Raw genomic sequence first — 288,358 nt, 5'->3', positions numbered from 1 at the left:
TCGACTGCTACCCTCTGTCTCCTGTGGCCAAGCCAGTTCTCTACTCATCTAACCACCTCTCCTCGTATCCCATGTGCCTTAACCTTCTTAACCAACCTGCCATGAGGGACTTTGTCAAATGCCTTACTGAAATCCATATAGACGACATCCACGGCCCTTCCTTCGTCAACCGTTTTTGTCACTTCCTCAAAAAACTCCACCAAATTTGTAAGACACGACCTCCCTCTTACAAAACCATGCTGTCTGTCACTAATGAGATTGTTCCGTTCTAAATGTGCATACATCCTGTCTCTAAGAATCCTCTCCAACAACTTCCCTACCATGGACATCAAGCTCACTGGCCTATAATTATCCGGGTTATCCCTGCTACCCTTCTTAAATAATGGTACCACATTCCTACCCTCCAATGAAGAGACAAAGATTTCCGTCAGAGGCCCAGCAATTACATCTCTTGTCTCCCTGAGCAGTCTAGGATAGATACCATCAGGCCCTGGGGATTTGTCAGTTTTAATGTTACCTAAAAAACCTAGCACTTCCTCCCTTGTAATAGAGATTCTCTCTAACGGGTCAACATCTCCCTCTGAGACACTCCCAGTCAACAAGTCCCTCTCCTTTGTGAATACCGATGCAAAGTATTCATTTAGGATCTCCCCTATTCCCTTGGATTCTAAGCATAATTCCCCTCCTTTGTCCCTGAGAGGTCTGACTTTTTCCCTGACAACTCTTTTGTTCCGAACATTTGAATAAAATGCCTTAGGATTCTCCTTAATCCTGTCTGCCAAGAACATTTCATAACCTCTTTTTGCCCTTCTAACTCCCCGTTTGAGTTCTTTCCTACTCTCTCTGTATTCCTCCAGAGCTGCATCTGTTTTCAGTTGCCTGGACCTAATTTATGCCTCTCTTTTCTTTTTGATCAGATCCTCAATTTCCCTGGTTATCCATGGCTCCTTTCCTATCCTTCCTTTTTACAGGCACATGCCTGTCCTGCAGCCTTATCAACCGTTCATTAAAAGACTCCCACATGCCAGACATGGACTTACCCTTGAACAGCCTCTCCCAATCAACGGCCACCAATTCCTGTCTAATCCGGCTATAGTTAGCCTTCCCCCAATTTAGCACCCTACCCTTAGGACAACACTCATCCTTGTCCATTACTATCCTAAAGTTAACAGAGTTGTGGTCACTACTTGCCACATGTTCCCCTACCGAAACTTTGACGACCTGACCGGGCTCATTTCCCAGAACTAGATCCAGTATAGCCCCCTCTCTAGTTGGGCTATCTACATACTGTTCCAAAGAACCTTCCAGTACGCATTTTACAAATTCCTCCCCGTCCAGACCCCCAGCCCTAAGCACTTTCCAGTCTATACCAGGGAAATTGAAGTCTCCCACTACAACACCCTATTTTTTCTGCACATATCCAGAATCTCCTGACATATCCGTTCCTCCACTTCCCGTGGGCTGTTGGGTGGCCTGTAGTATACCCCCAGCATAGTGATTGCACCTTTCCTGTTTCTGAGCTCCACCCACAGCGACTCATTACATGACCGCTCTAAATTGTCCACCCTCTGCACCGCTGTAATATGCTCCTTTTTTAGCCCCTCCTCTGTCTTGCCTAAAACACTTATACCCCGAAATATTCAGCTGCCAGTCCTGTCCTTCTTTTAACCATGTCTCCGTCACCGCAACCACATCTAAATTCTGCGTAAGCATTAAGGCCCTAAGTTCGTCTGTCTTACCCGTTACGCTCCTCGCATTGAAGCAGATGCATTCCAGACCTCCAGGCCCACTCAGGTCATCCTGCTCCAGAATGCTCTTCTTCTTATCTAGCCTTGCCCTGGCCCCCAGCTCGACCCCAGCCTCAGTACTTACTGACATACTGTTTTGATCCCCAGCCCCCTGCCACACTAGTTTAAACCCTGCCAAAACACTCTAGCAAAACTCCCAGCCAGGATATTTGTGCCCTTCCAGTTAAGTTGTAACCCATCCTTTCCGTACAGGTGCCATCCTCTCTTGAAGACTTCCCAATGATCTATGAATTTGAAACCCTCCCTCTTGCACCAGTCCTTTAGCCACGTGTTCAATTGTAGAATCTCCCCTGTTCCTAGCCTCACTAGCACTAGGCACCGGGAGCAGTCCAGAGATTGCTACCCTCGAGGCCTTATTTTTTAGCCTAGCACCCATCTCCCTGAATTGCTCTCCTATGACCCTCCTGCTCTTTCTACCTACGTCATTTTCACCAATGTGTACAATTACATCTGTTTGATTACCTTCCCTTTTCAATATGCTTCCTACCCTCTCTGAGACATCCAGTACCCCGGCACCAGGGAGGCAGATTACTATCCTGGAGTCTCGTTCACGCCTGCAGAACCTCCTGTCCGTGCCTCTAACCATCGCATCCCCCACCACTATTTCTCTCCTAATCCCCTTCTTTCCCTTCTGGGCCTCTGAGCCTGTCTCTGTGCAGGCGATCTCGTCCTCGTGGCTTACCCCTGGAGGGTCATCCCCCTCCACAGAATCCAAAACAATATACCTATTTTGGAGGGCAACCACAGGGGATCTCTCCACTGACTGCTCACTCCCTTCCCCTCTCCCATCTGTTGCCCAGCCCTTACTATTATGGGAGACTGCCACTGGGGTGCTTTCTGGTACATCACCCTTCTGACTTTTACCCTTCCTAACTGTGACCCACTTGTCTTCCTTCTGAGGCCCCGGTGTGACTACCTGCTTATAACTTCTATCTATTATTTTCTCATTTTCCCTGACTAAACTGAGGTCATCGAGCCGCAGCTCCAGCTCCCTTACACGGTCCCTCAGGAGTTGCAGTTCCATGCATCTGGCACAGATATGGACCTCCGGGAGGCAAGTCGTCTCCAGGAACTCCCACATCCCACACCGAATGCAGCAAACTGGCCTCTCACTCATACCTGCCATTTCCTTTATAGTTTTGGAAAAAAAAAACAACAACCTTCCTTGCCTCCGCCTGTTTTCGCCGAAGCCCTGTGAGCCAAAGCCCTTATAGCTCTCACTCTGCTTCCTGCTCACTACGCTGCCCACTAAAGACGCTGCCCGCTGTATACTGCAGCCTACCTTTTATACTTCGCGCGCTTAAAAGAAAAATGAGTGTAAGAGCAGGTGTAGTTGCGTATAGTCAAGTGTTGAACAATAAACTTCTAACTTATTTCGAAAATAAATGAGAAAATGGGTTGTTACAGAGTGTTATTTTGAGTACAGAGTGTTCTAATAAACCTTTCTCCTATGTAATTATTTTATTGGCATCTGTTTGAGTGTTCAGAACATGTGTGGACTTTGGTGGGCTTTTCAGTCTGCAAAAGGGTGATCTGCAAGCAAGACCTGTTTTACTCATGCTCCTGTTTTCATACTGATTACTGTTATTACTGTTCTGCTGAGTTACTGTTAAACTTTATTAGTTATTTATATGAAGAAGACACTCTTTTAAACAACACATTTGACTATCTTATTTTGTTGTGTCAAGTCACTACTCCTGTCATTTGTCATTTTCTGAAAATTACAGTACTCAATGGTCAAATCATGTTCTGAGAACATACTGTCTTCAGTCGGTCGAGGGAAAAAGGGGTCCATCTCCATCATCACGCCCCTGTCCATAACAATTGAAATAATGCTTAGTACCTCATGAATGTTATCAAATGCTGATCTTGATCAGATTCGGCACAAAAGTATCCTTCAGCATTTCTCAAAACATCGTTTTGGAAAACCTTCAATAAATGTGAGTGTTTTTGTCTAATCCAGTGTATCTGACCTTCCAAATGTATAGTGCCAAGGTTGATCGATATGTGATTGAAGTCAAGCTTTATGTTGTCCGAGAGTTATTTATTCTAACCACATGAAATTCAGAGGAAGCTTGCCAACATCAATCTGTTTTCAGATCAGTGTAGTTCAACAAATTTTTCTTCAATCTTTTTTTTTAATGCAGTGATTGAATGTGGATTTTATGTTTGGAGTACAGCATTGTTTTGAAATGCAAAACTTTATTTTGATGAAGATGTGTTTTCATTAAAAATTTAATTTAAAAAATGCATCACTGTAGGAGATACATTTCTTCGAAGACTATGTTTTTCTTTCTTCTCCCCTGATTGAGGTGACACTTTCTGAGATCAAGTGGAAGTCACCAACAGACCCTGGTGACTCCCCAGTGTATCTATTCTTAGTGAGAGCATGAGCAGACTATGGGCAAAATGCAATTCTGACCTCAGGAGCAGCCTAGGAGATGGGAGAGTGGGGCTAGTGGCTGTAGAACCGGAAGGGAAGACGACAGGTAATGCCTGTCACCTTTCTACCTGGAGATTAACTGAAGCCCTTAAGTGGCTCGTTGATGGTGACTTACTGTCTTCATCTTATATGCCAAGTGGGGAGGCCATCCAGTAAAATCTGGCAGCTTCTCTGCAGGCTTGGGGTGGAAGGATGGTGGGGTGGACTGTGGGGTAGGCCTCCTGATCTGGTGCCTTGTGACCCACAGATGGTTCCCCCAGTGGCAAGGACTAATCTCACACATCTAAAAAGCACTCACCAATGACTCCCCACTCCACAGACATGAGGCTGTTTGACTGCTGGTTTTCTGCATTAGAACAAAACATGAATAAGATTTTATTTCTTTATTCTTTAATGTAATATGGATGTCACTGTCAAGGCCAGCATTTGTTGCCCATCCCTAATTACCTTTGAACTGAGTGACCATCTGATCTAATGTAAGATCCGATGTGTTGATGTCAGGTCGATTACATTTAGGCGTCATTCTACATTCAACAGACATCAATGCATTAATTTGTGATTACATGTGTTTGATTTAGCCATCATTTCACATACCAAGTATTCAAATATTGATCAATGAAATCAAACTAAATGATCAGCTGAACAACATCATTTACAACCATTTAGCATCTTTTAATTGCTTTTAACATTCTCAAAGGCATTAAAATGGCATTATTCGTGATTAATTGATATCAAATGAAATGATATAAAATATAGGATTCTCAGGTGGCTTGACAGGGCAGATGCTGAGAAGTTGTTCCCCCTTGCAGGAGAGTCTAGGAGAAAAGGCCATAATCTCAGAGTAGGGGGTCGCCCATTTAAGACCGAGATTAGGAGGAATTTCTTCTCTCAGAGGGTCTGTGGAATTCTTAACCACAGGGTTGCAGAAGCTGGGTCACTGAGTATGTTCAAGGCTGAGATAAACAGATTTTTAATCAGCAAGGAAATCAAGCGTGATGGGGATACGGCGAGAAAGGAGAGTTGAGGATTATCGTGTCAGATCAGTCATGATCTCATTGAATGTCGGAGCAGACTCGATGGGCTAAGTGGCCTACTTCTGCTCCTACCTCATATGCTTCCATGGTCTACACAGATGTGGTGGATGAGTTTGCCTTTGAAAGCCTCCTAAAAAGCGCTGGAAATTTCAATAATGGGGTCATTCAATCAGAGAAAAGGCTACCTGAGCCTCTCAGCATTTATTGCCCATCCCTAATTGCCCTTGAACTGAATGACTTTCTAGACCACTTAAGAGTTAACCATATTTCTGTGGATCTGGAGTCACATGTAGGCCAGGCCAGACCAAGTAAGCATGGAAGATTTGCTTCCCTAAAGAAGATTAGTAAATCAGATGGGCATTTTATAAACAGTGTTTTCATGGTCACCATTAGACTTTATAACTCCAGATTTTTTTATTGCAATCAAATTTCACCATCTGCCATGGTGGAATTTGAACCCCGCCCTCAAAGCATTTCCTTGCTTCTCTGGATTACTAGTCCAGTGACAATAACGTTATGCCACCACTTCCCCATTGTGGTTGAGAAACAGCCTGTAATTGGAGGAGCAGTATGCAGTGGGAGGGTTTGTGGCTAAGTGGTGAGTACCCCAATGATTTTATAGCTGATCCATGATCTGTGAACGGTTGTTCTGGAATAAAGTATTGATGCAAAGAGGCTGCTGGGAAGAAATGCAGGTGTGGTGACTGGGGAGCGGGAGAGAAAGTGGAAGCAAGTCCGCGGGGGAAGTGGGGGGTGGCGGGGGGGACGAGGAAGCAGGGCCGGGCTGAGTGAATGGTGAGGCCTGAGTAAAACAAGACCAAAGTGAGGCTGACAAGGCAGGATGGGAGGGGTTGCAAAAGGAGAGAGGGGAACTCTAAAAGGGGAAAGGGGACTGTAAACGGGAGGCGGGCTGCAAAAAGGGAGAGAGTAGGGCTGCAAAGGGGAGAGTGAGGTTGTAAAGGGAAGAGGAGGGACAAAGGCAGACAAGGGACTACAAAGTGGGAGAAGAGGCTACAAAAGTAGTAGAGGGCTGTAAAATAGAGAGAGATGATGATGCGCGATATAACTCACGAGGCTAGAGGTACTCGGGGAAATAAAGGCTTTTATTGACTACAACAATAGAGCTACCATATATAATACACGATCCCAGACTAAAGGGTCCCAGACAGAGCAGTGACCTTTATACCTCTCCCAGGAGGCGGAGCCCGACTGGGATGTACCATAAGAACTATATTACAGGTAGAACAGCCCAACCCTAACCCCAACAGTAACATATATACAGACTCATAGTACTGGCCAGACCCTGGCTCAGCACTACCTGGTGGGAACCAACAATGGTTCGCCACAGGTGATCAATCTCGCACCTCAAAAGGCAAACGACTTGATGTCCATTTAAGGCTCCCATTCCCCGATGTTTGCTTTTGATGCCTAATTATCGCTTTTGATGTCAAGTGATCTCTTCTGATGGCTAACAAATACTTTTGATCACAAATGACCACTTTTGAGAGCAAATTAACATTTTCAAACACTAAGGGCCTGATTTTACCATCGCGTTGCCCCCGTTTTTGGGTGTGAAAATGTGGTAAAGTTGGGTGTAAGGCAAGTAGTGCAATCCGCACCCGTCTCCGTGCTGGTTCCCCCTTTACCAAGGCTCGGAAATGGCTGCGATCGGGACCGCGCCCAAAACAGATGCGACGGCCATTTAAATGTATTTGCATGCATTTAAATTGACTTAATGGGGTGTATGCCTAACCTTACCGGCACTTCCCCTTTACCACTGCGTTCGCCAATGCAGAATCGGCGTGAAACAGGCATGCTCCATAAAAGTCCAATTTGGCCACTCCAGTTAGTGAGGAGGTAGGTGCCTAGCATCCGATGACTCTCTGCCTGAGATCGGTAGGGGGAAGGGGGGGTTCTGCTGCCACTCTGCCTGAGATCAGTGGGGGGGAAGGGGGAAGGGGGTCCACAATCAGTCTGGGTGGCAGTGGGGTGGGACAATAAGGGGGTTAGTAATGATGGGGAGATGGGGCAATGTCTGTGGGGGCCAGAGGGAGGCATCAGCTGGCCCAGGAGGGATATGGCAGGGGAGCTGCATTCTATCTTTTTTTTTCTGCGCATGCACAGTTGGAGGTGCCGATCGGAGCTGTAGGAATTTGGGCGCGTTAAGCCCCACCCACAGGCTTATGCAGCATGATTCGGAATTGCTGATATTTTTGCAGGCAGAGTGCATATGGGGGCGCCTGAGAACGGGTCAAAAGTCGGAACTGAAACACTCCCAGTTTCAAGTCCGCCCAGCACTTAGAATCAAAATGGTAAAATACGGTCCTATAGATCACCTCCGGATGCTAATGATCACTTCCAGACATTTACCAAAGGCTCTGGTGGCTTTTGAATAATTCTGAGAGGTTCAATAGTTTCTGAAGTAATCAGGAGCAACCTAAGGAATCATGATGATGGCTTTTGATAGCAACTGATGATGTTCCTGCCATAAAACTTGTTGTAAATTATACCTTTGAATGTCAAATGATGTTATTAAATGTTTTAAGCACATTTGGGTGTAAACTGATGTTCAAAATTTCTAGTAGGGGGATTTTTGAATATATTCAAGATTGGTTTAGACAAATTTTTGATTGACCAGAGCATCAAGCGTTATGGGGGCAGGCAGAAAAGTGGAATTAAGACCACAATAATATCAATCATGGGAACCAAATGGCCTACACCTGCTCCTATTTCTTATATGTGTTCAGATGAGAGTGTGATTGCAGCATTCAGAGTCTGGATAGCCACCCCCACTGACCATGCTGGAGCCTGAATACTCTCTGAAAGCTTTGCCAATGCTTCACACACCTCCATTTGTACATCTAACTTCTGCCACCTCACAGACAGCTTCAGGGGCCTGCCATATGCCTTGAGTTCAGCATTCTCCTGGTTTCCCATACTTTCTGGTGTCAGTCCAGCCAACTGTCACAGCCTCTGGCAGCTGATCCGGTGCTTGTGTAGTGCAACCATCTGAACCCACAATTGAAAACCCACCAAGTACCATTATCAATCCTGGAGCTAGGAGTGGAGTGAGGATGGCCAAGTGCAACCTCTGAGTTCCTCTCCTCTTCCTCAGAAGGTAACACCAGCCCCTCAAGATCAATGTCTGTGCTGGCTGCTGAGGGATAGTGCTGAAGGAATTAGAGAGGTGAGTCAACAATGAGGAGGAAAACTGAGTAAAAGATACATGCAGGATATGAGGCATGGTGCAAATATGGTGATCTTCACCAATTGCAGCACACATACACCCATCCCTCATCCCTGCTGTCCCCATTACCGCCATTACTGAGAGAGGGTCAATATAAAACTCACCACCCACTTCTAACTTCATCCTCTCCTCTTCCATTCAATCAGATCCCTGAATGGTCAGATCCTAGATGTCCTCCTCCATCTTGCCAAGTTCAGTCATCAACCTTTTGTTGGCATTTTGTGACCTCTTTTCCTGTGAATACAATGGAACAATGATGAATTCCAAATTTGATGCAGCAATTGCCTTCCTGGTAACCATGGGATGGGACTTGATTTGCCAGGATCTTCTTTATTGGCAGCCTGCCACATATAGCAAAATGTTCAGTCATCCACTTGCGTTCCAAACTGCAAATACTGCCCACTTCTGGATCCCATTTCTATATCCACCACTGCAACTCATTTCACTGATGTTAAATTCCACCCACAACTCTGTTTCTCTCTCCACTGAAGCTGCCAGACCTGCTAAGCGTTCTTCTGTTTTTATTTCAGATTTCACAGCCCCTACAGTATTTGGCTTTTGTATATAATGTATTATTATTATGGTTGCCAATGAGCAGTAAAATTGATTCAAACATGGTTTTGAAATGGTTGAAGTATTTCCATATTACTGGTTTATTTAAATTTGCCTTGCTTTTTCTGCAGTTAACTGTGATGCTCCAAGTTGAATACAAGGACGTGGGAAGGTCAACCTCAATTTTGATACCATGTTCTGCTGTGAGATGAAGTTGAACTCTAGCATTTTCAATGGACTGTATATATCTTTTGAGATACAACTGACAAGTCACATGGAAGGATGCCTGGGTGGATGCCAAGATCATTTAAATCAAGTAGTTCTTCTGGATGCATCTCATGGAGCAACTGTGAGCATGAGTCAGTGATACCCAAGGTTATTAGTTCAATACTGCATTGTTCAGAAGGACACTTGTATCGACTTTGCAGTTTCCTGCATTAACAACAGAGAAGCAAAGAACCATTTTTTTTTGCCTTTACTCTTTTCGTACTATGCAGATCCTGCCTTATAGGTCATGAAAAGAACCCAGACAAATGATCATGAATAGGGAAATGGGGCTACTATTTACTATGGCAGCTTTACAATAGTCAACTTTGTCAATTCATAAGGTGCAGTTAGTGCAAGGACCATTGCCCCGCAGATAGAGCATGCCTCAAACCTTTCAATAACAGCACCAAAATTTGACATTGTCATGAAAGATTAGGAGTAGAAATTAATGTTGGTGATTTTGCATGTCCTCAACTAGTCTCACTTTGATCAGTCCAAAGGTTAAATCCAGACTGGGGAGCTGCAGGATCATGACTACTTGTGAATTTGGGGGGCACTCCTCCTGACTCCACAGCAAAAATCTTGTAAAAACTTACATGAAAATAGTTTATTTTAGTTGGTGGCAAAAGAGGCCACTGAGAAATCCTGAGCTATGTCAGTCCCATGTTATGTGTATTTGTGCATGTATGTCTCATGCACCACCCTTTGTCAATGAATTCATCAAATAAGCTTATTATTTGTTCATTGTGCAATTGTCAGTGTAAGTTGTGGATGTCAATTGATTTATTTCAGGAAGTCTTCAAACCATACACAGCTATATTGCATTGCACTGAATTATAGAAACACAGTTCCTGTCCTTTAAGAAAGACATAGAACTAGGGTATGGTAAAATGAAGAAGCATCTTCCTCTGTAATGCGTTAATATTTTCTTCATTGGTGCACACTGGAATACAGTCTTAAGAAACTCTAGGTGTGATTTTCCAGCCCCGTTCACTGCCAGGATTGTCTGGTCCCACCGAAGGTCAATGGACTTATGGCTGGCCCACTGGATCTCCCACCACAGTGGAGACGGAAGATCCCGCCCTCTGCCCATGTCTTATAATTGTCCAATACACTTTGAAACACACAGATCACATATCACATTTTATCGGCCCAGTATCTTAGCAAATCCCTTCAAGTAAACCAATTCCAAAATCATCCATTCTTCCAGTATTAACCCAAAATAAATTTGAGGAATAAAGTAGCCCATGAAATTACATAGATGTCGCCATAGTCCCAGATGACCATAGGCACAGGCTGGTGGTGATTTAACCTGAAGATCACCACACTCCATGCAAGGGGCAAAGTTAAGCCATTGCGAATAACCTCAGCCAATTTGGGAATTGAGCTCACACTGTTGGGATCATTCTGTATCACAAACCAGCTGTTCAGCCAACTGAAGTAAACCAACCCCCAAAAGGTAAAGTTGCCATAGTCCCAGATGACCATAGGCTGCTCTCCCCTTTGAGGGGAAAGAGCTAACTGGTGATTTAACCTGAGGATTTCCACACCTCAGAAGAGGGACAAGCTTGAGAAGACAGGGGTCAGTTTAGCTCAGTTCACTGGATGGCTGGTTAGTGATGCAGAGTGGCTCCAACAGCATGGGTTCAATTCCCGCACTGCTGGTGTTCAATTTAACAGTGATATTGTTCAGTAATGGAAGGTTTTCTCAATTGCATTAAGACAAACAGCCAAGTAATATAGAGGAGCAGTGCTCCGAAAGCTTGTGCTGCCAAATAAACCTGTTGGACTTTAACTTGGTGTTGTGAGACTTCTTACTGTGCTTACCACAGTCCAACGCCGGCATCGCCACATCATGGTAGAATATCACCTGCAACATATTTCCTCTCCAAGGAGATTTGAAGTACAATCAAATGTTTGTTGGCCATATATTGACTTAACTTACATTTCTCTTAAGATTAAAGAAATAGTACTGTGGTGATTTGTGGTGATTGTCCCTTTAAGGGCAACACAGCAGAGTAAAGTTCACTTGGCTTGGGGACCAATTGGGACTCAGAGTTAGTAATCACCCCAGGGGTGGAGTCCTCTCTTAGGCAGATGATATGTTGGGAGCTCAGGGCAGCCATGTGGCTGCTGCTGTACAGTTTTTTCTGATTAATAAGGACCTTTTGTGTTTCTAATGAAGTCTGTGAAAATACATCATTACAAGTACTAAAACATTTGCTGTTTCTTCTTCAATGGGTTTCTTCATTATCCACAAAGAGAATAAAATTTTAGTTGCATCAAGTTGCACTTAAATCATTTTGCTAACTTCCACTGAGTATCAGCAAAAATTACAGACCAGACACTGTACAAATTAAATGTAGAACAAAATTCCTGCTAGTCAGTTGTGACAGTATTTCCTGAGTATAATTTTTCCCTCCACTACACCATAATGTTTTGCCCACTCAGCAAACCAAATTGGCCAAGATTCATATCCAAGTTTGCTTCAGGGAATCAATGTGACTTTAAATGAATTTTTGAAATAAGCTGCGCTTTGAAAGAAAATTATTCTTACAAAGATACAGACAATATGGATTGACTTTATCAATATGTTAACCAGGGAAAGTAGCTGAAGTCCACTTACTACTTAATAGAAAAGGTTTGTTTAAATTTAACCAATTGTCTTGATAATAGCACTCCTGTTATAAATCTGTTCTCAGGACTGCAGCGGTTCCACCGTCTGAATCTGTCCACTCATCCCTTCCAAATGTTAATATCAAAATTATTGCTGGAGTAAATCTCATTCACTCACCTGCCAGACTGATGATAAGCCCAGAATTGTCCTCCATCAACACACCATTTTTGTGAAAATGATAATCATCAAACAGAATGAGGACATTTCTTTCTGTGAAAATAGACTATTCATTAATGCAGGATGGGAAGGTGATCAAATCATGATGGTACAATCAAAGGGAAGGAATATAGTGTCAATCATTGTCACAGATGGGATTTTTGTATTAAAAATTTTCTGTTTAGGAACAAAGCTCAGCAAAGAAACTTTGGGGTGTATTTGATCATTCACACAAATGGGAATATTCCTCTAAGTGATCACCGGGATGAGTAGCGTTTGAAATTAAGGACAGTATTTGAGTACTGTTTGAAATCAAGGGGAGTTAGAGGGAACTGTGTCGTGGATACAGTTTGAAATTAAATAATCAAGTGTGTGTAAGTTAAAGGGAACAATGTATTGGTGTTTGGATGTTATCTGTGATACAATAAAGAGTTAAAGGAATACTGAACTCTGCTACGTTATGTGCCAACCAAACAGGCTCAGGTCAGCCTCTGGTGTGGGTCCACTTGCCTATATCAATCATTCTACATTGGGAAAAGGTAACAATTATTTTGATAGTTGAGAACAGAGGGCTCATGCACACAAAGCAAAGTTTTCTAACATCATAATATAGAGGAGTTTAATAAACTTAAATTGTTAAGGACTTAACCCATTTGATCCAATCACTGAAAGGGTTAAAAATTTAACTCAACTAAAAGCACAGTTAAAAATCCTTTACTAAAATCAGAAAGAGACAGCATTAATTTCACGCACACATGCAGAGACACAAGCCTTGAGAAAGGCTTTTCCAGTGGCAAACAAGTGATAATGCTGCAGCTCTGCTTCAGAAAAACATGCTTTTTGGGATTTTCTTTGCTCCTCAACAAATAATCAAATGAAAGGATCAAGCTGTAAGACAGACAATGGTTAGGTCATTCTAAATGTGACAGATTTTCTTTAAATAAGGAACTTAGGTAAACAAATTAGTCAGTTTTGTATGACTATCAGAGAGTCAAGAGAGTCAAGTTTCCTCCCAAGCTGAGACAAAGACAGCAGAAAACACTTCATACTTTTGCTTGTGACTATAAAAAATAGTAATTATTTGTCTGAACATCCTATTTTTATTTTCAAAGTGGATTTGAATCTTTAATTTATTTTTTACAAAATGTGGATTTTATTTATACATAGATTGATTAGTTTATCGTGCATTTACACCCTGTAATATTTAAAGCATTATTAGAATGCAATCATGATTTAAGTATATCATGAGGCACTATAAAAAGTTGTAAGCTCTCTCTGTCAACTTTGTGGACCCTAACTCTTCTTGGATTCTCTAACAGTGAACTTTTACATTCTGGGAGAGGTAACAGATAATAATATCTGTTAAGCGTATGTATTATTCTGAGATTTTTTTAAAATCTAAATACTCCTGTGAGAGAGCATACTTTATCTCATGACAAATTCAATTCCTAGCATAGTTGATGTAAGCTCTGTTGATGCTTTAAAATCTCTGTTCATTAGGGATTTAAACTGACAGTAAGTTTGACTGAATAAATTTACCTTGCCAGGGTAAAGATAGAAGAACCCTAACAAAATTCAAAGGCCCAACATTTCATATTGTGTGGTGTGTTTAATTTGCAACAAATAGACTGGAATTACACCTGTAGATGCTTTCCTCACCTGAAGCCAATAAAATGTGTGCCGTCAGCTTGGTTAAATGTAGATTGACTGTTCTCCAATATCAATTCTCTCTAAAGCAGGTGCTGGAGATGCTTCAAAATCCAAGGGCAGGCTTCCTAGAATCCCTACAGTGCAGAAGGAGGCCATTTGGCACCAACCACAATCCCATCCAGGCTCTATCACTGTAACCCCACATATTCACCCTACTTGGCCCCCTGACACTAAGGAGCAATTTAGTATGGCCAAACCACCTAACCCACACACCTTTGGAGTGTGGGAGGAAACCAGAGCACCCAGAGGAAACCCACGCAGACATGGGGAGAACGTGCACACTCCACACAGACAGTGATCCGAGGCTGGAATTGAACCCGGGTACCTGACGCTGTGAGATAGCAGTGCTGCCTTACAACCTTAATAAAGTCCCTTCTAGCTGAAGATCAGAATAGAAGGCAAAGGGAATGGGAATGTGTTTACCTCATTCAATTGACCATCAGGTAGCTAGTGGACAGCTTATTTTAGTTGGAATAAATGGGTGCTTTTCTGGTTGGCAGATGGTGACTAGTGGCGTGCCGCAGGGATCGGTACTGGGGCCTCAACTGTTACTCTTTACATAGATGATCTGGAGGAGGGGACTGAGTGTAGGGTAACAAAGTTTGCTGACGACACGAAGATAAGTGGGAAAGTGAATTGCGTGGAGGAAGCGGAAGGTCTGCAGAGAGATTTGAATAGGATGACTGAGTGGGCGAGGATCTGGCAGATGGAGTATAACGTTGGCAAATGCGAGGTTATTCACTTTGGAAGAAATAATAGCAAATTGGATTATTATTTAAATGGAAAAAAATTACAACATGCTACTGTACAAAGGGACCTGGGGGTCCTTGTGCATGAGTCGCAAAAATTCAGTCTGCAAGTACAACAGGTGATCAAGGAGGCAAATGGGATGTTGGCACTTATCGCGAGGTGGATAGAATATAAAAGCAGAGAAGTCTTGCTGCATCTGTACAAGGCATTGGTGAGACCGCAGCTGGAATACTGTGTGCAGTTTTGGTCCCCTTACTTGCGAAATGATATATTGGCCTTGGAGGGAGTGCAGAGAGGGTTCACCAGGTTGATACCGGAGATGAGGGGTGTAGATTATGAGGAGAGATTGAGCAGATTAGGTTTGTACTCGTTGGAGTTTAGAAGGCTGAGGGGTGATCTTATAGAGGCATATAAGATAATGAAGGGGCTGGATAGGGTAGAAGTGGAGAAATTCTTTCCACTTAGAAAGGAAACCAGAACTAGAGGGTGTGGTGAACCATTGTTGGTTACCACCAGGAGTGCTGAGCCATGGTCTGGCCAGTACTATGAGTCTGTAGATATGTTACTGTTGGGGTTAGGGTTGGGCTGTTCTACCTGTTAATATAGTCCTATGGTACACCCCAGTTGGCTGCGCCTCCTGGGAGAGGTATAAAGGTCACTGCTCTGCCTGGTGACCCTTTAGTCTGGGATTGTATATTGTATATAGTAGCTCCGTTATTGTTGGCAATAAAAGCCTTTATTTCCCGGGTACATCCTGCCTCCCGTGTGATTTATCGCGCATCAGAGGGCACAGCCTCAAAATAAAGGGGGGTCAGTTTAGGACAGAGTTGAGGAGGAACTTTTTCTCTCAGAGGGTGGTGAATCTCTGGAATTCTCTGCCCACTGAAGTGGTGGAGGCTATCTTGTTGAATATGTTTAAAGCGCGGATGGATGGATTCCTGATTGGTAAGGGAATTAAGGGTTATGGGGAGCAGGCGGGTAAGTGGAACTGATTCACTTCAGATCAGCCATGATCTTATTGAATGGCAGGGCAGGCTCGAGGGGCTAGATGGCCTACTCCTGCTCCTATTTCTTATGTTCTTATGTGATTTTGTGCTACTCATCAAAATAATTTTCCACTGGAGACTTTGGTGCAGGCAGTAGAAAAAGGAACAAAGGCAAGAGGAGAAAAAGATGAGCTTACAATTTCATTGAGATCAGTCTTTAAACTCATCTTGAGGGGTTTGAGCAGAAGAGAAGCAGACATTCTATCTCCAAAGGAGAAAGTAACAAAAAAATGTGCCCTGTGTGCAATGGAAAAAGGTCGCACTGGTTAACTCACTTCCAGCATTGTAGACCAGTAAATTCTTCAGCCTTTAAAATTAATATCTGTCATGACTGTGCCTCGAATGTGACAAAACTAAAAATGTAGGAGCCCCCAGCATTTCAAAAGGTATTTCACAGGATATGAGTTCCAGTAACGAGATTATCAGTTGTAGACAGACTGAAGAATACGTCATCCTGCAAATAGGAAACATCATAGTTAGATGATTTGAAACCGTTAAAGGGAGGCAAACATATGTTAATCTTTTAGAACTCGAGAAGCTGAGAGGACAGATAGCAAATATACAGAGAGAACCGTCAAAGGAAAAAATATGGGAAAATTGCTAGCCTTTTATGGAAGCAGGGAAACAGCCTGCAAGCCAGTTCTAGCTAGCAGACCAGAAGCAAGATTGCAGAAACCTTCATGGAAGCAGTTAAACCATATCTTAGCTGAACAAAGAAGTGAAATTTCACTGAACAACTCCCAAATTTTGTGCAGTGTAGTAACAATGAACTGACCTTTACTTAAAAATCTGTTAAATGTAATGTTGTTTTGAAAGAGGGAAGTCCGGTAAAGACTTCAGATCTCATGAATGTACTTTGAATCAAAAAGGATAATTTCTACATAACTTGTGTGAATGTGTTTAATCATTCTCGCACTGTTACCTTTCAAGTTCCGAAAGGGCTTATTCTATTTGCCTTTCTATTTTTCATCTTTTTTCTATGAGATCTACATGATGCCTCTCATGATGCAACATTCAAAACATGATGTAAGCTTCAACATGTACATTGATGACACTCACCACCACTTGTGTCAATCCCTATCCTGTCTGTTTGTTGTCAGACTCCAATCGCGGGTGATCTGCTATTTTCTCCAGTTAAGCATTTAAAGAGTGAAGCCACTGTCTTCAGCCATCTGCCAAATACTATGTTGCTTCACCATTGATTTAATCCCCTTCCACAACCATTGTCCTCAAAAGAACTAGATTATTTGCAAGTTTGACATCCTATTTGACCCGAAACCAAGTTCTTGACCCCATAACCTTCAGATTTCCTCTAGAAAGATCATCAACCTAAATGTACATAATATAACCAGTTTCTGTTTCAACGTAACTGCTGATGAAACTCTCATCTACACTTTTGTATCTCCAGGCTTGAATAGTCCAATGTTCTCCATGGCCAACCTTCCATCTCCCATGCTTCTCAAACTTGAGTTTGTCCAAAATGCATAGCACCCATAATCTTCCCCTCAACATTGGCAACCATACCTCAAGCTACATAAGCCTTTTAATACTGGAATTTTCTCCATAGATCTTTCCACCTCTCTCTCTTTCTTTAAAACACACCTTCAAACCAATCTTTTTAGTTTAAGTCATCCATCCTAATTTGGCTTTAATTTGGTTTGATGTCAACTTATGTCAAACACTGCTCCTATGAATCCTTGACACATTTTTCCAAGTTACAAATACTTTTTAAATGCAAGTAATTATTGTTGTAATTGTCACTGTATATTCTCTTGCCATGTATAAGAATGAAGAAACTGCAATGACTGAATAAAATATACATTAGTATACAATTTTCTTGATTAAAGTAGCTTTTAAAGCCTTCAAAGCAACAGAGATGTGCATAAAAGAATTAACAGCCTCAAAAAAAGAGATAAAGCAGGAGATAGTCTTCAACTGCATAGAAAATCTAGAATCATTTAAAACAAATTCCCAAAACCCATAAATAATGCCAGGTCAAAGTATTCATCCTTAGAGTAAGGAAAATAACAGTACTTCATCTACAATGCTCATTCATATGGTCACTGTAAATGGATATGATTGCCACTGTCCCTCTTATCATTTAACCATGTTAGTGAATCTTTCCTTCACACCTCTAATGCAATTGCAGGTTTTTAAAAGAAAGCTGTCACTAAATCAGAATTGCTGTCTTCCAACTTATCTTAACTCCAGGATCTGAAATAACATGGCTAACCAATTCCCTTCACATTCTCTTTCAAGCATATCTCTTGGAGTACAGCATTACAAATTTGTCAGGTACACTGATGTAAAGTGAGAGATTGCTGTTAAAGTACGTGAAATATGAATATGTGATGAATTCAATTGATGTTAACTGGAAAATGGAATAACAGAGACAGTAATGGAAGTGGTAACATTGCAGGGGGATCGCCCTGCAAGGGCAAAATATCTCAAAAGCTAACAGTTTCATGTTCCTACGATGCAGTAGTAATACAACTGGTATTTTCCACTAACAGGACGCTGCCATCAAGCCAAAAAGACCACACAAATGAATAATGTGGTATATGAATTTCAGTGTCAATGCAATGTCAAGTATGTAGGCTGTATATCCCAATAACTGGTAGGCTGTTTCAGACAACGCGTCACAATAGACAGCGTACAGACTGTACTGAACCAGCCCGTGCTTGCAAAATTCAGAACATAATGGGCTGAATCTTTCGCGATGAGGCACGGATTTTCAGATAGCCATTCTGCTTTTGTTTTTCACACTAAGGTGGAGATCCGTATTTCTGGTCCAGACTTCCAAACCTGGCCTCTTCAGAAATGTGGAACGTACCTGTTCTCAAAGTCCTTCCTTGTAGTACAGGATCATTGGTGGATGCCAAATCATGCCACATTTTAAAAGATACAAGTGTATCGCTGGGTGGGGTGGAAGAATGGGTAGGGTACCACAGTGTTAGTTGGCAGTATGGATAAGAGGGCAGGGTGGGGTAAAATGGCAATATGGTAGGTGGCAGCGTGGGTAGGAAGGTGGGTTTGGGTCAGTCGGGGGGTGGGGGGGGAAGTCAGAGGATCGGGGGGAGTAATTGAAGAGTCACGGGGAGTCGAGGGTCAAGACATCGTCGGAGGTTGGAGGGAGTCAGCGGATGTCTCGGCACTCTACACCAGCATCCCCCATGACGATGGCATTGCTGCAACTGCCTCAAAACTCAACACCGACAACTGCCAGTCTCTGGATGCAATTTTACAACTCATCCGCTTCATCCTGGACCACAATGTCTTCACCTTCAACAACCAGTTCTTCATCCAGACACATGGAACAGCTATGGGGACCAAATTCGCACCTCAATATGCCAACATCTTCATGCACAGGTTCGAACAAGACCTCTTCACCGCACAGGACCTTCAACCGGTGGTATACACTAGATACATCAATGACATTTTCTTCCTTTGGACTCATGGTGAACAATCACTGAAACAACTGTATGATGACATCAACAAGTTCCATCCCACCACCAGACTCACCATGGACTACTCTCCGGAATCGGTTGCATTCTTGGACACACGCATCTCCATTAAGGACGGTCACCTCAGCACTTCACTGTACCGCAAGCCCACGGATAATCTCACGATGTTCCAGTTCTCCAGCTTCCACCCTAGACACGTTAAAGAAGCCATCCCCTACGGACAAGCCCTCCTTATGCACTGGATCTGCTCAGATGAGGAGGATCGCAACAGACATCTCCAGACGCTGAAAGATGCCCTCATAAGAACAGGGTATGGCGCTCGATTCATCGACCGACAGTTCTGACGTGCCACAGTGAAAAACCGCACCGACCTCCTCAGAAGACAAACACGGGACATGGCAGACAGAGTACCCTTCATTGTCCAGTACTTCCCCGGAGCGGAGAAGCTATAACATCTTCTCCAGAGCCTTCAACATGTCATTGATGAAGACGAACATCTCGCCAAAGCCATCCCCACACCCCCACTTCTTGCCTTCAAACAACCGCACAACCTCAAACAGACCATTGTCCGCAGCAAACTACCCAGCCTTCAGGAGAACAATGACCATGACACCACACAAGCCTGCCACAGCAACCTCTGCTAAACGTGCCGGATCATCGACACGGATGCCATCATCTCACGTGAGAACATCATCCACCAGGTACACGGTACATACTCTTGCAACTCAGCCAACGTTGTCTACCTGATATGCTGCAGGAAAGGATGTCCCGAGGCATGGTACATTGGGGGAACCATGCAGACGCTACGACAATGGATGAATGAACACCGCTCGACAATCACCAGGCAAGAGTGTTCTCTTCCTGTTGGGAACACTTCAGCGGTCACGGGCATTTGGCCTCTGATCTTCAGGTAAGCATTCTCCAAGGCGGCCTTCACGACACACGACAACGCAGAGTCGCTGAGCAGAAACTGGTAGCCAAGTTCAACACACATGAGGACGGCGTCAACCGGGATCTTGGGTTCATGTCACACTATCTGTAACCCCCACGACTTGTCTGGGCATGCAAAATCTCACTAACTGTCCTGGCTGGAGACAATACACATCTCTTTACCCTGTGTTTAACCCTCTCTCCACTCACATTGTCTGTACCTTTAAGACTTGATTACCTGTAAAGACTCGCATTCCAACCATTATTTTATAAATTGAGTTTGTGTCTTTATATGTCCTGTTTGTGAACAGAACTCCCACTTACCTAATGAAGGAGCAGCGCTCCGAAAGCTAGTGGCTTTTGCTACCAAATAAACCTGCTGGACTTTAACCTGGTGTTGTGAGACTTCTTACTGGGAGTCAGAGGGTCAGGGGAGCATGGGTGGTGTGTGGGGTGGAGGGACTGTGGTAGTCAGCGGGGATTCAGGGGTTAGTTGTACAGTTACCCAGGAACCAAACATGACTTTTTTTCTCTTGGCCTGTTCTCTTTAGTTTTCAAACTATAATATCTTTATGAATGATTTGCTTCAAACTATTTTCCTGAATAAAATATAATAAAGTCTCGAAGAAGAGAAAGTTAAAGCTAAAGTTTATTTATTTGTCACAAGTAACACTGCAATGAAGTTATTGCGAAATTCCCCTAGTCGCCACACTCCGGCACCTGTTCAGGTCAATGCACCTAACCAGCACGTCTTTCAGAATGTGGGAGGAAACCGGAGCACCAGAGGAAACCCACGCAGACACAGGGAGAATGTGCAAACTCCACATAGACAATGACCCAAGCCGGGAATCGAACCCAGGTCCCTGGCGCTGTAAGGCAGCAAAGTTAACCACTGTGCCACCCAAGCTCATTCGTAAAATCATATTGATTTAAAAAATAAAAAATAATGTTTTTAAATATTCTGATGTGTTTCTACCAGGAATTCTGATTTTGACTGCTCTTCATTGTAGGAAGGCATACTGTTTGATTAGACTTAACTCAATTATATCATTCTTGCCTTAAAGCCGGAAAGTCATTTGTTCAAAGGTGACTCCCAAGGACATTTAGTCTTGTACGTCGGTGTGATCTTGAGAAAGTGCTGCACTGTCAGAGTTTCCACGTTTCTGGTAAGCTATTAAACCAAGGACTTGTCTATCCTCTGAAGTGGACATAAGAAATCCCATAACAGTGTTCAAGGAAGTGTAGATGAGTTCTACTGGTCAATTGGCTAGTATTTATCCATCATGCAAAATTACTAAAAATAACTTATCTGGCTACATCATTGCTGGTTGCGGGATCTCACTGTGTACAAATTGCCTGGTGCATTTCCCTACATTAATTACACTTCAAAAGTACTTAAGTGACTGCGAAGCATTTGCAACATCCCGAGGTTATGAAAGATGCTCATCTATATTCATGATTACAAGGTTTTCCCTGAAACTCTTGGATTTACTTCCAAGAACCAGTTGGCATTGTAAGTTATACAAGAAGACCCATTAACCACAAAGTTATTCATTGAAAAGCAGCAATCATTTGTGCTTCTGCTTTCAGACATGTCGCAAATTATGTATAATCTTGAAATTAGAACCAAATGATGAGTTCACCTATATTAAAAAATTTAAATTCACTGTTAACGCTGAATTAACAAGACACTAATTCACTTTTAATACACTAAAGACTTCTCTGCTGGCTCTTCATATCAACGTCAACCTGTCAATGTTATATTACCTTCTGCCTGAAGTAAATTTATAATTACATTCCCTCTCCTTTACAATTCTTTGTTAGGAAATTGGGGAGGTTTATAAAACTCATTATCTTGCACAGCATAAAGCCAAGCAGAACAAGGTCAACACAGCCTCCTACACAGAATAATTAAACAACCCTATTGGATACTAAGGATATGGCTTAATATTTCATTTACTTTTACATGTAAGTTTTAGGTAACACCATCAAAAGCTAAGTTCTTGCAGGTGTAACGATTTAGCACAGAAAAGCCAGATCCACTTGGCTAGGGAAAATAATGACCTGACATGCCTTTTTCATGTTTGCTATCTCATTAATGATAAGCATCTTCCTCACTGGTCAACTATTATCAAAGCTTCTGTGATTGCCCTTTACTTCACTGGCTTGCTCCGTACCGGCCTGTGTTACAGCTCAGAGGTTAGAGACACCATTTGCTAACTCCAGAATTAGTTCATTTAGCTTTTGCTAGTGTTTCCTCCATCATGGATGCTTCTCCCCTCCTCCAAACATTAATTTGTCCAATGCTGCTGGCACAGAGGTATCCAGGTTAATTGTAGCAAAGTGTTGACCAGTCACAGCTAGTATCATCTGTTGTGATTAATGTATCAGGTTTTATCAATTGGCCAAACAAAGCTGACCAAAATTTATTGCTGTCATTAGTTGGATTTGCCCTTTCCCATTTAATATTCAGAAGACTTTGCACTTGAAGTAGTTAGAAACGTAAAATTCACATAGCATGGTGCCCTCTATAGGATGTCTGGGACCCTGTGTGAAGAGAGCAAGGGACCATACATGCTTAACAAAGCAGACTGCAAGATTGTGAATTAACAGTGTAGACTCTGAATCAGGGAATGCAAGTTAAAATGGTGAATCCAATTTTAAATCAGTAACAAAGAGGATAGAGAAAAATAAAGATTGCATTAAAAGAGATGCAAGAAAGAAAACCAAAAATAAGTTTATTTTAATCTGCACCATGTGAAGTTTGAAGGAATGAAGTTCCACACACACAACAGTTAGTTTTCAGTGCCAGAGAGGTGGTTTGACAGTAATTAAGACATATTATACTTCTTTGAATAATATTTAGACTGAAGTGGTAAGCTATTTTGCATCTACCATGGACATACAGGTAAATCTTGCAATTCTATACATTTGAATGTTGAGGGACACAATGAGATGTCATTTTGCTGTTTAATAAAACATTTCCATTGACTCCAGTTTTGCTAGGGCTCCTCAATGCCGCACTTAAAGTTTATTTATTATTGTCACAAGTAGGCTTACACTAACACTGCAATGAAGTTACTGTGAAAATCCCCTAGTCGACATACTCCAGTACCTGTTCAGGTACACTGAGGGAGAATTTAGCATGGCTAACACACCTAACCAGCACATCTATCGGACTGTGGGAGGAAACCGGAGCACCCGGAGGAAACCCACACAGACACAGGGAGAACATGCAGATTCCACACGGACAATGACTGAAGTCGGGAATCAAACCCAGGTCCCTGGCGCTGTGAGGCAACAGTGCTAACCACTGTGCCACCATGCTATCCTTGGCCAAAGGCTGCCTTGATTTGAAGTGCAGTCATTCTCACCTCACTTCTGTTCAGATCTTTTGCCCTTATTTGAACCAAGGCTGGAATGAGGTCAGGAGTTGAGTGACCCTGGCGGAACTCAAATTAAGCATCAGTGAGCAGGTTATTGCTTAGTAAGTGCCACTAGATTGTACAGTTGATGACCACATCCATCAATTTACTAATGATTGAGAGTAAACTGATGGGGCGATAATTGGTCAGGTTGCATTTGTACAGGACATACCAAGCAATTTTCTACATTGCCAGGTAGATACCAGTGTTGTAGCTGTACTGGAAAGGCAAGTTATGGAGTACTAACCATCAGACCTATTGCTAGAATACTGCCTGGGCCCATAGTCTTTGCTGTATCCAATGCCTGCAACTGTTTCTTGAAATCACATGTAGTAAATCAAATTGGCTGAAGACTGTGATGCTGGGGACCTCTACAGGAGGCTGAGATGGATCACGAACTCAGCACTTCTGGTTGAAGATGTTTACAAATGCTTCAGCCTTACCTTTTGTACTGATGTGCTGTGCTCCTCCATCATTGAGGAAGGGATATTTGTGGAGCCTTCGACTCCAATGAGTTGTTTAATTGTCCACCATCATTCACGGCTGGATGTAACAGGAATGCAGAGCTTCAATCTGATTGGTTGGTTATGGAATTGCTTAGCTCTGTCTATTACTTGCTGCTTTTGCTGTTTGACAAGCAATTATTCCTGTGATGTAGCTTTACCAGGTCGACACCTCATTTTTAGGAATGCCTGATGCTGCTCCTGGCATATTCTCCTGCACTCTTCATTCAACCAGGGTTAATCCCCTGGCTTGGTGGTAATGTTAGAGTGGGGGATATGCTGGGCCATGAGGTTACAGATTGTGGTTGAATCCAACTCTGCTGCTGCTAAAAGCCCACAGTTCCTTGTGGATGCACAGTTTTGAGTAGCTAGAACTATTCCAAGTTGATTCCAATTCACACAGCGGTGGTGCCACACAACACGATAGAGGGTATCAAGATGGAACTTGGTCTCCACAAAGACTGTGCGGTGGTCACTCCAACCGGTACTGTCATGGACAGATGCATCTCTGGCAGGAAGATTGGTAAGATTGGTGTTGGTTCCCTCATCACCTGTCAAAGACCTAGTCTACAAGCTCTGTCTTTTATTGCTCAGCCAACTCAGTCTGTTTTACGACTACCAAGTAAGAAGTCTAACAACACCAGGTTAAAGTCCAACAGGTACGACTACCAAGCCATGCTTGGTGATGAGCATTGAAATCCCCCAACCCAAGTAAATTCTGTGTCCTTGCCATCCTCAGTGCCTCCTCTAAGTGGTGCTCAATGTGGGGGAGTACTAGTTCATCAGCTAAGGGAGGGGGTGGGGGGAAGGGGGAGGTAGTACATGATAAACTGCAGGAGGTTTCTTTGCCCATATTTGACTAGAGGCCATGAGACTTTGTGGGATCCAAAGTCAACGTTGAGGACCCCCAGGGAACTCTGTCCTGACTGTATCTCACTGGGCCACCATCTCTGCTGGGTCTGTCCTGCCAGTGGTTTCATTCCCTTTTATATATTTGATACAGCTGTGTGGCTTGCTCAGTCATTTCAGAGGCACTTAAGAGTGAACCACATTGCTGTGGATCTGGAGTCATTTTAAATTATTTTAAATTATAGCACAGAAAAGATTATCCTGAAATAGAGAGTTTCTGTTCACTGTGTATTCTTCCAGGGAAATGGCACATGTTGTATGAAATTGTATGCTTTATCTTTTATATAACAATCTTCGAGCAAAATGTATACTTTTCACATTTAATGTTTGGAAAATTTGCCTTCATTGCAATGAGGGTCACTGACTTATAGTGACCAAAAAAAGTCAAAATCTGTGTCATTAGACAGGATTCTGAATATTTTTTAATCATTGTATTATGGATATTTATTTGAATCATTAGCAAGTTAATTAGGCAAGACACTCCAAGATAAAAGTGACCTTAGAGCATGTGGAGTTAAAATAATGATGCTAAAATGTGCCAAGTTATTGGGAGAGACATACAGAATGAAAGAACATGCAATTTGTATTGAGGACCAAATGCCCTGTATTCAAAGTAAATGTTGAGTATTTGTTCATTGACTTGAGTAGCTCCAGTGGAAGAAATCCTAACAATCTTCAATTAATCAATCTATATCCAGTTAATGATACAAAACAGCAATTTGCAAAGTAGCTGAGATTTGAAGATGCTGCAGGTTTCATATGCAGCATTACTCTCATAGTTTATGGATCAACCAGGCAACTGTTCATTGCTGGAATTAGCTTTTAAAATAATCATGGGTAGGATCGCTAACTTAATTGGCAATCCCATGGCAACCACAGAAACAGCAAATGCAAATGTGGTAGAAAAAAGATGGAAAATTATAGGCCAATTAGCCTAACCTCAGTTGTTGGCAAAATTCTAGAATCCATCGTTAAGGATGAGATTTCTAAATTCTTGGAAGTGCAGGGTCGGATTAAGACAAGTCAGCATGGATTTAGTAAGGGGAGGTCGTGCCTGACAAACCTGTTAGAGTTCTTTGAAGAGATAACAAATAGGTTAGACCAAGGAGAGCCAATGGATGTTATCTATCTTGACTTCCAAAAGGCCTTTGACAAGGTGCCTCACGGGAGACTGCTGAGTAAAATAAGGGCCCATGGTATTCGAGGCAAGGTACTAACATGGATTGACGATTGGCTGTCAGACAGAAGGCAGAGAGTTGGGATAAAAGGTTCTTTCTCAGAATGGCAACCGGTGACAAGTGGTGTCCCGCAGGGTTCAGTGTTGGGGCCACAGCTGTTCTCTTTATATATTAACGATCTAGATGACGGGACTGGGAGCATTCTGGCCAAGTTTGCCGATGATACAAAGATAGGTGGAGGGGCAGGTAGTATTGAGGAGGTGGGGAGGCTGCAGAAAGATTTAGACAGTTTAGGAGAGTGGTCCAAGAAGTGGCTGATGAAATTCAACGTGGGCAAGTGCGAGGTCGTACACTTTGGAAAAAAGAATAGAGGCATGGACTATTTTCTAAACGGTGACAAAATTCATAATGCTAAAGTGCAAAGGGACTTGGGAGTCCTAGTCCAGGATTCTCTAAAGGTAAACTTGCAGGTTGAGTCCGTAATTAAGAAAGCAAATGTAATGTTGTCATTTATCTCAAGAGGCTTGGAATACAAAAGCAGGGATCTACTTCTGAGGCTTTATAAAGCACTGGTTAGGCCCCATTTGGAGTACTGTGAGCAATTTTGGGCCCCACACCTCAGGAAGGACATACTGGCACTGGAGCGGGTCCAGCGGAGATTCACACGGATGATCCCAGGAATGGTAGGCCTGACATACGATGAACGTCTGAGGATCGTGGGATTATATTCATTGGAGTTTAGGAGGTTGAGGGGAGATCTGATAGAAACTTACAAGATAATGAACGGCTTAGATAGGATGGACGTAGGGAAGTTGTTTCCATTAACAGGGGAGACTAGGACGCGGGGGCACAGCCTTAGAATAAAAGGGAGTCACTTTAGAACAGAGATGAGGAGAAATTTCTTCAGCCAGAGAGTGGTGGGTCTGTGGAATTCATTGCCACAGAGGGCTGTGGAGGCCGAGACGTTGAGCGTCTTCAAGACAGAAATTGATAAATTCTTGATTTCTCGAGGAATTAAGGGCTATGGGGAGAGAGCGGGTAAATGGAGTTGAAATCAACCATGATTGAATGGTGGAGTGGACTCGATGGGCCGAATGGCCTTACTTCCGCTCCTATGTCTTATGGTCTTATGGTCTCTTGCACTAATTGAAATGCTAGAAGGTGGATGGAATAAGCTGCCAAAGTGAAGCTCCAGTGCTTCTTTTTTGTCTCTAAAGAGGAAAACCCTGGTACCATTGAAGCCTTAGCCAGCAAAACAAGCTGAGCACATAATGTTCAGTAGTGATGTGCAGGTGAACTGCCATCCAAGAAGTTTGAAACCACCTGTCAAGCAGTGAAAGTGCATGTTCAGGTGAAATACTGTTAGCACCAGCTAGGACAGGCTACAACTGTTCAGCTTCTCTGTGTGAAAGCTTTCCAGTCTGTCAGTTTCAATGCTCAGTGGCTCCTGAAAGTGCTCTCACCTCTTTGTACTGGTGAATTTCATAGTTTGTGAAACTCAAACTCTAAATACTAAAACCAGACCTTGGGTTAAAACAAGAATTAATTGCTGACTTGATTATTTAAAAGACAGTATACTGGGGATTCCTTGCTTGTCCCCAATCCTGTCCAGCTGAAACTGCAAATAAACTTGACAATGTCATGTTTCCAACCCAACACCATTTTTCAAGGCTTTAACCTTCCGCCTGAAACCAACCACCATTTCCTACCCCTCATCCCCACCACTGGACAAGTAGAATTCTCACAAACCAGCCTCACATCCATTGACTCTGTCTACACTTCCCGCTGTCTCGGCAAAGTAGCCAGCATAATTAAGTACCCCACACACCCCAGACATTCTCTCTTCCATCGGGAAAAAGATACAAAAGTCTGAGGTCACATACCAATCGATTCAAGAACAGCTCCTTCCCTGCTGCTGTCAGACTTTTGAATGGAACTGCTTCATGTTAAGTTGATCTTTCTCGACACCCTAGCTATGATTGTAACACTATATTCTGCATTCTCTCATTCCCTTCTCTATGAACGGTATTCTCTGTCTGTATAGCGCACAAACTTCTTGGACACTTTTCACTAATACATGTAACAATAAATCAAATCAAATCAACCATTTTGTTTGCTTATTATCAGGTGCAATAAACCCTTTGTGTCTTAGCAGCAAATTATCTGAATACACTTCCATTCAACAGAAATGTGTTCTGATTAGCAGTCAGTGAGCAGTGATACAAAGTATCAAATTAATTTTTAAATAATGATAACATTCTGAAAAAGCAATTGGTAACAGAAATGCTTAATATATTCTGCAGCCTTTGAAATCAAACAAACTGTATGGGGTTACAATCAACACTGGTCTTACTCTACCAACAAGTGGAAAAGTACAAGATTTGACTCAAATTCTGTGATAACCAGTTAGTACCCCACCAATGGATAAATTGATATTGCTGTATTTTAATACTTGTCTAAACAACAGGTAGAACACATACGATGTTTCCTTGACTTCAGCATCATTTCTGTAAGTGGACTTCATGTGAGAATGTACCTCTGCCCCGTATCTAACTAAGATATAGCATGAGCTGGGATTTAAAGTTTTAGGATCCTAACATAAGAAACAACATACCAGAAATGTGACACACGGCGCCAAGAGAATTCCTCTTTCTTTACAGGTGACTGAAAAGCCTTTTATCAAGATGAGCCACAATAATTGGTTTATTTTGCACAAAATAATGAATAACCTTCATCGCATGAGGATTTGAGGACTGGAATAAAGATGTCTTACTTCAATTGTATAGAACCTTTGTTAGACTGCACCTGGAGTACAGTGTGCAGTTTTGGTCTCCTTACCTAAGCAAGGATATACTTGTCAAAGAGGGAGTGCAGCAGAAGTTCACCAGACTAATTCCTAGGATGGGGGAATGTTCTATGAGGAGAGATTGAAGTTTAGAGGAATGAGAGGCGATATCATTGAAACTTACAAAATTCTTAAGGGCTAAACAGAGTAGATGCAGAAGGATACTTCCTCTAACCGGATGGGGTAGGGGGTCTAGAACCAGGATTACAGACTCAGAATAAGGAGCAAGTCATTTAGGAAGAGGATGAGGAGAAATTTCTTCACTCAGAGTGTTGTGAATCTTTGGAATTCTCTATCCCAAAGAGCTGTGGGGGCTCAGCCACTGAGTACATACAAGACAGAGATCAATAGATTTCTAGATACTATTGACATCAGTGGATATGGGGATAGCTGAGGAAAATGGCATTGGAGTACGTGATCAGTCGTGAGCCAGTTGAATAGGAGAGTAGACTCAAGAGGCTGAATGGCCTATTACTACTCTGATGTTCCTATATCCCAAGTCCTTTTGAACAGACCTGATACTAATACACAACTATGGTACAGAGAGCTGAAAATCCATGACAGCAGAAACAATAATCCACATTTAGAATACTCCTTCTATTTCTTACAAGCATCAAACTCTGGCACTTAATGGATCAGAATGCAATTTGCAGTTTCCATAATTAAAACAAACCAATTACCCTATATGTCTCAAAGATGAAAAATGAAAGTTACTGCATCATTCAAAGCAATATCAATTCCAATTATTTTGAAATGCAGTGAACTTCCAACTAGTTGCTAGTCTCATGGACCACTCAGTCCAAAAGAATAAAAGAGAAAGTTAGAGCAAATGGCACGGTGGCAAAGTTGTTAGCATTGCTGCCAGACAGCGCCAGGGACCCAGGTTTGATTCTGGCCTTGGGTGATTGTGTGGAGTTTGAATATTTTCATGTGCTTGCATGTGTTTCCTCCGGGTGCTCCAGTTTTCTCCCACAGTCCAAAGATATACAGGTTAGATAGATAGGCCATGCTAAATTGCCCTTAGTGTCCAAAGATGTGTAGGTTAGATAGATTAGCCATGGTAAATGCACAGTGTTATGGGGATTGGGCGAAAGGGAGGGCACGGGTAGGGTACTCTTTCAGAGGGTTGATGCAGACTCAATGGGCTGAATTACCTCTTTCTGCACTGTATGGATTCCATGGGTGGGATTTTACAGCCTCACTCATCCCAAAAGCGTAAAATCCCATCCAAGGTCAACGGACCTTCTCATGCTCCATCCCTTACCCGCTCCGATTCCTGTGGCGGGTGGGGCAGCCTATGGTTCTAAAATTCTCTGTTGCCTACTTAAATTCTCTGTGTAGGCAATAAAATTTTCCATTTGAAAATTACACCTTAATGACTAACTTACCAATAATGAATTAAATGGATAGTTGGCTTCATTGATGGCCTAAAATATGTATGTGTGTGCTCTTGAATGCATGTGTGAGAGAGTTGAGGCATTTTTATTATTTTCTTTACAAACCTTACAAGAAAACATGTCCTTGCACATATTTTACAGTTGCAGCACTTAAATCGCCAAACATTTACTGAATTGACAATCATCTTAATTTTTAAAAACCTGTTGTGATCAATTGAGGAGCGTAAAAAGGAGGGGGAGCCATTCTACCACTTCTCACCTGACCATAACAGATGATATTGCCATTTTTGTTTTTATTAACTGAAGCAACACAAGGAAGCATCAGTTAGAAAACCCCTGCTCTCATCATTGAAGAAAGGCCAGGCAGATGAGATTGGCAGGAACCTGCCACATTCAGAAGCTTGCTGTTTTGCCAGATGTTCCATCTTTCCCTTCCCCTCCACTATTCTGCTGATGTCACTTACACCTTCACTGGGTTTAACTTTTGATTCTATACTTGTGTCATTGTTACCCCCTTCTTCATTTCACCAACTTCACTTCTGTTATTTCATCACTCCAGCTTTCCCTCCACCTTACTGTAGGCCTCCCCTTTAGTTCCTTCCCTGCTGCTCTTTTCTCTACCTCGAAACCTGCTTAATAGCTGCTCATAAGGTAAAAAGACCCAAAATGATTTGTCCATTTCTCTTTCCAAGATTCCGCCTGACCTCAAACTGTTTCCAGCATTTTCTCTTTTCATTACTTGCCCAGGAAGTAAACGTTTTATGGAAAGAGTTGTGGGAATATAGAATATATTGCCACAGGCCAGACATTGATTTAAATCGGCAGGAGATGAGAGGCTGAGTTCCCACGATTTTCCAGTCAACTCCCATTGTGGCTGTCATTCCTTGTTGGTAGATCTACAAGAATGTGTCTTGTTAACTCTCAAAGTCCTCCTGAGGGGATATTTTGAAACAGCTATATATATATATATATTTCTTTCAATTCAGCCTCCATATTCTTTGATTCTACGATTCCATGAATGTTGCATGCTCAATCAGATTGTGAGGTGGGTAGTGGGTGGGGTGGGATTGGGGGGGTGTGGTGGGTACACAGAAAGTGAATGCGCTAGTGCAGAACTCTGACAGCATGACATTGGACCTGCATTTTACTAGCAGCAGGAAGCTTCAAGGTGGTGTTGCTTTTACAATTTAACTAGAAGCCAATTGTGCTCATTATAGAAATAATTAATGAGCATTGAAGTGTGGTCAAATGTGATTTAATGTAGGGCTCCAAATTCAATGACCTTTGAACTGGGATCCACAACTTCAAAAAGCTGGCAGCATCCAAGCACACCCTCAAGTTGGCCCGTGAAAGTTAGCCATATCGAAGCTGCTTTCAGTGCACTTTGCATTGTTGGAAGAAATGGGATAGAAGGTCATTGCCTCAGTGAGCAAGCTTGGTGCTAAGGGGCAAGAGCATGTGGGTCAGCTCCGAGGAACTGAGGGGCTAAGCTTTGATGTGCCGAAGTTTCCAATTTGAACTTGTGGCCCGTCAGCAGAGCATGCAGTGGTGCTGTGTTACAGACTCCAGTGTGACTGACAATGCCAGGGGAACTTTACTGCAATGCATGATAAATGGGGATAACAGTGGGCATGAGACTCATCCACCCCATCTTCCTGGGCCATTGTGTGGAGGAGGAATGGCACAAAGGTAGAGAGAATTGGGTACCAGAAATTGTAGTGCAGCAGCAAGAGGGTCAGCCTCTGGCTGGGCAAGCAGAAAAAGGAGTGGAGAGTGGATTGGACAGCAGGGGTCAAGCCAAGATTTGTGCAGCCACAGCCCCTGGTCTTTTTAAACCACCTGTCAGAGCAATAGTGCCAATGAAGACTATGGCTGTCAAGGGAGGGCATCATTGACCTGCACGTGATGCTGCAGAACAAGCTGTGACCCAGGAGCCTCAATGATTCAGTGCCCGAGAAGATAATCATGGTGTTAAATTTCCAAGGATCAGGTTCCTTCCAGGATGCACTAGGGACTTACGATGGATTTCCCAGACAGCCGCTCATCACTGCATTAAAAAGGTCACCAATACATTATTTGGGAGGAGCAGTGTTTGTGTGCTGCTGGTGGACTCTGGCAACCAGGCAGAGAGTTCATAAGCATGTGGGCCACTATATAATCTCCCCAAATGCAAGTTGTAATAGGTTGTACACATGTTGCTATCAAACGCTGCCTCCAACCAGTCTGTAGCCTTCATTAAGTGGAACGTGTTCTACTTGATTAACATTGGACTGGTCTGCAACCTCTGAAAGCAAATCCTGCAGGTATGTGCTCATTTTCTGGAAGTAGTCATGGTGTACACGCACTTCATCATCCCTAGGTTAAATCCCCAGGCACACTTTCAGAGATAGATTTTCCAGAACAAGGGGTACCCACTCAGAACAAGGCTGCTGAGACCAATGAGGAGCCCTCAATGCAAAGAACAAAGAGAACAAAGAACAAAGAAAATTACAGCACAGGAACAGGCCCTTCGGCCCTCCAAGCCTGCAGTGACCATGCAGCCCAACTGAACTAAAACCCCCTACTCTTCATGGGCCCATATCTTTCCATTCCCATCCTACTCACGCATTTGTCAAGACACCCCTTAAAAGTCACTATCATATCTGCTTCCGCTACCTCCCCCGACAGCGAGTTCCAGGCACCCACCACCCTCTGTGTAAAAAAAACGTGCCTCGTACATCTCCTTTAAACCTTGCCCCTCGCACCTTAAACTTGTGCCCCCTAGTAATTGACTCTTCCATCCTGGGAAAAAGCTTCTGACTATCCACTCTGTCCATGCCTCTCATAATCTTGTAGACTTCTATCAGGTTGCTCCTCAACCTCCGTCGTTCCAGTGAGAACCAATCAAGTTTCTCCAACCTCTCCTCATAGTTAATGCCCTCCATACCAGGCAACATCCTGGCAAATCTTTTCTGTACCCTCTCCAAAGCCTCCACATCCTTCTGGTAGTGTGATGATCAGAATTGAACACTATATTCCAAGTGCGGCCGTTCTAACGTTCTATAAAGCTGCAACATGACTTGCCAATTTTTAAACTCAATGTCCCAGCCAATGAAGACAAGCATGGCATATGCCTTCTTGACTACCTTCTCCACCTGCGTTGCCACTTTCAGTGATCTGTGTACCTGTACACCCAGATCCCTCTGCCTACTCTTAAGGATTCTGCCATTTACTGTATATTTCCTATTTGTATTAGACCTTCCAAAATGCATTACCTCACATTTGTTCAGATTAAACTCCATCTGCCATCTCTCCGCCCAAGTCTCCAACTGATCTATATCCTGCTGTATCCTCTGATGGTCCTCATCGCTATCCGCAAATCCACCAACCTTTGGGTCATCCGCAAACTTACTAATCAAACCAGTTACATTTTCCTCCAAATCACATATGTATTACAAACAGCAAAGTCCCAGCGTTGATCACTGAGGAACACCACTTGTCTCAACCCTCCATTCAGAAACAGCATCCTTCCACTGCTACCCTTTGTCTTCTATGACCAAACCAATTTTGTATCCACCTTGCCAGCTCACCTCTGGTCTCATGCGACTTCACCTTCTGCACCAGTCTGCCATGAAGGACCTTGTCAAAGGCCTTACTGAAGTCCATGTAGACAACATTCACTGCTCTATCCTATCAAACATCTTCGTCACTTCCTCGAAAAACTCGATCAAGTTAGTGGGGCACGACCTCCCCTTCACAAAACCATGTTGCCTCTTGCTAATATGTCCACTTATTTCCAAGTGGGAGTAAATCCTGTCTCGAAGAATCCTCTCCAATAATTTCCCTAGCACTGATGTAAGGCTCACCAGCCTGTAATTACCTCGATTATTCTTGCTACCCTTCTTAAACAAAGGAACAACATTGGCTATTCTCCAATCCTCTGGGACCTCCCCTGTTAGTAAGAGTTTTAACAACACCAGGTTAAAGTCCAACAGGTTTATTTGGTAGCAAATGCCATTAGCTTTCGGAGCGCTGCTCCTTCGTCAGATGGAGTGGAAATCTGCTCTCAAACAGGGCACAGAGACACAAAATCAAGTTACAGAACACTGATTAGAATGTGAATCTCTACAGCCAAGCTGTATCCACCTTCTGTAACTTGATTTTGTGTCTCTGTGCCCTGTTTGAGAGCAGATTTCCACTCCATCTGACGAAGGAGCAGTGCTCTGAAAGCTAATGGCATTTGCTACCAAATAAACCTGTTGGACTTTAACCTGGTGTTGTTAAAACTCTTACTGTGTTTACCCCAGTCCAACGCCGGCATCTCCACATCATGACCTCCCCAGTTGCCAGTGAGGATACAAAGATTTCTCTCAAGGCCCCAGCAATTTCTTCCCTTGCTTCTTTCAGTATTCTGGGGTATATCCCATCAGGCCCTGGGGACTTGTCCACCTTAATGTTTCTCAAGAACCACAATACCTCCTCCTTTTTGATCTCAACATGACTCAAACTATCTACACACCCTTTCCCAGACTCATCATTCATCAAGTCCTTCTCTTTGGTGAATATTGATGCAAAGTACTCATTTATTACCTTGCCCAGTCCTCTGGCTCCATGCACAGATTCCCTCCTTTGTCCATGAGTGGGCCAACCCTCTCCCTGGCTACCCTCTTGCTCTTTATATATGTATAAAAAGCCTTGGGATTTTCCTTAATCCTGCTGGCCAATGACTTTCCATGACCCCTTTTAGCCCTCCTTACTCCTTGCTTAAGTTTCTTTCTACTTTCCTTGTATTCCACACTTGCTTCGTGTGTTCCCAGCCTCCTAGCTTTGACAAACACTTCCTTTTTCTCTTTGACTAGGAATATTACTATGCCTATGGTTCAATGCCGTTGACCTCCTAAAGGTGAGATTCCCTAGTTAAACAGATCCGACGGAATACTGCAGTGTGCCTCAGCAACTATTTCCTGTATCAATGTTTTCTGCTGTGCTCTGCAAAACTTCACACTACAGAGGGGAGGCCTTGCACCTGAAGCACTTAGATGAGCATCATTCCTCATCTGATGAGGATATGGAGGAGGGGACAGAATTGACTGGAGATAATGATGATTCCCTGAATACGAAGCAAGAGCAATTGAGAAACGAGCAAGGGCAGCACGGGAGAATCAAATTCATATTAGCTAACCATGATATCCTTGAGGTGTGTACCTCACGTTGATAATACATCAGCTTTCACCTATTTCTCACCATTGCCTAGCCTTTCCACAGACAAAATCCATTCACTGCATTAGCGACTCACATTTCAAAATATAATGCTAATTTATTGAGATGACAATTTCAATCCTTAACATGTGCAAAAGCTTAACACCCATGGACCCTGGTGTGTCTAAGTGATCTTCTGAATTCACTTATGAGCAATTCTGTGAGGTGCAGTGCCTGTACTTGCAGATTTGGCAGGCGCAAGCTGCTGCCCTCTGGCCAGTGATGATTTTGGCAAACATCCTCTGGCTTCCCAAGACTCCCTGTATTGCCACCCTACTGGAGGCAAATGGTCACATGTAGGGGGGTTGAAGAGTTCCGATCCACATTCAAGAGTGCCCTGGCAATCTAGCTAGCAATGTGGGAACAATAGCAAGAGTTTTCATGTGTATTTGGATAGCAAGTAAACTGAGTGTTGGTTCTCTAAAGTTAATAATAGATAATAAGGGAATGGTGGTTGAAATGATCAAATATTTTTCTTCTGTCTTCATTATAGAGGATACAAAAAACACTCCAGTGATAGATTTTATACAGGCATTAGTGAGACAGCATCTTGTACATTGTGTGCCATTTTAGCCTTTTTATTTCAGGAAGGCTGTTAATGACTTGAAGGTGGTTTACTAGATTGGTACCGGGGTAGATGGGTTTGTCTTATGAGGATAGGTTGGGTTGGCTGGGCTCGTTCCACTGGAGTTTAGAAGAGTGAGGGATGACTTAATTGAAATATATACGATTCTGAATGTTATTCACAAGGTGGATATGGAAAAGATGTTTCCTCTTGTGGATGAGTCCAGAACAAGGGACACAGTTTTAAAATTAAGGGGTCACCCTTTTAGAACAGAGATGTGGAAAAATATTTTCTTGCAAAAGATTGTACAACTTTGAAAGGTGGTTGAAGTGGGCCATTGAATATTTTTAAGGCAGAGATAGATATATTCTTGCTAGGCAAGGGACTCAAAGGTTATTGGGGTAGATGGGAAAGTTGGAACTCAACTCAAAATGATTAGCCGTGATCTTATTGAATTGTGGAGCAGGCATGAGGTGCCAAATGGCCTACTTCTGCTCCTATTTTGCATCCTGGTATGTAAATCTTTTGAGGAACCTTGGAGATTACAGGGCTGGCTCCTGAGGGACCAGGGATACTCCCAGACATGGTTGATGATGCCCATTCGCTGTCTGCATAATGCTGCTGAAGAGGGATATAATGCTGCACATACCACAATGAAGTCCTTGACAGAATAGATAACAGGCCTCCTGAAGATGCATTTCCAATGTTTGGACTGTGAGCGGGGCTCTTCAATACTCACCACAGAGTGTTTCCCGGATTATCATTGTTTGCTGCACCCTGCACTGCAAAGCGAAAATGTGTTGCCTGAGGGATAAATAAAGGAGCAAGACATTTCCTCAAATGAGCAGGACATTGATGGAGATACATCTGACAAGGGATGTAGTTGAACTGTATGATGAGGTCATCGCACGGGTACAATGTGGCAGACGTGCCCATCACAACCTGGTACAAGATTCCAGGAAGTGCAAAGGGCAATTTCAGTACTTGTTGTCTGCTGTCTTTATGGGTTCAGGCTTCGAAGAGCTTAAACCACAGTTAACTAATTAACCTTAGCAACATATGACTGCTTTGGAGCCAGAACCCAACTCCCTTCTTGCACGACAAGAGGCAATTCCACATAGTATATGACTTTCACCATGGTCCCACCAAATCATTATAAACGGAAATCCAAAGTACACAGGGATGCACTAATTTCAGTCTGATACCTGTTCAATAAGGTGGCCTGGCCACACATATCACTCTTTCAGATATTACTGGCTATTTCTATTTAGGGCTATTTCTATTTCTGCCAGCATTTTCTTCTATATAGCAGTATTATTCATCCCACACACTAATCAGTCTCTCAACATCTCATTAAGGGCAGATCCAAATTCATAATGTTCAGCCATTTCCTTTAACCGCACCATGAAAGCTGCTATTGTTGTCCTAGCCACAGGGGGCTTCTGATGATAATGCCTTTTTACTATTTCTGAGTTCTTCGAAGGTTTTAGTGTCAAGGGTGTCAAGCTCCTTATCAACTTATAGGTTTGAGCACCGCAAGCTTTTAATAGGATTACCCTCTGCTTTGCCTCCCATCCCCTTTACTCTTTTCTTTGAAGAAGTATCGCAGACATTCAATGAATTGAACGCAATCCTCCAAATTTGGGTCAAATGGCTCAGGCTTTCCTAATAGAGGCATTCAGATAACTCACTTACTGTTGGATAGATGTGCTTCCAAGACTTGTACACGAGGTCTGCTCTGCTGTTCTCCACAGCAATTGAAAAACACTCAGTTGATCATCATTGGCAAATGTAATGGGTGCAATCTTACTGCCCATTCATGACATGTACCTGTGACAAGCCAAATCTTCATTCACTGCACTGGGATAGGAAAATCCCACTGGCATGAACGGTTGGAAATTTCTGCCCAATATCTTAGCAAAAATGGTGACCATCAGGTGATGTAACAATAGAGCTATTTATTAACAGTATAAACTATATGCAGAGAGTGAGAAAGATGGTACTGATTATTTTGACTCCAGTCTCTAGACTACCTAGGAGTGCCTGCGTTCAGCCCCAAGATTCACATGCTTTGGCCTAATTGACCAAATGGGTCATATGACCCTCTGAAATCCCGCCCCTTAGAGAAGCGCACTACGACACTCATGCCATGGATTCTCTTGTCCTGCAGGAAGATAGAACGATTGCTTGTCAGGCCAGTGGGTGAGTAAGCAGTTCAAAAGCATTCATGTCTATTGTAGCTCCTGATCCCTCCCCAACAAAGAAGGGAATATTAGTAGGGATGATGAAAAGCTGCTCAAAGGAATAATTTTTAAGTTTCTGAAAAGAGGAGAGGAAGCTGGAGGAACTGAGATTTAAGGAGGGAATTCTGGAACTTCCAATTCTGGGTAGCTAAAAGAAAGGCTGCCAATGATAGCGCAAAGGGAGTGGGGCACTGCACAAGAGGACAGTGGGTGGAATTTTACAGCCCCTCCCACTAGTGGGATCTTCCGTTCAAGCAGCTCGCTGCATTTTCCAGATCCACCCTCACCGTGATGGGGCTGCAAAAATCCACCCAGTGTTTTCAAACCACAGATTTGGTTCCCTGCCATACAGTGAAAAAGCTATCACCACTAACAGTGCAATTAGCTGATTTTGATCAATGACAGTGACATACACCAAACTATTTCAAATGTTGAATCAGATGGGTTCCTTTTTTATTGCCTAACTTACAAATAACGTTTACCCACTGAGAAATAACTTTGTTACTGCCTGCTTACTGTGCACAATAATATTTTTCAGCGATCTATTTGTCACTCTTGACAGTAATGATGGCATTTGATTATCTTTTAATCATTTAACTCAATGAGGACGCTCAGTCTTTTCCGGGCTCCCATGTCACTTAAAAGGATTAAATAGTAGTTTTTAGTACATATTGTACATCCATGGTGTAGGAGCGGAAACCAAGTTTATTTTAACCTAGGACAGAAATTTTCATCTTTTGAAAATTTATTTGAGGTTCAAAACAGTAGGAGATGAGGCAATAAGTTGAACATAATTGTCAAAAAAAAAGAAAGGTTCCAAAGTACACATTGGGGATGACTTCCTGGTCTCACTGCATCTGGCACAGATCACAGCAATCCCAGAAAATAACATGCAGACCTAAAAACGAGTTTTGTGCCAACGCCAAATTGTTTTGCAATCATCCTGATCCCTTTTTATTGGCACTAACCGGATCTTTCTCAGTACTCAGCAAAAATATATTCCTGTGATAAAGAAGGAATGTAAGAAAAGGGATAACCAGCCGTGGATAACTAAGGAAATAAAGGAGAGTATTAAATTAAAAACCGATGCGTACAGAGTGGCCAAAACTAGTGGGGAATTAGAAGATTGGGAAAGCTTTAAAAAACAACAAAGAACTACTAAGAAAGCGATAAAGGAAGGAAAGATAGATTATGAAACTAAACTAGCACAAAATATAAAAACTGATAGTAAAAGTTTTTACAAATATATAAAAAGGAAAAGAGTAGCTAAAGTAAATGTTGGACCCTTAGAAGATGAGAAGGGGGATTTAATAATGGGAAACGAGGAAATGGCCGAGGCTTTAAACAAGTTTTTTGTGTCGGTCTTCATGGTAGAGGACAAAAATAGCTTACCGAAAATTGACGGTCATGGGACTGTAAGGGGTGATGTCCTTAAAACGATTACTATTACTAAAGAAGTAGTGCTTGGTAGGCTAATGGGACTAAAGGTAGACAAGTCCCCGGGCCCGGTTGAAATGCATCCCAGGGTACTGAAAGAAATGGCAGAAGTAATAGCAGATGCGTTGGTTGTAATTTATCAAAATTCGCTGGACTCTGGGGAAGTGCCAGCTGATTGGAAAATAGCTAATGTGACGCCACTGTTTAAAAAAGGAGGTAGACAAAAGGCGGGTAACTATAGGCTGGTTAGCTTAACATCCGTAGTTGGGAAATTGCTGGAATCCATCATTAAAGAAGAAATAGCAGGACACCTGGAAAAAAATGGTTCGATCAAGCAGACGCAGCATGGATTCATGAAGGGAAAGCCGTGTTTGACGAATTTAATGGATTTTTATGAAGATGTAATGAGTGCAGTTGACAGAGGGGAACCGGTGGATGTGGTGTTTTTGGATTTCCAGAAGGCATTCGATAAGGTGCCTCACAAAAAGTTGCTGCAGAAGATTAAGGTACATGGAGTTGGGGATAAAGTGTTAGCGTGGATTGAGGATTGGCTATCTAACAAGAAGCAGACAGTTGGAATAAATGGGTGCTTTTCTGGTTGGCAGTTGGTGACTAGTGGCGTGCCGCAGGGATCGGTGCTGGAGCCTCAACTGTTTATCATATACATAGACGATCTGGAGGAGGGGACCGAGTGTAGGGTAACAAATTTTGCGGATGACACAAAGATGAGTGGGAAAGCAAATTGCGTGGAGGATGCAGAAAGTCTGCAGAGAGATTTGGATAGGCTAAGTGAGTGGGCGAGGACCTGGCAGATGGAGTGTAACATTGACAAGTGTGAGGTTATCCACTTCAGAAGGAATAATAGTAAAGTGGACTATTTCTTAAATGGTGAAAAATTACAACATGCCACTTTGCAGAGGTACCTGGGGGTCCTTGTGCATGAATCGCAAAAACTCCGTTTGCAGGTGCAGCAGGTGATCAAGAAGGCAAATGGAATGTTGGCCTTTATCGCGAAGGGGATGGAGTATAAAAGCAGGAACGTCTTGCTGCAATTGTACAAGGTACTAGTGAGGCCGCAACTAGAGTACTGTGTGCAATTTTGGTCCCCTTATTTGCGGAAGGATATATTGGCCTTGGAGGGAGTACAGAGAAGGTTCACCAGGTTGATACCGGAGATGAGGGGGTTAGCTTATGAGGAGAGATTGAGTAGATTGGGCCTGTACTCGTTGGAGTTTAGAAGGCTGAGGGGAGATCTTATAGAGACATATAAGATAATGAAGGGGCTAGACAGGGTAGAGACAGAGAGATTCTTTCCACTTAGAAAGGAAACAAGAACTAGAGGACACAGCCTCAAAATAAGGGGGAGTCAGTTGAGAACAGAGTTGAGGAGGAACTTCTTCTCTCAGAGGGTAGTGAATCTCTGGAATTCTCTGCCCATTGAAGCAGTGGAGGCTACCTCGTTAAATATGTTTAAGTCACAGGTAGATAGATTTCTGATCAATAAGGGAATTAAGGGTTATGGGGAGCGGGCGGGTAAGTGGAACTAAACCACTATCAGATCAGCCATGATCTTATTGAATGGCAGGACAGGCTCGAGGGGCTAGATGGCCTACTCCTGCACCTATTTCTTATGTTCTTATGTTTTGGATAGCTCTGTTTCACCCTATGTGTTTGACTCTTAATGCATGCCTGTCAAGCCAATCATTTTGCCAATAATCATTTAGATGGATTTTCCATCTTTGAATGGGCTATAAATGTTGCCTAGCTTTCCACCTCCTGTAAACCCAAAGCAGTGGCACCCCAAAAACTCCGGATGTTTTGCAAAATTATCATTTGTCCTGATGACATGATTGGTAAATTCTCATGATAAACAGAATTGAGTCTCTCAATCTAAATCTGCTTTCTGACTTTGGATCCTTTGATGTATTCAACCTTTCTCCATTTGGCACATTGCTTTCATTTCTGGGCACCTCAGGATTAATATATTGTCCTCAGAGAGGGGACAGTGCAGGGGACATAATGGGTTAAATTCTGAGTAAGACGTCTAACAACACCAGGTTAAAGTCCAACAGGTTTATTTGGTAGCAAATGCCACTTGTGTTTATCCCAGTCCAACGCCGGCATCTCCACATCTTAAATTCTGAGGGCAGGTTGTGTAAACATTTTGATGAAGGGCAATTATTTCCTTTTGTGCAGAACAAATGGCATAAACGTAAAATTAGAGTCAGGCTCTCACAGAATCGTTTTCCTTGTGTGTTTGCTGGGTCAAGACTAAGATCAACAGATTTTATTAAAGTAAATGTATTAAAGAGTATGGATCAAAAGTAGGAAAATAGCATTGAGGTGCAGATCAGCAATGGTCTAATTAAAGAGCAGAGATAAAAGGAAAATACCGCAGATGCTGGAATCTGAAACAAAAACAGAAAATGCTGGAAAATCTCAGCAGGTCGGACAGCTTCTATGGAGAGAGAATAGAGCCAACGTTTTGAGTCGTAAAAGCGCTGACAAAGAATCATCCAGATTCAAAACATCGGCTCTTTTCTCTCTCCATAGATGCTGTCCAACTTGTTGAGATTTTCCAGCAGTTTCTGTGTTTGTAATTAAAGGGCAAAATGGGGCTGAGTGCCCACTCCTGTCAGTTAAATGAATAAATATATCAATTGTTTTATATGGAGGTCAGAATAACACAAACACCTTTCCTATTATAAAGAGTGTAATACGTAAATATTGTTTCTAAATGTTGCATGTTGTGCTTACAAACAGAGAGAATTTTAGTGATGGGGAAGTTATTAGGATTTTAAAAATTCATTTATGGGATGTCGCTGGCTGGGCCAGCATTTATTGCCCATCCCGCCACTTCAGAGGACATTTGAGAATCAACATTGCTGAGGATCTGAAATCACATGTAGGCCGGAGCAGATTTCCTTCCCTAAAAGAGAACAAAGAACAAAGAACAATACAGCACAGGAACAGGCCTTTCGGCCCTCCAAGCCCGTGCCGCTCCCTGGTCCAAACTAGACCATTCTTTTGTATCCCTCCATTCCCACTCCATTCATGTGGCTATCTAGATAAGTCTTAAACGTTCCCAGTGTGTCCGCCTTCACTGCCTTGCCCGGCAGCGTATTCCAGGCCCCACCACCCTCCGTGTAAAATACGTCCTTCTGATATCCGTGTTAAACAAGATGTTTTTTTTTTACAACAATCGACAATGGTTTCATGGTCATCATTAGATTTGAAATTCCCAATTTATTTTTTATTGAATTCAAATTTCACCATCTGCACGGTGAGATTGGAATCTGAATCCCCAGATCTTTGCTTTTATTAACAGGGGGTTGGAGTTTAAGAGCCATGGGGTTATGCTGCAACTGTACAGGACCTTGGTGAGACCATATTTGGAATATTGTATGCAGTTCTGGTCACCTCACTATAAGAAGGATGTGGAAGCGCTGGAAAGAGTGCAGAGGAGATTTACCAGGATGCTGCCTGGTTTGGAGGGTAGGTCTTATGAGGAAAGGTTGAGGGAGCTAGGGAGGAGGAGGCTGAGGGGAGACTTAATAGAGGTTTATAAAATGATGAAGGGGATAGATAGAGTGAACGTTCAAAGACTATTTCCTCGGGTGGATGGAGCTATTACAAGGGGGCATAACTATAGGGTTCGTGGTGGGAGATATAGGAAGGATATCAGAGGTAGGTTCTTTACGCAGAGAGTGGTTGGGGTGTGGAATGGACTGCCTGCAGTGATAGTGGAGTCAGACACTTTAGGAACATTTAAGCGGTTATTGGATAGGCACATGGAGCACACCAGGATGATAGGGAGTGGGATAGCTTGATCTTGGTTTCAGATAAAGCTCGGCACAACATCGTGGGCCGAAGGGCCTGTTCTGTGCTGTACTGTTCTATGTTCTATGTTCTATCTTGCCCTGGGTCTCTGGATTACTAGCCCAGTGACAATACCACAATGTTACTGCCTTCCCTGGGAGGCCAGGTGTAGGACTAACATTTGGGAATAAGCCTCGATTCTCTGTCCAAACAATAAGCTTCAGGAAAAGATTACTTACTGCACCAGATGAGCTTTGCCAGTTCCCACACTAGTGAGTTTTATTACAACAGGTTAGTGCAATATTCTGAATGATTTAGTGCTGTGAACTCATGCTCCCTGCGCTAAAATCATTCAGAGTGAAGAGACTTACATCCCATTAGTTTAGACTGGATAAAATGCAGATCTCTGAGCTGAAATGACTGTGTTCAAATACACTGTTCTCCTTGCCTCCAGCTATGTATATTTTACACTTGTCTCTTCATTAGAACTGACGTTAACATTACTATTCATCTCTGGAAGGACTTCAGACTTACTGACCATGTTACATCAATAAATATTTTAACATGTTTCTTGTGTTGGTTGCTGCAGCTGAACATAAAATAAATACACTGGAAATACATGGGAATTTAACTGCTTCTTAGACATTTCCTTTCCTTATAATTGAGTAAAGAATCACTTGTTCGAAGAACAGTAAATGAGAATTAATTCTGTCGTGGACTTTATTGTTTTCATATTGGATGTACTGATGAGATGGATTGATTACAATACAGAGTAGTGTAAATAAACTACAGCTGTAATTTAGAATTTTTATGAATTCAAATAAGCTTGTCACCCAATGCTTCATTTCAGAATTGCATTATTGAAAAATAACATACCTGTTTTTAATCAGTATCAATGAAAACAATAGAATAATTTTACCGACACTTGCTGGTGAAAATTAATACATCTCGATTTCTCATATATCTTACGATGATGGCCTGCTAAAATTGGCTTGTTGCCATATAATCCTCCTTACATCACGGTCAAATGAATACTTGAACACTAGCGTTGCTTTCCAAGCATTTGAGCCGCCAATGATAGAGTGTGTGCTTTCAGAAAATTAAATCAGTTTTTCAAGAACTGGAAAGGGTATTTTGTATAAGCAAGGAGATAGAATGGGATAAGAGTATAAGCTCAATTAGACTTGTATTTTGCATATTAATGCTGCAAAACTGAGCAAGCTCATTTTTCTACTTCTTATCATAATACTGAACTGATCTCATTGATACATAATCTAACACACATATAATGGCTTCATTTTACATTCACACCAGCTGCGGTTTGTCTCAAAACAGATTCTAGTTTTATTTCATTATGCACAGTTTCAAAATTATACTTTGTTGGCCCTGTCAGTAATTTACTGATACAGCATGTTAAATATGGAGCTGGATATTCCTGGAGGAAGTGGGAAAGTCAAAACAGGAAATTTCCCATGTCAGCAGACACATCTCCTTTAGAAAAGCACCCTCCTACCATATTTCCCTGTTGGGGAGATGGAACAGGGTAGAGTCAGACTCGTCTCCTCCCAGCAAGGAGGCAGTGGCACAACGGTCATGTCACTGAACTAGTTATCCAGAGACCAAGAGTAATGCTCTGAGGATCTCGGTTCGAATCCCAACAAGGCAGATAGTGGAATTTGAATACAATGGAATTCAAAGTCTAATGATGCTGTAGGAATCCATCTGGATCACAAATGTCCTTTAGAGAAGGAAATCTTCTATCCTTACTCGGCTGGTCTGCTCAACATGTGACTCCAGTCATACAGCAAGGAGGTTGTATCTTAAAAGTACCCTCTGAAATGGCCTAGTAAGTCATTCAGTTCAAGGATAATTAGAGATGGTTAATAAATGCTGGATGCCCACATCCTCTAAATGAATGGAAAAAGTATATAAGGAGGCACTTTAACCCACTGTGTCTTTGTCAGTCCCACTCCCTTACCCTTTCCAAGAATGTATCTGAATCGCTTCTGCCACCCTTTTTGGCAGTGCATTCCAGATGCATAAAAATCTGCACATCTGCCTATTATCCAAATCTGAATCCTCTGGTTACAGACCTTGCTGCCAATGGAAACATTATTTACTCCAACAAAACCCATTATAATTTTAAATACCTGGATTAAATCATCTTGTGCCCTTCTCTGCTTCAGATAAAAAAAGTTCCAGCTTCTCTAACCTCTCCACATAACTGAAGTCCCCCAGGTATAATCCTTGTAAATCCCCATCCACAAACTACGGGAGGTTGTTATTTCCAGAGAAATTTAAAGGAATCCTCAGCTGCAGCTCAGAAAAGCTGGATGGAGGTCTGGGAGATATATTAACAGCAGCTCATTCCTTATTTTGGGTTTTAAAGATGCTTAAGTGCAATTTACTGACTGCTGTAGACCATTCACACATTCTGTCTGCCTGTACAGAGTGATTTCTTTTCACTTGTAATGCTTACTGATTTCCTCTTTAAGCTCCTGCTTAAGGTTTGATTGCCCACCCAATTTCCTGATCCAGACTGATGAGCTGCTTATTGGAGGCCCAAGTTTCATGCTGGATTTTCCCTAAATTCATTCTGTTTAACACCCAAAACAAAAATGGATTGGATTCCATGAGAATTCCTTTTGTAGCTGCAACCAACCACTTCACCAAATGAATCGCAAATCAAAAATCATTCTCAAATGGTTCTCGCTTTCACAATGTCGAGTTCACTTCTAACTCCGTTTGGGCACTTGTCAATCATTGAAACAAATAAGCATGAATGCTTCACCCAGCCTGCAAAAATCCTGACTCCCGCTGCTGCTCCATCTGTGTTCCCCCCCCCCCCCCCTCCACCCTACAATTGCCTCCACTCTGGCTAATAAAATGCTTGGTTCAACTCCGCAGAGAAGCTGTCAGATTTACTGCTGACTTTGAGCAGCAGTCTGAGTGTGCTGGTAAAAACAGCCCTAAAATATTTCAGGCCTGATGGTAAAGATGCTCAACAAAGATGCATTTGCCCCATCCCACCACCTGCTGAATGTTCACTCAGGATTAACATTAATCATATTTACTCTGCTTAATGTCCTTCTAAAATGGACTAACTGAATGCTCAAAATGTATTCCTTGCAAAAATAGCCAGAATTGTTTGGTAATTGACTCCGCCAGTGCTCCATTATCGTCTCAAGACAGGGCACTCTTTGCCATCCTATGCAAACATTAAGAAATATATATAGAAGATAATGTGGCTGTTTATGCTCACTGCTCACTTTTCCAAACATTACACACAACACTGCACTATTGGAAGTCGGCTGAGCATTACTTATGAACAAGAGTGACCCCTGGTGGATGTGTATTAGTAAACAGCAAATTTGAAATATTTTGCTGACTTCTGTTCCTTTTGTTGTAAACATTCTTGTACCAGCAGTATATTAACGAAAGGAACTCCAGTGAATTCACTCAAGTATTAGAACATAGAACATAGGACAGTACAGCACAGAACAGGCCCTTCGGCCCACGATGTTGTGCCGAGCTTTATCTGAAACCAAGATCAAGCTATTCCACTCCCTATCATCCTGGTGTGCTCCATGTGCCTATCCAATAACCGCTTAAATGTTCCTAAAGTGTCTGACTCCACTATCACTGCAGGCAGTCCATTCCACACCCCAACCACTCTCTGCGTAAAGAACCTACCTCTGATATCCTTCCTGTATCTCCCACCACGAACCCTATAGTTATGCCCCCTTGTAATAGCTCCATCCACCCGAGGAAATAGTCTTTGAACGTTCACTCTATCTATCCCCTTCATCATTTTATAAACCTCTATTAAGTCTCCCCTCAGCCTCCTCCGCTCCAGAGAGAACAGCCCTAGCTCCCTCAACCTTTCCTCATAAGACCTACCCTCCAAACCAGGCAGCATCCTGGTAAATCTCCTCTGCACTCTTTCCAGTGCTTCCACATCCTTCTTATAGTGAGGTGACCAGAACTGCACACAATATTCCAAATGTGGTTTCACCAAGGCCCTGTACAGTTGCAGCATAAACCCACGGCTCTTAAACTCCAACCCCCTGTTAATAAAAGCTAACACACGATAGGCCTTCTTCACAGCTCTATTCACTTGAGTGGCAACCTTTAGAGATCTGTGGATATGAACCCCAAGATCTCTCTGTTCCTCCACAGTCTTCAGAACCCTACCTTTGACCCTGTAATCCACATTTAAATTAGTCCTACCAAAATGAATCACCTCACATTTATCAGGGTTAAACTCCATTTGCCATTTTTCAGCCCAGCTTTGCATCCTATCTATGTCTCTTTGCAGCCTACAACAGCCCTCCACCTCATCTACTACTCCACCAATCTTGGTGTCATCAGCAAATTTACTGATCCACCCATCAGCCCCCTCCTCTAAGTCATTAATAAAAATCACAAAGAGCAGAGGACCAAGCACTGATCCCTGCGGCACTCCGCTAGCAACCTGCCTCCAATCCGAAAATTTTCCATCCACCACCACCCTCTGTCTTCGATCAGACAGCCAGTTACCTATCCAATCGGCCAACTTTCCCTCTATCCCACACCTCCTCACTTTCATCATAAGCCGACCATGGGGGACCTTATCAAAGGCCTTACTAAAATCCATGTATATGACATCAACTGCCCTACCTTCATCAACACACTTAGTTACCTCCTCAAAAAATTCAATCAAATTTGTGAGGCACGACTTGCCCTTCACGAATCCGTGCTGACTATCCCGGATTAATCCGCATCTTTCTAAATGGTCATAAATCCCATCTCTAAGGACCTTTTCCATCAATTTACCAACCACCGAAGTAAGACTAACCGGTCTATAATTACCAGGGTCATTTCTATTCCCTTTCTTAAACAGAGGAACAACATTCGCCATTCTCCAGTCCTCTGGCACCATCCCCGTGGACAGCGAGGACCCAAAGATCAAAGCCAAAGGCTCTGCAATCTCATCCCTTGCCTCCCAAAGAATCCTAGGATACATTTCATCAGGCCCAGGGGACTTATCGACCTTCAGTTTATTCCAAACTGCCAGGACATCCTCCCTCTGAACATCTATTTCCTCCAGCCTATTAGCCTGTAACACCTTCTCTTCCTGAAAAACATGGCCCCTCTCCTTGGTGAACACTGAAGAAAAGTATTCATTCATCACCTCGCCTATCTCCACTGACTCCATACACAAGTTCCCACTCCTGTCCTTGACCGGCCCTAACCTCACCCTGGTCATTCTTTTATTCCTCACATAAGAGTAAAAAGCCTTGGGGTTTTCCTTGATCCGACCCGCCAAGGACTTCTCATGTCCCCTCCTAGCTCTCCTAAGCCCCTTTTTCAGCTCATTCCTTGCTAACTTGTAACCCTCAATCGAGCCATCTGAACCTTGTTTCATCATCCCTACATAAGCTTCCCTCTTCCTTTTCACAAGACATTCCACCTCTTTCGTGAACCATGATTCCCTCACTCGGCCATTTCCTCCCTGCCTGACAGGGACATACCTATCAAGGACATCCAGTATTTGTTCCTTGAAAAAGTTCCACTTTTCATTAGTTCCTTTCTCTGACAGTTTCTGTTCCCAACTTATGCCCCCTAATTCTTGCCTAATCGCATCATAATTACCTCTCCCCCAATTGTAAACCTTGCCCTGCCGTACGGCCCTATCCCTATTCTGTGATCAACTAAAATAGTCTGCTCTTTTCAACCTGCTTACAACATATTCTTAGTTGAAGAATATGCCATTGATAGGGTCACTGTTATTCGATCATGTGATGTACAACAGAGTAACTTCTGGTTAAAGCAAATTCATTTTTCGTTACATAAGCTACTCAATTTTCCATTTAACAAAGTGGGGTGTATAACGGATCAAACCATTACTAGCAGCTCGCTATCTGCCCTCAACAGAAGTGAAAATTGTCAGAACAACAATAACTTTATAGCACCTTTGATGTAATTAAGATTGTTCTAAAACAAAATATGACATGAGCCACAAACTGAGATATTGGGTGGGATTTTACAGCCTTGCCCATCCCAAAACCGTAAAATCCCACCCAAGGGCAATGGACCTTCCCGTTGTCTGCCCCTCACCCGCTCCAATTCCTGTGGCAGGCAGGGCAGCAAAATTCCAGCCAGTAGGTCAGATGGGTGGCACGGTAGCACAGTGGTTAGCACTGCTGCTTCACAGCTCCAGGGACCTGGATTCAATTCCCGTCTTGAGTCACTGTCTGTGTGGAGTTTGCACATTCTCCTCGTGTCCGCGTGGGTTTCCTCCGGGTGCTCTGGTTTCCTCCCACAGTCCAAAGATGTACGAGTTAGGTAGATTGGCCATGCTAAAATTGCCCCTTAGTGTCCTGAGATGTGTAGGTTAGAGGGATTAGTGGGTAAATATGTAGGGATATGGGGGTAGGGCCTGGGTGGGATTGTGGTCAGTGCAGACTCGATGGGCTGAATGGCCTCTTTCTGTTCTGTAGAGTTTCTATGATGATTCTATGACCAAAAACCTGATCAAAAAAGAAACATTTGAGGAACATCTTAAAGATCAAAGGTGAGGTAGAGAAGTATAGGGAATGGATTCCAAAACTTAGGGCCAAGGTAATCAAAGGCATGGCCAACAATGGTATAGTGATTAAAATGGGGGATGCTCAAGAGATCACAGAAATAGGTACCTCAAGATTTGAGGGTCTGGAGGAGAGTACAGAAATTGGGAGGAGTGAAGCCATGGAGGGATTTGAAAGCAAGGATGAGAATTTTAAAATTGAGATGCTGCTTGTCCAGGAATCACTGGAGGTCAACGTGCACAGAGGTGATAGGTGAATAGGATTTGGTGTGAGTTTAAACAAAGACAGCAGAGTTTTGGGTGACTTCAAATCTATAGAGGGTCCTATGTGGGAGACCAGTAAGGAGTACTTTGGTATAACCAAGTCTCGAGGTAACAACAGTACAAATGAAGATTGCAGCAACAAATATTCTGAGGCAGAGCCAAAGTCAGGGGATGTGATGGAGGGGGAAGTAGGTGGTCTTAGTGATAGCACAAATATGTGGTCAAAAGGTCTTCTTAGGGTCAAATGTGACACCAAGTTTGTGAGCAGTCTGATTTTGTTTCGGACAGCTTCCAGGGAGATAGTTGGGGTAGGATTTTCCTTACCCAGGTGTCAGTTCAAGTCAAACTTAAATTTCCCTCTAGTTCACTCTGTGGTCCAGCCCAGATCTGATAGTGAATGATAAAACCATTTGTCCACATATCCTCCCAAGTCTGTAACACTTGAACTTTATTTGATTTGATTTGATTTATTATTGTCACACGTATTAACATACAGTGAAAAGTATTGTTTCTTGCGCGCTATACAGACAAAGCATATAATTCATAGAGAAGGAAACAAGAGAGTGCAGAATGTAGTGTTACAGTCATAGCTAGGGTGTAGAGAAAGATCAAGTTAATGCAAGGTAAGTCCATTCAAAAGTCTGACAGCAGCAGGGAAGAAACTGTTCTTGAGTCGGTTGGCACGTGACCTCAGACTTTTGTATTTTTTCCCCGAAGGAAGAAGGCGGAAGAGAGAATGTCCAGGGTGCGTGGGGTCCTTAATTATGCTGGCTGCTTTGCCGAGGCAATGGGAAGTGTAGACAGAATCAATGGATGGGAGGCTGGTTTGCGTGATGGATTGGGCTACATTCACGACCTTTTGTAGTTCCTTGCAGTCTTGGGCAGAGCAGGAGCCGTACCAAGCTGTGATACAACCAGAAAGAATGCTTTCCATGGTGCATCTGTAAAAGTTGGTGAGAGTCGTAGCTGACATGCCAAATTTCCTTAGTCTTCTGAGAAAGTAGAGGCGTTGGTGGGCTTTCTTAACTATAGTGTCAGCATGGGGGGACCAGGATAGGTTTTGGTGATCTGGACACCTAAAACCTTGAAGCTCTCGACCCTTTCTACTTCGTCCCCATTGATATAGACAGGGGTATGTTCTCCTTTACGCCTCCTGAAGTCAATGATAATCTCCTTCATTTTGTTGACATTGAGGGAGAGATTATTGTTGCTGAACCAGTTCACCAGCTTCTCTATCTCATTCCTTAACTCTGTCTCGTCATTTTTTGAGATCCAACCCACTACGGTGGTGTCGTCAGCAAACTTGAAAATCGAATTGGAGAGGAGTTTGGCCGCACCGTCATAGGTGTACAAGGAGTATAGTAGGGGGCTGAGAACACAGCCTTGTGAGGAACCCGTGTTGAGGATGATCATGGAGGAGGTTTTGTTGCCTATCCTTACTGATTGTGGTCTGTGAGTTAGGAAGTTCAGGATCCAGTCGCAGAGGAAGGTGCCAAAGCCCAGGCCACAGAGTTTTAGGGAGTGGAGATGAATGAAGAAGTTGAGCGAGAGTAATGGTTTTGCTGGCGTCTAGGGCACTAAAGGTGAAGATAAAGATGCAGGGTCCAAATGAGTAACTGCAGAAATACTGTGGTGAATGGAGATCCAAAGGGTAGACAGTTGTGATTCTGAAAGTGCAGTCGTAAGCAAAATGGAGATAATATTTTCCAAAGGGAAGATAGAGAATGAAATAGGGTTGGGGCGTGGACAGGGAATTTGGGTAGAAAAGTCACTGAAGTGGCTGTGAATGTGTGTTGGGGAAGTTTATATGGAAAGAGAAAAGGACAGAGAATTCAGAAGGGAGACAGCAAAGATAAGTTGAAATGGATGAGAGGATGAGATGTTATTCAGTGAAGGGGTTGATGGAGGAAACCAGTGAACATATCTGTTAGGACAGTGTTGGTTAAAGACTTCTTTAAGAAACACCATTCTGTATAGTCTCCAGTAAGTTAACAGCAACTCTTTATTAATTGCTTGTGACCATATACAGTAAAGGACACAGCTGAGGAACTATCTCTTAGATCACTGTATAGTGGTACTGTACTCTCAGTGCTCCAGCCCCTTCCTTATACCACAATATCTAGGTGAGAAAATTTTAGCAGACTAGAGCAGGGCCCTTAATCCAAGTGGTCATCTCCACCAGTGCCAAGCCTCTCCTCATATCCTCAACCAACTGGGATTTTCACGGTAACTTCATTGCAGTGTTAATGTAAGCCTACTTGTGACTATTAAATAATAAATAATACCAGCCTCTCACTATCTAACTCTTGCAATAGCCCCCATGATTGCCACCCTAGCCCTAGCACTCCCTTTCCAACTGTTTACAAATGTCCTTTTGTTCTAGCCATCAATCTTAGTCCTCAGTACTGTGCTCAAGCCCCAAATACTTATCAGTCAAGTCACCTAAAATTCTCACTATTCCAATGTATTCTACACCCCCAACTATTCCCTTCCCTATGCAGTGCATCGTGATGTGATGAGAAGGCTTGCAAGCTCCTGTGATCAGACTGGTCAAAATGGCAATCAGTCCAGATACAGTCACTGATTCTCCTGATATGAGAGAGTAACACAAGTTAAAGACCGATCTATATAAAAATGCCTTTGTTAAAGAAACAATCAGAGGCAAGAGGAGTGAAATATAAACATTACCTGTGAAGAACCATGAAGAATGCAAGGCAGGATCCGTACCTTGCTCAGGACAAGAATACTTACTAAATATTCCAACCCTGCCTCGCTCAAGCTCATTCCTTTACCCAAGTATCACTTTTCACAAGTCTTTACTACAGTCTTTCCTAATAACTCTGCTCCCCACTAAATGCCCCAATACCCATTCTGAACCCTTATGACCCCAAGCCTCCCCCCAAATGTATCACTTCAGTCCCATTGCCTCACATGGGCCAGAATTGTATGCTCCCCACTGCCCACGCCCAACCCCCAATCACCCCCCTCTCCCCCAACCTCACACCCTCTTGGCCCATCCCTCCCCTGCTGGGTTCTGAGGCAATTTAAGGCAAATTTAAGAAAATCATTGTTCATTGTTACAACAACGTAGAGAACGTTTGAAAATGAAAAAGGAATTCCCCACTGATCAACCCAAAGAAGGCAGAAGATTTCACATTTTAAGACTTTTACTGTAAAAACTAAAATCAACATTGACTAAATATCACTTGATTTAGAACAAGTGCACTAGCTACAGAAAAGGTATTCCCTGTTAATTTCTTAGCACAACTGAGAAACTCATACCATTTTTATACATTATACCACACTCTTAGCAGTAATTAACTTTAAATTTTCATGCTCCTCCCAGTTTACCAAGATTTCTTCTACCTGCTCTACGAGGGTGAATCTTCCAATGTCTATGAAACAAAGTTCCTTCACTCAAACTTATGACATAATCAAATGGACTTCCTTTAGCAAGGCACCCTCTGTGGCAATTCCTTGTTTCTTCAAAGTTGAAATCCATCCCCAACTGTACTCTGCTTGACCGATTAAACCCAAACAGTTTTTTAAATATAATTCTGCCATGCATAGCAGCACTTGTTGTGGGTCTTCTTCCCCAAATCTCTCCATCTGATTGACTCAGAGCGGATGATTTCATCATCGTGTTGTGCCCATTTTCAGGTGCAACGCGGTGGTAAAGTGGGGTGTAAAGCGATTAGCGCGATTGGCGCCAGTTCATGCGACTGGTGCCATTTTATTTAAATGCTGTTTAACATCTGCTTAACGAGCCTGGCGGTTAATTGTTCAGGCCCACCCCCCCTTTATGACCTTGCCGGGAAAGGTTCTCGTTGGCGAGGAATAGACATGCTCCCCATGAATGGGTAGCAGTCGACTTGGCCTTGCCGATGGAATCGGAGGCCATTGAGGCTCTTGCGGAGGCCGAGGGCAAGGGGAGGTGCCCCTTGGGTGATGCCAGACTGGCACCTGGGCAATGCGGTAAAGCTGGGAAATGCGGTAAAAGTGGGAAAGCGATAAAGAAAGGAAAGATAGGTCATGAAGCTAGGCTAGCTCTAAATATAAAAAATAATAGTAAAAGCTTTTACAAATATATAAAAAGGAATAGAGTGGCAAGAGTGAATGTTGGACCCTTGGAGGACGAGAGGGGGGATTTAATAGTGGGAAATGAGGAAATGGCTGAAACTTTAAATAAGTTTTTTGTGTCGGTCTTCACGGTGGAAGACACAAATAGTTTACCGAATATTAACGATAGAGGGTTGGTAGGAGGAGAGGTACTCAATACAATTAATGTTACCAGGGAGGCAGTGCTTGGTAGACTAACGGGACTGAAGGTGGACAAGTCCCCGGGCGCGGATGGAATGCATCCCAGGGTACTGAAAGAAATGTCAGAGGTAATAGCGGATGCGTTAGTGGTTATTTATCAAAATTTGTTGGATTCTGGGGTAGTGCCGGCGGATTGGAAAACGGCTCATGTTACGCCGCTGTTTAAAAAAGGAAATAGACAAAAGGCGGGTAACTACAGGCCGGTTAGCTTAACGTCTGTAGTTGGGAAAATGCTGGAATCCATCATTAAAGAAGAAATAGCAGGCCATCTGGGTAAGAATGGTTCGATTAAGCAGACGCAGCATGGATTCATGAGGGGAAAGTCGTGCTTGATGAACTTGTTGGATTTTTATGAAGATGTGACTAGTGCGGTTGACGGAGGGGAACCGGTGGATGCAGTGTTTTTGGATTTCCAAAAGGCGTTTGATAAGGTGCCTCACAAAAGGTTGCTGAAGAAGATTGGGTCACACGGAGTTGGGGGTAGGGTGTTAGCGTGGATTGGGGATTGGCTATCTGACAGGAAGCAGAGAGTCGGAATAAATGGGTGCTTTTCTGGTTGGCGGATGGTAACTAGTGGCGTGCCGCAGGGATCGGTACTGGGGCCTCAACTATTTACCATTTATATAGACGATCTGGAGGAGGGGACTGAGTGTAGGGTAACAAAGTTTGCAGACGACACAAAGATAAGTGGAAAAGTGAATCGTGTAGAGGGCGTAGAAGGTCTGCAGAGAGATTTGGACAGGCTGAGTGAGTGGGCGAGGATCTGGCAGATGGAGTATAACGTTGACAAATGCGAGGTTATTCACTTTGGAGGAAATAATAGCAAATTGGATTATTATCTAAATGGAAAATAATTACAACATGCTGCTGTGCAAAGGGACCTGGGGGTCCTTGTGCATGAGACGCAAAAACCCAGTCTGCAGGTGCAACAGGTGATCAAGAAGGCAAATGGGATGTTGGCCTATATCACAAGGGGGATAGAATATAAAAGCAGAGATGTCTTGCTGCATCTGTACAGGGCATTGGTAAGGCTGCAGCTGGAATACTGTGTGCAGTATTGGTCCCCTTATTTGCGGAAGGATATATTGGTCTTGGAGGGAGTGCAGAGAGGTTCACCAGGTTGATACCAGAGATGAGGGGTGTTGATTATGAGGAGAGACTGAGCAGATTGGGTTTGTACTCGTTGGAATTTAGAAGACTGAGGGGGATCTTATAGAGACCTATAAGGTAATGAAGGGGCTGGATAGGGTAGAGGTGGAGAGATTCTTTCCACTTAGAAAGGAAGCTAGAACTAGAGGGCACAGCCTCAAAATAAAGGGGGGTCAGTTTAGGACAGAGTTGAGGAGGAACTTCTTCTCTCAGAGGGTGGTGAATCTTTGGAATTCTCTGCCCATTGAAGTGGTGGAGGCTACCTCGTTGAATATGTTTAAATCACGGATAGATGGATTCCTGATCGGTAAGGGAATTAGGGGTTATGGGGATCAGGCGGGTAACAGCATAATCTCTACTACAGCACTCACAGCAAGGGGGACATGCTGGGAGGGTTTAATGAAGGTACATATTTTGATAGACACATGTTAAGTGCGAGCTGTGGCTCAGTGGCAGAAATCTCACTTCACTTCTGAACCAAAGGATTTGTAATTTTAAGCTCACTCTAGAAATCTTGGCTGTCACTGCCTGTAGTTTCTGCATGACACTATGCAGCCCCCTATATAATGGCTGGCCAGCTCAGTGCAGAAACCACTCTTTAGGGCCAGACAGCCTCAGTGACCCATCAGGACATGAAGTGGTTACACATATTTTGTGTGCTTCCCAGCTCATTTGTAACTGGTGTGGTCAGGTATTGAATCATTGCCCGCTCCCCCACCAAACTAAAAATGGGGACAAAAAGAATCAATGGGTGGGGGGGGGGGGGCGGGGGGGGATCTTACAAAAAAATTCTAAGTGCCGAATGAGCGTGAAAATGGGAGAGTTCAGATGTGATTTTTTGGCAAGGCCACAAATGAAATCTTATGGCACTTAGTGCAAAAAAAGATGCTCAATCTAATTTCCACCAGTAGAGGGCGTGGACGGGTGTCACGTCGGTGTGGTTTGAATATATGGCGGGCGGAGATCAATATCTGATGAGGGGGGCGTGTTATTCACATTAAAATATATGGAGATCATGGGCATGAACCTGATTGTGTCACCAGCGAAGTGAAAATCAGAAACTACAACCTCGCCGGCAAGATCCGCAACTTTCAGGTTTCGCTGCATCATGAGCCCACGCCGGCATTCTTGCCTGAGAGTGGGCTCAAACTTCTATTCCAAGAGATTGTGCTATACAATTGTTTGACCATAAATTTGTGAACATTATCATGTTCATAAAAAACACACAGCAAGCTTTACCCACTATATAAATATTTGCAGCGGCAAATTAGGGATTTTGTATTCGAAGAAATGGGTGGTGAAAATGCACAGAATGTGAAGGAAACCTCATTAAATTCTGATCTGCCCAGCATTATATTTTCAACATCTTTTATTTTTACTGCAACTTGCCAGAACCTAAGTTTTCTTTTGAAGTTCTGTCATTGGGCGGCACAGTAGCACAGTGGGTAGCACTGCTGCTTCACAGCTCTAGGGACCTGGGTTCGATTCCCGGCTTGGGTCACTGTCTGTGTGGAGTTTGCACATTCTCCTCGTGTCTGCGTGGGTTTCCTCCGGGTGCTCTGGTTTCCTACCACAGTCCAAAGATGTGCGGGTTAGGTTGATTGGCCATGTTCAAATTGCCCCTTAGTGTCCTGGGATGCGTAGATTAGAGGGATTAGCGGGTAAAATATGTAGGGATATGGGGGTAGGGCCTGGGTGGGATTGTGGTCGGTGCAGACTCGATGGGCCGAATGGCCTCTTTCTGTACTGTAGGGTTTCTATGTTCTATTGTTTTGGTAAATATGCAAACATTTTACAACATATTGGGCCAGTCCTTGTATTTGGTTATTTTGTATGCAAAACGTAGCTCTGCAAAATGTATGTGTTAAAGTTCAGGGCTATAACAAGTGATGTAAATATATTCATGAAATGGTACAATTATTCAAACTGCGCATTGTATTAGTATGCAAATAAAAGAAGGAATAACAGGACAAAGGCCCACCTGGGACAAATGGGTCAAGATATTCTTCAATTTTTAACTGAAAGTCTTATGCAGTTTGAATGGTATATAGCCATGGTCATAAACACGGTACACAGAAGTGATGATTATTCAAATTGACATGAAAGAATTCTTATAGCTGTATTTGGATTGCCAAGGTAAATGCAATTGTGTTCACTACATGGTCATTATAAAATTAACGCAAATACCCATAAAGAGCATTAAATGCAATAGCATTATTCTAAAATGAGAAAATAGAAGTCTGTATGTCAATGCTACTACTGATGATGAACCATGTAAGATAAACAAAACTGTAAAATAATAATTGAGGCATATAGTTTGCAGCATTATGAAAGTCAGACTGTAATAGAAGGCAGACACACATGTCGCTTGCAATTCTTCTCAGAAACTCTCAGCATCATCCAGCATCCTCTAATTTGATTATAATAACTGCAAGGCAACCTCAGAAGGCATAGAAAGCAAAGAAGAATTGCAAATCAAGGTACTTTGCAATCTGACCAGTTCAGTGTCACACTTGCATAAAATCTGGTGTGATCACATCGGGTCACGAACCTGATGTCATCACGTCAGTTCACCACAATACGTTAGTTGGGCATGTGCCAAAATCAGCAGCCTGCCCTCCAATTTTAAACAAGCATTTAAGCTTGTTTACAAGCCAATTGGCTGGAATAAAACGTTGCCCACTACAGACTGCAAAGGAAACAGGTCGAGGGGAGTCACGTTATTTAAGCAGAAGTGTTGCAAAGCTAATATCAAGGCTGCAAGGGACTGTGGCTGACTTTAGCAGCAGAGTCTGCAGCTGGTGTTCGGAGACTTAGCTAGTGGTGCTAGTCAGAGTATTTCTCAGGGAGGAGGACAAAACAGAAGTGCTCCAATCAACATTGCACATTACTGCATTTGCACTGCACATTATTGTCTCCTTTGGAATTACCCATTCTTTTGAAGGCACCTGATAGAGTCATAGAGGTATACAGCATGGAAACAGGCCCCTTGGCCCAACTTGTCCACTTTTTAACCACTAGTCCCAATTAAGCTAATCCCAATTGCCCGCGTTTGGCCCATATCCCCCTTTACCCATCTTACCCATGTAACTGTCCAAATACTTTTTAAAAGACAAAATTGTACCCACCTCTACTACTACCTCTGGCAGCTCATCCAGACACTCCCCACTCTTTGTGTGAAAAAATTGCCCCTCTGGAACTTTTTGTATCCCTCCCCTCTCACCTTAAACCTATGCCCTCTAGTTTTAAACTCCCCTACCTTTGAGAGAGATGTTGATTATCTAGCTGATGTATGCCCCTCATTATTTTATAGACCTCTATAATTTCACCCCTCTGTCTCCTACAATCCAGGGAAAAAAGTCCCAGTCTATCAAACCTCTCCTTATAACTCAAACCACCAAGTCCCGGAAGCATCCTAGTAAATCTTCTCTGCATCCTCTTCTAGTTTAATAATATCCTTTCTATAATAGGGTGACCAGAACTGTACACAATATTCCGAGTGTGGCCTTATCAATGTCTTGAACAACTTCAACAAGATGTCTCAACTTTTGTATTCAATGTTCTGACCAATGAATCTCCTCCAGTAAAGAGAAGAAAGCGGTGGACAGCTGCCAGTGACAAGTGCACCATGAGTTCCAACAAAGTGGGCAACCTGCCGCAGAGCAAGGTAGACAGCAACATCAGGTAGGCAGAGGTAAGTGAAGGCAGCACCCTGCCAACCAAATCTACAGGGTCAGGATATCTTACCTGCTGATGTCAGATAGATTCTCTCCGAAGACTGTCTTTCGAAGAGAGACAGTCACACTCTTCCTTGGCATGCTTTCTCAGGAGATCATCTCTAATTGTGTGGGGTGTCATCTGATTCCCTTGGCCTTAAAAGTCCCTGTGGCTTTGAACTTCTTCACCTGCAGATCATTCCAAGTAGAATATGGAGATTTTAATGAGATTACCCAGCCTGCAGCCCATCACTCTATTAAGGTTTTCACAAATACCATTAGCATGCCCATCAGTGCATCTAATTTACATGTGACTACCAGTCAAACAGAAAGAATCAAAGGCTTTGCATCGATGGCTGGATTTCCAAGGATTCAAGAGGTGATCAATTGTGCCCATGTAACAAAAGCTCCAAGTGGACAGGCAAGAGCATTTATAAACAGGAAAGGAAATCAATCCATCGATGTCCCGATTGTGTGTGATCATAATCAAGGAATATTTCAGGTGTCTGTAATATTATATGGTTGTAACATGACACCTAAAGTTTATTTATTAGTGCCACAAGTCAGCTTACATTAACACTGCAATTAAGTTACTGTGAAAACCCTTGAGTTGCCACACTCCGGTGCCTGTTCGGGTACAGTGAGAGGGAATTTAGCATGGCCAATGCACCTAACCAGCATGCCTTTCGGACTGAGGGAGGCAACCAGTGCACCGGGGAAAACCCATGCAGACACAGGGAGAACGTGCAGACTCCGCACAGACAGTAACCCAAGCCGGGAATCGAACCCAGGTCCCTGGCACTGTGAGACAGCAGTGCTAACCACCGCGCCACCCATACATCCCTAGATACTCCCACGTACCAGGTATGTCCACCAACTTGGAACCATTGGATTGCTGGCTTCTGAGAGATAAAGAATACCCTCTAAGAAGATGATTAATGACATCAAAAGCACTCTGAGAGGTGACTCCAATGATGACAGCATCTGCTCCTCAGTTACCGTGAAGCCCATTAGACCATCCCTCCTTTCCAGAGAGCTCCAAATTCTTCCTCCCCTTCTCACCTTGATTCTGGGCCCCAGAGTTCAGAGACAAGGCACTGGAATGCAGCTCAGAATGCATACCAAGTACCCCATCAGTAAGCAGCTGAGTTTGGATCATCATGACAGTTTCTGGTCTTTCAATGGAGGAAGGCGTGCATTCAGTCAAGCGGATAATCATTGTGCTCATGGCGTGGATGGATTCCTCCATTGTCCATGTCCGCATGGTCACAATCCCTCTGGGATCTCTGCCACATCTCCACTCACCTCGCCCTGGATGTCCAGCATCTGCTGCCTAACTCCAGAGGCTCATTATCAGCCTGGGACTCAGAATCTAGGTCATCTCCAGCAGCCCTTTGAGTGTCAGAAGTCTGATCCACCTTAGTCTCTAATAGCTGTTCTTGCAACCATGACGTAGTCTCACTAGCATCTCTTACAACTGACTCATGCATCCCCACCATGATGATGCTGAGCTTCATGTATCTACAGTGGTGCTAGGTGCGGAGCAAGGGAGTCCCCCCCCCCCCCCCAACAGAGGTTAAAGTTGGTTTCTCGGGACTATTGCCTGCAGCTGCAATTGCTTCAGCTATGGGAGAAACAAAAAAAAGAGAATGAGAGGCATCTTCATCATTATTTGAAGTGGGCTCACAGAGATGGGCTTCCTCAAAGCAAACATTGGAAATATTAGGAGATAGTAACCAGTGTTGAACACAGAGATACACCGTCTTCCCGGAATATTGCAAGCCTCCAAAGTCACAGACATTCTCATCAACTTCCCCAGTTTATAACACCCTCCCTCCGCAAGTCCCTTCAGCACTGATTACAGGAATTGTAGCTATGAGTCCTTGAAATCCCACCATGCCTGGGACCTTTCTCCAACCTCGCATTGATCAATGGATCTGTTCCAATCTTTTGCCGATATTTCCAGGACATTTCTCCTCAATTTGTGTCAAAACAGTCAAGTTTGCCATGCCACCTCTAGTCTTTATCTTCTCCCTGACATGAGGCACCCTCTTCTACAAAGAAAGAAATAGTAATGATGATGCTGTGCAACAATCAGCATTCAAATATGTGGCCGACATCTACTTCCTCAGTGGCCAAAATCTCTCAATGCTCCTTGACACCTAAACAGCTGTTGCAGTTCAACCATACTATGCCCATCCCTCATCCCCATTGCCATCCAGAGTGGCTGACACAGTACATTCCCATCTCCTTGAGGACCCTGAGATGGATATCATCTGGACTAGCTGTTCTTTCTAAATTTCAGCTACATGTTCACCTGTTACTGCTCAAAGCTACTGAATAATATTAGATAATCGTTCTGATATCACATCACCCTATCAATCTTGTTTCCTATCGAAGTGCCTGCTGTCTCAGTTGACAGAACCTCTTGCATCAGGAAGTTGGAGGTTTAAGTGTCACTCTAGTTCATGAGCCTCTTGTAAAGTGTAAGATGGGTAAACGTACCCTGACTAACCTTGACCAGTTTGCAGTAGTCCTTTTTAACTCAGGCATGTTATGTGGTGAGATCAAGAAAGGGGACACGGGTCAGGTGAAGGTTCAACACAACTTTATTGAACACTTTACCAAGGAAAAACAAAATTAATCAGAGTCTACTATTGTACTTTAATTAAACTCCATCAAGCTTTATCAATCTCTTCATCGTGCTCTTCAGTAAACAGTCTTAAATGTCGAAATAAACAGTTTCAAATCTAGCAAACTCCTTCTAACACACACTTTGGAAGACAACGTACACTCAATCAACAGGTCCCTATCACAATATTTGAACTGTTTGTCTGAAAAGACTGGTAATAACCCGTTCAATAAAGCTGGAATAGGCTGTTCCTCCAATTTTAAGAGTTGGCTGATGTTTCAGTATCTGTAGTCATCAATTGGGGCTTCTCCTCTCGACTAGGGTTGGTTCTGGTCTTTGGGTCTGGTCAGTCTGATAATTCTCGCCATGAGGTACAAGGAGCTGGAGATGCTGTGCAACTCGGCTGCCAGTCAAAGATGCTCTCTGGAGATGCTGAAGAAAATGTAAAAGCAGAGAGAGCTTGGGCTCCAGTTTGCCCTTTTTGTCCCCATCTTTGTGCCCTTCTCAAAGATTCTGTGGCCTATGTCCAATACTAGCATCGGGCAGGGCCAGGAAGATCCAATAAGGTGACTACTTTCCACATTTGGAGGTCGTAGAGCATGATTTTGCACCTTCAACTGCCAAGTGCTGCGCTTGTCATGATATGCCTCAGGCCTCCTACCGAACTGGGTTGCACTGTTCAAAGATACAGGCTAAAGGGCTGCACTGCAGAGAAACTCATTGTACATGAAAGTGCTTTGTGATGTTTCTGTGAGTAGCGTTAAGTCCCTGTATAAATGGAAACTTGTTCTTTTTGTTCCTTACAGGAAAGAATGTTTTAAAATTCCATGGCACGACAGGAATCAGAGAAAGTTTAGATACAAAGTGTTCTACGTATCAAAGAAAATTATGTTTTAAAGATCTCTGATACGACCTGTTATGCGAGCGGCAAGTCTTCCCAGCACTTTTTTTGAGCGTAATCACCTCAGTGCCGGAAATCAGCGCAGAGCTGATGATCATATTGAACTGAGCATTCTCTGGGCCTGCTAGTGTCTTCACGCTCCACCCACCAACTCCACCCACCAACCCCCCCACCAACCCCTCCCACCCCCCCAACCCCCCTCACCTCCCTCACCCCCCACCCACCCACCCTCCTCACCCCCACCCAGCCCCCCCACACTTCACTACCTCCCCCTCACCCTTCACTACCTCCTCCCCGCCAACCCCCCACCACCCCCCCGCAACCCCCCCGCCAACCACCCCCCCGCCACTCCCCCGCCACCCCCCCCCGCCAACCACCCCCACCCCGCCACCCACTCCCACCCCGCCACCCACCCCCCCGCCACCCACACCCCCGCCACCCTCCCCCCCGCCACCCACCCATCCCCCCGCCACCCTCCCCCCCGCCACCCACCCACCCCCCCGCCACCCACCCACCCCCCCGCCACCCACCTCCCCGCCACCCACCCACCCACCCCCCCGCCACCCACCCACCCCCCAACTCCACCCACCAACCCCCCCACCAACCCCTCCCACCCCCCCAACCCCCCTCACCTCCCTCACCCCCCACCCACCCACCCTCCTCACCCCCACCCAGCCCCCCCACACTTCACTACCTCCCCCTCACCCTTCACTACCTCCTCCCCGCCAACCCCCCACCACCCCCCCGCAACCCCCCCGCCAACCACCCCCCCGCCACTCCCCCGCCACCCCCCCCCGCCAACCACCCCCACCCCGCCACCCACTCCCACCCCGCCACCCACCCCCCCGCCACCCACACCCCCGCCACCCTCCCCCCCGCCACCCACCCATCCCCCCGCCACCCTCCCCCCCGCCACCCACCCACCCCCCCGCCACCCACCCACCCCCCCGCCACCCACCTCCCCGCCACCCACCCACCCACCCCCCCGCCACCCACCCACCCCCCCGCCACCCACCCCCCCCGCCACCCACCCCCACACCGCCACCCCCCCCGCCACCCCCCCCACACCGCCACCTCCCCCCCGCCACCCCCCCCCCACACCGCCACCCACCCCCACCCCCCCGCCCCCCAACCCCCACCCACCCCCACCCCCCCGCCCCCCGCCCCCCAACCCCCAACCCCCAACCCCCCCCCCCCCCACCCACCCCCACCCCCCCGCCCCCCGCCCCCCAACCCCCCCCCCCCCCCCCCCACCCAGCCAGGAGTTGTTCCCTCCAGTGATTTTTACGACTACTCTCCACTAACGGGGAACAGGTGCCATGACCCTACAGGAAGGAACAGAGGCCATTGACACCCCCTCCGGGAGATCAGAGGTAAGGAGGGGTGCCCCTTCGGCAGTACCATCCTGGCACTGCCAGCCTGGCACTGCCAGCTAGGCACCCTGGAACTGCCCAAAGGGCAAACTGGCACAGCCCACCAAGCACCTTGGCACAGCCCACCAGGCATGGCCTATTGGAGGGTAGGGGCCTGCTGCCACTCTGCACTTGGATTGGTGGGAGAAGGAGGGAGGAGGTGATCGGGGCTGGCCATCAGCATGGGGAGGGGTTGGGGCTGTCCGGGAGGGGGGAGTTTGGGGTTGACTGGTGCGCCGGCAGGGGGAGGTGGTGGGGTGGAACATAAGGGCTGGCCTGAGGAAGACCAGCGAGCAGGGAGTAGGGGGGTGTCAGAAGGCCAGCGATGGAGGGTTACGGGGCTGGCCAGCAATCGGGAGGCTGGCAATGGAGGGCCATTGCATGTGTGTCGATCTCCGGTCTGACAGATCGGCACATGCACAGTGGCCCACTCAGTGCTATGCTGCCAGCCTTTTGGGTGGGAATAGGCTCCGCGCCACACTTACCAGAGTGAATCCCTCTGAGCCACTCTGTAATTCTCGGAGCTTCGCTCAATAAGTAAATATGCTCAAAAAATGGGTGGAAAATACTCCCGTTTTCACTCACGTTGGGCACTTAGGTCTTTTTGGGGAGAATCCCAGCCAATATTTTTATAAAATATATCCTCATGGCTGATTTCTAAAACTTTTAAAGCTGGGCAAGGACCTTTTGAAATATCTGAAGCCACGTCTGTCTGTGAAACTTGAATAATAACAGCTAATATAGCAGTTTCATAGAAACGGACACCTCATTATTTCTGGAGAGGCTCTAATGAACGCTGTGGGTGCCAGAAGTCAAATTCAAAGAGAACTGTACAAAGGTTATCTGAATTTCATTAGGCAGGCCTGGCCAATCAGAGCCAATTTGACTAGCAGAACAAAAGACCCTGTAGCCTTGCTTTCAGACTTAATGGTTGGAACACTAACAATCTCATGGATCCAGACAAATGGTACATGCACTTTGTCAAAGCCAGAGTGGAGAGGTGGGAGTCACGTAACATGAACTATTAGCTGACGAAACTATTAAGATTGCCCTGTGGAGCTGCAAAACTCAGTCTGTCATTTGTACCATTTGCAAGCAGCAACATAGAAAAGGGGCTCTACCAGGCTGAATTCCTGGCCCCGTCTAGACCGTACCCCTCGAATTTCTGCACCATCGTCTGCAAAACTGATTCATCTCTGTGTGCTTATCACATTGTAGAAGTCAACTCTACTGGAAAAGTGAGTAATCTTGCATCAGTTCAGCCTGCCCACCTCTGTGAAAGAATACACCATTTGACTTTGATTCTGGACTCTGGACACATGTGAAACAATAATTCTTGTCTCTGTGATCTTTGCACAATATGTGTATTTGGGGGTTACATTGCAAACATTTTGAGTATGTGTAAATAAACTAACCCTCTAAGTTCATGTCATCTTGAGTTTGCTGTGAAGTTATTAATAGAGAATTGGATCACCCCAATGTGGGGGTGGGGCCTGGGTGGGATTGTGGTCGGTGCGGACTCGATGGGCCGGGTGGCCTCCTTCTGCACTGTGGGGTTTCTATGATGATTCAAAGCTGAGAGAATGGGAAACACATCACCACTTACAAAGGGGGAAGCAAATCAAAACACATTTCTGTTTACAGATAGGCAGTAAAAGGAGAACTCAGGGCTGTTTAACACCCCCACCCATCCATAACAAAATTAAAAATGAATTTTAGAAAACTCTCTTAAAATTTGAGGGTATAATTACAAATAAAATAGAATGTCAGAAACAGCTCAAGAATTCAAGGTCAAGAGTTTGATGCAATCAGCGATCCACAATCAAATTGTGCTAGTTTTCACGATTTTGTTTTTGCTCAAGTTTTCTTTGAAAAACATTTCAACGTAAAATCTCTTCCATGAACTAGCACAATCAGTCATGCTTAGAATGTAATTTTTTTTTAAAAGTATAACAGAAATATTATTTGATACATTTAAGAGTGGTGTTTTGTTGCCATTTTATTAATACAACTGAATATGGGTTATCATAAAAAAATAAATTTTTAATCAGAGCGGTTAGTCAACCATTTGTTAGTAACTTAATTATATATAACTGAAAATGATTTCTACACATGACAATACAGAATCATGTACTCGTTTTATGGCTGTACAGTAGTTCAAGTTATAGCAACATATATGTATATATATAAAAACTTTTAAACATACCTAATTATGTGTTTATGCCAACAGGAAGCTTAATTCTAAAGCTTTCTCAAAGCCCGCCAGCAGGCATAATTACTGGAAACTTGCAACGGTAATTAATTTGATCTGGGGATGTAACCAGTTTTGTGGACAGGAACCAGTTTCGAGCTCAGTGTTCTTTTAAATAACTCAAAAGTGTACAGGAACACATTCTGCATTGTATGCAATTTGCATGTGAAATACCTTGATCTTTGCTGTAGGTTTGGCTGGTTTTGGACAAGTTACACTAAAAAACCTGACACAACTGGGCAGAAACTCTTACCCCAGTCATTTCTCTCAGAGACTATTCAGGCACAGTCTTACAACTGGACAGTAGATGGTGACATTGCTTCAAAATGATGACAGGGTGCCGTTATGGATAATACAGAACTCAAAAGACAGGATTAAGTAACAGTCTTTTCTCATGTGCAAACAACAAAATCGAAGGATGCAGCACAAACTGCAGGTTTGTTTTTGGTACCAAAAACAGGGATATCAGCTTGTATTTTAATGTGAAATCCATCCAGTATTTGCATTTCCAAACACAAGGCTATATCATTGTAGTTTTATATATCTTTAAAGTCAAAAAGAATGCATGCATATTTCCAATAGGTGAAGAATTTTTGAGTACTTTGGATTTTCTAACACAACATCTATTAAATCATCAGCTAGTGGATAAATAGATTCAATAAAGTTAAAAATCATGGTGAAACTGATTTCACGAAAACCGATCTATTTTTGTTATAGTTTAGATTGCCTTGTTAAATAATTGCCTTGTTAGAAATTTTAAATTGTTTTTGTAACTAAATGATCCAATGACAAACATAGCCTTGGATCTGATTGGTGGCAACCATCATCTATAATTGTTTCATCCTTTCAGTAATTGACAAATTACGGGAGTGATTCTCCCAAGAAAATTGTAAGCGTCGAATTCGTGTAAAAACTCTAGTAAATCCAGCTGATTTTTTCAGCAGGATTTTCAAAATGAAGCTCCCAAACTTTTGTGCGTTGCAGAGTACACTAGTGTGAATCTCATTAAAAATCTGCGAGTGGGTCCTATTCCCGTTGGAGAGGCGGCAGCATAACACTGAGCGGGCCACTGCTCATGCGTCGAACTGTCAGCGCCAAGTTTGGTGCATGCGCAGTAACTCCGCACTGCCGGCTTCCCGATTGCTGGCCAGCTCAATTGCTGGCCAGCCTTCTGACCCTGCATTACTGCCCCTCAAACCCCTCCACTCCCCGATCGTTGGCCTCCCGGACGTGTCCAGGCCAGCCCCGATTTCTGCCCCCCCTCCATCCCAATGTCCAGCCCAATTGTTGGCCTCCCTCCCTCTGTCACCGCCGAGTGCAGAGTGGCAGGGGGACCCAAACCCCACTGATTGCCCCCTCTGTCCCCACCCTCTTGGCACTGCCCATTGCCCACTGGGCAGTGCCAAGGTGCCCCCTAGGCATTACCACTTTGCCCCTTAGGCCGTGCCAGAGGGCGAGGCTGGAAATGCCGAGGGGGCACCTCCCTCCTTACCCCCGATCACCTGGAGGGCCTCCACGGCCCCCCCTCCTTCACTCCAGTGGGTCGGGCCGCTAGCTCCCCATTAGTGGGAAGTTGTTGCAAACCCCGCTGGAGTGAAACACTCCTGGCAGGGGTGGAGAGGTTAGCGGGCCTGGAAACTTCTCATTACCATTATTTAATCAGCTCCGTGCTGATTTATGCACAGAACTGATGGCACCAGAAATCCGGTGGCCGGAGACATGCAGAGGCCATGGCACCCAGCGGGGAGCTCACGAAACAGCCTCCCTAAAAAAAGCAGCTAATGCAGCACAGCGGGCTGGGAGAATCTCCCCCACCCTGATTTTGAATTAGGTCTTTTTACCATTAGGTTTTTACCATCAGCCATCTTGGATTTGTGGTGCCAACTATATACAAATTGCTGGATGAGATTACATGGGAAGATTTTTGCATGAGAAATAATCAAATGTAGGTGAATTTCATAACATTTTGTCTTCAAAACCTTTTGTCTTCATAAGAATGAACTCTCTAAAAAGTTATTTTACAATCTGCAAGTCATGGTTTGAACAAGATGGAGGAAATATCCTCCAAACTTTTCGGATGGTAAGATTAAATATTACAGAAACTTCTACGCAAAGGAGTTGATTCCAGAGGGCACCTATGTGAGTTTGCACAATACAAGATACTAAAGAATGAAAAAACAATTTGCATTTACGTGGTGCCTTTTTCAACATCAAGATATCCTAAAGTACTTTACAATCAATGAATTACTTTTGAGCTGTAAATATCCCTCTATTATTCGCAAGAAATCAGTCGTAAATCTGTGCACATTAGCAAAACAGCAATGTTATAATAACCAAACAGTTGGTTTTCTGATATGATCTAATGTGATAACCTAGTCTGATGAAAGATATTAAATTGAAACATTAATTCTGTTCTTTTCTCCACAGAAGCTACCTGGCATGAAGAATTATTTTTCAAGCATTGTCTGTTTTTGGTGTTGGTTTGGAGCTAATTGGTTAGGACACAAACCTGAAGGACAAGTCCTTTTCCCACTACCTGGGTAACATGAAGTGCAGCAGGAACAGGAGGAAGATAAAGAGGAACAAAAAGAACAGAAGAGACCGCAATCACAAGAGTTCCAAGCTGCCAATATAATGTGTTAGTATTTCACCAAAGAATGTTTCAGCAAAACCAGTACTACCATCCCAAACAGTCCCATAACCCTTATCACCACCAACCATCTGGTTGTCTTCCTTCAGTCCAGCATTGAGTCTTGCACTCTCTTCATGATATATATAAATACCAAATCTAGTACAAAAAACATATTTATCAAATAACTCAACTCCGTCTGTGTCCAACAGAAATTTAAAATATCCTTGTGCCAACTTTTAGTGCCTGTATTTTTTTTTCTTCTTTCCCCTTTCCTATTGTTCTTGCTAAGTGTTTTCCCAATGGCTACAGTTTGGGAGGCAGAAGGTTGCTCAGCTTACATTGAGGCTATTTCAAATGGTCCAGTCATGATTCTGTGCAGCTTTGGACTTGACTACCCTCTAGTGCAGCATCCTTGGTGCGAATAAGCTTAAAAGAAGTGTACCACAACATAACATGGTGATATTGTGGTGAGGCACCAAGCTGAGATGGAGTTCTCTCCCTCCAGCAGGATCAGAAAATGCCTCGGTTCTTCACTCTAGGCCCCGCTTGTCCGCTATCTGCTGATCGACTGGAATGCAGAACAGCAGAGCCTTAAAGCTGTGATTTGCTTGAGTAATAGGACACTATACATGGATCAGTCAGGGAATTAAAAGTAAATGGCAATTGCTTTCCATAGCTTTTCTTCTGAGCAAGTGGAAAAATCCTCACTCAATCTTTTAACTCTTGGAATATGTTTTTCCTCAAATATTTTTTCTTGGAATGTAGTTGAAAATGACAAGCCAATATTGATTTCTTTAATCTTATTTGTGTAATGGCAATAAGAGCCAATCACTGAAGTCACGCAAATATATCAGGCTTCCTTCCCTGAAAGACATTTGTGAATTTGTTGCCTTTTTACAACAGGTTGGCAGCTTTCCTGGTTATTTTTATGGCGACAAATTAAGAACTACCTGATTTTATTGAATTCAATTTTGCAAACTTACTCTCACTGGATTTGCACTCCTTACTTCTGAGTTTCTAATCCTATATGATAACCAATAGGCTATTGCACCTATTTTGTATTTTTCAGTCTGGTTGCCCATGGTGACCTGTTTCTTTAAGTGTCCACAGTTGGCAGTGGTTGCGTTTCAACATAGAATCTAATCCTGACACTTTTCAATTGGAGATTTTGGAGAATACTAAATATAAATGGCACAAGGGTAATGAATCTGCAGTGTTGCTGTAGAAAGGAAGAGGCAACTAGGATGGATCAGCATTAATAGAAATTTGACATGCCCATCCAGGTAAACTGATAAACTTGATAACTGACTGAATTTACCAAGCGAGTGGATGTGTGTGTATTGATACTACATAGAAAAGTAAGGAGGAAGAGGAGGCCATTCAGATGCTTCAACCTTTCCCACCATTCAACTAGATCCATTTCTCTCCATTAATCCACTTATATTCTTACCTAACAATAATCAATTTTAGTCTTGAAAGCTTCATTTGTCCCCAGAATCCACAGCCTTTTGGGGGAGAGAGTTGTAGATTTCCATTACTTCCTTCTTTGTGTGAAGACCAGCTTCCTGATTTCATTGCTGAAAGCCCTCTGGCTCGATTTTAATGTTTATATCCTTCCTTGCTCTGGATTCCTGCATCAGAACAAATAGTTTCTTCTGGGTCTATCTGACTGAATCTCTTTAAAATTCTAACCACCTTGATCAGATTCCCACTCAATTTTCTGTACTCAAATGAATACAAGCCATGCTTATGCAACTTGCCTTCATAATTTAACCAATTAGTTTCATTATATGGAATTGGTTAAAGTATTTATGACAAAGTTTTTTTTCTCATTTCTGTGATGTATTTGACAGTTGGTGACACAGAGCACATGATAACACAAGTGTTGGTGTGCCAGTTTTCAGTGCAGCCATTCAAGACATTTACTTGTCGTTCAGATGTGAAAATCCAGTTTGCTTCATAGACTTAATTGCCTGGTATACATTTTATTACAAGCTTTTTCTCTCAAATTTTGTTTTTTTTTTGCCATTATTGTCATATTCTGCAGTACTGAAGAGAGACAATATGAGAAATGTGTTTTGCACATTTCAAAGACTTTTCAAAAATGCAAATCTAGAAGTAACTGTCAGAAAGATCAGGGTGAATGCTTTCAGAATTTGAAGGGCATCACTCTGAATTAGACTTCGGAAGCTGGCAATCATTTCAATATTGGCTGGTACCTCCATTAAGCGAGCAGACAGCGGAATGTTTAATTTAAGTCTGCCTATATTTGAGACAGTAATTTTGAGGCTATAATAATTATGAAGACAGTTCAGAAATCGACTGTAGCACAAGATCTAGTGTAGCTATGGAGAAGTCTGTCTAAAGGAGCAGACAGGTTGAGGATTTAAAGAAAACAGTATTTTTCCCTCTCTGTGGAGCATCACTGCTGGCAGAGCAGGCACACTTACAATCTTACATGTGTATTAAGCAGCAATTTGTGCTGGATACAGCACCAATATCAGGATAATTTTAATTTAATTTTCCTCTAAGTGTTAGTGAAATGCTCAGCTGCATGGATGCTCCATGTCTTTTACTGCAGCATTTCTTCTCCTCACTGGATTCAGAACATACGCAACTAAATCAAACAGAATTGAACTTAGCAGTAAAAGGCTTCATTGTGTGAGAAAATGTCAGACAAAGGGCGCCACTGTTTATAATAAGGTCATTTCATCTGCAAGGTGTGGATGTGAATCTTTCAGAATCAGCATTAATAGCGCTGCTGCTTCTTTTCCTATGCTTTAACTTCAGTTGAAAAGCTGCCTATTTGAGCTGCAGCAAGGGTGGTCTTCAGCTCTCACTTTGCATTGATACTTGAAACAGCTTCACCTCTTTTCACATATCCGCATGCCATTACAGCTAGTCTCACATCAGTCTGAAAATCACTTTGCTTTTATGTACTAAAGGCTTATTTTATGGGCGAGATAAATATTGCATTCAGTCAGTCCAAAATGCTGAACAACTGCTTCACAATACAATAAAATATATATTACAAAATACAGCTTGGTTGATTTTTTATTGGTTGGCATTTCTGATTTATTTTTATTGCCTGATCTTTCTGCCTCATAGCGCTGGCTTGTTTGTAACACTGATAGAATAGAGAATTAGTGCCTGATAACAGTAAGAACACTCCCAGCCATCTCAAACTACGTCTGGGTAAATTATTTCTCAGTTCTGTGGCTTTCTACTCAGATTCCAAGTCTCCTTTCACCAAGGAAACCAATTCAGAGACTCCTCAGTATCTGGATTATTTGAGTTCTTTGTTCAACTATCTTCAGACACACATGGGGGAGGTGCATGTTTTCTGTTTGTTTCAGTTCTTGAAACCCAGTTAAGAGAACTAACCCATTCAAGGCCACAGTGAGTGCACAGGGCAACACACATACTCCATTGTTTGAAAAGAGGAGGTTGTCTGACCCATAAAAGGAACTTCTTTATGTGTTTTTTTTTGTTAAAAGTTAGGATGTTCAAAAAAAACTGTCATTCTCTCTATGAATGATTCCCTTTTATACCATTTTGCCCAATTAATTGTATGCATAAGAGAGGAATTTATAAAATATTTGAAACTCTCACCCAGAACACCACAAAGGTTTAAGCAATGTGTGCATTTATTATCAATTGCGTTAGAGTCTCAATTCCTAAACTGTTGACCTCCCAACTTCCTTTCTTGGCCCGATGCTAACTGATAGAATAAATTGTTCTGTGTCTTCAGGTACTGTCCCCCTCCTCCCTTTCAAAACCGTCGTCATCACCCCGTTCTCAAATAGCAATCTCTCAACCCTTCGCGGAAACCCTCTGATCTAAAATTCAACATTTTGTTCCCTTTCAATTATGTCAATTTCTTCTTCATTTATCTGTTTAAATCTCTCAAAACCAGATTTATATTATCTCCCATAGTATTAAACTGGCTCTAACCAAAATTATGGATGATATAACTATGATTACACTGCATTAAATCCCTTTTGTTCTCCTCAACTTCCCTGCCAAGGCAACCACATCATCCGCCTACAATACCTCTCCGATACAATCTCATTCAGTGGAATTGTCCTTCCATTGTTCCACTCTCACCTATCTTATTGTAGCCAGGGATTTTCCAGCATGGACTCTCATCCCATCTTTAAGGGTACAGTAAGAAGTCTCACAACACCAGGTTAAAGTTCAATTCACCTGATGAAGGAGCTCTGGTACCAAATACCAATGCTCTGATACTCTGAAAACGCGTGATACCAAATAAACCTGTTGGACTTTAACCTGTTGTGTGACTTCTTACCGTGCCCACCCCAGTCCAACTCCGGCATCTCCACATCATCTTGAAGGGTGGCATGGTGGCACAGCGGTTAGCACTGCTGCCTCACAGCGCTAGGGATTTGGGTTCAATTCTGGCCTTGGGTGACTGTCTGTGTGGAGTTTGCATGTTCTCCCAGTGTCTGCATTGATTTCCTTTGGGTGCTCCGGGAGGTTGATTGGCCATGGTAAATTACCCCTTAGCACCAGGGGAATTAGCAGGGTAAATATGTGAGGTTACGGGGTTAGGGCCTGGGTGAGATTGTTGTCAGTGTGGGTTTGATGGACCAAATAGCCTCCTGCTGTACTGTAGGGATTCTATGATTCCATCACGCCTGGAAATTTTCAAGGAATTGTCCTTGCATTCCTCTTCCTCAAATATATGCTGCTCCTTATGACATGTGGACTTGGGGGTCTGCATTGAGAACACCCAGATGTAATTCTGTACCCTCATTCTCAAGCCCTCCATTGATGCTTGTGTGACATTCTGTTTTGGATGAGTTGCAATTTGGGAAAGCATCTTCTTTCATCCCTGCCTAAAGCTCTGTACACTTAATTGGTAGTCATGATGTGGAGATGCTGGCGTTGGACTGGGGTAAACACAGTAAGAAGTTTAACAACACCAGGTTAAAGTCCAACAGGTTTATTTGGTAGCAAAAGCCACACAAGCTTTCGAAGCTGCAAGCCCCTTCTTCAGGTGAGTGGGAATTCTGTTCACAAACAGAGCTTATAAAGACACAGACTCAATTTACATGAATAATGGTTGGAATGCGAATACTTACAACTAATCAAGTCTTTAAGAAACAAAACAATGGGAGTGGAGAGAGCATCAAGACAGGCTAAAAAGATGTGTATTGTCTCCAGACAAGACAGCCAGTGAAACTCTGCAGGTCCACGCAACTGTGGGAGTTACAAATAGTGTGACATGAACCCAATATCCCGGTTGAGGCCGTCCTCAGCGACTCTGCGCTGTCGTGTGTCGCGAAGGCCGCCTTGGAGAACGCTTACCCGAATATCAGAGGCCGAATGCCCGTGACCGCTGAAGTGCTCCCCAACAGGAAGAGAACAGTCTTGCCTGGTGATTGTCGAGCGGTGTTCATTCATCCGTTGTCGCAGCGTCTGCATAGTTTCCCCAATGTACCATGCCTCGGGACATCCTTTCTTGCAGCGTATCAGGTAGACACTTGATTAGTTGTAAGTATTCGCATTCCAACCATTATTCATGTAAATTGAGTCTGTGTCTTTATAAGCTCTGTTTGTGAACAGAATTCCCACTCACCTGAAGAAGGGGCTTGCAGCTTCGAAAGCTTGTGTGGCTTTTGCTACCAAATAAACCTGTTGGACTTTAACCTGGTGTTGTTAAACTTCTTACTGCACTTAATTGGTTCCAGGCTATCTAAACTATTCACATTCTCGCTATTCTATTCTACCCTGAACTGAGCTCTCAACTACATATCCACCCATTACTTCCAAATCTTTAAAATCATGAGCCTCCCTAATTGTAACCCATCTACCACTGAAGCCTTCATCCACACTCTTGGCACCTCCAGGTTTGACTATTCCAATGTATTCATAGCTGACTTCCATCCTCTCTGTAATCTTCTGTGCAATCAAAACTATTTATGCCTTTATCTTATGCCGCATCAACTGTTAAAATTGAAAGCTAATTGTTGAACTCGACAAGGATGTTATTTGTAGATGCTTCCATGTAGCAACAGTGTATCGAGGCAGTTGCTGAGTGTTAGATTATGCTCCTGTAAGGTGACTTGGGTGTTTGACCCCATATATAAATATCAGTTATTGTTGCTGTTGCATTCATCAGCTGAGACCCCATGATCCCCTTCACCTCACCATCTCCCTCAACTCCTTTGAGATACAACTTAAAATGTGTCCTTTTGACCAAGCATTTGGTCAGTCCTCAAGATATCTCCATTTTTGATTATACCTTGGTGAATTACCTTGGGTTCTATTTTTACATTAAAGGCATTATATTCACGTCAGCTGTCAGTCATTGAGATAGTTTGTAATGTAAAATTGCAACAATGACACATGGAATGGGAACCCATCAATGGTTCTTTACATATCTATATTGAACCCTATTTAAAATTAATACATTTAAATTACACATTTAACAGTTTGATTTTTAGTTATTTTTAATTCATCAACTAATTGTTCAAAAGATTGTTCTTGACAGAACAAATGGCAAAAATGCACACACAGAGTGCTTCAATTTTATGCTGTGCTTCCAAACAGCGAGGCATTAAAAAAATAACTTAGCTCCTGCTTCAATACACTGCTGCCATACACGGCTCAACAAGGATGTCGAGCTCAACAATTAACTATCAATTTTAACAGTTTTCTTCATGTGTAAACTGAAATGATCTTGTTTAATCTGCCTCCATCAGAATACTCTGCAGGTAAATGTCGTAGCCTGTTTATCACTGGCCAGCAAAGAAAGAGTAATAATTTAATAGGCTTCAGGTGCAGCTACATTTTCAATCTGTTTCTCAATCTTTCCTCATGAGGTCACTGTACAATGTTCAGAACCATTTATGACTCCTCAGATACTGCAGCAGTCCTTACCCAAATGCAGCAAAACCTGGACAATATCCAGGTTAGGTCTGACAAGTGGCAAGTAATATTTGCACCACACGAGTACCAAGCAATTATCATCTTCAACAAGAGAAAACCTAACCATCGCCCCTTGACAGTCAATGGCATTACCATTGCTGAATCCCCCATCAACATCCAGAGTGTTGCCATTGAACAGAAACTGAACTGGAACAGTTAAATAAATAATGTGGCCAAAAGTGCAGGTCAGAAGGAGGAATCCTGTGGTGAATAACTCACCTCGTGATGCCCCAAAACCTGTCCACCATTTACAAGGCACAATTCAAGAGTTTGGTTGAAGCTTGGATGAGTGCAGCTCCAACAACACAAGTTTGACACTATCCAGGACAAGGCAGCTGCTTGATTGGCACTGAATCCACAAACATTCACTCCCTGCACCACCAATGCACAGCGGCAGCAGTGTGTACCATCTACATGATGCACTGCAGGAACTCACCAAGCCTCCTGAAACAGCATCTTCCAAATCCATGACCACTAATATCTAAAGGGGCAATGGCAGCAGATACATTGAAAGACCACCACCCATCACCTGTAAGTTCTTCCCCAACACCAAATACCAATATTTTGCCCACTTACTTAACGCATAAGTATCCCTTTGCAGATTCTTTGTATTCCCCTCACAATTTGCTTTCCCATTGATCTTTGCACCATTGCCAAATTTGGCTACATTACAGCCATCCCTTCATCCAAGTAATTAACATAGATTGTAAATAGTTGAAGCCGAACATTGATCATTTGGTACTCTATTAGTTGCAGTTTGTCTTCCTGAAAATGACCCTTTTATCCTGACTGTTTCCTGTTAGTTAGCTAGTCCTCCATCCATGCTAATACATCAACCCTGCTATGATCAGGTCATAAAGGATCAAGTGGCTCCCCCCTTTTCCCTCTCCTTGTGTAAATGGCCTTCTCCTGCTCCTATTTTCTATGTTTCTGTGTTAGAACTATATTTCTTTTTACCATTGCCCCACCTTATTTGAATAGCCCTCTGCACTGCGGTCAAGTTAATTTATCCTCCCTGCAGTTCCTGCTTTTGCGCACACAAGCTACAAGAACCCCAAACCTCTTGGACAATTGCAAGGGCAGAGGCTTCTCCAGTGCTATCTTCAGGATCCCTATACCTGCCTCACCTGTCGTTATTCTCTTTTGTCCCTGATCACAAACAAAATTCAAAGTACCTAGGGTGTGACTGCCTCCTAGAACTAAGTGTCCAGTTAACATTCCCCCTCCCTGATTTCCCACTCAGACTCAAGCTCACCAACTCGGACCTGAATTTCCTCAAGCTGCAGACACCAATTGCAAATGTAGTTGCTGTGGGTCACTTAGATGTGCAATGGCACACATATCACTTGCCTTTTTTACTCTGTTTTACTTAACAAATTAGGTTTAGAAATATCACTCAGTGATTATCTGTAGTTATATCAAGTGCTTTCATTCATTAAGCTATAAATGTAATACAGTGGGCCCTATTTTACCATTTTGATTCTAAGTGCTGGGCAGACTTGAATCTGGCAGTGTTTCAGATTTGACTTTTAGTCCCGTTCTCAGGCACTCCCCCGTACGCACTCTGCCTGCAGAAATATCAGCGAGTCCGAATCGTGCTGCACAGGCCTGTGGGTGGGGCTTAATGCACTAGCATCCCTGCAGCTCTGATCAACGCCTCCAACTGCGCATGCGCAGAAAAAAAGTGATAGAATAACGTTCCCCTGCCACATTGCTCCCGGGCCAGATAATGCCTCCCCCTGGCCCCCACAGATATTGCCCCACCCCCACAACATTGCTGACCCCCTTATCCCCCCACCCACCCACCCACCCACCCACCACCCAGAATGATCCCAGGCCCCTTCCCCTCTTCCCCCCACTGATCTCAGGCAGAGCGGCAGCAGAACCCCCTTCCCCCCCAATGATCTCAGGCAGAGTGATCCCCCTCACCCCAGATCCTCCTGCATAAGGCCCCATCTCCTCCAGACTTCAATGGCTGTGTGATACCTCCTTCGCTCTCCCCTGTCCCCAATCATTGAGACACTGATCCACCATCCCCCCCCTCCTCATCAGCACACCTGCAAATGGTCATTTGCTTTTCCCTGAATGCTAATAAGCAAACTGCATGGAACTTGCTGGAATGTTCTGCCAAACTGCCTGCAGCTGATCTGACCTAACGAGGGGCAGCTCCATTAAAAACTCAAGAATGGACAGGCAGGCAGTACAGGAAAATGTGCGCACGACCAGCCCCCCGATTTTCTGAGGGCAATCTGGGGAGGCTACTGGATGCAGCAGAGGTGAGGCGGGACACCCTATTCCACCCAGGAGGACGCATACCGCAGATGGAAATAGGGCCTGGGAGGAAGTTGCCACCTTGGTCAGTGCCAGGGCACTGGCCCCCTAAACCGCGAAGCAGTGCCGGAAAAAAGTCAATGACCTCATCCGTGCAGCAAGGCTGAGTGCTGAACCCCATCTTGCATCTTCCCCCAAATTTCCCCGAGATCCTCCCAACCCCAACACCCTGCATGCTTCCAGCTCCTTCCCGCCAAGCACCTCCTTCCTATCCCAAGAGCCCCATTGTGCTTGCCCTCTCAGGGCCACCACCTGATATTCTGGAGGAGTCACGCCATCATTTCTTTCATGGCTCCTTCTGTCTCCACAGGAGAAGACCGACCATAACACCCGTGAGAGGGTGAGGACAGGGAATGGTGAGCCAGATCTCCAGTCCTCACTTCCTTTGAGGAGCGGGCACTGGAGGTGTCAAGGGAAGGGGAGATGCGCGCTGTCAGCGACAGCATGGTCGGCCTGCCATCAAGACATGAGCACCTGTCATTCTTCCACTCACTTTGAGGCAACTTTTCGGGGGCACGATTTTCGGGTGTGAGGGGCAAGGTTTAAAGGAGATGTATGTTTATTTGCACAGAGAGGGTAGTGGGTGCCTGGAACTCGCTGCTAGGGGGAACTCGTGAATGCAGATACGATAGTCACCTTTAAGGGGCATTTCTCCAGCTATGTGAATGGGATGGGAATAGAGGCATATGGTCCCCGGAAGGGTAGGGGGTAACAAATCAAACGGACAGCTGGTCGCTACAGGCTTGGAGGGCCGAAGGGCCTGTTCCGGTGAAATAATTTATTTGGTGCTTTGTTCTATGGAGAAATGTGAATCACATGTTTGGCATCCCGGATTCCTCTCCCTCCCTTGCATTTAATTTGTGTCCTGTGTTGCAGGGACAGATCCGGGTGCCCCGGGGCTTCTGGGCTCCAGGCCCCTACTGCAGCTCCTGCCTATCCTGGTCAAGACGGCTCGGATGAGTCCTCGGAGGATCTGGGTGAAGGGACCTCCGAGGGTGGCACTATTTTGGCATCAGCTTCCACCTCACAACTCACCATCCCAGATACTGACACATCGGTGGGTCCAGTTAGTGGTGAGGCTTGTGGGTCACACTCTGGTGAGCACAACATATCTGATAATGTACATCGGGTGGAGGAGGGAATGTCTGAGGCCTCTGGCATGCAGGGGCTGCCGGAGGTGGGTATTCAGCTGGCCCCAGGCTACATGCTGGCCCTCTGAGATTACTTCTCCCACAGCTGCTGGAGATGCAGCAACAGAGCCAGGGAATGCAGGAGGGGCTGACAACCACACTGAACTGACTGCGAGGGTGTTGGGAGGAGTCCCAAAGCTTTCAGGCAGACCTGCGTGCTTCCCAGGCCAACACTGCCAGGGTGACATCTGTAGTGGAAAGCCTGGGGCAGGGGGATCCTCACCATGAGTGGCAGGCTCCAAGCAATGGCCGAGTCACAGCAGGCCACAGCTGAGGGACTGAACTGGCTTCTCGAAATTCTGTAGCCCATGGCTGAGAGGCTCGAGAGCTTGCAGGAGGCCCAGCGGAACAGCGCTGAGACACAGTGGGCTATGGCAGCAGCCTTTGAGAATGTGGCCCAGTCTCAGAGGGTCATGGCTGAGGGCTTGCAGAGCATGGCCCAGTCTCAGAGGGCACTTGCTGTGGCCATTGAGAGGTGGGCTCATACTCATGTGGCCCTCGCAGAAGGCTCAACCACCATGGTTAGGGCGGAGGTGGTCCTCCGGGACTGGCAACGCCAGGGCTTCTAGAGCTCACTGCAGGAGCACTGCCATCCCATGGAGTGACCCAGGGGCCCAAAGGAACCCCAAGGGAGGACGAAGGGCTCGAGCCCATGCCAGGGCCTTCTAGCGAGGAGAATGTGGCTGTGGCCACACCTTCTGACACCTCCTTCCTGACACAAGAGCATCTCAGGGGCAGCAGGATGAAGAGGGTGTCATGGAAACATCCCAGACACCTGGAAGCAGGCCAGGGTTCTCAAGGTCCAGAGGACGCCCACCATACGCATCACAGGCCATGGGGCATGGTAGGCAGCTGGCTCCCTCCACCTCCGATGTACATTCTGGGGAGTCACAGACATGGGCCCAGGTGCCAGCGTGCATGCGGAGCACAGTTAGGAGTCAGACTAGTTTCCACCAGGGCATCATCATAATGGTGCTTAGCGAGTCGCCATCACCCTGTTGCCTGCCAAAAAACTTACTAACACAGAGTACCCAGGCCCACCACTCTGGTGTAACAATGTTGCAGGATATAGAAGGAATTTGGGGGTTTGGGGGGGGGGGGGATGGAACCTACAGACACAAACCCCTAACGAGCGAATTGCCTGGTGATCAGGGCCTCCCTCGCATGCCTCATTTGGGCTGCCAGCCCTCCAATGCCTGGTTGGTATTCCTCGACATGCTCTTCCTCATCTTCCTCTTCCTGCTGGTCATCCTCCCCAGCGACACCTGGCTGGTCAGCCTCCACGTTCTCCTCTTCCTCCAATATGTCACCTCTCTGTCGAGCCAGATTGTGCAAGGCACAGCACAGGCCCTGCCAGATCAGTCCATGCACCAGAATCGCATTTTGAGGAGCCCAATGCACCTCTCCACTATCGCACGGGTGGCTACATGGCCCTCATTATAGTGGGTCTCTGCCTCAGTCACAGGCCTCCGCACAGGCATCATCAGCCATGTCTGAAGCGGGTAACCCATATCACCCACGAGCCACCCCCGCAGCCTGGGCTCCTCCTCAAATGCCTCCGGGATGTCTGAGCTCCTGACAATAAAGCTGTCGTGCACACTACCTGGATACCTTGCGCAGACATGCATAATGTTCATGCTATGGCTGTACACGAGTTGAAAATTCAGGGAGTGGAACCCCTTTCTGTTGATGCATCTCCATGGATTCTATAGGGGGGCCTTGAGGGTGACGTGTGTGCAGTTGATGGCCCCCTGTACATTAGGCATCTCCGCAATGGCTGCGAACCCTGCAGCCCAGGCTTCCTGATGGGCCTGGTCCAGGTTAAATTTGATGTACTGTCCAGTCGGGGCATACAGAGCTTCTGGGACCTGTTTGACACAGGTGTGCACAGCTGACTGGGAAATGCTGCAGACATCCCCACTATCTGGAAGGAGCCAGTCACATAAAAGTTCATGGCGGCCATCAATTTGATAGCCACCGAGAGCCCCCCCCCCCCCCCCCCGGGTGAAAAACGGCCACCTCCCACCTCTGGTGGTTGTCTCCCTCTACTCCTGCAAGTGGTAAGGCTCGGGCCTCCTAGGCCCACAATTCTTCCTCCAGCTCCTCCTTCTCAGCTCCAGCAACAACCAAAAGAACAGCAAGATTAATTGGTTGCATCACAAAAGCCATCTCGTCACTTGGGAGGGGGCGGGGGTTGGTGGGGGGAGATGGGGAGGAACACATGTAGAGGTTAAGGAACACTGCTTGCCCCTAGCACATCAACAGTCACAACCCCCCCCAATTCCCCCAACCACATGCCCCCACAATCACAGCTCCTTGCAAAGTTGAGAGGCTGCAGCAGTGCAATTTACAAGGGCTTTGTGCACATCCTTCAGCTGGGAGTGAGCTGAGTGCACCAGGACCCAGCAGCACCACAAGACCCGAGGTCAGTGCTGAGACCCAGGTCCGTGTTGCAAATCAGACATCGGAGACCCTGCGGAGCAACAGCCCCCCCCATCCCCCACACACTCGCAGAGCCATCACCAACCCGAGACAGAAAATGGCCGCAACAAAAGAATACCTGTGAGTAGCAGAGAGCCGTCTGGCGCAACACACCTATCTCCTCACTAACCCTCACTGATGGAGTGCCCGCATCGGACCTTTATGGAGCATGTCTGTTTTGTGCCGATTCCGGATTGGTGAACGCAGTAGTAAAGGGGGAAGTGCTGGTGTCGTTGGGCGTGCAGCCTATTAATTCAATTTAAATGCATTCAAATGCTTTTAAATGGTCGTCGGGCCCATTTCAGGCACGGTCCTGATCACGGCCATTTTCGGGCCTTGGCAAAGGGGGAATTGGCGCGGAGGTGGCCCGGATCGTAATACTCACCTCACGCCCGACTTTACCAATTTTCTGTGCCTGACAAATGGGTGCAACTTGATGGTAAAATCGGGCCCAGTATTTATATCATTTCAGTATCAATTTAAACTACTTACAGAGAAACAAGACTTTGATACTAAACAACCATTTGCCTAATTAATGCTTCTGGGCATCAGCTCTCACATCTCTGCTTTTTCAAGATCTCTCCTTTTTCAAGATGGTCAAAATAGCACCCCCTCCCTCACTTAGCAAATCCTCCAGCTTACACTCTGCCTTGAGCTGCATTCAATCACAAGTTGCTATCTTCGTTCTTGCTCATTTAAGAGTTCACTCTTAATATCACCTGAACTGGCCAAGCGACCTATTCATTTTGTATCAAAACCATTACAAAAGCTATAATCCACATGAACTGCAGCATTTCCAGAAGGCAGTTCACTATCACATTCTCAAGAGCAATTAATGCTGTTCTTGCTCAAGAGCAATTAATGCTGTCATTAATATCCATGAATTAATGTAAAAAAGCTCTCAAATATATACTGGCATTAGGGCAGCATGGTGGCACAGTGGTTAGCACTGCTGCCTCACAGCGCCAGGGTTCCAGGTTCACTGTCTGTGTGGAGTTTGCACATTCTCTCCGTGTCTGCGTGAGTTTCCTCCGGGTGCTCCGGTTTCCCCTCTCAGTCCAGGCTCAGGTTCAGTCTATCTGGAGGCTTGCTCTGCCGCTGCGACCGCCGTAGTGCCGGTTCCGATGTAGGTTCAGGTGGCCGCGGTGTTGTTTCAAGCGCCAGGACGTTGTTGTCATCAGTAGTCTCTTCCGATCGTCGAGTGCTTGGTGGCGACTCCTGGGGCTCAGGCGAGCTGTATACGGGGGTGAGAGGAGTGAATAGTGGTTCTGATGTGGTAGGGACAAAGTAGGGGATTGGGGGTGAGGGGCTGGGGGTCATAGTGGTCCCTGAGTCACCTGCGGGTGCTAGGTCTCGGATAGATACCGTGTCCTCCCGCCCATCGGAGTACGCCACATAGGCGTACTGGGGGTTGGTGTGGAGGAGTTGAACCCTTTCGACCAGGGGGTCAGACTTACGGCAGACTTTAGCATAGTGTCCCTTCTTCCCACACGCGGAGCAGAACGACTCCCTCGCCGGGCAGCGTTGTCGGGGGTGCTTACCCAGGCCGCAGAAGTAGCACTTCGGGCCTCCAGAGGCTGCTGCAACGGCCAGATCACCGGTGAAACGTGGCGCGGCATAGGTCTGTGGCCCTCCCGAGTACAGAGGTAGCGACGGCTGCGGTGTCCACGATGCGCCCATGTGGTCAGGTGAGTAGGCCTCGAGATATTGGGAGGTCACCTCTAAGGATTCGGCCAGTTCCACAGTTTTCTTTAAGTCCAGCGCACCCTGTTCCAGTCGCTGTTGTCAGATATAGGTCGTCCCGATGCCCGTGACTGATTAAGTCCTCTGTGTATTGGGTGGCAGTCACAGCCTTGCAGTTGCAGTTCCAGCCAAGCAGTCTCAACGCGCGCAGAAATTGGTCAACCGATTCTCCTGGCTGCCATCTGCTCGTAGCTAGGAGATGTCTTGTGTAGACTTCATTAGGCCGTTTGTTATACTGGCCCTTTAAAAGTTCGATGGTGTCTTTGTAATTTTCTGCATCCCGAATCGTAGAATATTCTACGTCGCTTACCCGGCCATGGAGCACTCGTAGTTTGTCGGCATCCGTACGGACAATAGCGGAGGCGTCGATGTAGTCTTCGAAGCATTTCAGCCAATGATCAAATGTGTTTGACGCTCCTACAGTTTGAGGATCCAGATTCAATCTGTCGGGTTTTAACATCTGCTCCATTTTAAAATCTTGTTAATAAAATTGATGCACCATCAATCAAGCAAAAATTAGTTTGTATGCAAGAACAACTAGGCTTTTATTAACAAGAACTTGGAGCCATCCCTGTCGGAGATCTGGTCCGTACTAAAGGCTAGGGGGAGGAGCCATCGCCTTTATATCCGGACCGGGGGAGGAGTCTTGGGCGGAGCCAGCAGGGATGTGCCACATATACAGATAATAACAGATACTAATTAACAGTAGCTAACAGTGGTTTATCACAGGGTTAGTCTGACTAGCCATGTTAAATTGGTCCGAGTGTCAGGGGGATTAGCAAGGTAAATGTGTGGGGGTTACGGGAAGAGGACCTGGGTGGGATAGTGGTCAGTACAGACACGATGGGCCAAATGGCCTCCTTCTGTACTGTAGGGATTTTATGATTACAAATATCACTATTATATGTACCTTCTCAAAGTATCATTATCTGACTATATATGTATCAGTTGCATAAATATCTTTCCTTTGTGCTGCTATATATACCACATCCATATTCTCTCATACCCTATTTAGCACTGATAATCTATGTAATTCTTTTATTGCATATTGAGGTGAAAACTGTACAATTGGTTTGTACTTCTTCTGGCCAGAAAGTTTTACTGAACAGAAGTACTAAAGAAAATCATAATATATGTTTCTGGTGGCAGCATGAGTGAATGTTCTGTCCAAAAACCAAAAAAGAGACAGTGAGAAAAGTCTATTTTCCTCAGCTAGTCTGCAAAGGCAAGATTAGCTACACTTTCCAGTCCCTTCAATATATACATCAAATAGCTGAGGCAACACACTAAGGCCGCAGAAAACATAGCAAATTGTTTTAAACTTCAGATTCATGTTTATACTGTGCACTTTGCCACTGCTAATGCTGGTAGAATTATTGCTACATGGACTTAGGAAAGGTGGGTAGGATTCACCAGATGTAAAACAGATGCTGTGGATTGATCAGCTGTGGATCATTGCAAATGAAAACTGAAAGCTTTCTCTAATGGGCTGCCAATCAGTTTTACACCCGGGCAGCCAGTGAATAATCTGCCCTGGTGTGTTCACAAGACAAAGTGACAACAAAAACTAAGGGAATGAAGCATGCTGTTTTCCACACAGAAGTTGGGATACAGGTTAAACACGCGCATCTGAAGATTCCAAACGTCAGTGCCATTTCTTTGCTTGCAACCCCAAGTGGTGCATAACAGTAAATATATTTAAAACCATTAACAGCCTGGGACTTGGGTCAATCTTGCAGCAGGAAATTGTAATTTCTCTGCCAGATGAGAAGCACAATTATTGAAAGTTATAATCTAACCACCTCCCCCAGCCCCCAGGTGTGAGGAAGTCGAAGGGATGCAAAACACACTGGAATCAGCATTTAACATTCATAATATCACCCCACAGCAGTAATTTGTAGAAGTGCTAGCCAACCAGAATATTTAAATTGTAAACAACACAATGAAATATCCATCTAGTCATTGATGTGAGTTACGGCAAAGTACCCAGAACAGATCAGAATACGAAACAAAATCCAATTTAATATTCTGTCTCTTTGTTTCCGTTGTGCAACCAAAAAAAAAGCTGTTTTTTCCCTCAGATTATATAGAGAATGACAGTAGTTTAGATAAAAAATATTCCTTGCTTCATGTGTATTGATACTAATTAACTAAGAGAAGAATTAATTAAAAACTGAATACCTAATATAATTGAATAAAATGCTTTTCTGTAATCTTGGTTGTTTTCGAAATTCACCATTTGAGTAGCCACCATTCATCATCATTCTCACAATCATTTCACTGGACTTGCTCAAAGGAACAACATTGAGCAGTTTGGACTTATGGGAGTGAGCCAAGGGATAATGGGTTCCAAGTAACATTGTGATATTTGTTTCATTTTTTAAAAGTTACTTTAGAAAAAAATAAAACATTGAACAATGTTTAACACCAAGAAGGGAAAAAAAATTAACTTTAAAATACAAAATTTGGTTAGTCCTGGTGTAATGAGTGCCATTTTGGTACCACAATGGCACCCATGATGCTTGCACATTTCTTATCTGAGCTGTGACAGAATCTTACGCAAGGCATTCATGTGGGCACAATGAGTGCATGGCAGGAGTAAACAGGATAAGCAGATTGAATTGATCCCAGCATTGCCATTTTGGAGCTCAACATTCCAATTAATAATGAACAGATGAACATGTGTTCAGCATCTGGAAGACTCCACATCTGTGCTGTTTAATGGGTTCATCAATTACTTTCCAGTTAGTTGTTGATTCATTTTTAATGGCCAATGTTGAGTTTGCAGAGGTGTTTTGGGGTTTGTACGGTTATTTTAAGTTGAGGTCTACAGGAGGTTGCGCAGCAGGTGCTGAAGAATTTGATCCTGACGTAAAAGATTCAGCTCAGCCCAAGGGCTCCCAGTAACAGTTTGTACCCCCTTGGCCTGCAGTGTGATAGGGAGGTTGAGCAGAGGCACAACTGCGGAGAATTAACTATTTGAAGATGGAGGGGGAGGATGAGGAAAAGGGCTCTGAGCAGAAGGTTTTATCCACCACCCAAGGTCTTCAGGGAACAATTCTCCCACCTCAACCACAACAACAGTATGTTAGATGTCTGCAATTTAGTAAGGAGGTTTTCATTGAATTTTGCATCATGGTATAGTGAGGACTGCAGACTCAGAAGGGAGATGATGGCTCTGAAGGTGACTGTGTCTGTGAATTTTTGTGTGTCAGGGTTCTTCAAAACTGGAGTAGGTGATATTTGTAGCATCTCCCAATTTGCCATCCACTATTGCATAGGACAGTCTCTGTGTGGCAGGAGAGCGGAATACATTTCCTTCACTCTTGCCAAAGAGAAGTAGGTAGAGCAAGTACCTGTCTTTGGCAAGTTTGCAAACCTTCCTCGTTGTATAGGACTGCAAACAAAACACTTCATAGACACCGCGTGAAAACTCTGAGATGCACTGCAGACAAAAGGGATTTCACTCCTTCAATGTCGAGCTGAGATGTGCGACCATACTCAGTGCATCGTGCAGGTCAATGCTCAGTATTCAGGCAGCAGTCACAGGCGGAGTGGGGGGGGGGGGGGGTGAATCCTTCCAGCTGGTGCTGCCAAAGCCAGGTATTTGCTCTGCCTGCTTCTCTTTGCAGCGCAGCGGGCCGGGAGGCTCAAACGGAGGCCGTGTAGTGCGCTTCCCGCTGGGTGCCACGGCCTCCATGAGTCTCTGGCCGCTGGATTTCCGGCGTCGTCAGCTCCACGCCAAAAATTGGCACGGAACTGAAAAAAATCATGGAGATGCTGATTTTAATATATCTTTGATATCATTAGCGGGCCCGGGACTGAAGTCTCCACCACACACCCCTCGCACCCCTCCCCCCGCCAGGAGTGTTTCACTCCAATGGGATTTACAATAGCTCCTCACTTGCGGGGAGCTGACAGCCCAAACCTGCTGGAGTGAAGGGGGCCATGTGGAGGCCCCCCAGGAGGTCAGGGGCAAGGGGGCTTGCGCTCTGGGCACTGCCAGCTTCACAGTGCAAGCCTGGCCCCCTGGCACTGCCCAAGGGACAAAATGGCAATTCTAAAGGGGCCACATTGGCACTGCCCACAAGGCATCAGACAGTGCCAAAGGGGTAGGGCCTCATGGGAGCCAGGGCCTATAGGGGGTGGGACATCAGGGGGCAAAGATCAATGCGGATGGGGAATCCCGCTGCCATTTTGCACTCGGCGGTGACAGAGGGAGGGAGGCCAGCGATCGGGGCTAGCCATCAGGGTGGGGTGATAACCAGGACTGCCGGGAAGGGGGGGGTGGGGTGATAATGGGCGGGGGGGAGTTGCGGTGGTGATCAACCGGGAGGAAGGCTAGCAATCGGAGCGTGGGGGTGGGGGGTGGTGGAAATCGGAGGGGCAGCAATACGGGGTCGCGGGGCTGGCCAGCGACCGGGAGGCCCCCATGTGCATGCGCCAATCTCGGCGCTGACAAATGTGCATGCTCTGTGCCCACTCAGTGGGAATAGGCCCTGCCCACAGCTTTTAATTCATGCTAGTGTACTCTACAGTGCACAGAGTGTGGGAGATTTCTTTTATGTGATTTTGACACTTACCCATGGTACCGCCAATTTTCTGCAGTCTGCTATACCAGCTGCATTTGAGACAAGACAACAAACCAGAGGATGGCTATTGGGTGTCAAGGGCTTTTGAATGACTACTTGGCTAATGAGGTTGTTGTTCAAGTCACATGGGCAGCATGCACATAACAAAAGCCATCCTGCCCCATGAGCAAATGACTGGGGCCCTTAATGAATGATTGTGCTGTTTTGATTGTTCTGGGGAGCACTGTAATACTTGTTGGAGAAAAAGTCACGATTCGTTGTGGTCTGCTGCATGCTGTACAACCTCATGATGCTTGCTGCCCGGTAAATGGCGAAAAGCTGAGTGGTAGGAGGAGGCAGAAGAGGAGGACAAGGAACATGAAGAGGAGGAAGGGAGGAGGTAACCAACACAGCGGTTGGGCTGTCCATGAATGCTCTCAACCTGAGAGATGCTCTGTGGTGCCACAGCCACTCCCATGAGGCAGTGCTTAGCGATGTGCTGCAGGGAAGAGTGTTGCACTGCTGTTCTTACAATCTCTGTAGAGACCAATAACTTACACAAAGAAATTTGAACTTGCTATTAAAAGCTGACAGAAAAAAAAATTGTTATGTTTTAAGATGTTTACTGTAACAAAAGACCAAAGGCGGAATTCTCCCATTTTGGGACTCAGTGTGGTGGCAGACAGCTCCTACAGAACCTGCTCACTGACTTCAAACCTAATTAATTATGCATAGGCAAGTTGCTCTCTGACTCTTCTGATGACTGGCAGCTGATTTGTCTGCCCGCCCCCAGACTGGCAGGAGTGAAGTTCCCAGTTCCATATTTAAACACCAGTCCAGCACACTCATATCATTCTCTCCGACCCACCTATCTTCAACAGACCATGCAGGATGTCAGCAACCCAGAAGGAAAACGTAAGCAGCCTCAAGTAGTCTGTTCCTCTGTTCAACCACCCTCCCCCGAGCCCATCAACAGCCCATGTCCCACTTGGACCTCCACCCACCACCTCTGAAGTCTTCATTCCCTTCCAATAAACAATGTTGCATCCCTTTGACCCTCTTGTTTGCGAGCTTTTCATGCGGCCCCATCGGTCTTCCCTCTGCCTTCCACTGTTCATCACCTCCATCCACATCTTTGCCCCTCTGCATGCCACTGTTAGCTCTCACGCTACCTCCATTCATTGCACAGCCCCTCTTCCAATTGTTACCACCCTCGCCACCTCCTCCCCCATACTCCTTCTCCTCCCCCATCCCCCCAACTCCCCCCCCACTTCACACTCCACCCCCAGTCAAACTTGGGACCTTTGTTGCAGCACAGTGCTGTCCAGATAGACACTGATGTGTGGCCCCAGGCAGGGGAAGGAGTCCCCTGTACTCCCCAGCTTCAGGTGCAGTAGCAATTGGAGACATTGATACAGGAGGGTCCAGAGGTCCATCAACACAGTGTTGGCTGTGAAGACCATGGCATGGAGATGAAGGGCAGAAACCAGTCTGCTCTGGCAGAGTCATGTACAAGAGCAGTGCAGCACTATGGCAGAAAGGTTTTGTTGCTCTCACCTCAAAGTCTCTGGTAAACTGAGGTCCATCTTTTGTGCACCACTCTTTAACAATCAGGTTTGACGCCAAGGTGAATTCCTTCTGGCATGATGCAAGATTGGAAAGCCTGATGGGACACCGACGGGCAACTGTTTTAATGGGCATTCATCAGATGCAAATGAATGTAAATGGCATTCGCTCCACCTTCTAGCAGGATGACCAACCCATCATTAACCTGCCATTGGGAGAATTTTGACATGATGTTATGCCAGCAGCTTTCTGACGTTTTGGCTTTCACCAAATTCTCTGAGTCCACCCACTACCAAACCAGCCTTGGGCAGGATGGGAGAATTCCACTCTAAAAGCACTATTGACTAAACGCTAACATTAAAGGTAACTGATACTTTAAACCACAGAATAGAATATCCTCCTTATTTTTAACACATTCAAAAAGCAACATTTTACAGGTATGCATTACACTGTCCTTTAAGTAGACATTCAATTCTTTCAAAATTAGCCCAATGTGATTCATCACTCCTGTTCTTTTCCTTTTTTAGTCTGGTAACTTCTAACCTTAGAACATTCCTTCATGTTCATCTGACAGTAAGGATACTTCAGTTACAAGCAATAAAAGAATTAACTTCACAAAGTAAATCAAAGAAAAAGGTTTAATAAAGAAACTTCATTACACAACATTGGGCCACACAAGTTCCCAACAATCCTCATCTGCTTTCTATTTCATAGAATCATAGAATCCCTACAGGGCAGAAGAGGCCATTCAACTCATCAAGTCTGCAGACAACAATCCCACCCATACCCTATCCCCATAACCCCAATATTTAACCTGTTAATCCCCCTGACACTAAGGGTCAATGTAGCTTGGCCAATCAACATATCCAGCACATCTTAGGACTGTGGAAGGAAACCAGAGCACCCAGCGGAAACCCCCCACAGACACAGGAGACTGTGCAACCACCACCCAGCCAGTCACCTAAAGCCAGAATTGAACCCAAGTCCCTGGCACTATGAGGCAGCAGTTTTTAGATTGGATCAGCTGGTCAGCTAACCCAGTATAAATACCATTGGTTACATTATAACAGATCCCAATGTTATCATTGGTTACATTATAACACTTCATGGTTAGAGTAATACTGAATATTCTCCTCTAGCACCAGCTAAGCACATCTTCCGACTTGGTTTTAAATTCTCACAAGATTGGTCTTTTCAGTCTGAGCACAAGCTTCCACTCACAGTCCTGCTTGATAAACCGTTGAGTTATTTGGCCGCTAATTGCTCTCTCTTGCCTCCAGATTCTAGCTGGCTAACTCACTTGTCAGTGATAGTCAATGATGTTTTAGGAAAACCTGTAACCTGATCCATCTACAATGGGTTCCTCTGCATCCGTCTCCATGGCAACATGAATTACATAAGCCTTGTATCCAGGTAGAAATGCTGTCATATTGATGAGAAATTGTAACTGAAAGATATCAATTGATAATTCCAGCAACAAATTAAAAACATTCTGAACTATTAAAAAGGGACCATTTTAAAAAAAACAAGAGATAAAAGGTTACCAAAGATGCCTGTCATATATCACCTGATGTCCGGAAAGGTACGTTGATCACGAAGTTACCATATGCATTACGTGACAGATAAGCCCTGATATAATTGTCACGTAATGTCACACCTGGGGGCTGCCAGGACCCACTTCAAAAAGGAACTATGAAGATAAAGAACTGCTAGCCAGCCAGAATATACAACCAACAGAAACTCAAACCCCTTGTGGGGGATGAAAAAACCCCATCTTCTGTTAGTTTTTACTACCTTGAAATGAATTAAAAGGTTTCTGACAAGAAACATCAAAAAACATGATTACATGTTCAACAATAATGACTACATGGTAATCGAAGTCCTTTGGAACATACATCTACAGCAGGGCTTTAAGAATTGGGTTTTACCCAGCCAAAATAGACAGCATCAGAGAGATTTTGGAAAAAAAGGACTTCATCAGAGAAACAGGCTGAAAAAATATATCTCTCTCCCTCTCTCTGTCCCTGGGAATAAGTGTAGCACCTGGTTCAAGAAATCAATATTACTAATGAACTGAGCTCTTGTAAGATTTGCAACATCTTCTCCATTTACCTCCTCCAAGGAACCAAAAAGCATCTGCAACAATAAAAAATCTACTCCTCAAAGACAATCAAAGGACGTCTGACCACATATTCGTTCAACTTTTATCTGGACTCTAACTTCCCTTACTTCTGATACCTGTGTGTATGGGGGAGGGGAACGTTGCATCTTTTATTTTTTTTCTTAGGTTTAGTGTCTAATAAACTTGCTTTGTCTTTGACTCAAGAAAACCTCACTGATTGGCTCCTTTTGTTCACGAGATAGATAGTAAAAGAAAAATTGAATTTGACAAAGGAATCTGTGGGTAAAGGAAATTGAAAGTTCTTTATTGCAACCAGCTGAGGAGGCTGAATAGAGAGGAGTTAGTCACTCCTCCTCACCTTGTTCAGACAATGCTGATTAGCTATTCTTTAGACACCAACTCTATCCTACCCAGGAATCAAATGAATGGTGCAAAGTATTACCCTTTACAATTTCACATTCTTAACACTTACCTGGAACTTAGACACTCACAGTCTATTCACTGGGCATCACAGCTGCCTTCGCCATTGTCTGCAGGTGTAAATACCTTGCACCTTTGTCCCAGTAAAATAATATCAGCCTTCCTTCAATCTTTAGCAACCCCATCACCCACATCTGTTGTCAGCACAGGTCACATGATCCCCTTTATTTTACCCCAAATTTAAAGATACAGTCCAAAAATATAATAATCTTATAAAACGCATTATTCATTCAAAGAACGTGAGCATCGCTGGCTAGGCCAGCATTTATTAACCATCCTTAATTAACCTTGAGAAGTTGGTGATGAGCTGCCTCCCTGAGCCGCTGCAGAACATTGTGCAATCATCAGCAAATATCCCCAATAAGAAGTTGGTACACCCACAGTGCTGTTAGGGAGAGAGTTCCAGGAATTTGACTCAGTGAAAGTATAGAAGAAATACTAATATATTTGCAACTCAGGATGGCGAGTGGCTTAGAGAACAACTTCCAGGTGATGGTTTTCTCATGTGAAACCTCCTCCTTCAGTGAGCTGTTTAATTTTCCACTACTATTATAGAATCATAGAAACATAGAATCCCTACAGTGCAGAACAAGACCATTCGCCCCATTGAGACTGCACTGACAACAAACTCACCCAGACCTATCCCCGTAGCCCTAAGTATTTACACTGCTAATCCCCCTAACAATAAGGGACAATTTAGCATGGCCAGTCCACTTAACCCACACATCTTTGGACATTAAAGGGCAATTTAGCATGGCCAGTCCACCTAACCTACACATTTTTTGGACATTAAGGGGCAATTTAGCATGGTCAATCCACCTAAGCTGCACATCTTTGGAATGTGGGAGCACCCAAAGGAAACCCACGAAGACACACATTCATGATTAGATATGGCAGGACTGCAGAGCTTTGATCTGATCCCCTGTTTATGGAATCGCTTAGTTCTGTAACACTGATGGGCTGAAAGTCTCAATGAATTCCGATATCTGAAAATATGATGGCAGCTGTCTCAGTTTGGACAACAGCAGTCTGAACTTGCATGGGTGCAGTCTGAGGTCATGTGGTAGCAAACTGAAATTGCAGAGTTTTTATCTGACCTTCTACAGCAGCACCCAAAAGTTGGCTGATTGCTTATGCTAAAATGGAAGATGAGACGCTGCACATAGAACGGTTAGCAATTGTTGTCATGGAGGTGTCCACCACTTCTACACTAGAGAGGATGGGCTCCAGACTCCATACAAAACCCTGTGTCATGTTGGTGCCAACTCCTCTCTGCTCCCTGACAATGATCGCAAGTTTTCAGACAGTCCTGTCAATGAACCAAGACTTCCAGTGTGCAAATACCAGTTTTTTTTATATAAGCTTTCTTAGCAAAAAGCTGTGCTAGCAGAAGTTCTGCACAATCTTGCCCAATGGGGAGAAGCATCCATGTTCCTCTTTGAACCCTGTCCTTGCTGCATGCCATTTATGCCTGACATGTTACTGCATGTAAATCCCACCATGATGCTTTCATCAAAAGACACATCTTGTCAATATCTGAGCTGCTGGCTGCGAGTGTGAGTGAATGGTGGCATTTTTTCTTCACCATTGTTATCCTGCTGCTATGCCAAAAAGACATGAAAGAAATCTGAACTGTGTACATCAGACTTTATCTCTGCTATTTTTAAAATGGGCTTCTGCCAAACCCAACAAGATGGCAGCTATAAGTCACGTGTCCACAGGCCCTTTGTTCTGGAAGTTATCAATAAGAGTTACAAGAATAAAATGATCGTCCTTTCATCATCATGGAAGCTTACACACAATTGTACAGACATTATAATCACAAAATCGCGGGACTCACAATCAAAACTTGTTATTCCTGCAGAGTTGTGAACAGATCCATCTCACACCTGGGATTGCCCAGGTCTATCGAAAAGGGGATCGCTGAGGGGATAATAGACTTCTTTTATATCTTGATAAGCTTATCCCTCTAGCAGAGTCGGAGGGTCTGCCCAGGCAATGGCTTCCCAACACAAGATCCTCAACAAAGATTGTATCTCTTTCAAAAGCTGATGGGTGAGACATTATCAGTCCTGAAACCAAAGCCAGTCCCAGACATTAGATAAACATCCCTTTTGAAATCACTGTGGAGACAGGTCAGGTGACTCAAGTGACCATTTTAAAATCTCGATATTCCTTTGAGAACTGAGAAACCCCTAGTCAGCTGAACTGATAACTAATTGAACAGACCTACTGCAGGACTCCCAGATGACCAAGCAGCTGGTCACCGAGTCATAACTCCTCGGAGCCTGTTTGTTTTAATAGTGTCTGAACATCATCTGACAAGTGATCTGAGCTCAGAAATCCCATTGTGCAATTGTCATTCATTTCAAAGATGATTGTATCACTGTCTCCAACCAGAACTCATCTGGACTGAATTCCACCATGAAGAAAACACCCTCTGAACTTTGACTTTTTCCAGTCTTTGGAACTATGTGAACTAATAATGATTTCTATGCATGTTTGTTGGCACATTTACCTCTCATTTTCCTGGCCACTAAAATATCGCTTTGGTGAGCAAGTAGAGTATAGTGCTAATGGATGTTAGCAGAGCCCACTAGTGAGCTACAGGTGACATGCAACATGTGCACCCTGTGCTAGGGATCTCCTTTTATGCATTTGTTTTTGTCCTTACTTTGACATGACACCATTGCTACTTAGCTGGGGAGGCGATGGCCTTTTGGTATTATTGCTAGAGCATTAACCCAGAAACTCAGCTAATGTTCTGGGGACCTGGGTTCAAATTCTGCCACTGCAGATCATAGAAACATAGACTCGCTACAGTGCAGAAGGAGGCCATTCAGCCCATCCAGTCTGCACCGACAACAATCCCACCCAGGCCCTATTCCTGCAATCCTATATATTTACCCTGCTAATCCCTTTGACACCAGGGTCAATTTAGCATGGCCAATCAACCTAACCCATACATCTTTGAAGTGTGGGAGGAAACTGGAGCACCCGGAGGAAACTCTCGCACACACGGGGAGAATGTGCAAACTCCACACAGACAGTTATCCGAGGCTGGAATTGAACCCAGGTCCCTGGCGCTGTGAGACAGCAATGCTAAACATTGTGCCTCCATGCCACCCAATTTGAATTTGAAGTTAAAATAAAGAGTCCTTATTTGTAGAATTTGAATTCAGTAAAAAGATCTGGAATTAAGAATTTACTGATTACCACGAAACCATTGTCGATTGTCAGAAAAAACCATCTGGTTCATTAATGTCCTTTAGGGAAGGAAATCTGCCATCCTTATCTGGTCTAGCCTACATGTGACTCCAGACCCAGAGCAATGTGATTGACTCTCAACTGCCTTCTGAAATGGCCGAGCCGAGGGCAACTAGGGATGGGCAATAAATGCTGACCACCCAGTGACGCCCATGTGCCACAGATGAATAAAAAGGAATGTGGGAGCATAAATAGTCATTTTCACATGAATGCCATCATGCTCTCCTGCTGCCCCACTGACCTGAGTATAGAACAGGGAACAACTATGAAATCTTGGCACCCTTTCCTTATAGTTATCAAATGAGTCGATGCCGGTCTTGGCATTTTGGGGGAGTGGAATTTTACCTTGCCCTTGGGGGTGACCTTGAAGGCAAGTGAGAGTTGGGTGGAGAGGGGGAGGAGGGTGGCATAAAATTAGGGAAAAATGCAGTGGGTCAATTTGTCACCATGTTCCCACCTTCAGCTGCTTCCTCAAGGGCAGAGTCAGTCTGATGTTAGCAACCCACCAGAAAACAGGAAGAAGCCAATTGAGGTAGATAATTAGATAATCAGCTAGAATCTTCCATCAACATTGCAGCACTCCCACACTGAATCAGCAGCTCAAAGGGGGCGGTTGCACAGCAGGAGGTCAGAGCAGCATGAAAGTTTAATGTTTTCTACCCTTTAGCATCAAAAGATGACAAGGCTGATATCTGCTGACAGAAGCTTGCTATTGTGTGACAAGCTCTTAGAAACTGATGAATATGATGTTGCTGGGGGCGATGCAATGGCAAATGCTCTCATTAGATTGATCACACCTCCATTATATCCCTGCTGCTCTTGTTGCATTCCCTCGCATAGCACTCTCAACTATAGACACCATGAGAGGTGCCTGCTGCCCTTACAAGAGGCACGCTGAACCAACCTCCCGCTTCCTCAGGCCACTCGCCATCCCATATAAGATGGCAGAGGCAACCCCAGAGGCAAATTCTTAGTTGGCAGCCTTGTGGAAGATTGAGCTGGAAGATTGCTGCCAGGAGCAGTGTCAGGACTTGGAATTTTGATCCCTTTAATGGAACTGGAAGCATTTGTGATCAATGCTTGCTGGCCTTCATAATTAGGTCCCCAAGATGTCATTGCTATTGTCATGTGCTCAGTTGCAAATGCAGTACAACAAACCATCAGTCTAATCTAACCATACCACCATCAAATTTAACATACTTAGCCAATAACAACAATGGCAGCAGTACTTTGCTGTATTATATCCAGGAAAGTTGGGGTTAAATATTTGAATCTAGCATTCTCATTTGCAGAGGTTTGCATCACAACAGTATAAAGCAGTTTTTGGGCAAGTACCCTACAATTGTCCATTCCTTTCAATGCCTCTCACATCTGTCAGATTACTTGTTTTTATATCCCATGATCAGATATGCTATTTTGGAGTGGGTGCAGGCAACGAACGGACTGTGTGGTAAAGTGACCTTTCAGTCAAGGTTTCATCCTTGGAAATTATGGAAGATAATCAAGAAGGTGACGTATAGGAACAGAGATCATAGAGTTAATATCATATAGCCTATTAATAAAAATATTTCTAAATTATACAAAAGCCTGATGTCAAAAGTTTAAAAAGTTAGTCTAATTTATCTAAGACTTTTGTTGCTCTTTTTTGAGCCTTTCAAACCAGTTGAAATAACCAAATAACTAACTAAAAAGATAAGGTTATCTGAGTAGAGCCATTCGGCTGTTCAATTTCAATAGGACAGGGTCATGGGTCCAACAAATAATTGCCTCCAGAAAACGGTCCTGTTGATCATGCAATTGTTATTTCCTTTACAGATTAGCTTATCACCTATCCAACATGTGTTTATGCACAAAGGATATATCCGGCACCACTCAAACCCCGTACAAACAGAGAAGATTGATCAGGCTGGTATGTACCTGAGATGTATCTGAACAAACATTATGAAAAATGCATTGTTCAGCGCAACTCAATTTTTTTTGCAATCATTCTGTCAAACTGATGTTAAAATTGCAACTAATTAACAAAAGTGTGCAATTCCTTGTGAAAGCACCTCTTTTATCTTTGATTACTGCATTCTGTTGTACCAATGTATTGTAGCAACTTGAAAACCAGGAACATAGGGACAAATGCAGCTCATTCAGCCCCTCAAGCCAGTTCCACCATTTGCATTTCCATTTACTCATCTTTGCATCATATTCCTTTATACGTTTACTTAAGGAAAATCTATCAATCTCAATCTTGAATGTTTTCATTGTCTGAGATCTTTTTGGAGAGAGAATTCAAACTTTCCACTGATATTCCTTGAAAAAAATGGCTCCTTATTTTAACTTTAATGAGTTAGCTCTCATTTTAAAATGATGTTCTCTTGTGCCATGAAAAGGAAACCCGTATCTACCCAATTAAATAACTATAATTTGATGACCTCTTGATTAGATTATCTTTTTCAATCTTCCAAACTCAAGGCAATGCCAACCAAATTTATGCAGTCTGTTTGCATAACTCAAGCTTTTTAGGCCCTAGTAAGAGCTCCGCTAAGATATTGTTCCCCCATCCAAGTCTGGTAGGACTGAGCAGGTTTAGCTGTGCTGTCACCTGGTATAAGTTTATGATGTTCCTAGTCTGCATATAACATAAAAATGCTTGATTCTCCTCACAGGGCCATTTTCTGATGGATCCTAGTGATGGTTACTGCAGGATAGTTGTTTTATGCATAGTTAAAAGAATAATACCATTGGATTTCCCTCCAAGGGTATTTTTTAAAGAAAGAAAAATTGCACTTGCACATCACCTTTCATGTCTTCAGGATATTCCTTCTCAACCAAGTATTTTTCTTCAAAATTCTGTCACTGTTGTTACATTGGTAAATGCAGAAGCGATTCTTCACACAGAGAAGTCCCACAAGTCATAAGTAACTGATTGAAGAACCAGTTAATTTGTCTGTTATATGGTGGTGGTAGAGGGAGAAGTATTGATTAGTCCATTTGCATGGGATCATTTATATCCACTTCAGATGAATTGAGACTTAATCTAACTGCACATTGCAAAAAAAACTGCACGTCCAACAATACAGCATTCCCCTAGTACTGCACTGAGTTTTCAGCCTCACAAGTAGGGTGTAAATTCACAAGCTTTTATAATTCGTGTTTGAGATTTGAATAATGCTTGCAAGATGACATTTGCTGGTCAACTTTAATAGCCTGAGGAGCTAGTAGTGAGCTCTTTCTTGAACTACTACAATTTTTGCGATAATACTGCTTCTACAATGGTGCCACATGGGAGGTTCCAGGAAATTGACTCAGTAGCGATGAAGCAATCTATCAAACAATAGCCTGAGATAGATATATTCTGGAACTATAACCTTTCAGCAAACATCCCGGACTCCTCCAACACTATCCATTGGATACTCCTGCCTCATCAACAACACTGACCCACCAGTGGTGGTGTTACAGTTTTATACATACACAAGAGTGCGGCAGTGACAGTTCTCAGCATTTACTCTAGACTCCATAAATTCTCATGGCATCAAGTCAGACGAGGGCAAGGAAACCTCCTGCTAATTACCAGCTATCATTCTCCCAGTTGACAAATCAATATTTTTCCATGTTGAACACCAGTTGAAAGAAACAGATGGTAATGAAGGCACAGAATGTACTCTGGGTGGAGGACATCAATATACATAACCGAGAGTAGCTCAGTAGCACCACTATTGGCCAAGCTGCTTGTCCTGAAGAACATAATGCCAGTCTGAGTTTGTGGCAGATGGTAAGTGAACCAACATGAGGGTGAAACCTATATGCCCTTTTTGTCATCAATATACCAGTTACAGATGCATTTGTCCATGAAGTATTGATTGGCATGACCATCAATTAGCCCTTGTGGCAACAAAGTTCCAACTTCATTTGGAGGCCACCTCCAGTTTGTTGTCTGGCACGACCACTGTGTTAAATGGGATATATTCAGAACAGATGTAGCAGCCTAAAACTGGGCATTCATGAGACTCTCATCAACAATTCATCATCAACCGTAGAATTGGGTCCAACTTTAGTAGCCTGAGATGCAAGTAATGGGATTGTTCCTTGAACCGTTATAATCCTTATGATAATACTGCTCCCACGCGGATATCATGTGGGGGGTTCCAGGATACTGATGCAGTAACATTGATTTTACCAATTCAACAAAGTTGATGATGTGGAAGGAAATTTAAAGCTAACTATGTTTCTATGACATTACTGGTCATCTCCATCTCAGTGGTAGATGTTACTGGCTGGCAGGTCCTTCAAAGCAAGCTTTGGAAGTTATATCAAATGGATAAGATATTTTCCATCACAATGGCCGGAACTTTCCAGCTGTTCACGCCAGCGGGATCTTCCAGTCCTACTGTCAGTACACCCCCACTTCAGGTTTCCTGGCAGTGAGTAGTACATGCATGGGGAAATCCTGTTGACAGTGATGGAACCAGAAGATCCTGCCTGTGGCCAATGATGGACCACCTCCCGCCGCTGTGAAACACACAGCGTGTATTTCCTATCAAATGTGTCTGTGCTAAAGAGGGTAGGTACTTGGTTCAGTGTTGGGGGTGCTGAATATGTGATTGCTTAAAAGTTTATTTATTAGTGTCACAAGTAGACTTACATTAACACTACAATGAAGTTACTGTGAAAATCCCCGAGTTGCCACACTCCGGCGCCTGTTCAGGTACACTGAGGGAGAACTTAGCTTGGCCATTGCACCTAACAAGCACATCTTTTGGACTGTGGGAGGAAACCAGAGCACTCGGAGGAAACCCACGCAGACACGGGGAGAACATGCAAACTCCACACAGACAGTGACCCAAGCTGGGAATCGAACCCGGGTCCCTGACACTTTGAGGCAGCAGTGCTAACCACTGTGCCACTGTACTGCTATTGCTGTGATCTGGATGGTCTTAAACTTCAAGCTTACAACTTTGTTGTTGCTGTACATTTCCTGGTGAGGGATGAGTTTTCTATCACATTCCTGATTTGAACTTTGTGAATCGGACAGAGAGACCTACTAACTAAATGAGGCTGACAGTATAATGTGTATAATCAGTTTCTTTTGGTGAAAGATTAAACTGGAGGTGACCTACCCTCTCAGAAAGATGTATGGCACTATTTTAAGAGAAACAGGGGAGTACTCCTTGTGGCCTAGCCAATATTTATCCCTCAACCAACATCACTCTATCACATTACTGCTTGTGAGATTTGGCTATGTGCAAATCAGCTGCTATATTTCCTCCATTACAAGAGTGTCCTGTGGTGAAAACCACTATCTAAATGTTTCTCTATCTGAGATAACACACAAAACATTCCATTATAAATGATTTATTTCCTCATTTTTAAAAGAATTGTCATCTGCACAGGATACAGGTATTAAATACACAGAGATATGTAGAAAATTGCGTACCATTAGCCAGCACAATACAAAAGTGAGTTCAAACCGTTTTGACAAGGTGCCACAGGATAAATAGGAGAGAGCAGGGCACAATATGGTAGCCGCTAAATAAGAGTTCCAGTAGTTGTTGCATCATATTTTAGGGGTTTTTTATGGAGCTAGGAATGTGAATGAGTTCAAACACACAGTTAACTGTTTAAAATTGTATTAATGATTATAATCGCAAATTATAATTGGGTGAATTCAGCCTTCTGAATGGCTTCCTACATCCTCTTCTTCCAAGTCACTCACTTTAAAGTTTAGTTGAAAAGTAATTATGAGAGCGATTCTCCCAAAAGCGCTGAATTGGCAGGAAAACGGTTCTAGATCACAACTGTTTTGTCAGTTCAACTTCTCACCTGAATCTCCTCACTCTGTCCACTGCAGAGGTCCCAATCGTGAATCTCATTAAAAACCCAGGGGACGGGGCTTATCTGGCATGCCAGAGTCTGACAGCTCCAGAACTCTGTGCATGCACAGTGACCCTGATCTGTCAGTCTCCCCATTTGCTGGCCAGCTTGATCGCCCACAGTGCTGTCCCTCCAGCCTCCCCCCCCCCCCCCCCCCACCCCCCACGGCCCGATCGAGGCCCCCCCACAATAATTCCTGGGTCAGGGCTGCCCCCCCGCCACTGACTCCCTCCCGGGGTCAGACCCCCCCTGGGCGGTAGGCCACCCCCCCAGCAGACCACCCCCTTCCCCAAGCCCACCCCAATCGCTGCCCTCCCTCCATCCCAGACCGATCCCAATGTGAAGTGGCAGTGGTACCCCCCCAACCCCACCAATCACCCCCTAGGTCCCACCCACAATAGGCCCCGTCCCCTTGGCACTGCCTGCTGCACGATGGGCAGTGCCAAGGTGCACCCTGGGCATGGGCACATTGCCCCTTGGGCAGTACCGGGAGACACAGGCTGGCATTGCCAGGGTGCCCATGCCCAGGGGGCACCACCCCCACCCCCCAACTCCTTGGGGGGCCTGGATTTCCCCCCCCCTTCATTCCAGCGGAGTCTCCCACTAGTTCCCAGAACATGGGGAGCTACTCTAAACCCCGCCGGAATGAAGTACTCCTGGCGGGGTGGGAGATTCAATCGGGACCGGTAGGGTCCCGATAATTACTTTTAAAATACATTTAAAACATATTAAAAAAAGATTCAAATGACTTTCCTGTCTTCCCGCCGGTTTCTGGCGTGGTCTGGTCTCCGACTGTTCTTCGGCTCTGGGAGATGCGCATGCGTTCCCGGCGTATGCGCAAATCCTGGAACAAGGCCGGCAATGCGTATCTCCCACCCTGACCCGCCAGAAAAGTTGCAGGTCGGGATGGGAGAATCACCCCCTATATTATCTCCTCCATAGCCCTTCCCCTACTCTCAATCCCTGTTCAGATGGCTTACGATATTGAGCTTTAGTATTTTAAGGTTAGCATAACGCAGAAAGAACTGGTATGTCAGTTTTCAATTTTAGGGTCTTTAAGCTGTCAAAATGATCTAAGGAAATGGAATGCACACAGTAATTCCGTGTTTAATGGTTACCCGTATTATTTCTCAACCTTAATTTCTAATGGTAGCAAGGTAAACCTCTGCACCCCTTTCATCCATCTTAATTGAGGTCCAAGCAGGAACTGCAGGATATGAGAAATCTGGGCAGAGATAACATGGAAGTTGTACATTTTGATTTTAATTTAGCAGCAACTTCATGTTCATCAGGCAACTGAACTGAATAATTATGGAGGTTTAGATTGAAAGAATCTGTTGTTAAAGTCAGGAGCAAGGACAAAAGATATTTAATATATGTTTTCATTATAAAGAACAATAATAGCAGAACTCATAATTCTTAAAGATGTCAGTCACAATGACAGTTGGGTGCTTGATTAATGTATAATTTTCTTCCAGTTTAACACTTGCCCAGTCCCCACAATCTGTTCAAAGGCTGATGAGCACAAGCTTGTTCCTGAGCTTAAAAAAGGACCTTTTAGTGAAGTGTAACAATCATACATGATCCTAATTGTTGTTGAAAAGCAAATATGCGTACACTTAGCAAGCTGAAAAAAAATGCACAGGCTTTCATACTGTATACAGTCTATTTCTAATTGTAACTATGACATTTGGGGAAAAGCTTTCAGGCACAATACATGTTTATACATGTTTCTCTTTTTTTTAATGCAAATGCTCTGATCAAACAAATTATCTATCAAGTAATAAAAAAAGATTCCTGTTCTCTTGTGCGCTTAGAAACCAGCTTTTCATTTCGTCCTTATTATCTCACTTGGCTGACTGGAGAATATAATCTTTGAACTTGTGAATATAAAACATCAGCATTATCTTCATGTTTTAAGATTAAATCTTGGTTCAATATTTTTCAACCTCACTCCAAAAGGATTACATTCAGATAACTAGAAATTAGAAACCATTCAGTGTTTTATTCTGCAGGCAGCTTTTTCAGTTTAATTGTAGTGTTTGGATCATTTCATCATCTGAAGCTCATGCAACCTAAATTTCTCTTTTGTGCCTGGCTCGTATCCATGGGCAACACACTCATTGGATGTGCAGAACTGTCTGACCTGTCTGGCGTGTCCATAAGGCACAAGCATACCATTGGCTCATGTCCTACGTCAAGCATACTGATTGATTCAAATATCATTGAAGCAATCAAAAAAAATTGCTCAAAATCTCACAAGCGCAGAAATAGTAAGCCTTAAAAACCATGTTTTTTTTTTAAAAGCCCTTTCAGGAGTATGTTATTGTGTCACCCATCACATCATACAAATCTAAAAATCAAATTCATCTCTTAATAAACACCTTAAATAATCAATCATCTTGAAACATTCAAAACAATTTTTCTGAACATCACTATCACTCCCAGGCTTCAAGCTTGGCTTTTACAGCCTTGCTGATTTTTTACAGTCTTGTGATTTTTGCCTTGGGCCCTTCCTTATTTTGGGGGGATTTTAGGCTCATGTGGCCTTTGTTTCCTGCTCCTCTTGCATGAGCTCTGATCCTGGCTCCCCACTCCTCTCCCAGCCACTTTTGCCCATATCTGTTACTCCAACTTTGGCTGAACATTTTCCCCTACACATTCACAGATTTACCGTTTCTATCTCTACTTATGCATTGTGACCTCTCCTATTTGCTTGATATATTTTCCCTTCCTTGATGGCTATCTGCCCAGAGTTTTTTTAAAAGTAAGCAACTCCGATGGTATACATCGGTAAAGGAACAGATGTGAGTGCCAGGTAGAAGGATTGGGGAACATAAAGAAGAAGGGTGAGTTATAGCTATGGAGAAACCTCACATTATTAATCAACTCACAAAATTCTTAAATCATCCATTTTTGAAGTGTCTGGTTATATCTGAAACGTCCATACATGTTTAGTGGACTTATAATGAACTTTCCTATCATTTTTAGATTAGCAAGTAACAACAAAAACAATTATTGTATTTAAATATCACATTTAAAATAATAAAATATCCCAAGGCATTCCATAGGAGTGTTGTAAAGTAAAAGTTGCCACCAAATCACAGAGGCTGATATTAAGACAGATTGCCAAAAGATGTGATTTAAGGAGCACTTAATGGAGGAAATAGAGGAAAAAGAGATGGTGAGGTTTAAAAAGGTTATTCCAGAGCTTAGAGTCCAGGCAACTGAAAGCACAGCTACAAATGATAGGCCATTTAAAATCGGAGATGCCTTAGAGTCCAGAAGTAGACAAATCCAGATACCTGGAATTTTGTGGGGCTAGAGGAGATTATAGAGATAGAGGTGGGTGAGACAATTGAAGGGCTTGAAAACAAGTATGGGAATCTTAAAATTGAGATGTTGCTTCACCAGGAGTCAATATAAGCCAGTAAGTACAGAGATTATGACTGAACGAGACTTGGAGTTGAGTAGGAAGTTTTAGATGACCTCAAGTTTATGGAGGGTAGAATGAGGAGGTCGGCCAGGAATGCAATGGAAAGGTCAAGTCTAAAGATACTGAAGGCATAGGTACAGGTTTTGGCAGCAGACAAGCTCAAGCAGGTCAGATTCAGGCAAGGTTATGGAAATGGAAATAGGTGATCATAGTGATGGCAAATCAATTATTTAGTGTTAAATTTGCCATTGCAGTACGATGGCACAGTGGTTAGCACAGCTGCCTCACAGCATCAGGGAAGCAGATTCGATTCCGGCCTGGAGTGACTGTAGAGTTGCACATTCTCCGTGTCTACTTGGGTTTCCTCTGGATGCTCTGGTTTCCTCCCACAGCCCAAAGATGTGCATGTTAGGTGGATTGGTTACGCTAAATTGCCCCTTAGTATCTAAAGATGTGTAGGCTAGGTGGATTAGCCATGGTAAATGGGTGGGGTTACAGGGATGGGGAGGAGTTGGCCTGCATAAAATGTTTTTTTCGGAGAGTTGGTTCAGATTCAATGGGCCAAACGGCCCCCTTCTGCACCACAGGAATTCTATGGATTCTACAGATCCCACTTTCAGTCTTCAATTCCAATCTGGGCACAAGTGCTTGAGGATAATTTGCAGCATGGGTATGAAGAGCGTATTGATCAAATTTCTTCCCATGGCATTACTTCAAATAGTATAACAGCACTCATGTGCAGTTTAAAACATTCAGAACAAGTTGCCAGATTTCTAGACAATTCTTTTCTTCAAGGCATTACTGGTGACGGTGGCATATAGTTGTTTTTTCCCTTTTATTGTTGTTAACCATCCCTAGCCTCATGATACACAGAGTACAGCAATATTTACCAAATCGTTCAGCAAAGTCCATCCCCCCATTTTCTTTTCCATGCTGGGACATATATTCTACTACAAACGGCAGTAGCCATCCAGAATGTCATTTAAGAGACAATTTTCATATATGAGCCTTAATGGCATCAGCAGACCAATTGACAACAGCCAAGCAATTTGTTGTGGACAGATTTATGGGCAGGACTTTCTTCCCACCAGTGAGATCCCCTGCAATGGGTTTCATGGTAGTGGGACTAATGAGCCACACAAAATACTGTGTGGCAGGACTGGAAGATCCCACCAGTGGCCAATGGCGAGCTGCCTCAGCCACCGGAAAGCACGCCAAAATGGGGACCGGAAAACCCCACTCTATGGTTGAAATCGTCCATCCTCATTCATGGCTGGGATTTCCAGCTGCCGCTGAAAGTGAATGGAGATTTGGCTGGAATGTCAAATCTTCCATTCTTGCTCACAATGGCTCCTGCCATAAAATAGACCAGAGAAACCCTACTCTATGCATTTCCTTCACTGCTTCTGATCAGTATATTTTTATGGAAGAGTTAAGTGTTTTCCTATCCTCGGAGTAAGTGCCCCAATTGAATCATTCCAGCAGCAAGATTTTATGAGTTTAAAAATAAAGGAGATTATCTATTAATGCACGCTTATCCCAAACATAATGCAACATATGACTTATTTGTCTCATCCACACACTCATGCACACAAATATTAGGTACAAATTATTAATACAAGACCTTAATATACTGTTACAACTTCTAATTATCTCAGACTCTTTTGTAGCAGAACTAAAGCTTCTTTGGTGAAGCTGATACTTCACTTGAAGTGAAGGCCTTGGAAAGCGAAGGATTATTAGTAGGCTGCAGCGCTCTTGTAGTCAAATTTCTAAGAGGTTGGTTCTCAAGAGAATCAAACATGAAGAATGATGTAGTTGATCCTGAGACTAGGTCCTGAATCTAAATAAAGGAAAAGTTTCCATTAACAGCTCAATGGATTTTTGCTCCGGCCACCTGTGTTTATGTTCATTTCCCTTCATGATTTCTTTCAAATAATTGTGGTTTGCCAAAGAGGACGTGAAACCATAGGCTGTCTCTCAGGCTTAGACTTTGTAAACGCTGTGGTCAGGACCAATGGGGTACTTGAGATGATGCATTCAAGCATGAAGGTAAATGAAAATAAACATAGGTGGCTGGAGGATGATAGAAATCCATTGAGCTGTCAGCTAAATCTTTTATGAGACACTTTTACAAGGGTGGTAATAGTAGGGGACTTTAACTTTCCCAACATTTACTGGGAGAGGGTGGTGGAGGCCTGGACTGACTGGTAGAGGGTGGTGGGGGCCTGGAATGCGCTGCCAGGCAGGGTGGTGGAGGCGGACACACTGGGAACGTTTAAGACTTATCTAGACAGCCATATGAACGGAGTGGGAATGGAGGGATACAAAAGAATGGTCTAGTTTGGACCAGGGAGCGGCGCGGGCTTGGAGGGCCAAAGGGCCTGTTCCTGTGCTGTATTGTTCTTTGTTCTTGTTCTTTGTTCTTTGGGACAGCCAGAGTATTAAGGGCTTAGATGGAAAGAAATTTGTTGAGTGTACTCAGTAGGAATTTCTCATTCAGTTGGCCCAACTAGAGAGGGAGCAAAACGTGACCTCCTCTTGGGAAATAAGAAAGGTCAAATGACCAGAAGTGTTCGTGAGGGATCACTTTGGGACCAGTGACCGTAGTTCCATTAGTTTTAAGATAGCTATGGAGAACAATAGATCTGGCCCAAAAGTTAAAATTCTAAATTGGGGTACGGCCAATTTTGATGGTATTAGACAAGAACTTTCAAAAGTTGATTGGGGGAATCTGTTGGCAGACAAAGGGACATCTGAAAAGTGGAAGGCTTTCAAAAGTATGCTAACCAGGAATCAGGGTAAGTACACTCCTTTTAGAATGAAGGGCAAGGCTGGTAGATGTAGGAAACCCTGGATGACTCGGGATATTGAGGCCCTGGTCAAGAAGAAGACGGAGGCATATGACGTGCATAAGCAACTAGGATCAAGTGGATCCCTTGAAGAATAGAGGTTGTTGGAGTAGAGTTAAGAGAGAAATCAGGAGGTCAAGAGGGGGACATGAGATTCCTTTGGCAGATAAGGCAAAGGAGAATCCAAAGAGCTTCTACAAATACATAAATGATAAAAAAAGTAACTCGGGAGAGAGTAGGACCTCTTAAGGATCAACAAGGTCATCTATGTGCGGATGCATAAGAGATACGTAAGATCCTGAATGAATATTTCTCATTGATATTTATTGTTGAGAAATGCATGGATGTTAGGGAACTTGGGGAAATAAATAGTGATATCTTGAGGCGTGTACATATTACAGAGAAGGAGATGCTGGACGTCTTAAAGTGCACCAAGGTTGATAAATCCATGAGACCTGATTAAGTGTATCCCAGGACGTTGTAGGAGGCTAGGGAGGAAATTGCGGGTCCCTAGCAGAGATATTTGAATCATCAATAGCTACAGGTAAAGCGGCTGAAGACTGGAGGGTAGCAAATGTTGTGCCTTTGTTTAAGAAGTGCTGCAGGGAAAAGCCTGGGAACTATAGACCAGTGAGCCTAACGTCTGTCGTGGGTAAGTTGTTTGAAGGTATTCTGAGAGACAGAATCTACAGGCATTTAGAGAGGCAAGGACTGATTAGGGACAGTCAGCATGGCTTTGTGAATGGAAAATCATATCTCACAAATTTGATTGAGTTTTTTGAAGGGGTAACCAAGAAGGTAGATGGGGGCAGTGCAGCCGACATTGTCTACATGGACTTTAGCAAGGCCTTTGACAAGATACCACATGGTAAGTTGTTGCATAAGGTTAAATCTCACGGGATCCAGCTTAAGGTAGCCAATTGGATATAAAATTGGCTTGATGACAGAAGACAGAGGTTGTAGAGGGTTGTTTTTCAAACTGGAGGCTTGTGACCAGCAAAGTGCCTGAGGTATCGGTGCTGGCTCCACTGTTGTTTGTTATTTATATTAATGAATTGGATGAGAATTTAAGAGGCATGTTTAGTTACTTTGCAGATTACACCAAGATTGGTGGCATAGTGGAAAGTGAAGAAAGTTATCTTCGATTGCAACAGGATCTTGATCAATTGGACCACTGAGCCAATGAATGGCAGATGGAGTTTAATTTAGATAAATGTGAGGTGATGCATTTTGGTGGACCGAATCAGGGCAGGACTCACTCAGTTAATGGTAGGGTGTTGGGGAGAGTTATAGAGCAAAGAGATCTCAGAGTACAGGTTCATAGCTCCTTGAAAGTTGAGTCATAGGTGAAGGCATTTGGCATGTTTGGTTTCATTGGTCAGAACACTGAATACAGGAGTTGGGACGTCTTGTTGAAGTTGTACAAAACATTAGTAAGGCCACACTTGGAATACTTTGTACAGTTCTGGGCACGCTATTATGGAAAGGATATTATTAAACTAGAATGAGTGCAGAAAAGATGTACTAGGACGCTACCGGGACTTGATGTTTTGAATTATAAGGAGAGGCTGGATAGACTGGGACTTTTTTCCCAGGAGCTTGGAGGCTCTGTCTTCTGTCAAAATTGGCTTGATGACAGAAGACAGTTGCCCCTACATGATATGTAGGTTAAGGAGATTAGTGGGGTAAATACATAGAGCTACGGGGATAGGGCCTGGGTGGGATGCTCTGTTGGAGAGTCAGTGCAGACTCGATGGGCCAAACAACCTCCTTCTGCACTGTAGGGATTCTATCTTTGCATGATATGCAATAGCCATTCTAATAATCTGTGTGTCCATGTTTTAAAAGTATTGACTGAAAGCTCATCCACCATCTACACATGTGTGCCTTAAGAACTTTGAAAGAGGAGGAGGCCATTCTGTTCCTCATGCCTTCTCTACTATTCAGTTATATCGTGGCTGATTCGTACTTCAATTTTCCTTCCAGGAGGGATTACTGGATACTGATTACTGATAATGTCCATTCCAAACCTAGAAGAACCATGTGTGGGTCTTGAGCATGCAGGATGTATCCCATAAACATATTTTTGATTAAATCGATAGTAAAATACTAATGATGGACTGAGCTAACACTTAACCTCTGCACAGCAAGAGAAGAACTGCATCTTTTTAGAATGCTTGGCAACACATGACAAAAATCTATTTATAAACAAAATAACTGGGTTTTACACACAACATGAAAATACCAGATGTAATTGTTTAAGAATGATAGGAAAATTGTATTACTTTTTTTCTTTTTATTTTATGGTTAAATATAGACAGCAGATGACGTGTGTTCTCATTTCACCTGCAGTCTTACACCAGGAAATAAGAAACATGTTAATTAACTGGGAGTTTGTTACAAACCTTCAAAAGCCTGTGAATAAAAGAAGAACAAAAGTCATTGATTTGCAAAGCTGTGCCATTCACAGCGGTTATCATTTGTCCTCTTCACCACTGTGTTTGTTTTGCTGAAAGAATGGTTCTGTCGACCGAAGATATCGGGGTTACATCATTGTCAAACTGCTATAGCAACGCAGCATAATTATCCTTACTTCAATCAAACGTGTGGTAGCTGTGGAATAACATTTTTCAGTTAGTGATCTTCATCGTTCATGATTGCCCTCTTAACCTAACATTCACATTCTTTTCCTTGGTACCTATTTAGCAAAACAGCTGTATAAATAGAGAATATCGAACAATATGAACCAAAGTGCAGTATGAAATGCGATTAATGAGTAAATGACTTCCTAATTTGCGAGAGGCCAAGTTGTGAGCGAGGTACATAGTTCATTCACAATGAACTATTTGTATCTGAACGCAAGCAGTGTTTTGGCATATAAATGTTCACTTTAATTGTTTTGAACGCTCCTTGTAAAGGGGAAGATGTCTATTGTTACAGCATTTGGTGAGAACCAGCTTCAGCCGAGGTTCTGAATTAAAGTGGTGCAAAGCATACAGCAACAGTTAGATATGGATTATTTTTCTGAGGAAGCGAAGCAACTGCATTGTTCTTTCCTGGTTGAGGGATTCATGCCGGGGGCTTGTTGAACCTGGAATTAGTTTATTGCCAGCACCTCACTTCCTGTAGAAAAGACGGCTGGAACTGAAAGGGAACTGTTCTGTTGCAGTGTAGCCAGTTCTGCATTGCATAACATTTGAGATAGACTTGCCTCTGTGCAATCAGTAATCTACATTGATATTGAATCAGCTGCCTGTTACACATCAATTTCAAATCAACCTCCCATTATACTTTGATATCAAATCAGCCACCTATTCTACATAATGTCGAATCAGTCACTTCTTATACATTGATATAGATTGATCCATTCCTTATACTTTGATATTGAATCAGCTGTCTATTGTTACTGCAATGGAAATGTAAATGGGAGGAACTATATCAGGCAGCTGATTTCATAACTCCATCTTTACGCCAGTGACTAATGTCAAAATGACTCCCATTGTTTAAAAGCAACCTACTCAATAGAAAACACACAAGTTGCAACATTGTTAGATTCCATGCCTCACACAGGATCTTACTCAACAGGAATGCAGATCAGGTACGCTGCCACACCCATCCAATTACAGTCTGACTCAGCAAAGTTCTAAGTTTCTCACAACTTCAGCAGCAGAGATGGATCAATTCAAGATGAGCATGACATCACCTCCTATTAGATAAGTGGTTACAACAGCAATGACAAATAATTGGCTCCAAAATTATCTTGCCCGTGTCTTGAATGAATACGTGCCATGAGACATTTTAACACAGATTAAATTGAACTGTTTTACCATTTTTTGCCAGGCTTCTCTTTGACATTTAAAAGGTGAAACTTGTAATGCTGGAAAGCTGAGCAAGAAACATGTTCAAAATGTATTTATTAGTGTCACAAGCAGGCTTACATTAACACTGCAGTGAAGTTACTGTGAAAATCCCCTAGTTGCCACACTCCGGTGCCTGTTCAGGTACACTGAGGGAGAATTTAGCATGGCCATTGCACCTAACCAGCACATCTCTTTGGACTGTGGGAGGAAACTAGAGCACCTGCAGGAAACCCCAGACAGACAAGGAGAGAACATGCAGACTCCACCCAGCCAGTGTTCAAAGCCAAGAATCGAATCCGGGTCCCTGGCACTGTGAGGCAGCAGTGCTGTCCACTCTGTCACCGTGCCGCCCCAAGACATATCAATACTATGGTCTGCAGCAACTGGGATGGCACCAAAAGGTTGCTGCGTCTTGTGATAGGAAAGTCCAAGAAGCCATGTTGCATATTTTAACATCAATAATATGTAGATTAATATAACTGTAGACAAAAAAATTCCGCACAATTAAAATGAACAAAACAGGCATTAATGGAGAAGGGTGAGCTAACTTTCCGTGCCAAAGGGTGAATGTTTTATCTAATGCATTGTGCTGTGGTACACCTGGAGCAAAATCAAGAAAACTGCCAGTTCGCACAATACTTTCTTGATAATGTCCTTTTTTGCTATTTCCAATGTGCTGAAACAATGGAACATTAGCTCCTATGCTGTGGACTCAAGCCTACCCATTTCACTTTGATTGAATATTCATAGAGGATCTCTGCAGTCTGGTCCTGCCTCAGAGACTAAGTTGACCTTTCCTGGCTTGTCTGCCTCTCCAATGATTGTAAGGAGTCTAACAACACCAGGTTAAAGTCCAACAGGTTGGACTTTAACCTGGTGTTGTTAGACTCCTTACTGTGTTTACCCCAGTCCAATGCCGGCATCTCCACATCATGACTCTCCAATGATTGCCATACATGATGAATCTCATATGGCACCAGACCTATAGTTTGCTTCGCTGTTGTCCTATACCATGTCTGCCCCTGATTTTCTCTGTGAATATACCCACAGAGGAGCCTTATGTGGATCCATTGCATCCTCAGAGTATAATCTTCAGAAATCCTACCTATGTACTTCAATTTCTAACTACTACTTATCCTTAATCTCAATTTTCAGCCAAGCCATACTGTTGTGACTGCTTACTGCTCTAAGCTGACCTTCCTCTGTAGGTAGAGCATGGCACACCATAGATTTCTCGCCAACTTTATCCAAACCAGGATGATTTCAGGCATCGCTACAAATGATGGAAAAATGAAATATTGATTGATTTCCACCTAGCCCTTGACAAAGAAAGGTGTGGGAATGGAGAGACTTTGGGTTACATGTGCACAATTCATTGAAGCTGGTGCAGAAAGTGGAGGAAGCAGTTATAATGACATATGGGATCCTGAACTTTATAAATAGAGACACAAGCTGTATTTTCCCCTTTGAGTTAGGAAACATGAGTAGGGCCATTTCCCCATGTCATGGCCCTACTCGTGTATAAACCTGCACACTGATGCTATTTGACCCCCCTTGGAGTCGGGGTCACCACCTCCCAAAGAAAGCATGAGATGGGAACAGAGGTGTGTAAATGCTGAGGCCAGCAGGTTAAAAGGCCTGACTTTATCTTCTGGGACAGAGGTCTAATTCTATTCATGATTTTTAGGTCCCTAGCCCTCGCCCCTCACATCATCAGGTCCCCACCCACCATGTCCCCTCCATACCCCATGTCCCCTCAAATATCCCATGAACCCATGCTCCACATATCTCTTATGCCTCCTCCATGCCCCCATGCATCGCCCATACCCATTTACTTAGTATCCACAATGGGTGGAACTCATAAGCACTATAATAATCTTTGAAATGTTTGAAGAAAATTGCACCTCTGAGGAGTTCATAAACCTACCAATCAAACACAGCCATTCAAACTCCACTTGGATTAACTCACTTCCCTGAAGTGCTCAAAATCTATCAAAACAAACAGCCATTCACAACTTCCTTCAAAGAATCATAATTCTATTAAATAGTCATAAAACTGTCAATAAATGGCCCGTAAGAGTTGTGTAAACAACCCCTGCTGAGATAAATCCACTTACGTCATTTGGAAATCTGCCAAGCATTCATATAGATTCCATTGCACAACTATATAAACATACCCACCAGAGTTGAATACAATAGAACCATTGAAGTTGAATAGATAAATGGCTAGCCATATGCTCAGTTTTTTCAGATGGACTCTCAATTAAGGAAGTCAGGCATCTGTTGAGCTTTCTCAGAGACTCGACAGATTTCGACTTTAAATCAATATAAAAAAAACAAAGCACAAGGTCAAGATTAATATATGATTTTTAATGTTGTATACTTAAAAGCCTTTTATCCGCTACAAAAAATACTCTAAGGAATCGAAACGCTTAAACAATGCTGGTTAATTTAATGGTCACCTAACTTTTTATGGAACCTTATAATCAATGAATGTATTAGAAACATTACTTATCATACAGTATCTAATTATAACATTTGAAATTGACAGTAGCTTTTAACTTACCTTTCAGTATGTTTCCAACCTCACAGCAGGTTGCCCCTATGTTTCACGAACTGACTAAGCTGATATGCTTCACAAAGGTTTCAGGAACACATGCACCTCACTAAATATCCCAAACTCTGCGAAATTCACAATTAAAAAGGCTGAACCTGACAAGAGTTTTCATGCAGCTTGGATCACAACCTGCCTCATTTGCTGTGTTGTTCAAAATTGTGGCCAGCAGGAACCAGCCACCTCCATTTTCAGCTGTCTGACATGGGTTTTCCCAACATTAGGATGGGAAAATCCAACCTAAAGAGTACAAAAACAAGAACGTTATGGTGAAATTTTATAAAACACTTCTGCTGTGCTGTATGCTTTTTATAAATCTATAGTGGTACAGATATATAGTGAGGCCTGCACGTTTGATAAATCTGTGCTATTAATGATTAATAGTGAGGACTGTATATATGCAATAAACACATAAATGTGTACAGGTCAGGAGTGTGATAGGATATTGTCCACTTGCCTTGATAATTGTAGCTCCAACAACAAAGGAGCCCAATACCATTCAGGACAAAGTAGCCTGCTTACTTGGCACACTATTCACCACATGAAACATTCCCTTCCTCGACTGCTCATGCATATTGGGCAGGAGCATGTCCATCCACGAGATGCACAGCAGCAACTCAGCAAGGCTCCTTTGTCAGCAACTTCCTGAAATGCAACCTTTAGAAGAGCAAAAGCAGCAGATGCACGAGAGCACTATCACCTTCCCAACCACACACCATCCTGACATGGAACTGCATTGCCATTCCTTCACTGCTGCTGGGTCAGAATGCTGGAACTTATTTCCTCACAGCACTGTGGGAATACATACACCACAAGAGGGCAGCTCACCACCACCTTCTCCAGAGCAAGTAGGGAGGAGAATAAATGTTGGCCTGGCCAGGGATACTTGGATCTCATAAACCCATAGAAAAAACATTGTGGCAATGGTTCATAGTGAGGCCTATGTAATAAAACCTTTTTTGTACTGAACTAAAGTGAATCTTCTCTGTGTCACTGTAGCAGCTGCTGTTCCTCATGCTGTTGCTACTTTTCTATTTTACATAGAAAATAAATCTCAGTTTTGAACATTGTTAGATATTGCTGAAAGCTGAGAAAATCAAGTTAGAACTTCATTAACATTACCGAAATATCAAGAGATATGAACTGCCCTTTTAGAAGACTAAACTAAATAGTTTGCTTAAGTCTTGATTAGACTTGATTAGTTGTAAGTATTCGCATTCCAACCATTATTCTATAAATTGAGTTTGCATCTTTATATGCCCTGTTTGTGAACAGAATTCCCACTCACCTGAAGAAGGGGCTTAAGGCTCCGAAAGCTTGTGGCTCTTGCTACCAAATAAACCTGTTGGACTTTAACCTGGTGTTGTTTAACTGCTTACTGTGTTTACCCCAGTCCAAAGCCGGCATCTCCACATCATAAATGCTTCATGTCAGGCTTGGATGAATTGGCCTTGATTCCATAATGGTACTCTTGCCTGCGAGCCAGAAGATTTAAGATCTATGCCAGCGACTTCAGTACATAATCTACTGACAGCCCAATACCATGCCAAGGGAATGCTGCATGATCAGAGATGTCCTTTTTCAGATAATGCCTCAACATCTCTATCAAGTGAATACAAATGATCCCATGGCATTATTTCAAAGAAGAAGGAGTCCTGCCCCATGTTTATACCAATGTTACTAAAAATGGACAGACTGTCTAGTGTCAACCATGGCTCATAATTGCATATGACCCAGAAGGTTTTGGGTTCAATTTCCACTCCAGGACTGAAGCGTAAAAAACAAAGCTGATACAACACTGACACTCCAGTGCAGTACTGAGGGCATAATTGGAGGTGCTGTATTTCTGATTAGATGTCAAGCTAAGGCTGAAGGGTCAGCCAGACTCAAAACATTAGCTCTATTCTCTCTCCACAGATGCTGTCAGACCTGTTGAGTTTTTCCAGCGTTTTCGGTTTTTGTTTTAGATTCCAGCATCCGCAGTATTTTGCCTTTATGTTATTGAGGCCCTATTTGCTTGTTCCGTTGGATGTAAAAAAATCTCGGCCAGAATTTTCCGGCTGTTCATGCATCGCCGCCGCTGCAAGTGAGGGCGGAGAATTTGGCGCTCAGACAAATCATCGTTCACTGCAGTGGGACAAGAGAATCCCACTGGCGTGAACAGGCAGAAAATTCCAGCCCTCATGTCTCAAAGAAGAGCAGGGTAGTTATCTCTGGTGTCCTGGCCATTATTTATCCCTCAATCAACTTCACAAAGCAAACAGATATCTGGTCATTATCACTGTGCTGCTTGTGGAAGTTTGCAGTGTGCAAAATTGGCTGCTACATTTCCTACAGCACAACAGTAACTACACTTCACAGTGTCATTCAATGACGGCAGCAAAGCACTTTGAGATGTCCAGTGAGAAGTGTTGTAATAATGCAATCCTTTATTTTCTTTACATCACTGATCATTGAGGTTTGTGGAGCTTTGCTGTACACAAACTTATAATGTTGCTTTTCCTACATTCCAACAGTGACTACACTTCAGAGGCTCTTCAGTGGTTGTAAAGAGCTTTGAAATATTCTGAAGTTGCGAAAGGTACTATAGAAATGCAAATCTTTCTTTCTTGAATGAGCCTACCATAATTATCCTGGACTTAGCCATTGTTGGAACATTTGCCAGGTCACATCTTCTTCTATTGCATTTAATCATTTAGTGCTCCTATTTATTTGTTTTGCCTAAAGCTGTCTGTTGGTCATTGCAGACTTCTCGTAGGTTTTCTGCAATTATGTGCTATTCTGCTCTATAAGGTTGAGTGCTGTTTCTTTAAGGTATTTTTAATTTTATTTTTGAATGCGGTTTCCTATTTCAAAATGACAAAAATTACTAATTTTCCTTTTGGAAATCAACTAATTGATTGTCCTTCTCCAGCAGTGAACGAAAACCTATGGGCCTCTGAGGCCTACAAAAAATTTAAATACTTACCTATGGCAGTAATTTAAAGGATTGGTGACAACCAGTTAGTACATAACAAACTATAATGGTTTATTTACAGGCAGATACATATAGAGTACTTTCACAATGCATCGAGATCCCCGCACTCTTCATTGGGTGATTGGGTCACATGACCCTCCCAATGTACACCCCTTAAAGGGGCCAGCTACTACAGCAGGCATCTTTGCTTCCTTTGTCTGTGGACCTAGTTGGAACCTGCAGTGCACAGGTTCTGACCTGAAATGGCAATTGGGTATTATTTGCATCATTCCATTCTGATTCCCATATTTAAAAGAGCCATTGCCTGAAGTAGGCGTGTCCTTTTGGATATCAGACAGTAGACGCCTTTCAAAGGCAGCACGGTGGCACACTGATTAGCACTGCTGCTTCACAGTGCCAGGGACCTGGGTTCGATTCCTGGCTTAGATCACTGTCTGTGGAGTTTGCATGTTCTCCCCGTGTCTGCGTGGGTTTCCTTCGCATGCTCCAGATTCCTCCCACATTCTGAAAGACGTGCTGGTTATGTGCATTGACTCGAACAGGCGCCAGACTGTGGCAACTAGGGGAATTTCACAGTAACTTTATTGCTGTGTTAATGTAAGCCTTACTTGTGACTGATAAATAAACTTTAAAAGCGGTAAGTCACATTTCTAACATTAATGAGTAAGACTACACTTTGAGGGCATAATTGCCCCATTAATACCAGCACAGGCAGTGAAAATTGATTGTGACATATTTAAAGGGTTCAGGCAGGGAGGGTGGAACTCAAAGCCCTCCCCCATGGTGAGTTTGATCAGGCAGGGTCAATTAATCAGAGTGGCAAGTGGGGACCCCATCATCTTTCCAATTGCCCCAATTGGACCACCACTTGCTTGGACAAGCCAAGAAAATCGCCATGTGTTAACTTTAGACATTAATAACTTTTTTCTTTTTTAGTTAATTATTCAATTAAGTCCAAGGTGGGAAGGCCCATCCATGGCCTTTCCGCCCGGCAATCAATTAAAGCTCTTACCTGGGATATTCTTGCAATCTGGGGAGACCAAAAGGTAAATCCTGGTGTGCTTTCTTGCAGACTTCCAGCAAGATCCCTTGATGTCAGGCACTCAACATCTGATCAAGAAACCTGCTGAGAACCACCCCCTACTCTTGCTTCAGACCCTCCTCTTCCCTCACTAGAACCCCCTCCTGCCATCACTTGCCTGTGTTCATGGTGAATCATTTTTCTCTCCAGATAATCCTGCCCTCTGTGCAGAAAAAAATCTGGAGGCGTCGTCCATGCCATGGTGGCGAGACGAGGCCGGAAAAAGCTGGCAGTCAGGAAACCCGAGAACAAAGCCCCCTTCAAAAAGGATGCACCAATGTCCAATATAAAACACAGGATTACTCCCCACAAATGCACATGAATTCACTTCTCATGGTTCAAAATCTGCCACAGTTAATGCTACAGCTTAAGCTCGACTCAAGAAAACTCTATTAAAAAGCAGTTGTAAACCTCATTGACATGACATTACGTCGGCAAGAGGGGAATTTCAAATGTGGGGGAATGATAAGGCAGGAAGCCCACTAATTATAATCATATTCACTGAAATGAGGTTCCTGACCTTCCTGGGCAGGAACCGGCAAGGGGTGGGGAGAATCAGAAAACAAAATCTCACCAGCAAGATTCTCATTTTCCAAGTCTTGCAAGATTTTGCACCCACATCACTGTTTGAGCTCACCTTAAATGTGGCTGCAAGACCAAGGCAATGGCCTTGATGTAGTATTGGCAGTAGCCACAACCTCCTTGGTGGTGCTGATATGCAATTAAGAGCTGCTGGCCTTTGATTGGCTAACAGCTCCCAGCAAGCAGTGCTTCCACCCACATCCTGGTATCCTTTAACATGGGGAAGACCCGATGCTGCCTAGTCAAGTGCCTGATTTAGCGGGCCTTCCCAAGAAGTGGTGATGCCGGGCTGTTGCCAGTATTCCAGCCAATGGGCTAGACGCCCATCACCTTATACCACACCATGCCTGCATGCAAATCTTTATACGGCCTTTTCACTTTTCTGTGCTTCTCCAGTGTGTTCTGTTATTTCAATTCAGTTTTTCTGAATCGAGCTTTAAGCTGGAGCATTAACTGGAGCAGATTTTGAATTTGCATGAGTGAAGTCAATGGAAATAATAATCAGAAGCAATGTGATCGGAAGGCTGACTCAACACCATTTGTTTCACACTACTGAGCAGTCAAAATCTACCCTATGGTGCCAGTGTCAGCAAAGCAACTTTATATCCTCTTGCACATTACTACACACAATTAAGATTCAAAAAATATAATTCCCTCTAACTGGAGTGCTATTCTGTACTTCTGTTACAACGTTTTAAGAGAATTCAAAGTCAAAGCCCTCAAGTTTCCCTGGGCGAAAAATGGTCAAAAATTTAATCCATTTTAATTTTTGTTTGAAGTCAATCCTGATCTTGAATTTTCATTTCCTGCAGATGAAAAATAATTTGCAAGTTTGCCTGCTTTGATATAACTGGGCTTCCACTCTATCCCTTCTCCTTTCTATTCCAGCAATGTAGATAATTTTTTAAAAATTATTTAAAGTTTATAAACTGGGAACATTCCAGAACACCATTGGCCCCCGGGAATTAATCTTCATGGGTCACTCTTTTGCACTTTATGTGTGAAGAATGTAAAGCTTTTAGATTTAAGCATTATCTCGATTTACTTGGACTTATTCTGTGAACCAAATCTGAGATAATCCTCAAAAATCCTAGTTTACTGTAGGCGGAAAATGAAAAAAGAACTGTTTCAGATGACAGTGCCTTTGGAGTAACTGGGAGATTAAGCAAACTTCAGCAATAAAAAAAAACAGACTTATTGCTGCACAGTGAAAAAGCAATTAAGTAGTTGGCTGTTGTGCAAACGTAATGACTCCTGCAGGAATGTTGCCAGCAAATGCCTCAGAACTGAATTTAAAATGGAAACTTGGGGAAAGAGAGGTAGGACAATAGTAACAGGGGATTCAATAGTCAGGAGTACAGATAGGCGCTACTGTGGACGTCAACGTGACTCCAGGATGGTATGTTGTCTCCCTGGTGCTAGAGTCCAGGATGTCACCGAAGGCTGCAGGGCATTCTGAAGGGGGAGGGTGATAAGGCAGAGGTCATGGTACATATTGGTACCAATGACAGAGATAAAAAGTGGGATGAGGTCGTGCACTAAGAATTCAGAGTTAGGCAGTAGACTGAAAAGCAAGACTCCTCGGGTTGTAACTTCGGGATTACTCCCAGTGCCACGTGCTAGCGGGCACAGAAATAGGAGGATAGTACAGATGAATAGTGCAGGTGGGAGGGTTTTACATTTCTGGATCACTGGAATCATTTCTGGGGAAGGTGGGACATTTCTACATCTGAACCAGAACGGGACTAACATCCTTGCGGGATATTTTGCTAGTGCTGTTGGGAGGAGTTTAAATTAATTTGGCAGGGGGAGGGGACACAGTCTGTTAGCAGAATAAGAGCACGGAATCATACAGCAAAGCAAGCAAGTCAGAGAGAGTGCAGCTATATTAAGTTTCAAGGGAGTAAGGCCAGGCTGGATGCCTCTATTTTAATGCCAGAAGTATTGCTGGTAAAATGGATGAGTTGAGGGCAATGATTAGCATGTGGAAGTATGAAATAATAGCCATCACAGAGACATGGTTGAAGGAAGGACACGATTGGCAACTCAACATTCCAGGATATAGAATCTTCAGGCGAGACAGGGGAGGAGGTAAAAGAGGAGGAGGCATTGCATTAAGGAGTCAGATACTGCAATAAGGAGAGATGATATATTGGAGGGGGCATCAAATAAAGCTTTGTGGGTAGAGCTTAGGAATAAAAAAGGGGCAGCCACATTTTTAGGTGTTTATTATAAACCCCTAGATAGTCAGAGGGATATTGAGGAGCAAATATGTTCTCAGTTTGTGGAGATATGTAAAAACAAGAACAAAAGGGTTATTATATTCAGTGATTTTCATTTTCCCAACATTAACTGGGATATACATGGTGTTAATGGCTTGGATGGAATAAATTTCTTGGAATGTGTACAGGAGAACTTTTTAAATCAACATGTGGAGCATCAAACAAGGGAGGGGGAGCTGCACTGGACCTGATTCTGGGGAATGAAGCTGAACAGATGGTTGAGGTGATGGAGGGGGAGCATTTTAGTGATAGCGATCACAAAATGGTACAATTTAAGCTTGTTATGGACAAGGAACTGGACAAGCTGCAAAAAAAAAATAGGTGGACAGCGGATTTTAGTAAAATAAAACAGGATCTGGCCAAGGTAGACTGGAAAAAGCTACAAATGGGAAAATTTACATAAGAGCAGTGAAGAATTCAAAAAGAAAATGGGGAGGGTGCAAGCCCAGCATGCTCCCTCTAAGGTGATAAGTAGGAATAACAAGCCCAGAGAACCATGGATGACCAGAGATATTCAGGATACAATGAGAAGGAAAAGAAAGGCTTTTAAAAAGTACAAGAGGAGCAAATCAGTGGAGGCATTGGTGAGGTACAGAAAATGCAGGGTGGAGCTTAAGAAAACAATTAGGAATGCAAAGGGGGGGGTATGAGAAAGCTCTGGCTGGTAAAAGTAGGGAAAATCCCAAGATATTCTATAAGTTTATCAATGGGAAGAAGATAACCAGGGAAAGAGTAGAGCCCATTAGAGACGAAGAGGGCAATCTGCGGGTGGAGCCAGAGGACATTGGTAGAGTGTTGAATGAATACATTACATCCGTCTTTACCCAAGAGAATGAGGACGATGGTATGGAATTCAGGGAGAAGGACGGTGAGGTTCTTGAGCAAATTGACATAGGGAAGGACAAGGTATAAATGACATTGATGACTATGTGGGGGTAGAGTTAGTAAGTTTGCGGGTGACACAAAGATTTGATGGGTGGTTAACAGTGAGGCAGAGTGTCTTGGGCTACGAGAAGATATAGATGAAATGATCAAATGGGCAGATGGAATTTAACCTTGAAAAGTGTGAGGTGATACACTTTGGAGGACTAATTTGACAAGAAAGTATTCAATGAATGGTAGGACAGTAGGAAGTTCCGTGGAACAAAGGGTGTTTGTCCACAGATCTCTGAAAGCAGAAGGAGATGTTAGTAGAGTGGTGAAAAAGGCATATGGGATGCTTGCCTTTATCAATCAAGACATAGATTACAAAAGCAGGGAAGTCATGTTGGAGTTGTCTCGAATTTGCCACAGCTTGAGTACTGTGTGTAGTTCTGGTCTCCACATTATTGGAAGGATGTGATTGCACAGGAGGGGGTGCAGAAGTGATTCACCAGGATGCTGCCTGGGATGGGACATTTAAGTCAGGAAGAGAGCTTAGATAGGCTTGGGCTGTTTTTGTTGGAGCAGAGAAGACTGAGGGGGCAACCTGATTGAAGCCTACAAGATTGAGAGACATGGACAGAGTGGATAAGGAACAGCTGTTCCCCTTAGTTGAAGGGTCTGTCATGAGGGGATATAGGTTCAAGGTGAGGGGCAGGTGGTTTGGGGGAAAGCGAGGAAAAACTTTTTTACTCAGAGGGTGGTGACGGTCTGCAATGTGCTGCCTGCGAGGGTGGTAGAAGCAGTTGCCTTACATCCTTTAAAAAGTATCTGGATGAGTACTTGGCACATCATAACATTCAGGGCTATGGGCCAAGTGCTGGCAGATGGGATTAGGTGGGAGTTCAGGTGATTCTAATGTTTTGGTGCCGAAGGACCTCTTCTACGCTATATGATTCTATAATTCTAGGCCATCTCGATACTTTTTCGGGGACTGATTTTGATCCCTCCCACATCACAGCTCACACACCAATGTGTGCACACCCCAGAATTAGCTCAAACTGCATCTGCTTCCAGGTCGACATTCTTGGTATGGACTAAGCATGCATCTGGCAGTTGTGCTGATTTGCCATTGGGAACGTATGCACTCTCCACAGGACCTTTAAACATTGCTTTTTAATAGCTTACATGCCACATAAGCAAATAGGTGCATTGAAGATGACAATCATTTCATCTATAACTGCCATCTTGCATGTTGTTTTTATGTTGTGTCTGTTTTGGCCCATTTATTTATTTTTTGGTTGCTGGCCTGCATTGCATTGTCACATTTTGGATGGCTGTCACCCTGGGCTGTTTGACAATAAGCTGTATGTGGTCATAAGGTGGCAAAAGAATTGGCAAGAAGAGCATAGCAGCAGGTGGCAAAATGTAGTACGACCATCAGGGGACTAAGGTCAGAAATTCAGTGAGCTTTCCAGGGAACCTGAAATGGCACAAGCAAAGTGACATATTCTTCATAGACTGAACCACCTTGCCAGAGCATCAGTTTTTTTTTAAAGTGACTCTTTCTCCAGATGGCTCATTATTATCAAGGCAAGTCTTTATTTTTCATCCCTAGATGCTCTGAGTAGGTGAGTTTCTTCTTAAACTGTTGCAGTCTGTATGATATTCTATGCAGTGATTTGTGATTTGCTACAACAGAATGGCCACCTCAGAGGGCAAGTAGGAGTCAACTCTTACCTGTGCACTCTTTTATATTCTCTCCACATTCCCACAGGAATGAGTCGCTGACCACACACTCTCCTGCACCACCCTAGCTCATGTGGAACCCATTCCCTTTGGCTTTTGTACCATGAAATGTTTCGTCATTTAATATCTCCTTATTTCTATCCTCTTCCCCCTTTCACTTGCTCAAAACCATTTACATTTCTATCTTTCCTCAACGAAGGATCATCGACCTGCGAACTCTGTTTCTATCTGCTGTATTATGATTTTCATGCACTGTTAAGGGCATATCTTTAACTACTGTCCATCTTTTCATACATTAAAAGGATGTGAAAGATTAGTTCCATGCCTTACAGGCAGTTGGCAAACAGTAAGGTACCGTACTTAACCTCCCAGTGAATATTATTTGTAAATAGTCTTGTCTTCAAATAGAGAACCCACATTATTATTTCACCAATCCTTGTGTGTGATTGGTGTGATTATATCTGTAATGACCTCAACGAGGCCCATGAGGTTGGTCTCTTGGAGTATGAGCTCCCTGATTGAGGTGATGATTGCCTGCTCTCCCGCTTAGGGAGGGCAGTCAGGTGCTGATGTGCCTTTGCACCCAGGTGGCAACCTTCTGCCTCCAGACTCTACAAAGATACCTTTATGTTGAGCCTCCTCCACGGTGGTGTGCCCTGGTGATGTATTTCTTCCGCCAGATGCACAGCCTGAATTCTGACGTGCAGCTCCTGTACATAAGTCTGGTGGGTCTTTGGAACTCCTTGCCCATCATTTACCAGGACCTTCTCAAAGTCTGGTACATGGTGGCCTTGTGCCGCAGTTCTTCTGGAGTAGCGGCTAGCATTCGAGAGCCGCTGCTGAGGAATCTGCTCCTCCAATCATATAATTTCCAGTGGCTGGTGGAAAGGAGGGCCATGGATGCCAGGGTGACCAGGATTGGGGACGTGCGGTCAATGCCATCCAGGACCTTAGAACGGTCGTGCTCAGACCAAGAGCACACGTCATCTCGAGGAGGCACAACTGTGCGGTGGAATTCCGCCCGAGCATACCCCTTGGACGGAATTTCACATTGGCCCCAAACCTAGACGCCCTCCCTCCCGGGTCAGGTGCTCCACAGCTGGAGCTGCCTCATGGGAATGCCCTCCATGCCCTTTGTCACTGCACAGAGGCATTTCCTGTATGGGCTCCTGCTGTATACCTTCTACTACCGCTTCTTCACCCATTGCCCAGATACTCCTTGGCGGGCCCTGTTGCTGTCCGGCAGTGGAGGTCCCCAATGAAGGTCACTCTATGGAAGGATCCTCCCCTACTATCTTGGGGACCTTAGGATGGTGCATATAGTAGTTCCATACAATTAAAGGTTAAATTCATTCACGGACTCCCAAGTGACCTGCCCTTTTTGCAACCTTGTGGAGTTCATGAGCCATGTCTATGTTTCATGTTAGAGACTGCACTCCCTTTTTAGTTTCCTCAAAAACCTTTTATTGATGTTTTGTTTGCACTTCAGTCCCACGCTCCTGATCTATGGACACCCGGTACAGAGGGGGCAGGAAAGGAGGAGGACCTCCTCCTGAACCTGCTCCTGGGCCTGGCAAAGCTTGCCATCTATAAGTCCAGGCAGCAGGCGACTGAGGGGGTCATCCGACCTGACTGTCTGCCCCTCTACCACGGCTATATTCACGATCGGGTGTCTCTAGAGAGGGAGCATGCGGTGTCCGAGGGTAGAGTTAATGCCTTCCATGCCCACTGGGCACTGCAGGTACGGGGTGCATTATTGACCCCTTTAATCACATTTTGATTTGATGTTTTAAGCTTCCTTTCCACTTTGTCTTTTGTTTCGGGTGGTTCCCCTCCTTTGGGAGCTGCCCTTTTTAATTTGTCCCCTTGTTAATTTGATTTAATTTACTTGGTTGGCCAAAAAGAGTGATGATGATTGCCTGCCCAATCAGGTAGTCTCACCTCTATATATATTGAGGAGTGTCAAGTCTACTAACACTCTGGATTGTGACGTTGTACCTGAAGCACTCTAAGGTGTGGAGATAATTTTGTAAATAAAGGGAATCTGGTACAAGGTCACCAGCCTCTGAAGAGTTATTTCAACATCAAAAGGAAGAAAATCGTAATGGAGTGGCAGGGTGGCAGCACAGTTTTTGAAGATTTGACTGAGTAGAACCCAAGCATCGATCTCTTTACATCCAGTAGAAGAAAAAACCTGGTGTGAAAGAGAAATAACCATCAAGCTTCACTCTGTGTCAGGACCCTGCAGCACTGTAGGGATTCTACACATACCTATCTTTATTCTGGGATTGCGCCCTGCTCTGGTTAGAAGGTATCAGTTCCCATTAAATCATTTAAATCTGGGTGATTAGTAAAAATCTCACTGCTGTTAAATTTAAGAAGGAACAGACATTAAACAGTAGACTGCAGGCATTCTCACTTCCACAGAGAGGAGGTTTCACAACTGCTGAAGCTAGGTACTGCAGGCTCGGGTGAAAAGAATAAGTCGATTCACTAATTGTTCCTAACAACTAAAAGAAGGCGATTTTTAAAAATTACTTTACTCTTCAAAGGTTAAACCAGGGAAAATTTGAAAGATCTCAGCAGCATCACCAAGAGCAGCCAAGACAGTGGCCACTAAAGGTACTATAACCCAGAGCTAAATAAACTCAAAGAGCTAAAGATAGGCTGCAGGTAGCATATTAAAATTTTCAACACTCAATCTGAGTTTACTTTGTTCCAACAACTTGTTATGCTAGTTTTCTATGCACCAATATTTCCAAACCAGATAAACAAGCCATTAAAATTAAAATAACTTTCAGAATTGAAGGCCTCCACAGACTGAACGTATCAGGTCTGTCCAACAACCATCTGCTGGTTGTTGCCTAAAAGGCAACTATTTCAAACAAAGAACAGTATATTCTAAAGCTGACCTTACTCGTATCGAATCTGATTGTCTAACAAACATCTTAAAAACCCAGAAAAATGTGATCAATACAGAGTTACGAGTAAGGTTCAGCTGTAGAATACACTTTGAAATAGTCAGAGACCATTGAGTAATTCATAAGTAGATGCTTAGACAAAGAGTGTGAAGAGTTTGCCAACAGAATTAACAAGCTTCTGATAGTTTATACCCCAATGGAAACATTTCAAAAAGATATCTCTATGGCCGATGTTATGGCAGCAACATAAGCAGTGTAAAGGTTCAGAGAATACAGGAAGCCAAAGGGAGGGTCTAAGTGGAATGGGAATTCTAAAGATTGGAGATGTGAAGTGAAGATTCCTACTTAAGGGAGTAAGAACAGAGGCAAAGCTGAAGGAAGATGATCTCAGCATTGTGCCAAGCTCGAAAGTCATGGAGGTGGGCCATAAGGTGAGAACTTTACAGAGACATGGTTAAAAAAAAACATGATCCTTTGGGATCACAGAGGGGCTCTCGTGGGAGGCGAGCTGTTGAGGACTAGCAGAGCCAGCAGAAGGAAAACCGTGCGACTTGGCAAGCAGGGATTGTAAATGCTGCAAAGGGTAAGGTTGAAAACTAGGGTGGGGTCAGAGCAAATTGAAGAGGGAGAGGATCTGAAAGCTGTTAAAATTAACGATCCTTGGCACCCAGCAAGAGCAGTGGCTCCTGAAACACTAAATACGTTGGAGATGTCTGTAATCTCAGATGATCTGAAATACAAATGGTGGAATTTAAGTTGAAATCGACATGAAAGTTAAGAGTTGCCTCGCAGCCAGAAACTTTGCAGGTTTTGAATCTCCAGAGCGATGATGCTCTATCTCGGTAAACTGCTGCAGATGAACCCACAATCACACTCTGAGCAAGGAAAGTACAGCCAATGACAGTCAAGATTATGGCTGCCTTAAATATTTTTTACCTTGGATGGGGATTACAGGGATTGGAGTTTGGTTCACTTCTAGAGACAGTACCCATGATCTGCATAAACCCCATGAAACACCATGAAGTCATGAAAGGTGGTTATATAAATACAAGTTATTTATCTTTCTTTTAAAAATACAGAAGCTCTGTCAGGAATTCTAACACTTGCATAGTGTACACAAAATGTACACACACAAGCTGTCCTGTGATGAAGTAGTAACCCTTAGTATCAACATTGGTGGCATATCTTTCAGCATGAAGGGTTTGTGCTACCGTACACCCTTGAACTTTACCAAATCCTAAAGTATCCAAGATTGTCAGGGTGAAGTGCCATGCTGGTCTGAGATGTGGGGTTGATGCAGTTGCTGGGTGGATAAAAGCATCAGTCAATTCTTTCAAGCAGCGATGCACCACTAATTTGCAGATCTGTCACCAGGAGCCAACTGAACTTTACCCCCAGCAGCAATGATCCTGACTATCATTGGCTGTGCCCTGCTTAGCTCAGAGTGTGATTGTGGGCTCACCTGTAGCAGGTCAGAGAGCTCCCTCCCTAGCACTCTGGAAAATCTAAACCTCAAAATTATGCCTCAACTCAGAAACTAGAAGCAGGAGTAGGCCATTCAGCCCTTCGAACCTGCTCTGTCATTCATTTTGATCATGGCTGATTATCGAATTCAATATCTTGCTTCCTCCCTTCCCCCATATCCCTTGATCCCTTTAGCCCCAAGAGCTATATCTAATTTCTTCTTGAAATCAGACAACATTTTGGCCTCAACTACATTCTGTGGTAGTGAATTCCACACATTCACCACCTACTGGGTGAAGAAAGTTCTCCTCACCTCAGTTCCAAAAGGTTTACCGCTTAGCCTCAAGCTATAACCCTTAGTTCTGGACTTCCACACCATTGAGAACACTCTTTCTGAATCTACCCTGTCTAACGCTGTTAGAATTTTATAAGTTTCTATGAAATCCTCTTTCACTCTTCTAAACTCCAATGAATATAATCCCAGCTGACTTAGTCTGTCCTCATATGACAGACCTGCCATCCCAGGAATCAGCCTGGTAAACCTTCACTGTACTCCCTCTATAGCAACGACATCTTTTCTCAAATAAGGATACTAAAACTGCACACAATACTCCAGATGTAGTATCATCTGGATGATCATTTGGGCCTCACCAACGCCATATACAATTGCAGCAAATCATCCCTATCCCTATACTCAAATCCTCTCACTATGAAGGCCAACATATCATTTGCCTTCTTTACTGCCTGCTGTACCTGCGTGCTTACTTTCAGTGACTGATGCACGAGGATTCCAAGATCATGTTGAGTGTTCACCTTTCTCAATTTACACTCATTCAAGTAATAATCTGTCTTCCTATTATTGCTACCAAAGTGGATAACCTCACATTTATTCACGTTATACTGCATCCACCATTCAGAACTGCATTGTGCTCACTCATTTGCTCCTCCTTCAAAGATAATCGAATTCTCTGAAGGATCTCGGTGTGGATGCTGAATTGGATAATGCAGGTTGACTTTAACCTTTGGGTGGCTTATGAGCAGAGTGCACTGGCCAGTCAACCGCTGGTTTTCGTGGTGAAGAGGCCAGTGGTGTTTTTGTGGAGCCTGGAGACACATTCTCATTCACTCCAGCTTTTTCCTCAGTATCTCGCAGAAGTCTCTTCAATGACTCATGCTGTGTCTGCTTGATTGGAACTACATGTGGGAAGATCCTGCATGGTTGCACTCCTGTCGTGTATCCCTTAAAATTAGATTTGATGTCTTGCTACATTATTGGGACCCCCGTATGGTGACTACCTGTTTCAGGGAGATGTTTTAGCTGCCCAAGAGTAGTTCCCCTTTTAAGGTAGCAGCTGAAAAAATCTGAGCCCGGATTCCAGAATTTTCCTGAAAAATGACAAAGTGTCATTTCGGGTGCGAAAGCTGGTTCGATTCCTGTTGGTTCGACCAAAACGGTCCCGATAGCAAACTTCTCACGTACAGTTGCAATAAATGATCCCCTACATGAAACACCTCATGAAATCCCCTACATGAAACGCCCAGAGTCCTCAGGCATCTAATTCACCCAACCCGGGGCTCAGCTGTGCACTGCTAACATGGGGAAGCTGCTTTTAAGTGATCCCTCAGCACTCACTCCCAGTCAAGCCAGGAGAATGGCTGTGAGAAGGTTTTCATTGAAGATCTCTTGCACTCTGAATTCTGAGTTCAGCCAGCTGCTTGGATGGGAAAAAGAACCTATCAAGCAAGCCACAAGGTTCTTAAATCATCCAGGTTGAAAAAAAAATGACTTTAGTCAGACCCCAATCGAGGAAGCTCCTGAGAGTAAATGGGGCATGAAATGCTGTGTAAACAAATAATCTCAATAGGTCCTATGAAGCAGACAGCAGTTAGCTAAACCACAGAGATTTGTAAAAGTTAATAGGGCATGAAATCAAAAGGAAACAGGCAACTACAAAGGGATAAAAGCTGGCAGACTGCAACAGTGTAACTACAGAGCCTATTAATACTTCAAGGGGCATGAAATACTTCTCCAAGAGATAAGCTGCACAATGGTTCTGTCCTGCGAGGGAATTTTAGGACAGACAGGTTGCAGCCATGCTGTGTGCTGTTACGGGGTGTTAAACCTTAAAACAGATTTCAAGGCTGCACACATGACCTCCACCCCGGGGCAGACCCCCAAACTGGCGCTTTGCAGCTCAGACTCATTTCCCCAATCCCCACCTCCCTTGAAGGATTCCCCCCCCCCGGCATCTGGCAAATGGCTGCTTTGTCCTTGTGTGCCAGGGCACTAAGTGGAGAGGGGTAGTCGCCTTATTTCTCTCTCCCAGAGTCCATGGTGCCTGGTCCCCGCTGTTAAGGACCAGCAGTAATTGGCACCCACTTGACGTCCTGCTGGTGGGTGGGAAGATTCCATGAGATCAGAACATCTGACTTTAATCTCACGAGTGAGATTACAATGTATTCAAATGGATTCAGATCAGGTTCTTGCCCTTTTTAGGCGAGGTCCTGACCAAAACAATGGGAAGGGCCTGGAAAGATCGCAATCTGACTTGGTCGGCAAAAATCCTGTTTTAGGCTTCTCACCAGAGTTTACAGCTATAATGGGATTTGTGCCAGGGAAAACGGGACCGGAAAATTGCTCCCAAGTATTGTTAAAGCACAAAGCAGAACAAAATCATTCTCACACCATTCTAAGTATAAGTAAAACTGCTTCACAATATTCAGTGAACTCGCAGAATCAGATGGAATTTGATTTTGTTTTGTTTGCATTCTTTTATAGAATGTGGCCAACATTTGTTGCCCATCCATAAATGCCCTTGAATAGAGTAACTTACTACACCATTACAGTGGGCAGAATCAACCACATGATTGTGGGTCTGGAGTCACATGTAGGTCAGACAGACTAAGGATGGCAGATTTCCTTCCCTAAAGGACATTAGCGAACTAAATGGATTTTTACTACAATCGATGATAGTCGTCATGGTCACCATTACTGAGACTAGCTTTTGTTTTATTAATTGAATTCAAAGTCACGGTGGCACGGCACGGTGGCACAGTGGTCAGCACTGCTGCCTCGCAGCGCTTGGGACCCAATTTCAATGCCGGCCTCGGGTCACTCTGTGTGGAATTTGTACATTCTCCCTGTGTCTGTGTATGTTTCCTCCGGGTACTCTGGTTTTCTCCCACACTCCAAAGATGTGTGAGTTAGGTTGATTGGCCATCCTAAATTTCCCCTGAGTGTCCCAAGATGTGTGGGTTAGATGGATTCGCCCTGGTAAATTTGTGGGGTTACAGGGATAGGGTGGGGGAAGAGGACCTGGGTAAGATGTTCTTTCAGAGAGTCAGTGCAGACTCGATGGGCCAAATGGCCTCTTCTACACTATAGGGATTCTATGATTTGGTCCATATTGTTCAGCTACAATCTACATAAACCTGCTGAGCTAATGAGGAAGCTTTCCTGTTTAATCCTGTTTGTGACTTAGGTAAATACTTAGGCAGCAGCTGACAACTTGCTCTGAGGGAGTGTATATATTACTTGACCACCCAGTCTAACATTGACCGTCATAGGCAGATTGTTCATATTAGTAAACCAGGGTCATACAAGTAAGTACGTTAACTTTAATAAGTGCATCTTGTATTCGGTCTGAAGAAAACAAGCTAGGCAATAATCATATCCATGGGTAAAATAGTTTTTGATACAAGAGTGAACATTGCTGCTCTGTATTGTGTTTTTCAAATGACGAAAATACAACGGGCTATGTGACAGCTCCCTGCATGACTGCATTCATGATAAGGCGACTGTCTCTGTTCGGACCCAAGGAAGGAAGTCTCAAAGTACAGCGACTGCCAGCACTCCAACCCAGTCACATCACAAAGTGTGGGGGAGTGGGCAGCTCCCAGGTTCTGTGAGAATCAATGATAGGAAGTGAAAAGGCACTGGGTTTCTTCCTGTTAGCTTCGTGGGAAATTGTAGCGATTGCAAGGAGTTCAGGCAACAAAGACATCATAAATTACAACAAACAGGAAAAATTCATTAGCTTATGGAAAACAGCTCACGAAAAATCAAACCTCTACTGGATTACCTGGAAGAGAACATCGTATGCATTTCATTTCTCAGCCCCACAGATTGCATTGCAGCTATGAGGACGTGTATGGCACTCTTATCATAAAACCTCATCATTACTGTTCATTTGTGAGAATTTAAATGTCCATTGTATTAAGACGGTCACATGGGGTTTGCTTCATTATGTGAATATTGAGTCTACAGCACAAAAATAACCATTCCACCAAAGTGTCCATACCTCTGTCAACCCCTCTTCATCTAACCTTACCAGCAGATCCTTCTAATCAAGGTATTAGAAAACATCCAAATTTGCAAAATACACAAGTTAGAGATCAACCAGTGTACTTAAATAGCACAGAAAGATACAAACTGGTATTAAACCCAATCAGACGAAATATATTTTAGGAGATCTTTCTCTTTATTGGCTAATGTTTAGTATTGCTTAGGCAGAGCATGGAAAGAGAAAGCTGGCCATAGGATCATCACACCCTGAACAGAACCTACTAAATTTCTCTTCTGTAGATTTCAGTGACAGGAAATTCCATTTTTTGTGTATGGGTATGCCAGTCTCACCACCAGGCAGTGCTTAATGATTGAACGTGATGCCCTGTGATAATGCCCTGTGGCTATTTTTACTTTATCACTGATAGAAATCCCACCACTATCCTCACATCAAATGTAAAATCTTCCTCAATGTCATTAAGACTATTTCTTCTGTTGGGTTGTAGCTGAAGTGTTGAAAATTTTGAAGAACTGGATGGTGACACGCAGCAATTTCTGAATGCAAGGTCAAAATCACGAGTGTCCTGAAGATGGCAGCACAGCACAGCAACTGCTGCAGCAGCACTCCAGCTCCTGTCTGTACACAAGATGCTGAGGAAGTCATCTGTTCTCTTCATCAGCATGTCACATGATTGCCACATCTCAAGCAAAGCCAAATCAACTGTAGACCTTGGTGAAATAGAAATAATGAAAAATAAATGACAACCTCCATTCTGACTGCACTTCTTTGCTTGTATCGTTTAGTCCAACAAATCCCAACACTTGCCATTCTTATCCACTTGGTTCAATTAACACTCGTACTTGTGTCCGTGGTGCTGTCAGTCAGCAATCCATAGCAATTTGATTTTTCTCTTTGCAGGCCCAATTACAGAGAAAAGTGCTGCAACGTTTGTAAAATCTGCTTGACATTTAAACACAAAGTTTTTTTTTGCACAAGCCTACAATGACTGGTTAAACCTTGTGTAATCAATAAAAAACACGGATTTGAAACCACTGAAAGAATGTCATAAATGTTTAAATCGCAAGTTTATACTCATACAGCGTTTGTTTTTCAAGGTCCCTGGAGGTGATAGTAATGGTGACCAATTGTACCAGTGTTTGTACAGTCAACAGGGATTAAGATTCCAGGGAAAAACTGGTTGGATTAGTATGAGAAGACAGAGGAGGTGCTGTGTTGATTTATCTGCATGGCTGACTTGGCCTTATGGAAACAAACAAAAGGAATACAGCACCTTTAACCTAATTGCTTTTGATTTTTGCTTATTAGCGCTTTAGGTGTATTCAGGTTACAATCTCATACCTAGTTGGTGAATGAATGGATTTCAAGAGTACTTACAATGTGGAGGGTGAAATGCAACCAGGTTTCAGCATTGCGTAACAGATACGTCTGTATTGCTGTGTGAGCAACATAGGCAGGCTGAATCAAGAACACAGGAGAGAATAGTTAAACCTTCAGGGAAAAGTCCCAAGTTTATGATGAGGGAAGTACAAAAGATTCAGATTTCAACGGGATCTTTTATGTTTGTGATGTTTCCCACAGATTTCTGTCCACCCAGAAAAACAAGGCCTTCTGTAAAGTGTTGCTCTTTTCACACTGCTGTTTTCTTTTTTTAATAAAGTTAATAAAGCATATAGTATATTAGGCTTTATTATTAGGGGCATTGAGTACGAAAGTAAGGAGGTCATGTTGAATTTGTATAAGACACTAGTTAGGCCTCATCTGGAGTACTGTAACCAGTTCCTGGTGCCGTACTTGAGGAAGGACGTGAAGGCAGAGGAGATTTCCAAGAATGAATCCAGGGATAAAGAACTATATCTATGAGGATATATTGGAGAGGTTGGGACTGATTTCCTTGGAGAAAAGGCGGCTGAGAAGAGACTTAGAGGTACCTTGAGGGGTGTGGACAGAGTAAATAATGACAAAATGTTCCCACGCAACAACGTCAGGAACTAGGGAGCACAGATTCAAAATAATGGGCAAAAGGAGTAAGAGTGATGTGAGGAAAAATGTTTTCACCCAGAGGGTGGTTGGAGTCTGGAACAAAATTCTTGAATGGGTGATCGAGGCAGGTTCTATCAAAAGGGAATTGGATTGCTATCTGAAAATGAAGTGCGAGATTACATGGATAAGGTAAGGGAGTGGGACTAAGTAGAATGTTCTTTCAGAGTGCCAGTGCAGACACAAGGGACTGAATGGTCTCCTTCTGCACTGTAATTATTCAGTGATTCTCCGACGCTGTACTTATATCGTCTGGCAGAAATTCTGTTAATGCTCTTCCCCCTTCCATCAGATGAACAAAATAAGCTCTTAATTTTAGCTGGACAATTGTGGGAAGTCTTAACAGGAAGGGAGGAGGAGCTATTCTTGGAGATCTCCCAGAACTATTAAAAAGCAATATAGGTCTGTCCTTCAAACAGCAAATGCAGCATGCAGGGAAGCAGAACCTAAAGAGGAGTTAAAAGTTGATGAAACCTTTACTAAAAGATTTATAACACTGAGCTGAATATTAACTCTTTAAAAATGTGTGGGGTAGGGTCATGGCAGAGGTTAAAATTTAATGAAACCTGGAACTGAACTCACCTGGAACTTATCCACTTGGTTTGAATGCAGGCAAGATGAGCACGGGCAGCCAATCCACTGGGAAGAAGCAAATTGGTAATTTAAATATTACAAATAGGCTGTGTGTTTTAGTTTTAACTAAATGCAGCTAGGTCTCAACAGCTTAAAGGAGGTAAGAAGGGTTGAATTCATGGGGCAAGTATCTTTGTCGCACATCTCATGAAGCAGGAAGTACAGGCAATTTTCCACCAGGTCCAACAAGCTTACAACTGAATTCTCCCCATGATGTGTCAGCTACTGCAGCTCAACCATCAGTCAACATCGATTGTCCCCATGCCACAATCTGACAACCATGCACAATTGGGACTATCCCGAGCTCACCATCCAATGTCCCCTCCCACCTCCTACTCCAGGAACGGGAGACTGCAGAGCTGAAACCGCCTGCTCCAGTCAATCAGAATTAGGAGCCTGCAGACCTGAAAATACCGCCCCACCCCCCACCTCTGCTTTTGTGTCAATCTTGGCCTCTCCACCAGCGAGTGGGCCAGACTCCCTTTCCACGATCAGTGCAGCCTACCCCTTCTCCAACAATATTATTGTTTGCCAAATACCCCAGCCTGCTCTCGTAGGCTTCAGGTTCTATGAAGCAAATTTCTCCAGAAAGGCCTGCGGCCTATGCATCAGGCTGTTGGTCAGTGGAACTCCACTTAAAGCAGCAATACAATTACATTCTGTAGGGCATTCAGAAAATCTATTCTTCTGGGTTTTCCTGGACTCACAACCGCACATTTCCAATAGCCCACCCCTACAGAACCCACCTGCACTTAAAATCTAGGCTGATGTGTTGAGCTCTCCTCGAGTGGCTATGACTAATTGATGATTCTCCTGCCGGTTGGACGGATGAGCGTTCAGTCAAAACAAAAGGCTGGTTTACAATCCAGGTTGATGTCACCTCATGTGTGATGATGGGCCAAGTCTCAATTTGCATAACCAATTGTAAATGCGGCATATGAAGTCAGTGTTGGAGGAATGGGTGGAGGCATTAGCTTTCTGCCATGCTCACTTGTCCTGAGGCAGTCATCTCTGTTTTTCTCAAATGTCCAAGTAATTTGATCAGAGAGACTTCTCCATTTGAGTTTGCCCAAGATTGTTTTTGCCCTGTACTGAAATCCAGCTTGCAAGCTGAGGTTGGCTTTCCGATTGTCGATACATCTAAGCTTGCGAAGTCCTGTGGTGGGGATTCCCATGCTCTGTTGGCTACCTTTGGTATGCGTGAATCCTCCATGTGACCCAGCTCAGAGAAGCTGAGCTCTGATGAACATGTTCCCGATGCCAGCTATGCAGCACTTTGCAAGAACCTCAATATTGGGGGATTTTGCCCCTCCACCTGATGTTGCAAATCGATGCCAGATAGTGAAGATGGAATGTTTTTATTTGTTTTATGCCAGTAGGTTGTCCAAGTCTCGTACCCAGAAAGAAGTCATGTAAGAATCACGGCGTGGTAGAGTTTGATCCTTGTCCTGAGGAAAACTTCATTCTCATTCCAGAGTCTATGGGCGCGATTCTCCCAGGCCGCTGCACTGCCCGAGTAATGCTGCAGGCGGGGAAATATCAGCGGTGGGCCTGAAGCGGGATTTGTGACCGGTGTCCAGCTGATCGTGACTCCCCCAGGCCCGTTTTTTAAGCGTAATCAGCCTCGTGCCAGAAATCAGCATGAGGCTGATTACAACATGGAAATTAATATTGCCATATCATTAGCGAGCCTGGGGATGGTTTCCACCAATGGGGATTAAAGCTGGTCCACGTCAAGAGGGACCAGGTGTGATCAACACGCTGGTGGGAACAGAGGCCACTGAGGCCCCCCAGGAGATCGAGGGCAGGGAGGGTTCCCCCTTGGGCAGTACCAGCCTGGCACCATGGCACTGAGGAGTGCCAATGGGGTGGGGCCAGAGGGCCTACTCAGTGGCAGAGCCTACTGTGGGGGTGGGGCCAGTCTGTGGTGGGTGGCATGGGGGGGACCCGCTGCACACTCTGCATTAAGGATCAATAGAGTTGGGAGGGAGGGGATGATCAGGGCTGGCCATGGGGAGGGGGGGAAGCCGGACTGGATATGGGAAGGGGGGTCACCAAGGCTGGCGATCGGGGACTCGGAGCTCATAGAAGCTGGCAATTGGGGGAGGGTGGGGGCAATGCATATGGACCGATCTCCCCACTGACAGATTGGTGCATGCGCAGTGGCCCACTCTGCCCTCCAATACTAGCCTCACTGGTGGGTTCAGTCTCCCCTCTCCCCCTACCCCCACACCGGCATGAATCACGTTGCAGACCCTGTGATGCACAGAGTCCTGGAGATTCATTCCACTTAGCTCACCCAGAAAATGGGTTGGAAAAGCTCCCATATTCCTGCCCGTTGGGCAAGTAGTTTTGTTTTTGGGTGAATTGTTCCCTGTGAGTGAACCTACTGATCTTGCTTTTGCCAGGCAATGACTGATTGCATCACCCAGCAAAGTGTTATTGGAAAGGATACTCACAAGATAGGAAAACTTCTGTACTGAATGGCGGGTTGTGCTGTTGATAGTAACTGCAAAGTCTTAGAGTTTGTAGCCAGGGGTGGGTTGATACAAGATCTCTGTTTTCTTCAGACTTATTGTCAGGCTAGAAGTGATCTGAGACTGGGGCAAAGCAATCAATAAGCAATATGACTAATCAGATCACAATCAAAGCATACTGATCATATCTAAGAACTTATATCAGAACCTAGGGACCACCATGCTTTCTCTTGTGTGTCCCTGTGAACTAAGGAGCATAAAGAATTATGAGGTAGGCTTGAACAGTTCAACATTGGGAGCTGTTTATTGAAGGTGTGCATTCATTTATAGTCAGGTCTAAGACTGCCCAACAGGATCCCACACTGGCTGTAGCTAATAGCTCAGGGGTCATCTGACCCACACTCTTAATGGGGCAGTCCCAAACCCCAACATACAATTTATATACATACATCACACTTTCAACCTATCATATCCTGGACCCAGATCCAATGACATCTCACAGTCATGTCACCAGGTACTAATCTGTTTCTTCTGATATCATTTCTGATCAAGTCAATTACAACAACAACCAATCACACATTGTAACTAAAATAAGTCACGACAACTTCTCCTTCACCCCACTATATATCCTACAATACAATTTCTGGTATGCAAAACAAAGCCAATTATTTAGAAAAAAAAATCGCAAAGTTACCCATAATCTATTGCTCCAACAATTGTGTAACAGTCTGATCCTGTGTATCTTGCTGGGTCTTTTAGATATTCTGACCTTGGATAATGCTTCAATCAATGATTTATGATTAACTCCTCCAGTTGAGCCCTCATTGGAATGAAACAGGAAACACCTGAATGTGGAAAATAGCATGTCAATGGAAACAAACTATAAATTATCTGAGATACATCTGTTACGTCACCTCCCACTTGCTTTCAGACTGAGCTAAAAGCTTTTGATAAAAGAATTTTCTCTTAGTATTGTCAATTCTGTGGTGAGTGGTTTATGATATGCTCCTAGAAACAAAATGGCAGAGAAATTACCTGCACAAGTCTCCATTTCGCTGAATAGTGTTCCAAAGTATGATTATCTGGGTCTCCATCAGCCTTGAACTGACTTTGAAGAGACTGTGCCTCACCTCACCTCACGTCTGTATACAACTGTGCTCTGCACCTCGCTCTGCTCTCAAAGTCCCCATGCCTTCCATTCCTTTTCCTAGCCCATACTGCAGTGCATAACCAGACCCTTCTCTGTGTCTAACCCACAATAGAAGAAAATCATTTTAGAAAAGGAATGAACTTTGTGACAGAGTATTTTTCTGCTGTAATGTGTTTGGCTCAGTTAAGCTATCTCTTGAGATATCTGCAGTCGTAACTAAGCAGGATGAGCAAAAATCTTGGAAAATATAAAATATATAGCTTTCCATTACTTGTACGAGAGTTAAACTTTTGCTGAACACTGGCAGGAAGGGTCTTTTCTTTATTTTTCTGCATCAATGATGCTTCCTACATATTGAAATTCAAGTGGCGAAATCTGCTTTTAAAAAATTCTAGCATAGTGAGAATAAGTCTAGAATTTCCATCATCCAAAATGGGAATTATACAATGTCCTTTAGTCTGCAGCCTTCCATTTTTTTAAAGCTCAGAGGAGGTTTTCTATATTCCTGCAAAGCCATTATACAGAAGCCCTGCAAATCCCACCTGCCTGATTAAAGATGTTGTATACCAATTCCCCCAGTCACAGAATGATTTAAGTTTTTAAGAGCTGTAAAAGCATGAATGGGGAATGGGTGGGTTCTGACTAGATCTTTCCTCATGTCAATGAGTTTGAATCCCATCAAAGTCTCAGAGCATTAAATAATGTCCCTCTCCCAGCTTGACTGAGTTTTGCTATTTTCTACAATATGAAGAGAATTAATCTGTTATTTCTAAAAAGGCAAAAGACATGCAAAGTAGTAATTGGCCCATACCTAAAATAAACTATTTATGAAGAATGAATCCTGGCAGGGGGGAGGGTTGTCTTCTGAGGAACATTTGGACAGGTTGTGCCTGTATCCATTGGAGCTTAGGCGATTGAGAGGTGTTCTTATTAAAACACATAAGATCCTGAGGGGAGCTGACAGGATGGATGCTGAAAAGATGCTCCCCTTCATGGAAAAACTGGAACTCAGGGACATAGTTCCAACATAAAGGTTCTCCCATTTAAGGTGGAGGTGAGAAGAATCCTTTTCTCTAAGAGGGTTTTGAACCTTTGGAACTCTCTTCCTATGAGAATGGTTGAGGCAAGGTCAAGGAATGGTTTTCAAACAGATAGGTGCTTGACTAACAAGGGAGTCAAAGGTTATGAGGGGTAAGCAGAATGTGGAGTCAAGGCCAAAATCAGCCATGATCTTATTGAATGGCAAAGCAGACTCAAGGGACCAAATGGCCTACTCCTACTCATGTTCATATGGAACTATTATGTAACATGTATCTATCTATTTAATGGTTTCTACCCTCACAATATAAACAACATTACATGACTGAATGATGTAGGTCCACTTAATGCTCAATATCATATCTTACCTTGTGCTGCTTATACAAGTGCTGTGATTAATTTTATTAATGTCTCAGTTTGTGAAAAAGTTGTGATGGATTGAGGAGAGATTTGCAGTTGCGTGTGTGTGTGTGTATGGGGTGGGGTCGAACCCATGACTTTAACATTATTAGTAGCATTCTCTAACCATGTTGATGTTCTGAATACCTGCCTCCTATGCTGATTTATGTTCATCAAGCTGCTTAGATGAGGGACAGGTGGCAATGGTGCTGCTGGGGTGGTTTCTGAGGCAAAAATACTTGTTACACAAAACAATGCTTGATAATGGCAGTGTTCACTCTGTAATTCCTCCTCTTGTCCAGGCTCCTATCAGTGATGAATTATCATGAATCCGATGAAGATGCCTATTGGGAGGGTTTGTATTGCAAGAAGGGTTATTTGAACCAGCGGTTGAAAAGCTGGAGAAAATTCCGTAATGGCTGCATTATTGTGGATATGTGAACAGTCATTTATCATTGGATCTTGATGTTAGATAATCTATTTTGTCTCTGTTGGAAATAGTGAAGGACAGAATTTCAGGTTGATGAGTTCAGAAGTGGAATTTCTACTCAAGATGTTAATGATATCTACGCTCATCGTTAACAGGTCTCTCAAGATGTGTGAAGCTTAAAGAGGGCAAAGCACTAGAATGACACAGTTCCTTGGAGAAGGAGGAAGAGGAAGATGATGCATTGCCCCATGCTGTTCAGCGAGTTTGCTAGGGCTGCATCAGGAGTCAAGGCACTTATCAGGATGGCAGGAACATGAGGATCACTCTAATCCAACATATTTCAGCATTGCACATTCTGTAGGACAGTTGGCTTTTTGAGTCTAGATTAACCCTTCAGCCCCGTGCCAAAGGATTACTGAATTGCCAGTCAGATGGTGGGAGAAGGTCTCACCTCTCTGTTCAAGTGGAAATTGCATTTGTCAAAGTTAACCCTCAACAAATAGCGATCTACACAAATCAACTTACTGTTTATATCTAATTGATGTTTTTGGAATCTTGCTGTATGAAAATTGACTGTTCTGTTTGCTACATAACAACCCTTAAAAAGAAAGCAATTTGAGATGTTGAAGATGTGAGAGTTGTTATGTAACATAAGTTTTTTTCCTTTCTTCTCTTTATCCAGTCAGTGAAGAGACAGTTTAACTTTTGGAAAAAGCATCATGTTAATTGATGCCAGATGTTCCTGTGTCCTTTTGCCATTGGAACCTTGGTTTGAACTCAACCCAGATTAAATAATTAGATCCTCTCCTCGCATTGTTGGCCATTAAGGATTTCAGGTGTAATGAGTTTGGGCAGTCTCAACCGTGCTCCCAGTGGAGGGAGTTCACAGCACAAAACTGCTATTAAATTGGTCACAACTGGCACTAATTTGTCAACCGTGCTCAGTAAGGCTGTAATTGAATAGCTGGTGAGCAGCTTTGATTTTTAACAGGTTCTGAAATTCCACCATGTGGACTAACAGACCAAAAATGTCTGCATATAATTATTGCAGTCCTTCTATTAGACATTTTCTCATGCTTCAGAAATGTTCCTCTGTTGTGCAAGTGCCACTGAGTTTTAAAATAACTCACTTTCCTTTGAGAATGTTTCATTATTCATGATCTTTGAAACAATAGCAACCATATTCCGACATCTGTGCATTTTCATCTTGTAAATGCTCTTTATACAAAGCACTGAATGCCTATGAAAGAACGAGATGGCAATCGCATGAGGAGTGATTTAGATCTCTTAAATTGTGAGTGCGTCAGTCATATTATGAAATTGCCTTGCTGGATATAATACATGAAATAGGGATTTTTGCTCAAAATATAAAACCAATTGACAATCATTTACTTGAGAGAAGCAGTCCCACTTGCATTGTATAATGTCTACTGGACAAACAATTTTGCTATAATCAACTGCAGGTTATTTCTCTACAGGCCTGCAGCAATGATGTCAGAAACACCTTTTTATCCATTTTTAAAATGTGAATCACTCTTTATTGGTTTTGCTTTTAAACGTTTGTTACAGGCTGGAAATAGCATCCCAGTGGCAGTATTCATAACCTGAGCATCCAGCATGTGATAACATATGCAGAGTTCTGTGAAGGATTATCAAGGCCAATAACTTCTATTGTGTTACATAGCCCTGACCTTTAGATGTATTTCTTCTGTCTGACTTATAAGAAATGGCGAGCAATGTCCCTCAGCTGAGCTTGCAAACATTGCAACACAGTGTTACTGATTGTTGGAGAGTAATACACAGTGATTGTTTGCAGGGACTGCTTTGTAACTCCAGAGGAATCGACGTAAGTGGAAGCTGTTTCATAGAGACATGAGTGTACCATTCAGCCCCTCAGGTCTGCTCTGCCATTCAATGTGATCACAGCTGATCTAGACCTCAACTCCTTTTAACTGTCATAGCTCTGTATCTGGTGACGATTATCCAACATTAGTATATCAATGTCGGTCTTCAAAGTTCCATATGTCATGACATCCATAGGCTTTTTTTAGAGGGGGGAGAACATTTTAGATTTTCTATTTTTAAATTGTTTTCTGTGCAAATGCCTAGATAATTTAGTTTTCCACAACTTTTACTGTGCACTGATGATTGCAGAACATCCACACAACAGGGTGATCAATCAAAGCACAAACCTGTTGACCACTCTCAGAATTTATCCCCCTAACACTGCGACTCCTCAAACACCCTCATTGCCTGTTTGCAAGCCAGGCCAGACAAATGCCACTGAGGTAATGCAATCAGAAGCCAGGTCTTCTAAGGCCAAAACTAGTCGAGATTGTCATGCAGGGCCAACTGCAGTCTCCTCCTCTGCAGGTCAGCATCCTTCTACTGCCACTGAGATAGAACTGCACTGGAACTCTAGGACAGGCAAAGGGCAATGGGAATCCAGGTAGTTGGGGAATGCACAAGGATGAACAGTTTACTTTTATATGACATGTTGGATGATTTGATGTATTTGGGTTGGGCTGATTGTTTTGTGTTGGCTTTTCTTTCAGCATTGTGGTCAAGATGGTGCTGTGATGGTCAGCAACATAGGGAAAGTAAAATGTGGGACAGTTGATGAGTGGAGAATTACGTTTACATTCACTGTTACTGTTGAGTTGATCACAGCCTGGTTAGAAAGAGCAATTGTTTGCTCCCATCCTGATCCTCTTCAGCACAGGTTTGATTATTGGCAAGCTGACCACACACGTGTGAATCGCACATTGGAGTCATGAGCCAGATGGTCAGTGGATTGCTCTCGCCATTCAGTAGTGATTCTATGGTGATGCTTGTAAGCAGATGGTACAGCAGACTGCTGCAGAATGAAAGTATGATGACTGCTGTCAGGGTACCGAGCATTGATCTGTAGGAGGCACTGGGGATGATCGGATATTAGTTTCAGGGAATGGATTCCTTTTCAGCTGTAGTATATTTCAGAATTAACATGCAGCACCTGCAAAGTGATGTGTTCAAAATTAATACTACTCTACTGCATGGGGGAACCTGCAATGTTCATGAAGGTACTTTCTTAGTCCATGTTCTTCTCTTTGCCAAGAGAATATAAATTATATTCAACTCAATTTACATAGAGCCTCAGAGACCTCCCTTGCACAACAGTAGATGAAGAAATGGGAGATGCTACAGATATCAGTTGCTCCAAACTGGAAGCAGCCCAATGATTATAAGTTCATGACCACCATCGTCTTCCCACCATCATACTGACAATGTCATTCCCATTCGGCACTAAGACCTCAGTTCTGAGTGTAGCAGATGGCACTTCCAGTGAAATCCTACTTATTGGTGCAGAGACATGTGACACAACTGGCTAATATGGCTTCCTGCTGAGGCTTCCTCCCCCTTCGAGCAACTTGTCTTGTTCTGTGTCACCTCTGTTCATTCTCCCTGTTGTGCTACAGACCAAAGGGAGATATAAACTATTCACTCATTTCTGGCAGCAAGTAGTCGGAGCAGAATCCTTGAAGTCAAAAGCAAGTCCTTTAGACTCAGCACACCACACCATGTAGGCTTCATCAACATTTTATTAAAAAGCCCAAACCTCCAAAAATTTCTACTGTAGAAATCATTCAGCAATTAAGCTGAAAGTAGTTGATGGTCTTTTTAAATAGCACTGATGGGGTTCCTGATGCATGTTCAGCTGTGCGTTTAAAGTTATTAGTATCATAAGTAGGCTTACATTAACACTGCAAATAAGTTACTGTGAAAACCCCACTAGTCACCATACTCCAGCGCCTGTTCAGTTACATTAAGGAAGAATTTATCATGGCCAACACACCTAACTGACACATCTTTCAGACTGTGGGAGGAAACCAGAGTACCCGGAAGAAACCCACCAGACACAGGGAGAACGTGCAAACTCCACAGCCAGTGACCCAAGCCAGAATTGAACCTGGGTCCCTGGTGCAGTAAGGCAGCAGTGCTAACCACTATGCCACCTGTGGTTAAGAGATGGTATTAGTTGGAGCATTGAGATAATGGTATTGCTGGTGTGAAATCAGCATTACTCGCTGATGGCATCTTAATCTGGCTTATTTTGCATACTTTTGGCACATACCCCTATCACAGACAGGTAAAATAGGTTTCTTTAAAGTGATCCCTGAGCTAAGAATTTTTGTGTTTATATGTAGCCCACTTTTAATTTATGAGTGGATCAATTTAAAAATAACCCAACAGACTTATCTTAAACAAGAATAAAGATTTGGGATTTTTTTTTACAAAACTACTGCTGAACATTGTTAATAACTTTATCACTTTTATTAACAAAGTTAAAGTTAAAGTAGGGGAGTGGGGTGGTGGAGTCCCTGTCATCTTCCCACTGCCATGGTATTTCACCAGCAGTACAGAAGGTGGAGGATTGGCTTCTCACTTAGATGACAATTAAAGACCTTTTCCTTGTTGGTATTTTGGCAGTACCACTGAGCTCCTCCACTATGTGGGGGCACTGCCTGGTGAAACCCTGGCCACCTTCCTGCAAGTTTGGGGTTGGGTGGGGAGCTCGCCCAATTGAGCACTCTATAGACCACAGATGATCCTCCACTTGCCCCAGTTACAATCCCCAGTCCACTAACACTAACCCTTGTGTTTGCCATTTGCTATGCTGCTCGAGTACATTTTCTCTATTATAATGATGAGTGAATCACTGACACTTTCAGACTGCACAAGTTTAACCACAATCTGGTTTAAGGCTAATAGCTTCCATTAATAACACTTTGGTATTTTTCATCAAAGATGTCACATTTATTGCCCAGTAAAAAGGGATAACTGCTTATTTTGTGGGTATTTGCCCTTCAAACTGCTAATGGTGGTGTTCTGACAACCTTGGTGAAAGGTTCAAGAATAAAGAAATCTATGAATTATTTATTCAGATTGAGCTGTCGTCTGAGTTTGTGTACATTCAATCACTTGTTGATTAGCTAGATATTTTGTTTATCTATTACTCAGTTCTTAAGCGAGCTGTCAAATGGCCAATTGATTTTCTTCAAATTGACCACACTGTAATCATTTGGGTAGATTTTCATCTTCACCATTTAAGCAATTGTGTGGTGGAACAGATCACACACCTTTTAAACAGACCACCCAATTTCCATTCCATTGTGAATCCCTAGAGATGGAAACAAAAATTTATCCCACTTTGTCAATGCAGAATAAGAACAAAAATGAAGAGCTGAACTTTGCTGCTTAACAGCAAGTCATGCCCCTAGGCCGAAAATAGCAGGCGATCCCTCTTTGGCAGGCAGCGGGAACCAGGTTGGTGGCATCTAATTAAAGGGTCACTGCAAGGCTAGGGAAGGGAATCTGATGTCCTTACCTGGTCTGGGCTACGTGTTGATTGTTAAATACCTTGCAAGTCATTCAATTCAAGGGCAATTAGGGATGGGCAATAAATGCTGGCCCAGCCAGTGACACCCACATCTTATGAATGAATAAAAACAACACCAGGGACAGGGCACCTAAATGGTGACACACTCGAGAGGAAACCATGCTCTGATAATTGGGATAGGGCCGCAGTTGGAGAAGGAGGTTGTGAAACAATCACAGCAGCCATGGCATGAAGTGCCCACATATGAGGGCTACATTTCACACACCTTAAATTAACCAGCAGAGGGGAAGTACAGGAATGCTAGTAAAAAGGTGATTTTTGAATGTATTTATTTGAATAGCCGTAAACTCTTCAAATGTAATTGTCAATACAAATTAAACATGAGTAGTATTAATATTTTACTATTATTTCCTGTTATCACTCAATTGTCTCAAAGCATTACTTCTTCATCATGGATGTTATTCTGCAGTAAAATTAATCACAATGATAACTTTATAAGGGTGGATTAACCCTTCATGTGTATCCTGAATGAAACCTTTCTAATGACTCGTGAGACTATAGTTTCAACAGGGGCTTTTGACTAATAATATGACTGACACTATACTTAGCCAATTCTATGAGCATATTCCATCTCCATCCCTATTCTGACCCCTGGAAAAATAAATAATTGTTTGAATTTATCTAGAGCCTATCACGATCACAAATTGCATCTCAGGTAATTAAGTATTTTTGGTATGAGTGTGTAGTTATAATGTAGGGAGAAGCAGCAGCCAATCTTCATATAGAAAGCTTCCGTAAACAGCAAGGTGATAAAGACTGTATAATATTTTTTAGTCATGTCATTGAGATAAATATTGGTCAAGGCACTGGAAGAACCATCATCTTCTACTTGGTGTCGTGCAATTGGATCTTTAATGTTCATCTGAGAAAGGGTAGAAGGGGTTTTCATTTAATATATTGACCAAAAGCTGCACTGAAGTATCTAGTCATTCTCACAATTCTGTTTTGGGACCTTACTGCGCACAAATTGGTTGCAATGTTCCTACATTGCAGAGATGACTACACTTCAATTGTATTTTATTGGCTGTAATGTATTTTGGGATTTCCTGGGGTTGTTTTGGGGGAATATTCACCAGTTGACTTGATGGGTATGACAATATTAACACTTGAGAAGCTCAACATCATTCAGGCAGAGCATCTCATTTGCTTGACACTTCTGCCACTAAACTCACTCCCCATAACCAATGCATTGTGGCTGCATATTTCATTTATAGGATACACTCCAGTAACAGATCAAACTTACTTGATAGCAATTCATTCCACCTGTCCTGTACCACTGAGAAGGACAAGACCAGTAAGATCATGTGAACACCATCACTTCCGAGTTTCCCTCCAAGCTACACCCAGTTCTAAATTGGACATATATTGCCAATGGAAAACCTAACCCATAATCTTGCCAATGTAACCCACATTCCAAGATCAAATAAAAATGATCTTGCTCAGTGTGACTCCTCTTTTGGGGAGCTCAGCAATGTGAAAGATTTATGAGAGCCGATAGATGGTGCTGCCAAAATTTGTCTGTCATGTTAAATAAAGAAGCTAAACACTGAAAGATGTGGAAATTGAACTGATTCATACCAAAAGTATTTGAGTTTTGTTGTTCTTATATTGGTGAATGAAGAATACTTCATCCTTTATCAGTAAAACACGGAATGCCCTTGACTGAAGCTGTGGATTTCTTTCTAACACTGCTTAGATTGATTATTGTTCCAGGGAGTTGATTTGATAGCTGAGAATAGTGTCGCATCATTTGTACAGAATAACATTAAAGATAGACTACATTCAGTATTTAAATAGCAAAATCTTATTTTTTTCCTAGAGCTACATATCTAAGGTGACAAGGTTAGTATCTTGGCAGTGACCTGAAGGAATACATCATCCCCTCCAACTAGAACACCCGGTGGGAGAATGTATAGGTAGTGTCTGATGGTGCCAGTTTAAGAACGGTGCATTCTTCAGTCTGGTTAACTTCTTTGACACTGTTCAAAGTTCATTCCTTTACCAATGGGTATCTGCCGGATGTGAAGAAAGTGTTCCCAAATATGTGACACTCAGAGAAAATGTTTCTATGTTTTGAAGCTGTATCCAGCATAACTATGTACTGAGAATGATGATGGTCAGGATTTTGAACCCGGTACTAAAAAATACCTCACTGGATTTCTTACTAAAATGATCCGAACATTGTGCAGTGAATGATCTTCCCACCTCCCCCTTGAAAATTAAATATTCAAGATCTAGAAATAAAATGTCTCTAACTAGCAATGATTTTACTGTCATAAAATGTCAACTGGAAATATTCAGATGTGGAAGTGCAAAATGGGTGATGGTACATTTTTCACCCCATTTTGCACTGTGCCTGGCTTCTCAATCTCATGAAAAATAAAACCGAATGGATTCTAAAACATCAATGAGCTTTCACCCAAGTAAAGTTCAACCCCAATGCCTTTGAAAAGTATGACAATATTGGCTCATGTTAGGCACAAGACTTTAATTATAGAGATAAAGTAACTTTATATTCAAGCCATTTTGTGTAGGGTAAATGTCTTTTCGAAGCAAACAACCAATATAGAATCTCCCATTATGTGCATCATGATTGCATAGACATAAAATACTCTTAATTCATGAGTAGCACAAGTATTCATGAGTCCAGATGGATTTTCTTGCAAAATAACAAATGCCTATTAAGCAACTTCATTTGTGTGACATTATATTTATTACAGAAATTTTTTCAGACATTGTAAATGCAACTCATAAAGTGACCCATTAAGCGATCATTTATGGCACTGAGTTGTAGTTTGTCAATTTGCTATAATGAATTATTGTGTCAATGAACAATGAAAGAATCAAGGATCTGTGGCAGAAAATTGCCTATTTTGCTGAAGGCATTAATCTTTGGTACACAGTCATTCTGTATGATCAATTGTTTACTTTTAATGAGCATACCAGGACAAATGGAACTTTGATATTTATTTTTTTTTGCAAATTCTGCTAACTCCTGCTGAGCACAGCTCTGGCAGTCCGGAGAACTCCCTGGCACTGGCCATGTGACTTTACATAGTGAACGACCAGAAGCTATTCAAATATAACCAGGGCAGGCAACATCGCAGCTGTCTCTGATCCTATTCTCAATACCATGCATTGACTTACACCAGAGAAGTAGCACAAATATTTCCTTCCATACCCTGAGGACACTGAGTCTGATTGTAGAGTCTTGGCAATGCCCAATTAAATTTGGACAAAAGCAAAATACTGTGGATGCTGAAAATTTGAAATAAAAGTAGAAAATGTTGGAAATACTCAGCAGTTCAGGCTGAATCTATAGAGAGAAACAGAATTAATGTCAGTGACATTAATTCAGTTCTGATGAAAGGTTATCACCCAGAAATCATAGAATCTCTACAGTGCAGAAGGAGGCCATTTGGCCCATCATGCCTGCACCAACAACAATCCCACTCAGGCCCTATCTCCATAACCCCATGTATTTACCCTGCCAGTCCCCCTGACACCAATCAACCTAACATGACATCTTTGGACTGTGGGAGGCAACCGGAGGAAACCCAAGCAGACACAGGAAGAATGTGCTAACTCCACACAGATAGTGACCGAGGCCAGAATTGAACCCGGGTCCCTGGCGCCGTGAGGTAGCAGTGCTAACCACTGCCATCATGCTGCCCCAATGTTAATTCTACTCCTGTCCTCACAGATGCTATTGAACTTAATGAGTATTTCCAGCATTTTTATGTTTTTAACTCAGGGACAAGTTATTTTGACACTGTTGTTGTTAATCTTCCATATGGACTAGAACAAAGAACAATACAGCCCTGGAACAGGCCCTTCGGCCCTCCAAGCCTGCGCCGCTCATGTGCCCAACTAGACCATTCATTTGTATCCCTCTATTCCCAGTCTGTTCATGCACAATATGACAGAGCATAAATTTACCAGCCACTGTCGAGCTGAGTGTAGCAAAGACCCATTTTTTGTTAACTACTTATGCTTTGATCTCATTGTTTGAAGCAACTGAGCTGGTTCAGCAAGTCAATGTGCTTTTATTGTGATATCAAATTGTGTCATGACTCAAGTGTGATGCACAGAGCCCGCAAAATGCTTATTTCTCTCCTGTGTATTTCTTTTTGTGAGAAAAAATCTCTTTTCCATATACACTATTCAGTTTCTCCACTCTCCTGTGACGTGCCTGGAATATGTTAATGCAGAAAACAAAGTGCCAATCCACTATGTGTATCTCCAGGAATAGTGGATAATAAGGACAGAGGAACAGGCATAGGCCACTTAACCCCTTGAACCTGTTGTACCATCCACTTAGGTCACTGTTGATCTGCAAGCTAATACTATAAACTCATTTTTGCCTCATATCTCTTCATACTTTTATATATCAAAAATCTATCAATCTCAGATTTAAAATTCACCATTGACCAAGCACTGATTGCCATTTGTGGAGAAGAGTTCCCACCCTTTGTATAAAAAAAGGGCATTTTAATTTTACTCCGGTAAGGTCCAATTGTAATTTTTTTGACAATTACCCTAGTCCTAGACACTCCAGCTAGTGAAGTCTGCCCAATTTGTTCCTCCCAATACCTTGAAAACTTTGATTAAATCACTCCTAAACCTACACTTAGTTGGGTGTATTGACCTGCTAAATTCTCGTTCAGTGTACCTGAACAGACGCCAGAGTGTGGCGACTAGGGGATTTTCACAGCAACTTCATTGCAGTGTGAATGTAAGCCTACTTGTGACTAATAAATAAACTTTTAATAATAGCGGCTACTGTTTTGCCTAATCTCTGCTCATAATATATCCCTTGTGGGCCAGGTATCATTTTGATAAATATGCTGCAATTCATTCAATGTCAATATTTTTTTATTAAACAGTCCCTCGGTGTTGAGGATAACTTGCTTCCAAAATAAAATGAGTTCTCAGATGACCGTGCAACCATAATCTCTGCCATAGAGGCACACAGTGGTTGGAGGAGCGGGTGGGTGGGTTACCTCGAAGCTCCAAGCAGAGTGTTCGTTTCGGGAGTCTCAGTATTTTGGAACTGGAGCCGAGGGTGGATTCAATTTGGAGCATCCGCGAGGCTGAGAAAGTTATGGATAGCATGTTCAATGAGGTGGTCACACCACAGATGAAGATTGAATAGGCAGACAAGGCATGGGTGACTGTCAGGCAGCATAGAGGAAGGCAGGTACTGCAGGAGTCCACTGCGGCCATCTCCCTTTCGAACAGATTTACTATTTTGGATACAGTTGGGGGAAGATGATTGTGAAGGAGAAAGCAGTGACAGCCAACTTCATGGCATCATGAGTAGGTCTGTTACACAAGAGCTGGGGAGGGAGAATGGTAGGGCTATGATGATAGGGAATTCAGTTGTATAGGAAACAGACAGGTGTTCCTGTGGCTGCAAAGGAGGCTCCAGGATAGTATGCTGCCTCCCTTGTGCCAAGGTTAGGGATGTCATGAACTGTGGCAGGACTTTCTAAAGGCAGAGGGCAAACTGACAGATATTGTGGTACATATTTATACCAATGATCTCAGCAGAAAAAAGAATGATGTCTGCAAACAAAATTTAGGGAACTAGGAAGTAGATTAACAAACAGGACACAGGAGGTAGTAATCTCTGGATTACTGAACAGTCAGCATGGTTTTGTTAAGGTTATGTCTGACCAACTTTACTGTATTTTTCAAAGAGGTGACCAGGTGCATAGATGAGGGCAGAGCATTTGACGTTGTCCACTTGAACATCAGCAAGGTCTCACATGGGGGATTGATAGTGAAAGTAAAATCCCATGGGAGCCAAAGAAATTTGGCAAATTGGATCCAGAATTGGCTGAATGACAGAAAGCTGAGGATGATGGTCAAGGGCTGTTTATCAGACTGGAAGACTGTCCAGTGGGATCCCAGAGGGATCAGTGTTGGGGCCCTTGCTGTTTGTGGTTTATATAAATGAGTTAGACTTGAATGTAGGAGTTGCTCAGTAAATTAATTGGTAGGGTGGTTAATAGTGAAAAGGATAGCCTTAGATTACAGGAGGATAGAGGCGGTCTGATCAGAGGCAAATTGAATTCAATCCAGAGATGTGCAAGGTGACGCACTTGGGCAGGACAAACAAGGCAATTTTTAACATTGATGAACACAAGGATTAGGCCTAGGTGGCAGGATCTGAAATGTTACTGAATCTGGAAGCTGGCTCTAATGCGCAAACCTCAGAATTTAATGCAAATGCATTTGGATGCATGAACCCCTCTGGTGATTGGAATGATTAGAATATGACAATGAGTGTACCTCAATTATACTTTAACAAACATTCAGATGTAACAGCACATGGACAGCATCCTGGGCTCCCTAAAACTCACCATTGAAACTAAGGTGAGGAAATTGACAGGTATGTAATATGTTTCACTGAGCATCAGGCACACAACAGCAGTAAATATTCTGTGCCCACAACTGCTTTTCTACATCTCACTGAGTGAGGGTTTGTTGAGATTACTTGTGGGAAGAAGTGAAGTTTTGCACTGGAGGCTCAAGATCAGGATGTTTGGTGTCAAACTTTAAGTTGGACCTCAGAAAAGGGCAATAATTTCTATTTATATTGTGCCTTTGACCTAATAAAAGTCCCAAGGCACTTCACAGGAGCATCATAAAGCAAAATATGATGCTGAGCGTTATAAGGAGATATTAGATCAGATGACCAAGAGCTTGTAACATCAAAGGAGCCCCTCCTTTTAATCTATTACTGTTCTCAAATATCTTAGAAAGCTTCAGATTGGTCTCTTCTGCTGAGTTTTGCTGTTTTAATTAAATGTATTCTCGTTTAATATTTTAAATTGTTTCTTTAGGTGTTTCCCACTTTTATTTACTGTCACCATTTTAGTCTATTTGTCCAATCAATCTTAGCCAGCTCTCTCCTCATACCTATGGAATTGATTTTAGTTTTAAAATTCTTGTTTTGGACTGGAGGACATCGCTTTCAGATTTATGATGGAATTCCATTGTATCATGATTACTTTTTTCCCCAAAGGATTGCTTAATATGAAGTTACTAATTAAGCTTGCCTCAGTGCACCACACTAGATCCCTCACTGGTTCTACAATGGATTGTTCCAAAAAACTGTCGCAAATGCATTCTACAAATGTAAATTCCAGACTACCATTGTGTGTTTGATTTCTCCAACTATACAAAGATGAAAGTTCTCCACAATTATTACATTGCCTTAACCAGTCCTCCCAGCATTTTATGACTCTTCTTATTCCAACAGGGAATTCAGAAGAAACTTCTTTACCCAAAGAATGTTGGGAATGTGGAACTTTTTACCACAGGGATTTGCTGAAGTGGATCTTATAATGGTTTCGATGCATATTAAGGAGCAGGGAATAGTGAATAACAAAGTTGTATATCGATAAGCAAAGATAGGACAAGTCTCAAGTGCAGCATTAACACCAGCATGGATTGGTTGGGCTGAATGGCCTGTTTCTCTACCATAATCCTATGTAATCTCCAGCCACACTGATTCTTTTTCTGAATTTCCCAAACCCACCCCTCATTGCAGCCTCCTAGAAAACATAATATTTGGTTAACCTAGTGGCTTTTTGTTACCAGTGATTGTGAAAATGGTACTACCTGAATGATTTGCCTCTGAATTCTTCCAGGGCACAACTATTGATGTAAAAACATATGGTTGGATTTTACACTTTCTGCCAGCGTGTATGAAGGTAGGGAGCATATAAAATCTAGCGGTTGGCCTTCCTGACACCTAGCCACCCTCTCCGATCTGTCCAATATTTACAAGGGGTGGGGAAGGCATCACTGAACCCCCAACCATCCCCATTCCCTCTGCCACCCATCCCACCTGCTAATCATCCTTGGATCCCCAACCCTCCCCTCCCTCCCTCCAGTCATGGTGGCATCCGCTTTCCCTCCCCCACCCAATCATCCCAGCATCCCATCCCCTCTCCCCAACAGCACTCAAACATAAGCCTGTCCAGGGAATGCCTCCAGGAGGTGCAATGGTCAACATGACCACCAGGGGAGAGGGACGTGGCAATGAGTCCCCTCGGGCCTGCCCCTGACACCACCAGGGCACTGTCTGTCCATGTTCCTCTACTCTGGTGCAACAGAGATTGCCTAAACAGGTTTACGTTTGTGTAAATCTGTCGAGAACCTCACCAATGTGATTCATAAGATACTTGAGTGAGGGATAATTTGGCAAAGGGTTGTATAATTCTATGTAAATTTATTAAAGTGCATTAAAATCCATTAACCTGATTATGTCACTGGATAGGAATAGGGAAATTCGGAGATCTCACTGGCAGGATTTATGATTTCTGGGTTTTGAGCCCCTCCAGTGATCATTATTGATTGTGCCACTAAGATGAGCCAAACATTTTAAATGCCTGTCCTCAGCCTTCAAATATTTTAAAAGTTTATTTATTAGTGAAACAAGGCACAGTGGCAAGCACTGCTGCCTCACAGCGCCAGGGACCCGGTTCGATTCCCAGCTTGGGTCACTGTCTGTATAGAGTTTGCCTGCTCTCCCCGTGTGTACATAGACTTCCTCCCACAATCTAAAAGACGTGCTGGTTTGGTGCATTGACCCGAACAGGCACCAGAGTGTGGCGACTGGGGGAATTTCACACTAACTTCATTGCAGTGTTAATGTAAGCCTTACTTGTGACAAATAAATAAACATTACTTTAATGAGGCTTACATTAACACTGCAGTGAAGTTACTGTGAAAATCCCCGAGTCGCCACACTCAGTGTATCTGAACAGGTGCCAGAGGGAGAATTTTGCATGGCCAATGAACCTAACCAGCATATCTTTCGGACTGTCGGAGGAAACCCACGCAGACACGGGGAAGAATGTGCAGACTCTGCGCAGACAGTCATCCAACCCCTGGTGCTGTGAGGCAGCAGTGCTAACCACTGTGCCACCCCTAGTTGAACCCCATTTTAGATCCCTGCATTATTCGGGTGGTTGGACTTTGCATTTTTTCTTTCCCTAAGCAGAAGTGACACTCAGTGATCAGCAGATTTTTTTCTGTACAGTTACATCAACATTTTTGGTCTGAAAGAAAAGTTTGTTGACTTAGTAGCAGCAATATTCCTTTTCCCACACCATGCTCTTGACAGTTTTAAATCTTGCAATACCAACTACTGCTGTCATAAGCAAATAGCGAGGCCACACTGAAATTCCACTTATTGTGATCACTAAAGCAACAGGATTATCTTTGCTTTGTGGCAGCACAGAACCATTGTTGGGTCAAATTCTCCTGAGATGCAACCCAAAAAGAATCACGTGACCCAGGAAAAGGATTAGGCAGCAGGAAGTCTTATTGCTCTTCTGCATTTTTCACTGTTGTTCCCCAGAGAGAATGTAACATTTAAAAATGTAACATATGCTGGAACTAGGCTCAACTCAAAATAGATTCCATTATGTGAGAAATTCTATAATCAGGGCAGGGTGTAGATATGTCTGCTACAGGCAGGCCAACAAAGTTAAATAAAGACTTTCGGGTTGAAATCACACTGCGACAGTCATTACAAACACTGTTAATCTTCCTACGAAACTCCAAGTCGAAAAACAGACCACTCTTAGTTTTTGCTTGTGATCATGAGGATGGCAAGTATGATAGCAGTCGGGAAGCTGGAACAGTTAAACTCTTTGGGCTCCCTAATGACTCCTAATATTAGATTTCAGAAAATGTGTGCCACTGAAATGTATACAGCAACATCATGCTGAGCAGAGCATATAAAAACTGCATTCATTGTGGACCCAAATGTATGGATTTCATTTTTGATGAGACTTTGTAGAAATGGAATTGTTAATCTTCCTATGAAACTCCAAGTCGAAAAATAGAATACTGAGGAGGATGCTGGAAATGCGAAATAAAACAGAAAGATGTTGGAAGTACTTGGAAGGTTTAGGCAGCATCTGTAGAGAGAAAAAGTGAGAATGTTTCATCAGAACTGGAGAAAGTCAGGTTTTTTTTTGCACAGATGTCTTTGCAAGAATTCTGGAGGCAGCCAAATCTAAAGGTCTCAGCCCCAAACGCAGCCCTGACCATTTTCACAGCAAGGGGGATTGGGGCAAGTTCTAATTAACACAGCCATCGTTTATGGAGGCGCTTGCACGTGTTGAAGTGTAGCTACATCTGTCAGTTTTCATTTTGGTTAGTGATAGGTCTTAAACAAAGCATGAGCACTTTAGACAAGTAGGAGAAGATCTAAAGCTGAGTGAATTCTTTGGAGAGGTAGGTTACCCTTTTGGGTGTGAACCCAGGACATGGGGAGAGGTATGGTGCCATTTGAGTGGTTAGGTGACCTTTCGGAGTCCTAAGGTGCATCTTGAGGGGGAAGGCACCCCTTTGGAATGTTAAAAAAGAATTAAAGTGTGTAAAAAGTGCATAAACTCATTGGAACTTTGAAGAGAACTGCCAGGATAGATGTTAAGAGTACTGTCAAAAGAACTACCAAGAGAACTGTCAAGAAAGTTATCAAGCTGTCAAGGGATTTAAATTCCTAACCTTCAGATTTTTCTTTTTTAAAAAGTCTGCAGAGCAGAGTTAAAAACAAAGTCAGTGATTGCTATTTCACTCTGTCACAATTTAATAGTGCTATTTCCTCTTCTTCAGCCTGATATATCTGACACGTTTTGTTTTTGTGTGACACTGGATGAGAGGGAGATCCACAGTTTAGGGAGCCGCTCCCAAAACTGAGGATCTCCCTCATCCAGTGCTGGGATTTCCTGGCTTGTTCATTAAAGGCTGGGGGTCATGAGTATGTTCAACTGGGGACCTGAGTCTGCAGTAGGGGATTCGCCTGAACCCAAGGACATTATTATCTACAGATCCTTGCAGCTCTTGGGCACCTTATTCCCTGTTTTCACAAGCTAAGGCCAGCTCTATGGTTTTTTAAAAATCTAGGCTTGGCTGTTAAAAGCCTTCTTTTGGTCAATTATGCCACATACTTTTAGATCATTTATGCCACATACTAAACAGTCTCCTCAGCATTTCTGGTAATGTTGGGCCATACTTGCAATGCTCCAGCAGTTTTCTTAATCATGTCAGGAATTCTATCACTGGTTCCCCTGCAAATCTAGAAGTTGTATTGAACCTATACCATTGCAAGATCACAAATGGTTTAAGATCGTAATGCTTTGCCACTATTTTCACCTTTTCATCAAAGATCTTGGACTCTCGCGTTGTCAAATATGGTCAGACTTTTTATCATACTGAATGTTGCAGCCCTACACGCAGTCATCAGGATGTCGTTTTGCTGATTATCTCTTTCTATTTTGTTAGCTTGAAGGAAGTACCTCATTCTCTCAGTATATTGTGGTCAGTCCTCAATACTCACACCATACGGCTCCAATAGCATTGCAAAACTGAACGATACAGGCTTAACAGGATCTGGTGAGCAAGGTTATAGAAACATTCCTTTCACCCATCACCAGTATAATGGTGACTCCAGGAATCAGCTGTAAAGAAACAGTGCTTTTATTGCACAAAATATAGTAAATTAAAAACTACAAGCCTGTCATGGACACAACAGGTTACAACCAGGACTAAAAGATAATGGACCTACTCAGGGTCCTGCTTTATATAGGGCTTGGTATACGAGCTCCACCTGGTTGGTTAAGCTTGTAGTCAACAAGCCCTAGAGGGAAGTCAATTAGTGATTCCCCATGCAAATCATGGGGGTTATCACACCTACAATGTATCAACACATTCATTACAAATACTACAAATTGTTATATCAACTCATCTACCTAGGTGCCTCACTGTAACCAAGTTTTCCCAATATAAAAGACCAAAGTTACAGCAGCATTGTTTCATTGCATACATAAAGGAGTATAACTCTGTGGGGGTGGTAATCACAAAATTACACCCAAAAATTATATCCATTCAACGCCTATTTTATCAAGTCAATGTGCACTTAAATTTCCTGCCAAATCATTATAATTTGCCAGAACATAGAAGTCAGCATAAACAAACAGACCAGGGAAAGTGTGAAACTCACATCATTTATTTCTTTTTTAAAATATGGAAATTAAAGTTTCAAGCCTGCTAACCATCATTCATGCAGATCAGGTACAGTATGTTTAAGAACAGAAGATTTTCAACTTTTTATGTGATTTATAATGATGCTATGAAAATACATTCAACGAAATAGAAAATGCAGAACACATCTCAGTGAGGATACTTGTTTTGAAAAATAGTTTTGAATAAAGCCACAATAAAACATCAAAAAAGTGATATTGTTTTCTGCTGCATTCAAAATTCTGGGTCTAATTTCCCATTTGTTTTGAAACAGTGTAATTGCAATAAAATCATGTATACAGTTCTTTCGCCTCAAGGCAGAGCCGCTATAATGAGCTGAGATGCTTTTGCAACAGGAATTAATAGTCATGAATGAACAAAGAAATTGGCTAGGGTGCAGAACCTGTGCTCTCTGCTAGTATTTGCTTCACTCCCCGATTACAAACGTTTCGAGGCAAAGGTACACAGGAAATTCCACCCCAAAATGCTGAACCTTTATAAGCAAATAGCTTTCAGTACTACTGATAATTTACAAGATTGGCTTTTGATTCCAAAAAAAAACTGAACTTGACTAGGAGTGAGGTTTTCCTTGACCCTGTTCCAATGGTGTAGTCTCGCATACCATGGGCATTTTTCAGTAAATCTTGAAAATTTTCCTCCACTGATTTAAGTTGTTCGGGACCTGATCAGAAACTCCAACGTATATTATGAAGTTAACCTAGACCCCAACTGTTTTTGATTTTGGCATTAGTGTAATCATAAGGTGTTTCACTCCTTCTATTGACCCACTAGGAAGCTTTTATTAAAACAAACTTTATCTAGCAATACGGTTTAACTAGAACAAAAAGAATTAACATAACTTTTACCAATTGAAATACTTAACCATGACATGTTATAATTCTTAACTGCTAGCTATCTCTGTTCATTCCAATTTAAGCAATATGTCTCATAGACATAAACTCCTCTTCAGATGCTGTTAGCAAAACCACACAGGCTTACGTGGGTTTCTAGTTTTCCAGCCTTTTAACACCTCTGGACAGAGATACAGAGAGACACCTGTCTTCTGACTCTCAGCTATCAGCCTCCAGAGAAAGGCCTGTCTTCGAACAGCAGAACTCCAGAGAGAGAGAGAGAAAGGGAGAAAACATCTCTTGTCTTTTGCAGACCTCTGGAGAGAGATGCCTATTTCAAGCAGGCTCCAGACTTCAATTTCCAGAGAGAAAGAGGGAGAAAGAAAGAGCTCTTGCTCATTTCAAATTCAAACAGCAACTGCCTGCTTGTCTTTCTATAAGCCTAGCTCCACCCATTCACATGACTCTTCTTTTCAAGCAGTCTTAATAAACCCTACTCTGAAAGCCCAGGAGACAACCCAAAAAATAACAAATCGGCATTAACTCAGATTAAAACAAACACCCTGATAATTACTCCTCTGTAATCTCAGCATGTGAGCTGCTGATTGTAGACAAATTGGCACTGTTTAAATAGAATTGAATCTTAACATCACCTTCACAAGAAACATGACACAAATATATTTCTTAAAGGCACAGTTTGGACACGCAGTGCTTTGCCCAATTTCTCTCTCCACTAATTTATTCTGATGGCAGCCTTCCATTTCATGTAACAATGGTTTATGCCACAGTGGTCAACTCTGTATTAAGCATCACCTGATGTGGGTCAGGAGCCCCATTCTAGCATGACAGTTTCTGTCACATTTGCTGTAGATGAAGACAATGAGCTGAGAAGGTGTACAATTCACTGGCCTTTATTTTGTCTGGCCTTCCCTCAGCTAGCTTAGCTTCCTGTTTCTGTTCACTTTTTCCATGTCCTTCCAGTCAGCCTCCAGAGGTCAAGGCAGTGAGTTATCAATACTCACTGTCTTCATATCCTGCTTCCAGGTGTCCTTGTAGCACTTGTATGGCCACAAAGGAGGTCGTGACCCAGAGGCCAATTCACAGTACAGAAGATCTTTTGGGTATCCGTCAGTGATGGGGAGATATTGAAAATGCTGCTGTTTGGGAAACTGGAAACTTATGATGTGGGTGCAGAGGATTGGCCCCAGTATGCCAAAAGAATAGAGTATTTCATCTGGGCAAACAAGATAGAAGGGGACAACCAGCAAAAAGTCATCCTCCTGACTGCTTCTGGGGTCCAAACTTCCAGCATCATAAAAAGTTTGACCTACCCAGCAGACCCGGATTCAAAATCTTTTGAAACATTTTTTGATATGCTGTCAGATCACTACGGCCCTAAACCATCTGTTATATTGCAACACTACAGGTTTAATATGACAAGTAGACTCCCTGGAGAACCAGTCACTGAATTATTGACAAGACTGCGGAAATTGGCAGAACACTGCATATGGGTCAGCATTTCTGGAAATGTTAAGGAAGCGTTTAGTATGTGGAATTAATGATATTGCGAACCAAAGGGATCTACTGAATGTACCAACTCTGGTCCTCAAAAAAGTCAGAGAACTGGCCCTTCCCCATGAAAATGCAGAAAAAGGGGCCCAGGAGCTTCAAGGTTCCATAGGCAGTAACGTCCTCAGCATTGGATGACCCCCCCACCACCTCCCCCCTCCCCCCCCCCCCCCCACCACCATCCCCCCCCCCCCCCCCACCCCATACCACGGAACCAAGTCCCAGTGATAAATGCACGCGTTACCTATTCACTGTCAAGAAAGGACAATTGGAGTTGGAGGCCTTGAGATTCCAGAATTAGACAGGAAGTCTCTCCACAACACAGTGAGAAGCAAGCACATCCATGCTGCACTTGGAGCCATAGGGCCCACCCTAGACAAGGCTACCGAAATAGGCAAAAATGCATACCGCCTGGGCAAAGGGTACAGGCACCTCAGGACAGGGCTTTACAAATAAACCAGCCTGAGAATGAGGAATTGATGCAGCTAAATTGCATTGCTGCACCCAATATGGCTCCAATCAAAGCTAAAATTCCAGGCAAATGACCACCCCCTAGACAGGAGTCGCTGTATCTATTATTTGGTTGCAAACCTTTAGACAACTCTAATTCAGCATCTTGCCTTTAAGCCTGTGGACACCAAGGCTAGATTGGTCACATACGCTGGGGAACTGTTACGTATTTTTGGGACCACTATAACTCCAATTACACATGGGCTACAGACAGTCCAACCCCTCCTAATAGTGGTGCCAGGACCTAGGCACAGCCTTTTGGGAAGGGATTGGAATAGACAATCCACCTGCATTGGTAACAGATCTTTAAAATAGATACTGGCAATTTATACAAAGTATTTGGGAAGTATCCTGAAATGTTCCAAGAAGGCCTTGGAAAGATTACAGACAGTAAGGCCAAGATCTACATGCACCTAGAGGCCCGACCTAAATATTTAGTGACACAAGCGGTCTCCTCTGCCCTATATGCCAAAGTAGAGCCTGAATTGGAAATATTTAGAGGAACTTGGCATTATACGACCAACACAATTTACTGAATGGACCGTGCCAGCAGTCCCAGTTTTAAAACCTGACAATTTGGTCTGTCTCTGTAAGGATTATAAATTGATGGTCAACAGAGCCTCCCACTGAGACAGATACCCTATGCCACGCATAGAAGACTTGTATGCAAAGCTGACTGGGGGCTCACATATCTGATGGCAACTGCCCCTTGATGGGTTCCCTGGTGGCAAAATGGGCAAATAACCCAAAACGCCATTGACATCGACAGGATCAGAAAATCCCACCACGGGCCTATGTCTAGTCATCTCAACCACCAGAAAACATACTTTTGGGGATCTTACCAAAAATATCAGAGTATTGTTTCCGGCAAGTAAACCAGCATGTTTCTCTTCAAAAAACCACTAGTTTTAGACACTGTCAAAAAAATCAAGGGGGCATGTTTCACGTGTCATCAAGAGGATTGGGCCTAAACACACCAGCAAAACACGGTTGCACAGAACTCATGGCGCCATCTTTAAAGGGTGTCCCAATCAAAACCTGTGTAAACCTCACCCCAGCCCACGATGGAGGTTTCATGGGCCCCCCTCCCCACCCCAGATCGGAGTTGGCTCTTCTCTACTCCCCCGATCATCAGTACTTTCTCCCCCCATCCCCGGATAATTGATCCCTTCCCCCCAATCATCGGCCCCTTCCCCCCCTTTCTCCTCAATCATCAGCCCCTTTCCCCCGTCACACTCGAAGCCAGCACCCACCACCCACCCCCACAATACTCATCACTGATATCGACATTTCCTCTGTCCACTCCCAGCCCACAGCCAAATCTAAATGAATCCCCTCCCCCTCCCGCATGAGGGTCCCTATGGGGCCAGCCCCTGGCAGGTTGGTGGGGTCATGATGCAAACCTGGCAGTGCCAACCTGTGCCAAGGGCAGTGCAAGATGGCATTGCCAGGCCACTTCCCAGCCATGCACTCCTCCCCCAGGGGCTATACTCACCTCTACACCCCCAAGGAGGCCCTCGTGACAGGTTCACATCTAGGTGAACCTGATGTAAATGGCACCAGGACGATGGCATGCCTGCGCCTGCTGAATATCCGGTGAGGGGGGGAAAGTCCCGGAGACAGTGCTCGTTAATGACATGCGAATGTATTAAAATGAGCTTCCTGGGGTCCCGCAGTGTGTTTCAGGCCACTTCACCAGCGAGGGGCCAGTAAGATCGGAACTGGGAAACTCGTTGGCTCAAATTGTGCTTTCCAGATTCCCACAGACAGAGAGGGCTGGCTGAAAATTACCCCACTGTCAGGGTTGGGGGAGTGACCTGACCCTGAGATATTAAATGGCATCTTGAAGAATGAGAGGATGAGATACATAAAGATTTGGGGAGAGAATTTCAGATCTGAGAGGACTGAAATACAACTGCTAAATGATAGATGTAAGGGAGTGGGTGATGAGGCTGGAATTGAAGCAACAGAAGGTTGTAAAATTTGAAAGGAGTGAGGGGTGAATGGGACTTTGCGTAAGTTAGGTTACAGGCAGCAGAGGTGAATTTAAATTTATGAATAGTGAGAGATGGGAGGCTAGCAAAGTATGTATTGGAGTAGTCAAGTGTAGAGGCAACAAAATGGTTTTGACAATAGATGCGGCAGGGTCAGAGACAGGTCATCCTGACTTGAAACTATTGTATATTAGCATTCCTTCACTGGGTCAAAATCCTGGAATTCGCTCCCTGAACAGTGCTGTGTGAATACCTCCATCAGATGGACTGTGACAGTTCAAGAAGGCCACTCACCATCACCTTTTCAAGGCAATTGGGGATGGGCCGTAAATGTTAGCCTTGCCAGTGATGCTCATAATCTCACAAATGAGAAAAATAAAATTCCATGACAACCCAATAAATCCATAACTGTTCATACACAGCTCCCCTTTGACTGCCAAATGTTGGAATCAATAAATCTATTAGAACTACCCAATGATTACTGGCTAAATTGGTGTTTTCAATTTGGTATGGGTGTGGGACTTCAGAGGGTGCCTTAAAGCCATTAAGTTCTCTTTCCAGCTGGGAAAATTAGAGGGTTTGGCAAACCGTGCATTTATGAAAGTAACAGTACTCTGATGTTTTATTGTTGAACTTCTCAACGATCTCAATATCTATCACTGAGGCAGTTTATTGGGCTCAGCATCACATTTACAGCTTTCTCTTTTGAATTTCAAGTGCCTGAAACAGTTGTCAGATCATATTAATGGATTTTGTAAGAGAACTGAGAATAAGAGCCCCTGCCTTAAATATCAACTACAAAAGGGCGCCTGCAGCCTTTCATTGTTACTTGATTGTCACTGCCATAACTTTGAAGCAGCTTCCAATTGTGCTGCCAGATTGATGTGGTGACTCACTTCCTTGCTCAGATTGGTGCTGGGACAAAGAACTGTTTTCACAATGGCCCCACCTAGGTTGATAAGCTTTAGGCAGCAACTATTTTGAACCCACCCGTAAGATGCATTTACACAATACTTAAATTGCTGCATGGTTTTCATGCAATAAACTAATTTCATGCTGGCTTGTCTGATATGAGTTCATTCGTCAACCACTTTCCTTCTTTCATACGTAGCAGGATTTTCATCTTGTTGGTGATAATGATGGGGAGTGGTGGGTGATGGGGGGTGGTGTTGGGGAATTAATTGATCCTGTTGGGTCACTGTTTATTTGATACTGAAGCTAAAAGAGTTCATTTATGAGGACAGTTAACACAGACAAGACTTGTATATGCTTGAGTAAAGAAGATTAAAATATGAACATACTGAGCTGTTTACAATAATTAAAGGATTTGATAAAGTAGAAAGAAACTATTTCTTCTGGTGAGAGAACTTAGCACTAGGGGTTCTTGTTTCTCTTCCCAAACTCTGTGGTGCACTAAGGCAGACTTCCACCTGTTTCCATAGCTAGTTATTATTGGAACAGGTCACTAGCCTGTCACCAGAGGCTTATAGTTTGAGAGGAACAACTGCATCAAGCTTAACTGACCAGGAACCTCTCTGCTCTTACCGCCTGCCATTGTTGTGCATCAGAAGGATTTCGGAGGTTGATACTCAACCTGTTGGACATAGTTCCCTTGGCCTTCAAAGTCCAGGAGTGGGACTCAAACCCAAAATTTCTGGCTCAGAGGCAGGGACGCTACTCAGTGCACCACAATACCTCCTCTCAGCACAAGGGAATACTACTGGAAAATTGGAGCAAGGTAGTTCAGGGTTGATGTCAAGAAGCAGTTATTTGCACTAAGTGGAGTGGAAATTTGAACTTTCTTTCCCAAAAGGCTTAGGGCTTGGTCTTTGAAAAGTTTCAAAACTGAGATTGATAGATTTTTGTTAGGAATGAGTGATAAAGGTTATGGAACATAGTCAAGTAGATAGAGATAGGACATAGATCAATCATTATCTCACTGAATGTCAGAACAAACTCAAGGGGCTGAATATCCTACTCCTGTCCCACTTTGTCTATGTACCATTTGCACAGCTATGCCCATCTTCCAGCATCACTGTTATTAGACATCAGAAGTGTCTACCCAGATAGCGAAAGGCATTTTGGAAAAGAGGCAGCAATAATGGAATATCATTTCTCATACTCAGTGCCATTATTGCCTTACCAATGCCAACATTGGAAGGGAAATAAACAGTAAATAGCCCACCACTCTAAATACTATTATCTATTGTGCTCTGATCAATACCTTTTTCCCAACCAGCAAAGGCCATATGCTTCTTTTAAGCCCAGCTAGCATCCCATCCCTTTAAATGAATACAGGATCCCTGACTTAACTTTTGATTCCTTCATCCAAATATGAGGCTGGGTCATGAGTGGATCATGGCCAACCCCACCAATTTATTTGCATACTATTACATATTATTTACAGCACAGAAACAAACCTATGCTGGATCTTATGCTCCACACAAGCCTCCAGCCTCTTTACTTCATCTCACCCTGTCAACATATCCTTCAATTCCTTTCTCTTTCATCTAAATGGTTTATGTTATTCACTCAGCTACTCCAAGGTCCATAAGTTCCACATTCTGACTACTCTGAGTAAAGAATGTCAGCGATCCTATTAAAGGGCAAATCCCAAAACCACTCTCATTATTTTTCACATTGTTGTTTCAAACTACAACTAGAGGCTTTACATCAACAGTCAGAGGTTCCAATTACATCCATATTAATCTTAAACTGATGGTGTAACTCAAATCCAGGGTGGTTGTGTGGTGAGTTAGTGTTTCACTCCACTGCATCAAGGAGTTCTAGGAGGTAGATTTATACAATTTTCTTCCCATTTGGCTACTATCCAGATGCCAGCTGTACTTTTGCAGTTTTGAGCAGTGGGTCATTCTTTTGTTCCTTCTCATTGCTATCGCAATGACTCTCTCACACTTCCTGGTATTCAGCACAAGAGCCGCATTAGCTGAAGCCGAAGATCAGATTCCCTACCTCATCAAGGATTGCAGTGTAATCAATGAGTCCTATAAAGAAAGAAATATTATTTATTTTGAAAATAATGATGGCAAAAATTAACTAATTTAAACTGATGTTAGCATAAACTTAGATTTGTTTAAAAGCCCCTATTTGTTGGTTAATGTTCTATCATATTCCCTTCTGATTTACAGTTGATCCACACTGTACACTTGTATGATACTAATTCACTTTTGCTATTCCTTTGTAGCCCAGTAAAAACAAACCTGATATCATTAGAGCTCAGTCTCAAGAAGTCTGTTACCTACTGCCAGCAAAATAATCTTGCCAAAAGAAAAGATAAAGCTGTCCTTCATTAATCTCCAGCATTAGCTAACTATATCAAGAAAAGTGACAGAATTCACCAGAGGACAAGAAAAGAGAGTTACTCTATCAACATCCAAAAGATGATGAAGCAGGTTCACCCCAACAGTCACATCTCCTCCAAGGCCATGAGCATCAAGAATTCCTTTGTGCACTATATTGTCGAGAGCAATGCGAGTGATAGTTCCTGACTGGCAAATTGCAACAAGCAATTGATGATCAGTTTGAGGGTAATAACACCTATTGTACACCTCCTGCTGCTTGGGAGCTCACTGCATCAAAATAGATGAAAGTGCTGTCCAAGACATCAGCTCCAAGTTAAGCTTGGAGAAAATACACTTGTACAGATAAATGATTTTGTTATGGCATGACATCCTGTGACAAATTTTACATCTTTTTGAAAGCTTTGCTTTTATGGTTTTGTTTGTTTACTGTCAATCGGTTTATTATCAATACCTTTATTGTCTGCATTTTTAATGTATACACCTATTTGCCTTGGGAAGTTGTTGCTGGTTGCTTCTTATTGAAGTCTTCCTCGGCAGGAAAAGAAGACTGTGCGTTGTGACCTGGGGTCATGTATAGACCAGACCATGCAAGGGCATGGGATTTTATGGACCGTCATGTTCCTCATAGCTCTGCACCCACCCCCCGCCCCCCCCCCCCCCCCCCCCCCGCGTCCCCCCCCCAGCTCAACAATGATAAAAAGTCAGTCAGAAGCCCATTCATGAGAAAGCCAGCTTCTCCGAAGGCATTTTACGCTTGGCAGGCATTAATTAACTCAGGGCAAGACTTCCGTCCCCACATGGAGAGGAAGTTGCACCTTAGAGAGCCATCAGCCAATCTGATTGGCCAACAAATCTGTAGTTCTAGCAGCACTAAATCAAGTGGTGACTGCTGCTGGGACTACAGCCAGAACCTGAAGAAGAGTTGGTTTATGGAAGCCAGACTGAAGGTAAACCTGAGTATCATTCTTATTAAGGAAGAGGATGCTGCCGAGGTCATTCAAAATGAAGAAGTAGTTCAGACACTTGAAGGATTTAAAACTGACAGGGAGGAGTTATTAGATAGGTTGTCAGTACATAAAGTTCTCAAGGCATCAGGACTGAATAAAATGCATCTGAGGAAGTAAGAGTGGAAATTGTAGAATCTCTGGCCATAATTTTCTCGTCCTCTTTAAACTCAAGGGTGATACTAGAGGACTGGAAAATTACAAATGTTATATGCTTGTTCAAAAAAGGATGTAAAGATAAATTGAACAACTTACAGGCCAATCCTCAGTGATGGGCAAGAGGAACTTCAGTCATGTAGAAAGTTTGGAGAAGTCGGGATGGTTGGAGTAGAGAAGGTTGCGAGAGAATTTGATAGATGTGTTCAAATTCATGAGGGATCTGGATAGAGTAGATAGAGAAAAAATGGCCGCAATTCTCCCAATAGCACTGAATTGGCGGGGAAACTGTTCTAGATCCCAACTAGGAAAGTGGAGGATTTTCAAGGAATGTTTGTCTGGAGCTCTGCATGACAACGTTCCGATGAGACAGGGGGGTGTTGGTAGGGTACGGGAACCGTGGTGCACGAAGGTTGTGATGAACCTGGTGAATAAGAAAAGAGAGGCGTACAGAAGGTTCAGAGAGCTAGGAGGTGTTAAGGATTTAGAGGAGTATACGGGATGTAGGAAGGAGCTTAAGAAGGAAATTAGGAGAGCGAGAAGGGGTCATGAGAAGGCCTTGGCGGGTAAGATTAAGGAGAATCCCAAGGCTTTCTACAAATATGTCAAGAGTAAAAGGATGAGATGTGAAGGCATAGGACCCTTAAAAGGTGAAGGGGGAAAAGTTTGTGCGGAACCGTTAGAAATGGCGGAGCTGCTTAATGAATACTTTACCTCGGTATTCACGGTGGAAAGGGATCTGGGTGGTTGTACTGTTGGTTTGCGGTGGACAGAAAGGATCAAGCATGTGGACATAAAGAAAGAGGATGTGTTGGAACTATTGAATGGCATCAAGGTTGGTAAGTCGCCGGGACTGGATGGGATGTACCCCAGGTTACTGTGGGAGGCGAGGGAGGAGATTGCGGAGCCTTTGGCGATGATCTTTGCATCGTTGATGGAGACGGGAGAGGTTCCGGAGGATTGGAGGATTGCAGATGTGGTCTCTATATTCAAGAAAGGGAACAGGGACAGCCCGGGAAATTACCGACCGGTGAGTCTAACCTCAGTGGTTGGTAAGTTGATGGAGAGGATCCTGAGAGACAGGATTTATGATCATCTAGAGAAGTTTAGTATGATCAAAAGTAGTTAGCATGGCTTTGTCAAGGGCAGGTCGTGCCTTACGAGCCTGGTTGAGTTCTTTGAAAATGTGACCAAACACATTGACGAAGGAAGAGCGGTGGATGTGGTCTATATGGACTTCAGCAAGGCGTTCGATAAGGTCCCCCATGCAAGACTTCTTGAGAAAGTGAGAGGGCATGGGATCCAAGGGGCTGTTGCCTTGTGGATCCAGAACTGGCTTGCCTGCAGAAGGCAGAGAGTGGCTGTGGAGGGGTCTTTCTCTGCATGGAGGTCAGTGACCAGTGGAGTGCCCCAGGGATCTGTTCTGGGACCCTTGCTGTTTGTCATTTTCATAAATGACCTGGATGAGGAAATGGAGGGATGGGTTGGTAAGTTTGCTGATGACACCAAGGTAGGTGGTGTTGTGGATAGTTTGGAGGGATGTCAGAAGTTGCAGCGAGACATAGATAGAATGCAAGACTGGGCGGAGAAGTGGCAGATGGACTTCAACCCGGATAAGTGTGTGGTGATCCATTTTGGCAGATCCAATGGGATGAAGCAGCAGTATAATATGAAGGGTACCATTCTTAGCAGTGTAGAGGATCAGAAGGACCTTGGGGTCCGGGTCCATAGGACTCTTAAGTCGGCCTCGCAGGTGGAGGATGCGGTCAAGAAGGCGTACGGCGTACTGGCCTTCATTAATCGAGGGATTGAGTTTAGGAGTCGGGAGATAATGCTGCAGCTTTATAGGACCCTGGTTAGACCCCACTTGGAGTACTGCGCGCAGTTCTGGTCACCTCATTACAGGAAAGATGTTGAAGCCATTGAAAGGGTGCAGAGGAGATTTACAAGGATGTTGCCTGGATTGGGGGGCATGCCTTATGAGGATAGGTTGAGGGAGCTTGGTCTCTTCTCCCTGGAGAGACGAAGGATGAGAGGTGACCTGATAGAGGTTTACAAGATGTTGAGAGGTCTGGATAGGGTAGACTCTCAGAGGCTATTTCCAAGGGCTGAAATGGTTGCTACGAGAGGACACAGGTTTAAGGTGCTGGGGGGTAGGTACAGAGGAGATGTCAGGGGTAAGTTTTTCACTCAGAGGGTGGTGGGTGAGTGGAATCGGCTGACGTCGGTGGTGGTGGAGGCAAACTCGTTGGGGTCTTTTAAGAGACTTCTGGATGAGTACATGGGATTTAATGGGATTGAGGGCTATAGATAGGCCTAGAGGTGGGGATGTGATTGGCGCAACTTGTGGGCCGAAGGGCCTGTTTGTGCTGTGGCTTTCTATGTTCTAACTGTTTTGTCAGTTCAACTTCTCACCCGAATCTCCCCACTCTGTGCACTGCAGAGGTCCCAATCATGAATCTCATTAAAAACCTAGGGGGCAGGGCGTATTCATGCCAGAGTCTGACAGTTCTGGAACTCTGCGCATGCGCAGTGGCTCAATCGCTGGCCAGCCTGGGACCCCTGCAGCGCTGCCTCTCCAGCCCTCCCCCACGCCTTATTGCAGCCCCCACTACAATTCCCGGGCCAACGTTGGCCCACCCCACCCCTAGCAGTGGCAATCCCCCCCATCCCCCTCACCCTGGCAGAGCCCCCCCCCCCCCCCGCTGGCCCCCCCAGGGTCACACCTTCCCCCCCGTGAGGCAGCACCTCCGGCAGACCAACCCCACCAGCCCGCCCTAATCACTGCACTCCCTCCATCCCAGCCGATCCCAATGCAGAGTGGCAGTGGGACTCCCCACCCCCACCAATCACCCCTAGGCCCTGCCCACAATAGGCCATGCCCCCGTGGCACTGCCCGATGCCTGATGGGCAGTGCCAAGCTTTCCCCTGGACATGGGCACTTTGCCCCTTGGGCAGTGCCAGGGGGCACAGGCTGGCACTGCCAAGGTGCCCATGCCCAGGGGGCACCACCCCTGCCGCCCGATCCCCTTGGGGCCCCTAATGCCCCCTCCCTTCATTCTGGCAATGGCTCCCGCTAGTTCCCCAAATGTGGGGAGCTACTCTAAACCCCGCTGGAATGAAGTACTCCTGGCGGGATGGGAGATTCAATCGGGACCGATAAGTTCCTGATAATTACATTTAAAAGACATTTAAAATATATTAAAAAGAGATTCAAGTTACTTACCTGCTTTCCCGCCGGTTTCCAGCGTGGTCTGATTGGCAACTGTTTGCCGGCTCTGGGAGATGCGCATGCGTTACGGCGCATGTGCACATCCCGGAACATGGCTGGCGACGCGCATCTCCCACCCCAACCTGCCAGAAAAGTTGTGAGTCACGATGGGAGAATCGCGGCCACTGTTCCCATTAGTGGAAGGATTGAGAACCAGAAGGCACAGAATGTGACACAAGGCAAATCCATTTCACAAAGTGAATGATACCCATTCTTACCCCATTGAAGTCAGTTTTCCTCAGTTAATTATTCTTATTCTGGTTTGCTCTTTGTCTTTTTCCATAGCTAACCTAAATCTTATGATACAATAATCTTTGTCCGCAAAATGTTCTCTATATGGTTCACTTGACCCAAGAGTCAGGTCTAGAAATGCCTCCTGTCCCATTGCTCTGGAAGCATACTGATGTAGAAAATTCTCCTGGACACACACTAGGAACTCTTTTCCCTCTCTACCCTTTACAATACTACTATCCCAGTATACATTCGGATAAAGCTCCCTGTTATAACTCATCGACTTATCTGCAATTTCCTTGTAAGTGTTTATCTCTACATCTTTCCCACTAGTTAGTGGCCTATAGACTGGAGACAGTATTGATAAAACAGTCAAATCTCATGTTTTATTTTATTCATTTATGGAATGTGAATATCACTGGCAAAGCCAGTTTTTGTTGCCCAACCCTAATTGCCCTTGATGAAGTTGTATTGAGCCACCTTCTTAAACTGCTGCAGTCCATGTGATGGAGCTAAATCCACAGTGCTGTTAGGGAGGGAGTTCCAGGATATTGGCCCAGCCACAGTAAAGGGACAATTATACATTCACTTTTCAGGATGGAGTGTGTCCAGGAGGGGAACTTGCAGGTGCTGATATTCCCATGCATCTGCTGCCCTTGTCCCTCTGGGTGGTTAAAGTGACAAGTTTGGAAGGTGCTGTCAAAGGAGCCTTAATGAGTTGCTACAATACACCCACAAGATGGTACCCACTCCAACAATAGTGCACCAGTAGCAGAGGGAATGGATGCTTAAGATGTGTCACCAATCAAGAAGGCAGCTTTGTCATGGATGGTATTGAGTTTCTGAATGTTGAGCGAGCTGCATTCATCAGCAAGTGTGGATTCTAGCACATTCTATCATATCATCCTGACTTGTACATTGAAGATGATGAACAAGCTTTGGAACCATAGAACCCCTACAGTGCAGAAGGAGGCCATTCTGCCCATTGAGTCTGCACTGACTTTCCAAAAGAGCAACTTTCCCAGACCCGCCCTTGCCCTATCCCTGTGACTCCGCACATGGCTAATCCACCTAACCTACACAACTGCAGACTGTGGCTGGAAACTGGAGAACCCAGAGTAAACCACACAGATATAGGGAAAGTCAGGAGATGTGTTACTCTCTGCAGAATTCCCAACCTCTGACCTGTTCTTGCAGCCACAATATCTATGTGCCTGGTCCAGTGAAGTTTCTGGTCAATAGTAAATCCAGGATGTTGATCGTTGGGGGTTTTGGTGATTGCAATGACATTGAATGTCAAGGGGATTTTCCTTGTTGCAGATGGTCATTACCTTATAATTGTGCAGTATGGCTGGTAATTGACACTTACTAATCCAAGCCTGAATATTGTCCAGGTCTTGTTTCATGTGGGCAAAAACTACTCCCATACCTGAGGAATTGCAAATGGAACTTAACACTGTGCAATCTTCAATGAACATTCCCCTCCACGCCCCCCCGCCCCCCCCCCCCCCCCCCCCCGCTCCAGTTGGTTGGGCTTCGGACACTGCACTGAGGTGTCATGGGGCTAAGAACATCCTCCTATGTGCAAGGTATAACTCCAGCCACTGGAGATTTTTCCCTAATTCTCATTGACTTCAAATTTGCTAGGCTCCATGATGCCATATTTGATCAAATTCTGCTTGTGAATATGAATGTTCATGAAACCTCCTCCCATTAATAAATAAATTATCCACCACCATGCATGACTGGATATGGCATGACTGCAAAACAGTCATCTGATTCATTGGTTATGGGATTGCCTGTCTGTAACATGCTGTTTCTATTCTTTGGCACAGTAACTTCATTGCAGTGTTAATGTAAGATTACTTGTGACACTAATAAATAACTTTAAAAAGCTTTAAATCCTGTGGTTCAGTTTCACCAGGTTGGCACCGCATTTTTAGGTATGTCTGCTGCTTTACCTGGCATGTTCTCCTGCACTCCTTTTGAATGAGGGCTGGTCCCTGGCTTGATGACAATTGTCGATTAAAAGATATGCTGGGCCATAAGGTTAGGGATTATGGTCAAGTACAATTCTGCCACTCTGATGACCCACAGTGGCTCATGGATGCTTAGCTTTGAGCTGATAGATCTGATCTGAATCTATTCCATTCAGCACAATGGTGGTGCCACACAACATGATAGAGGATGACTTGATGCCCTGATACTTCATGGGACACAGATTCCATGTTCCGGACTCCCAAGGCAATTGCCTCAAAACTACGTGCCACTGTGCCACCATCTCTGGTGGGTCTTTCATAGCAGGAGGGCAGGATGTACCCAATGATGATAATGGAGGCATTGGCCAAGATTTTCCGGTGCCACCCATAGTGGGAATCATCACAGACAAAATGGAAAATTTAATGGACCAACCAGAGGTGTCACGGGACCTCAAATCCCAGCCATTGTCTGAAGGTTTTGATTATAAATGCATCATTATATCAGGCTCTTATGTAGTCTGTGGAACAGTTCTCTCAATTTGGACACAAGTCCCCAGATGTTAGTGGGGAGTATAGGAGGACGTACAAGAGTCAAGTAGGCTAGGTGTGCCTTAATTTCTGTTGCACAGGTCAACGTCTGATTTTATTCCTCTGTCATGAAACTGAATGACTTGCTAGCCCCTCTCAGTGGGTCTGGAATCATGTGCAGGCCAGACTGGATAACAATGGCAGCTTTCTCTTCCTAAAGAACATCAGTGAACCAGATGAGTTTTTAACAACAATCAGTAGTTTCCTGGTCACCATGACTGAGAAAAGAATTTTTTGCCAGATTTTATCTGATTAATTGCATGTAATTTCCCCAGCCACCATTAAATGGGAATTGAACTCGTGTTGATAGGGCATTCGTCCAGGCTTCTGGGATACTAGTTCAGTGAAATAACTATTAGAGAGCACAGGCCATGGTTCATATACTAATTATCTTCATGAGTATTTGAAATCAGAGCACGCCTTTGCGAATAAAAGCCACACATTGGCTTTCAGGTCACTGGATGGTTATCAGAAGTGGGAGAAAAGTTGAATGTTTCCATTCTTAAACAAGGAGTGCTGCAGCCAATTGTCCAATTGCCAAGATAGATATAGAAAAGTGACTATTCAAGAGCCAATGGCAGCTAGGAAAGAGTGAGAACAGATAGGTGAGATGATGACCATTTTCATCAATTGCCTGCTGCTCTCAAAAATAATTCCAATCTAGAAAAGAAAGAATATATCATAATATTGAGGTTTCCACAACTTCAGGATGTCCCAAAGTGCTTCACAGCCAATAAAGTACTCTTAAAATGTGGTCAACCTTGGAACAAATTGTGACATAATCAGCAGAGAGGTAAATATTGGATTCATATGTAAATTCCATTGATTCCAATTTCCATTTACCATTAAAATACACTTTCTTTAACATAGAGAAGCTGTTAATTAGTAGAAGCCTGCAACATGGAAATCATTTGCCTTTGATGTAAAATTATAAACACTGCTTTAAATAACAAGGGACACACTGGTGCATTCACACTTGTGTTTATGATATCAAATCTTCCTGAGGGTCATCCTGTCATTCACTTGCAACCTGACCCTTTAGTTAATTCTGGTGATGAGGATGTTCAGGGGCACAGCTATTTATATTTCCAGTTGCTCTCCACAATCAGACCCCTTTGAATTCCATCAGCCATTGCTTTATGTTTTAGTTTCTGGATTTAGGAGCAGGATTCTTTTTGGGGAACACTTTTCAGTTTCTTTCATTTCCTCTGTGACAGGAAACACAACACGGTTGCCACAACAACGAGGCTGAGCTTTGGAAGTGCCTGAGTGTGAGATAATTAAAAAGGCAAACAAAATGTTAATCATTATAAAAGAAACTCGGTTGCCTTTCAGCTTCAAGGGCCTGGCTTTCAAATTCAACTTAGATTAATGAGGTAAAAATCTTTGTTAGCAGTGAAGTTTCTTCGGTGAATTCCAATTTTAACTGATGCCAATGTTATTTTGCCAGCCCCCTTCTTACTCAGTATCTGAGCCATTCTCTTTTCAGATTCTTTACAACTTTGAAAAATCACTACCCATTCAAAGATAGGTTTTTATTTGTACACTCATCATTTCCTGTCAGATACTTTTGTGTGTTTAAACTGTAGTCCAAAATTACAACTCATCTATACAACAGGCCAGATTGTTCATGGGATACAGCTGTTTATATTTCAGATTAAGAAGTCTAACAACACCAGGTTAAAGCCTTTAACCTGGTGTTGTTAGACTCCTTACTGTGTTTACCCCAGTCCAACGCCGGCATCTCCACATCATATATTTCAGATACCAGAATGTGCCTACTACATCAGCCTGACTGTAGCTGCTGAGTAGCTGACCCACAGGATTTTGCTCTATGAGGTAATGATACTTATATGGCTATTTTGAAACTAAAAGCTTCACACTTAGAATTTGCCCAATACTAGTATAGTGCACCAGGGTATGGATGTGCATTGTGCATGTTGGATATGTGTTGAATGTAGCTGCATGGTGTACAAGCATGTAAATAAGTGTTTGTGTGTGTGTGCACGCATATAGATGTGTGATAGAACAAAGAACAAAGAACAATACAGCACAGGAACAGGCCCTTCGGCCCTCCAAGCCCGTGCCGCTCCCTGGTCCAACTAGACCATTCTTTTGTATCCCACCATTCCCACTCCGTTCATATGGCGATCTAGATAAGTCTTAAACGTTCCCAGTGTGTCCGCCTCCACCACCTTGCCTGTGTCTATGTAGGATCCATGATGTGCTCATGTGCAGATATATGGGCCGTGATTCTCCCAAAAGCACTGAATTGGTGGGAAAACTGTTCTAGATCCCGACTGTTTTGGCAGTTCAACTTTGCACCCAAATCTCCCCACTCTGTGTACTGCAGAGGTCCCAACCGGGAATCTCATTAAAAATGTCCAGCCCACTCCCTCACCCCAGCAGTGGCGATCCCCCCACCCCCTCACCCCACTGGCCCCCCCCCCCCCCCGGGGTCAGACCCTCTGGAAGGCCCCCCCCCGGGGTCAGACCCCCTGGAAGGCAGCCCCCCCCACCCCGGCAGACCACACCCCCAGCCCCCCCCCCCCCCCCCCCAATCTCTGCCCTCCCTGCATCCCAGACCAATCCCAATGTAGACTGGCAGCAGAACCCCCCACCGATCACCCCGAGGCCCCACCCACAATAGGCCCCACCCCCCTGGCACTGCCTGATGCCCAATGGGCAGTGCCAAGGTACCCCTTGGGCATGGGCACTTTGCCCCTTGGGCAGTGCCAGGGAGCCAGGGGGCACACACTGGCACTGCCAGGGTGCTCATGCCCAGGAACACCATTCCCCACCCGACCCCCTGGGGAGCCCCAATTGCCCCTCCTTCATTCCAGCAGTGTCTCCCGCTAGTTCCCCGAATGTGGGGAGCTACTCTAAACCCCGCTGGAATGAAGTACTCCTGGTGGGGTGGGAGATTCTCTCGGGACCGGTAAGTTCCCAATAATTACATTCAAAATACATTTAAAACATACTAAGAAAAGACTTAAATGACTTACCTGCCTTCCCGCCGGTCTCCAACATGGTCTGGTCTGGGACTGTTCTCCGGCTCTGGGAGATGCACATGCATTCCCTGCACGGTAGCACAGTGGTTAGCACTGCTGCTTCACAGCTCCAGGGACCTGGGTTCGATTCCCAGCTTGGGTCACTGTCTATGTGGAGTTTGCACATTCTCCTCGTGTTTGCGTGGGTTTCCTCCGGGTGCTCCGGTTTCCTCCCACAGTCCAAAGGTGTGCGGGTTAGGTTGATTGGCCATGCTAAAAAATTGCCCTTAGTGTCCTGGGATGCGTAGGTTAGAGGGATTAGTGGGTAAATATGTAGGGATATGGGGGTAGGGCCTGGGTGGGATTGTGGTCGGTGTAGACTTGATGGGCCGAATGGCCTCTTTCTGTGCTGTAGGGTTTCTAAGATTCTAAGAACATGCGCACATCCCGGAACAAGGCCGGCGACGCGCATCTCCTACCCCAACCCCCCAAAAAGGTTGCGGGTCGGGATGGGAGGATCGTGGGCATGATGTGGGGGATTTCTGATCTGCCTGTATCTCAATGTGTGCTGGGATAGATGGGTTATGTAGGGAATGGTTTGTGCTTATGTACTATATGTGTATGTGTGTGTTGCCTGGTACGCATATGCATTATGTGGAGTATGATGGGGTGTTTCGCTGGAACTGTGTTGGTGTGTTCAAAATCTCGGTCTCACTATCTGAGTAATGGAGGTGGGTTGTAGGTGCAGCCTTTGACGCAAGTGCCCTCGACATAATTCTCGCAACATGCTACCTGCCACCATCTCAGCACAACCCCAGCTCACTGTGAGGTTTAAAAACCATCAACCAACAAGCCTCCAGCATAGATGCAATCCCTGCTGAAATATTGAAATGTGGCAGAGAGGCATTCCTGACACGAATCACAACCTCATTACCCTCGTCTGGAAGGAAGAAAGCATAGTAAGGAGTCTAACAACACCAGGTTAAAGTCCAACAGGTTTATTTGGTAGCAAACGCCACTAGCTTTCGGAGCGCTGCTCCTTTGTCAGATGGAGTGGAAATCTGCAGACGAAGGAGCAGCGTTCTGAAAACTAGTGGCGTTTGCTACCAAATAAACCTGTTGGACTTTAACCTGGTGTTGTTAGACTCCTTACTGTGTTTACCCCAGTCCAACGCCGGCATTTCCACATCGGAAGAAAGCATGCCAGGAAATCTCAGAAATGCCTTAATTGTGACTATCTTCAAGAAAAGTGACAGGTCCGACTGCGGAAATTACAGGTGGATTTCCCTACTCTCCGCCATGGTCAAAGTCATCGCAAGAATCCTCTTCAACAGTGGATGAAGAGTTCCTTCCTGAGACTCAGCGCGGCTTCTGCCCAACAAGAGGTACAATGGACATGATCTTCAGCTCACAACAAATCCAGGAAAAGTGCAGGGAGCAGCATTAACTTCTGTACATGGCCTTCTTCAATATCACAAAGGCCTGTCAATTCTGAAGGATTGTGGAACATTTCAAATTTGGCAGAAATTTGTCACCATTCTCCACCTGCTCCATAATGACATGCAAGCCGTGATCCTTACCAATTGAACCACCATAGACAGAATACGTGTGCAAACTGGGAGCAAACAGGGGCTGCATCATCGAACCAACATTCTTCTCCGTCTTCCTCACAGTGACACTCCACCCCACCACCTTGAATCTCCCTGCTGGAGTGGAACTAACCTACCAGACAAGTGGGAAACTGTTCAACCTATGACGCCTCCAGGCCAGAACTAAGACAACCCCAACTTCATTTGTTAGACAGCACCTGTGTGTGCACACACTCAGAGACCAAGCTACCATCGTCAATGCATTCACTGAGGCATACAAGAGAATGGGCCTCAGTTTAAACATCCAGAAAACAAAGGTGCTCTACCACCCAACTCCTGCCACGAAGAAGTGCCCCACCTGACCATTAAGATCCACGATGAGCCCTTGGACAATGTGGATCATTTTCCATACCTCAAGAGCAGACAGACATCAACCATGAAATCCAATGCTGACTTCAATGCACCAGTGCAGTCTTCGGACACCTGAGGAGCAGAATGTTCGAAGACTGCGACTTCAAATCCAGCACCAAGCTCATCGTCTACAGAGCAGCCATGATTCTCGCCCACCTGCATGCATCAAAAACATACAGCAGACACCTCAAATCCCTGGAGAGATATCACCAACATTGCTTTCGCAAGATCCTGCAAATCCACTGGCAGGATAGGCATACCAACATGAGCATCCTCTCCCGGGCTGATTACCCCAATATTGAGGCACTGGTCATGCTGAACCAGTTGCTATGGGCAGGCCACATTGTCCGCATTCCCGACACAAGATTCCCAAAGACAAGTGCTCTACTCTGAGCTCCACAATGGCAAGTGATCACGAGGTGGGTGGAGGAAACACCACAAGGGCACTTTGAAAGCTTCCCCAAATAAATGCAACATACCCATTGCCACATGGGAATCGCTTTCCTTAGAATGCACAAACTGGAGGAATAGCATCCACGAAGGTACGAATCGCCTCAAGCGTCACCCGGTGGAGCATGTGGAGGCCAAGCGTAAACAGCAGAAAGAGAGCACAGAATCCAGAGCGTCCACCTGCCCACCTCATCAAACACCACCTGCCAAACCTGTGGCAGAGTCTGCGGCTCCAGGATTGGACTATGCAGCGACCACAGAATCCGCCACCCCAGAGGGGAAGCAAGGCATCCTCGACCCTGAGGGAATGCAAAAGAAGGGGTTTGTACTTATGTGGTATCTGTGTGTGTATCAGTTGCCTCATACACTTATGTATTATGTGGAGTATGATGGAAGGTAGATGGTGTGTGATTTCTGTTACATAAAGTTTTTGTGTTGCATAGTAGGTGGATTGTGATGTGTGGTCCATGGAGTGTAGTATGTAGCATGTGGATAGGAGACAGTGATGTATAGCCAAAGCTCTGTTTTACATATGAAGAAACTAAGGTGAAAAGCCAATAGTCATTGTGAAACGAAGAAGTTGAAAAAATATAAGGAAATGTTTTCATACTGAATATGTCTAGTAGTTAGTGGATATTAATCCTCGGTTTCAATGGCATGTAAACCATTGTTGCTTTAATTATAAACAGTTCATAGGATTTGGGCATAATGGGCCTGATTTTACCATCAAGTTGTGCCCGTTTTCGGGCGCGACAATTTGGTAAAGTTGGGCCTGAGGTGAGTAGCGCGATCCGCGCCCACCTCTGTGCCGGTTCCCCCTTTACCAAGGCCCGAAAATGGCCACAATCAGGACTGTGCCCGAAATGGACGTGACGCAATTTAACTGTATTTGCATACATTTAAATTGACTTAGTGTGCTGCACGCCCAACCTAACCGCACTTCCCCCTTTATCACTGCGTTCGCCCATCCACAATCGGCACAAAACAGACATGCTCCACAAAAGTCCGACTCGGGCGCTCCAGTTAGTGAGGAGGTAAGTGCCGAGCGTCCAATGGCTCTCTGCTTGATATCGGTGAGGGGGACGGGGGTGTCCACTGTCGCTCTGCCTGAGATCAGTGAGGGGGAAGGGTGGTCCACTGCCACTCTGCCTGAGATCAGTGAGGGGGAAGGGGGGAGGGGCCCGCAATCGGTCTGGGTTGTGGAGGGGGTGGGGGGATAAGAAGGTCAGTAATGTTGTCGGGAGGGGCAATGTCTGTGGGGGCCAGGAGGAGGCATTATCTGGCCCAGGAGGGATGTGGCAGGGGAGCCGCATTCTATCATTTTTTTCTTGTGCATGTGCAGTTGGAGGCACTGATCTGAGCTGCAGGATTTCGGCTGTGTTAAGCCCCGCCCACAGGCTTGTGCAGCGCGATTCGGAATCGCTGATATTTTTGCAGGCAGAGTGCGTATGGGGCGCCTGAGAACGGGTCGAAAAGTCGGATCAGAACACTCCCCGTTTCAAGTCCGCCCAGCATTTAGAATCAAAATGGTAAAATAGGGCCTAATGTGTTTCACAGACAAACTGCAGAAATATAGACAAACTTCCCTCCCCAATGAAATGTTTTGGCATTCGCATTGAGATTGTGCAATTCTTATTAGTTCCAACTGGAAGAAACAGGAAAGAAGAAACAAACTTTAGAATTAAAAACTAATTTATCAAAGAGCAGCAAGAACCTTGACAGAAATTGTTTTACTTCCTGAAATCATAACTGGACTATTCACATACAGACCTCCTGTATTTTAAAGATTAAATCCTGACTTCTGCTGCCATGAAAGTGCTGCATATCATTTGACTAACAGATAATTCTTGTGCCCAGCATTGCAATGTTTTGAATATGATAAGGTTCCCCATGGTAAGCTTTTGCAGAAAATACGGACACATGGGATTGAGGGTGATTTAGTGGTTTGGATCAGGAATTGGCTAGCTGTAAGAAAACAGAGGGTGGTGGTTGATGGGAAATATTCATCCTGGAGTTCAGTTACTAGTGGTGTACCGCAAGGATCTGTTTTTGGGGCCACTGCTGTTTGTCATTTTTATTAATGACCTGGATGAGGGCGTGGAAGGATGGATTAGTAAATTTGCAGATGACACTAAAGTCGGTGGAGTTGTAGGCAGTGCGGAGGGAAGTGGCAGGGTACAGAGGGACATAGATAAGCTGCAGGGCTGGGCTGAGAGGTGGCAAATGGAGTTTAATGCGGAAAAGTGTGAGGTGATTCACTTTGGAAGGAGTAACAGGAATACAGAGTACTGGGCTAATGGTAAGATACTTGGTAGTGTGGATGAACAGAGGGATCTGGGTGTCCATGTGCATAGATCCCTGAAAGTTGACACCCAGGTTGATAGGGTTGTTAAGAAGGCATACGGTGTGTTAGCTTTTATTGGTAGAGGGATTGAGTTTCGGAGCCAGGAGGTCATGCTGCAACTGTACAAAACTCTGGTGCGGCCACATTTGGAGTATTGCGTACAGTTCTGGTCGCCGTATTATAGGAAGGATGTGGAAGTATTGGAAAGGGTGCAGAGGAGGTTGACCAGGATGTTGACTGGTATGGTGGGAAAATCGTATGAGGAAAGGCTGAGGGGCTTGAGGTTGTTTTCGTTAGAGAGAAGAAGGTTAAGAAGTGACTTAGTAGAGGCATACAAGATGATCAGAGGATTAGATAGGGTGGATAGTGAGAGCTTTTTTCCTCGGATGGTGATGGCTAGCACGAGGGGACATAGCTTTAAATTGAGGGATGAGAGATATAGGACAGATGTTAGAGGTAGGTTCTTTACTCAGAGAGTAGTAAGGGCGTGGAATGCTCTGCCTGCAGCAGTAGTGGACTCGTCAACATTATGAGCATTCAAATGGTTATTGGATAAACATATAGATGATATTGGAATAGTGTAGATTAGAGGAGCTTTAGATTGGTTCCACTGGTCGGCGCAACATCGAGGGCCGAAGGGCCTGTACTGCGTTGTAATGTTATATGTTCTATGATCACAAAAGAACTGTCCACATACGGGAGGGTGCATTATATGTCACCTGGTAGGTCAGATGGGAAATCCAGTTGGTGAAGAAAAAGGGTGGGAATGCAGTGGGATGCATCGTCTTCCTGTTTTCCACCTGTTGTTTCAGTTGATGCACAAACTCAGCAGAAGGTCCCTTAGTTAGGAAGCTGCAATTTGTAATGAATATTGCATTTGTTCCAAACCCTCAAGATGTTGACACATATGAACTGGATCTAATGAAATGAAAAATGTTCCCTGTTTGCCAATGGAGAATGATGATTCAGTGGCATTTGTGAAACAGGGCTTGTTAATATAAGAAAACATTGTGTAAATTGCTTAGAATGTAGGATGTATTGTTCAAGATCTTAAATGTAAAAACTAATAGAATCAGACTGTGGGGATGCGGGGGTATATTTTCTTGACATTAAATTCAGTAACATAGCTTGGAACGGCACCAGAAACTCTGACTCAGATCCACTCAGGAATATTTGGCCACATTAGGTCAATTACGATTTATTGGCATTTCTTTTTGACTGACCTACACTGTTCTTGTCAAAAAAGAAGAGCTTCATTTACAGGTGAAAACACACTGAAAAGTAGCGCAATTTTTCATCCACCTCAGACCTTGTACAGCAGATAGAATGCAAAGATCCGTAAGCACTGAAGCTCTTAAAGACTGAGAAACATTTTAGCTTTAACTTTTGCTTTCCATTTTATAGCACGTTATATTCTGTAATTATTTTCCGTGAATTTTGTTTTTTCCTTTACTATTAGCATTTAATATTGATGCACTTAAAGTAACTAAATATTGCCTATTTTTAACAAGAATATGGAAACTCAGACAGTCAAAGGGATCAAAACTGGACTGATGACAGGCCTGCCAAACTTTTAATGCTGAACCATCCTGATGTGCCTGGTGGAAGAGACAATCAGAAAGCTGCACCAACACACAAACACCTGTCATACACTCCTGACCGTATGAGCATTACCTCAAATACATCCACTTGACAGGAATTAGATAAAAAGGGGTGGAGAGGGCACTGGGCAGACCATCTGGCACAAATGAGCAAGTTGAGGTGTCAAGTGGAGGAGCAGCTACACAGTGAATGGATGTTCTTCTGCAATAGCATTTATGCAACCCTTTGAGAATGTCCAGAGTTCTGCCAAAATTCTGCTCTAACATCTCTGTAATCATATAAAGCAGGTTGGGAAACCTTTTGTCCATCAGGGAGTGAATATTAACTTTTTTTTAAAGTTTATTTATTAGTGTCACAAGTAGCCTTACATTAACACTGCCATGAGGTGTACTGTGAAAATTCTCTAATTGTCACACTCCTGTTCGGATTCACTGAGGGAGAGTTTAGCATGGCCAATGCACCTAACCAGCAAGTCTTTCAGACTATGGGAGGAAATCGGAGCACCCAAAGGAAATCCACGCAGACACAGGGAGAACGTGCAGACTCCGCACAGACAGTGACCCAAGCCAGGAATCGAACCTGGGTCCCTGGCACTATGAGGCAGCAGTGTTAACCACTGTGCTACCATGCTGCCCTAACTACCATGCCATCCACCTCCTTTCCCCTTAACTCTATCGTTAAGGTCCAAAACACAGTTGTAGTTTCCTTTGTGAGCAATGCAAAAATGTGTGGAGCTTAAGTTTACCGGAAGTTTTCATTTCGAGATAACTATGGGACCAGTGTCTCAGTGCAGTTTGTGGGACGTTACGTAAATTGGCTTCCAGGTTTGCCTACAAACCAGCAATAGCCTTGTTTCAAATATAATTAATTGGAAGTAAATGTCCTAAGGACATGAAAGGTGCTATATAAATAGATGTTCTTTCTTTCTGTAACCTAGATTGACAGCCCAGAAAATTTCTCTGAGGGAGTTGAATTTTTCAAGGTTAAAATGTCTATTAGTAAAAGGCATCAAGGGATATGGATCAACAGCAGATAAATGGAGTTGAGGTATAGACCAGCAAGGATCTAATTAATGCATAACCGGCTTAAGAAGGAGAAATGGCCAAATCCTATTCCTACGAATTCTACCATACTGGAGGAATCATCCTTTTGTTACGGATAGGAGGGGGTTTAATTAAAAACAACCCCGATTTCTCCTCTCACCACCCATCCAACTCAAGATAGGGTAAAATCAGAGGGTTCATTTATTTAACACATGGGGAGGGGTTACTGCTACAATAAAAGAGGATAAGAGAAAGAAAGAGGTACAAGGCAAAGACCACAGACAAAATAACAATTATTGTTTCACCTGAGTCCAAAGTCAAAAGTCATATTGTGTATTCTTGAACAGAGCGCTGTTCTGTTGCTGTTTTGGTGATGGATGATGGCAGTCTGCTGCTTTTAGTTTGATAAGGCAATATTACAAGTTCTAGCAGCTTGACATGGGGCAGGGGGAGTCATGTAAAATAATTCCCATATCTTACCCTTGGTTTAGAAAAAGGATGTATTTTCTTGGGCTGGATTCTTGAGATGGGTAATGATTCAAGGTCCTTTATCCACGCAGACTGGCCATTCCCATTGGCCAAAGGCTGTTTTAGAAATGTAAAGTGTCTTTGGACAATCCCTTTGGAATTTGGTCTCTGCAAGACTCTTCAGGGATAATGAGATTGTAGTTGCTCTGAATGCCAAGAAGTTCCTTGTGTGTGAGTTATAGTCTCAGTCATTGTAATGTCTTTGTACAAAGATTTTATAAATTAGCCATGCTGATATTTATATTATATAATGTATAGAGTCAGGTGTTAGCTCCAGGTCACATTAAATTTTGTTCTGGTCATGGCTATAAAATATAAATCTGGTTGCATTATTCAAAGAGAAGTGAACAGATCTTTAGCGTCCTGGTCAACATTATTGAGAACCTCTCCGGCTATGTCGAGGGCATCTTGAAACCCATTGTACAAAGAACCCTCAGCTTTTGTCGCGACACGACGGACTTCCTACAGAAACTCAACGCACATGGAGCAGTTGGACCAGGAGCACTCCTCGTCACAATGGATGTCTCGGCACTCTACACCAGCATCCCCCACGATGATGGCATTGCTGCAACGGCCTCAGTACTCAACGCCGTCAACTGCCAGTTTCCAGATGCAATTTTACAACTCATCCGCTTCATCCTGGACCACAATGTCTTCACCTTCAACAACCAGTTCTTCATCCAGACACACAGAACAGCCATGGGGACCAAATTCGCACCTCAATATGCCAACATCTTCATGCACAGGTTCGAACAAGACTTCTTCACTGCACAGGACCTTCAACCGATGCTATACACTAGATACATCGATGACATTTTCTTCCTTTGGAGTCATGGTGAGCAATCACTGAAACAACTATATGATGACATCAACAAGTTCCATCCCACCAGACTCACCATGGACTACATTCCAGAATCGGTTGCATTCTTGGACACATGCATCTCCATTAAGGACGGTCACCTCAGCACCTCACTGTACCGCAAGCCCATGGATAACCTCAGGATGCTCCACTTCTCCAGCTTCCACCCTAAACACATTAAAGAAGCCATCTCCTATGGACAAGCCCTCCGTATACACAGGAGCTGCTCGAATGAGGAGGATCGCAACAGACACCTCCAGACGCTGAAAGATGCCCTCATAAGAACAGGATATGGCGCTCGACTCATCGATCAACAGTTCCGACGCGCCACAGCGAAAAACCGCACCGACTTCGTCAGAAGACAAACACGGGACATGGTGGACAGAGTACCCTTCGTTGTCCAGTACTTTCCCGGAGCGGAGAAGCTACGGCATCTCCTCCGGAGCCTTCAACATGTCATTGATGAAGACGAACATCTTGCCAAGGCCATCCCCACACCCCCACTTCTTGCCTTCAAACAACCACGCAACCTCAAACAGACCATTGTCCGCAGCAAACTACCCAGCCTTCAGGAGAACAGTGACCACGACACCACACAACCCTGCCACAGCAACCTCTGCAAGACGTGCCGGATCATCGACACGGATGCCATCATCTCACGTGAGAACACCATCTACCAGTTACACGGTACCTACTTTTGCAACTCGGCCAACGTTGTCTACCTGATACGCTGCAGGAAAGGATGTCCTGAGGCATGGTACATTGGGGAAACCATGCAGACGCTACGACAACGGATGAATGAACACCGCTCGACAAACACCAGGCAAGACTGTTCTCTTCCTGTGGGGGAGCACTTCAGCAGTCACGGGCATTCAGCCTCTGATCTTCAGGTAAGCGTTCTCCAAGGCGGCCTTCACGACACACGACAGCGCAGAGCCGCTGAGCAGAAACAGATAGCCAAGTTCCGCACACATGAGGATGGCCTAAACCGGGTTGTTGGATTTATGTCACATTATCAGTAACCCCCACAGCTTGCCTCCTGGACTTGCGGGCTATCCTGTCTGGAGACAATACACATCTCTTTAGCCTGTGCTTAATGCTCCCTCCACCCACATTGTCTGTATCTTTAAGATCTGGTTGGTTGTAGGGATTCGCATTCTAATCAGTATTCTGTAACTTGATTTTGTGTCTCTGTGCCCTGTTTGAGAGCACATTTCCACTCTATCTGACGAAGGAGCAGTGCTCCGAAAGCTAATGGTATTTGCTACCAAGTAAACCTGTTGGACTTTAACCTGGTATTGTTAAAACTCTTACTGCGTTCACCCCAGTCCAACGCCGGCATCTCCACATCACAACATTATTATCTCAGCCAACGGCAATGACAGATGAACGAGACCTTAATGTCACTGCTGTGTATGTGACACTGTTGCTGCAGAATGACAGCTACATTTGTCCTCAGCAAAAGTCAGTACATTTTAAAGCTATTCATAGTGTCACATTTTGATGCATTCTGTTAATGTAAGTATTATTATATTCTAAACTAGCATTTCATAGGCATGTTGTTTATTTTGTATAATTAAAGAAACTACTTTCTGCTCTTACAAATCTAAATGCTAACCATAACAACAGAGGTCATAGTTTTAGGATAAGGTGTAGCAGATTTAAAAGATAGATATGGAGAAATTGCTTCTCTCAAAAGGATTGTGAGTCTGTGGAATTCACTACCCCAGAGTATGGTGAATGCCGGGACTTTGAGCAAGTTTAAGGAAGAGGGGGCCAAATTTTTAATGAGTAAGAGTTTGACGGGCTACAGTGAATGGGCAGGTAAGTGGAGTTGAGGCCAAGGTGAAATCAGCCATGATTGTATGCCTAACCACCCCCACCCCATTTCTAAAGTGTGATCCACAGAATTGGACACAATGAGCAGCCCAGGTGAGATAACAGGACAGACCGACCCATAAGTTAGGGCACTGAGCAATTGGCAGCATGCCCACCATCAGCCCACCCACCCTGCTACAATTTTATGTGTGGTGACGGAGGAGCTGTCAACTCACAGCCTCGTTGAGGCTCTTACGTGTGCAATTAATACTCAATTTAAGGACTTCATCCAGTTGTCACTCTGATTTAGTGGGTGACCCCCAACATGTAGCCTGGCATGATGAACCCTGCTGGTAGCTGGTCACTGAGAGGAGGTGCCTCCTTCCAATCAGAGGTCCCCTCACTGTTTTGCCTCCCCACGCCCATCCTCTACCCAGCCTTGTCAAAATCATAGAATCCCAAGTGTGCAGAAGGAGGCCGATCAGCCCATCGAGCCCGCACTAACAGTAATCCCACCCAGGCCCTATCCCAATAACCCTACGTATTTACCCTGCAAGTCCCCCTGATATTAAGGGTCAATTTAGCATGGCCAATCACCTAACCTGCACATCTTTGGACTGTGGGAGGAAACCAAAGCACCCAAAGGAAACCCATGCTGACACAGGGAGAAAGTGCAAACTCCACACAGTGACCCGAGGGCGGAATTGAACCTGGGTCCTGGCACAGTGGGGCAGCAGTGCTAACCACTGTACCACCGTGCTGTCCTCATCTCTGCATTAAGTTTCATCTGCCACTTGTCCGACCACTCCATCAGCCTACGTCCTGCTAAAGTTTATCACTAAGTTCATAATACTTCCAACTTTAGTGTCATCCACAAATTTTGAAATTTCTCCCTGTTACACTCAAGTCTTCATTAAAAACCATCAAGAAAAGCAGGATTCAAACACTGACCTCTGGAACCGTTACTATATACCTTTCTCCAGGGTGAAAAAGAGCCATTTTCTCCTGTCCCGTCCACCATGAGAATCATAGCAGGTGGGGGCAGACCATGCAAAGGCCCGTTGATCTCGGGTGGGATTTTCCGGTTTTGGAGCGAGTTCAGTCAGAAATTCCTGCCCCTGCCTCTTTGTAACTATTGTCCCTTTGATTCCAGGGGTTTTAATCATTCGGACAAGCCTGTTATTTGGCACATTATCTGACGCTAATCAACCATTTTTATTTCCTCACCAAAAAAATTAGAGTGAAAGTTTGGTGCAGCACTGAACCAACAAGCTGGCAAAATGAAGTTGCCAAAAGTTAAAATTTACCCAACAGCATGTACACTTGAAAATGAAAATCATTACCAGGTTTTAGGGAAATAGAGGGGGTGTGGGGATAATTGAATAGCTGAAAGGACCAGCACAAATATGATTGGCTGAATGGTCTCTTTCTGTGTTGTACGATCATACAATTTTAACCAAAGAGCTAAGAAAAACTGAACTTAAGTTCCACCTCCAGTTCAAATAAATAAAGGAATCCTTGAATGGATGACATTCAGGTTCTTCCCACTCATCCTGGTATGATTTGACTTTCGTATTCCAGAGTTTAGTAGTTTTCTAAATGGAGGTTAAGACCCAGATGTGCTGCTTGCAGTAAAAAGGAAATTGCTCCTGACAAAAGATACAAGTCTGAAAGTTAGCTAAAAGTTGTCTTGACTCAGGCAATCAGCTTTGTACTGTTTTGTTCAAGAGGAAGAATAAAGTAAAATGATAATAGGGGACAGGGGGGCTAAACGTAATGAAGAGAAACAATACAAGAGGTCTCAGGGTTAATCCTGCCACAGCACACAGAAACTATTGTGCTATTCTCATAGAATTGGCCTCCAGGAGACATTCTCGGATAGATCTCTTCATGTGAGTTGAGTGAGACTAGATAAAGGAAAATGTTTGTCGACAAGATCACCCTCTTTAGGATTTAGAAGCAAACGGGGCAGAAGTTATAAAGATGGGCTTTTGTGCTGAATAGACCTTGTGCTGAGGTCCATTTTCTGGTCGGATTACTGATTTACAAGAATGGTTCGATGTTTTGATTTTTTTAAACCGAGTTTGAGAATAAATCAAAAACGCCCTTGACTTACTGGTGATTATGGCTTATTGTAACTAGACTACAAGTCAAATAGCATCACACTGTGTGGGTGAAATGAAATGTGAAAATGCTCAGCGAATCTTACTGGGATGGAATCTTAAAAGCCACAAATAAATTGTTAGTTTCTTGCCCAAATTCTATTATGCAATCAACCTTGGTCAGAATGCACACATTTGTTAGACCTCCACATTGATTGAAATATATTTTTTAAAAATATTAATAACAATGAATAGTTTATTTCCCACAATGTTGTATTGTAATAACATTCTAACTGCTTGTGGCACTTTCAGTTCTTCTCATTTTCTGATCAATGTAATTGGGACTATCTAAGGATATATTGGCTTTTTTCTTCCTGAATATTTTTTTCCTCCTGGAGTTATTGGTTACCTTGTTAGAGGTAGCTTTGACAGTGATACAGGTGACCGGAATTATGCACCCACAAATTCCAGAGGGGGGGCTATTCCTTCTTCATAAGTGCCCAGGTGGGAATAAACTAACTCCACATCAGCAAAATGACTTCTGCTGCTCTGGAAAAATAAAACATACTGGAGTTTTCTTTTGCCGGGGGGAGGGGGATAGCGAGTGCCCTCTGCGTCGTATGTATAATAATATCTTTATAAACAGTCTTTGGAAACAGGATTATGGTTTCACTGCACGTTCAACACAAAGGAAATCCTCCCCCCCGACAATTGTGTTCTTGACACTGTTTAAGAAGATGCTCTGAGAGGGGGCGGGGGGGGGGGGGTGGGGGGAGACCAGATTGTTCTCTGGGGTGGAGGGGGAGTGAGGCCAGATCATTCTCTGGGGGATGGGGGGGGGGGGGGGAGTGAGGCCAGATCATTCTCTTGTGGGGTGTGGAGGTGGAGAGTGAGGCCAGATCATTCCCTTGGGGGAGTGGAAGGCCAGATGGATCTCTGGTGGTGGGGCGGGGGGGGGGGGGGGGGGTCTGTTGCCACTCTGTGGGCGATCGGTGGGGGGAAGGGGGCAGGGGGTCACGATCAGTCTGGGTAACAGGGGTGGATGGATAAAGGGGTCAGTGATGTCTGTGGGAACTATCGCTCCCGCTTTTTGTTCCCGGGCCGCTTTCTCCGCTTTCTGCGGCTCGGGAGCGATCTGACACGGGCGCGCTTTTCCAAAATTGTTTCTAACTGCGCATGCGCAGTTCAGAGCTCCGATCATTCCGGGTGCACTAAGCCCCGCCCACACCGTGATTCAGACCCGCAATTTTTTTTTTCAGACTAAGTGCTAATGGGAGCACCTGAAAGCAGATTTCCAAGTTGGATCTGAATTGCGCCCAGATTCAGCACTTAGAATGAAAATGGTAAAATCAGGCCCTGTGTGTCTCAAAGTATTTTATAACTAATGAAGTCCTTTTGAAGTGCAGTCACTGTTGTAATGTAGGCGACATGTTAGCTAATTTTCACTGAACAACCTCCCACAAACGGCAATGTGATAATGACCAGATAATCCGGCCTTTTGATGTTGATCAGATGGATAAATATTGGCGAGGACAACCAGGATAACTCCCCTGGTTCATCATCAAAACAGTGCCATAACAACTTTCTCATCCTCCCCAGCAGGCAGATGGGTGGCACAGAGGCAAGCACTGCTGCCTCACAGCGCCAGGGACCCAGATTCAATTCTGGCTTCAGGTCACTGTCTGTGTGGAGTTTGCACTTCGTCCCCGTGTCTGCGTGGGTTTCCTCCAGGTGCTCCGGTTTCCTCCCACACTCCAAAGATGTGCGGGTTAGGTAGGTTGGCCATGCTAAATTGACCCTAGTGTCAGGGGATTAGCAGGGTAAATATGTGGGGTTATGGAAATAGGGCCTGGGTGGAATTGTGGTCAATGCAGACTCGATAGGACAAATGGCCTCGTTCTGCAACGTAGGGATTCTATGATCTGTTCAAAATCTCAAAGTACAGAACCTTACTCAGTACTGCACTGAAGCACCAGCCTTGAATTTTGTGCTCGAGCTCTGGACTTGAACCCAGCACCTTAAGAGGCAGAAATGCAACCAGCTGAGCCACAACTTGAACTCAAAACCAAAATGATTCATGAGCTAAAATGCAAACGTTAATAAAATATCAACAAAAATAATTGAAATTGATTGCACTGTATGATCAAAACTAATTGCAGATTAAAAACAGAACCATTTGGGGAGCATATTAAATACAAAAAGTATTTAAATACAAAGGGAGCTGCACATCAATTCGTCTGAAGAAACATCGAACTGGTGCCCTAATAAAAAGATCAGATGGATTGTGCAATTTATGAGGCCACCAGTCAATGAAATGAAATATGGGACCATTTGTCTAATATGAGAACGTTTTACTTCATCGATATAATGCCTTTGGTCTCCACAGGATGTTATAAAGAATTGCTATAGATTTATTGAAGTTTTGATGTAAATTTTAATTCGCTATGTAGGCAAAAGCAGCAGTCAAATTGTGCACTACAAGTCTCCCCAAGCAACAAATTAATTTATTCTTTGATAGGATGAAGGTTTTCTGACCAGGCCCGCATTTGTTGCCCATCCCTAATTGCCCTTCAACTCAGCAGCTTACCAGGCTATTACAGTGGACAGATAAAGTGATTTCTGTGGACCTGAAGTCGCAAGAGGGAAGGAGTCATCAACAGTGCTATCAAGCAGCACTTGCTCAGGAATAACCTACTCACTGACACTCAGTTTGGGCTCCCCCAGGGCCACTCAGCTCCTGACCTCATTACAGCCTTGGTTCAAAGATGGACAAAACAGCTCAACTCCAGAGATGAAGTGAGAGTGATTACCCTTCATATCAATGCCGCATTTGACCAAGTGTGGCATCAAGGTACCCTCGCAAAACTGAAGTAAATGGGAAGTGGGGGAAAACTCATCACTGCTTGGAGTCATACCTGACACAAAGGAAAATAATTGTGGTTTTTGGAGTTCAAGCCATCTTTAGATCTAGCACATAACTGCAGGAGTTCCTCAGGGTAGTATCCTAGACACATCCATCTTCAGCTGCTTCATCAATAACCTTCCTTCCAATTTAAGATCAGAAGTGGCAATGCTCACTGATGACTGCACAATGTTTAACACCATTCGCAACTCTTCAGACACTGAAGTAGTCCATGTCCAAATCCAGCAAGACCTGGACAATATCCAGTCTTGGGCTGATAAGTGGAAAGTAATATTCATGCTGCATGAGTGCCAGGCAATGACCATCTCCAATAAGAGAGAATCTAACCATTACCCCTTAACATTCAATGGCATTATCATCACCAAATTCTGCAGAGTTGCCATTGACCAGAAACTGGATGGACTAACCATATAAATATTGTGGTTATAAGAGCAGATCAGAGGCTTGGAATTCTGTGACGAGTAACTCACCTCCTGACTCCCTAAAGCCTGCCCACAATCTACAAGACACAAGTCAGGAGTGTGATGAATTACTCCCCACTTGCCTGGATGACTGCAGCTCCAACAACACTCAAGCAGCCCCTTTGATTGAAACAAAATCACAAACATTCACTTTCTTCACTGGATAAAAGCAAATTACTGCAGATGCTGGAATCTGAAACCAAAAGAGAAAATGCTGGAAAATCTCAACAGGCCTGGCAGCATCTGTAAGGAGAGAAAAGAGCTAACGTTTTGAGTCCAGATGACTCTTTGTCAAAGCTAAAAGGGATAGAAAGTGGGAGATATTTATACTGCAGGGGGAGGGAATGAAAGATGAGTCATAGCCGTAGAAACCAGGGGGAAAGACTACTAATGGCTATCCACAGAGAGAATAAATGGTGTGAATGGTCAAACGGCAGAGAAGCTGTAAGCTGTGACAGATGGAGATGTTGAGGGGGGGAGGGGGGGGGGGGGGGGGGGAATGGGACAGAGGTAGAATGTAGAAAAGGGGAGGCGGGGAGAGAAAAGGGAAAGGAAGGGGGATGAAGTAGAGGGAAAGAGTTGGAGGGGGGAAGAAAAATAAACCACCATTCTCCTCTGCCTGGCTGAACTCATTCTATCTCTCAACAATTTCTCCTTTAACTCATCCCATTTTCTCCAAATTAAAGGAGTAGCAATGGGTACTCTCATGGGTCCTAGCTATGCTGTCTTATTATGGGGTTTGTGGAACATTCCTTGTTCCAGGCCTACCCAGGTCCCCTCCCACAACTCCTTTACATCAGTGACTATTTTGGTGCCGCTTCATACTCTCGTCCAGACCTCGAAAAATTCATCAATGTCACTTCCAGTTTCCACCCCTCCATCACCTTCACCTGGTCCATCTCAGACACTTCCCTTCCCTTCCTTGACCTTTCTGTCTCCATTTCCAGCAATAGACTATCTACCAATATCCATTACAAGCCCACTGACTCTCACAGTTCTCTGGACTACCGCTCTTCACACCCCACATCCTGTAAGGATGCCATCCCTTCCTCTCAGCTCCTTCGCCTCCGTCACATTTGTTCCAATGATGCCACTTTCCAAAGTGGTGCTTCTCATATGTTTTCCGTTTTCCTCAACCGTGGATTCCCATCTACAGTTGTCGACAGGGCCCTCATCCGCATACAGTCCATCTCCCGTGCCATGACCCTCACCCCCTCCCCTCCCTCCCAGAACAAGAATAGAGTCTCCCTTGTTCTCACATTTCACCCCGCCAGCCTCCACATGCAAAGCATAATCCTCCACCATTTTCGCCAACTCCAGTGTGATGCCACCACCAAACACATCTTCCTTTCATTCCCTCTGTCAGCATTCCGCAGAGACTGTTCCCTTCAGGATAACCTAGTCCACTTCTCCACTATACCCAACACCTCTCCTGTCACTCATGGCACCTTCCCGTGCAATCGCAGAAGGTGTGACACCTGTCCCTTTACCTCTTCCGTGCTTATCATCCAAGGTCCAAAACACTCATTCCAGGTTAAGCAGTGTTTCATTTGCACCTCTTTCAATTTGGTGCATTGCATTTGCTGCTTCCAATGAGGTCTCCTCTATATCGGAGAGACCAAGTGTAGACTGGGTGATCACTTTGCTGAGCACATTTGGTCTGTACGCAATCAGGACCCTGACCTTCCGGTTGCTTGCCATTTTAACACATGATCCTGCTCCCATGCCCACATGTCTGTCCTTGGCTTGCTGCAATGTTCCAGTGAAGCTCAACACAAACTGGAGGAACAGCATCTTATCTTCCTGCTAGGCATTTTACAGTCTTCTGGTCTCAACATTGAATTCAACAACTTCAGATGATTTGCTCTTCCCCACCTCGGCCCCCTTTGTTTTCATTTTATTTTATTTTTTACTGTTCTCTACCTTTTATTTCTTTATTGTCTTTCTTCATTTTTCATCCCCCCCCCCCACTCTTTCCCCCTACTTCATCCCCCTCCCTTACCTTTCCTCCCCCCGCTTCCCCTTTTCTACATTCTACCTCTGTCCCATTCCCGCCCCCCCCCCCCCCCCCGCCCCCGAAACATCTCCATCTGTCACAGCTTGCAGCTTATCTGCCATTTGACCATTCACACCATTTATTCTCTCTGTAGACAACCATTTCCCCTGCTTTCTATGGCTATGACTTATCTTTCATTCCCTCCCCCTGCAGTATAAATATCTCCCACTTTCTATGCCTTTTAGCTTTGACAAAGAGTCATCTGGACTCAAAACATCAGCTCTTTTCTCTCCTTGCAGGTGCTGCCAGACCTGCTGAGATTTTCCAACGTATTTTCTTTTGGTTTCACTTTCTTCACCACCTATGCATAGCAGCATATGTATCATCTACAAGATGCACTGCAGGAACTCACCAGGGACCTTAAACAGCACCTTCAAACCCACAAGTACCATCATCCAAAAGGACAAGGGCAGGAGACACATGGGGACACCACCATCCAGGAGTTCCCATCCAAGCCACTCACCATCCTGACTTGGAAATATATTGACATTCCTTCACTGTTACTGGGTCAAAATCCTGGAACTCCCTCCCTAACAGCACTTTGAGTGTACCTATACCACAAGGACTATAATGGTTCAAGAAAGCAGCTTACCACCATCTTCTCAAAGGCAATGAAGGATGAAAAATGAATTATGGCCTAGCCACCAAAGCCCACATCCTTTGAATTCATTAAAAGAAAACATGAAGGCCAGAGCAGGAAAGGACAGCAGATTTCCTTCCCTAAAGGACAATAATAAAGTAGATAGGTTTTTAACAACAAGCAATGAAAGTTTCATGATCACCATTGCCAAAAATCCACCAAAGATTTGAAGCCACGTCCCCTGGGCATTGGCCTCAGCCTAATTAATTACTAATCCAGTGACATCACAATGACACCAGAATCTCCCCAAATAAACAGCGAACGTATAGCCAATGCTAGCTGGGGTTGAAGGAGAAAGTTTGACCAAGAACCTAAGAAACCTGCCCATTATATCACTATCTCCCTGGGGTCTTTTACATCTACCTGAGCAGGCAGCTCCAACCTCAGTTCAACATGTCATCAGAAAGATCCACTTCAAATAACTCAGCACCTCTCAGTCATGTGCTCAAGTGTTCACCTAAATTAGGTGTTTCAATCTAGTGTGGGCCTCCAAACTCAAGTGAACCTCATTGCTTACAACCTGTGTTTCCTGGAAAAGGTCTTGTTTCAAAGATATGAGAGTTTGCAACCCCCATATTACTGTTTAAGAAGGCGATGGCTCCTCGGTTTTTCAATCAAATTTGCTCTGACCTTTGACCATTGGTATGGAGAGATCTTCCGAGGATCTTCTTCTGATTCTGCATTGTCAAGGGCATAATGAAATGACCTGGCTGCCTGCCTATTCTCTGTGTTTTTGTCCATGTCTGGGTGGATTGAAAGGGGTCATGCATTCAAAAGAATGACTTTATATATTTACTGGCTGAAAATCACTGACTAAGTTTTAAAAGGACTAAAACAGCAAACATTGTCAGATGAATTTTGTAATTTCTGCAGACTCAGAATTACCTCAAGTCTCCAGAAAGTTCTTAAGTAAATTATCCTGGATAGGATGTCCTTGCTTGAATGGGCTTGAATGAGATTAAATAAATTGTGGGATTCACACTTCCTATTGTCTGAGCATTTGCCCAAAAGTCCAGACTCTGTCACTGAGCAACACTTAAAGGCAGAAAGCTGCAGAGAAACCAGTTCATGATAAATAGGTGAGAATAGCCATCCTTCATTTATTGTGCAGCAGTGGCTTCCAATTTCAAATCATTTTTGTGCACAATGGTAGCATTAATCAGATGGTCAAATGACAAAAACTAACTTCAGATAACAGATGTTATAGACTTAAAGAACCAGGGAGAAACAAGTCAGTCTGGAAATGGATAGAAGAATCCCATTGTGGGTCTTCCCTCTCTTTCTCTATTTTACAAGATTGAGCCATGTCTACTGTTTGACAATCCATATGCTGTGGACAAAGATTTTTTGAGAACTCAAAGCAGCAGTTGCTGTCTCCAAGAGAACGGATAATTTGCCCAGCCACATCTTCAAACAACTTCAATACCAAAATCAGAAGACAACCAAGCACAGCCTGAATCCACCCAGGTCATCAACCTGTGAGAATGATATCACTTTAAACTTTATTGGACTTTTAAAATTTGAAACATGGTCTTCTCCAGGAAACACAGGTTGTAAGTGAACTAGGTTCACTTGAGTTTGGAGGCGCACATAGATTGAAACACCTAATTTAGGTGAACACTTGAGCACATGACTGAGGGGTGCTGAGTTGTTTGAAGTGGATCTTTCTGATGACATGTTGAACTGAGGTTGGAGCTGCCTGCTCAGGTAGATGTAAAAGACCCCAGGGAGATAGTGATATAATGGGCAGGTTGCTTAGGTTCTTTTGTAATCTATTTTTGTATGTGTCAACTTGAATATGTATGTGTGAGCATGAAAGTTGGAGTACTTTTATCAATTTTCTTCGACAATTAGTGCAATAAAAATTATGTTCTTTCGCCTTTAAAACAAAAATAAGGAAACCTGTCTGTGCCACAGCATGTAAATGGTGTGAAACCATGATCGCTTCTTGGCCTTTTGGCTAGGATCAAGCTTCAAATCAAGCCCAAGATTAGTGCAATGCCTTTTCTTGTCAGTTTGGACCTTGTATGTCTCTCTTGTGGGGACAATGAATTGGATTCAATTTGAATTTGTTTTTGGAGCAACCAAGGAGATGGATTAAGGGCTTGCCCGGTTCACTCTGTGCATTGGCTTTGTAACTTTAAGCATGGTGTAAAAAAAAGGGTGGTTCACCCAGGATGAGGCTAGCCCATTGCGCTTTGGGTGTACTTTCACCTGCGATGTCCCCAAATGTGGGATACTCAACTACACAACTTCTAAACCGCCAAACAGTCACTGAATTGGCAAACATAGCCTTTTTTTAAAAAATAACTGTTGCAGCCAAGAGGAGTTGGGAACAAGGGGAGCTGTTACACCACTTCTCACCGGCCATCACACTCAGATCTTACCTTCATACTGAAAGCCCTCACCCCTTCGCTGACTTCAGCATATCATTGCCCTCTAGCCCTCTAAATCCTAGTAGCTCGGATTTACTTGTCCACCATCCACCAGTTCTCTATAAAACACCAGGAGAGAGAACAAGATCCTCTGATAGTGAAATACCAGAAATATTATTCAAGACAACATGCCCAATTTAGTATGATCCAGCACACTAACAACAGAATCCACATACCATCCAGGACAAAGCAGCTCAGCATCATCTTAAACAGTCACTCCTTCCACCACTGATGCACTGTAGTGACAGTGTGTACTCTATACAAGCTGCATTGCATCAACTCACCAAGGTTCTTTCAGCAGCACCTTCTCACCAGCGCCATAGGTGTACCTACAGCATATGAACTGCAGCAGTTCAAGAAAGTAGCTTACGACCACCTTCGCACGGATAATCAGGGTGGGTAATAAATGCTGGCCTCGCTCACATCCTGTGAAAAAAAAAATTAAAAAGATAAACCTCAAGCACTCTTCTGAACTAAAGTATAGACAAGGGTCTAAACTAAAAGTATCTCTCCTTCTTTGGAAATCCCTTGGGATAGAGGATGATGTGGTCTCTGATTCATTGGGTTTTAAATAAATACAATGTGTGGTTTGCATACTCTGCCACATTAGGCAGGCAGTGTTTGAAGGGTTGTATAGACTGGTTGTTTGGAGATTTGTGTGTTCTCTCCGATGCCTCAATTTCACCTCTACACTTTCCCAAAAAAGTCAATTGATGTATTGGTACATTTCCAAATTAACCTTCTCCATTTTGGTTCATCACAAGCAAGGGCCTCCCTCGAGTCAGTGGGGAGACAGTTGAAGACTTGGGCTGAGAGATGGCAGATGGAGTTTAATCCAGATAAATGTGAGGTAATGCATTTTGGAAGGTCGAACACATATAGGAAATGTACAGTAAATTACAGAACCCTTAAGAGTATTGATAGGCAGAGGGATCTGGATGTATAGGTACACAGGTCACTGAAAATAGCAACACAGGTGGAGAAGGTAGTCAAGAAGGCACACAGCATGCTTACCTTCATCGGCCAGGGTATTGAGTTTAAAAGTTGGCAAGTCATGTTGCAGCTTTATAGAACCTTAGTTAGGCCGCACATGGAATATAGTATTCAATTCTGGTCACCACACTATCAGAAGGATATGGAGGCTTTGGAGAGGGTACAGAAAAGATTTACCAGGATGTTGCCTGGTATGGAAGACATTAGCTACGAGGAGAGGTTGGAGAAACTTGATTTGTTCTCACTGGAATGACGGAGATTGAAGGGTGACCTGATAGAAATCTACAAGGTTATGAGGGCATGGACAGAATAGGTAGTCAGAAGCTTTTTCCCAGGGTGAAGAGTCAATTACTAGGGGTCATAGGTTTAAGGTACGAGGGGCAAAGTTTAAAGGAGATGTACGAGGCAAGTTGTTTACACAGCAGGTGGTGGGTGCCTGGAACCCGCTGCCGGAAGAGGTATTGGAAGCGGATACGATAGTGAGTTTTAAGGGGCGTCTTGACAAATACATGAATAGGATGGGAATAGAGGGATATGATCCCCGGAAGGGTAGGGGGTTTTAGGGCCGAAGGGCCTGTTCCTGCGCTGTACTTTTCTTTGTTCTTTGATGTTTGACCCCCTTCAGAAATACGGTGAGGTCATCTCTAAAGCATTTCAGTTGTCCTCCTGGGAGTCCCCTGCCGCGACCGATTTCTGAGTAGAGCCGTTGCTTTGGGAGTTTGGTGTCAGGATTATGAATGACATATTCCCCCTCAACCCCTATTCCCATATCCTCCCCACATCCCCCTATTCCTCCCATCCTCCCCATATCCTCCCCACATCCCCCAATTCCCCCCCCCCCCCCATCCTCCCCATCACCCACTTTCTCCCACCACCTCCCCACAGGAGCTCATTTGAGCACCTCAATGCTGGGCAATTGGCTTGGAAGAGGATACCACTGTTGAATCTCCTCTCTTGCCACTGAATTTAGAAGATCTCGCTAAGGCACCACTGGTGTCATTTCTGCAGGCTTTGAGGTGCCTTCTGCAGGTTGCCCAAGTCTCCAAACAAAAAACATCCAAGCATTACTTAACCAATGATTTGGAAATTTCAGGCAACTAAACTCTCTGGTATGCAAAGTTTATGTAAGCATGTCAAGGGTAAGTTTTAAAATGCTAAGTGTTTCATTCCATAAATGGTACGGAGTTCATATGCCTCTACTAAATACTAATTGATTTGTAGATTCAAAATTTTAGCTCAAGATTTTATGTTAAAGAATGAAGAGATCTGGATCCAACCAACTGGACCAAAATCCGATCCTTTTGCTAATTGATGGAATAAATTAACAGGGGGAGAGGTGGGATTTAATAAAGGAATTAAGATGCAGCTTTGATCAGAACACTGGAAACTGTATTTGAGATAAAGTCCCCAGAGAGCCCTGACCAATGCTCATTTCCCCAACTCTCCACCAGTTTTTTTTAATAAACAAATGGCTAAAGGGAGCAGATAAAAGGAGTCAAAAGCTGGTTTGTCAAAATGTGCTTAATGCCCTTGGATACTGCTGTGCAATCTTTATCTCATTGACTGAGTAAACTGTTGAATGCTAGAAAAAGACCTCAGCGGGGAGTGGGGTTGGGGGGCAAAGAGACTAAGTTTTCGGCTGAAGATCTCACACATCCGTATCTAGTTTGATCCTTGATGTGAGACCATCATCAGCCACACAATGCCAGCCCCTTCCCCTCCTCCGCCGGCTCATTAGCCAGTTCAGAAAAGGGGTGTGTGAGAAATCCAGCTCAGTGATAAAATCTCTGATGGCAGCCACCCAGCCGATGATTTCTCCTTCTGCTCTGACCAATCTCCTGATCCAAATTCCAGGCTGGAGTTCTTTGTGAACGCTGACCCAGAGCTCCTGATGGAAGTGATTAGACTCATTAACATGAAGGTGAAAGGACGCCCAATGATGACAAAACAAACATTTAGAGCTAATGATCATTATTGTAATTAGTGGCTAACAAGTGAAAACCTATTTCTGGCAATTTTAGATCTTTAATATTGGAACCCTCCATCCAATATACAAAAGGCCACATTTATTTGACCCACACCCACCAAATCATGTTATCCCAAATCATCTAATAAAGTTAGGCCGGACAACAGATGTGTAGACTAATATTGGATGTTTACAACAGCAACTTGAGCAGCATTGATTTTTACTCAATTTTTAGAACACTCTCCACACTGAGTGCTTGATGGACAGGACAGGAGTAGCTGTGAGTCAGCTGCTGTAGGATATGTATCTATTGAGAGGAGTTATAGAATGAAAAGATAAGAATATACTGAATAATAACTGAGTATTAAATGTGGTTGATTACCTGTAAAAAAAAAGGTACAAAGGAGGGCAGAGAGACAAAAGAGGTGGGTAAACACATTAGATCAGAAGTGAACCACTTATTAGCATTTTAAACTCTGAGTATAATTCCGAATGAAATTGGTGAAAGGTTCTTCAATCATCGGCTATATTGCTATTTGCTGTGGAGTGCTTCTTTTGGAATGTAATCAACTAACGGATTCTGTAACCAAAGAGGTCATCTGAATGTAATCCCAATTAATTTGGGAGTTTGAAAAACAGGAACGGCCAGTGGAATTTAGGAATGCGGACTTTTGCCTTTCATCTCGCTCTACACTGCAATGCAAAAACAACAAAGGCCTCTCTCCATCTCTCAAAAGAAGCGAAACGTAATCTCCGTTTCTATCAAATAAATTGATTAATCTCACTGCTCTGGCATAGGTTTGGCCAATTGAGACTCAACTGCAGAAAAAAGATCTGCACATGTTTATTTTGGAAACCAAAAGCTCGCGATTGTTTTTTTCTCTGTAGCACCTGAGGCAACAGAGTGCAGTGTGGAAAGAAAAACGGTTGCCACCGGTCCAACTTTGAAATTCGTTCTCATCTTTGAAATAAGGTCAGCTAGTAAAGCAACCAACAAATATATAAAATAGACTGATTAGGAATTGCAGTGTCATGTTTCTTTTCGAGGGAAAATCGATTGTGTAATAAAATTGAAATAAGTTGCAAATTATAATCGCCTAATAAAGTACAAATACAGTTTGAAGTCTTCAAGTTAGTTGATACAAATAACCCTTGACCTTTTAATCCAATTGATACATGCCTTATTTATCAAGCCAAAAGAGTTAAATAACCTCCCTCTTCTTTTATATATCTGCAATTAATAAGAACAGTTGAAAGATTTCCTGTGTGCACAGATTCAGTCAGTTAAAATATTGTTTATCACTACTCAATAAAGCATTTCTAATTTCAAAATTTACCATTAGACTTCACTGGAAGTAGCATGCTTCAAATGCAAATCACATCAGAACCTCTTGTACAGCCATGCAGAGCACTTCATAATATTACCAACACGTAGAACATACTTGGATAACAACACCTTGCACTTATGCATATTTCATGTTGCACAATGTGTCAAGGCACTTCACAAAAGCATAATCAGACCAAAAAATGACACCAAGCTAAAGAGAGAAGAGACATTCAAAGAATAGTCAAGGAGTTAGGCTTCAAATGGAGAGGGTTCGATGGGGTATTCAGAAATTAGGGTTTGGATAGCTAAACCCACAGCCACCAATGGTGAGACAAAAGAAATGAGTATTGTGCAAGAGGCAGAAGTTGGAGGAATACAACATGCACAAAAGGTTGTAGAGCTGAAATTGCAGATTTTATTTTATCCATTCATGAGATGTGGTAAACCTGCTTCTTGAATAGCTGCAGACTGTGTGACAAAGGTACACCCGTTATGCTCTAAGAGGGAGTTCTAGGATTTTGACCCAGTGACAGTGAAGCAATAGCATTACGTTTCCAAGCCAGGATGGTGTGTGACTCTGGGAAGGGAACCTGCAAGTGGTGGTGTTCCTATGTGTCTGCTGCCCTTGTCCTTCTAGGTGATAGAGGTTGCAGGATTGGAATGTGCTGTCACAGTGGCCTTGGCAAGTTCCTCCAGCGCACTTTATGGATGGTACACATGGCATACAAGGAAGGGTTAGGGCATAGAGGAATTTGACTATGAGGTTGAGAATTTTTAAATCAAGCCTTTGTTAAACTTGGAGCCAATGTAGGTCAGCAAGAACAGGTGACAGTAGGGTAGCATATGGTCAAAAGGGAATGAGTCTGGTGGCCCACACCATTGATTCCAAATGCCATAATGTCCCATTACATCAGGTGAAACATGAGCAAGGAAACCTCCCACTGATTACCATGTTCTGGCCTCTCTCAACTGATGAATCAGTACTTCTCCATGTGGGACACCACTTGGAATCATAGAATCCCTGCAGTGCAGAAGGAGGCCATTCGGCCCACCAAGCCTACACCGACAATAATCTCACCTCAGTACTATCTCTGTAACCCCATGTATTTACCCTGCTAATCTCCCTGACACCAAAGGGCAACTTAGCATGGCCAATCAACATAACACGCACATCTTTGGACTGTGGGAGGAAACTGGAGCACCCGGAGGAAACCCATGCAGACATGGGGAGAATGTACAAACTCCACACAGACAGTGACCTGAGGCCAAAATTCAGCTCAGGCCCTTGGCGCTGTGAGGCACCACTATGCCATCCATGGAAGAAGCATTGAAGGTAGCAAGGGCACAGAATGTATTTGTGTTGTGTTGCTTCAACGTCCATCACCAAGAGTAGCTCAGTAGTACTATTATGACTGAACTGGCCACTTCCTGAAATACGTATCTGTCAGATTGGACCCGGGGCTGGTGGTGAAGGAACAACAAGAGAGAAAAGCATACATAGCCTTGCCATCACCAATGTATCTGTTATATTTGCATCTATTCATGATGGATTGATAGCAGTGATCAACACATAGTCCTTGTGGTGACAAGTCCCACCTTCACACTGAGAACATGGTCCATCGAGTTGTGTGGCACTACCACCATGCTACATGGGATAGATTCAGAACAGATCTAGTAGTTTGACACTGGGCATCTATGAGACGCTGTGGGCCATCAACAGCAGCAGAATTGTATTCACCCACAATCTGTAACCTCATGGCTCAGCAAAGCCCTCACTCTACCAGCACCACCAAACAAGCAAACCAAATGGGTCAAGTGGGAAGTGTAGGAAAGTAGGCAGGATCAGCACTAGTCATACCTAAAGATGAGATGCCAACTTGGTGAAGCTGCAATACAGGTTATGCATGCTGAACAGTGGAAGCAGCATGCTATAGACTGCGCTAAGCAATTTTTAAACAGGCAGGTCAGCTCAAAGATCTGCAGTCCTGCCACATCCAGTTCTGACTGCTGGTGGAGAATTGAACAACTAACCAGAGAACAAGGCTGTGCAAACGTTTTCATCCTCACTGATTGTGGAGCCTTGCAGGGGAGCGTAAAAAATAAGGCTGAAGGCAGGAGTGCTGAGTGGATGATTCATGTTAGCCATCTCCTGAGGTCTGCTACATCACAGATGCCAATCTTTAGCCAATTCACTTTATTGCATATAATATTAATAAATGGCTGAAGTGAGTGCAAGTCTAAGATCATGTACTAACCAACTCAAGAACAATTTCATCTCTGCTGCCATCAGGCTTTTGAATGGACCTACCGTATATTAAGCTAATGTTGCTCTGCACCCTCTCCTTTCCTTGTCACCTATGTACTCTATGAATGGTACGTTTTGTCAGTATAGCGCACAAGAACAATGGGGGTGATTCTCCCATCCCGCTGTGCTGCTTTTGTAGCGTAGAGGGCCAGGAGACTCGAGTGGAAGCTGTTTCACAGGCTTCCCACTGGGCACCACGGCCTCTGCACATCTCCAGCAGCTGGATTTCTGGTGCTGTCAGCTCTGCTCCAGAAATCAGCACAGAGTTGCGTCATTTTAATATCGTTAGCAGGCCCAGGATTGAAATCTCCGGGCCTGCTCGCGTCTCCCCCCACACCCACCAGGAGCGGTTCACTCCAGCGGAATTTAGTATAGCTCCGTGCTGGGGTGAAGGGGTGGCAATCAAGGCCTCACAAAGGGTAGGGTGCCAGTGGGCAGTGCCCCCTGGGTATTGCCACCTCGGGCACTGGTGGGGGGGTTCCGCTGCCACTCTGCACCCCGGCTGAGTGACAGAGGGAGGGAAGCCAGTAATCGGGGAGGGGTGGGGGGTGGGGGGGGGGGACGTCAGCCTGATGGGAGGGTTCGGACTGCCAGGGGCTGGTCAGTGCTGCACAGGGTAGAGGGGGTTGGGAGATCGGGGTTGCAGGGGGTGGGGCATCAAGGCGAGTTGGGTGCGGTGGTGGGGGGGGGGGCTGGCCCGGGCATGTTCGAGGAGTCAGTGATTAGGCCATTGGGGGGGGTCACACTGCCGGCGATGCAAGGGTCCTGGGGCTGGCCAGCGATCAAGCTGTCCAGCAATCGGGAGGCCGGCAGTGCGGGGCCACAACACATGCGTCGATCGCGGCACTGACAGATTGACGCATGTGCAGTGGCCCGCTCAGCACTATGCTGCTGGCCTCTCCAGCAGGAATAGGCCCTGCCCCCTGATTTTCAGCATGATTCATGCTGAGGCACTCTGCAGTGCACAGATTGTGGGAGATTCATTTTGAAACTCCTGCTGAAAAAAACGTGATTTACTCCAGTTTTTACGCAAATTCAACCCTTAGAATATTTTTGGGAGAATTGCCCCAATACTTTTCATTGTATCCCAATACATGTGACAGTAATAAACGAGTACGGGGCATGACTTTACTTCCAAGCTGTAGTACTGAAGATTTGTGCTCCAGATCTGGCTGTACACCTAATCACCTTATTCTGTTATAGCTACAACACTGGCATTTACCTGACAATGTGGGAAGTTGCCCAGATTTGTCCTGTCACAGAAAGTAGCACAGATCCAATCCAGCCAATTAGTGCCCCATCAAGTTACTCTCAATCATCGGCAAAGTGATGGAACATATCATCAACAGTGCTAGCAAATGGCATTCCCTCAATAACAACCTCTCATTGATGCTGAGTTTGGGTTCTCCAGGCCCACTAGGCTCCAGACCTCATTGCAGCCATTGTACGAACAGGGAAGAAACAACAGAATTCCAGAGGCAAGGTGAGAATGGCTGTTCTTGACATCAAGACAACATTTGGCTGAATGTGGTATTTATGGAACCATAGAAAAATTGAAGTAAATGAGAATCAGGGAGAAAGCTCTCTGTTGGCATCATAACTAGCACAAAGGAAGATGATTGTGGTTATTGGAGGCTAATAATTTTAACTCCATGACATTCTTGCAGGGGTTCCTCAAGATCGTGTCCCAGGCACAACATGACAGACTCCACAGGATAGATGAAAGCAAAGATATTTCCCCTAGATGGGAGTCTAGAACCAAGGGATACAATCTAAGAATCAGATGTAGACCATTTAGGACTGAGATTAGGAGGAACTTCTTAAATGCGAAGAAGGTGAATCTTTCGAATTCTCGATCCCAGAGGGCTGTGGAGGTTCAGTCATTGAATATGTTGAAAGCAAAGGTCGATAGATTTCTTGATACTGAAGACATCAAGGGCTATGTGGATAGTGCAAGAAAATGGTGTTGAGGTGAAGGATCAGCCATGATCTATTTAAAAGATAGAACAAGCATGAAGGGCCAAACACCCTTTTTCTACTCCTCTGTTGCTATGTTCCTAACCATCTTCAGCTGCTTCGTCAATGACCTTCTCTTATCATAAGGTTAGAGTGGGAATGGAATGTTTGCTGATATTGTCACAGGTTTCAGTTCCATCTGCAGCTCCTCAGCTAATGAAGCAGACTGTGTCCACGTGCAGCAAGACCCGGACCACATTCAGGCTTGGGATCATAAGTGGCAAGTAACATTCACACTGCACAAATGTCAAGTAATGACAATCTTCAGTAACAGAGAGTCTAACCACCTCCCCTTGATGTTCAGTGGCATTACCATTGCTGAATCATTCACCATCAACATCCTAGAATTTACCATTGACTAGAAACTCAACTGGACCTGGCATATATAAATATAGTGGCTACAAGAGCAGGTCAGAGGCTGGGAATTCTGCGGCGATTAATACATCCTGACTCAACAAAGCCTACCTCCATCTACAATGCACAAGTCAATGGTGTGATGGAATGCTCTCAACTTACACAAATGAATGCAGCTCCAATAACACTCAAGAAGCTCAACACCATTCAGTTAAAAGCAGCCTACTTGATTGGCACCCCATCCAACGGCCTTCAACATTTATTCCCTCATGACCAGCACACAGTGGTAACAGTGTATTGCAGGAAATTGCCAAGAACCCTTCAACAACACCTTCCAAACATGCAATGTCTATCATCTAGCAGATCATGGGCAGCAGAAGCATGGAAACTTCACCACCTGCAAGCTTGCCTCCCAAATTATACACACACACTTGAAACTATAGCAAGGCTCCTTCACTCTCACTGCATCAAAATCCTGGAAACGCCACTGTAACGGCACTTTGGGTGTGCCTACAACATGTGGACTGCGGAGGTTCTAGAAGGTGGCTCGTCACCATTTGCTCCAGCGCAATTAGAGGTATGCAATAAATGCTGGCCTTGCCAGCAACCCTCAAATCCCACAAATGACTAAAAAAGAATTGATGGATGAACTGGACTTGGTGAGAGTTAGATTACAGTTGGCCCATTCACTAATACTTAGACATGGAATGTAAATCTTTATCTTTCCACTGGTATTTAAGGTGGCCAATGGCAACAGGCAAACAACGAGTTCGAGTTACAAGGCAGCTATTCAGTTGAGATATCATTGTCGATGGTATAAATGATAACCAAAAGCTCTCAGACTTTAGGATTATTAACATAAGAACTGAGTTTTAATCATAAGCTTTAAATTGTGTTATCAATTCCTTCGGAGGTTTACAAGTTGTTCAGTTTCTAGAACAGCTTGTTTCGAAAAATCTGTTGTCATGGCACCACATTGGTAGCCATGGTAAGTTATGTTGAAGTATTTCTCAATTTCTCTTCAAGCTTTTATTAAGGCAAAGTTCTTTATAAATTAGAAGCAGACACAATGACATAGCTGCATCACCGATATTGTCCTTACACACCCACTTTACAAATTACATTGCCATTAACTGATTGTACTTTTTTGCATGAATGCTTAATAGTTTAGAATAGACATCAATATGAAAGTGGCAGGATAACGTAAGAGTTCGACGGCTGAACACACTGAAGCCAAGAATGTTAGACCATTACTAATGGATCTGCATTGTAACTCACATTCATTCTGTTATCGACATAAAAACTTTGGCCCAGAATTTCCATTATGTAAACAGTTGATGACCTGGGTTTAAACTGGCATCAAAATTGTGATAATTTAGCTAAGCAATTTTTTTTTGCTCAAGCCTCCACTCAAATTCAATTGTGCGTCGCTGAATGTAAAATCTTCTATGAACCAGCACGATCAATGTTTCCGTGTGCAATTTGTTTTGCATTGTAAAATATTCCATGATATATTTATTAGTGGTAACCGGATGCAATTTTGTTAATGAAGCTTTCCACGTGACTTGGCCACAAAATTAAGTACAGTTAATCAGAGCTATTTTGATTGTATACAATAGTCAGTAAATTTGTAGTCAAAGAAAAATTAAAGATATTTTTAAAGGTGCCTATGACTACCTTAATGCCTAAAAATCTTAATTTTAAGAGGGTCTCTGAAGACCCGTTAATGATTTCAATTAGTGGATATTCACCATTATGATTAACTGAGGCCATGGCAATGACAGTAAGAAGTCTCACAACACCAGGTTAAAGTCCAACAGGTTTATTTGGTAGCAAAAGCCACTAGCTTTCGGAGCGCTTGCTGCTCCTTCGTCAGGTGAGTGGGTGTTCTGTTCACAAACATGGCATATAAAGACACAAACTCAATTTACAAAATAATGGTTGGAATGCGAGTCTTTACAGGCAATCAAGTCTCAAAGGTACAGACAATGTGAATGGAGAGAGCGTTAAGCACAGGTTAAAGAGATATGTATTGTCTCCAGACAGGACAGTTAGTGAGATTTCCTCGCCATGGCAATGGCCAGAGTTCTAAACTGGATTCTAGTGAGTTTGAAAAAAATATTGCCAAGATGCAGAAACTCGATTTGTGCTGAACATAAGCTGCGCTTGAAATTCCTAGATATCTTATGTATGTTTGTTTAAATTTGGGTGAATTAACACAACCTAGCAAAAACTTCCGATCCTTGTGTACAACATATGTGAAATGCGTGAGCCCCTGTGAAAGTGTCACTCTAAAATCTGGCCTCAGAGATGCCCTACTTTGCAGTGTTACTTTTCTTGGTGTCACATCTCAAACCTCACACATAGGATGAAATTCGAAGATTAGTTGTATCATTTTGACTCAAAATGGACAAATCAGAACACTCAATTAAGTTACCAGTTAAATCCCCATTCTACATTGCAACCCATCAGTTTTATTTGTACATGGGATACCTAAACATGCAAGTAAATTATATTTTATTCCTAAAGGAAATTTTATAAAATTACATACTACAGAATTTACAAACTTGACAAAACTCGCCAATATACTTAAGATTCAATAAATAAAAATTAATTAGCCTTTACATTAATTAAATACTGGCTACATCTATTAAAAAGGAAAAAAATAAGAGTTGAATTTATATAGCACATCCAGAATGACATCAATTACTTGTGTGGGGAGAGAAGTGGCAAATGGAATTCAATCTGAAAAAGTGAGAGATAATGCATTTGGGGAGGGCAAACAAAGCAAGGGAAACTCAATAAACAGGACGATATTGAGAGGTGATGAAGAAATGAGATACTTTGGAATATATGTCTACAGGCCCATGATGGCGGTAGGACAGGTGGACAAGATGGTCAAGAAAGGATATGGAATATTTTCCTTTATTGGGTGAGGTATTGAAACAAAAGCAGGGACATCATGATGGAACTGTATAAAATGCTGGTTAGGCCACAGCTAGAGTTTTGTGTACAGTTCTAGCCATCACATTGGAGGAAGGACAAAATTACTCTGCAGAGAGTGCAGTGGAGATTTACAAGAATTTTGCCAGGGCTTGAAAACTGCCCCTATGAGGAGAGATTAGATCGGCCAGGAGTGATTTCCTAAGAACAGAGGAGGCTAAGGGGTGACCTAATTGAGGTGTGCAAAATTGTGAGGGAACTAGGCAGTCTTTTTCTAAATGGAGGTCGGTCACCAGTGGTGTGCCCCAGGGATCTGTTCTGGGACCCTTGCTGTTTGTCATTTTCATAAATGACCTGGATGAGAAAGTGGAGGGATGGGTTGGTAAGTTTGCCGACGACACGAAGGTTGGTGGGGTTGTGGATAGTCTGGAGGGATGTCAGAAGTTACAGAGGGACATAGATAGGATGCAAGACTGGGCGGAGAAGTGGCAGATGGACTTCAACCCACATAAATGCGTAGTGGTCTATTTTGGCAGGTCAAATGGGATGAAGGAGTACAATATAAAGGGAAAGACTCTTAGTACTGTAGAGGATCAGAAGGACCTTGGGGTCCAGGTCCATAGGACTCTAAAAACGGCCCCGCAGGTGGAGGAGGTGGTTAAGAAGGCGTATGGTGTGCTGGCCTTTATCAATCGAGGGATTGAGTTTAGGAGTCCGGGGATAATGATGCAGCTATATAAGACCCTCGTCAGACCCCACTTGGAGTACTGTGCTCAGTTCTGGTCACCTCATTACAGGAAGGATGTGGAAACGATTGAAAGGGTGCAGAGGAGATTTACAAGGATGTTGCCTGGATTGAGTGGCATGCCTTATGAGGATAGGCTGAGGGAGCTCGGTCTTTTCTCCTTGGAGAGACGTAGGATGAGAGGAGACCTAATAGAGGTATATAAGATGTTGAGAGGCAAAGATTGGGCAGACTCTCAGAGGCTTTTTCCCAGGGTGGAAATGGCTGCTACAAGAGGACACAGGTTTAAGGTGCGGGGGGGGGGGGGTAGGTACAGGGGAAATGTTAGGGGGAAGTTTTTCACACAGAGGGTGGTGGGCGAGTGGAATCGGCTGCCGTCAGTGGCGGTGGAGGCAAACTCAATAGGGTCTTTTAAGAGACTCCTGGATGAGTACATGGGACTTAATAGGATGGAGGGTTATAGGTAGGCCTAAAAGGTAGGGATATGTTCGGCACAACTTGTGGGGCCGAAGGGCCTGTTTTGTGCTGTAGTTTTTCTATGTTTCTATGATAAATTAGGAAGATCTGTTTCTCCAAGGTGAGGGCTCAATTACCAGGGGCCATAGACTCAAGGTGATTGGTAGAGGATTAGCAGGGACATGAGGAAAGTCTTCTTCACCCAGAGGGTGGAGGGTACCTGGAATCCATTGCCTAAGTTGTTGGCTGAGGCTGAAATACTCAACTAATTTAAAAGTTACTTGGATCTGCATCTGAAGTGTAACCTGCATAACTACAGGCCAGGAGCTGGAAAATGGTATTAAAATGAGCAACTGGTTTCTTTTTTTTTGCTTTTTGGCTAACACAGATACAATGAGCTGTATGGCCTCCTTCTGCCCGTAACTTTTCTATGGTTCGATGGTTCTATGGTTCTTTCATGACTTCAGGATGTTTCAAAGCCATTTACAACCAGTAAAGTATTTTTAAGGTATAGTCACTGTTATATTGTAGAAAATGCCAATTTGTGCATCGAAATCCCACGCATAGTGATGTGCTATTGACCAGATAACCTATTTTCAATTTGTTAGTGGCATGATAAAATATTGACCAGGAAATCTGGGAGGGGGGTCTACCTTGCTATTCAATAGTGGATCTTTTACCTTATGGTGCAGATGGTGTCTCGGTTAAACATCTCATCCAAAAGACAGCACCTTCAACAGTGCAGCACTCCCTTATTATTGCACTAGAGTGTTACCTAAAATTTGTGCTCAAGTTGCCTTCTAGTTCAGAGGTAAATGTGGTACCATTGATTCACAGCTAATCAGAGAACAAATATCAGCAAAATGTTGCTCTCAGTGAAATGGTTCATTTATAACATATTTAAGAATATGCCTAGTTTGAAGTTGCTTTTGTCGTTTACTTAATTTTTCAAACAAGAAAGAAAGAATTTCCATTTAAAAAGCGTCTTTTATAACTTCAGGATTTATAAATTCAGGATGTCACAAAGTGTTTTACATCTTGTAACTAATTCAGAGATGTTACTTATGGATACGTTCTCCATCAGATTGTGATTTGCAATTCAATGGCACAGAATTGTTAATGCTTGATACCGCAAATAAGCTGTATTATTTAGGGATCGGGCACTTTTGAAGAATCAAGTAGCTGGGTTTTACCACTTGCTTTGCTACAAGCAAAGCCGGATACCTGGATATTTGAGTATCTCAATCTCTTGGTGAAACTTCAAATAATCACTCATACTTCTATCCTGAAACCTGAAGTTTTTTTAATATCAGAAATTCATGAGCTGGTGAGCAATGCATGAAAAGCAAGATAATGTTTTCACGTGGCCTCACTACCAAAGTGCAGAGGTATAAGGAGCATTCAATACTGCATTGTGATGCAAAATTAAAGGTTGAACATTCGTTATAACTGAAGGTCAAGGTGAAATTTAAGGTCAAGGTCAAATATCCGTTATAACAAGCATAAATCAAACCTCTATATTTATCAGGAACACTAGTATAGATACAACTGCACCTTAATTGATTCAAAATCAGTAAACCTAACAGATTATTGCCCTTTACTGTAGATCACTCTAGCCAGGCAGTGTTGTCACCTACAGTGCAACAATATAAGTTCAGGACAGAATTCCTTAGCACCAAGGTGCAGGTGACCGTTAGAAGGGGAGGCAGTCAGTGCAGGAATTGTGATTGTCCCCCCTCTCTAACAAGTATACAGTTTTGGATATTGTTGGGGAAGATGGCCTATCAGGGGATAACAGCAGCAGCAGCCAAAGCAGTAGGACCACAGCTGGCTCTGTTGTTAAGCAGGGAGGGACAAAGAGGACTAAAGCAATAGTTATAGGGGACTCTATAGTTAGGGGTACAGATAGGTGCTTCTGTGGATGTGAAAGAGACTCCAGGATGGTATGTTGCCTCCCCAGTGCCAGGGTCCAGGATGTCTCTGAATGGGCAGAAAGCATTCTGAAGGAAGAGGGTGAACAGTCAGAGGTTGTGGTACATATTGGTACTAACGACATAGGTAGGAAGAGTGATGAGGTCCTGCAGCAGCAGTTTAGGGAGTTAGGTAGAAAGTTAAAAAACATGACCTCTAGAGCTGTAATCTCAGGATTACTCCCTGTGCCATGTGCTAGTGAGGCTAGGAATAGGAAGAAAGTGCAGCTCAACACGTGGCTAAACAGCTGGTGGGACCTGTACAAGAAGAACTGGAAGGGCATAAATATTCTGACAGGGGCGGCACGGTAGCACAGTGGTTAGCACTGCCGCTTCACAGCTCCAGGGTCCCGGGTTCGATTCCCGGCTCGGGTCACTATCTGTGTGGAGTTTGCACATTCTCCTCGTGTCTGCGTGGGTTTCCTCCGGGTGCTCCGGTTTCCTCCCACAGTCCAAAGATGTGCGGGCTAGGTTGATTGGCCAGGTTAAAAATTGCCCCTTAGAGTCCTGGGATGTGTAGGTTAGAGGGATTAGCGGGTAAAATATGTGGGGGTAGGGCCTGGGTGGGATTGTGGTCGGTGCAGACTCGATGGGCCGAATGGCCTCCTTCTGCACTGTAGGGTTTCTATGATTCTATGATTCTATGACAGGGAGTTTTGCTAGTGTCACATGGGAGGATTTAAACTGGTTTGGCAGGGGGGTGGGAACCAAAGCAAAGGGGAACCAGAGAGTAGGGCCAGTAAGACTCAGAGAAACGGTAGGCAGGGTAAGGCTGCTAATCAAAGAGGGTCTGGTGGACTGAAGTGCATTTGTTTCAATGCAAGAAGTATAACAGGTAAGGCAGATGAACTTAGAGCTTGGATTAGTACTAGGAACTATGATGTTGTTGCCATTACAGAGACTTGGTTAAGGGAAGGACAGGGTTGGCAGCTTAACATTCCAGGATACAGATGCTTCAGGTGGGATAGAAGGGGATGTAAAAGGGGTGGGGGAGGTGCATCACCGGTTAAGGAGAATATCACAGCTGTACTGCGGGAGGATACCTCGGAGGGCTCATACAGCGAGGCAAAATGGGTAGAGCTCAGGAATAGGAAGGGTATAGTCACAATGTTGGGGTTTACTACAGGCCATCCAACTGCCAGCGGAAGAGGAACAGATATGTAGGCAGATTTTGGCAAGGTGTAAAAGTAACAGGGTTGTTGTGGTGAGAGATTTTAACTTCCCTTATATTGACTGGGACTCACTTAGTGCTAGGGGCGAATTTGGGGCAGAGTTTGTAAGGAGCATCCAGGAGGGCTTCTTAAAACAGTATGTAGATAGTCCAACTAGGGAAGGGTCATACTGGATCTGGTACTGGGGAATGAGCCTGGCCAGGTGGTCAATGTTTCAGTAGGGGAGCAGTTTGGGAACAGTGACCACAATTCAGTAAGCTTTAAGGTACTGATGGATAAAGATAAATGTAGTCCTCAAGTTAAAGTGCTAAATTGGGGAAGGCTAATTACAACAATATTAGGCAGGGACTGAAGATTGGGGGCAAATGCTTGAGGGCAAATGAACATCTGACATGTGGGAGGCTCTCAAGTGTAAGTTAATAGGGATTCAGGACCAGCACATTCCTGTAAGGATGAAGGATAGGTATGGCACGTTTTGGGAACCTTAGATAATGAGAGATATTGCGAGCCTAGTCAAAGAGAAAAAGAAAGCATCTGTCAAAGCTGGGAGGCTGGGAACACACAAAGCAAGTGTGGAATACAAGGAAAGTAGAAAGAAACTTAAGCAAGGAGTAAGGAGGGCTAAAAGGGGTCATGGAAAAAGCATTGGCCAGCAGGATTAAGGAAAATCCCAAGGCTTTTTATACATATATAAAGAGCAAGAGGGTAACCAGGGAGAGGATTGGCTCACTCAAGGACAAGGGAGAGAATCTATTCGTGGAGCCAGAGGAAATTGGCGAGGTACTAAATGAGTAATTTGCATCAGTATTCACCAAAGAGAAAGACTTGGTAGATGATGAGTCTGGGAAAGGGGGCGTAGATAGTTTGAGTCATGTTGAGATCAAAAAGGAGGCGGTATTAGGGTTCTTGAGAAACATTAAGGTGGACAAGTCCCCAGGGTTTGATGGGATATACCCCAGAATACTGAGAGAGGCAAGGGAGAAAATTGCTGGGGCCTTGAGAGAAATCTTTGTATCCTCACTGGCTACAGGGGAGGTCCTAGAGGATTGGAGAATAGCCAATGTTGGTCCTTTGTTTAAGAAGGGTAGCAAGAATAATCCAGGTAATTACAGGCCAGTGAGCCTTACGTCAGTGATAGGGAAATTATTGGAGAGGATTCTTCGAGACAGGATTTATTCCCACTTGGAAATAAGTGGACGTATTAGTGAGAGGCAACATGGTTTTGTGAAGGGGACATCGTGTCTCACTAACTTGATCGAGTTTTTTGAGGAAGTGACGAAGATGAGTGATGAGGGTAGGGCAGTGGATGTTGTCTACATGGACTTCAGTAAGGCCTTTGACAAGGTCCCTCATGGCAGACTGGTGCAGAAGGTGAAGTCGCATGGGATCAGAGGTGAGCTGGCAAGGTGGATACAAAATTGGCTCGGTCAAAGACGGCAGAGGGTAGCAATGGAAGGGTGTGTTTCTGAATGGAGGGCTGGAACAAGTGGCGTTCAGAGATTTTGCTGTTTGTAATATATACAAATGATTTGGAGGAAAATGTAACTGGTTTGATTAGTAAGTCTGCGGACGACACAAAGGTTGGTGGATTTGCAGATAGTGATGAGGACCACCAGAGGATATAGCAGGATATAGATCGGTTGGAGACTTGGGCAGAGAGATGGCAGATGGAGTTTAATCCAGACAAATGTGAGGTAATGTATTTTGGAAGGTCTAATACAGATAGGAAAAATATAGTAAATGGCAGAACCCTTAAGAGGCAAAGGGATCTGGGTATACAGGTACACAGATCACTGAAAGTGGCAGTGCAGGTGGAGAAGGTAGTCAAGAAGGCATACAGCATGCTTGCCTTCATCGGCCGGGGTATTGAATTTGAAAATTGGCGAGTCATGTGGCAGCTTTATAGAACCTTCGTTAGGCTGTACTATAATATAGTGTTCAATTCTGGTTGCCGCACTATCAGAAGGATGTGGAGGCTTTGGAGAGAGTACAGAAAAGATTTACCAGGATGTTGCCTGGTATGGAGGGCAATAACTATGAGGAGAGGTTGGAGAAACTTGATTGGTTCTCACTGGAACGACAGTGGTTGAGGGGCGACCTGATAGAAGTCTACAAGATTATGAGAGGCATGGACAGAGTGGATAGTCAGAAGCTTTTTCCCAGCGTGGAAGAGTCAATTACTCGGGGGCATAGGTTTAAGGTGGGAGGGGCAAGGTTTAAAGGAGATGTACGAGGCAGAACTTTTACACAGAGGTTGGTGGGTCCCTGGAACTCGTTGCCAGGGGAGGTAGTGGAAGCCAATATGGTAGTGACTTTTAAGAGGCGTCTTGACAAATACATGAATTGGATGGGATTAGAGGGATATGGTCCCTGGAAGGGTAGGGGGTTTTAGTTAAGTCGGGCAGCATGGTCGTGCAGACTTGGAGGGCCGAGGGGCCTGTTCCTGTGCTGTAATTTTCTTTGTTCTTTGTTCTTGTTCTATATTGAGATTACATGCTTTATGTAGATCTTACCTACATATTTTAAGTAGTGTTAACACTGCCTAAAAGTAGTTCACAGAGCAGCATATTTTGAGTGTGTTTAGTGTGCTTGAACTTCACTGATGAGAAAATACACTCTTCAGTTCCTTTTGTACTGAAGTTTAAATGTAGGGTCAATCATTATGTGTCAAGGAATACATTGGGCTGTGAGAGGGCTGCAAATTGTCTGTTTGACGATTCAGCATTCCACGTACCTTCTGGACTTTCTGCAAACAGTGTAGTCAGTTCCAAAGGCTTTGTTCGACTACAGTTGTAGTTACTATGCTGTTACTATGCAACAAAACTAATAAAAAGTACTGAAATTGCTTTGTCACAATGAGCATTAATCAGTACATAAATTACATAGAAATTACTCCAGGGACATAGACCATTCCAGCCAACTGATTTATGTCAGTGTTTATGCTCCACATGAACCTCCTCCCACCCTAATTCATCTAACCCCTTCTGTATTTCCTTCTCATTGGATTTTAGGATTTGGATTCCATTTTCTCCATTTACTTCTATCCTGAATCAAACAATAAATAGGTACAAATATCTCAGAGCTATGTTGCCAGCACTGCTGCTTATGACAACTTGTGCTGCTTTCCGCTTCCACTGTCCTTACCGTCCAAAAACCATCAGGAAAACTAATGGCATCATCCTCTAATATATTTGATCTGATAAAATTCCCATCCATTAAAGATCATCGTTAATTAATATTTGGTTTGGTGATCATATTCCCGCCTCTAAATCAGAAATTGAAGGATTTGGGCCTATTCCACTCCAGACAGCCTCACTAATTGGAGTCTAGAATCTAATCCCCAAATGCTGGGCTGACCTTCAGCATGATGGACTGACCTGGTCCTTATTAGAATTCCCATCTCTGGATAGAATGGTTGGATCTGGCCCCCATGCCAGACAACCACAGCAAACTGAGACCAGAGTTCTGAAAACTGGGTTCATATCCAACAGAGTTACTTCTGTCTGATGAATGCAGATGGCTATCTCATCTTCAAGCCACAGTTGCAGCCCACCTCGGAGTGGATATTCTGAAGATTAATAAAAACACTTTATAGGTAATGGGATATCACCTCAGATAATCTTCCCTTATAAGTAGCTCAAGATTCTTTTGTGTGAGACTTGAATTAAAACTTGCCCTATGGTGTAACACAGTGATCAGAAAAGGTAATCCCACTGCTCCCATAATTGAAGTGGATTATGATCCTAGTCTATTGTTTGGACTATTCTAGATCAGGCATACTCCTCAGATGATCACTCTCACTTGATGTTGAGAAAGACAGGCCCTATAGAAATTTAAATAGGTCTAAAGAACCCATTTAACTCTTCCACAGAAAGGAAACACCAGAGAATATTACCATCCTCCAGATAGTCTTTAATAACAAGTTTTAGTTAAATAATAACTACTATAAGGCATCTCCTCTCAACAGTATACTTCTATATTGAAGTGTGTGCAGAGAAAGGTTGATGAGTTTGGATGCACGATACTTTATGAGACAACATATCACTCATTTAATCTAATAACTCTGTATTTATAGATGGATTCCTTCACATAATGACTAGTAATCATTGTTGCTGCTCACATGCTCACTGTCTCTCCCTTTTGTCAGGAAACAGAGCTAGTTTTAAGCGAACTATATTTATATTGCTGGATGTTAGAAATAATGTATCGATTTAAGTGGGTTTAATTTAGTGTTTTTGCATAGGAAAGGGTACAACTCTAATCAGATTCATGTTAGACAAGGGTGTTTGAATGTATGGGGATTTTTGATTTCAGTTCAAACTGTGTTTCTATTGTGATGAGAGAAAGTTTACAATGGGAAAATAAACACGAGCTTGAAGAAGGAATGAGATGTTGCTTAGCAACCAGGGTCCATTTTTAAGGAGAAGACCTTTTGAGTTTTATTGTTAACTGGATCCAGGTAGATGGAGCTAGGAAGCTAGAGATATGATGGCTTTCTAAGCTCCTCCAGAAGCAGCAACAGAACAAGGGAGCTGCAGAAAGCAGACGTCCCAAAAAGTACAACAGAAATTAGAAAATGAAAAGAGAGGTTTTCAGGAAGATTGGAACAAAAATGAAAACATGAACTGGAACAGGGTACTGTTCATTGAAGTTAGAGGCAAAGCTGAAAAGGAAAGCAATTAGTGAAGTTGGCTAGTGAGAAGCCAGCGACACAACTGAAGCAATCGTAAGGTTTGATGTCCTTAATTCCAGTCCTTGAAACAATGGTATTCTGTTGGGGACTAAGTACCTGTGTCTTGTGTGTATAGGTTTGGACGCATGTGGCAATTCAAGACAAAGGAATACTGAAAGGAGAGTTAGAAAACTTGGAGGCAGCTCCTTCCTAAAACAGCTGAAGGAAAGCCTTGTTTGAAAGGATTGTTGGAAAACATGGAGGTGGGTCCTTGATGAAAACAGCTAAAGGAAAGTATTGTTTGAAAGAAGACTTTAAAGCATGTCTTTTTGAGAAGGGAGTTTGGAAACACATAAGTGACAATCATCTTGGGGAAATTTGAGGGAAAAATCCACAGAAGATCGATTGGGTGGCATTTGTCACTGGATTTCAGAGTGAAGTTTCTGACCAAAGTTAGTCTGTTGGATTACAGGGACTGTGTGTTTATTGAGAACATTATAGCATAATATATATTGTGTAACCTGTGTTATCCTTGAAATCTATCTACATTTGTGAAGATGAGGGTGAGTGAAAGAGTATTGTATTATAATTATAAATTTCAAGTTTAATAAATGTTCTTTTTTCTTGTTTAAAGGCTAATTGGAAATCCTGCGGTTCTATACCTCCACATTTTCTAAAAATAGTAAAAGTTATGGGATGGGATTTTTCTCCCTCTCTATGGCGTGTTTCCTGGCAGCAGGAGCTGACGTGCCGCTCGCTGGTGGTGAGATTTTATGGATCCATCATTGTCAATGGGGTTTTCCATTGGAAACCCAATGGAGGTGCACTGTCGGCAGGACCGTAAGATACCACTGACATGAACCACAGCAACATTTTGGTGATGGTCTTTTGAGCCAAGGTTCCATTCTGGGATCTTCCCGTCCATTAGTAATATCAACCGGAATTGTAATACTTTGGCCAGCATTGTAGCAATGACCTATTAAACTGTCCATGAACACTTGACTCTGATTATGCTGCCAGGATAAAAGAATCAGATCTTGGGAACAAAAGAATCTGAACTATAAAAAGATTTTTATTCGTGTCACAAGTGGGCTTACATTAACACTGCAAGGAAGTTACTGTGAAAATCCCCCAGTTGCCACACTCCAGCACCTGTTCGGGTACACTGAGGGAGAATTTAGCATGGCTAATGCATCTAACCAGCACATCTTTCGGACTGTGGGAGGAAAGTGGAACACCCGGAGGAAACCCACGCAGACTCTGCACAGACAGTGATCCAAGCCGGGAGTTGAACCCAAGTCCCTGGCACTGTGAGGCAACAGTGCTAACCACTGTGCCACCGTGCGCCCCAGATCTTCAGCCTTGACACCACTTTCCCACCTGTTCCTTGTTTTCCATAAGGGGATAGGTGGAACTGTCTTCCCCAAAATGCTGTGGTCGTGCTACCCAAGAGCTGATAATCTGTAGGAGGTTTCTTTACCCATGTTCAACCTGAAACCATGAGACTTCATGGGTCGAGAGTTCCTGTTGAAGACAGAGATATTACTTTTGTCTAAATATCACTTTGCAGGAGGTCAGTACATACCATTGAAGGGTGAGGGACAAATCTAGAACATTGGCTGATAGGCATACTTACAGAATCATACCTATATCATAATGTGCATGGTCAAATCAGCTGCATATGCCTTTGACTTGTCCTAGTTCATTGCCTGGGTCACAGCCAAACGTATGAACAATTTTATTTTATTAATTCTTTTTTGCAGTTTGATGCAAACTTCAGAGTGTAGTGAAGAATCAACCATATTGATGTGCAACTGAAGTGACATTTGGAGCAGATGGGATAAAGACAGCAGGTTTCCTTCCCTGAAAGACATTAGTGAACAAGTTCTGTTTTTAAGACAATCTTACAGTTTGAGCATTAGCAGCTTGTTATTTCTGAATTTTTAAAATTGTATTCAAATACTGAAAATACCACGGCAGGATTTGTTCTTTGGTTTACTATTCCAGCAAATATTCACAACACTCCTCTATTCTAAATGGAGTATGAATAAAATATTCGGCGGCACGGTAGCACAATGGTTAGCACTGCTGCTTCACAGCTCCAGGGACCTGGGTTCGATTCCCTGCTTGGGTCACTGTCTGTGTGGAGTTTGCACATTCTCCTCGTGTCTGCGTGGGTTTCCTCCGGGTGCTCCGGTTTCCTCCCACAGTCCAAAGATGTGCGGGTTAGGTTGATTGGCCAGGTTAAAAAAAAAATTGCCCCTTAGAGTCCTGAGATGCGTAGGTTAGAGGGATTAGCAGGTAAATATGTGGGGGTAGGGCCTGGGTGGGATTGTGGTCGGTGTAGACTCGATGGGCCGAATGGCCTCCTTCTGCACTGTAGGGTTTCTATGATTTCTATGATTCAGCATCATTTAACTATCAAGTATCCTGTAGAACCAATTGTTAACTGAACATGTCAGTTTGCAAGCTGGCTTATTTTCACTTGTTAATAATAAGTTCCCAGATAACTGAAAGTAAAACTACCCCAATAATGATGGCAACCAAACAGGATTCACTTTTTGAAATAAAAACAGAAAATGCTTTTAAAACACAAATAGTCAGTCTGTATCTGCAAAGAGAAAGAACAGGTTCTGACATTCTCAGATGTTAATTTTTCATCAAATACTGCAGAGAAGAAGGGGAGAGAATCAATCAGAGAGGGAATGGGTTCAAATCCATTAAACTACTGCTTAATAGAAGGATATTACATTATATAAAACATCATTGGTGAAATGATTCAGAGATACAAAAGGAGAAAGAAATATGCAAATCATTGAGGTGAAGACACAGGAAAGAGTGTCAGAAAATCAAGAACAATAGAAAGAGAAAGAAAGTAAGCTATAAATGCAGTAAATCTGAAATTAAAACAGAGAATGCAGACAAAAGGCAGTGAATCAGTCAGCCACAAGCAAAAAAAAACAGGCCTACTCAACATACTCACACCCCTGTCAGTGCGGTGCACTAACAAAGGGGCCAGCTTTTGTTGTTTGCTTACAATAAATACTATTACAATCAAAGCCGATACTGTGTTCTAACCATAAGTGCGTGTTTGACCTTTGAATTGATGTGCATTGGATATGGTTGAACCATAGACTGACTTGAGCTATAAAAGTAGCAACGAGTGTCATCACTGCCAAGACCTCCTACTATGCTATAAACATCTAAGGTGCTCTGGAATTCTCTCCTTCGCATTGGTTTATATAAGTTTATTGAAAGTCATGACACAGAACTGTCATTTCTAAGTGTCAGCTAATCACTCCTGTACTCCTTAGCACCAGGCATGGATAGAGGGCAACACCTCTTCAACACCACCTGGAGCAGAGCAAAGGTCAATCCTAGGATCCTCTTATCTGCCTGTTTACCACGTAGTCCATTTATTTACTGAATCACCTGATCAATATCAGGTGGTAAGATCCATATTATGAAACTGAATTTAGAAAATCATTTACTATTTCTTTGAGGCAACCTTACAATGAAAAAGGTTGCATCACAATGCATCATTGTTCAGCTCATCTGGCTGCTATCCATTCTCAAACAAAAACAATCAGAACCACAAAATTGTTATGATGCAAAAGAAGGCCCTTTGATCCATCCTGCCCAGCATTCCAAACATGCAACATGACTTAGTGCCATTCCTCTGCCTTATCTCAAAAGTTTCTCAAACATTATTTAAGGATTTTTAAAGATGTTATCAGGTTCTATTGTGTTGGTTTGCTCGAATCGTGCATCATCAGATCCTACTTGCCTCAGAATCTACCATTTAACCAAACAATATGCTATAAAGTAATTTAAGCAAGGTTGGCAGGTGTACACTTGAATAATTGAGGATAATTCAAGAAGTGCTTGCATCCATAAGGTTACAATCAATCTAAATCTGTGATTCAGCAACATATAATGTAAGTTAAACCAAAGGACAGGTTTCAAGCCTTTGGTTGGAGCACAACAGGAGATTTAGCAGTGATGGTATTCACTGCAGACGGACATACGTAGCAACAAAAAACAAATTCTGCTTGAGTATCATCACTGTTGGAGGGATTTAACTCTCAGTTACAAACAAAATGCTCTGTGGATTGATGAGTGCAATAAATCAGGCTGTAAATCAGGGTATTCTGTTAATTGCAGCTTTTATAGGACAACCAAGCATCTGCTATCTGATGTACCCGAGAGTAAATACAGATGCACTGCTGCTTAAACCACTGAAAAGAGTAGAATACAAGGAGTAAAAGTGAAAGGACTTGATGAAGACTCTACAAGGGTGCAATCAGGCTGAGTGTGAGGGTCAGAAATGAGAACAAAAACAGCTGCTTGTATTGAATAGACTTATCAGAGCTCTTCCGTGCTCACTGCATTCGGCCACGAGCCACTAGGCAGAGACTATTGTGTTATTTTAGTCTTGTGTGGGAACTCCAGCCCAAGGGAACAATTGGCCTTGCTTAAAAAACAACTGTCAATCAAATTTAGAGTGTAAGAGATTATCAATTAGGTCTCTCTCTGTGATCAGTGCAGTTTTACAAACTTCCATTTACTAGTTTCCCTGTCAGTGAAATTCTCAAATACTAGCTTTTAGCGAGTGTATTTTTATTCATTTTGAATAAAACTTTTATCTGACAGGCCACCTGTACAATATATATAATTGTTATAAACCAATTGTCCTGACTAGTCTTATACATATATAGAAATGCATAGAATTTCCAATGTGGAAACGGTCCAATCAGATTGTGTCAGCATTTACCCTCCACATGAACAAATAGTTCGACTCAAAATGACATACTCTGTCCCCATATTGTTTTGATACGCTTCCTTCAGCCACCCTTCCAATTTAATCTTTTTGAGTGTTGACACTCAATTTCTGCCTCAGAAATTCACCTTTGAAGTGAATTCACCATTCTCTGTATAAAGATGTTTCTGCTCCCCACTGTCCTAAACCCCATTATGTAACCTTGTAGCTATGGCCCATCGTTTTTGTCTCTTTAACTATTGGAAATAGCTTGCTACCGACCCTGTTCCATCTTTATATATATTGAAACTCTTCTAACAGGTCACCTGACTGATCTAATGAAAAAAATACCTAATTTTTAACAATCAAATCTATTTACTTTAGTCAACAACCCTGAATTTTGGTCATTTTATTTGACACCCAGCCGATGTGGAATGACCGTGACCTTATGAAGTCATGAAAGAAATGTTAATTTGTACTAATCACCAGATCTCTTTGACACAAATTTCTTAACTTCAGGTATCACTCATTACCTGAAGTTACCTGTTACCTGACAATCATGAGAGCAGTTTGACCTCTTTACCAATGAACATGTGCTCAGAGTGCTGTGTTGTGTTTTTGGTTTCTTCATGAAGAGAATTGAAAGGCTACATTTATCTCAACTTGCCACTCAGGTGAACGACTGGCATTACCAATTGGCCAATGGTTCTGAAACTGCACAATTTTCTTTCCATACAGACTTCCAAGGTAAAATTCAATGGATATGGGGGGAGGCAAAATGTGAACAGGTTACTGAGCTGGATGGTCTGTTATGATTGTAATGGATAGTGGAGCAGGCTCAAAGGGCCAAATGGCCTACACCTGCTTCTATTTTCTATATTAAAAAATAGTCAATTTCTATCACAGATAGCTGATCCACAATGCCAGTTGGTCATCTCGAGGGGGCAATTTGAAAGTATACCCCACTTCACCAATTGACAACATCAGTGGAATGCCATTTCCACTTTTGTATGGTATTCAAAGAGTGGTAGGATACCAGTACAAGTAGTGTACTCTCAATAACCTGAACTACAAACCAATCTAATATTTTAATGTAATTTGGTGAAGTGGCATTAAACTGGTATTGGTATGGTGCCACTATAAATCCATATCACATTGCAGAAAATGAGTCTTAATACTTCTCATATGATGCAGTCTCATTTTACTTGCCTTTGTCACTATGAAATACCTCTGAATGCCTCCTGAAAAGGAATGTGCACATACCTCAATATTACACAAGGCATTGAATTAAACTTGTAAAGCACAGTCATATAGGGACATTCAACACCTTTGATATGTCCAGAGAGATTCTTCTGTGTATACATATAATTAAATCTGAGATTTGAGGTCTAGTATATGTACTCTGCCCGAAGTCAGGTCTTTGAACACTGTTTGCTGACGCTTCATCTGTGCTGATTTCTTGATAGTTTTTGTTAGTGATGATTTGCCATTGCATTCCATTCTCAGGGGTAGAGTGAGCAGGCAGGTCCCAAATCTACCTTAGCTGGAATAAGAACCGAATCTGTGTGGTTAGCGTTGTTCTGAATCACATGCTAGCCAACTGAGCTAACCCCCCTTATGATATAAAGTTACTAATACACTTGGTGACAGAGTGACATAATGAACTTAAACCTTAATATATTACATTATAGAACAAAAAAACATGGCGCATAGGCCACCTGTACGATATATATAACTGTTCTGGAATCTTGTTTATATTACAGAGTTGTTTAAAAGTCATGGCAGAGAGATGCCATTGTCATGAGTCCCACTGCTGTTGAATCATGTATTACGCCATGAAGTCTACTGCTGGAGTCACTTCATTGCCACCATTTGCAAGTCACTTCATTGCCACCATTTCCATCCCCAGCAATAGTATGAAGCTGTGGAAAACAGTTTCTAACCTTGTTGTTCTGTTTGACCCTGAGATGAGCATCTTATCACATGTCCACTCTATCACCAAGACTACCTACTTCCATCTCAGCAACATCTCCAAATTGTGCCCTTTCCTCAGCTCATCCACTGCTGAAACCCTCACCCATGCCTTTGCTACCTCTAGGCTTGACTATTCCCATGTTTTCCTGTTGGCACTCCACCCAACATATATTTCTGCTCAGCCAAAACTCTACTGTTGTTGCTTCGAGTCTCATCCATCCAATCCCTTTGTGTTTGTTGGCCTTTGCTGACTCCAAGTCCAACAATGTTTTGATTTCAATATCCTCAGCCTTGTTTACAAATTCCTCCATGGCCTCGCCCCGCCCTATCTCTACAAACTCCTCCAGCCCTACAAACCTTGGTGTTCTCCTTCAATTTTGGCCCCACATTCATTCCTGATTTTAATCAATCCACCATAGGCAGCCATGCTTTGGCCCTAAGCTTCAGAATTCCCTCCCTAAAATACTCCACTTTGCCATCCTCCTTTCATGCTTTAAGGTGCTTCTTAAACCCCAACACTTTGAAGAAGCTTTTGATCACCTGCCCTAATATCTCCTGCAGATTTGTGTCAAAAATGTTTTTATTGATATTGTTCTTAAACATCGTTTTGCTATCTTGCAAATTGTATTGTCGTTGGTATCTCCTCATGAGGGCCACTAATTTCTGAATGTAGAACCATGAATATCAGTAAGGTCTCACAATCTCCCTTCCATGATTGTTCATAACAGTTCACTAAGTGAGTTGATGCTGGCCCATCTGCATCTTATAGTTTGGATGATCCCTGCAGCTGTGTTACAGCAGGGATATAGCTCATGAAAGATACCCATACTTAGATTCAGAACTGTATAACTAAAGTCTTAGATGCCAATGATGCTGTGTCATCAGTGACAGTGCAGCCAACCAATGCTTTAGGACATTACTCATGTATGATGACATTGAATATTTAGTTATTTGGCAGCTCTCGTTCCCAGGTCATCTCCCAGTGTAGCCTACAATAATGCAACCGAATGCTCCATACAAACCCACAAACGTCTATATACAATAATGTTCAAGAATTGTACACAACAAATTGGGTTGTTGCTCTGTACAATTGCCCTCTTGGCAACCATTTGTCCTGTTATACCTTCTTCACTATTGTATTAGTGCTTTGTCATCAATATCCCTTGTTGTTTCTTCCATGCTGTATCCACCTTGGCAAGTGCCTTCTTCAAGTGTGGATGATGATAGTTAGTACTCTGGTGATTATTAGTCTTTAAATATGTATGATAGGCAGCTGCACTCTCCTTGCTGTATCATTTCATGCGTAATTAAGCATACTTAGCCACTTAGTTACTGCATTGAGATCATGCCCACTATTATGTACAATCACTGTGTAAGATAAAACAAAAAGTATTGCATTTATATAGCATATTTTATGACATTACAACAGTGACTATACTTCAAAGGTGCTCCAATGGCTAGACTGGGCTTTGTGACAATTTGTGATCCTGAAAGGCATTATGCAAATGCAAGTTCTTTCTTTCATTCATTAATGTCTGGAAGACTAGGTTTGGAATTCTCCCGCCATTCAGCCCTGCTGCCACAACCAGTGAAAAGGGAGAATTTGGCACTCAGCCAAATCTCAATTCACTGCAGCGAGACCAGAGAATCCCAGCTGCGGACAAGGTCAGAGAATCTGGCCCGAGATCTTTTTACACACTGTCACCCTCAATTACACACAAATTTAAAATGTTTTTAAAAAGCGACATATTGGATTGATTTAGCCCACTGAGAATCTCTCCCAACATGACATCAATGTACATCCCTGTTTTTTTTTTCATTTCCGCTTCCTCATTTGCAACATCCTGAAATCCACAGATGTACTTCCAGCAGGAGCCAGAAGAGGGCAATCAGGAGCAGGAGTCCTGGACAATTTTCCTTTCATAACAGTAGAGCACTGTCATAAGTCATAATAAAATGACTGCAGTCAACAGATCAAACCTGGTTCCTTCCTGATCTGGAAGGTTCAGACAAGCTTTTGGGGATGCCAAAGTTACTGTTTCATTTTTGTTTGTTTTACATTTATAAAGTTGGCAAATTGATTTCTTAATAAATTTCTTAGGGGTGGCACAGTGGCACAGTGGCACAGAGGTTAGCATTGCTGCCTCACAGTGCCAAGGACCTGGGTTCAATTCTGACCTCAGGTCACTGTCTGTGTGGAGTTTGCACATTCTCCCCGTGTCTACATGGGTTCCCTCCGGGTGCTCCGGTTTCCTCCCACACTCCAAAGATGTGTGGATTAGTCTATGTGATTGATGTGATTGTCTATGCTAAGTTGCCCCTTAGTGTCAGGGGGTTAGCAGGGCAAATAAGTGGGGTAATGGTGATAGGGCCTGGATGGGGTTGTGGTCGGTGCAGACTCAATGGGCTAATGGCCTCCTTCTGCACTGTAGGTATTCTATGATTCTGCAATTGTCTTGCTCCAACCTGTCCTATATACAGAAGCTCCTGAACCTTTTTTTTCTCTGCCTTTTCCTGAAAAGACATGTCCCATGTGTGATCCTTCTTTCTAATCTATTGCAGTTGGGAACTGCAGTTGTAAATGTGGACCCCAAGTTCAAGTCGGGCAGAGCATCTTTCCTGTTTTTCTACCTAGATCTACTGGTTCCATCTCCAAGATCAATATTATAGAATCCCTACAGTGCAGAAGGAGGCCATTCAGCCCATCGAGCCTGCACCGACAACAATACCACCATCGAGCCTGCACCGACAACAATATCCCCATAACCCCACATATTTGCCCTGTAAATCTCCCTGACGCTAAGGGGCAATTTAGTGTGGCCAATATACCTAACTTGTACATCTTTGGACTGTGTGAAGAAACCAGAGCACCCGGAGAAAACCCATACAGACACAGGGAAAACATGCAAACTCCACACAGACGGTCACCGGAATTCTAAAGTCCCACCCATCACAGAATCGGGGCGGGTGAGGGGCAGACAGTGGAAATGTCCATTGACCTCGGGCAGAATTTTACAACCTCACTCGAGCGAGACCAGAAAATCCTGCCCAGTGACTCAAGGCAGGAATTGAACCCAGATCCCTGGTGCTGTGAGGCAGTAATGCCTCACTGTGCCACTGTGCACTGTCGTTAACCTTATGCTTCAAAATATGCTCCGTGTATTCAGAATTATCAAGCATCAATGAGGGATTTTTAAGTTGCCAGGGATGTCAGCATGGACAGCAGCCTAAAGGATTAGCAAGTATAGAGGTGTTGGGAAGTCAGTAGAAGTTGAAAGTTTATTTATTAGTGTCACAAGTAAGCTTACATTAACACTGCAATGAAGTTACTGTGAAAATCGCCTGGTCGCCACACTCCAGCGCCTGTTCAGGTACACTGAGAGAGAATTTAGCATGGCCAGTGCCCCTAACCTGCACGTCTTTCGGCCTGTGGGAAGAAACTGGAGCACCTGGAGGAAACCCAAACCTGCCATTTCCACAATCAACCTAAGTGCATTCATTAGCATGTGGGAATGCATCCCCCATCCTCCCCCACACAGTGGGACAGGTAAGTCTGAGATTTACATCTGTTAAAAAGGCATTTAAGTGAAGCTTTAATTCCGGATTCTGCTTGTAACTCTCCGCGCACAGAATTCCCATGCTTCCTGAGACTTAACAAATAAAACTGATGCACCATCAATTACGAGGACTCCAGCGAGTGAGTGAAAATAACAGGCTTTTAATCGCAAAGAACTGGAACACACCCTTGTAGCTAACCTGGCCCAGACTGAGGCAGGGGGGAGGAACCGTTACCTTTATACCTCGATCAGGTGGAAAGGGAGGAGTCTCGGGTCAGGCGCAGCAGGGGTGTGTCCAGGCATATAACATGTAATTACAGTGGGTCACCACATTCACCCCCTCTTTAAAAAAAGAGTCCGGCGGGGGTGAGATGGGTGGAACAATATATACAGAGGCGCGAAAATATATACAAGAGTCACGGCTGGAGTAAGACGTCGACACCTCACAGGTTCAGCCTGTCGGGCGGTTTGATCCGTCACTGCGACCGCCGTAGTACTGGTTGAGGTGTTGTTTCAGATGGCAGGGTGAATCCGCTCGAGTCCGCCGTCGTCCCTTCTGGTCGGGTACTGTGCGGTGACTCCGGGGGCTCAGGCGAGGTGCATACAGGGGACAAAGAAGTAAGCGGACCTGGTGCTACCTGAACAACAGAGGGGTCTGGGGATGTGGGATGGGAGGTCATAGTGGGCTCCGGGGCACCCGCAGGTGCCAGGTCCCGGATAGCGACCGTGTCCTCCCGCCCATCGGGGTACGCCACATAAGCATATTGGGGGTTGGCATGGAGGAGCTGGACCTTTTTGACCAGGGGGTCCAACTTATGGGGCCGCACATGCCTCCGGAGCAGAACGGGGCCTGGGTACATCAGCCACGACGGTAGTGAGATTCCCGAGGAGGACTTCCTAGGGAAAGCAAACATCTGCTCATGGGGGGTGGCATTGGTAGCTGTACACAGGAGTGACCTAATTGAGTGCAGTGCATCAGGGAGGACTTCTTGCCAGCGGGTGACTGGAAGGCCTTTAGACCGTAGCGCGAGTAAAACGGCCTTCCAGACTGTCGTATTCTCCCTCTCTACCTGTCCGTTTCCCCTGGGGTTGTAGCTGGTAGTCCTACTTGAGGCTATGCCCTTAGAGAGCAGGTACTGACGCAGCTCATCACTCATGAAGGAGGATCCCCGGTCACTATGGATGTAGCTAGGGAAACCAAACAGGGTGAAGAGGCCGTGCAGGGCCCTGACAACCGTGGCTGAAGTCATATCTGAGCAGGGAATGGCAAAAGAGAATCGGCGTTAGCCCAGACTGAGGCAGGGGGGAGGAACTGTCACCTTTATACCTCGTTCAGGTGGAAAGGGAGGAGTCTTGGGCCACGTGCAGCAGGGGTGTGTCCAGGCATACAACATGTAGTTACAGTGGGTCACCACAAAAACAAGGTGAGAAGACAGTGGGGATTGGCAGGGCTGAGAAACTGACAGGCAGCAAAGGCTTGAAGTATTGAAATAAGACATCTTCTAAGTGGAAAGTAATTGTTTATAGAACTCGTTCTCAGAATGTCCTTTCACTGCTTTGGGGTGATCTCCAATCATTTGGAGGTCATTTTTGTCACCTTGTAGTTTTTATGATTTTGGTCTGCACTTTCCAGCTATCAGTCTTCTCCACAGCATGGCACCCATTTATACAGTTCTACCTTGGATCTCAGGAGAGGACCAAGAGAAGCAGCACCCTCAATAGCTGCAGCAACCTTCTCCTCAATCGCTTGCTGCTCCTTAGGACAGAGAGGGGTGAAACACAGAGCTCCAGCCAGCAGGAGACGTTGCCTCCAGCATAGGATTTACTGCAGAGGATAAGCTTGTTGGACTTGACTGGATACCAGTGTAGCCAGACCTTCCTGTCAGGCTGCTTGCTGAGATTTGCGAGAGCTCCTGCCAAGGGAACCAGGTGGGAATGCATTCCCAGCGATGGTCAAGATCACAACAGTTTCTAGTTTCTCCACATCCTGCTCCTTCCAGAGATGTGTAGATGACACTTGTCCAATCTCACAATTAGCAGCACACAAGTGGGTGTCATCAGGCGATGGCCGCCATGTTTGGTAGGGCACTGAAGTGCACCAGGCTACTGATGATCCCAGTCAAAATGCGAGTGTTTTCATATTTGCTACTGTGGCTCAATTCCCATGGCTACAGGGGTTACAGATTGCTCACATATGGCAAACTCAGATCACCCAGCAATATTCATCAACGGGATTCCCCTCTATTCATTTTCAGGTGGGTTACAACCACTGAATATCATCATTCAGGTATGTGCAAGATACACAGGGAGCTGCCATGATGCCTTCATTCTGTGCCAGTCAAATTTCCCACAGGGATTCACGCCTCCAAGCAGAATCAACAAAAGACTCCTTGGAGACTAGTAGTACCTTCTGAAGATGTGGCTAATAAAACCTGTGAAGATTCCCTCCCACTGGCACCCAGAAAAGGTACAAACAAAGCCACATGAGCAGAAGAGTGGTTACTGAGCAAGCCCTTGAATGTCAAAGGTGCAATTCAGGTTCCTGGACAGATCTGGGGTACACTTCAGAATGCACCATCAATGGTTTCCAGAATGGTAATGGCCTGGTGTGTCCTGCACAGTGATGCGCGATTAATTCACTCGGGAGGCTGGATCGTACCCGGGAAATAAAGGCTTTTATTAGCAACAAGAATAGAGCATACTGCTTAACAATACAATCCCAGACTAAAGGGTCACTAGGAAGTGCAGTGACCTTTATACTCCTATAGGAAGGCAGAGCCAACCGGAGTGTACCACAGAACAATACCAACAGGTGGAACACCCCAACCCTAACCCCAACAGTAACAAGAGTAACATATGTACAAGTACCCATAGTGATAACCATCTATGGTTCAGTACCCATAGTGGTAACCATCTATGGTTCACCACACACAGATTTGCACATGGTGAGGACTGGAGTTCCTGGAGGAGGAAGGTGATGATCACTGTGCATCTTCAGAGGAGGAACAGAAGAAGGAGATGCCTGATGTAGCAAGGAAACTGCAGCCAATCACTTAGCTGCCAGGGATGCCAGGGATGGACTCATTTGGGCATATTTCTGATAATATACTAAGAAGTCTCACAACACCAGGTTAAAGTCCAACAGGTTATTTGGAATTGCAAGCTTTCAGAGCGCTGCTCCTCCATCAGGTGAACGGCATTCAGGGCATCCTCAGAGTGAGTGAGTGAGTGAGTTTTCACCCTCCTCTGAGGGATACTTTTGAATTAGAACTCTCGAAATGAGAGGGTTCCATTTCGTCATTGTGCACATGATCTTGTACCCAGACTGGAGGCACTGCAGTTCCATTATTGACCTCCTCTGCAACCTCCAGCCAGTATACTCCAGTTATCTGAGTATTTATATCCCTGGAGCTATGACTATCTCCTGTACCTACCCAACCCCAAGCCAACCCCTGAGCTGCAGACTAGCTCAGCAACACAAAATAAACAAACCTATTTTTCATCTCATTCACTTCCAGCCCAGGAAAGATTATGTGCCCTTGAGACAGAATGGCACCAAAAGATAAAAACTAACTGATCAGCAATACTTCATGAAAGAAACAAATGGTTTTTCGTAAATTGTATATCAAATTTATGCCGCATTGGAATAAGAAGCAATGCCACTGATTATTCAGATAACAAGAGACTATGTGCTTTGTGTCCAGCTTAAAAATAAAAAAAAACTCTCAAGTGCATTTCCAGAATAGTTCAAGCATAACCAAGAAAACCAAACATTATTGTGACAATAGAACTGCAAAACGTCAGTGTTGCCTTTGCTGTTATTTGTTCAAGATTGAATCTGAAGCAGTTACAGGAACAGTACACGAAGACAACAAATATTTTAGAAAATACATTTAATTCAAATTATACAAGGCACACTGTAACAGGTAGTTTTGTGCCATCATAATGTTTGTATGTACTGTGATCTTGGAAGATCACAACCCAGTTGTATCACTCATTATTTTACAATTCAATGGATATTTTTTACTGATTTGCAAAAACTGTATTAACAGCAACAAAATTGCATTGCCTTTTTACTCAAATACTGGGACACAGTGACAAGTAAGAAAGCCCAGCACTTAGCTAAAGAAGGAATGAAAAAGAAGTGCAATGCTAAAATATTGTCTGCATTCAAAATCTTACTATAGGCTTGCTCAGGGAAGCATTGTTTCGTGATGTGACCAAATGGAAGCCCTAACCTCCTCAAAGGGTTTTTCTTTGGATTGTTGCAATGCAGTAGAAACATACAAACATAGAAGATAGGAGCAGGAGGAGACAATTTGGCCCTTTGAGCCTGCTCAACCATTCATCACGATCATGGCGGATCGTCCAACTCAATAGCCTAATACTGCTTTCTCCTCATAACCTTTGATCCCATTCACCCCAAGTGCTATATCTAGCTGCCCCTTGAATACATTCAATGTTTTGGCATCAACTACTTCCTGTGGTAATGAATTCCACAGGCTCACCACTCTTTGGGTGAAGAAATGTCTCCTCACCTCCCTCCAATGCATGATGTTTTACAACAATTTTAATGAAGTGCCTTCTCCTAAGATACAAAATATTAACAGAATAGGGTTGGAATTGGAGTATGGGATAGAAAATCCAGGAACTCAATTCAATCAATTCCATGAATGATGCCATGAAAGTTGTATCTACCCACCTGAATAGGGATTGGCTAATAACTCTACAATATTAAATTTCTCAGAATTTAGTGTTGAATTCACATGGATAAAAGTCATCAGGGTAGTTGGTGCAGGAAATACAAATGCCATTCCAGCACAGCGGAGAGGTACAGTCTGAAGGACCATTCTTTACTGCCATATGGGGTTAATTTTAATCCCCTCCACTGGGTATGAAAGGGCAATAATGCAGCCAAACCAGTAGAGCGGCACTTTCTGACAGCCCCGGCCATTTCAGTGGGGGATTGATAAATGGGGCAGTCGATTGTTTGCTGGAAACAGGCAGAAGCGTCATGAACCCAAGCATTCCTGTGATTCAAAAAGGACCACAATGGAATTCTGAAATGCCAGTGGTCTGAGCTTGCAGCCTACAACCTCCAGCCTTTGGTGGTTGATGTTGCATTTCCCAACCAGTGGTTTTAATGGACTGATTTTTACTGCTCAAACTAATTGACAAAAATGTTTATAAATGATTTCTGTGGGGCCGGGAGAAGTATTGATGAGAACCCTCTATGTTTCCCCATCCCCCTGTCCCCTCACAATGATCTCAAGTATCTCTTCCACCCCTGTTAACACATCCAGAGCTGCAGGGCCATGTGGTGGGACCGGCAGATTTTCAACCCCAAGCTGTTCCAAAAGCACAAGCGACATGCCGACAGAATGTTAATGAGCTTCCGGCCTACTTACCCTTCCCATCAGCCAATCGTTCATTCCAGCCACCTTCTGCTCCTCCATTCCTGATGGATGTGGTCATCTGACAGTTGCAGCCAGCCTGGCACTGATTGGTATTGGATATGGAAATTGCAAGTATCCCAAGCTAGTAAAGGAGGTGGGTGGGGAGGAAAAATATCAGTCGCACCAGTTCTGATCACCGCCTATGGACTCTTCTTGGAAAATACAGGTGTGGTGAAGATGGTACTGGTCAACATAGGTGCCCATCACAGCTGAATAATCTATTGGCACCCATTGCCAAGGCTCACATATGAATAATGCTGAAAAATGGGAGGTGCAAATTCACTTAGGGAGTCAGTACCTCCAGGAAACGAAGGCAGAAAAATTAAATGGCAGTGTTCAAGTTGTGCTTTATTTGTTATTAGTTATTTGTTAATATGATGTGAATGTCACTGGCTGGTCAACATTTGTTGCATATTCCCAATTGCCCTTATTAAAGTAGTGGTGAACCACCTTCTTGAACCACTGTAACAATGAATAAATAGTGATAAATTTCCAAGTCAGGATTGTGTATGGCATGAAGGGAAGCTTGGAGTTGTCTGCTGCCCTTTGCCTTCTCGATGAAAGAGATTATAGATTTGGAAAATGCTGTCAAAGGAGGCTTGGGTTAGTTGTTGCAGTGCAAGTTGTAGATGCTACATGCTACAGTCACTGTGCACTGGTAGTGGAAGGAATGTCAGTATGCCACCACCACCCCCCCCCCCCCACAACTCCCCCCCCCCCCCCCCCCCCCCATCATGTTGCTGGGAGTATACTATAGACTCCCAAGTAATCAGAGAGAGATAGAAGAGCAGATATGTAGACAAATCTCAAAAAGGTGTAAATACAACAAAGTAATAATAGAAGGGGATTTCAGCTTCAATATCAATTGGGATAGGTAAGGAGTGAAAGGCTTAGTGGGGATGGAATTCTTAAAAAATCATCCAGGAGAGCTTTTTGAGCCAGCACAAAGGAAGTCCTACAAGATATGGCCTAATTTTAGGGAATGAAGCCAGGCAGGTAATAGAAGTGTCAGTCAGGGAGCATTTTGGTGATAGTGACCATAACTTGGTAAGATTTACGGTAGTTATGGAAAAGGACAAAGATAGATTGGAAATAAAGGTTCTGGGGAAAGCCAATTTTATTGGATAAGGCAGGATCTGGCCAAAGTGGACTTGAAGCAGCTACTTGTTGGAAAATCCATATCAGCAGTGGGATACATTCAAAAAGAATCACAAAGCCACATGTTCCCATGAAGGTAAAGAATGGGACCAAAAACTCCAGAGAATCCAGGTAAACTTCTATGAGTCTATAACTTTGGGAGACTGCCTTGCCACATTGAATCACTTTTTCAAAGTACTCAATCTCATCCCGCAGGTGTTTGAAAATCAAGCTCTCTGAATCATTTAAATGTTGCCAATTTTCACCAGGGCTAGTGAAGTAAAATGGATTTCTATTTCAGAAAATGAGTGGGGTCTCCAGTGATCCCTGTATCGCCCCTCATGAACTATGCCGCTGCTCGTGCAGCATAGACTGCAGTCACAGCAAAAAAACGTTTGTTGCATGTCACAGTCCAACCTCTTTGATAGCCCTGCCTTAAGGGGGGAGGGTATGTGACAGCAAAGTGAACACAAGAGAAATACAAGTGAATTCTAAGCTGGAAAAGGTGCTCGAATGAAAAAGTACTTTCATGTTAACAAAATTGTAAAGTTCGAATGGTTAAATGATTTCAGCAAAGTGGAATAATGAAGTTTTCAAAAAGAGATCCTTAAAACTAGGACATTTTTAAACATTTTAGAATCCAACTGTTTTAGCAGTAACAACGAAACAGGCTATTTGGATTTTAAAAATTCTTACAAAAGGGACAGCTGGTTCTTATAAATGCTATGCATGATAAGGGCATTAATATACTACAAACAGAATTACCCAAATGAAACATTATGTTACAATCCGAATGACTTTTATGAGGTTGATAGAAGAAGCCCGTTGGCACTAATTCCTTTCCTTCTTTTCTAATTGAGTGTAAGTAATGAATATACATGTTGAACAGGTCCATTATTCTTCACTGATTTCACATTTGCGCAGTGGCTTAGAGTCTAACAGGGCTACACTTCATTGTCTTCGAGGAGGACAAAACACATTCTAAAGGATTGCCCTCCAGATGTTTTAAGCCACCCACAGAACTCCATCAATAGGCTGTAAATTTGTGAGGAATGTGTGAAAGATTTGTAAAAGAATCAGAGGCTACCACTGTGCTGGATTAGAATGGAAAGTGCTCCATTGGTGGTGATGGTAACAGGAGATGGACAAGCCCTTGGGTTTCATTGAATCTCAATCTGTTCTTCGCCATAAATTTGAATGTGTCCACACTAGACCTCAGAAAGAGTATACTTTACAAATACAATATCGTATGGTTTCATCTTGAGTGCCCCACCAGCTGTCTGTCAAAACAAAGTCCCTGTGAAATGAGTGTATTGACTAAGGAGTCAGGATAGAAAAGACAATTTATATCATTTTATACTGTAAATCCTGGTAAAATCATTCTCATTGCTATGATACCCTCTGTTATCTTATTGTGCACAGTTTCTATTTTCTGGTTGTTTACAATATTTCAGCTTTGCACATCTGGTTCAATTTATTTATTTCTGTCTCTATATATATTATATATATTATATCTATTTCACTTTGCTATCCATTTTTATCTATTTCTCTATTGCTGGGAATATCTTTCAGTTACTCCAATGTAGCTATCATAGCTTCAGCTGGAACCTAGTTCATGTGCAAATGCAGTAAGAAGTCTCACAACACCAGGTTGAAGTCCATCAGGTTTATTTGGTCGCACGAACGTTTGGAGCGCTGCCCTTCATCAGGTGAGTGGCCCACTCACCTGATGAAGGGGCAGCGCTCTGAAAGCTCATGCTACCAAATAAACCTGATGAACTTCAACCTGGTGTTGTGAGACTTCTTACTGTGCCTACCCCAGTCCAACGCCGGCATCTCCGCATCATGTGCAAATAGACTTTCCATCTAACCAGTGCTAAAGTAAAGACAGAGCAACAAGTGAGGAAGATCCAGGTGTCTGCCATATATATGTCAAATTGCTCCTGTCAGAAGGACGGCATGGGGGCACAGTGGTTAGCACTGCTACCTCACAGCGCCAGGGACCCGATTCAATTCTGCCCACAGATCACTGTCTGTGTGGAGTTTGCATGTTCTCCCTGTGTCTGCATGGGTTTCCTCCAGATGTTCCAGTTTTCTCTAACACTCCAAAGATGTGCGGATTAGGTTCATTGGCCCTTAGCATCAAGGGGACTGGCAGTGTAAATACGTGATGTTACAGGGATAGGGCATGGAAGGATTGTTGTCGGTGCAGGCTCGAAGGTCCAAATGGCCCCTTTCTGCACTGTAGGGATTCTATGAAATATTATTTTATTGAACAAATCTTTGAATTTTATCTTGTCAAAAATGCCTGCATAATGATTATCTAAACTCCCAATTTCAATGAGTCAATGAATATAAGAATATAAGAAATAGGAGCAGGAGTTGACCACACAGCCCCTCAAGATTGCTCTGGCTCTGGCATTCAATCACAAACACAATTACCCAAATGAAGTATTATGTTACATACGGCGTCTGTCTGCTGTATATATGTCAAATCGCTCCTATCAGAAGGACAGTATGGTGGCACAGTGGTTAGTACTGCTGCCTCACAGTCCCAGGGACCCGGGTTAAATTCCGCCCTCGTGTCACTGTCTGTGTGGGGTTTACACATTCTCCCTGTGTCTGTGTGGGTTTCCTTCCGATGCTCCGGTTTCCTCCCGGCTGGTCTTCTGCCACAATTCCACTTTCCCACCGTCTTATCTTGATTCCCCGAGAAGCCGAAAGAACAACTTATCTCAGCCTTACATATACTCTACCCACTTCTCAATTTTAAATGATTGACTCCTTCACCCTGACACTGCGTCCCTGTGTCGCGATTCTCCAGCCAGAGAAAGCAACCTCTCAGACCCCGTTATGTCAAGAATCTTCTACGGTTCAATGAAATCATGTCACATTCTTCTAAACTCTAGAAAGCATGCACCCCACTTCACTCAGCCTCCCATCATAAGACAAGACCAATCTGGTGAATCGTCATTGCCTCCAAGACTTTCCATAGATATGGAGACCAATTCTGCACACATTACTCCAGTTGTGGCCTGGCCAAGACTATATATAGTTGTAGCAAACTGTTTTTGCTCTTGTACGTTATTTAACTTGTATTAAAGACCAAAATGTCATTTACCTTTCAAATTGCTTGCTTGATCTGCATGTTGGGTTTCTATGTTCCCTGTATGAGTACGCCCAAGTTTCTCTTGAATATCAACATTTAGAAGTCTTACACTTTTTTTAATAATCTGCTTTTTCTTGATTATAAAAATGAATAATTTCACATTTACACATATTATAGTCCATCTGCTACTGTTGCTCTCTCCCTTAACCTGTCCATATCTCTCTGAAGCCTCTTTGTGTTCTCTTCACAATTCACATTCTAGCTAGCTTTGTATCATCAGGAAACCTAGCTACATTACTCTCAGTCTCTTCAGCTAATTCATTAATAAAGATTGGAAATGGCTGATCACTGGAGCATTACCTTGGGTCGCTAGATTACTAGTACAAAGAACAAAGAACAAAAAAAATTACAGCACAGGAACAGGCCCTTCAGCCCTCCAAGCCTGCACCGACCATGCTGCCCAACTGAACCTCCTACCCTTCCGGGGACCATATCCCTCTATTCCCATCCTATTCTTGTATTTGTCAAGACGCCCCTTAAAAGTCACTACCGTATCCACTTCCACTACCTCCCCCGGCAACGAGTTCCAGGCACCCACTACTCTCTGTGTACAAAATCTGCCTCGTACATCTCCTTTAAACCTTGTCCCGCGCCCCTTAAACCTGTGCCCCCGAGTAATTGACTCTTCCACCCTGGGGAAAACCTTCTGACTATCCACTCTGTCCATGCCTCTCATAATCTTGTAGACTTCTGTCAGGTCGCCCCTCAACCTCCATCGTTCCAGTGAGAACAAACCAAGTTTCTCCAACTTCTCCTCATAGCTAATGCCCTCCATACCAAGCAACATCCTGGTAAATCTTTTCTGTACCCTCTCCAAAGCCTCCGCATCCTTCTGGTAGTGTGGCGACCAGAATTGAACACTATATTCCAAGTGCGGCCTAACTAAGGTTCTATAAAGCTGCAACATGACTTGCCAATTTTTAAACTCAATGCCCCGGCTGATGAAGGCAAGCATGCCGTATGTCTTCTTGACTACCTTCTCCACCTGCATTGCCACTTTCAGTGACCTGTGTACCTGTACACCCAGATTCCTTTGCCGATCAATACTCTTAAGGGTTCTGCCATTTACTGTAGATTTCCTGTCTGTATTAGACCTTCCAAAATGCATTACCTCACATCTGTCCGGATTAAACTCCATCTGCCATCTCTCCGCCCAAGTCTCCAACTGATCTATATCCTGCTGTATCCTCTGATGGTCCTCATCGCTATCCGCAAATCCACCAACCTTTGTGTCGTCCGCAAACTTACTAATCAAACCAGTTACATTTTCCTCCAAATCATTTGTATATATTACAAACAGCAAAGATCCCAGCACTGATCCCTGAGGAACGCCACTTGTCACAGCTCTCCATTCAGAAATGCACCCTTCCACTGCTACCCTCTGTCTTCTTTGACCGAGCCAGTTTTGTATCCATCTTGCCAGCTCACCTCTAATCTCATGCAACTTCACCTTCTGCATCAGTCTGCCATGAGGGACCTTGTCAAAGACCTTACTGAAGTCCATGTAGACAACATCCACTGCCCTACCCTCATCAATCATCTTCGTCACTTCCTCGAAAACCTCGATCAAGTTCGTGAAACACGACCTCCCCTTCACAAAACCATGTTGCCTCTCACTAATATGTCCACTTATTTCCAAGTGGGAATAAATCCTGTCTCAAAGAATCCCCTCCAATAATTTCCCTACGACTGATGTAAGGCTCACCGCCCTGTAATTACCTGGATTATTCTTGCTACCCTTCTTAAATAAAGGAACAACATTGGCTATTCGCCAATCCTCTGGGACCTCCCCTGTAGTCATGATGTGGCGATGCCTCCCCTGTAGCCAGTGAGGATACAAAGATTTCTATCAAGGCCCCAGCAATTTCCTCCCATGCCTCTCTCAGTATTCTGGGGTATATCCCATCAGTACAGTGAAAATACCACTAAACCACCATTCCCTGTCATTCTTTGTTTTCTTTACCCTTCCATTATAACACCTTTCCTGACCAATGGATGTCTCAAAGCATTTTACAATTATATACCCGTCATTGTTGTAATGTAGGAAACGTGGCAAATAGTTTACACACATCTAACTCCCACAAACAGCAATGAGATGACAACCAGATAATCTGTTTCCATGATGTTGATTGAGAGATAGATATTAAATGGCCAGGATATTGGAGTTAACTTCCCTCTTTTCCTTCAGATTAATTACCATGGAAACTTTTATATCCACTGAGAAGGTAGACCAGACCCCAGTTTAACATTTAATCTGAGACACTCCCTCTTACTGCTCTGGAATATCAGCCTAGACTTTGTGCTCAAGTCCTGGAGCAGGTTTTAAACTCACAGCCTTCTGACTCCGAGGAATGAGTACTGCTAACCAGGCCACAGCTCACATTATAGCCACCCTGCTAAGTTCATCTGCTCTTTTTGTAATATTGGTTAAGACTACAACACTGGTTGTTTAATAATGATTGTATTCAAAGATCTAACTTCTCTCTCAATTGTTCTAGTTAATTTGTTCACAGGGAAGGATCAATGGTAAACCCATATTTGCCATTACTTTTAACATACTTAAAATTAGTCACACTTAACTTATCAGTTACATGTAAATAAAGGCACTGAGACAGCCAAATTAGGTATGTCATTCTGAGTATATAATAGCATGCTGCAGTTCAGTCTATCTCATTATTGGGTTGCGGTGCTTCAAGTGTTCATCCAAGGATTTTTAAATGCAATTAGGGCTTGTGCCTCCACCATCCTTTCAGACAGTGATTTTCTTGCCCTGATTAGCCTAGGGGTGAAATAAGTTTTCATATTCCCTCTAATCCTTTACCAATTATTTTAAATTTATGTCCATTGGTTATTGACCTCTCTATTAAGGGAAATAAGTTTTTTATATCCATTCTATCTAGGTGACCTCATAATTTCATGTAGCTCAATTAAATCTCCCCTTAGCCTCCTTTGTTCCATAAAAAAAAACCCTCCCCTTTGTCACTCATTCCTTATAGCTAGACTTCCCCATTTCTGGCAATATCCTCATAAATCTCCTCTGAAGTCTTTTATAAAAATTCCATCACATTTCATTCTAATGTAGAGACCAGAACAGTTATCAGTACTCTAGCTGTGGCCTAACTTGAGTTTTATACAGTTTTAGCGTAAACTGCTTGCTCTCTAAACCGCATGGCTGATATTTGGAATGTATCCCCTATGCTTTCTGAAACATTCTATCATTTTGTCTTGCCACCTTCAGAGATTTCTGGACATGCCTTTAAGGGACCCTCTGTTCCTTTTTTCTCCTACCATTTATTGTGTTTTGCTTTGCCTCATTTGTCCTCTCCAAATGCATTGGGTGGAATTTTCTGACCGTTCACGCCAGCAGGATCCTCTGGCCCCACTGCAGTGAATGGAGATTTGGCTGAGCGCCAAATTCTCTGTCCTTGCTGGCAGCAGTGGCGGGGCATGAACGGCCGGAAAATCCCAGCCATTACCTCACATTTCTCCAGATGGCATTCCATTTGTCACTTTGCTGACCACCTAATGAGTCCATTTATATCTTCCTGCAGTCTATAGATTTTTTCTTCACGATCAACTACGCCACTATTTTATCTTTTTGCATATCTACAAACTTCCTAATCATGCTCTCTACACTGATATCATTGATAGATCCAGGGTTTCAATAAATAGGGGAGTTAATTATAAAAGCAAGAAAGTTGTAAAGCAGCTGTATTAAACCCTAGTTTGGCCTCTACTAGAGTATTGTGTCCAGTTCTGGGCACAATACATAATTATGTCAAAATATTATCGAGAGTGCAGTAAAGGTTTATGAGAATGGTTCCAGGCATGGTGTGTCTCAGCTTCATGGATAGATTCGAGAAGACCATAAGATGTAGCAACAAAGTAGGCCATTTGGCCCATCAAATTTGCCCTGCCATTTAATGAGATCATGACTGATCTGATATGATAATCCTCAACTCTACTTTCCGCCTTATTTCCCATAACCCTTGATTCCCTTATTCCCTTACTGATTAAAAATCTGTCTACCTCAGCCTTGAACGTATTTAACAACGAAGCCTCTCCAGCCTTCTGTGGTAAAGAATTACATAGATTTGCTACCCTCTGAGAGACAAAATTCCTCCTGATCCCTTTCTTCATAGAAATCATAGAAACCCTACAGTGCAGAAGGAGACCATTCGGCCCATCGAGTCTGCACCGACCACAATCCCACCCAGGCCCTACCCCCACATATTTACCCGCTAATCCCTCTAACCTATGCATCTCAGGACTCTAAGGGGCAATTTTTAACCTGGCCAATCAACCTAACCCGCACATCTTTAGACTGTGGGAGGAAACCGGAGCACCCAGAGGAAACCCATGCAGACACGAGGAGAATGTGCAAACTCCACACAGACAGTGACCCGAGCCGGGAATCGAACCCAGGTCCCTGGAGCTGTGAAGCAGCAGTGCTAACCACTGTGCTACCGTGCCGCCTTCTTCCTATATGTCTCAATAAGGTCACTTTTCATTCTCTTAAACACCAATGAGTACAGGCCCAATATACTCACCCTCTCCTAAAAGAAAATTCCTCCAAACCTGGGATCAACCGAGTGAACCTTCTCTGGACTGCCTCCAAAGCCAGTATTTATTTTCTTACGTAAGGGGTCCAAAACTGTTCACTGTATTCCAGATGTGGTCTAGGTGCAGAGAAGCTGGGGCACTTCTACTTGGGGAAGATAAGATTAAGATAAAATTTGATAATGGTGTTCAAAATCAGAATGGAGTAGACTGGGAGAAACTATTCCTGTTGGCAGAAAGGTAAAGAACGAGAGGATGCCAATGTAAGGTGATTGGCAAAAGAAGCAATGTGGTGACATGAGGAAAAATTCTTTATGCAGTGCATGATTAGGATTTGGAAGTCAATATCTGAGAGTGTAATGGAGGAAGATTCAACTGAGGCTTTAAAAGAGAATTGGATAATTATGTGAAGTGAAAAGAATTGCAGGGCTCTAGGGAAAAGGCAGGGAAGTGGGACTAGGTGAGTTGCTCTTGCAGAGAGCTAGCATGGGCACAGTGGTTTGATGGCCTCCTTCTTTGCCATAACCATTCTATGTTCCTATATTCCATATAGCATTAAAAAAAAGTACTGTGCCATTGTGAAACTCCACTGGAAACAGCCCACCGGTCACAAAACTACCCCTAGAAAATTACCCTGTTTCTTGACACTGCACCAATTTTGGAACCAACTAGCCATTCCCTTTGGATCCCACAGATTCTTCCATTTATGACTAACCTGCCATTTGGGAGCTTGCTAAAGCCTTACTAAAGTCTATATAGATGACATCAAAGGTGCTAACCTCATTTTTAATTCCTCAAATATTCAATCAAGTTAGTCCGAAAGGCGTGCTAGTTAGGTGCATTGGCCATACTAAATTCTCCCTCTGTGTACCTGAACAAGTGGCGGAGAGTGGTGACTAGGGTATTTTCACAGTCATTTCATTGCAGTGTTGATGTAAGCCTATTTGTGTTACTAATAAATAAACTTTAAAAAAAACAAGAACTTTGCTTAACAAATCAGTGTTGGTTATCATTGATTATTTTATGCTTTAATAAGTGGTGGTTCATACTGTCCATGGACTTTTTTCCAATATTTTACCCATCACCAAGGTTAGGTTGATTGGCCAGCAATTACCTGGATCATCCTTCCTGCCTTTTTAAACAATGTTCAAAATCTTCCAGTCTTCTGGCACTATATACACCTGTATACCAGAAAGGATTGGAAAATGATGGTCAGAGCCTTTGCTTTTTCCTCTCTTGCTTCTCATTAAAGTCGATTTCATCGGGCTTAGGTTGGTGATTTGCCTGTTTTCAAAGATGCCAAATCACTTAAAACTTCCCTCCTAACCATATTCATCCTATCCAATATTTCTTAGCTACAATCTCGGCAAACTTTCCCTCCTTTATGAAATGTTATTTTACCACATGCTGACAGTGACTAGGAGCTCTGTATTCTGGGAAACATACAGGAAAAGCCAGCAGGCTTGGAAGTCTTAACTTTCATCAAGGCCTATAAAAATGGCAGTGTAGTCCTCCATCAGGATTCACTGAAACTAGTGACTCAGGACTTCAAAGATGTTAATGATCTACGCTTCATTTCAAGGCCTGGGAATGTGCTGTACTCTCAGAGTTGGAGGTCAAGGACTCTTCACAAATTTACTCTGTTCTCAGCCTTTGATTACAACTTGATTTCCTTTAGCATCAAAAGAGCACCTATTTTGGTGAACAATGTTCTTCCTCAACATGGATCTTGTTACAATATCTGGCAGTGAGCCAAATTACTTACCGGCAAAATCTATCCAACTTTCATTTCATTCTAAATAGATGAATCTTCAAAACCGTTTAATATAAATATGTTAAAACAATGTTTATAATGAGTGATTATTTTGTTTGTAAGGTTTTAGGCTGACGTATTTTTCACTGATCTTTTTGACTGTCTTTCAGTAGCTTCTCAGAGGGTTAATGGGAAACTATCCTAGTGGGCATGGAAACACAAACTGGGATGGTCATTGCATTCACTGTTTTTTCCCATGTGCTGCTAAATTTGAACCTATTGTTTCTTGTGCTCTAAATCAGGAATCTGACCAATAATGATAACAACATCTTGTCCAAAACCTTAACATGATGTGATGAAAGGTCATCTGCAATAAGAAATGCTGTAGGTGTTATTGACTGCCACAGGGGAATTGTGTAGCAGGGGTTTGTATTGTTGACAAACTCTATTCACTGACTGTGCAATTCTGCAGACAGCTTTACAAAAACAAACGTGCATACTGCAGCATAAATTTCTGGGAATATTGTAAAAGTCTCAGACACTTGTACTGCCCACTTGGATTACGCAAGTAATAAAAATGGCGCTGGTTGGTTTTAAAACATAATTTGCAGCACATTTCAATACCTATACTTTACAAATTTAATGCTGCCAAATTTTTGATGCACGAATGAGAGGTTAAAGATGCATTTACACTAAAGCATTAATAGGGGGCCTGCGGGACCAGGAAACTTCCACTCAATTGGAGTGAGGTGTTCTTTGATGTTGGGACTGGCTAGCATGCTATTTACTGTTTAGTGTCTTTGGGGAAATCACTTCAAGGCCTTTCTCATTAACGCTTTATCGATGTGTTGTTTTAAAATTGTTTAAATACACTTTGCCTGAAAGCACAATCCTTAAATGCAACTGCTTCTTCTGAATCCTTTTAATGGAAAATTGGTCACAATTCCAAAAATATGGTACAGTTCATGCAGTATTGAGCTGAAGAGGTAAGAAAATGTCCTGTCAAAGGAGTCCTCACTTTGCTTGACGCTAGTCAGGACACACACACATACACACGAAAATAAGTAGGCCATTCAGCCCCTTGAGTCTGCTCTGCCATCAATTGATCTTTTCTGAACTCTATTCACCTCCCTTGATATTCTTACCGAACAAAAAACTACCTCAGTCTTGAAAGTTCCAGCTGACATAGCGTCAACAACTTCTTGTGGGAGAGAATTCATGATGTTCACTATTTTTTTGTATGAAAGAGTACTTCCTGATCTTCCTCACAAATGGCCTGTCTCTAATTTTAGGATTATGCTTTGTTCTGGATTCTCCCACCAGAGGAAGTAGTTTCTTTATATCTACCCAATCTTTTTTAACATTTTAAGTGCCTCAATTAGGTCACCACACAGTCATCTATACTCAATAAAATAATACCAGGTTTATGCAACCTGTCCTCATAATTTAATCCTCTAAATCCCGGTTTCATTCTGGTAAATTGGCGCTGCACACCCTCCGAGGCTAATATACCCTTCCTGAGTGTGCTGTCCTCAGGATACTGCATTTAAACTGCCAGTTTGAGGCAGTGTGTTCTTAAATGAAATTCTTGCCTTGATTGACACAGAAAAACTGATTCCATTCATTAGCTGAATTTTGCTTACTCTTAGCCAACCTTTCATCAGAACATTTTATAACAAAAAGCGAGCTGGATCATTAAAGCGCGTCTCCCGTAGTTAATGAAGGATATGATTATAGGGAAATGGTGAGGTTATCAGGAAAGATACGTACACATAAATGAACAATATGTTCATTGTGTGTTCATTGTTTGGTCTATTGAAACTCTAATGAAAAATTAAACTGAAAATAATTGATATCTAAGAGTGATTACAAAGCAGCAATCTCACTATGTTGCCTCCAATTACATTATTAACTCAGCCAGTTTATTACTGTTATCTACTAAGTTAAGATTACAACGTTGAGTTTGATCCAATATGCCTTTTTTAACTCATTCTGAAGTTCATAGGTAAGATTAATTTCACTTTGTGTTTTCTTTGTAAATAACATGTACCATTTAATTTAGCAATCAACTAGATGACAGATTTTCAAACCAAGTTAATGAGCTTGTTTATTGCCTGATGTTTTAGATACTGAAATAATTAGTTAACTTTAAACACAAGGACAAGGAAAATCAATTTGCTTGCGTAATTTAGATCCTCGGGTTTTCACAATGGTTTGACATCCATGCAAACACAAGAAAATAAATTATTTCTGCACCTAGTTTATTAAACAGCACTATCATTTTGCAGGCAGGATGTGAAATAGCTAGTGTTGTGGTTCTTTATACTTCTATGAAACTGTAGAATATTTCCATATATGTTTATCCTATTCAATGCAAGGAGAGGAACTCCCATTGCAAACATGACAAGATTATTTTCCAAAAATGTACTTTATTCATAAAGTATCTGAAAGAAGATTACACATGTTTCAAAATGACCGTTGTACACAGTGCAATAATATTCAGGTTGTCTACATCATGTTGCGCTCTAAAGTGCTTCAATACAGTCAAAGAGACACTACGGACATTTCAAAATGCTCATTACAAATGGTGCAAAGGTTTTTAAGTTGTCTACATAGATCAAGATGCACTCTGAGGTGCTTCCATACAATGCATGTAATATTCACTGTATACATTCAATGGAAGTCAGACAGCCAGAGGGGATTCTATACAATTCCCCTTCACAAGTTGTCATAATGCATCCTGTAAATGATACTTACGACGACCTCAGTGTGCCAGTAGCGTAGAAGATGGATAATGATTTCATTGTCAGAGTTGCTGCTCTGTAATGGATGTTGTTGATCTCCTTACAATGTTGCCTCAGCTGACAATTGTTAAACATTCCAAAATGCATTTGGCTTGAGCTTTGGAGATGGTGACAAAGCACTGAGGGGAGGTGATCCATTGTCACTGAGCACCCATCTTCCTCTCTTGCTTTTTGGCATCAGGGAGTATTTCGGGTTAGTTTCAGAAGCTTCTGCTCAATGGCGAGCACTGGCATATTTATTGGTCGGGGAACAATGGGTCTTAATTGTTTAAAAATAGTGACAATAGCAAGGTGCTTAAATAACTCACTATATATAACATTTTTAAAGAGGCAATTCATGTGGATTGTTAAAATTTCAAGATTTATTTCAGCATGTAATTATATTGTGAACCATCCATTGCAGAGCAGCACTTCTGTCATTAAAATGATATTCATTCCCTCTATTACCAGCGCACTGTGGTTGCAGCATGTACTGTCTACAGGAGGTACTTCAGCAACTCAACAAACCTACCAAACTCGACCAACCAGGATAGGAGAAGCAATGATCCTGGGAGTCCAATTATCTCCTATGATTTAGTTCACTACTGCAGTGCCAACATTATTTTTGATTACTGTTGTGGGGGAATTGTAGCATTACTTTTTAGAATTGAATAATATAAATGGGACAATATGTAACAGAACTTCTGACATTTTACACATGAATGAGAACAAACAGAATCCACCTTTGTGGAAATACATGTGGCCACGTGATAATGATGGAATAATTATGGGTGGCTATTCATTATTTTAAAAAGTACTATTATTAATAATACTAGAAGGATGGGGCAATTGTCTGATGATTTAATAACCCGCTGATGAAGCCAGTTCCACTCCAACAGAGGGCGTGTTTTCATTACAACTTTCTGCTCTGTGGGCATGCTGAGGTTGTCAGGACCAAACATATGTAACCTGCTCAGAACCCACCAGTATCACAAATCCCTGCTCCACAGTATCTGTCCACAATTTCCTGATTTACATTCCTATTACGTGAGGAACACACCGGAAATGTATATTTAACTTAGACATTAATAAATCAAGAAAAGGCTGAAGTGAAGTAGAGTGAAACTCCCTGCAAGGGGTAAAGCATTGCCATGGAATATGCATCCAGTGTGGTGTAAAATGTGGCAAACGATAAACTTATCTGCAAACTTTTGCAATGTTTAGATAATGTGGATATTGCTCTCATAGGTGCTCAATGCACACATGTAAATAGTGGCGAATAGAAACTTCTGCTAGGCAGCAGAATTGTTATTTCAAATAGGACCCATAAAGTTAGGCTTTTTAAAAAAATCAATAGCCCTTTGGATTTGGGCGGCTCTAGCTAGTTTACATTTATTACTCAGGAGAACTGTAAAAGGGAACAAAAGGCAAAGAGAGTGTCTGAGAATAGATTAGAAGATAAAATAAAAGGGAACCCAAAAGTCCTTTGTAAATATTCAGGTAATAAAAGGGTAGTCATGTGAAAGGTAGGGTTAATTCAGAACCAAGCAGGGATGTTCTGGTGAGGGCAGAGGAAATGGTTGAGATATTAGCTGGAATTCTATAGCTGTTCATGCCAGTGGGATTCTCTGGTCCCATCAGCAACGCACCCCCTGCTATGGGTTTCCCAGCAGGATGGGGTGGCTTCAATGGGAATTCCCATTAATAGCAGTGGGGCCAGAAGATCCAGCCACCAGCGAACAGCACACCACCTCCTGCTGCCAAGAAAGATGCTGAGGGGCAACCATAGAATCTCGCCCAGTAAATGGGTCCTTTGCATCTGTCTTCACTAGAGAAGAGAATGCTGTCAATGTCACAGTTACAAAATAGATAGTAGAAAAATTGGATCGGGTAAAATAGATGAAGATGAGGTACAAAAACGTTAGCAGCATTTAAAGTACAAAGTTCACCCAGTCTGGAAGGGATACATCCCAGGTTGCTGATGGTAGAAATTACACAGGCTCTGTCCATAAATTGTGGTGGAGAAACCTTCAGAGACACTAATCCAGAACAAAATGAATCAGCTCTTATAAAAATACTGGTTTATAAATAAATCATAAAATCATAGAATGGTTACAGCAGGAAAAAAAACATCTAACCTGACATGTTTGTGCTATCTGTCTACAAGATTAACTCAGTTAGTCCCACTCCCCTATTTTGCCCCCAAGCCCTGCAATTCTTTTTGCTTCAGTTAATTATCCAATTCTCTTTTGAAAGCTGTGATTGAATCTGCCTCCACCACACTCACAGGCAGTGCAATCCAGGCCCTAGCCACATGCTGAGTATAAGAGTATTTCCTCATCTCGCCATTGCTTCATTTGTTAATTACATTAAATAAGTGCCCTCTGGTTCTCAATTCTTCCAGCAATTGGAACAGTTTCCCCATCAATTCCGTCCAAACACCTCATGATGTTGAAATCTTCAATCAAACCTTGATTAAGCCTTCTCTACTCCATGGAGAATACTCCAGTTTCTCCAATCTATGCAATTGAAGTTCCCAGAGCCATTATGTGAATGCACCCTTCACATCCTTCCCAAAATGCAGCCCTGGACTCAACACAATATTCCAGCTGAGGCTAAATTCAATGTTTTACACAGATTCATCATGTCTCATCATGACATATGGGAAGCATGGTAACACAGTGGTTAGCACTGCTGGCTCACAGCGCCAGGGACCTAAGTTCAATTCCGGCCTTTGGTGTGGCATTTGCACGTCCTCCCCATGTCTGCGTGGGTTTCTTTTGGGTTCTCTGGTTTCCTCCCACAGTTCAAAGATGTGGGTTGGCCATGCTTAATTGCCCCTTAGTGTCCCAAGATGTGTAGGTTAGATGGACTAGCCATGATGAATGTACGGGGTTACGGGGAAAGGGTAAGACACTCTTTCAGAGATTCGTGTAGACTCAATGGGCCAAGTGGCCTCCTTCTGCACTGTAGGGATGCTATGGCTCTTTTGCTTTTGTATTCAATGCTCCTATTTGTAAAGCTCAGGATCTCATATGGTTTATTATGAGATCCTTTCTCAACCTATCTGCCACCTTCAATAATTTGTGCACATATCCCTCCAAGTCCGTCTGGTCCTGTAGTTCTTTTAGAATTATAGCCATTGTTTTATATTGCCTCTCCTCATTCTTTCCATCAAAATGAATCACTTCACAATTCTCTTCATTGAATTTCATCAACCACTTGTCCACCCATTGCATTAGCCTATCTATTTGAACCTCACGTCAAAATCATTTTTTTCTCATCCTCAAATTCTGAAATTGTACAACCAAGCCTTTGTCATTGATCTTAGAAACACTATATCTCTTAGAATCTTAGAAGCCCTACAGCACAGAAAGAGGCCATTCGGCCCATCGAGTCTGCACCGACCACAATCCCACCCAGGCCCTACCCCCATATCCCTACATATTTTACCCACCAATCCCTCTAACCTACGCATCCCAGGACACTAAGGGCAATTTTTTAGCATGGCCAATCAACCTAACCCGCACATCTTTGGACTGTGGGAGGAAACCGGAGCACCTGGAGGAAACCCACGCAGGCACGAGGAGAATGTGCAAACTCCACACAGACAGTGACCCAAGCCGGGAATCGAACCCAGGTCCCTGGAGCTGTGAAGCAGCAGTGCTAACCACTGTGCTACCGTGCCGCCTGTATGTACATCAGGAAAAGCAGGGGTCCTAAAACCAACCGCTGAGAAAAATTACATTCATACAACCAACCATTGGTGTGCATTGGTGAATGCATCTTCAAATGCCATATACTTAAACTGAACCACTGGTCTCACATAATACTCAACTCATCACATCTCCTTCATTCATCTTCTACATTGTCTATCAACCACTGCTCATACTTCAGATTCGTAGCTTGACCTCACACACAAACGTTCCATACAGCCGTAACCCGCAAATATACATTTAATATCTTGCACATGCTGCCAGATTTTCTACCATGCAAGCTACATGTTTCAAACACATTGGTATATAACTAGAGGTGGCAGATCCTTACCACAAGGAACAGGTATAACAATGGAGGAGACAGTGTGTGCCATAACTGGACTGGCCATGACTGAGTCTTTGGTCAGCGACAGGGATCAACGCATCAAAGATGATGGGATGCTTTGCCTGATCCTCCTTTTCACATCCCACTTCATCCTCATCCCACAATTTCTTCTGATTTTAAAGCAGTAGTGGGAATAAGCATGCATCTTTTGCTTTCTCACCCTCCCTTCCCCACCATAGCCTGTTCTTGTACCTTTCTCATGTCAGGCAACCCAGTCCAGACACTAGCACAGGAATAGGAAGTGGAAGGGGAAGAAGAGGCTGATGATGAAGAATTACCATCATTCACTATCACACTTGCATCCATTAGCTCAGATACTGACACTCTGGAGGTGTGATCTTCATGTGGACATTCACCAGATGTGGCTATTGCCGCATGCAGTCATGGCAGGGGGAAAGGGGTAGCACATGTAGCAACTCAGAGGAGCAAAAGGTTGCACATGAAAATATAGCATAAGAAATGGAGCAGAAGGAATCCATATGTTCCCTTGAGCCTACTCTGCTAATTAGTACAATCGTAGCTGATCCTCTGCCTCAACTCCACATTCTTGTCCACTCCTCATATCCCTGCATTCCCCAGGAGATGAACTATTGAAGAGAGGGTGCAACTCAGAAAAAATACAATTACCAAGGAAGTGGTACTGACTAAATTGTTGGGGCCGCAGGCTGAAAACTTCCTAGATAGACTTCTTCCTGGGGTCTTGAAAGAAGTAGCGAGTGAGGATGTTGATGCATTGGTTTTAATTTTCCAAACTTCCCTATATTTAGGGAAGGTTCAATTAGGTTGGAAAATGTAACTCTTTTATTCAGAAAATGGAGGGAGACAGAAGCATGAAACTACAGGCCAGTTAGTTTAACATCTGTCATGGGGAAAATGTTAGAAGCCAATATTAAAGATGTTAAAGTAGGGCACTTGGATAAGCTCAAGGTAAGCAAGAAAAGTCAATCTGGTTTTGTGAAAGGAAAATTATGTTTAACCAATTTATTGGAGCATCTTAAAGGGATACATAAGGGAACCAGAGGATGTACTATAATTAGATTAAGCACAGTAAGAAGTCTCACAACACCAGGTTAAAGTCCAACAGGTTTATTTGGCAGCACGAGCTTTCGGAGCGCTGCTCCTTCATCAGGTGAGTGGGACTCACCTTCATCACCTGATGAAGGAACAGCACTCTGAAACTCGTGCTGCCAAATGAACCTGTTGGACTTTAAGCTGGTGTTGTGAGACTTCTTACTGTGCCCACCCCAGTCCAACGCCGACATCTCCACATCATAGATTAACAACAGCAGGTAAGATTACTAGAGAGTTCATTGAGAGGTGGTTCAGATTTTGGTGGAGGCACAAAGGCTGCATGCTGGCTCTGGAACAGAGCAGTTGAATGGAGGCAGTGGGTAGCTCAAGGGTTTAGGTGGGCCCCAATGCATTCTTCTGGATTGGGGTTGGGGGGGGGGGGGGGGGGGGGGGTTGGGCAAGTGTGGCATATAAAGAGGGGAAAGATTGTAAAACATAATTGGGGGAGCCACCTCTGCACAAGAAGGCAACAGCTGGAAATGGGAGCATGATTCTGGGTCCATTCGTGATGAGGAAGAACATCCTTTCCTGGAAGGCCAGAATTCAGGCATCAGGAGCTGATGGAGGGAGAGACAAGGGCCAGGAAGGACACAGAGGCCATGCCTTCAAATGGAGCCACAACTCTCCAGGCAGACTATCACATAAATGCCCTCATCACGAAGGCATTGCACTGCCCACCATGTTCTGTGAATAACCATCAAAGTCACTGTGGCCTTGAACTTCTTTGCTTCTGACTCCTTGCAAAGTCTAGCTGCGGACTCATAAAGAGTTGCACACCATTGCATCTTGATGGTAACTGATGCCCTATCAATGAGAGAATCAATTCCAGATTGACAGGGCCTCCCAGGCACAGAGAGCAGCGCGTTTGACTTCTATGCCTATTCCCATCTACTTTCTCTCATCCATTTAAGATAACCCATACATGAGTGTTATACAAACAGCACATTCTCTATTCTGATGCTAGCCTGTCAGCGTACCCATCCTTGCCTGGAGTTACAGCTCTCCCTCACAGCAATGATATAGCAAACAAGGAGAAAAACAATTTATTTAAAAGTCTGGATCCAATCACCTTTCTAATTTCCAACATCCCAGTGCATCCTTTAGGCAACTGACTAAGGTAGCTCTATTAGTTACTTCCATGCTGTGCTGAAGTACAGCCCCTGTAGGAGGAGTAACAATGATAACAGAGGGGTAGCATGCCAGATGCCTCTTGGGAGGTTGTAGCCATGACCCTCTGCGTACAGGGGTCTTAAATATCCCTGAAACAGCTGCAGCTATGGGTCACAACAGTGTGGCTCACAATGCAGGGTGAATGCATCTGCATTAAGGCTGTGTACACACACACATTTTTCAATACCATTAGATCAGGGGTGAGTACCCCAATTGGGTCACTTATAACTTGCTAAATGCAGTTTCTCTTTCAACATGCTTTAAGTCAACCATATGTAATTAACCTCTTGAATATTAAACTTCTTTTATATGCAATGTTACTCAACATTTGTGACCAGCTTGCAAGTTCATCGTTGTACAGCTAGTGTGAACAGAAGAAAAAATGATCTTTAGCGAGACAGTGAGTTTTTAAAACAGTGTTCTTAGCTGAATACCAGAACCCTTTTACTTTAAGTGCTACACAGTGGAAAGACTATTGTAGAGCTGAGAATTCAACAGCTGTAGGTCATGGTAGTTTATGGCGCTTACAATATTGTGTGCCAGCAGCTGTGATCTCAGTTTGTCCATAAAGTGCCACAATCCCAATGAAAATGGAGACCAAAGGGGAAACAACAATGAGGAATTATTGCTCCTCCTCAATGTCGCCTCATTTTCATGAGAATGTGTTCCTTACTTATGTCATGTGTTCATGTCTCATTCTTATCAAATAGTCTCGTGTGATCAAACTAACATTTGAAAAAGCGAAGACGTAAAAACAGATCTCATGGCTAGACTTCTCAAAATAAATATTTACAAGAACCTTGGAGATTCTTCAGAATTTTCCCGCAAGAATGTTTGGATAGGCTGGTCGACTTTTCCCAATATTCACACATTTGTTCGGACCCCTGGCATCAGGAAGCACTTATTGTTTAAAGTGAGTTTAGTCATGTGATGACAAAGTGACATTTTACATTTACAGGAACAGAGCATTTCCTGCTCAGCGGTTTCACATGAATGTTTCCTTTACTTATTGAATAGGTCCAAGTAAGAAAGAGTACACATTATATAATAAGTCAAACAATGCCACCTTCCCCTTCTCAAAACTATACATTGTTTGAACTCACATCATAAAACGACGACTTGCACTCAACTTTCCTTTCCGAAATTAACACATTCCCTGGCACCCAGCACCTAAATTTACACTTTCAAGATGCACTTTTAATTTAAAAGAAAGCTTATGGTGTGAATCCTCGGAATAAGGTAAAGTAGACTATTACTTATTTAAATACCCAAGAGCTTTGTTAGTTCAGGTAACAATTCACCTCCTTCCTTTCAGATTGCGACAGTCAATTGCGTAACTAAAAAACAATTGGTCCCAATGATCCAGACTGCAGCACCTTCCTATACAGGCTCCAGAGAGTCTCTTTCCTTCACAAAGATTCTCCTTAGACTTGTACAAACATAAACACAGCCTTCCCTGGTTTTGAATACACATGCACATACATACACACAAAACACATCTTCCAGTTTCTGCCGCACCCAGAAACATTCCTTTCTCTCTTTTCCACACACAACATGCCTCAGAAATTCTCTTAAACTTGCTTTTTCTCAAACGTCTCACAGACCCCTGTGTCCTGTTTTACACATTTCCAAGGTCACTCTGCACTTGTGCATTAGATTTCCACAAATCAGTTTCAATAAAGACAAATGCGAGGTGATCCACTCTGGACTTTTAAAAAAAGGATAGAACAAAGTACTTTCCAGCTGTCTGGGAGTACAGAACTTGATTTTTACTGAAAATTGACATTTTGTCGAAGCTTTTCATCTTACACTCATCAGGACAATTGCCAGAAAACCAATGTCGGGGAAACAACAATGTTATACCGTAAAAGAAGAGGGTGCTGACTGGTTGGCAAGTGGACTCTGATTAGTAGAATGTCTTTTTTCAGCAATATTTTTTCAGTGATGAAAAGCTAGAAACATTGGAGGTGCAATTAACTTGGGAGTTCAATCCACAATGATTAAAATGTCATAAGCAGGTCCGAAGATAATCAAAAAAGTTAATGGATACTATTTTTTATATATCTGGAGGAATAGAATACAAGAGGGTAGAAGTCATACTTCAAAAGTCATATAAGCCCTGGTTGAATATTTAATTCAGTGCATTTTGACAATATTTTAACCAGTATTTAAATTTAACAGTACGTGCCCTGGTTTCCTGGATTTCTTAATGCTTGATGTGGAGATGCCGGCGTTGGACTGGGGTAAACACAGTAAGAAGTCTAACAACACTAGGTGAAAGTCCAACAGGTTTATTTGGTAGCAAACACCACTAGCTTTCGGAGCGTGCTGCTCCTTCGTCAAGTGGAGTGGGAGATCTGCCACTCCACCTGACGAAGGAGCAGCGCTCCGAAAGCTAGTGGCGTTTGCTACCAAATAAACCTGTTGGACTTTCACCTGGTGTTGTTAGACTTCTTACTTTCTTAATGATTCCCATTGACAATGAAGCGAGAAAGCAGCATGGTAATTCATGGGGCTCATTAAAGGTCAGGCATACAATAGTAATAAATACTCTCTCTTACCTCCCACTGGGAAAATAATTATTGAGAGTAATTGTGATGAGAGGCTAATTTGTGCACTTTGATGGTATCAAGGCTCTGGGTCAGGATGGATGGTGTCATGGCTGCCTCAGTTTAGACCTCAGGCATATAGCATATGACCAGTAGCATCAGCAACTGGTGTGGAGAGACCTTCAAGTGGTCAACAGAGAGGGGAGCAGCAGCAACAATGCGGTAGTATCTTAAACAACAGGCAACAACCCAGTAGATTAATGAATAAATGGTTTATTGAGATAAACAACTATGTACAGAGAGTGGTGAAAAGGCTACCATAGAACATGACTCCAGACTCTCAACAACCAGGGAAACCCCACGTTCTGTCCCTGGAGCTGTGCGCTCCGGCCAAATTAGCCAGCTGGGTCACATGACTCACTGAGAGCTCACCTTTTAAAGGGGCACGCTGCCACAAATCTGCTGTGGGGAGACCGACAGGTGCACAGCAGAAAGTAGCAAAGCAGCAGAAGCATTGAGCTTGCAAGAGATTCTGCCCACACAACACAATGCACAGGCAGACGGACAACTTCCTTGACCTCTCAGAAGAATAGGGCTTCCAGAGGGGCAGACTGTCACATAAAATGCAGATGTCTGCAACCTCTCGGAAGATGATATGCTATCTGCTGAACCCAGTTGTGAAGGTGATCACTGTCCCCATCTTTATTATGGTTGAATCCTTGCCAGGAGCTACAGGAGGCATATCCATTTTCTCAACAGGGCGTAAATGCATAAGGCAGGTTGCTGATGGATTATTTGTGAAGGTCAGGAATTATGTCAACTTCACTTTACAAAATGAGCAGGCTTTACATCTCTGACTGATTCCCACATGTACAAGAGATCATCAATGGCACTTGGCAATCTGTGCACATCCAGATCAAATATTAGCATTTGTAAAATGCAACAAATTCCATTTCATCAATGCTCAGCCTGTGTGCAATTATGCAGAAAGGTTATGCAAATGTGCCAAATTCTCTAAGAGCCACCATGAACACATGCAAACTGATGCACAACAATCAAGCACGAGGTACAAGGCTTCAGCGATTGAAGGCTTTTATTGACAAACAATGGAACTATCTAAACACGAGTACACCATTCCAGACTGGAGGGGTCCCGCCTGAGCAGAGGGTCTTATACCTCTCCCCAGGAGGCGGGGCCCGACCGGGATGTGCCATAACAGCATCCACCACAGGTATATTAATCCCACAGTGTAAACACCCTAACCCAACAACAACATTATAACAACCCCACAGTGTCAACACCCTAACCCAACAGTAACATTGGAATAACCCCACAGTGGTAACCAACGATGGTTCACCACATTCACCCCTCCTTTGAAAACAAAGGCCGGCGGGGTGCGAAAACAGATTACATATATACAAAAAATCTACAAGTCCAGACGGTCTGGAGGACCGCACCGTCGCTGTGATCTCCTCAACACCGGTTGTGACACCGGAGCAGGTGCTTGCGGTGGCGTTCTCTCCAAAACAGCGTCCGGCTGTCCCCTCGAGGACTCCCGGGCCGGTTGACCCTGGTGAAGTGGTGGTGCAGGGGATCCCGGTACCTGCTGTGGTGGCGCCGATCTCCGAGTCTCAGGCAAGCTGTACATGGGAGTATAACTGTTATGCACTGGTCCCGGTGCTGACCGCGCCACGTCCGGGGAAGAAAGAAGTGATAGGGGATTCGTGACAGGGGGTATAGGAGCGACAGGAGTTGCTACGTCCCCTGCGGGCGCCAGGTCTCGAATCGACACCGTGTCCTCTCGCCCGTCAGGATATGCCACATAGGCATACTGAGGGTTGGCGTGGAGGAGTTGGACCGGTTCGACGAAGGGGTCGGACTTGCAGGCCCTCACATGTCGCCGCAGAAGGACGGGTCCTGGGTACGTCAACCAGGCTGGTAAGGAGATCCCCGAGGACGACTTCCGAGGGAATGAGAACATCCTCTCGTGGGGAGTAGCATTGGTTGCCGTACACAGGAGGGAGCGAATGGAATGAAGCGCATTTGGAAGGACCTCCTGCCAACGGGAGACTGGAAGGCCCCTGGACTTCAGCGCCAATAGGACAGCCTTCCAGACTGTAGCATTCTCTCTCTCCACCTGTCCGTTACCCCTAGGGTTGTAGCTCGTGGTTCTACTAGAGGCAATCCCGTATGAGAGCAGGAATTGCCTCAAGTCGTTACTCATGAACGACGAGCCCCTGTCGCTATGTATGTAGCAGGGGTACCCGAACAGGGTAAAAAGATCACTGAATGCCTTAATCACCGTGGCAGTCGACGTGTCCGCACAGGGGACAACAAACGGGAACCGGGAGTATTCATCTATGATATTGAGAAAATAGACATTCCGGTCCGTTGAGGGAAGGGGGCCCTTAAAATCCACACTCAGCCTCTCGAAGGGGCGAGTGGCCTTGACCAATTGTGCCCGGTCAGGTCGATAAAAGTGCGGTTTGCATTCCACGCAAATCCGACAGCTTCTCGTTACTGACCTGACATCCTCCACCGAGTAGGGCAGGTTGCGGGCTTTTATGAAGTGGTAGAGCCGAGTGACCCCAGGATGGCACAGGTCATTATGGAGGGCGTGCAAGCGGTCCTCCTGCATGATAGCGCATGTTCCGCGCGAGAGGGCATCCGAGGGCTCATTGAGTTTCCCTGGACGATACATAATATCGTAATTATAGGTGGAGAGCTCAATTCTCCACCGCAAGATCTTATCATTCTTGATCTTGCCCCTCTGCGTATTACTGAACATAAACGCCACGGATCGTTGATCCGTGATCAGGGTGAACCGCTTCCCCGCCAGGTAATGGCGCCAGTGTCTGATGGCCTCCACAATAGCCTGAGCCTCCTTCTCCACCGCTGAATGCCGAATTTCGGGACCTTGAAGGGTGCGGGATAAAAACGCAACGGGCCTGCCTGCCTGGTTCAGTGTGGCGGCCAGGGCGAAATCCGATGCATCACTTTCCACCTGAAAAGGGATGGATTCATCCACCGCGTGCATCGTGGCTTTCGCAATGTCGCTTTTCAAAGCCTTGAAGGCCAATTGGGCCTCCGGCGTGAGTGGGAAAGTCGTGGACTTGATGAGCGGACAGGCTTTGTCCGCGTAGTTGGGGACCCACTGCGCATAATAAGAAAAGAAGCCGAGGCATCTCCTCAGTGCTTTTGCGCTAGCGGGCAAGGGAAGTTCAGTAAGGGGGCGCATACGGTCTGGATCAGGGCCGATGACCCCGTTTTCCACCACGTATCCCAGGATAGCTAACCTGCGCGTACGGAATACACACTTCTCCCTGTTATAGGTCAGATTCAGGCGAGACGCAGTGCGCAGAAAGTTCTGGAGATTTGTGTCATGGTCCTGCTGGTCATGGCCGCAGATGGTGACGTTATCCAGGTACGGGAAGGTAGCCCGCAACCCGTTCTGGTCCACCATTCGGTCCATAGCACGCTGGAAGACGGAGACCCCATTGGTGACACCAAATGGAACCCTAAGGAACTGATACAGACGACCATCCGCCTCAAAAGCCGTGTATTGTCGGTCCTCTGGGCGGATGGGGAGTTGGTGGTAGGCGGACTTAAGGTCTATGGTGGAGAACACCCGGTACTGCGCAATCTGATTGACCATATCAGATATGCGCGGGAGAGGATACGCATCCAGCTGCGTATAACGGTTAATGGTCTGACTGTAGTCGATGACCATCCGGGGTTTGTTCCCGCTTTTAACCACCACGACCTGCGCTCTCCACGGACTAGCACTGGGCTGTATGATCCCTTCTTTGAGGAGCCGCTGAACCTCAGATCTGATAAAGATCCGGTCTTCAGCGCTGTAACGCCTACTTTTAGTAGTGTTGGGCTTGCAGCCTGGTACCAGATTCTTAAATAAAGAGGGTGTGGTGATCTTTAGTGTGGAAAGATTGCATGCGGGGCGCTTTGGACAATTTGGAGGCTGCGGCTGATTCCCTACTGCCAGCGAAGGGAGTGGCCCACCGTACTGTAGGATCACACTCTTCATGTGGACCATAAAGTTTAGTCCGAGGAGAATTGGCGCGCAAAGGTGCGGCAACACAAGGAGCCTGTATCGCTCGTAAATTGTGCCCTGCACCTCCAGGGTTACCACACAACGTCCTTGGATCGGTACAGACCGGGACCGTGATGCCATAGAAATTGTCTGTTTGGCAGGTAGAACCCGGAGTCCACACCTCTTTGCAGTGTCAGGGTGAATAAAACTCTCGGTGCTCCCACTGTCAAACAGACAATACACAGTACGACCATTTACCTTGATGTTCATCATCGAACAGTCAAGCCTGTGATGCTTTGTCTGGTCCAGAGTGATCGACGCCACCGTTGGCCCTTGGACGTCACTGCAGGCAGCCGAGGTTGATACTGAGGACCCCTGCTGGTCGCTCCTGGTCGTCGTCGACCACGATGGCCGCCCCCATGAATCGCACGTGGGTGAGGGCGCCAAGCGTAGCGACTCCTGGTGGTCATCCTCCTCCTCCGCCAGCCATGATAGCGTCGTCCTGGATTCGCACGTGGTCGGACCTCGTGGGTACTGCGACGCCGAAGGAGATTGTCTCCGCTCTGGAGGGTCACAGGCTGCACTGCCGTTCTTGGGCTTCGATCTGCAGACTTTCGCGTAGTGCCCCTTTTTACCGCACTGACTGCAGATCACCGTTTTAGCTGGACACTGTTGCCATGGATGCTTGGCTCCTCCGCAAAAATAGCACCGCTGGCCGCCTGGAGCTGCCGCCGTCGTCGGGTCGATATGGGAGCGCGAGCCCGTGGGGCGAGGAGGGATTTGTGCTTGCTCCTGCCACGTTGTCTCCACGTGGTCTTCGGGGTACAGAGCCAAGCTTTTCGACGCTGCCTCCAGCATCTCAGCCATCTCCATCGCTTGGGTCAGGTTGAGGTTCCCTTTCTCCAATAGCTTAAGCCGGATGTACGAGGACCCTACCCCTGCTACGAACGCATCTCGGGCGAGGTCGTACATGTACTGCTCAGCCGACACAGCTTTGCAGTCGCAGCCCCTGGCAAGCTGCAAGAGCTCATTGGCGTAGTCCTCCATGGTTTCGCCCGACTGCCGACGTCGTGTAGCGAGGAGGTAACGAGCGTGAATCTCGTTGGGTGGGCTCGTGTATCGTTTTTTCAAGAGCTCGATGGCCCTCGGGTAAGTGGTGGCCGCACGAATCGCGAGATAGACCGTGTCGCTTACCCTCGCGTGGAGGACCTGGAGTCTGTCGTTGTCCATAGTAACTGCTGCAGAGGCCGCCAGGTAGTCCTCGAAACACTTCAGCCAGTGGTCGAAGGTGTTAGAGGCACCGACCGCACGTGGGTCCAGCGTCAGATGCTCTGGTTTCAGCATTTGCTCCATACTCTCTTTACTGTCGAGAGTTTTGTGTTTGTCAATAAAATTGATGCGCGACAATCAAGCACGAGGTACAAGGCTTCAGCGATTGAAGGCTTTTATTGACAAACAATGGAACTATCTAAACACGAGTACACCATTCCAGACTGGAGGGGTCCCGCCTGAGCAGAGGGTCTTATACCTCTCCCCAGGAGGCGGGGCCCGACCGGGATGTGCCATAACAGCATCCACCACAGGTATATTAATCCCACAGTGTAAACACCCTAACCCAACAACAACATTATAACAACCCCACAGTGTCAACATCCTAACCCAACAGTAACATTGGAATAACCCCACAGTGGTAACCAACGATGGTTCACCACACAACCTGCAGCAGTTGAGGCTCCCCGACCTCACTTGACCTGTGAAAATATTTATGATGTGGATACTAGGAAACAAAGGATATCCCCTTCAAATATGGCTGGTGACATCTGTGAGAAATGTCACCGTGAAGCACAAGACCAGCACAGTGGCAACCATGTGGCAACCAGATGTGCTATTGAGCAAGCAATCAACTTGTTCAACATGTACTTCAGACTCCGAGCAGCCCTACTGCCTAACTGATCACAATGAGGTTGTGTGTATCTATACTGGAGCATGACGTGCACAATTTCTATGATAGTGCACGCTCAGAAGGATTCAGCTCTTCTGAGGGTTTTTGGTTTGAATTACTGCTGGTAAGGTAAGACTGTTATAACATAGCATTATGAAGGTGTTGAATTAAGTCAAAATGACTAAGTATTATATGACATGTGTGTTGCTGATATTTAACTTTTCGCTAGGTAGCTTAAGTCCCAATCTTTTGCAACAGGGGGAAAGTAGACTCTGATAAGTTCACCACTGGATACAGAGTAATAGGTGAGGGTAACTATCACAGAGAAGCATCAAATTGTCTTAAGATCAAGTAAGTGGCAGCAATAAACAATTGGATAATGAAGTGAGGAAGTGTATAAAAAGAGAATAACAAGTGTGCTTGCAAGATATAAGGAATGATGTGATTTGGTAAGCTTGAAAGACAGTGAGGTTGGGGAGGGGAAATCAGGTGATTTGTACAATAGGTATCAATGGAAGTGCAACTGTACTTACCTTTTCCTGACCTGGTTAGTTCAATAAAACACTTCCTACACTGAATTTGGAAGTGTGATACAATACTCCTGCTGCTGACCTCCTTGGTCACCTCCAGCAACTTTGTTACAGCTGCAGGTTTCTTCCTCCCATTGCTGAGTGAGAATATCTCTCTCCGATTCACTGCACCCAGTGGTGCATCAAGTGGTGGGGCAATAAATCGAAACATGTTCTTTGAACATCCTGAATCCACTATGGAATTTCTGCCTCTTTTTGTTTAGCTAATAATTCCTCTAAATGCCTACTTTAGAGTGGCCCAGTTGAGATTGCATTGCACGAGTTTGCACAATACTCACTGCCACGCAATCCACGCCAAACGCTGATGGAATATTACAATGGGCTGACTCCATTCAAACTCCACAGACATGCATACTGAAGGTTCACATTTTAATTAATTCCTGGGATGTGAACATCGCTGACAAGGCCAGTATTTTTTGCTCATCCCTAATCACCCTAGAGAAGGAGATGTTCAAAATCAATTCTTTAAGTCTTTTTGTCTCTCACTGGTGGCCAAGAGAATGGAGCCAGGAGCTGGAGAGGGCCCAAGATTAAGTACAGCCCCAAGATTTGACGATTACCCCCTGCAAGCCCTCCTCCAGACATTATGAGATAGGCGGAAGGTCCTCATGTCCACTGAAAGAAAAAGAGACCTCCCAGCCTGACAAAAACAGCCTAGATCGAGGTCATAGTGGAGTTTAGCTGCCACAGGGTCATTCAGAGAACCTGGCTACAGTGCTCAATGACCTCTTGAGATCTGCAAGAGTGAATGTGTCACCATGCTGGTGTTGGACAAATATGGAAGGGTTTCATGTGGGTCAGTTATGTGATTTTTTTAGTGTGTTGTCCAATGTGGTATGATGCAGACATGCCACTCTGCATGGCAGCAGTTGATGGGGCGGCGGGGACGGGGGGGCGGCAGGGGGGGGGGGGGGGGGTTTGCGGGGAGAAGAGGGGGAGGGGAAACAGCATGGAGGCTGTTGCGGGAACAGCAACACCTGTAATTTGACAAAGAGTATTGGGAAAAGTGTGCTGTTGATGAAGTGCATGTTAGCCACACAATTGGAGGTATGATTAAAGCACAGCATCGCCATTGCAATTTCCTTCTTTATTTGCAGGAGAAGAGGGTGTTCAATGCCCAAGAGAGAACCAGGACCATTGGTGGTTGGAGCTAGGCCATTGGTTGAGGTGAGGTTACAGGAAGGCCATGGGACGATGGGATTCCAAGGACACATGGCTATAATTCCTGTAAACAGTGCTGAAGGGGCAAGGGAGGGGACTGTGCTTAACAGATTGGTGACTTTCAAGGATAGTCAAATCCAACAGTTCACTGATGGGATTCTGTCTATGCATTCTGACCCACACTCTATTGCCATTTCTCTAAGTCTCAGGGCCCAGATCCTGATCGAAAGGGGGATGAGGAGCATGAAACCACATCCAGGTTCTGATCCCTCTTAGGGAGCTAACTGGAGAAGGTGTTAAGTTCCAAGAAGGTCCTATGAGCTGGAGATACTCTATTGGAATCTTCTAAATTTCAGAGAATCTCTTCTCTCACAGGCATCCAGACCCTCCAGTGGAATGGCTTGCATAGGTGCCTGATGAGGATTACCCTACACTTCATTGGACTGTCAATTTCTTCTTAACAGGCCTTTCCATCTTAGGACGGCCAGGTTAACAACGTACAGCTATGGCTGTCCATAAGCAGCACTCCTGCTGCTTGGAAAGTGCCACCTGACCTGTGCGGACACCTGAATCACATCTTAAGCAGACAAAGAAGGAATCCACGGATGAAACTTGAGTGTAGCTGTACTGAGAACCATACGTTGACTACACTCGTGAATGACCTGCTCAATGATGGCCTTGGTCAATCATTACATCTATACTCGGGCTTCAACCATCGATTCCTTACTGGAGCCATCAGCCATCTTTTTAAAGGGTATCCTTAATTCACAAGCTGTGAATCCAAAGTTTCAAGGTGACAAAACACCCCTAGTACCTTGAAGTATCTAAAGATATAGCATCTTGGTTACTTCCCAGGTAATGTGCATAACCTTTGATTCTTTGATTCTTAACATTGATTAAATGGCATTCTTTTTTGATAATGAATACCCCTGACTGTTCAGCTAGTGCATTTGTGGCTAGAATCAACTACTCCTGATTAATTACGATGTTCCAAATGAGAATCTTATCAGACTTGAAATATTAACTCTCTCCAGAAATGCTGCCAGAACTGCTGGGTTTTTCCAACATTTTCTGTTTTTATCAGGAACGCACATTACAAATTTCAATGTCAACCAGAACAATTGTTATTTCTTTTCCCAATTATCCAATCTCAAAAATACAATTTTAACAATTGTTATTAAATTGGAAAACTAGAAATCCCAAATAAAAAATAAAATAGAAAGACATTTATGATATGTTCCAATCTGTCCCATATCTTACGGAAAAGTGATAAGCTATTCAATGGGAAATCCATCTGGTACATGGAGATAAGGTTAACAAACACTGTGCCAATCTACATTGCTTACAATGTATGGTCATGACACATTAAGTCCTGCAAACTTCTAATCCCTGCGTCTCTAAAACTCAATTTTCTTAGCCTAAATTGGAATATAATAAAAAGCCACCAATAATAATGGAGGTAAAATTGTCAAGCCTAGTTCCAGGTTATCGAGGCATGAGGATGTTGTGATGTTTGATCAACACTCCCCTTCCTATGTCTGGTCCCACTGAGGCAGGAGGCAAGTAAACTGCATGTTGTCTTCCGATCTAAATGGTTGCAGCATGCAGTTCAGCATGGAGGGCACTGCTGACTGGTTGCAAGCTGAAAGAGGGTACATGGTAGTGTGTGTTTCACCTCGGCTCCCATGCCTTAATGCTAATCCCGCTAAAAGTGGAGATTCATTTATTGTGCAGAGGTTGTTGCGGGCTATCTCTGGAAGATATGGAGCAACAGCACAGTAACTGGAGCAACAGGCAAGAGCAAGAGGTACCATGTTTTCTGATGCCATGCTGAAGGCATTAGTATGGAGGTAGAAAGGAGAAGAGAAACAAGGGACTGGATCTTACACTCCCTCACTGGTGGGTTTAAATGTGGAGGGCAGGGAGGGGTCATATAATTCAACAGGCCCTGCCCACATCATTATTTCAGCAGCAGTGGGTGTGGCATTAGATAGTCTGGGGCAATTGAGGCCCTTAAGTGGGCGGCACGGTGGCACAGTGGTTAGCACTGCTGCTTCACAGCTCCAGGGACCTGGGTTCGATTCCCGGCTTGAGTCACTGTCTGTGTGGAGTTTGTACATTTTCCTCGTGTCTGCGTGGGTTTCATAAGAACATAAGAACATAAGAAATAGGAGCAGGAGTAGGCCATCTAGCCCCTCGAGCCTGCCCCGCCATTCAATAAGATCATGGCTGATCTGACGTGGATCAGTACCACTTACCCGCCTGATCCCCATAACCCTTAATTCCCTTACCGATCAGGAATCCATCCATCCGCGCTTTAAACATATTCAGCGAGGTAGCCTCCACCACCTCAGTGGGCAGAGAATTCCAGAGATTCACCACCCTCTGGGAGAAGAAGTTCCTCCTCAACTCTGTCTTAAACCGACCCCCCTTTATTTTGAGGCTGTGTCCTCTAGTTTTAACTTCCTTACTAAGTGGAAAGAATCTCTCCGCCTCCACCCTATCCAGCCCCCGCATTATCTTACAAGTCTCCATAAGATCCCCCCTCATCCTTCTAAACTCCAACGAGTACAAACCCAATCTCCTCAGCCTCTCCTCATAATCCAAACCCCTCATCTCCGGTATCAACCTGGTGAACCTTCTCTGCACTCCCTCCAATGCCAATATATCCTTCCTCATATAAGGGGACCAATACTGCACACAGTATTCCAGCTGCGGCCTCACCAATGCCCTGTACAGGTGCATCAAGACATCCCTGCTTTTATATTCTATCCCCTTCGCAATATAGGCCAACATCCCATTTGCCTTCTTGATCACCTGTTGTACCTGCAGACTGGGCTTTTGCGTCTCATGCACAAGGACCCCCAGGTCCCTTTGCACGGTAGCATGTTTTAATTTGTTTCCATTGAGATAGTAATCCCATTTGTTATTATTTCCTCCAAAGTGTATAACCTCGCATTTATCAACGTTATACTCCATTTGCCATATCCTCGCCCACTCACTCAGCCTGTCCAAATCTCTCTGCAGATCTTCTCCGTCCTCCACACGATTCACTTTTCCACTTATCTTTGTGTCGTCTGCAAACTTCGTTACCCTACACTCCGTCCCCTCCTCCAGATCATCTATATAAATGGTAAATAGTTGCGGCCCGAGTACCGATCCCTGCGGCACGCCACTAGTTACCTTCCTCCAACCGGAAAAACACCCATTTATTCCGACTCTTTGCTTCCTGTCGGATAGCCAGTCCCCAATCCATTTTAACACACTACCCCCAACTCCGTGTGCCCTAATCTTCTTCAGTAGCCTTTTATGGGGCACCTTATCAAACGCCTTTTGGAAATCCAAAAACACCGCATCCACCGGTTCTCCTCCATCAACCGCCCTAGTCACCCTAGTTTCCTCCGGGTTCTCCGGTTTCCTCCCACAGTCCAAAGATGTGCGGGTTAGGTTGATTGGCCATGCTAAAATTGCCCCTTAGTGTCCTGAGATGCATAGGTTAGAGGGATTAGTGGGTAAATATGTAGGGATATGGGGGTAGGGCCTGGGTGGGATTGTGGTCGGTGCAGACTTGATGGGCCGAATGGCCTCTTTCTGTATTGTAGGGTTTCTATGATTTCTATGATTTAAGTGGACAATTCATGGCCATTGATGAGCCTCATTTTGCCATCACCAAGCTTTAACTAGCAGCAGAAGAGGCCTATATCAACCACCCAGCCAGCAGATTTCCTTGCAAGGACTGGTGATGGGAAGAGATGGGATTCCTCCTTAATGGGTTCCCTCATCCAGCTTGCAGGGTGGATGCAGGGTGTCTGAAACCCCAGATGCCCAACCCCCCTGTGCTGCAAGAAAGGATGTCCCGAGGCATGGTACATTGGGGAGACCATGCAGACGCTACGACAACGGATGAACGAACACTGCTCGACAATCACCAGGCAAGAGTGTTCTCTTCTTGTTGGGGAGCACTTCAGCGGTCACGGGCATTCGGCCTCTGATCTTCGGGTAAGCGTTCTCCAAGGCGGCCTTCACGACACACAACAGCGCAGAGTCGCTGAGCAGAAACTGATAGCCAAGTTCCGCACACATGAGGATGGCCTCAACCGGGTTCTTGGGTTCATGTCACACTATCTGTAACCCCCACAACTTGCCTGGACTTGCAGAATCTCACTGGCTGTCCTGCCTGGAGACAATACACATCTCTTTAACCTGAGCTTAATGCTCTCTCCACTCACATTGTTTGTACCTTTAAGACTTGATTATCTGTAAAGACTGCATTCCAATCATTATTCTGTGAATTGAGTTTGTGTCTCTGTGTGCCCTGTTTGTGAGCATTTCTCCACTCCACCTGATGAAGGGGCAGCGCTCCGAAAGCTAGTGGCATTTGCTACCAAATAAACCTGTTGGACTTTAACCTGGTGTTGTTAAACTTCTTACTGTGTTGCAATTGTCAGACTGTGGTCATGAGATCCATGCTACTGCCATGCAGGCTCAGAATGCTGCCATCCATGGCTGCCAATACCAATGCTCAAAGGTTCTCACAATAATGCAATCGATCCTTCAGCAGATTACTAGGATTACTGATTGCCTCACTCTGGTGGAGTAGCAATGTTTCCTTAAATAAAAGCCTGCTGTCCTTTCTCAGGATGACAGCATTCATGCTTCTACCACTGCCTTTTGTTTGAAGTGAACAAGCACGTACTTAGAGTCATAGAGGTTTACAGCATGGAAACAGGCCCTTCGGCCCAATTTGTCCATGCCGCCCTTTTTTTTAAACCCCTAAACTAATCCCAATTGCCTGCATTTGGCCCACATCCCTCTATACCCATCTTACCCATGTAACTGTCAAAATGCTTTTTAAAAGACAAAATTGTACCTGTCTCTATTACTACCTCTGGCAGCTTGTCCCAGACAGTCACAACCCTCTGTGTAAAAAAACTTCCCCTCTGGCCACTTTTGTATCTCTCCCCTCTCACATTAAACCTATGCCTGTGCTTCCACAGAAAAATAAATGAATGGTGCTATCATGCATATTAGTCTGCTTTTTACTGTTATGACAATACATTTATATACTGCCACTCCACAGGAGCTTTTACTGTTGCCTCTCAGACAGCCAGTCCAGGCTGCTGGTATCCATGCTGAGGTGGTGTAATCTGAAGTTAGCTCCACAAGACCCCAAGCAGCTTGACATAGCCCTGCAAGGCAATCTGCAATCTCCCTCAGTGAAAATCAACAGTCTTCCATCAGCCATGCTGCAGTCACTGGGATTGCGCTGTGTAGGTGGGCTTGGGTAATGGATTTCACAAATGTTGAAGAGAGGATGTTAACCAGACCTACTGATGCGCTATCAATAAGGCGAAAGACTACCGGTGTGCCAATACAAGTGTAGGCTTTTATTCACAACAGAATAAGGAGCAGATCCCAACAAGTAACCGACCTGGACTAAACAAGGGGGAGGAGACAGCCACCTTTATACTAGGTGCCGAGGGGAGGAACCAAACTGGAAGGGGGTGTGTCCAGGTATGACAAGCACACACAACGGTGATCCATATAGGACAAAGGCACAACTGAGGTCCACCACACCTACATGGTCCAAAATGGCAGACTGTGCAACTTCACTATTTTCCTACTCTTAATGCTTCCAACATACATGTTACTCCCATTCTGGTAGCCCGTCAGTCAGTGCAAGTCACAGGAGATGCCAAAGAGATGGCCAGAAGTGTGTTTCACTTCATTACTTCTGCAGCGTCTGTGCGAATAACACGAAGGAATCTAATTTCATGGCCAATGAATTTTAAAAATGAAATTTAGTATCGATGATGAAGAAACTCGACAGAGATCAGTGGCACTCATAAGTTACTAAAACCATATCACAAACAATCTATAACAATAATACTCAGTTATTATCTGAACAGACTGTTTTCATTGTTCAGTTTAAGGGGTGCATCAAACTCCATTGTTCTACACCTATGGGGCTGATAGTTCGTTAATCAGATATTTTAAAAGTTCATTGTGACATTCAAGCACTAAGTGTACAGAGTATAGCACATTTTTTGATTCTTCTGATATAAGACATGGGAGGAAGGTTCTCTGTTTGCAACCAGGTGTGATTCTTCTAACCTCTGCCATGCATGTAGTATCAGGGAAATGGTTGCAAACTGCAATTTTTTGAACTTCTCACGGTAGTTTGTGGAAACTTGCTGTCCACAAAATGGTTTCCACTTTGATTTGGATGCGAAGCCAGGGACCTGGTGAAAAGGGAACAGACGGTGCAAAACCCATTGGGCTGAGAGACGAGGGGGGCCCGGGCTCAGCATTTTAAATGGAGTTCATCTTCTTCAGGTGAGGTTCAGATCTGAAAGACCGGCTTTTAAGAAAATCGGAACTGTTAGGCTGATGATTACGATATTTTTAAAGCCAGACCTTTTGGTCAGTTTCACTGAGTTGCTTCACTGCTGCTTCCAACGTTCAGGCAACTTTGTGATTCCGTTTTTTTTCTGAAGAGCCTACCAGAAAACCATAAAGCTAAAGTTTATTTATTAGTCATAAGTAAGACTTACATTAACACTGCAATGAAGTTACTGTGAAAGCTGCCTGAAGGTCAGCAGCAGTAGCAACTTAGGCTGTTCTTGGATGAAAAATGGTAAATGAAATCATTCGTTATTTGAGGGCCAATAGGGCACTGCAGGAGGGGAGACTGGGGGTGGGGGTTGAGGGCAGGGGTGAAGGGGATTTGGGGTGTGAAGGAATGTACAGGGGTGTGTTGGAGGCATGCGAGGGAGGTTGGGACAGATGGGATTTGGAGAGTTAAGGATTGGGGTGGGGCTTTGTTAGGGGATGGGGGAGTTTGTGGGGTGGGGTGTGAGGGACTGGGGGAGTGGGGTGTGGGGAGATTGGGAGGGTGAGTGGGTTGGTTGGTGGTGTCACTTTTAAGGTTTAGTGCCACAGACTTAAATGCTACACACTTCTCAAAAGTCTCTCGGAATGTAAACCAGCAAACAAACAGAAGCCTAAATTTTCATTCTGCCCTAAAGTAGACACAATTCTGCTGTGTTGATGTACCAGAGGCTTCAGAACCTGAGGCCTCATCAAATTAAATGGAAAAAAATAAAAACTGGATGTGATGCAAATCAGGATGGTGACTCACTACCATTCGTTTTATTACTCTTGCAAAGTCTGAGAATGTCTGTATGTGTCACAAAGAGATTGCTTAAAGAAAGGTTTTACAATCTCTATTCCATCCTAGGTCCACCTCACCCTCCACCATCCTGTTTAAATCTAGCAGAAGGTGGTCACACTGGGACTAAATGACACCTAGGATGAGGAAAGACCCTGAATCATCCATTGTAACTTTGGCAAAATAAATTAATTGAAAACCCAGAGGAACAGCATAGGGTTTTTACCATAAAGGGTCTTTAGTAAACCCAATCCTATGACTGAAGTGTTTCTGGAAATGATTTGCTGTAATTCTCTTTTATTGCTGTTGGAGTTTCTTACTTATTCATTAATGTTTCCATCTTAGGCTGTAAATTCACAGTGCACAACACAATTTGTATGACAGCTTCTGAGGGAAGGGAAAACAGTCCAGTTCTTGAGTTAAGACCACACCAAATTTTTGTACCATGTATCATTCTTCTCTGAAAAATTCAGATCAACGATTTAGTCTATGTTTTTCCTGAGCTGCTAGAAGATGCCTGATTGACAAATCCAGGGGCTAGTGTCATCAATGTAAAAGCACAGATGCTATTTATGGTACATTGTGGGTTTGCGCCCAGAGAAGTCAGAATAGTAAGATAATATTAATTACAGAATTGAATTATTTATAAATGTAGTGATCTCTTTGTAACCACTTTCCCTACATTAGATGATTGCTCTAAATTATCCTTGACGAATCAGGATTAGTCCTCCAATTTCATCATTGTTACAGTCACTCTGCCTATTGCACGTAGGTGTAATGACAGAAAAACAATACCTACATTTATACATGTCTCAAATCACTTCAGAGCCAATTATAAAAATGTAGGCAATGTTATCAAATGGCGGAGCAGGGTCAAGAATTAAATATTGTAATAAAATTATTTTGCATAATAAATATTGAAAAGATATTGGCCGGAATTCTCCCCAAAAAATTCTAAGTGTTGAATTTGTGTGATAACTGGACTAATTCATGTTGGTTTTTTCAATGGAAGTTCAGACTAGAAACTCCTACACTCTGTACACTGCAGAGACCACCAGCATGAATATCATTATAAATTGGTGGGTGGGGCTTATTCCCACCTGGAAGGCTGAAACCAGCAGGCCTTTGCGCACGCACAGTGGCCCTGCACTGTCAGTTTCCCGATTGCTGGGCAGCTCAGTCACTGGCCAGCCCCGTGTCACCCACAATGCTGCCCCTTCGATCCCCCAATGCCCGATCGCGGGCCCCCCAAAAAGTCTCGGACCACCTCGATCTCCAGCGCCGCCCAACAGTTACCCCCCCCCAGTAGTACTGATTTACCCCCCAGCAGGCAGACCCCCACCCCAGCTGACAACCCCCCTCGGACTGCACCAATCACTGGCTTCCCCCCTTAGTTGACCGATCCCAATTGCAGAGTGACCACACCCACCAATCACCCCCTGGGCCCCACACAATCAGGCCCCACCCCCTTGGCATTGCTTTTTCTCCCAAGTCCTTGGTCAGGCCTTCCCTGGATGCAATTGTCCTAGATTTCTCCTGTCTCTTCAGGCTTTGTGTCTGCATGGGCAGCGGCCCTAACCACTGTGCCACTGTGCTGCACAAGCCAGGGGAAGCAGCATCTAACTGTAAGCCCTCTCAGAATCTTATGTGTTTCAATGAGGAATGTGGCAGATGGCTCTCACTCTTCTAAACACCAGTGTTAACATCTGTAAGGCATATTTGAGTTTCTGGATTCTCTGGGAGGACAGCAGCTATGTTGTCTTTTTCACAATCTGCCTTATATGTAGTGGGTAGGAAGGTTACAGAGAAGGGAGCAGCCAAGTACAGCTCCTTACCACATTTGTAGACAACACCAAGGTTTAGCTTTAGCATCATGCGCTGCAGTTATGCAGACGCATTGTTGAGAGGCTTTTTTTAGATAGTTATGAGTGGCTGATGATCTGTTTCATCAGATGCAGGACGACCATATATGAAGTCATGAAATTTCTGATTGATGAAGATAGAGCAAGGATTTCCTTTTCAATCTGTGTATAACGATCTCCGCATCAGTGAGGACCCTTGATGCAAAGGCTATTTCGCCATTCTGGATGCAGACTGCACGACGTCCGTGCTAGGAGGCGTCTGCTGATATATGCACGGGTGCTCGAATGTCAAAGTATATAACACTGGTGGGGCTGAGAGTGCCTGTTTGAGTCTGTTGAAAACCGATGTGGAAACACTGGTGGAGGAACTGACATAGAGGTCCAGTGACCTCACTATACCAAGAAATGAACTTACAAAGATAATTTGTCATACCAAGGAAACGCTGCAAAGCGTGAATGTCAATGGGGATGGCCATCTGTCATATGTCTGTTGTCTTAACTAGCTCTGACTTCATACCATCGGCTGTGAATAAAAGGAACGTGGTTGACCCTGAATTTGCATTTCGCAGGGTTAAGATTCAACTGTATGATTCTGTCGAGGATAAGACAAAGACATGCATCGTGTTCCTGTATGGTATGACCCCAAGCAGGATTTCATCAACAATGATTTTACAGGGTTGGCCTGCAAAGAGTTGCTCCATGCACTGCTGGAAAACTCACTGCCTGTGGAGATCCCATAGTAAGAAGTTTAACAACACCAGGTTAAAGTCCAACAGGTTTATTTGGTAGCAAAAGCCACACAAGCTTTCGGAGCTCTTAGCCCCTTCTTCAGGTGAGTGGGAATTCTGTTCACAAACAGAGCTTATAAAGACACAGACTCAATTTACATGAATAATGGTTGGAATGCAAATACTTACAACTAATCAAGTCTTTAAGAAACGAAACAACGTGAGTGGAGAGAGCATCAAGACAGGCTAAAAAGATGTGTATTGTCTCCAGACAAGACAGCCAGTGAAACTCTGCAGGTCCACGCAACTGTAGGAGTTACAAATAGTGTGACATGAACCCAATATCCCGGTTGAGGCCGTCCTCGTGTGTGCGGAACTTGGCTATCAGTTTCTGCTCAGCGACTCTGCGCTGTCGTGTGTCGCGAAGGCCGCCTTGGAGAACGCTTACCCGAATATCAGAGGCCAAATGCCCGTGACCGCTGAAGTGCTCCCCAACAGGAAGAGAACAGTCTTGCCTGGTGATTGTCGAGCGGTGTTCATTCATCCGTTGTCGCAGCGTCTGCATAGTTTCCCCAATGTACCATGCCTCGGGACATCCTTTCTTGCAGCGTATCAGGTAGACAACGTTGGCCGAATTGCAAGAGTATGTACCGTGTACCTGGTGGATGGTGTTCTCACGTGAGATGATGGCATCTGTGTCGATGATCCGGCACGTCTTGCAGAGGTTGCTGTGGCAGGGTTGTGTGGTGTCATGGTCACTGTTCTCCTGAAGGCTGGGTAGTTTGCTGCGGACAATGGTCTGTTTGAGGTTGTGCGGTTGTTTGAAGGCAAGAAGTGGGGGTGTGGGGATGGCCTTGGCGAGATGTTCGTCTTCATCAATGACATGTTGAAGGCTCCGGAGGAGATGCCGTAGCTTCTCCGCTCCGGGAAAGTACTGGACAACGAAGGGTACTCTGTCCACTGTGTCCCGTATTTGTCTTCTGAGGAGGTCGGTGCGGTTTTTCGCTGTGGCGCGTTGGAACTGTTGATCAATGAGTCGAGCACCATATCCTGTTCTTATGTGGGCATCTTTCAGCGTCTGGAGGTGTCTGTTGCGATCCTCCTCATCCGAGCAGATCCTGTGTATACGGAGGGCTTGTCCGTAGGGGATGGTTTCTTTAACGTGTTTAGGGTGGAAGCTGCAGAAGTGGAGCATCGTGAGGTTATCCGTGGATTCATCTGAAGATTGCATTGATTCATTTGTCATTAGATTTGTTGAATTAAACTTGTGCCTGTCAAATACCATATTTTTTACCAGAAGGCAAATGTTCACAAACGTTTTTGGAATTATTCGTGTCCTCTTTCTCCCCCTTCATTTGGAAAACAAAGGACTCGAATTTCTTGTCAGCCTCAAGGCCAGCTTAGTTTAATAAGGTGTAAGTTTGTACCTCTTTTGATATGTCAGATAATGCAGCAGCACAGTAAATATGCCACTCCTTCTCAAACATTTCCGAACTGTCTGCAATGTTTTTGTCAAACACAAGTGGGTTGTTGCAGCAAAGTCCTGTGCCAACTCCTGACACCATATAAAAATGCTGGCTTTCCAAATACCGACAACCAAAGACTTGTAACAAACAATACTTTATTCACTAGCCGAGCAGCTATTCCATGCTTGTAATCCACCCATGCTTCAGGCAGAACTCCCACACTCCTGACACATAACTCTTTTAGTAGCTGTGTATCACATCATCATGTGACTACTCAGTCGACAGATACTATGGGTAGGATTTTACGGTCTCGCTCACCCCAAAACCGTAAAATCCCACCTGAGGTCAACAGACCTTCCCATTGTCTGCTCTTTGCCCTCTCCAATTCCCATGGTGGGGAGAGCAGGAAAATTCCAGTCTATCTGCTTTATTAACTGCTTTCTCAACGTGCCCTGCCATTTCAATGACTGAGGAACATATCCACCAAAGTCCTTCTATTCTTGCACCACCTTTTGAGTTTCTCCCTTTATTTTTTTCTGCTCTCCATATTCTTCCTGCCAAAATGAATCACCTCACACTGCTCTGCATTGACTTCATCTGCCTAATCTACCAACATTCTGTCTTTTTGAAATCTGAGACTATCCTCCTCACAGTTGACAACATTTCCAATCTTCGTAACATCTGCATATTTTGAAATTATGCCCTGAATACCCCTGACACGAGGTCATTAACGTATATCAGGAAGACAAGGGTCCCAACACTAGCCCCTGAGGAACACCACTTCAAACTTTCCTCTAATTAGCCTCAAATACTCATTGATTTAACAGATAATAGAGACATAAACCTTGGAATCTTTGAAATACATTTTGGATGGCATATAAGGGAAACTAGTGTTTTTAAATGGGTGAACTCCAGCTTGCATATCATTCCTCATTTATACCTTTTTTATGGCCTACACGATTATAAAAGCAAACGTAAACAGAGTTAATCACAGGGTTAGTTTTTAAGAAAATACTTAACATGTTTTAAAACCACCTAGCAAACACAGGCGAAGATGAACAGACTAAAGCAAAACAATTAGAGTATGAATGTCATATAAACACAGCACGTGTATATTAAATTCCTCTATCCATGATTTTAATGGTGATGGTAGCCATGTTTTTTCTGTTCCATTAAGATATGTTTTGCAACTTTTACATCAGTATATCTATTCATTATCAACTTGAAGGAGTTAAGACATTCAACAACATTACATGCCATGAAGGTTTTGATGTTGAAAAAATGAGGTAGATATTTTCACCAGTGACAACATAGGAAATCAATTTAATCTGAAGCAAAGGAAACACTACTGCTTCGGCTGTAATATTTCTCAGGTTTATAGGTGGGAAACACTAGTATCACAAATCAGACTTGGGTGCCTTAAACAATGTAACAAGGAAGCAAATGGAAGTGGTGCAAGGAAATTGCTACATCTCCCAAATTATACATGTTCTGTAATTTATCAGCAAGACAACAATGGAAATACAGCAATAAATTTTAAAAGAGACAAATAACAATGGTTCCACCACATGTACATGTGGTTGACCTTGCTAATATAAAAAGCTATTTTAGAGCAAAGAACATAGTGCAATGATCATCATACTAGTACTGAGTGTTAATCAGGATTTCCCTTGGAAACCAGACTGAGAGAGAGGTCAGCAAATTGATCCTGGGATTTGGCCATGTAGCTCTGTTAAGGAGAGAAATCAGTTTTAAAACAACTATTCAAGTAGTCGTCCAGTTTGTGCGCTTAATGCAGAGACTGTAAATGGCAACAAAATAACGCATTACATATTTCTCTAGTCAACTACCCAAAAATTGGGAAAGAAACAGAGGGCCAAATCGTCAGTGGGATGGCAATCACCTTTAGATTGCAACTCCACTCCTATTTACTTACCCTATACAGCAGCTCCATGTTCCTCACCCAGACTTCAGATCCAGGCACACTGAGAAATGTGGAGCATAGTTGCTCCTGGAGTCCTTCCTTTGTAGTGTAGGAGCATCGGTGCAAGTGAAGTTATGCCATGAACACTTTTTACAGCACTAGCTGCCTTACACTGGTAAGTTTAAATGTCTGAGCCACATTGTGTGGTGAACCATCGTTGGTTACCACTGTGGGTTATTCCTATGTTACTGTTGGGTTAGGGTGTTGCCACTGTGGAGGTTGTATAATGTTGTTGGGTTAGGGTGTTTACCTGTGGTAGATGTTGTTATGGCACATCCCGGTCGGGCCCCGCCTCCTGGGGAGAGGTATAAGACCCTCTGCTCAGGCGGGACCCCTCCAGTCTGAACTGGTGTACTCGTGTTAGTTAGTTCCATTGTTTGCTAATAAAAGCCTTCAATAGCTGAAGCCTTGTTCCTCGTGCTTGATTGTCGCGCATCAATTTTATTAGCAAACATAAAACTCTCGACAGTAAAGGGAGTATGGAACAAATACTAAAACCAGAGCGTCTGACGCTGGACCCACGTGCGGTCGGTGCCGCTAACACCTTCGACCACTGGTGGAAGTGTTTCGAAGACTACCTGGCAGCCTCTGCAGCTGTTACTACAGACGACGACAAACTCCAGGTCCTCCACGCGAGGGTAAGCGACACGATCTATCTTGCGATTCGTGCGGCCACCACTTACCCGAGGGCCATCGAGCTCTTGAAGAAACGATACACGAGACCACCCAACGAGATTCACGCTCGTTACCTCCTCGCTACACGACGTCGGCAGTCGGGCGAAACCATGGAGGACTACGCCAATGAGCTCTTGCAGCTTGCCAGGGGTTGCGACTGCAAAGATGTGTCGGCAGAGCAATATATGTACGACCTCGCCCGAGATGCGTTCGTAGCAGGGGTAGGGTCCTCGTACATCCGGCTTAAGCTATTGGAGAAAGGGAACCTCAACTTGACCCAAGCGATGGAGATGGCTGAGATGCTGGAGGCAGCGTCGAAAAGCTTGGCTCTGTACCCCGAAGACCACGTGGAGACAACGTGGCAGGAGCAAGCACAAATCCCTCCTCGCCCCACGGGCTCGCGCTCCCATATCGATCCGACGACGGCGGCAGCTCCAGGCGGCCAGCGATGCTATTTTTGCGGCGGAGCCAAGCATCCACGGTAACAGTGTCCTGCAAAAACGGCGATCTGCAGTCAGTGTGGTAAAAAGGGGCACTATGCTAAAGTTTGCAGGTCGAAGCCCAAGAACGGCAGTGCAGCCTGTGACCCTCCAGAGCGGAGACAATCTCCTTCGGCGTCGCAGTACCCACGAGGTCCGACCACGTGCGAACCCAGGACGACGCCATTGTGGCTGACGGAGGAGGAGGAAGACCACCAGGAGTCGATACGCTTGGCACCCTCACCCACGTGCGATTCATGGAGGCGGCCATCATGGTCAACGACGACTAGGAGCGACCAGCAGGGGTCCTCAGTATCAACCTCGGCTGCATGCAGTGACGCCCAGGGGCCAACGGTGGCGTCGATCTCTCTGGACCAGACAAAGCATCACAGGCTTGACAGTTCCATGATGAACATCAAGGTAAATGGTCGTACTGTGTATTGTCTGTTTGACAGTGGGAGCACCGAGAGTTTTATTCACCCTGACACTGCAAAAAGGTGTGGACTCCGGGTTCTACCTGCCAAACAGACAATTTCCATGGCATCACGGTCCCGGTCTGTACCGATCCAAGGACGTTGTATGGTAACCCTAGAGGTGCAGGGCACAATGTACGAGCGATACAGGCTCCTTGTGTTACCGCACCTTTGTGCGCCAATTCTCCTCGGACTAAACTTTATGGTCCACATGAAGAGTGTGATCCTACAGTACGGTGGGCCACTCCCTTCACTGGCAGTAGGGAATCAGCCGCAGCCTCCAAATTGCCCAAAGCGCCCCGCATGCAATCTTTCCACACTAAAGATCACCACACCTTCTTTATTTAAGAATCTGGTACCAGGCTGCAAGCCCATCGCTACCAAGAGTAGGCGTTACAGCGCTGAAGACCGGATCTTTATCAGATCTGAGGTTCAGCGGCTCGTCAAAGAAGGGATCATACAGGCCAGTGCTAGTCCGTGGAGAGCGCAGGTCGTGGTGGTTAAAAGCGGGAACAAACCTCGGATGGTCATCGACTACAGTCAGACCATTAACCGTTATACGCAGCTGGATGCGTATCCTCTCCCCCGCATATCTGATATGGTCAATCAGATTGCGCAGTACCGGGTGTTCTCTACCATAGACCTTAAGTCCGCCTACCATCAACTCCCCATCCGCCCAGAGGACCGACAATACACGGCTTTTGAGGCAGATGGTCGTCTATACCAGTTTCTTAGGGTTCCATTTGGTGTCACCAATGGGGTCTCGGTCTTCCAGCGTGCTATGGACCGAATGGTGGACCAGAACGGGTTGCGGGCTACCTTCCCGTACCTGGATAACGTCACCATCTGCGGCCATGACCAGCAGGACCATGACACGAATCTCCAAAACTTTCTGCGCACTGCATCTCGCCTGAATCTGACCTATAACAGGGAGAAGTGCGTATTCTGTACGCGCAGGTTAGCTATCCTTGGATACGTGGTGGAAAACGGGGTCATCGGCCCTGATCCAGACCGTATGCGCCCCCTTACTGAACTTCCCTTGCCCGCTAGCACAAAAGCACTGAGGAGATGCCTCTGCTTCTTTTCGTATTATGCGCAGTGGGTCCCCAACTACGCGGACAAAGCCCGTCCGCTCATCAAGTCTACGACCTTCCCACTCACGCCGGAGGCCCAATTGGCCTTCAAGGCTTTGAAAAGCGACATTGCGAAAGCCACGATGCACGCGGTGGATGAATCCATCCCTTTTCAGGTGGAAAGCGATGCATCTGATTTCGCCCTAGCCGCCACACTAAACCAGGCAGGCAGGCCCGTCGCGTTTTTTTCCCGCACCCTTCAAGGCCCCGAAATTCGGCACTCAGCGGTGGAGAAGGAGGCTCAGGCCATTGTGGAGGCCATCAGACACTGGCGCCATTACCTGGCGGGGAAGCGGTTCACCCTGATCACGGATCAACGATCCGTGGCGTTTATGTTCAGTAACACGCAGAGGGGCAAGATCAAGAATGATAAGATCTTACGGTGGAGAATTGAGCTCTCCACCTATAATTACGATATTATGTATCGTCCAGGGAAGCTCAATGAGCCCTCGGATGCCCTCTCGCGCGGAACATGCGCTATCATGCAGGAGGACCGCTTGAACGCCCTCCACAATGACCTGTGCCATCCTGGAGTCACCCGACACTACCACTTCGTAAAAGCCCGCAACCTGCCCTACTCGGTGGAGGATGTCAGGTCAGTGACAAGAAGCTGTCGGATTTGCGCGGAATGCAAACCGCACTTTTATCGACCGGACCGGGCACAATTGGTCAAGGCCACTCGCCCCTTCGAGAGGCTGAGTGTGGATTTTAAGGGCCCCCTTCCCTCAACGGACCGGAATGTCTATTTTCTCAATATCATAGATGAATACTCCCGGTTCCCGTTTGTTGTCCCCTGTGCGGACACGTCGACTGCCACGGTGATTAAGGCATTCAGTGATCTTTTTACCCTGTTCGGGTACCCCTGCTACATACATAGCGACAGGGGCTCGTCGTTCATGAGTAACGACTTGAGGCAATTCCTGCTCTCATACGGGATTGCCTCTAGTAGAACCACGAGCTACAACCCTAGGGGTAACGGACAGGTGGAGAGGGAGAATGCTACAGTCTGGAAGGCTGTCCTACTGGCGCTGAAATCCAGGGGCCTTCCAGTCTCCCGTTGGCAGGAGGTCCTTCCAAATGCACTTCATTCCATTCGCTCCCTCCTGTGTACGGCAACCAATGCTACTCCCCACGAGAGGATGTTCTCATTCCCTCGGAAGTCGTCCTCGGGGATCTCCTTACCAGCCTGGTTGACGTACCCAGGACCCGTCCTTCTGCGGCGACATGTGAGGGCCCGCAAGTCCGACCCCTTGGTCGAACCGGTCCAACTCCTCCACGCCAACCCTCAGTATGCCTATGTGGCATATCCTGACGGGCGAGAGGACACAGTCTCGATTCGAGACCTGGCGCCCGCAGGGGACGTAGCAACTCCTGTCGCTCCCATACCCCCTGTCACGAATCCCCTATCACTTATTTCTTCCCCAGACGTGGCGCGGTCAGCACCGGGACCAGTGCATAACAGTTATACTCCCATGTACAGCTTGCCTGAGACTCGGAGATCGGCGCCACCACAGAAGGTTCCAGGATCCCCTGCACCATCGCCTCACCAGGGTCAACCGGCCCGGGAGTCCTCGAGGGGACAGCCGGACGCTGTTTTGGAGAGAACGCCACCGCAAGCACCTGCTCCGGTGTCGCAACCGGTGCTGAGGAGATCACAGCGACGGTGCGGTCCTCCAGACCATCTGGACTTGTGAATTTTGTATATATGTGACCTGTTTCCGCACCCCGCCGGCCTTTGTTTTTAAAGGAGGGGTGAATGTGGTGAACCATCGTTGGTTACCACTGTGGGTTATTCCTATGTTACTGTTGGGTTAGGGTGTTGCCACTGTGGGGGTTGTATAATGTTGTTGGGTTAGGGTGTTTACCTGTGGTAGATGTTGTTATGGCACATCCCGGTCGGGCCCCGCCTCCTGGGGAGAGGTATAAGACCCTCTGCTCAGGCGGGACCCCTCCAGTCTGAACTGGTGTACTCGTGTTAGTTAGTTCCATTGTTTGCTAATAAAAGCCTTCAATAGCTGAAGCCTTGTTCCTCGTGCTTGATTGTCGCGCATCACATTGATAGAAGAGAAGGTAACTGTGTAAGGAATCAGGTAGTAAGAAGGGAGACAGGTGATCGGCGGGGGGGCGGGGGGGTATTTGGGGAGTGGGGCCGTGGGGGTAGTCAAGTGATCAACGGGTGAAAGGGTGGGGGTAGATAAATGGTCAGGGGGTGAAGGTGTAAGCAGGTAGTCTGGGATAGTTGGGGGATCAGGAATGTAGGCAGGCAGGGGAAGGGGTAGTCAGGGTGGGGTTAGTTGGTATTCAGGGGGTCAGTGGGTAGGAAAGAGTAAAGGGATAGTTGGGTGGTCAGGGACAATAGTCTAGGAGTCCAGGGAGGCAATAGTACATTTACCCATGAGCTAGAACTGTTGTAATTCTTCTAACTTTTCCTGGGAGGCAGTGCTGTAGTGATATTATCACCACACAATAAACCCAAGATTCAGGGTAATGACCAGGGTTTAAACCCACCACAGCAGTTGATGGAATTTGAATGCAAAAAAATCTGGAATGAAGAGTCTAATGACGATCATTGTTGATTGTCATAAAAATCCATCTTGGGCGAAGGAAATCCTCATCTGGTCTGGCCCTCATGTGATTCCAGACCCACAGCAAGGTGGCTGACTCTTAAATGGCAAGCCACTCAATTGTATCAAACTGCTACAACATCAATAAAATGAATAAAATCAAATGGACCACCTGACATTGATTGAGGTATTGGAAACAACAATGCCAAACTCAGCCCTGTCGAACTTGCAAAGTCCTCCTTACTAACATCTAGTAGTTGGTGCCAAAATTGAGAAACATGGCTCACAGATTCTTCATGAGGAAGACAGAGTTTGAAAGACTTTGTGACTGATTGTGCTCATTAAAATCTGACTGGACTACTGAGCCAATTCATAGGATCTGTCCAAGTTGTACCTCCCATTTATGGTGAAATTTATAGTTTATATTTGATCACAATTTGCCTGTTAATTCATGTTTAACTCATCTTAATTCTGGATGTTAGAATATAGGATAGATAGTATTTAGTGTTTGCTTTGGAGAATCTTATATAGTAAAAATTCTTCTTGGTAGTATCAAACCTGAGTATTGCTGAAAAAAATACATGTTGTCAAAATACATCTTGCACTCATCAGGACAGTTACAAGAATGCCAAATCTCAAAGGGAACAACAATTATACAGTATCTTATTCATCTTAATTGATGTGTCAGTACTTCTCCATATTAAACACATCTTGAAAGAAGCACTGAAGGTAACAGAATAACTTTGGTAGCAGAATAACTGCCCATGCTGGCTAAGCCTTTGTTGAGGGCTTTGATCTCAGCCTTTTAATTGATCACAATTTTATCCTTCAAATAACCAGTCAAGTTACAGAATCTTCTTAAACAGCTGTTTTAATACAAGCTACAGCAAGGATACTAGGAAGCTATGGTTCACATCCCTATCGAGTGGCGTATTCCAACATACAAAGATACAAAGGCAATTAAAGTTTTCAAAATCAATTACAAGTAATTAGCATAAACCAATCACAATCACTTTATGCTTGCTTCATTATAATATCCAATCAGTAGGAAAACTTCATAGTACAGCTCATTTCTGTATCTGTGGTTCGCTCCCATTTTCCAGTTACAGATGTCTGATTTATGTGCTTTGCCAGACTAATGTCCTTGTTATCTGTCTGTGAAGGCTCTTAAAAGAAGACCTTTGTTTTTCAGCCTGTGTGATTTTTAAACTTGTGTAACTATTAACCCTTTCAATCCGCCCTTTGGCCATTGGGTGACCACCCAAAAAGGCCAATATGATGTTGAGAATACCATTCCCAATCCTTTGGGTGGCCAGCCATCCAGATGTTGAGAGGTATCCCAAACTACTCTGCTGTAAATTTCAGCTTTTAACTTCTCCCCTTCTTTTATTCAGGGCACCATGGGAACACTATCCCTGTCCCTACAGTCAACCCCATCCTGATTATTTCCCACCAATTGGTTAGGCGGTTCCCTGAACAAATATGTCCCAGCAATGGTGTGTTCTGATCGAATCAGTTTGTTGGCAGTCTGGGTGGCTAGGTTCATCTGTTTACGCCCCAAATGAGTCTGTTTTTTGAAGTGTCTGACATATTCATGGGCAACTTCCTTAACCTCTCGTATGGCCTGTCGAACTACTTTCCCCAGTGTCTCGTCAGTGTACAATGAGTCATCCCACCAGGTGCCAAATGGGTATTCCCAAGATTTTTCCGGCAAGTGGAATCCTCTCACAGTCAATGAGTCTGTCATTTGCAGACAAAAACTGTGATTACTTTCACAAAGGCAACCCCCTGATATGATCTCTGTTTTCGGGGTGATTTTGCATCACTGCATGGGGCCCACCTGCACTGCTTTAAATACCTCCTTCAATGGTAAATTATCAACGATTATCCTTCTGGTGTTCCCTAGAGGCTAGAGGGTCTGACAAGCACACACTATGTAATGCTCTGATTCTGAACAGCATTCTGTCATGCTCACATATGCAAGGCCCTCCTTATAGGTCATGTATCCTTTTAGATTTGCCTTGGTGAACCTACCCTTCTGTCCCTAGGGTTTGATTTAAATCTGTAGCTACCCTTAAAGATCGCATTGGATATACTTTCCTGTGGTACCACCATAATGAATATTATAGCCCCCTTCACTGGACTTCCTCTTGGTCAAGTGATTACTAATTCATGTCTGTCCCGTGAAAGTTGAGAAAGTTTATTTTGGTGCAGGCAGACAAATAAATGTCGGGGGGAATGGTTCCAAATCCCAAATCTTCAATGTCAGACATAACCTCACCTATCAGATCTCTGGTGAGATTATTACACGTCCACCTTTTGGCTTGGGCCTCAGTGGGAAGTGGTATTAATTATCCCTGCAATTATGTGATTAAATGTTTCTGGGAGTCCCTCACCTGTAGGTCTATTTAGGTTAGTACATACTAGTCCATAGGTTCCATACTGTAGTCTCTTTTCAACTTCCGTGGCAACCCAGATGAATGGTATTTCAGTTCAGACAATTGGACTGAATTAACTATGGAATTTGCACTCCAAACAATCCCTCGATACCTCCCAAGGACAGTATGGTGGCACAATGGTTAACACTGTTGTTTCACAGCACCAGGGACCCAGGTTCGATTCCCGGCTTGGGTCACTGTTTGTGTGGAGTTTGCATGTTCTCCCCGTGTCTGCATGGGTTTCCTTCGGGTGCACTGGTTTCCTCCCACAATCTGAAAGACACGCTGTTTAAATGCATTGACCTGAACAGATGCCAGGGTGTGGTGACTAGGGAAATTTCACAATAAACTCATTGCAGTGTTAATGTAAGCCTTACTTGTGACTAATAATTAAACTTTAAAATGTTCCTTTATCTCGTATTCATGGTTCAGGGATAATTTTGTAAATATAATCATCAATGATTCCCTGAAGCTGCACTTCTGCCCATTTAATGGCATTAGGATGATCGTGGCATGTTGAAATGTAGTATGCTAATAACCCAAAACATTGTAGCTTACCCCGAGAGATACCATTGTCATACCATGCAGTAAAGTTTAGCTTCCCAATCCTAACTAACCCAGCTGGGGAGGGGTCTATCATATTTGGATATTGGATAGGTTTTTGATATCCACAGATGTTAAGCTGGTAACATTTTTTATGTCTACAATCAAGTCTTATCTGTTACATGTTTACATAGTTCTTGACAATACTGGCCCTCGAAGCCAGTTCTGTGACATTGAATAAATATTTCCACAAACCTAATATTTGAATCATATATCCGTTAAATACCCAAATTGCCCTTTATGAGTCTTTTTCATCACTAAGTCCCATCTCAGACTATCCACAGTCTGGATCAGTGATTCAGATTGGCATGTCTGGCCTTTCTCGGAGCCCAAGAACCTTGGATATCCAGATGTTGGGTTTCTTTATCCACTCTCCTGTTCCTCCGGTGGGTAGCTGACATACACAATCCTATGACAGTCAACAGAGTAAATAGGAACTTGTAAAAACATTAATGTTGGTCCCCACCAGCAGGGTTGTCATCAGGTTTGTTACATTCCTCATATGTTTTTAATGGATTATAATGTTTCCACCACTTCCTGTCCTTGTATTTACAAGCACACATGTATCACCTGTCATAATTACCTTGCACGGTCCATGCCATCGCCGTTGGAGACCACTGCGCTCCGGTCCCACCCTTACCATCACCCTGGGGCCCACTTGTGGTACTCTTGGTTTTTCAATTTGCTGACCCCTCTCCAGATCCTGCCTGTCAGTCTGTAACATCTTTCTTAACCAAATTGTTCACTCAATTCTCTAACGTACCCTCAGATCTTGCCTCCACGTGTTAGTGCATTGTTTCCCCCTCTATGATTTGTTAAAGCAAAGTAATCTCTAGTGTGGAATGCTTCCACCCACCTAGTAAATTGATTCATAATTACAAGGCAATATTGCTTTTCTTTTTCATGGGGGTTACGGACTTCTAAAATCAATCTGTATCTGCTCCCAAGGTCCTCTGGAAAAAGGCTGGTAATGTAGTTTTATTTTTATTGCTTTTCCAGGGTGTACTGGGCACACGTAGTGCATTGCTGGCAAAATTGTTCAGTTTTTCTTCCCATTCCCTTTCACCACCAGCACTGAACCATTATATCTAGCATATTGTTCTGTCCAGTTTGCTGTGTCCCGGGGTGAATCCCCAATAAGAATCTTCTGATGCTTCTTGGGGTGACCACCTTCCCTTTGGTCCCATTTCCCATTTCATGCCATGTTGTTGGTCAAGTAGTGTGCATGTCTGAGACCTGTTCTTACATGTATAATTGAAAGCACATCCAAACTATTGAATGGGTCTATTTTGGACTGGTTTCTTGCATATCAGTCACTTCATATGTAACTCATGTGCATACTTATACAGTAACTCAGTATTATGCCAACACTTCTTGACGCTCAGGTGAACTTATCAAAAGATTTTGAAGTCTGCCCATCTCTCCACGTAGGTCCAGATGCCTCGGGTGGTGGTCAGAGTATCAAATTCTGCTCTCTTAAAAACATAGACAAGGTCACAAATATCACCAGGAGACAGCTAAGAATTTATTAGCCCATCAATACTTTCCTTTCACGAGAATATACATCAGTACCAAGTCGAAATATTGCAATGAATTGAATTGCACTCAATAACCCAATTCCCATTTACTGTTTAAATTCCAGTCTCTATCTCCTTAATTA

At 43.8% G+C, this 288,358-nt stretch overlaps 1 pseudogene; it reads left to right on the top strand.

Moving 5' to 3' along the window:
• The first annotated feature begins 197,928 nt into the window (after positions 1–197,928).
• Positions 197,929–198,148, top strand: LOC144500196 (U2 spliceosomal RNA; annotated as a pseudogene).
• The last annotated feature ends 90,210 nt before the right edge of the window (positions 198,149–288,358 follow it).

This window comes from Mustelus asterias, chromosome 10 (assembly GCF_964213995.1).
Source record: "Mustelus asterias chromosome 10, sMusAst1.hap1.1, whole genome shotgun sequence".
Lineage (NCBI taxonomy): Eukaryota > Metazoa > Chordata > Chondrichthyes > Carcharhiniformes > Triakidae > Mustelus > Mustelus asterias.
The sequence above is the reverse complement of the archived record's forward strand: the minus strand, read 5'-3'. Positions and strand labels throughout refer to the sequence as shown.